This window comes from Nomascus leucogenys, chromosome 2, assembly GCF_006542625.1.
Source record: "Nomascus leucogenys isolate Asia chromosome 2, Asia_NLE_v1, whole genome shotgun sequence".
Lineage (NCBI taxonomy): Eukaryota > Metazoa > Chordata > Mammalia > Primates > Hylobatidae > Nomascus > Nomascus leucogenys.
This window is the reverse complement of record NC_044382.1, coordinates 29308516-29569964: the sequence shown is the minus strand read 5'-3', so window position 1 is coordinate 29569964 and position 261449 is coordinate 29308516. Positions and strand designations below refer to the sequence as shown.

General features: G+C 45.1%; 4 protein-coding genes and 1 long non-coding RNA gene across 13 annotated transcripts; 4 read left to right on the top strand and 1 right to left on the bottom strand.

Moving 5' to 3' along the window:
• Nucleotides 1-30912: 30912 nt before the first annotated feature.
• On the top strand, nucleotides 30913-150092 carry ABLIM3 (actin binding LIM protein family member 3). 7 transcript variants are annotated; one of them, XM_030826779.1, is made up of 24 exons: nucleotides 30913-31119; nucleotides 31474-31573; nucleotides 72445-72582; nucleotides 87551-87734; nucleotides 89633-89745; nucleotides 96323-96449; nucleotides 99997-100090; nucleotides 106246-106333; nucleotides 119898-119956; nucleotides 122486-122557; nucleotides 127029-127184; nucleotides 128824-128853; nucleotides 129335-129464; nucleotides 130253-130351; nucleotides 132055-132102; nucleotides 134437-134571; nucleotides 136036-136100; nucleotides 137335-137482; nucleotides 139425-139454; nucleotides 140057-140115; nucleotides 140966-141026; nucleotides 141809-141816; nucleotides 142365-142445; nucleotides 147938-150092. In XM_030826779.1, exons 2-24 carry the CDS (start codon nucleotides 31561-31563, stop codon nucleotides 148049-148051), a joined length of 2052 nt encoding a protein of 683 aa, XP_030682639.1. In that variant the 5' UTR covers nucleotides 30913-31119; nucleotides 31474-31560; the 3' UTR covers nucleotides 148052-150092. The 7 variants fall into 7 exon arrangements, with proteins under 7 accessions (XP_030682639.1, XP_030682652.1, XP_030682659.1 ...); XM_030826792.1 differs by lacking the exon at nucleotides 130253-130351; XM_030826784.1 differs by lacking the exon at nucleotides 128824-128853 and having other exon boundaries at nucleotides 30949-31119.
• Nucleotides 105823-166228, bottom strand: LOC105739367. Its single transcript, XR_001115288.2, has 2 exons — nucleotides 166113-166228; nucleotides 105823-110200 (listed from the first exon to the last, which is right to left on the bottom strand). It is a non-coding gene; the product is annotated as an uncharacterized LOC105739367 (long non-coding RNA).
• On the top strand, nucleotides 161364-232173 carry AFAP1L1 (actin filament associated protein 1 like 1). Its single transcript, XM_030826778.1, has 19 exons — nucleotides 161364-161513; nucleotides 188997-189125; nucleotides 189763-189846; nucleotides 190626-190723; nucleotides 191910-192018; nucleotides 195790-195888; nucleotides 196887-197098; nucleotides 199447-199626; nucleotides 201594-201686; nucleotides 205314-205407; nucleotides 205644-205796; nucleotides 207222-207433; nucleotides 209074-209219; nucleotides 210178-210250; nucleotides 212370-212481; nucleotides 219306-219470; nucleotides 222282-222460; nucleotides 225181-225309; nucleotides 229607-232173. The coding sequence occupies exons 1-19, from the start codon at nucleotides 161498-161500 to the stop codon at nucleotides 229628-229630; spliced, it is 2307 nt and encodes a 768-aa protein (XP_030682638.1). The 5' UTR covers nucleotides 161364-161497; the 3' UTR covers nucleotides 229631-232173.
• Nucleotides 232174-235335: 3162 nt separating this feature from the next.
• GRPEL2 (GrpE like 2, mitochondrial) lies at nucleotides 235336-244392 on the top strand. The gene is made up of 4 exons (XM_003266619.4): nucleotides 235336-235556; nucleotides 238179-238332; nucleotides 239555-239636; nucleotides 240806-244392. Exons 1-4 carry the CDS (start codon nucleotides 235480-235482, stop codon nucleotides 241168-241170), a joined length of 678 nt encoding a protein of 225 aa, XP_003266667.1. The 5' UTR covers nucleotides 235336-235479; the 3' UTR covers nucleotides 241171-244392.
• Nucleotides 244393-247829: 3437 nt separating this feature from the next.
• On the top strand, nucleotides 247830-259467 carry PCYOX1L (prenylcysteine oxidase 1 like). Of its 3 annotated transcripts, XM_030826776.1 has the most exons (7): nucleotides 247847-247962; nucleotides 252444-252650; nucleotides 252777-252826; nucleotides 253845-254019; nucleotides 255763-255974; nucleotides 257180-257320; nucleotides 257813-259467. In XM_030826776.1, exons 4-7 carry the CDS (start codon nucleotides 253985-253987, stop codon nucleotides 258472-258474), a joined length of 1050 nt encoding a protein of 349 aa, XP_030682636.1. In that variant the 5' UTR covers nucleotides 247847-247962; nucleotides 252444-252650; nucleotides 252777-252826; nucleotides 253845-253984; the 3' UTR covers nucleotides 258475-259467. The 3 variants fall into 3 exon arrangements, with proteins under 3 accessions (XP_003266669.1, XP_030682636.1, XP_030682634.1); XM_003266621.3 differs by lacking the exon at nucleotides 252777-252826 and having other exon boundaries at nucleotides 247830-247962; XM_030826774.1 differs by lacking the exon at nucleotides 247847-247962 and having other exon boundaries at nucleotides 251868-252650.
• The last annotated feature ends 1982 nt before the right edge of the window (nucleotides 259468-261449 follow it).

The window sequence follows — 261449 nt, the reverse complement described above, 5'->3', positions numbered from 1 at the left end:
ATAAGAAGAGCTACCACCAGCTCATCAATGGAAAATTGTGCTGAATAATTGCTGCGTGGAAATAAAAATGCCTCTCCCAATAGCACCTTCTCTCATGAAACAAAGCAAAGCCCTTCCCTTAACTCCTATCCTTTTGGTGAGATGACCTAGACACCGCTTGCATGGGAAATGTAGAAGTTGCCATAAACGTAAGGGTTAGAGAGGGACCATTAAATAAGATTTCTTTGTGGTTAGGTGATTTCAGCATAAAATCTAAACAGAGGTGACACAAAGTTGAAGAACCAGGAAGCAAGGCTGGCTTCAATCAGATAGAAGCTTCCATAACCATTAAGACTTGATTCCATGACTTAGGACAAATTCACTGTGAATCTTTAAGAAAAAGTATAATTGCTAAAGGATGGAAAGTGGGGTTGAAAGAATGTCAGGGGGCTGTAAAAAATAATTATAAACAATGGATATCTTTATACCCACTCTGGTAGGCTTCAAACTTGGCTAAAACTAACTTTCCTACTATAGAGTTGACATAGAAGTAAAGAATTTTCAAACCAGAATGTCCTTTAAAAGTATAATAGCCAGCTTAGAAAGTGCAGTGCTTTTAAAGCCATTTCTAGATCTAAAAACACATTGTTTTTTCATTCAGAATAATTATTTAAAAATAATAAAACTTGGAGCTCAGTAACCACAAGGATCACCTACTGAGTGATTACTTCGAACCAGGCACTAATCTGAGTGCTTTCTATGTATTATCTCACTTAATCCTCATAACATTCCTGTGAGGCAGGCATTACCACTGTCCCCTTTTTACAGGTGTAGAAACAGGCATAAAGAGATGAAGTACTTGCCAGGGTCACACAGCTGGTCTGTCATGGAGCAGAACACAGGAAGAACTGCCCTGTTTAAAGCAGAGGAGAGGGCAGAGGTCTGCAGTCCTGCTACTCATCCTTCCCATGGCACAGGTGACCCTGCTTGAAAACCACTGGTAAGAAAAACAGAAAAGAAATAGAATTGCTTAAGGTCAAGCCAGGATAAAGTGTGACAAACATAAATATTTTAATGCATATTTAGCTTTAAGAAAAAAAAAAGGTTGGCCGGGACAGTGGCTCATGCCTGTAATCCCAGCATTTTGGGAGGCTGAGGCAGGGAGGATTGCTTGACCCCAGGAGTTTGAGATTAGCCTAGGCAACATAGGGAGACCCCATCTCTACAAAAAATCAAAAACCTTGCGGGGTGTGATAATGTTCACCTGTAGCCCCAGGTGCTTGGGAGGCTGAGGTAGGAGAATTGCTTGAGCCAGGAAGTGAAGGCTGCAGTGAGCCATGATCATGCCACTGCAAGATTCTGAGAAGAAAAAAGAGAGAAAGGAGAGAGAGAGGGAGAGAGAGAGAGAGAGAGGAAGAAGAGAATAGGAGAGGAGAGAAAGCCAAGAAAGAGAAAGGAAGGAAGGAAGGAAGGAAGGAAGGAAGGAAGGAAGGAAGGAAAAGAAAAAGAAAGGAAGGAAGGAAGGAAGGAAGGGAGGAGGGAGGGAGGGAGGGAGGGAGGAGGAAGGAAGGAAGAAAGAAAGAAAGGAAGGAAAAAAGAAAGAAGCAGACAGACCTGGGGGCCAGAAACAAAAGCAGAAATCAGTGATCAGAGCCTGATCAGGAGGTGAAAATAGACGCCAGGGAGATCCTGGAGTTTCTCAGCCTACACTGGTCCATAGAGCTGGGGGCTGGCCTTCTGTTGCCCCCACCTGTTAACAATGACCTTGAGCCTGTGTGAAGCCAGGGAGCGGGAAATTTGCTTCCTGCAGAAAGCCTGCAGGCTGGAAGGGTTGATGTTCCATCAAAAAGGAATCAGAAAACTTCCTTTGACAGTCTGAGAAGACCCTGAAGAAGCTTTGCATCTGTTAGAGGCCTTACAAGGAAAAGGCAAACACCCAGGCCTGCACCTTGAGAAAGTACCATGCATTGTGCAGGAACCCCATTCAGAGGATTTAGTGACAAAAACTGGTTTCTGGATGTTGATTCTCTAAGAATACAACAGAAACAATGGCAAAAACAACTCTTTAAGGATATTTTCACAGTGCAGGGTTCACAAGAAGCCCATTTTCTTAAAACGTTGAAGGATACAGTCATGCACTGCATAATGACATTTTGGTCAATGACAGGCCACATATATGACAGTGATCCCATAAGATTACAATGGAACTGAAAAATTCCTATCACCTAGTGACATCTTGATGATCCTGACCCTGTGTAGGCCTAGGTTAATGTGTGTGTTTGTATCTTCTTTTTTTAACAAAAAAGTTTCAAAAGTTAAAAAAAAGTAAATAATTTTAAAAATAGAAAAAAATTCTTATAGAATAAGTGTATTAGTCCATTTCCACACTGCTATAAAGAACTACCTGAGACTGGATAATTTATGAAGAAAAGAGGTTTAATTGACTCACAGTTCCACACACTTAACAGGACTGGGAGTCCTCAGGAAACTTACAATCATGGCAGAAGGCAAAGGGTAAGAAAGCACCTTCTTCACAAGGTGACAGGAGAGAGAAAGAGCAACAGGGAGAAGTGCCATACACTTTTAAACCATCAGATCTTGTGAGAACTCACTCACTATCATGAGAACAGTAAGAGGAAATCCACCCCCATGATCTAATCACCTCCCAGCAGATGCCTCCCCCAACACTGAGGATTACAATTGAACACAAGATTTGGGAGGCGACACGGAGCCAAACTATATCAATAAGGATATAAATAAAGAAAATATTTTTGTACAGCTTACAATGTGTTTGTGCATTCAGCTAGGTGTTATTACAAAAGAATCAAGAAGTTTTAAAAAATTAAAGATTATAAAGTTAAGAAGCTATAGTAAGCTAAAGTTAATTAACTATTGAAGGAAGAATTTTTTTTTATAAATTTAGTGTAGCCTAACTGTACAGTGTTGATCTCAGCTTACTGTAACCTCCGCCTTCTGGGTTCAAGCAATTCTCCTGCCTCAGCCTCCCAAGTAGCTGAAATTACAGGCATCCACCACCATGCCCGGCTAATTTTTTCTACAGTAGTATACAGTAATGTTCTAGGCCTTCACATTCACTGACTCACCCAGAGCAACTTTCATTCCTGCAATATCTATTCATGGTAAATGCCCTATACAAATTCACCATTTTTTATCTTTTATACTGTATTTTTGCTGTACCTTTTCTGTTTAGATAAATAAATACTTACCATTGTGTTACAATTGCCTACAGTATTCAGGATAGTAACATGTTGTATAGGATTGTAGCTTAGGAGCATTAGGCTATATTATAGTCTAGATATGCAGTAGGCTATACCACCTAGGTTTGTGAAAGTACACTCTATGATGTTCACACAACAAGAAAATCATCTAATGACTTGTTTCTCAAGAATGTACTCCAGAGTTAAGCAATGCATGACTATAGTTCAAAGTAGTTCACAGTTAAAACAGATACAAATCAAATAAGGGAATTAAACACCACGAGAAAAAAAAACAGCAGATGCAACTGACCGGTGAATCAGCACTGCAAGAATGAGAAATTAAAAAACTATGAATGAAAGCGATAGAATAAGCATGTTAAAAGACAGACTTCATAGTAAATGTTCTTATCACAACTTTTTTTAAAAAGGGAGAAAAAACACAGACTAAACTGCAAAGAAATGACTATTAAACTGACAGCAAAATTCTAATAAACAAAATTAGCAACAAAAAGAAAATGGAATTATACAGACAGCACAAGTAAATGGTATTGGGCAACCATTTGTATAAACTTTTAAATGTACAAAGCCATACTGTTAAATATTTATGAACATGTACAGATTTAATAAGCGCATCAGAATATGGACAGGAGAGAGACCACTTACATCAGAAGAGAGAATGCCTCTAGGGTGGAAGGAAGGGGAATGTGATTAAGGAGGGCTATAAAGGAGACCTCAACTGTATCTGAAACCTGCTATTTCCTTTAAATAAGTACACACACTCACACGCACATACACAGAGACACACAAACACATTTGGATACAAAATATTCTTAAATGTCAATATGAAAAAGCAAGTCCTGTCACCTTCACAGATGTAAGATTCCCATAGCCACCTTGGCCAAGCTCAGTAACATCTACTTCATCAGAATGTCTGCTCAATGCTTTTAAGACTTGTTTTCAACGCTATTGCTGTAGAATTAGTTACTGAGGCTGCAATTTCCTTACTTTCATGACAAGCAGGCTGGTTTCCCATGTGTGGATCAGAAGTCAGCTTCCTGATGCGATTTCACTCTCAATATACTGCCTGTCTGGCCAGTAGAAGGTTCTAGGGGTAATATATCAGCACAGGGAGAGAACCTATATGGAAGAGGATGGAGACCTCAGCAAAGGCTGAATTTCTTCTCAGAACCCTGACACCAAAGGAACATAGATGAAGAGTGACACCCAGTGGCCAGACGGAAGGCAGAGTGCAGAGACTTCAGCTCCCTGGCTGCTTGCTTGTGTGGAGTTGGGTCATTCCTCTGAGCTCAAAATCCCACCTTTGGTTGCTGTGATTTAAGGAGCTCTGATATCTGGAGAGTGCTTTGGGAGATATGCAAGGAGCTGGTTCCCCTCTTCTCTTTGTGCCACCCCTCCCTGTTTTCTGGCTCATTTTCCCTTTCTGTACCAATTGTGCAATCTCTGGTGCATTGGGTCCCACAGCTGATCAGGCACAGGAGAATGTCGTAGTCCACCTCACACAGCACGGAGGACACTGTTCTTCAGTGTGAGAGGACCCCTTACAACTAAGCAAGTGAAAATGTGATGACTGAATTAATTTAGTAGTGCTGACTTACTGTCATTTGAGGTAAATTAGCGTGAGGTCCAGAAGTCCAAATATAAGTCATGAAAGTAACAGCTGTCTCCAATATCCTATCAAAACTGCCTCTCAAGATCACCACCCACGACAATGGCAATGGCACAAACAACAATAAGAACAAGTGCCTGTGGATCATACACACACACACACTGTGCCAGGCACCATTCTAAGGGCTTTGTGTGTATTATTAACTCATTTAAACTCATGGCAAGTGCTAACATTCTACGCATTTTACAGATGAGAAAACTGAGGCATGGAGAGATAAATGTATGTGTCCAAAGACAGAGCTGGTAAGCCAGTGGAAGCACAAGCTGCACTCACATGCTCACGAATGCCTTTTGGGCAGCCTTACTCAGGAACTCTGTTAGCCATTTAGCTACTGTGCTTCTGGGTGACCTCCTAATGGCCAGCCCTGAAGGCCTTTCCTCAGTTGGCCCTGCTGTGCCCCTCTGAGGACAACACCAGTGTCAGCCCCCACCTCCCCCGTGGCTCGTTTCTTCCTCTCTGTGGCTCCTCTGTCTCCTCTCTGTGGCTCCTCTGTCTCCTCTCTGTATTCTGTCTTCCTCCACTCTGTAAATGGAGGCAAACTCCATGGTTCTTCCCCCTTCCTGTTTTCCATTATCTTTGTTCTCTCTCCCTTTCACTGGAACCTCTCACCAGAATTCATTGGATTTAATGTCAGGATTTAAAATCACCAGGGCATTTAACCAAAGCTCACTGGATTTGATGTCAGGATTCTGAGGTTCCAGAGGGAAGGCCTTGGGTTCAGCCTCTTCACCCCTGGGGTCCTCACCTCCCGCTGCGGTAACATGATGGGGTGGTTCAGAGCAATGTTCTCACCTTGGCTGCCCACCAGTCCCACCTCAGGAGCTTTTATCATTATTGCTGTCCTGGCCTCACAGACCATTTAGATGACAGCCTCTGGTTGTGGAATTTCTATTTCTTCCTTTAATTTTCTCAATTGCTTCTTTGTATATTTTGAGAGCTTGTTTGGAAGTCCTATCAGCACAGCTACTGGTATACCCTTGACCCAAGACTGGTCCTCCTCTATCGGGGATGGTCATCCTCTTCTACCAAGCACACAGCTCCGGGAGGGACGCATGTGGAGCGGTGAGGGAGGAAGGGGACACCCACCTAGCCAGCCAGATCAGCCAAATCAACCCTGGAGATCAATGGGGTGACAGATGTCACAGCCAGCTTGCCCTCACATCCTCTTTGTATATTTTGAACATCTATTATTTGGCACACGCCTTCATGATTATATGTCTTTTGGGGTATTAATATAGTCACTTTAACCTACTTGTGCTCTACAGTTTACATGATATATCTTTTTCAATCCATTTGCTTTTAACCTATCTTTGTACTTAAATTATAACTTCTGAATAGCATATAATTGGATCTTACTTTTTAAAAATAAATTCCGATAGACTGTTTTAATTAGAGTGCTGTTTCACACTCTTCTGGACTCCATGATTTCTGATGAGAAGTCAGAGATCTTTGGAATTGATATTCTATTTAATGTAATGTGTCTTTTTCTCTGGCTCTTTCAATATTTTCTCTTTACCTTTAGTTTTCAACACTTTGACTATGATGTGACTAGGTGCACTCTTCTTCTCATTTATCCTAAGCTATGGTTTATTGAGATTCTTAAGAATTTGTACCTTTCAAAAAAACATCTGCCGGGCACGGTGGCTCACGCCTGTAATCCCAGCATTTTGAGAGACTGAGGCGGGCGGATCACCTGAGGTCAGGAGTTCGAGACCAGCCTGGCCAACATGGTGAAACCCCATCTCTGCTAAAAAACACAAAAATTAGCTGGGTGTAGAGGCAGGCACCTATAATCCCAGCTACTCGAGAGGCTGAGGCTAGAGAATCGCTTGAACCCGGGAGTCAGAGGTTGCAGTGAGCTGAGATCATGCCTTTGCACTCCAGGCTGGGCAACAAGAGTGAAACTCTGTCTCAAAAAAAAAAAAAAAAAAAAAAAAAATCTACTCAATTCTATCTCTCCTCTCATCTTGGGGTTCCAATTACACAATGTTAGATCTTTCATTATTTTCTCACATATCCCTGAGGCTCTATTCATTGTTTAAAAATTTTTCTTTTCCTCTTCAGATTGGATAATTTCTATTGATCCATCTTCAAGTTCACTGAATCTTTCTTTTATTATTTCTATTCTGCTCATAAATGGTCTGGCAAATTTTGATTTTAGAGATTGTATTTTGCATTCTAAAGCCTCCGCTTGGTTTATTTTTATAGTTTTTTTGGTTTATTTTTGTCTACTATTATTTTGAATATATTTTTTGTTGTTGAAAGTGTATTTTTCTTCACTTCAACCAGAATAATACAATAGCTGTTTTTCAAATTCCTATCTGTTAGCTGTAGCTTATAGATTATATCAGGATTGGTCTCAGTTGATTTCCTCTTCTCTTAAGATTTTCCTGACCTTCATACATCAAATAAGTTTGGATTGTTTTCTGGATATTGTGGATATTATGTTGTAAAGACTGATGGATTCTGTTTTATTCCTCTGAAAAGGTGTTTGTGTTTTTCTTTTGCTAGGATATTACAGTTTGTTTAGACTCACACCGTAAGCTCTGCCTCATGAGTATTAATTCAAATTTAAGTTCAGGGTTTTTCCCCATGGGTAACGCACTAGGAGTATCTCTCCATATGAATTTTGGGGAGAGGGGTCAACCAGAGACAGGAAAAGTTTATACACAGAATTTGGAGCTGTCCTTCTCTGGTTCTCTCCTTTCTGTAGTTTACTCCTCACTTTCTAATGACTGATTGCTCCAAACTCTGTCCTCTGATATTTTAGGTCATAATCGCTACAGCTGTTCTGTCAGAATTTTAGTCACCCTATGTGAGGCAATGAGTTTGATAGCCAGCTGTCCATCAAAATTCAAAAAAAAAAAAATGAAACACACCTCTCACTTGCCCTTCTTTCAAGTTTCAACTCCCCTCTGCAATCTGTCTGCTTTTGTAATTGCTCTAATGCCCACAGATCATTGTTTTGTTTTAGTTTGGTTTTGGTTTAACCAATATGAACTTACTTGGGCATTAACAAAACCAGAATCCTCACCTTGTCACCTCTTGAGATTTTTATTTTTTCTCCCTAAACTGAAGGATTGCTCTAAAAGAGTAATTCTCAACCCTGGCTTTATAGTTAAATGACCTAGTACCTTTTAGGAATGCTGCCTATATCCCATCCCTGAAATTCTGATTTAAGTTTCCAGAATGGGGTTTGGGCAAGAGTTTGGTTTTTTTGTTTGTTTGTTTGTTTTTGTTTTTTTCTTATGATTCTAATATGCAATCTGAGTTCATACCCACTCTTGAAGATAGACACTTTTTAAACTTTATTGGGCACACAAATCACCTGGGGATCTTGTTACACACTGATTCTGACTCATAGCCCTGAGGGAGGCCTGAAGCTGTCCATTTCTAATTAGGTCCCAGGCAATAATAATGTCACTTGCCTGAGGACACGTTCTGAGTGGCAAGATGCTACTGAACTCTTAAATCCTAGAACAATGGTTGAAAATAGGTAAACAGTAAACCATACCTTTCCAAAACCATGACTTTTTTCCCACACAGTGATTTTCTGAATATCTGTAGCCCTGAACCTTCATTCCCATGTGGCAATAGCAGATGACACCAAGTGTTTGCTACACTTCACACAGGATGATATTCTCTATGTTTCCAAGTCCGCACCCTGTTTATAGCACTTATTTGCATATCCCCCTGCAGGCTTTGAGTTTAGGATTCTAGCATAGGATTTCGTGAGCAGAGAAGGTAAACATCATGAGAGAACATATACTACAGGGTTGTTCTGAGAATGAAGTGAGATATTATAGGTAAAGCAGCACTGTTTGCAGCCCATATAAAATGTTGAATAGATATTAGTTATTTCTAGTCAACATCTAATGGATTTTTTCCCTTTTTCAGTATTCCTTTTCTTATAAAAACAATACCCTGATTTCCCTATAGAAGCCAATCCTTAACCATTCTCAGTATATGTGGTTCATGTGGGACTAACACCATCTCTAGCTCCAAAAGTAGGCATTGACCTAGGTGTGTATATAATCCTAGGTATGTGTATTCAAGAGAAATAAAAGCATTCTGTCCACATAAAAACCTGTACATAAATGTTCATAGCAGCATTATTCATAATAGCCCAAAACTGATAAGACCTAAATGTTCATCAATCAACAAATGGATAAACAAAATGTGACACAGCATGGGAATGGAATATTATTCAACAATAAAAATAAATAAAGTATTGATACATGCTGCAATATGGATGAACCTGGAAAACATTACGCAAAATAAGAGAAGCCAGACATAAATAACACATATTGTGCAATTCCACTTATATGAAACATCCAACATAATCAAATCCATAGAGACAGATAGTAGATTAGTGTTGCCTAGGGCTGGAGAGGATGGGGGATTTGGGGAGTGACAGCTAGTAGGTGAAAGGTTTCCTTCTGCAGTAATGAAAATACTCTAAAATTAATTGTCGTGATGGATGCCCAACTCTGTGAATATACTAAAATTCATTCAATTTTATGCTTTAAAAGGGTAAATTGTATGGTATAATAATTACAATGCAATAAAGCTACTTTTACAAATTGTCTTTCTAAGACCAAAAAAAGTGGGTTTAAAACAGACTTAGCAGTAAAATGTATTATAACAATAACACAAAAGACAGGAGAAACAAAAAGGAAATACTCTTATAAGGTGCCTGTACTATATGTAAAGGTAGCCTCTGATAAGTTAGATGTTAAATTATATGGCAACCACTGAAAATACCATAAACCAAAAAGTACTTCTAAAATTAAATGTAATCATTTAAAAATGCTCAAAGCAAAAGAAGACAGGAAAACAGGGGAAAAAACAAAGAGCAAGTAGAACAAAGAAATAATGACAAGAGCGTAGATTTAAACCCAACCAAATGATAAATTACATTAAATAAAAATGTCCTGCATTATCCTTAGCAAACTAAAGCAGGAACAGAAAACCAAATATCACACATTCTCTCTTGTAAGTGGGAGCTAAATGATGAGAACACATGGACACATAGAGGGCAACAACACACACTGGGTCATATTGGAGGGTGGAAGGTGGGAGGTGGGAGAGGATCAGGAAAAATAACTAATGGGTACTAGGCTTAATACCTGGGTGACGAAATAATCTGAACAACAAACCCCTATGACACATATTTTCCTATGTAACAAACCTGCATGTGTACTGTGAACTTAAAATAAAAGTTTAAATAAATAAATATGGGCCTAAACTCTCCATTTAAAATTCAGGGATTTCCAGATTGAATAAGAAAATTCAAATACATAGATATAAAGATAAATATAGCTAGGTTAAAATTAAAAGAATGAAATAAGGAATGCCATTCAAATGCCAGTAAAAGGAAAGCTGGCAAGACTATATTACTAACAGTTAAAGTAAACTTCAGGGGGGTTGGGGTTTCTTATTTTCTTTTTTTTTTCCAAGATAGATTACTAGAGATCTTAGACACCAGTTCTCTGCAGAAAGAAGAACCAAAGTTACAGGTGAATAATCATAACTTGAATGAAGTATCAAGTAAAAAGTGCTGGAGCCTAGCAGCGAACTCATGGGAAGAAGCTAGGGCACAGAAAAAGAAGAAAGCAAGAGGCTGACAGAGATCAGCTAGGAACCCCAAGGGATTTGGTATTACATACAAAAAGGATAGGTGGAAGTGGTTTTGGCTCCCCTTACCCCTGCAGGAGACCTCTGGTATCTGAACTGTTGGAGAGCTCTTCCGCCCGCATGAACCCAAACACTGGTGTGGGCAATGATCTGGGGACTTCTTAAGGGCATCACACTAGACTACCAGCTCACCAGGAGTTGCCTGCCCTCCCCGTGACCTGAGGAGCAACAGCAGGTGCCATACTTGGGGCACACCCATTGGACAACTGTGTCCTTCCAGGGGAACATCAGCCCCTGTGTTTCCATATTACTGGAGCCCCTGCAGACATTCCTTGGCATCTACTTAGATTGTGGCAGCCACACAGGGCTGCCTGGGCCAGGGGAGCTTCAGGGTCCCCAGTGGTCTAGCCCTTGAGAAATGCTGCTCCTAAGAGAAGGGAGTGCAGCACACCAAGGGGGACCCCTGGGGACCAGGAGACGAGAGCATGCACTTTCCTGTGCCCAAGAGCTCCCTTGGGCTGAGAGCGACTGCACTACCTCCAGTGGAGAGGCAGGCACTGGGCTCACTAGAGATATCAGATACCAGTTCTCCACAGAAAGAAATTCTGCAAGGGAGGAGTATGGTTTTTTTCCAGCAGACAGGTGGTTGTGGTCCTCTGGCATGGATATGAAAAGGAGGAGTTCTCCTCCCACTAACTCCCACTGCTGTGGGAACAGCGATGGCTTATATCTTGGGAAATTGGTGCAGATGTGTGGAGAATGACCATTCTAGGGTTATAGGGGTGGCTGCACCCCCACTGGTGGTGTACATACCTGACCTAGGCTTGCACAAAAGATGGGGCCCCTCCTTCTCTCTACATGAAGTGGCAGCATTCCTGCCCAGAGAGCAAGAGAGCCACAAAGCTGCATGTTTGAGGCTGAGGGAGGAGGCTTCACACAGAAGACATCAGAGGTGAGCCATGGGACAAATGTCTTTCATGGTGCTCGACTACATTGCAGCCTGGAGACAGACAGCAGTGTCCTGAGTGTCCTGAGTGCCAGGAGGGGGCATGACAGGGAGGCAGGAGCTGCGGCAGCCACCTACCTCACTAAGGAGACTTCGGCGCATTTCACTGGAAGCTCCCCTTACCACCTCTGTCAGGACTGGTGCTTGTGCCTGCCATTGGGGTATCTGAGAGCAGGACTGGAAGTTCAGCTTTGCCCAGCTCTGTCCCCCGATTAGTGACTAAGCAGGAAGCTAAGGCCACCATGCATTCCACAGACCAGCCCATCATCTGAGGTAACAGAGAAAGCTTCTCCTGGTAAAGAAAGGTGACACATATGCCATCTTCTGCTGCTGCAGCCAGCTCTTACCTATAAGTGTCATCTACTGACCTACAGGTTGAAATACACAATGTAATTTTTTAAAGAAAGATCTGCTAACAGAAGTGCATGGTGCTGAAGAATGAGATAAGCTTCCTGAGACCTTCACTATCCCAGCCATGCAGGAGACGGCAAGCCTTCTTACAGACTCGGTACATCACTGCTACAACCAGCATTTGAGAAAGCCACCATACAAATACTATCTAAAACCAAGGAGCTGATACAGAGGCTTTGACACTGAAAGTACCCAGAACCAAAGCCAAATGATCATACACAATACGTATTATAGTCACATCCTCAAGAGGAAAACAATCTCCTCTAAACAAAAGTAAGTTCAAAAATAAGAAGAGATCGTTTACCCAGATGAGAAGGAACCAGAGAAACAATTCTGGACATATGAAATTGTACAGTGCTACAATACCCGCAAAGGGTCACACTAACCATCCGACAATAGATCCTAACAACAACAAAAAAGTCTCTGAAATACCAGATAAGGAATTCAAAAATATTGATTTTAAAGCAGCTCAGTGAGATCCAAGAAAAAGTTGAAAACCAACACAAAGAAATCTGAAAGCAATACAGGATGTGAAGGAAAATTTTACTAAAGAGATAGATTAAAAAAAAAAAAAAAAAAAAAAAAAACAGTGGTCCATTCCAAGATGGCCGAATAGGAACAGCTCCGGTCTGCAGCTCCTAGCATGATTGACGCAGAAGACGGGAGATTTCTGCATGTTCAACTGAGGTACCTGGTTCATCTCACTGTGACTGGTTGGACAGTGGGTGCAGCCGAAGCAGGGCGGGACATCGCCTCACCCAGGAAGTGCAAGGGGTCAGGAGATTTCCCTTTCCTAGCCAAGGGAAGCCGTGACAGACTGTACCTGGAAAAACAGGGCATTCCCGCCTAAATACTGCACTTTCCAATGGTCTCAGCAAATGGCACACCAGGAGATTATATCCTGCACCTGACTCTGTGGAGCCCACGCCCACAGAGCCCTGCTCACTGCTAGCACAGCAGTCTGAGATCCACCTGCGAGGCAGCAGCCTGGCAGGGGGAGGGGTGTCCGCCATTGCTGAGGCTTGAGTAGGTAAACAAGGCAGCCTGGGAAGCTCGAACTGGTCAGAGCCCACCGCAGCTCAGCAAGGCCTGCTGCCTCTGTTGACTCCACCTCTGGGGGCAGGGCACAGCTGAACAAAAGGCAGCAGAAACTTCTCCCAGCATGGTGTTTGAGCTCTGAGAACAGACAGGCTGCCTCCTCAAGTGGGTCCCTGACCCCCATGTAGTCTAAATGGGAGACACCTCCCAGTAGGGGCCGACTGACACCTCGCACAGGCAAGTGCCCCTCTGGAACGAAGCTTCCAGAGGAAGGATCAGGCAGCAATATTTGCTGTTCTGCAATATTTTCTGTTCTGCAATATTTGCTTTTCTGCAGCCTCCACTGGTGATACCCAGGAAAACAGGGTCTGGAGTGGAAGTCTGGCAAACTCCAACAGACCTGTAGCTGAGGGACCTGACTGTTAGAAGGAAAACTACCAAACAGAAAGGAATAGCATCAACATCAACAAAAAAGGACATCCACACCAAAACCCCATCTGTAGGTCACCAATATCAAGGACCAAAGGTAGATAAAATCATAAAGATGGGGAGAAACCAGAGCAGAAAAGCTGAAAATTCTAAAAACCAGAGCGCTTCTTCTCCTCCAAAGGAGCACAGCTCCTCACCAGCAACGGAACAAAGCTGGACGGAGAATGACTTTGACAAACTGACAGAAGTAGGCTTCAGAAGGCTGGTAATAACAAACTTTTCTGATCTAAAGGAGGATGTTCGAACCCATCGCAAGGAAGCTAAAAACCTTGAAAAAAGATTAGACTAATGGCTAACTAGAATAAGCAGTGTAGAGTAGACCTTAAATGATGTGATGGAGCCAAAAACCATAGCATGAGAACTACGTGATGCATGCACAAGCTTCAGTAGCTGATTCAATCAAGTGGAAGAAAGGGTATTAGTGACTGAAGATCAAATTAATGAAATAAAGTGAGAAGAGAAGTTTACAGAAAAAAAGAGTAAAAAGAAACAAACAAAGCCTCCAAAAAATATGGGACTATGTGAAAAGACCAAATCATATGTCCTTACAGTGTATATATCCGACAAAGGTCTAAGATCTAGAATCTACAAAGAACTGAAATTAGCAAGAAAAACAAACAATCCCAACAAAAAGTGGGTTAAGAATACGAATAGACAATTCTCAAAAGAAGATATACAAATGGCCAACAAACATATGAAAAAGTGCTCAACATCACAAATGATCAGGGAAATGCAAATCAAAACCATAATGTGATACCACCTTACTCAGCAAGAATGACCATAATCAAAAAATCAAAAAATAATACATGTTGGCATGGATGCGATGAAAAGGGAACACTTCTACACTGCTGGTGGGAATGTAAGCTAGTAAAACCACTATGGAAAACAGAGTGGAGATTCCTTAAAGAGCTACATTTTTATTAGTTCAGAGAGATATGTGATCACTGAGAAGGGACAACTGGGCAAAGGCTCAAGAACATGAGAGAAAAAGACCTCCACGGGTATCAGGAGAAAAGCATACTAGGGATATAGGAGAGCAGTGCAAAGACACAGAGGTGGGAGTATGCCCAGCATGTTGGAGGAAGGCCAGGGTAGAGAGTGCTGATTGAACAGAGTGAGCCGGGGTGAGTGGATTGATCTGAGTTATACAGGAAACAGAGGGTACCTTTTAAAAAAGAGTAATCATCACGCCTGTAATCCCAGCACTTTGGAAGGCCGAGGCGGGCGGATCACTTAAGGTCAGGAGTTCAACACCAGCCTGGCCAACATGGTGAAACCCCGTCTCTACTACAAATACAAAAATTAGCCGGGCATGGTGGTGCACACCTGTAATACCAGCTACTTGGGAGGCTGAGGCAGGAGAATCACTTGAACTTAGGGGGCAGAGGTTGCAGTGATCAGAGATCGTGCCACTGCACTCGAACCTGGGCAAGAGAGTGAGACTCCATCTCAAAAAAAAACAAGGAGTAATCAAAGAGTGTGTGTGTGTGTGTGTGTGTGAGAGAGAGAGAGAGAGAGAGAGAGAGAGAGAGAGAGAGAGAGAGACTATTTGCAAAGCTCTGGGCAAAGTTAAGGTGAATCAGCAAGGTCAGGCACCTGCGAGTTGGCAATAGCTAAATGCCTTTAGCACAAGTAGGCCAGAAGGGGCCAGCAGAGAGCAAGATTACTGGGACCTGGAGAGAGCTGGCTGACAGAGAGGGCTGCGGACAGGGATGCATCTCTACTGGTAAAGGAACACAGCCACGGCTTGCCAGGGAAAGGACCAGAGAAGCAAATATCCCGACCTTTCTCAGCAACCATCTCCCTCTCACATACCAGTGCCTGCCATCGGGTGATCTAACTGCAAGCAAAAGGCAGCAGAGAATGTTTGAAGATTTCTGTGGCCAGTCTCCTAGGAATGTGAGCACTGTGAGGAAAGCTGGAACATGGATCTGGAGGGACAAATGGAGAATGTCCAGGACAGGAAGAGTAGTGAGAAATAAGTCAGAGAGAGAGGTATGTGGTTTGTAAAACCTGTTTGGCTGCGTTCAGAGCCCAGCTTTTACTCTAAGTGAAATGTGCTCCACAGCAGGATCTTGAGCAGAGATTGATAGGACTCGACTTATATTTTACAAAGAACACTCTGGCCACTCCAGGGAAAGTGACTGTGGGTGAGGGAAAAGCAGGAGTGGAGTCTATTGGCCCTGACTTGGCCCACAATGGTAGCAGTGGAGGTCGTGAGAAGTATTCTGATTCTGGCTATATCCAGGTAGATCAGCAGGATTTCTGGATGGATTAGATAGAAGGTTGTGAGAGATACAGAAACATCAAGGCAAATTCCAAATGTTTTGGCCTGAATACCTGGAAAGATGGAGTTGTCTTTAACGGAGATGGGAAAGCCTGCAGATGGAGATGACTTAGTGGAGTGGGTTGTTGGGGTGTGGACATATTAAGTTTGGGTCTATTCAGTACTTCATACTGAAGATACCAAATAGACAGATACACTAACTTGGAATTCATAAGAATGATAGGGACTTAAAATATAAATGTGGGTATCATTAACAGAGAAATTTATTGGAAATATGAAAAGGAATATGTCACTTCCAAATGGGAAAAACAAAGAAAGCTTCATGGAGGAGGTGACATGTAATTTGCATTTTAAAGGATAGAGTTTTTGACAGCAGAAACAACTGAGGAGAATATTCCAAACGGAAGAGAAACCACTAGTAGAAGTGCTAGAATAGTAAATTGGAGGAATGTTTCAGGGAGGTCAATAGAGTTGGGAGGAGCTGTAAGCTTGGTGTCGGAAGTCAGAGATGGAAATAGAACTAGAACATGGTCCTGTCTTCCAGTTCATTCACGCATTTGTCATTTATTCCGCATGCATTTATTGACCACCTACTTGGTCTAGGGGCTATGCTCCTTTCTGAACATTAATAATAAAAGCATTTATTGGACATGAATTATGCACTCCATGAATAAAAACTTATTTAATCCTTATGATGCCCCATAAGAGCTATACTAACATGATCCCCAGTTTAAAGATAAGGAAACTAAGAGTCTGAGTGGTTTGCTCTGGCTCTGTCAGTGGCAGGATTGGAACCCAGGCAGTGTGACCTCAGGGCCTTTGTCCTTACCACTCTGCTCTGTTGCTTTGTCAGAAACACCAAACCAGGCATCTGTGGGAGAGTAGCCTGGCAGCCGTCAGAAATGCAGATTAGGAAGCCATAGGGGAGATGTTCTCCAGACTTTCTTCTGGGTAGGATGTGAAACGTGCCCTCTCTAAGAGTCAGCCGAGGAACCGGCAGCAGCAGCTCCAGAAGAAGAGGTGGGACTGCTGACTCGGGCAGAGGTTACCAAGCTGCTGGGTCTGACTCACCCAGAAAAGGCGACTGCTCTTTCCAAAGCACCAGCTCCCCTTTTCTTGGCTTCCACAGCAAACCTAAGGTCAAGGGCAGGCAACCGAAGCCTTACCCTGGAAGGGTAGCATTGAAAGTGTCTTTGAACAGTAATGTGTCTACTCCTCTACTCCTTGTCTGCTCCAAACCCATTTTAGAGATGAGGAAACCAAAGACTATGGAGGCTTTGTTACTTGTTCTACATTTTCTTGGAATGTCTGTGACAAATCCTACAACAGAACTTCCCAAATCTCAGGACTTTCATGATCAGTTGCTTCCATAAAACATGCTAATGTTTGAAAACTAGGTTTCCTAGCAAGCAGACTGGGATAGGATCGTGTGTGTGTGTGTGTGTGTGTGTGTGCCAAGTTCATGATACAAGCCCAGTACTGACACTCCCTACCACTCCCAGGGAAAGGAATTTCTCCTCAATTAAGCTTATCTTTCAGGAAAATTTAGATTTTAGGCATCTGACCCAGTAAATGAGATAGGAAGGAGGAGCCCTCACCATCCAGTGAGTCCTGCTCAGGTGTCTTTCCTGGAGAAACACTCACACCTGTGTAGCAAGAGGCCTGTGCAAGGAAGCCTACAGCAGCATCACAAGAAATAGAAGTGGAAGGAATTCAAATGCCCATCAATACAGGAGTGATTATCCAGCAGTTAAAATGAACAAAGTGGGTCTTCATAGAGTCAAGGAAACAGCCTTAAGACATATGACACAAAGAAGAAGAAGGCGAAGGAGAAGAGAGAGAAGCAAAAGAAACTGGCAATGCAATGCATACATTATGACCCTTTTATGGAAATAAAAAATCCCAGCTACATGTGTGTGTCTGTGTGTGTATAGAAAAAGAATCACCTCAGCCTGGCGATTTCAATGCATTTATTCCCCCAACAAAATGGAAGCCTGAGGGAAACCCAGCAGGGCGCAGAGCAAACAACATCCCTGCCCTCTACTGGCTGGATAAGGGAGGACGGTGAGATGCGGTAAGGGGAAAAGAGACACTCTTTTTTTAAAAGTACTCTGTGTTATCCAAGGTTTCACAACAATAATTTATTCCTGAATGTGTCATTACAAATGTGTAAATATGTGAATAAACAAAAGAATAAGATGGAAGCAGAAAAGGGGAAGGAGAAATGCATGGCTAAGTGCAAAGTATCGGAGGTGCTCATGGAAGGGAGGCTGGGGCCTCTCCTTCTAGGCTGCTGTATCACCAGTTCCCCACCCCAAGTATAATGTCCACAGTGTCTTGGAAAGTAGAGGAAGGAAGTCAAGTAATATTATATTTTCTGCAACAAATATATTCCAATAACTGAAGATTCCATATCTCCCATTGCCTCCTAGTGACCCCCATAGAGCGCTGCCGGCAGGTTACAGCCCCTGCAGAGTGCTGTCTGCATCATCCTCCATGAATGTCATTACCTGCAGACATGGTCCCTGCACTATCTTTTCCCTGATCACATGTCTCTTTCCAGCCCATGTTCTCTGTAGAGAGTCAACCGTTTACAGAGCCCCCTCCCGATTCTTACTTCTTGAAGGTGCACTCTGCTGCCCACACAGACTACCCAAGGGCAGATCACAGAGAGAGGCACGTACCTTCCAACCTGACCCCCATCCTGTCCTTGGACTTGTCTTCTGGTTTGCACAGGAAAATTGACAAAATAAACTATTGGCTGATAGGATAGCAAAAGTATTGCCCCTAATTCAGTGTGCTCTTTCCTCTTAATAATAAACGAGATTATTAGATTTGGAGTCAGAGCTCTCCATTCAAATTCTGGTTCTGTAAGTTTCAAGATATATTACCTTAGGCATATTTACTTCTATGTAGAAAAATATCACTATTAAATGTGGAATTAAAAGGCCTACCTCACAGAATAGCTGTGAGAATTAAAAGAGGCATTTACAAGTGTTTGGGGTTTGTTATTAATATTGGTGTGTGAGCATGACTGCATCCCATTCTGCTGGTTTCAGGTGCCATCCGTGCATCTGGACATTGCAAGGTGAGGAAGAGAAAGAGGTGCCCAGGATAGCAGAATGTGCCTACCACCCACAACAGAGATAAAATCTCAGTTCCAGCCAAGATGTGTACACAGAAATACCTCCAAGTAAAACCAGATCTGCCTGTCCTCAGAGATAATCAGAAGGATTCCTTTCAGTTGCCTCAGACCAAGAGCAACCTGGCTGCATTTTTTGCCCCTTGCTCCTCAACTGGCTGGCATTTTCATAGACTTACATTTTACAAGCTATTTACTTAGGAACAAAAAATGAAGTTACATACTCAGTTAATTTTAACTTTATGATATTTGGCTTCATTGTCTAATAATCTATTTTTTCTATTTTTTTTTTTTTGAGATGGAGTCTCACTCTGTCACCCAGGCTGGAGTGCAGTGACATGATCTCGGCTCACTCCAACCTCCACCTACCAGGTTCAAGGAAGCAATTCTCCTGTCTCAGCCTCCCGAGTAGCTGGGACTACAGGTGCATGCCACCACACCCGGCTAATTTTTGTATTTTTAGTAGAGAGGGGTTTTCACCATATTGGTCAGGCTGGTCTAGAACTCCTGACCTCAGGTGATCCACCAGCCTCAACCTCCCAAAGTGCTGGGATTACAGGCATGAGCCACCACGCCCAGCCTAATAATCTATTTTAATAATTAAAAAATAGTGTCTCTCGCCTTCTTTTTCCTGTGTGTTTTTATTGATAAATTTCAAAGCCTTGAGCAAATAAAACATTTCCCCGTTCAATCGCTTCCCAATTTCTTACATGATGTAGCTTTGAGTCCCTGTACTATTTTGGTCTTGCTCCTCTGAAGACCTTGGCTAAGTCCCACTTAGCCAAGTGGTATGCCCAGATCTGCATCCAGGAGTCCAGGTATGTGGTATTTAATACACTACTGGAAGTTACTGGTCCCTTACTTGTTTCACTCCCTATCCCATTTTAGGTCACATCCACATCAGCCAACAAGTCAGGAAATGATCATAGGACCACACTTTGAAAACACACATGGGCCAGTGAAACCGAGTGCATTTGTAAATCACTTGGAGACATTGACACAACATAGATTCTCAGACCTTGCTCAACCAGTGAATCAGAATCCCTGAAGGTAGGATCACTGGAAATTTTATTCATATTTCCTAGGTGATTCTGATTAGCCAAAATATTGGCAAACACTACCTCAAAGCTTCCTTTCACAAGGATGAGGGATAAGGCATAGAATTTAGGGATCCTCAATGATAGAGTTTCCTTTCTTAATCCTCTGAACCTTCTTTAAACTTTTACTGCCAAGCCAGCAGGGGGTAGCATTGCAGGGCATTTGGACTACAGAGAACATAATCTGCAGTAACCTTTTTGATTCCTCACATCTATGATGATAACAAATAACCTGTAATTGTACAGAAGGTCCCTGTCCGAAGTCATGGATTGATTGCATCCTTACACCATGTCTGCAAAGTAGGTGTTGGTCCACCTTCGTGTACGGGAGGAATGTGTTGTCTGAGAGAAGTCAAGTGACATCTCTAAATCCTTATTTATAATAATTGGCAGTGATAGGGTTTCTCACACATTCCAGGAGGGGAATGAACAGAGGAAGAATTACACACAGTAGCTTCATATTTTAAAACTTATGAGAGAACACACACACACACACACACACACACCACAGCACAACCTTTACTCCCATACCTCACTTCCACCTTCAGCAACCCTGCCTAATAATAAAGTCCAGGATGCTTCCAACCTACACAGAACCACATTGTTATAGAGGTTATACAAACAAGTGAAGCAAACTTGTCATCCTCACACTTACATGCACAGTCAGCAAAAGTGAGAGAACCATTTAAATACCACAGGCTAGTTCTCAATTCTTAAAGTGCATGTTAATACCGTAGGCTACTACATTTCAAACCTCAAAGTACAAACAAGCCGCCGGAGAATCTTATTAAAATGCAGATTCTGATTCTGCAGAACTGGGGCAGGGCCTGAGTTTTTGCATTTTTTAGCAAGCTCCCATGTGACATAATGGCAGCTGGTCCATGGGCCATACTTTGAGTTCTAAGTCCAGAGCCTATGTCACCATCTAGTCTCTGCTATTTCTCTCCCTGGATGCGGGCATGAGATGAGAACAGTGGAGTGATGACCCTTCCATTTCTTGCCTTTTATTAAGTGAGTATCTCTCCCCATGAAGGGTAATTCTAGAGTTTAAAGACACATACTGTTCATCCATGGCCCCTAAATCGTACCTGTTGTTTAATCTCATACCTGAAGAAACAGTGATCACTCCATAGCTCCAGATTTCTAAGTCATTCCAAGAATTGTCTTAACTAAATGAGATTTTGAGTTCCCACTCATCATATATCACACATCACATATGATGTGTGTCTCACATATGCAACACTATCATTGCCTTAGACCATGAGGAGGGTTTTTTGTTTTTTTTTTTGAGACTGAGTCTTGCACTGTTGCCCAGGCTGAAGTACAGTGGCACGATCTCGGCTCACTGCAAGCTCCACCTCCCGGGTTCACGCCATTCTCCTGTCTCAGCCTCCCAAGTAGCTGGGACTATAAGCGCCCACCATCACGCCCGGCTAACTTTTTGTACTTTTAGTAGAGACAGGGTTTCACCATGTTAGCCAGGATGGTTTTGATCTCCTGACCTCATGATCTGCCCACCTTGGCCTCCCAAAGTGCTGGGATTACAGGCGTGAGCCACCGCGCCTGGCCGAGGAGGAGTTTTTGTGTTTTGTTTTGTTTTAATTTTCTTCACTGTCTTCCAGCAGTTTTCAACCAGGGAAGATTTTTGCCTGCCTGGGGACATGTGGCAATATCTGGAGACAATTCTGGTTGTCACAACTGACTACTAGCTTCTAGTGGGTAGAGGCCAGAGATGCTGCTAAACATCCCACAATGCACAGGACAAAACCCACAACAATGATGTATACTGCACACAAGGTCAATGATGCCATTGCTGAGCAATCCTACTGTCTTCTAGTCAACTCATAATCATCAATATCTTTGGCAACTTACTGAATGCTTTTTAAAGATACGTCCACAAATATTATAGACAGCCATTCAAAACAGAAGCCACTGAGGCCTTGCTTTCCATTGGGCAGGAAAATTTAGTGGTCAAGGGGCCCAGTGACTGGGTTTGAGTGCCAGTTCTCCCACTGACAAGCTGGATGGAATTGGACATGTTTCTCTAGGTCTCTCAGATTTGATTTCCTCAAGCATCAAATGACTACAAGCCTGACAAGAGCAGGGACCATCTCTGGGGCAGCAAAGTATATACATTCTCCTGGCACCTAATAAGCACTTGTGTACATATCAATGAAATGAATGGTGCCTGACTTACAACATAAGGTTTTCAATCTGATGATGAGTACTACTTTTTAAACCTTGATTAGAGACTTGAATTTTAGGGATTACTGTTACTAGCTGTGCCTTATCCTGGCAGAGCAGGACTTGTGCTCCAGGATATATATAGGATCTTGTACTGTACACATAGCAGTATATAGCGGTGGGAAAGATTGCGAGCTCTAGTATAACCTGGTTTCAAATCTTAGCCCCACTACTACATGAGCTGAGACATTTGACTTACCCTCTCTACACCTCAGTTTCTTCACTTAAAAAATGGGGGTTGTAACAATTCTTATCTCATGGGGCTCTTGGAAGAATTAAAATTAAATAAGATAATGTATGCAAAGCCCTTTGCACAGTGCCTGGCACACAGCACACACTCAGTAAAAGAAGTCTTTATTATGCTTTTGGCCTCCAGCCCCCAAATCAAGGTCACCTGATTAGTTACCTCTCAAAACAGAGGTAGAGACACAGTGCTGAAACCAGAACCTGGCCCCAGAGACCAAGCTGATCCAGCTCCTTTCTGCTGTATGGAAAGTCAGGAGCTCACCCTCCTCACAAGGGGCTTGGGAATAAATATTCCATGCTCTTCTGCATGCCTGCTTTGTCATATTTGGAATACAGCCCCAATGATGAGATGCCTAGCATGTTCATTCTGCTACAAGGCCAAAGGACACTAATAAAGGTGTCAAAGCTAACAATTGTTTGGAAAGCAAAGAAAGAAGGGAGGAAAGGAAACTGCAGCCTTTGATTCAATAATGAATTTTGCATAAAGGGCTCCACATTACAGTGCACCAGAGACCATACTGCCACACATTTCATGTTCCATTTTTTATGAGAAAGAGGAAAATCGGGGGAAATTTTCAAAACAGATATTAGGAGAGTATTCAAGAAAGTAAGTTCACACATATATCTTGATTTAAGCAGGTGGGCCCAAGCCATTTATATTTTATAGCAAAATAAAAGCTTAGAGTGGAAAAGAAGCATCTAGTCCAATCCCTTCATCGTCCAGATAAGCAAATTGAAGCACCTGGGGATTAAGTAACAAGTTGCACACCATCAGCCTTGTAGTGGCTGGCTTAGGAAGAAGAGCCATGGGGCTTGTCTTTTTGTCTAATCCCTCCTGACTCTTGGACTGTAGGGCTAGAAGGAAACTTGGAGTTGTTCTTCTCCAGGGGCACACCTCTCTGGGCTTGTGAAGTTCATTCATTTACTCAAGTAATAGTTACTGAGCACTTATTATGTGCCAGATGCCATTCTTGGTACTTGAGCACACAGCAAGCTCTGGATAGAGAACAGAACAGGTGCCTGCTCCTTTTTCACTTTCATTCCAGTAGGCGATGTCAATTAACAAGTGCACAAATAAAGCGTACAGCACAACTTCAGATAGCGTTCTGTGCTCTGAGGGAAATAAAATAGAGCATTGTGACAGAGAGGTATTGAGGGAGAAAGGACAACTGGGAAAGCCTCTCCAAGAGGCAACATTCACTAGAGCTGAGACCTGAACGATAAGAAGGAGCCAGTCACATGGAATTCAGAAGGAAGGGGTTTCAGGTCAGAAGGAACAGCACCCGTGAACACCCTAGGCAAGCATGGGATGTGGTGTGTACAGAAAAGAAGCCCGTGTCTGGAATAGAGTGGGCGAGGGGGCGATGCTAGAAGGGGAGGTCAGATCAGTGGGCAGAGGCAGGATGCTGAGGTGGCAGGGACTTGCCCTGGAGCCCCTGGAAGGTAGAAACAGGACTGAGATCAGAACTGGAGCCTCCAGGCTCACAAGTTTTATGGTTCTGTGCCAGCCATGGTGTGCAGCCTCTTCCGTCCTGTAGACCTTATGCTGAGTCACCAGGTCAGTTATGGGAGGTGCCACACCAGCCCCTGGACATGTTGTCCTCACACTCAAAACCTGGCAAGGGACAAGCTCTCGAAGGCCAAAGGAGCCCCCAGGAGCAGAGAGACCAGACGGTATTGAGATGGAGAGTGGCCCTCTCCATTCCCTTTAGCCACCATGACTCATACAAGCTTAGTCAGTCATGAATCGGCCCTACAAGCCCAGAAGAAGGGCTCAGTAGGGTCTAAGGCTAAGTTTAAAATCATTATTATTAATTTTTAATTATACAAGAACTCACGAATACATTTTCCTGGTTAAAAAATAAATACATAAAATAAAACATGGTCCCTACAGCTAATGTCCCCATAGACTCCTCTCCAATCCTGTCATCTTGTCATCACCCCCCAATTTCTATCCCACTATTATTAGTAGTTCAGTGAATAGCCTTCCAGATGATTTTTTGTGTGTGTGTGTGTGTGTGAGACGGAGTCTCGCTCTGTCACCAACCATTTCTTATTCCATAAAAGGCATCCCTCACCAGACAATAAGTCTTGAATAGTCCATGTTACTAAATAAATATGCACCCCATTTTTCAAATTGCTGTGTAATATTCCTCAGTATGATATGCCACAGCTTATCTCCCTGTGAAATGTAGTTTAGACTGTTCCCAATCTTTTTGTATCTCAAAAAAAAAGTTGAAATAAAATTTCCTTTTGGTATATTTTTGTGAGTGTGTCTCTACAGTAGATGGAAGAGTTTCCTCTTAGATGTAATTCACAAACGGAAACTAAATTGATCACGGGAATTTCTCAACACTGAGTGGCTGTCGAGAGCCGGGAAACTTGTCTTTATTATTACTGCCATTGTGGACTCACTGCATGATTATACCCAATTCCCAACTTCTTTGGGACTCTGTACAAGGAGAAACTTAGTTTTGATGAATTCTAAGAACTCTTACAGTTCTTGCCTCCTACAACTCTATGATTTGGGGTATCAAACCTGTGGGGGTCTCTCCCAAGTCAAGGTTTGATTCCCATTCCAAGGTTATAGGGCACTTGTAGGAGGGCATTGCTGTGGGTTGCAACACATCAAGATCACAGTGTTCCACTCCAGGCAGTAGAACGTACTGTACAGGGGTCAATGGGGAAATGACTAGCTCACACATAGCCACTGACTTCTGCCTTTCCTTTTCCATGCCCTTCCTGGATATTAGGGGATATGATGTCACCTTGTATAAATTCTGTATAAATGCCTGAACTGAACCTGAACCCATAATTTATAATGAGATGTAACCACAACCTACTCTGCACAGACTTTAGTTTACAAAGCACACAGTTTCTCATGACACTCCTTGAACAATCCTGAGATATATTCCATGAAGGGATAATTATAACATATAACAATGTGCAGTGAATATTATTATTCATTACAGCTTAGTAGACTGAAACAAAAGAATGAATTGATTGCCCAGGGTCACCTAGCTAGGAAGTGAGAGCAAACCTGGAGCCCAGATGTTCTGATTCCCAGTTCTTTTATCTTGCACAGGGCAACAATGGACTTCGCTGTTGTGTGGCTGTGAACCCATTTGTAATTATTAATAACTAAAAGAGGCATGCATCCTCAGCAGATTCTAAAGGATTTACTGGAAGACCATATTCAGAGACAGAATTTAGGTCTCAAAGAGCCAAGGAAATAAAGAGGGAAGAAGACCAAACATTGGGGAAGGGGGCATGGGAGTTAATTAGCTGAACTCCAAACTGAAATAAATAAGTCCATGTTGTCTGAAAGGCTTTTACTCCATGGGTTAATGAAAGATGCTGTTAGGGATGATTTATAGACTGGTCATGGAAGGGAAGGTTTTTCTAGAACAGAGGCAACTAAGGTAATATCTAGAGGATAACAAGGTTCCAGCTGTGTAAAGAATCAGAAGAGCAAACCAGGTATGGGAAGCAGTGAGTACAAGGTTCCCAAGATGAACAAATCCACGGGAAGGTCAGCGAATTTCCTCTGCTCAGAAAGCCAAAGGGGGATATGGTGGGGGCATGGGATAGGGTGAGCCTTCTCAATGCTTGACCTGGGTAGTCAGTGCTAGAGGAGCTCTGAGGACAGAGTCAAGAAGATGGAACTTGAAGGAACCTTGAGGAAATAACCAGCTTTATTCAAGGGAAACAGAGGAGGTGGGCACTACAAGCAGGAGAACTGACGCTGAAAAGAAAATGTGGGTCAATAATGAGTAACCCACAAAACCTGGCAATGGACAAGCTTTCAATGGTCAAGGGAGCTCCCAGGAGCAGAGTGAAGCCCCTCTATGCGTAATCTGTAAAATGGAACAGTAGGATAAAATGTTCCCTGACATCTTTTTTAGATGGTTCTACCAATAACATAAAAAACAGCCCAGAGAAGGTCAGCCAAGGGAATGGCAGCACTGAGTCCAGTTTTCAGATCTCCCAAATTCCTATCCAGAGCTGGCTCCACCCCAGCTCCTTCCTTCTGCTGGAAGAATGACCATCAGGAAGGAGGTTTGGGCTGTGGCCACATGTGAGTGAGGCCTCAGAAGAATCCTATGGTGGGGCCATCTGCCTGGAGCCCATGCTGCAGCCCCTGGCACTCTGATCTCAAAGCCAGTTCCTTTGTTCCCCCCAGAAACTTCCCAAAGATGTTGGGAGCCACTTTGATTTTGGTTTTGTTTTTCTTAACATTTCCCCACAAGACAATGTGAGGAACAAGAGGAAAAGCATGGCCCAGTCACAAAGCTATTTCAACCAGAAAAACAGGTCTGAGTCCTATCAATTCCACCTAGGTTTCAGAGATCTCCAAGAAAGGAAAGGGGGACAGAAGCTCAGAGAGCTTCATACAAAGCACTACTCCCTGTGGGAAGTCTGTTCTGTGTTCAGGGCCTGGGGCTCAGCACAAACCAGTCGTATCCCTTGGGGAACAAAGGTCCCCACACCAATGAGAATGTGGTCAGATCTGCCAAACTTCAAACTTGGTTCAACTGCTGTATGCTTAGAACCAAGAACACTAGAGCGAAAGGAACTGCAGGAATCATCCAGTCTAATCCTTCAACAGCATTTGCCATCATATATACAATACCCTAAAGAATATACCGTATATATTTTCTGTAATTTTCTTTTTATTTAATCACATACTATGAAAACCCTCCCCCACAATTATACATAGATCTTTCTCATGTTGTTAATCATAACATATTATTTTTCAAAACTAAGCAAAGAAATAGTCACCTTTGGTGAGATATTCAGATAGTCTAGGGATGGCAAGTAGAAACTATGAGACTACAAGCACCCTCCCCACCATTCCCACACCTTATAGACTAAAAGGACTTTGTATTCAAGATGAGGGTGAGTGAGCATTTATTTGTAAATGAACATGAGCAGGATGAGGAGGAGGCAGAGATGCAATGGGACGGGAATGAGAGAAAGGCAACCAGAGAGAAAAGTCAGGCGCCAAGAGTTGCCTTAGTCAATAACAGCAATGGGAGGCAGGGAGCAGAAAGTGAGCAGGAGAGCTTGAGATGACCCCAGTTAGGGACAGGGAATCAGGAAAGATGGGAGCTCTTTGTGGTGAAGAAGAGCCCAGTAACGGCAGCCCAGCAACAGCCCCTGAGGCGCGAGGCCATGGCCATGGGTGAAGCTGGCCCCAAAACTTTTCCTTTTTCCCCTCAGAGAAGTTGGAAGGTTTGTCTCCCAATGATTTTGCCACATGGCTTTTCAACACCCAGAGCCTTTGCCAGTTTCCCGGTGAGATTTGTTTATCTCCATTCTGGAGTCTTAGTGTTCAAAACAAACTTCCAGACAAAGGGATCCTCTGCTCTGTGGTTCTCAGCTCCATTCTCCTGCAAGGACAGAGTCAACAACACCGATCCCCTGATGACTTTCACAGCCACGTCCACAGGGAATCCCACCCCCAGCTTCCTCCTGCGTCTTTCCCGCTGCCTCTGATTGTTGTGGACATCCTCAAGGGCATAGCTTGTATAGCTTATTTTAGCCCCCTTTTTCCTATCCTTATAAACTATGCAGAGAAAATAAGATTGTTCCCCCAGCGGATGTTATTTGGGCCATAAAAAGTGGCCCAAGACCCAGTGATCTCTCCTAAGAGGTGAAGTCATCAGCATCTAGTTGGATATATAATCAAAAAGAACCCCAGACAAGAAGAATTCAGCAATTTATCTCATTAATTGATGAATAACTAATTCATTAATTCATCAATTAATTAATCACTGAAATTTTTCAGGCATATTTTCATGGCCACCACTCTGTGGAAAAGCCCAGCAGATTTCCATAAGTAGAAAATGACAGCATTGTCACTGAGGGCAGGTATAAGTGAGGGGTGATACTAATAATTAGTATTCCTCCAGCCTTCATTTGTCATGCATTACACTAAGTCCTTTAACACATAGGACAATCCAAAAGATAGGCACTGTGGTTGTATCCTTGTACAGATGAAAACTTTGAAGCTTATAGAGGCTAAGTATCTTCCCCAAAGTGAGACAGCTAGAAAGTGATGAAGCTGAGATTAAAAGTCAGGAAGGCTGGAAACGGCACCTGGGCTCTTCCTCAGGCCACCAGCGGGTTTAGCTAATATATATTTTGCTTAGTTAATTGTCTCCCCGCTGTCCCAGGGTTGGATTTATGCTTATGAGGTTGGAGTTCTTTTTATTTCTTTATTTTTTATTTTTTCTGCAATCATCCATTATTGGGTAGAGCTCTTGTCTGTCCTGTTCTCCACGGTATCCCCAGAAGCCAGCACTGGGCCTACCACAAAGCATACCCTCGATAAATAATTGCTGAGTAAATGAACTAATGAATGAATATCATGCTTTCATTTGACTATTTCTTATAATTTGAAATTTTCTTAACATTGAGGCTTTGGGTGATAACTAAATATGTTCAAGGAATAGAACAGTTAATTTTACATGTCTAATTTATCTGAACTTTATCCCAGAAAAATGTTTTTCCAAGCATAGAACCTAGCAAGTTACCTGCAACTTGGAAATTGAATAAGGAATCCCATCTGAAAATGTAGAGGACACATAAAGTGGAATAATTTAAATATACTAATCACTTATGTTTTCAAAGCTATTTTAGGCCTCTACCCTTTTCAAAGAGCTGCCTATGAATCATCTGGGATGCTTGTTTCAAATGCTGAGCAAGGGAGCCCAGGGCCTGGGAATCTGCATTTTTGGAGGTATCTCAGGCTTTTGTTATCCATACAAAATTTTGAGAATGACCATGAGGACATTAGGGCTATTTTTACCTCCACCCCATCGGACAAAATTCTTTTTTAAAAAATTATTATTATATTTTAAGTTCTAGGGTACATGTGCACAACGTGCAGGTTTGTTACCTAGGTACACATGTGCCATGTTGGTTTGCTGCACCCATCAACTCATCATTTACATTAGGTATTTCTCCTAATGCTATCCCTCCCCCAGTCCCCCACCCCACAACAAGCCCCAGTGTGTGATGTTCCCCTCCCTGTGTCCATGTGTTCTTATTGTTCAACTCCCACTTATGAGTGAGAACATGTGGACAAAATTCTTAACAAGCTATCAAATGTGTTGCAAATCCATTGATCCTTAGGTTTATCCAAAGATTCTTTAATCCTGATCACCTCTCGGGGTCATGAGCCATATCCTTTTTTTCCTCCCTGTGTAAGGTAGAAACACTGTACTTATCTAAAAATTGTATAAAAACATTGTATTTGTCTTTCCCCAATTTTAATAGGGCAGCTATCTAATCTTAGACTGACATCCCAAACTCTAGTGCACTGAGCCACTCTCACACAGGATCAAGCTAGAAGTGAGAAGATCTGGTCCGATTCCGCCACAAGATGCTGTGTGTCTAGGGCACGTTGCCCAGCCTCTCTGACCTCCTGTTTCCTTGTCTAAGCTGGGGCTGTGAGTGTTCACAGCCTTTTGAGTCTGCACATGCTCTAATTGGAGTCATTCTATAGACAAGGATCATGTGCCCTCTCAGTCTTGTTTTTCAGCACTCAAAAGTCATGCTTCTATGATCATGAATTAGGTTCAGAAAGTGACAGAGTAAGTAGTCACAGGAATGTAAAGAGCCCTACCCCACTGAATCAATTGTGACCAAAAAACTTTGGAATATAAGCTTCCACAACACACACCTATAATATATAATTACAAAAAAAAAAAAAAACTTGGGGGAAGAGTTAGTTGACCATACAAAAACTAGGGTGGACCTGTGAGGCCACATACCTGCTGTTCTCCTCAGACGGGGAAGTGTTCCAGGGTGGGGCGCCTAGGCAGTCTACTCTTAGGGCTGTGTAATATTAAACCCAGAAAATGTCTGGGTTGCTCTGTCAACAAATATTTATTGGTAGCTACTATATGCCGGGCCCTGTGCTAGGTATTCGGGGCCTGTAGGTGAACCCTACGGACAGACCCATTCTTTTATGGAGCTAACATTCTCGTGGGGAAGAGAAGTAATAAACAATTCTAATGATGAATCAGTGATAGGGGATAAAGGGAATCTGTGAGGGAAGAGGGGACATAAACGCTGGGAGGCTGAAGAAGGCCCTTACGTGTTATCCACTTGTCCGTCCGGACGCCATATTCACAGTTGAGAAAGATGAGGCAGCGACGGTAGTGGCCGGCTTGGGCCTAGACTGCACCAAGCTTTCCAGAGCAGGGCCGGGTGGAAACTGTCTTCCTGCAAAGCCAGGTTTTCCTTCACGGCCCCTCCTAATGATGTTTCTTTTCCTATCATTGTCGAGCCCTTAGACTCCAGGATCGAGGGAGGGAAAACAAGCGCTCAAGCACTCCCTCGTTGGTCCCAGGGCACAGGGTCTCGTCCATCTCCCATCACACCCTAGGGCCCAGGCAGAAGCCCGGCGGGGCGGGGCCTCGGACACGCGCCGGTGCGTCCAGCAGGTGGCAGCAGCGAGCGGCCGCGCCCCCCGCGCTGCCAACCCGCGAGCCCGCATCATGGATGTCGAGCTCCCCTATTTCGCATTGCTAGCCCTGGAATTCGAGACCCCAGACGAGGACCAGGATTCATGAATCAGTCGCAGGGGCCGGGGCAGGGGCCTCTGGCTCCCGACACTGGCCGAGAGGTGGGTTCCGGGGCGGGTCGCTGCTTCTTGAAGCCGGGCGGGGACGCGCTGCCCCCGCCCTGCCTCCCTGTGGTCCACACCCCCTTTCGGCTCCGGAGCCGCTGGGCAGGAATAGTCCGGGGTGCGTGCGAGCAGGCGCTGCCAACCCCACTTCTGCCTGGGATTCCAATCTGAGGAGCAGGAGGACCGAGGCGCCGGTGTCCTGCCGCCTCCTCCTCCTTGCTCTCACCTGCGCCTGTTAGTCCACGCGCCTTCAAGGCCAGGGGCTACAGCCCAGACAGAGAGGGGACAGCAGAGGGAGAGAGAGCACCTGAGGATACAGAGCTGGCACTGGACTGCCTTTTCACCCCCCAGGTGATGAGTGAGGTTCGAAGAACGGAAGATTTAAAAAGCGGCCGGGGCCTCTGTATTGAATGAAAGACCCAGTGCAAAGACATCACCATGAACACTAGCAGTAAGTGGATCCTCCTCTCCTTTGCCATGGGAACAGGGGTGGGGGCGGGAGGTGAGGGAGCCTGCGCTCGGGCTGCCTGGAAAGAGGAAGGAAGCCTGGCATCTCTGGACACATGACCCCCAGGCTCCTTTTTGGTGCTTTCCGTGCTCCTTGGCAGAGGGATAGCTTCATGACTGGCTTTTCGTGATAATTTTGCCAATATTTTATCAGCGGCGCCGGTCGCCTCTGCTGGGAAGGCTGCTTGTCTCCTTCTAACACTGCCTGGGAAGGCCTAGGAAGCAGTGTGTGGCCATTGTCTGACTGTGGAGGCTCTGAGGAGAACTCCCTGCACACATCTGGAAAACCGTGGAAGGCCCTGCCTGTCCCAGAGGTGGGAAGAGCAGGGAGACTGGCCTGTGGGCAGGCAGGAGGGTAGGTGGGTGTGGGCAGGCAGTGGGCTGGGAAACTGCAGTTTGATAAATCATCGCCAAGCCACCTTTGGGTCTGGAGATTGTGAAAGATCCAGCTCCCGAGTGCCTGCAGCCCGGTGGGCCCAGGGCTGGTTTCTCTATGTACCTGCAGGCTGGTTAGCTATCCTTGAGAACAAGGGGACAGGAACAGCCCTTTGGCCAAGGGCTTTAACATGCCAGAGGCAACAACTGCTTGCAGAGCCAGGACCAGATATTTTGCTGCCAGGTAGGGCCTCAGCTACTGGGAATGCAGTCCGAAATTCAAGAAGGCACAGTCTGTTTCTCTTCAATGTAGCACTGTGACCTGGGAGGCACGTCTCAGTTCCAGACTCACTCTCCTGCCCTCTTGTCAGCTTGGCCTGTCTAGGTTATTCCAGCATCGCATGGGGCTGTTGAACCAGAGAACCCCTATGAAAAATCACTTCCCTGGGTCTATGACTTTGTTATCAGTCCCCTCTCTGCATCTCAGACTGCTCATCTGTATGATGAGAGGGGTTGAATTAGAAAGCCTTCTAATCGGCCGGGCACCATGGTCCATGCCTGTAATCCCGGCACTTTGGGAGGCAGAGGCAGGTGGATCACGAGGTCAGGAGTTCGAGACCAGCCTGACCAACATGGTGAAACCCCGTCTCTACTAAAAAACACAAAAAGTAGCCAGGTGTGGTGATGTGGGCCTGTAATCCCAGCTACTCAAGAGGCTGAGGCAGGAGAATTGTCTGAACCTGGGAGGTGGAGGTTGCAGTGAGCCGAGATTGCGCCACTGCACTCCAGCCTGGGTGACAGAGTGAGACTCTGTCTCAAAAAATAATAATAATAAAAGAAAGCCTTCTAATCTAAGAATCTACATGTTTTTTTCTTAAAAAGCTAGAGCTGAGCAACAAGGCCAGAACTATCAAGACCTTATTGAAGCTGTATCCAGCCAAAACCTACTATTTCCTCACACACCCCACCCCACCCCCACCTCCTGGCATAGAAGAGAAAAAAAAAAAAAAAAAGCAAAAGCTACTGAGATGAAAATACAATATACTTATTTACTACATATTTGTATGATTCATCTCTCTGCTGTCTTCCTTTGTGTATTGCATATCTATGCTAAGCTAGCAAGTGTGGCTGGACTCCCTCTGCCTCTTACAGCCAAAGAATTTTGCCTTTTGATTTTGACAGGCTGGAATGGTGTTTTGGCTTCATACCAGGCTCAGGAAAAGAGGAAAATCCTGCAGCCCCTATCAGCTAGTGGGTCACATGTTTGCATTTGCATGTTTTCAGGCAAATAAAGATGTGAGTTGCCTGTCACTTCTCACTATCTCTAGGAAAAAAGAAATGTATTTATGAGAGTCCTTTCCCACTAAGTGACAGAAGAGAAAGATGGCTTATCTATTTTTCAAGGAACTAAGAAAAGAAACAGGCAACTGACTCTGCCCTTTTCTCTCTCTGGAATGCTAAGGAACTCTTGTCCTATTAGTAACACTGAGTATTCCTGAAAGAAGGAAACAGAGACTATCCTTCTTTTAAAAAAAAGAAAGAAAGAAAAGAAAAAAGAACCAATAGAGTTGGATACTGCAGAAGATGAGGACTGGCAAAAATGCCACTACTTTTTATAAGCAGGGAGAGTGTATGAATTTTGCAGTAATCGAAAATGAACAGAGGAGAATGGCTCAGCAGCCTTGGAAGCCCTCTGGGTTCCCCCAAGAGGCAGTGCTTCTCTAAACAGACACCTGGGGGACACAGCAAGCGCAGAGCTTTGAGGGCTTAACTCCATCACCATGGAGGTACCTCCCAAACCCAAGAGTCTGCAAATGCAGAGAGTAGACATCAGACCTCACAAGAAAAGGAGTAACAGAGTCATAGGGTGATATGGATAGGGCATTGGCAGGAGGTCCTTGGGTGACCTGACTAAGCAAAAAAGCTTCCCTTTGAGATGTGAAATTCTTAACTTGATCATCATGCCTGATATTGTCCCTAATAGAAACTCTTGCTTAGTTTTTCTTTCACTTCTATTTATTTAGTCCTCATTCTCCACCAGCCACGATGCTAAGCACTCCCCTGATTGAGATCACCAGACTGTCCCACCCAACCTGTGAGATGGGTGTTTTTACTCATTTTATGGATGAAAATTTGAAGCTGTGCTCAGAAACATTGTAGTTAATGCTCAGTGGCTTCTTCAAGTCATGCAGTTAATAGTTGGGTTATGAAAGGCACTTGGATGTGTAACACATTTGACACTGAGTACAACTCCTAATCAATGGTTCAAATGTCAACACTGAAATAGAGGCAAAGCGTGAGATTACAATCATCCCTTTGTACACATGGGATTGGTAAAACTGTGCATACTAAGTCCTGCAGTCAGCCCTGTGGAACCTGCTTATACAAAGAGTCAGCCCTCTGTATAGGCGGGTTTCAAATTCTGCAAATACTGTATTTTTTTAAATTTCAACTTTTATTTTAGATTCAGAAGGTACATGTGCAGGTTTTGTTACATGGGTATATTGCATGATGCTGAGCTTTGAGATACACTTGATTCCATGACCCAGGTACTGAGCATAGTACCCAATAGTTAGTTTTTCAACTCTTGCTCTCCTCCCTCCTTTCCCCCTCTAGTAGTCCTCAGTGTCTATTTTTGCCATCTTTATGTCCATGAGTACTTAATGTTTAGCTCCCACTTATAAGGGAGAATATGCAGTATTTGGTTTTATGTTCCTGAATTAATTTGCTTAGGATAATGCCCTACAGTTGCATCTATGTTGCTGCAAAGGACATGATTTTGTTCTTTTTTATGGATGCATAGTATTCCATGGTGTATATGTACTACATTTTCTTTACCCAGTCCACTGTTGATAAACACCTAGGTTGATTCCATATCTTTATTATTGTGAATAGTGCTGCAATGAACATATCGGTGTGTGTGTCTTTTTGGCAAGATGACTTATTTTCTTTTGGGTATATATCCAGTAATGGGATTGCTAGGTCAAATGGTATTTCTGTTTTAAGTTCTTTGAGAATTCTCCAAATTGCTTTCCATAGTGGCTGAACTAATTTACATTCCCATCAGCAATGTGTAAGCATTCCTTTTTCTTTGCAGCCTTGCCAGCATCTGTTGTTTTTTGACTTTTTAATAATTGCCATTCTGACAGGTGTGAGATGGTATCTCACTGTGGTTTGGATTTGCATTTCTCTGATTATTAACGATGGTGAGCATTTTTATTTTTTCATGTTTATTGGCCACTTGTATGTCTTTTTTTTTTTTTTTTTTTTTTTTTTTGAGATAAGGTCTGGCTCTGTTGTCCAGGCTGATGTTCAGTGGCACAAACATGGCACACTGTAGGCTCAGCCTCCCAAGCTCAAGCGATCCTCCCATCTCAGCCTCCTGAGTAGCTAGGACCACAGGTGGGTGACACTATGCCCAGTTAAGTTTTGTATGTTTATTTTGGTAGATACGGGGTTTTCCATGTTGCCCAGGCTGATCTCAAACTCCTGGTCTCAAATGCTTCAGCCTCCTAAAGTTCTGGGATTATAGGCATGAGCCACTGTGCCCAGCCCACTTCTGTGTCTTCTTTTGAAAAGTATCTGTGTCTTTTGCCCAGTTTTTAATGGTTGGCGGGGTTGGGGGGCGGGGTTTGTTTTTGTTTTGCTTGTTGAATTGTTTAAGTTCCTTATAGATTCTGGATATTGGTCCTTTGTCAGATGCATAGTTTGCAAATATTTTCTCTCATTCTGTAAGTTGTCTGTTTACTCTGTTGATAGTATATTTTGCTGTGCAGAAACTCTTTAGTTTAATTAGGTCCCAGTTGTCGATTTTTGTTTTTGTTGCAATTGCTTGCAAGGACTTAGTCATAAGTTCTTCCCCAAGGCCAATGTCCAGAATGGTGTTTCCTAGGTTTTCTTCTAGAATTCTTACAGTTTAAGGTCTTACAGTTAAATCTTTAATCCATCTTGAGTTAATTTTTGTATATGGAGAAAGGTAAGGGTCCAGTTTCATTTTTCTGCTTGTGGTTAGCCAACTGTCCCAGCACCATTTATTGAATAGGGAGTCTTTTCTCCATTCCTTAATTTTGTCAGCTTTGTCAAAGATCAGATGGCTGTAGGCATGTAGCTTTATTTCTGGGTTCTCTATTCTGTTCCATTGATCTATATGTCTGTTTTTGTACCAGTACCATGCTGTTTTGGTTACTGTAGCCTTATAATATAGTTTGAAGTCAGGTAATGTGATGCCTCCAGCTTTGTTCTTTTTGCTTAGGATTGTTTTGATAATTTGGGCCCTTTTATGAGTCCACATGAATTTTAGAATTGTTTTTTCTAATTCCGTAAAAAATGATGTTGCTAGTTTGATAGGAATAACATTGAATCTATACATTGCTTTGGGCAGTATGGCCATTTTAATCATATTGATTCTTCCAATCCATGGGCATGGAATGTTTTTTCATTTGTTTATGTCTTCTATGATTTATTTCAGTGGTGTTTTGTAGTTCTCCTCGTACAGATCTTTCACCTCCTTGGTTACATATATTCCTAGGGTTTCTCTCTCTCTCTCTCTCTCTGTGTGTGTGTGTGTGTGTGTGTGTGTGTGTGTGTGTGTGTGTGTGCATGTCTCTCTTGTAAATGGGATTATGTTCTTGATTTGGCTCTCAGCTTCAGTGTTATAGGTGTATGGAAATGCTACTAATTTTTGTACATTAATTTTGTATCCTGAGACTTCACTGAAGTCATAGTTTTTGTCATGAAGGGGTGTTGGATTTTATCAAAAGCTTTTTCCATATCTTTTGAGATAATCATATTTTTTTGTTTTTCATTCCATTTATGTGATGAATCACATTTATTGATTTGCATATATTGAACCAACCTTGCATCCTGAGAATAAACCCTACTTGATCATGGTGAATTAACTTCTTGATATTCTGCTGGATTTGATTTGGTAGTATTCTGTTGAGGATTTTTGCATCTATGTTCATCAGCAATATTGGCCTGTCATTTTCTTTTTTCATTTTGTCTAAATACTGTATTTTCAATCTGCCTTTAGTTGAAAAAGATCTGTGTAAGTGGACCTACACTATTCAAACCTATGTTGTTCAAGGGTCATCTGTATAAGAGATTCCTAATCACTTTATCTGGAGAAGAGGAGCACAGGGCTGTGGTCTTCCAGCAGTGATAAGAGTTGATAGAGTGCAGGCCCTGGAATCAGACTGTTCCAGGTTCCAGTTCTCATTTTTTTATGTGTCAGATGTGTGGTCTTCAGTGTGGTTGTCTCATGAGCAAAAAATGAAAATGATGAGGCATACCTCAGCTGGGAATGGAAACCAAATGTTAGTGTTTTGTGTAGTATGCAGAGTGTGGTACCTTGGCTGTGGGCACAACTGGCATCATGTCAATGATGGGTGGTCACACTGTCATGATCACTGTGGGCATCATTGTGGCTGTCATTGTGGATTTTATGACACTAGCAAGCAGATCACACAACCTCTCAGACTTCAGTCACGTCCTTCTCATGAATTGAGAAGCACACCTGAAGTGTGATTTTTTAAGGATTAAATGGGATTATGAGGAGATGTTTTATAAACATTTGTAAATTGTTTTTACTAATAAAAAAATGCTTAGGTTACAAAAACAAGAGCATGCTTAGTCAGTGGCTCTTCAGAGTGAATTTTAGTTTCATTAGAATCCTTCTGAAATCTAGCTGAACATTAAGAAAGGGATAATTTTGGAGATGCTGGAGTGAGGTGGTGGGCAGACCTAGGTAGAGCACAGCAGGTGGGGTCCGGTCCTCATTCAGGAGAAAATAGACACCAAACATGTGAGCAGGATACCCAAGGCTCGGGAAGGCCTGGGCTCATACTGAGTCAGTACACTCACTTCGGTGAAGGACTTCAGAGGAAAGGAGGGAAACTGGCCAATCATTGCCACTTTGTCTTCTGTAGGATGGATCCAACATCCAGCCTTTCTTTCTCTCGTGAACTCTCAACCTATTCCAAGGATCTCTCATTTGTCTCCTGACCTACTGAGGCAGCCTCTAACTGGCCTCCTTTCATCCGTGCCAGCCCCCTTCAGCCATCTGCCGCATCCCTACTCTGTATCACACTCTGCTTAAAGTGAGGCTCCCATGATCCTAAGGTGAGAAAGGAAACTCCTCAGCAAGCCTGTAGGGCCCCATGTGGCCTGCTCCTGGCCTTGCTGACCAGCCCCATCTTGTCTACAGTGCACAGTTCTCAGTGTCCTTGTCTTCCCATTCCCTCTAAGGGTTTGCTCCTGCTGACTTTACATGCATGGTTCCTTCTGCCCAGAAAGCCCTTTCTGCACTAGCACCAGCCCCTCTGCCCAGCCCCACACTTCACACTTCACCAAGGCTGGCCTCCTCACCCTCCAGAGCATCAAGTGCACCAAGATCAATGGTACCATGTACCGCTCCTGCTCATTTTATAGGCTTCTTCCTGCTTCTAGCCCCTTTGCTGGTCTTTACCATGGATTCGTATGCTAACAAATTATTTTTTTGGAGTAGACTTTGTTCTGTTGAAGAGAGTATTGAAGGGTCAAATAACTCCCACAAAGATGTCGTGGGATAAGTCTCATGCTGGGACAGCAAGAACCTGAGCTTTGGGGTATGGATTCTCAAGTTCAAACTCAAGATCTATCATGTACTGGCTCTGTGGTCTTGGACAGAATAGATCATGTCTCTGAGCTAAATTTTACCATGTATAAAATATGAGCAATAAATGTCAAGGTGCAGGGTTCTTCTAATGAAATAACATTGGAAACTCACAGGCATTGGGTCTCAGTGAATGGAGCTGAGTCTGAAGTTGAGTTGGCTGTTGAGTAAAGCAAAGTTCTGGAAAGATGGTGTCATTAAAACCAAATTCTCTGATCAAAAATTAGTCTGTTATTCTGGTATTACAGTAGGTGCTGGATTTTCTACATAGGAAAGCCATAGCTCCTGGGAAGCCTACAGGAAGCTTATTAACCTGGCATTGTATATGGCATGGGTTGAAAAAGGGAAGACAGGAAGTTAGGATCCCAATTGTCCTAGTTCAGAAAATGTCTAGGGCCAAAATTTGGATGGTTATAAAACTAGAAATAAGGGGAAAAATCTTTTAGAAAATAAAGACTGCATGGCCTAGCCACTGATTATTTTATAGGGCAAAGAGGAAAAGGAGGATTCTATTAGGTAGAGTCTTGGCAGAGAATAGATTGGCAGTTTGAGAGGAGTTAAATGGAAGGACTCTTCACAAGTGTGTGAGAAGGACATTAAGAAACAAACAAGCATGACCCAGTACTAGGAGCCTAGTAACTGTGGCTCATGACCCACTGCTACCACAGCTGCCCCCAGCTGGACCCAGAGACCCAGCTGGCTATGGGGTGAAGGCTGCCTGACAGGAGCTGTGGCTGTGGCCCCAGGAAGGCAGCCAGGCTAGTTCCAAGGAAAGAATTAGGAGGATAAATATCCTGATCCTCCCTTCTCTCTCCCTCAGATCTCCTATGGATACCTCCCATTGGTCAAATCCAGTCAGAAGCCAGAGGGCAAGGAAGGCATTTGGTAGGTTCATAATGGTCAGCAGCTTCCCAGGGCACGGTCCAGAGTAGGGAAGCAGGCAGAATGGATCTGGAGAGGTGAGGGAGTTCAGAATAGAAGACACCCAGCACACGGGGCATGATGACCTTCCTCTGCTAATGCCATTGACCAGATCAAGAAATCTAAGGATCCCTGAAGAACAGGATCCTGACACACAAGAACACAGTAGGATGCCCTCTCTAGAAATTCTACATCTGCAAAACAGATAAAGTAGAAGTGGTTATTTACTCTACAAGGATAGAGATTGTTTTAAAACAGTGCTTCCCAAATGAATGAAGCAGTTGTTGACAGATGATTACCTGAGGCTAAGAAGGGGTTAGAGGAATCACGTAAGGAACAATTTTAAAATCATCCAAAATGACTATAACACATCTCAGAAAAATCACAATGTGATTTCAAGAGCACTTGGATTGCGTAAAGGAAATGATATCAATTCTGAACTCCAGCTTTCCTATCTGGCAAAAGCTTTATCTTGCTGAGATAGCATCTGCTGTGGTGAATGGTCAACAACTGGCTATTACCCAACTTTAGGCAGAAACCATTGTAAAAGTACAGAAAACAACCAGAAGTGTGTGAACACCTCCGACTTTCTGGGTATTTTGCCAGATAAATTCTTACTTTGCAGTTCTTAAGGGCACGGACTGAAGCTAGGTTGCTGGGCTCAAATTCTAGCCCTGCTTGTACTTTCTGTGTATCCTTAGGCAAGTCACTTACCTTCTCTGTGCCTCACTTCCTCATCTCTAATGGTAATTACAAGGAGGCAAATAGTAGTGCCTCTGTCATGGAAGAGTTATAAAGAATAAATAAGTTAGTTGTGAATTCCTTAAAACAGTGCATGGCACATAACAAAGGTTTCTGAAATAAATAGTATATATTAGTTTGCTAGGGCTACTGCACCAAAGTGCTAAAAACTGGGTGGCTTAAACAACAGAAATGTATTGTTTTATAGCTCTGGTGGCTAAAAGTCCAAAACGAAGGTGTTAGCAGGGTTCCTTCTGAAAGCTGTGAGACAAATGTCTACTCGAGGCCTCTCTCCTTTGCTTGGACATAGCTGCCTTTCTCCCTGGGTCTTTTCACATCACCTTTATCCATGTGTATCTCTGTGTCCAGATTCCTCCTTCCACAGGGACACCAGTCACATTGGATTAGGACCCATCTAATGATTTCATTTTAACTTGATTACCTCTGTAAAGACTATATTGCCAAATACGGTTATATTCTGAGGTACTGAGGGGTAGGGCCTCAAATATGAGTTTGTGGGGACACAATTCAATCCATAGTAGAGTGTTTGTTAAGGAAATGACTCCTCAAGGAGATTTTCTTGTGGTTTGGTTTCCCCTGAATGTCAGCCACTGTCCATGCTAGCATGAGATGCTGACAGTTCGTTACTAAATGCAAGAGTCACTAAGTTTATCTGTCTAGTCTTGATGTTTAAACCCTCATTTTGCTATCCTGACCCATGGAGGTAGACCCTCTCTTCCTGAGAATCTGAAGGGAAGTGCTCGACGTAGGAGGTCCCCACATGGGAAGACCCCAGTAATTTAGTATGTCCACAGCCAGTCTGTTTGCCACACTTTCCACCCCACCTGGTCATTTCTCACAACTGTGGTGTTTCAGTAGTGTAAGGGAATTTAGTCATGACATTCATTTCCAATCTTCCTAGTTCCTGGGCCTGTCCAACTCAGGGAATAAGAATTGGATGGTTCATTTGTTCATTCCTCAGATATTTATCAGACACCAGCTCTGCACCAAGCATAATGCTGGAGATACAACAGTAAGTAGAACCAATGTGGCCTTTAACATCATGGGTCACACAGCTGGGCAAATGTGCCTCCTGGTGGCCAATGTAAAGGGGCACGTCTTATTTGCCCTACACCAGGTTTTTAGTGAATTTGAATTATTTGCCAACAATGGGAAATTGGGAAATCAGAAGTGGGATTTCTAGCTCTCTTAAAAACAAAACGAAATTGGAAGATTTTGCAGCCCTGACCCAATTTTTCTTCCTAACAGCAATCAATAGGATTGCCTGCTTTGGATGGGGTATATACTTAGTTTCTGGCTTGCCACAATTATCACTTCCTATTAAATTACACAGTGACAGCTTGATATTTTTATGTCACCTTGCCGCTGCAGTCTAGTAGATGATCCATAAAACATCAAATATATAGAAGTGATTCTTCACACAGAGATGTGGAAGCTGCAGCACATCTGTTAATGATTATGGGAGAAAATCCTGTCTGAAGTTTGCAATTGATTAACATTGCCATGCTATTAAAGTCCTCATGAAGTGAGCAAAACCCTGCCACATGTCCTTATTCCCCCAACTGACCCATTCCCAGAAGGGTGATGTCATATCCTGTTGGATACAGTTAGGCAAATAACAGGGCAAACAATATCCTGCCCTGATCTCCTGGAGGTCAGTTTTGTTTTCAGAGAACCTAGTAAAAGAGAGTAGGACACAGAACAAAGGAGGGCAATTCTGGATAACTGATCCCAGATCCGGGTACCTTTTCTAGCCCAAAAGAGGGCGTCCGAGGAGGCTGAACTATTCCAGAGAATGTTCTGACATACGGGACATGCCTGGTCCAGTTGAGAACATCTAGTCAACAGCATGAGCTCTGTATGGGTTAGGTGAGTTTGATTAACCACCCAGCTAAGGGGTGACTGCTGAAAGGCCACAACAATGATTCCGTGTGGCTACTCACAACCTTTCCTCTGTCATTACAGAGTCCTTCTGCTTGAGAAAGTAGATCATGCCAACATAATTTCTTCTGTTTAGGGCAGATTCTTCCATATTTCTCAGGAAGAAATCAAGGTAGCAAATAATTCACAGAAAGCAAAGCACAGTGTCTGGCACATAGTAGGTACTCAAAAGATAATTGATGAATTAATGCATTCATGAAAAGCCCACTCTTTCTACTAAGCCCCAGGATAAAGATAGATAAAGATCTCTTTCCTAAGCTCTAGGGTCATCTTTCTGATCATCTGCTAAGATGGCTACTGGAATATTCCCAAGGCACTTCAAAATTTAATAAACTTACTCTCTTAAGAAAACAAAAGCAAAATGCCTACCTTAGCTCTTACAGTCCCGGTTGATCTATAGAACCTCTGTCTACCCAGTCATAAGTCAGTGATTAGAAAGCAGTCTTCTGAGACACTTCCCTTTCCTCCACTCTCCTGTGTTCCATCTGTCGCCACATCTGGTCATTTCTACCGCCCAAACATGACTTGAACTCTTCCCCTCCTCAATGACTGTCACTCCCTGATGTCTCCTATACCAGGCATGGCAGCCATTGGAGGAAGAGGTTAGGGGAGCAGGAGTTGGTCTCAAGTTCAGAAAGAGGCAACTGAGCAGTGTGGCCTACTGGAAAAAATGTGATTTCAGGCCATATGGACAGGAGGTGAGAGTCCCACTCTGCAGACCCTGATCAGGCTCTGTTTGTAACATTATGTTCAGGGAGGACAGTGATCAGCCCATATATTCCCAGGAAAGAGCGACCGGAACAGTGGAAGGACTTGAAACATGCTGGGGAGAGGATGTTGAAGGAACAGTAGGAAGACGCCAGGCAGCTCCACATGTTGGTTTTGTGTCTGCCTGAGAGTATGGATGGTCCCTCAGCGATTTCAGATTAGGTTTCACCTGGCTCCCTAAACATCTCTTAGGCCTTTTTTCTAAGGTGTCACCAGCCAGACAAGGGGAACATACAGGCTCCACATACTGCCCTGCTGTTCCCAGGGGCTGTGGTGGCTGCTTGTGTGCCTGTGCTACAGCCCCACCTTCTCTCGCAGCAGAATTCTACTCTCTACTGCCTCTATCATTTCCAAAGCTTCGTCCTTGCATCTGCTTAATTTTGTGCAAAGCACAGGTCTTTCTCCATGGGCTGTTATCTCTTGCCCTCACCAGGCCAGCAGGGCCAATGAAGCAACTGCTTTGCAATAGTCTAATGACACAGTTGATCTATTTTAAGCACCTGAAGCACACTCTATCAAGTGCCAATCTTCCTGCTGCAAGCCACGCTCAGCTTGCAGGAGCAGGGGCAGCCCGAGGTCTATTCCTGTGTTTTGAGATATGGGGAAACAGCCCTGGGATCCCAGCCCTGCCCATCTGGTGATGGTCTAAAGCAACCATAAAATTAGATATTTTTCACAGTCAGCATGAGTTGTTCTTGAAGGAGAGTTGCCTGTGATGTTAGCATTATATGGTGCAGGAACCTCAGGTGACTATAAATCCCCCTTTCAACTGGCAGAGACAGAGCCTGGGCCTGTTACATGTAGGGAGAAGGAACTTGAGAGGCAGCATTTCAGGAACTGAAGCCCAATCTCCATCAGAAATTCCTTAGACTCAGACTAATGTTTTCTCCTCCTCTTCCTATCCAGAGACTCTTTTCCAACTGCAGCCTGAGTGCAAATGTTTTACATCTATTATTTTATTTAATCCTTACAACAATCTTACATGGGCCTTCCTTGAATTCTGTGTCTAAGGAATATCCCCACGTTATATTTGCTCTCACCATTCTTCACAGAGCTTACCACAGTCAGTGATTATTTTGTTCATTAGCTCATTTTCTTTGTTTCTATCTCTCATCCTCATTTGACTATAAGCCACATGACGGTTGTGTGACAAACCCTGTCTGTTTTGTTCACTGCTGAGTCCTGCACACTCAACATGGTGTTTGATGCAGCATTTCTGGGACACATGAATGAGCCCACTTACGCTTCACAAAAGTCCTGTAAAGAGGACACTGACATTATTCTCATTTTACAAAGAAGGAAATTGAAGCCCAGAGAAGAGATAGTTGGCTCCAAATCTCAAAGTTAAGAAAAGTAATGGAGCCTTGAGTGAATATGTGGATGAATTCATTTAATGAGGAATACTTCAATATCCTCATTTTACATAAAGGGAAAATGAGATTCAAAGGTAAATTGCCTGGATAAACTCACATGAGCTAGGAAGTGGAGGAGCAGATGTTTAAACTGTGTTGGTCTGACCCTGAGGCCTCCTTTCCCTCCTCCCTGCTCCTCCTTTTTACCATCTTTCTGTATTTTTACTGTGATGAAGATCGCCAGGGGAAACATGGATTGGGATGGCTGATCTTCCCGTTGGATGTCCCAGCACTATTCACTCATTCACTCGGGCAGTGAAACAAATCTTCACGCTGTAAGACAGTGACATTCCACATTCCAGGCACCATGAAATCAACGATGCACAGGACAGAGAACTGGACCTCAGACTGCTTCCATCCAGCATCTTGGAGGGGCAGACACAAGCATGCATGACTGTGATGTGAGATAAACCATGGCGGGTGCTGAGAGGGAAGGGAAGAGTAGAGAGGAAGACAGGCCAAATTCCTGTGGAAGGCCTGGGAATGCTTGTTGGAGAAGGTTCCATTCAACCTGGTCCTTGGGACAGGGAACAAACTTATGTTGTGTAGGGTCGAAGGAAAAGAAAGAGCAGTCTAGATGGGCTTACTCATTCCTAGGCAGGCATTCCACACACCCTAATGCACAATTCCTGAGTGCTGGGCCTTTTTCTGGGTACTGGGTTGGAGACTGAAATAAAAAGACAGAAAGCCCTCATCGGGAACTGTTAGGAAGTCCAGTTTGTATACACTAGAGAATATGAGTATGTGGACGGTGAGAAAAGGCTGGGAGTTGGTGAGGATCAGCTCTTTGAGAGTGTCAGATGGCACGCTAAACGGTATTTGTTACAATCTACAGCCAATGAGGAGTCAGGAGAGGTTTGGAGCCCAGTAGTGACCTGCCCAGAGCTGTGCATTATTTAGGAAGATCTCCCCAGCAACACACACCTGATGCATCAGAGGGCCTGGAGGCAGTGAGAGGCAGACCTAGTGCAGTAACACAGTTGTGAGTGGATGAGAGGGAGAGTGTGGGGATGCAGGGAGAGTGAGCTCCCAGTGGTTCTACAGCCAAGCTGTGCATTTCTGCAACTATGCCCATGGGTGGGCTTGCTGTATATTCCAATATCTGGGACTGTGAAAACTGGTACTTTGAAAACTAGGTTATTGACCAAACTGAGAAGGCTAGATCGTATATCTGATAAGAAGTTGAGCTATAGGATCAGACTGCCTGGGTCCAAATTCCAGCTTGACCCTTATTAGCTGTGCCGCCTTCAGAGAGTTGCTTTATACCAGACCCCCAAACTTCAGGTTCCTCTTAAGATGGGGATGATAGGTGAACTTTAAGTGAGTGAATATATGTAAGATGCTTAGCACAGTGCCTGGCACATGGAAAATACTCAATAATGATTAATAGTGGTAAGTAATGAAACACATTTGAATGTACTATTTTGGGAAAACCCCTTTTAAAGATACAAAATAGCTAACACATGCTATTGTTATGATATAGTCACCACTTGGTCATTCCACTAGGAAAGAAGAGTGGTAGTATATATATATATTGGTAACACAGGACTTTTTAAGCTAACAATTTAAGGAGCACTTTATTACATGTAAGACCCTATGCAAACATTTTGCATGTATTATCTCTTTCGGTTCTTGGCATGAGTCGGGTGTGAAATGAACGTTGGAGAGGGCAATTCTGATTAAGCAGGGAACATGTCACATTAGTCCAGGGACTGGCAAACCTTTCTTGTAAAGGGATTTGCAAGCCACACAGTCTCTGTGGCATGAAAGCAGCCATAGACAATGTGTAAAGAAATGGCTAGGGCTGTGTACCAATCAAAATGTATTTACAAGAATAAAGGTGGAGGGTGATTTGGCCCGTGAGCCGGTTTGCTGACCCCTATACTAGATGACCTCGAAGGTCTTTTGCAACTTTGAGACTCTAGTCTGACATTCTAGTCCAAAATGATGACAAAGAAATGTTCAATCCTTCTAATTTAGTTTATCTCTGTAATCACAAGGGGTATTACTTCAAATAAGATAGAGAAGGTCGTTGGGAATAGACACAGAGAGTACCAGAAAGCGTTCCATTCTTTGTGTTGCCTTCATAGTCAGCACACCTCATAACTCACACTCTGATATTATATGAGTCTTCTCAAGTGGCCATTAAATGACAAGCTGCACAGGCTGCCCTGGGATCTGCTGAGTAAACAGTTCTTCAGAGGCAGAGAGTGATACTCAGTCCAGAGACTTTCTCATTTGGGAAGGAACATACAGGACAATATTCCATGCCAATGCTTCAGTATGCTGAGAAAATCCTCCCCCTTTGCTCCCCATTCACATTTCCTACTCACAGCCCACATGCCTTGTAGCCTAATATGATAGCCAGGGTGTCTGCTCAGCATGTTTTATCCTTCCTCCTTCTGATTCTTTATAAGAATTTCTCTCCATCTCCTTGTCATACTAATGGACTGTCACCACGGTGTTCTGTCCCCCACCCCCCACCCCGAGAATGACATATGACTTATGCTAGCCAATCAGAGTTTCCCATCCACCTTGGCCACAAGGATTTGCTCATCAGTGGAAATTAAACCCAAGATAAGCCAATCAGAGTATTCCCTGGAATTGGATAGGGAGATATTCAGAAGAAGAAGTATTTATTCCATTGAGATTGCTGAGCTAAGGAGAAAAGAGTGTGGGAATACCAGTGGCCATGATTGTCAAACATGAAGAAGCCATCTGCAAAATAAAGTCTTAGCTCTGATCGTATAGGAAAGCCCCTAATCCAGCTACACCTGAAGGCAGAGCCACTTCAGACCCCAGACTTCCCAGTTGTAAGAACCAACAAATTCTCTTTTTGCTTAAACTGGTTTCCACTGGATTTCTGTAAAGTACAACTGAAAGGGTACCAACAAAGGCACTTTTTAAAAACCATTATTTCCAGTTGGCAGTTGCCCTTATAATGACCTTTATTTATCAACAGCCCAGCCATCTTTAGGCTTAAATACTCTTCCACCCTGCTACCTCTCATTCACTCCTGAAGTGATTTTATTCACTCCTCTGAAGTCCTTGGCCCTTAGTTTAAAATATTCTTATAATTACAGGTCATTTGCTGTGAGTCAACATAATTTATTCATGTGCATTTCTTAGTGCCCTCTTTTAGATTATAAACTCCTTGAGGATAGAAATCACGTGTCTGTGGGGTATAATGTATTTGTTCTCCAACTGTAAGCCAAAGATGACTGTGGAGCCATGGAATTATGGCTGGAGCTTACAAATCCATGTGTGCTCCTAATTCAAATGCATAATGCCTGGCAAATGCATGTGTTTAAAAAAAGCCAATATGGCAGAAAGCTAACATGTAAGTATTACTTAAATGTAACACTAATATACAGAAGGTAACAAATATTTTTTATGTTAAAAAAGGAATCCTCGAATGATCTAAATGTGGTTGCATGGTTGTATATATATGTAAAACATTTTGACCTGTATATTTAAGTTTATATACTTGACTCTATGCAAGTTATGCCACAATAAACAGTAAAAAATAAAATAAAAATAAGGAGTCCTTATACTTGACAAGTCTAGTCAACCATCACTAGTACTGTTACAAGATCAATACCAATACACAAAAATTAATCCAGGATAGATCACAGACCTAAATAAACCAAAAGCTAAAATTACACAGCTTCTAGAAGAAAATGTAGGAGAATATCTCACAACCTCAAGGGAGGCAATGACTTCCCAGGACACTAAAATTTGTAAAAATGGGCAAGAATTCTAACAGACACATCACATGTACAAATGGTTAATAAGCACATAAAAAGGAGCTTAACATAATTAGTCACGTTAAATGCAAATTAAAACCACCTTTTTACAGCCTCCCAAATGGCTAAAATTCTGGTGAGAATGTAAAATGGCACAACAACTATGGAAAACTGATACAGCTTTATAAAAATTCAACATACACCTACCTATGATCCAGCAATGCCTCTCCTAAATATTTCCCTGTGAGCGATAAAAACATATATCTGCAAAAAGATTTATGCAAGAATGTTCCTGGCAGCTTAATTCAAAATAACCCAAAGCTGGAAACAACCCAAATGTTTATATATAGACAAATGGATAAACAATCTGTGCTTATATTTACACAATGGCATACTATTCAGCAATAAAAAGGAACAAACTATTGACACATGCCAAAACATGAAAGAATCTCAGAAACATGCTGAATAAAAGAAACCATGCATAAATGAGGGCATACTGTATGATTCCATTTATATGGAATTCAAGAAGGCAAAACTAATCTATGTGGACAGAAATTATAACAGAGTTTGCCTTTGACTGGGGGAGGGGTGATTGATTGCAAAAGGTTGCAGCAAATTATCTAGAGTGATAGAAATATACCTTATCTTTATTAAACTGTTGTGGGCTATACATTTGTAAAAAACTTATTGTATTTAAAATCTATGTTTCATTAATTGCAAATCATGCCCAATTTAAACATATATGTCTGTATCCCCTTAAACAGAGTATGTGTGTATATACCTATTCCCTTAGATAGAGTCCTAGGCTTGGAAACAGAAGAACTAACTTGAGATCTCAGCTCTCCTGCTAACTCTGTGACCTCTGAGGCCAGTATCCTTATCGGTTCTATGGCTCCATCCTATCAGCCTTGCTTACCTCAAAGAGTGGTTTCAACTACGTAACACCTGTAAAAATTTTTGGTAAACCTTTAAGCATTGTACAGTTGAAGAACCTCCTCTCCAACTTATTTTGTGCAAGCATTTCCCTGGCCCTGATGTTCTAGCTGCACTGGCCTCCCTAAACTCACCATGTGCTTTCCAGCCTCTGGACCCTTCCTTGCACATGCTGTTCCTCCATCTCATCTGTACTTATCCCTGATTTTCCACAGACAGCCCTCTCCCATCCTTGTAGTCTCAGCTGAAATGTTTTATGTTCAGATTGCCTGTCCCCACCCCTTATTTATTTCCTTCATTCTATTTGTCACGCTTTGTAAATATCTGTTTACTTGTCACAGATCCTTCCCACAGAATGATAAACTCCCAAAGCATAGGAAACATTAGCAAACACAACTGTTTTATTCACTAGAGTATCCCCAGTTCTTAGCATATAGAAATTACCCAGTAAGGCTAGGAACAGTGGCTCACACTTGTAATCTCCGCACTTTGGGAGGCCAACATGGGTGGATCGCTTGAGGTCAGGAGTTCGAGACCAGCCTGGCCAACATGGTAAAACCCCGTCTCAACTAAAAAAAAATACAAAAATTAGCCAGGCATGTTGGTGCACACCTGTAATCACAGCTACTCAAGAGGCTGCTGCAGGAGAATCACTTGAACCGGGGAGGTGGAGGTTGCAGCGAGCCAAGATTGCACCTCTGCACTCTAGTCTGGGCGACAGAGTGAGTGAGACTCCGTTTCAAAAAAAAAAAAAAAAAAAGAAAGAAAGAAATTACTCAGTAAATATTGACGAATAAATAATTGTGCCAACGAACATGAACTTTGGTGTGTAAACTTTGTAACCTACTTGTGCTGACTCGGGACTTTCTGCTTGGAGCCAGGTCTTCCCTAGGGCATGGTTGGCGCCAAAAAATCACCCCAGGTTAAAGTTGGTGTCACTGTAGTGTGCTCACTCAGGAAAAGCCTTTTGTATCAAGGGACTCAGGGAAGGCTTAGGACATCCTGTGCTTTGGAAGACAGAGACACTTTCTAGTTATGGCTATACTTGATGGCGCCTCTGTTGGGCTATAAGCTGGGGGTTCTGTGTGCACCTCCAGGCTGGGAAGAATCTGAAGCACACACAGGCTAACTGTCTAACATGGGGGAATTGTCCTCCATCTCCAGGGCCCTCCTTATCCCAAGCCCAGCAGTGGGCCCAAGAGCAAGTGGAATGAATGCCCATGTTCATATCATCTTATTCAGCTCCTTTCCCATCTCTCGGCCAGCCATGGGGCTTCTTAGCCCTAATCCCCTCCCTCTCTCTCTCTTCCCAATAATCAGACCACCTTCTTTCTTGGGTTTTCTGGATGTGGATGTGGCTGCCCTCACCCAGGCCATTTCTGTCCTTTGAGTTAGCCCCAGGTTCGAAGCCTGTCCTCTAGTCCAAGGCACCTGGGCATCACCCACAGCTCATCTGCCCGCGGGAGCTCTCTGAAACCTTCTGTTTACAGTGGAAAGTGTTCACTGACCTGGATTATTTTGGGTCTGTGACATCAGTGCTATGGGAAATGCTCCTTAGCCAGTAGCAAAGTCCACTTGAGGGTACACACTTAGAGAATGCTCCGGGAAAGACTAAGGGGCTCCGAGCTAGGTGAGAAGTCCACCCCTCCCCCCACCTACTTCCTCCATGGCCAAAATTCTGCCTTCCCTCTGCCTGGCTGTCTCTCTTGAAATCTGTATTCTTTTCAGCAGATAATGTCAATAAGCCCTTTATGTGAGTAGGATTTGGAGCTTCTCTGTTTCTCATCTGAAAATCTGCCCTGTGCCAGTGAGTTTGGGCCTCTGGCCCACACGTTAATTATTGTACCAGGATTCCTAGAGTCGACTGGGGACAGAGTGCCTCTTTGGTTAGAAGAGGGGTATTCTGGCAGTATTTCTTTTTTGAGGCATTAATCTAGCTTAGAGAGGCTGAGCAAGTGAAAATCCTTGTGTGTTCCTTTGATATTTTTTCCTATTCTGGTTGAATGCCACACTTAGCTGGGGTTTGGGAATCAAATGTTAATGAATCTCTTGGGGTTTCTTGAATTTACATTGTAATAGTCATTTTTTCTACCATTAGTACCAAGGAAAAAGGCCAATATTTTAGGGCACAGAATGGTAGAAAGGGGTCTACTTTGTGTGTGTGTATGTGTGGGCTGTGTGTGTGTGTGTGCCTATAGAGAAAAGAAAGCTTACTGAACTAGGAGTCAGAACACCTGTGTTGAAGCTTGGGCGCATTCCCCAATTCCCCAAGCCTCAGTTTGCTCATCTATAAAATAGCCAGAGTGATCCTTGCCTCACCTGATTCGTGGTTGGTGATGATCAAATGAGGCAATAAATGAGAAAGCCTTTGCATTAGGCTCTGTTTTGCTGGTTATTAAACAGATGCCTTCCTCACTTGACTGTTCTTTGAGAATGGAGCCAGAAAAGATTTGAATTGCTTTTTTATTACTTTTGGTTGCTTGCTGTGTTTCTTTCAATCATTAAAATTTAATACAACTCAACACAGAAATTGAGCTCAAGGCAAACACAGCTTTATTGGGGTTATAGGTAAATGGGGCAAGGTAAAAAGACTCAGTTCATTGTGGGTCTAGTGTCCTCAAATACAATTGTCTTAATTTCAAAATGTTTCATCCCACTGTTAGGCCATGCATCCCTTCATGTGTTTCAGTATCTCATTCCAAAAGCATAGTCTCTACAACTAAATGATGATCAGAACAGACACAGAATAGTGATCATAGGATAGAGGCTTTGCTTCTTCTCTTTGTGTCTGGAAGGGCGTGAGCAATCCAGACCAGAAAGAAAGAAACCTTTCATCATGCCCTTCAGAGCGGGTGACTCATTTTGGCCAACAGGCCCACAATTTCACCTTTCAGTTCCTTTTACAACTCCCAGATGAATGGTGCTGTCACCAGGATTCATCAGTGTCTAGATTGGGAAGAACATCCTGCGTGCCCCTCCATAGGCCTCATTTTTTTACCAGTCCCCTTGCTCGATGCTCTTGACACTTCTCAGCTGTTGCTTAGACAGTTTCTCCTGATGGCTAACCTGACCAGGGCAGTGGGGCATGAGCAGGCAGGACTTCTCCCTGCTGAAAGCCACCTGCCTCGAAATGTGTTTTCTAGGATGCGTAACCCAGCTGAACAGGAAGCATCTCTGGTGTGTCTGTTTTGGAGTGGGAATCTCCCAGTATGGAGAGGGAGCAGGATGCATTGGAAAAGAAAGGAGGCCAGTGAGGCTGCTTTCTCCTGCCAGAGGGGAGCAGGGTCTGAGACAGGCTGGGCAGGCCAACAGGGGCCAGATCACACAGGGCCTTGTGGACCATGGCAAGGAGTCTGGCTTTATCCCAAGAGTGGAGTGAAGACATTGAATGGTTTTAAATTGCCACTGGAGGTGGTGGGAGTCCGGGTTAAGCATCATCGGATTTCATTTTGAATGTATCCCCCTGGCTACTGTGTGTGGAATGAGTGAGGAAAGGAGACCACTCCTTACAACCTGTTGGGATCCTCCAAGCAGCAGATGATGGGGCTGGGACTTGGGAAGATAGGGCAGGGCACCTTCTACTCCAGGGCCATTGCATAGCCCTGATTCCCTGACAGCTTTTATATTCTTTATGCTATTTAAAATAATTATTTACAGTCTCTTAGTTAGCTAGAGCTGCCATAACAAAATACGACACATGGGGTGGCTTAAACAATAGGAATTTATTTTCTCACAGTTCTGGGGTCTAGAAGTCCAAGATCAAGGTGTGGGCAAGGTTGGTTTCTTCTGAGGCCTCTCTCCTTGGCTTGTAGGTGGGCATCTTCCCCCTGTGAGTTCCCGTGGCTGTCCCTCTGTGCATGCCTGTGTCCCATCCCCTCTTATAAGGACACCAGTCATATTGGATTAGAGCCTATCCTAATGACCTCAGTTTGACTTAACCTTCTCTTTAAAAACCCTAATGTCAAATAAAATCATATTCTGAGGTACTGAGGGTAAAGACTTCATCACGTGAATTTGGGGGGTGAGAGAGACAGGGACAGGAGGACACAATTCAACCATCACAGAGTCCCTCCTCACATTTTCTCTTCCCCTAATTTCAAGTCTGTGCTTATCCGTCACTGTCTGGAGGTGTCTTTGCTTCCTTTGTTGCTACTTTTAGGGAAGATGGTCTTTCCCCAGGTGAGCCCTTCTTGTTTGGTCACACAACAAGTCAACATTTTGTATTTCCAACATACTTTTTTATTGGATTTCCTATAAAGGGTATTTAGATAGTCTTTAGTATTTCTATTATTTTTTATTGCCCACCCCCCTAAAGTGCAGTAACCACATGATATGTAGTAAAAGTTGCATAATCATTTGACGGGTTTCATTTGGGTTTTGTTCTTCCACCAGAATGGTGGGCTTGACTGTGTTGTGATTTCCATTACAGCGTGGTTTAGCCACAGAAATTTCCTGTGCCGGTTGTTTCGTGAGAACGAGTGTGTTGCATTTGCCTTCCTTGCGGGCTCAAGAAATACCCTTTGTGGGAAACAGCTGTCACGTTTATGCTGACCAAAATCTTAACTCCTCAGCTCACCCCGTAGGTGTGTCCAAATGTTTGTTGAGTGGCCAAAAGAATACTCCAGGGTACAGAGAACTGAGTAGCATCCCTCCTCAAGTAATTTGCAGTCTGATAAAGATATAAAACAAATGAAAACGTAGGTACATTGTAGGTAAACTATGCTGTAGGTCAGTGGTTCTCCAAATGTAGTCTCCAGACCCACAGGATGAACATCATCTAGGAACTTGCTGGAAATGCACAGTTTCAGTCCTTACCCTGGATCCCCTGAGTCAAAAACCCTGGGTCATGTGTTATAACAAGACATCCAAGGATTCTGATGCATACTCGTTTGAGAATGCATCAGGATTGAGAATGCATCCGTTTGAGAACCACTGCTTATCCATAAGAAGCGCATGACATGAGATTTTTAAAGAAAGCTCATATTTGGAGAGGGAGGAGGGGAGAAGCAGGAAATATTTCTAGAAGTATGTTGCATATGAGATAGGCCTTGAGGAGTGGGTAGGATTTTTATATTTATATGTAGATGATCATATTTACTGTAATTGCCATCTGTATGTTTATGTATTTCTTTTACAAAAGTAATTAACAGCCTGGACTCTAACTTGAAAGATCTGCTAGCTGTCCCTTTCTTGCATTTTAACTGGCTCACTGTGAATCGAGGCTTCCATCAACATATGCTCAGTTGTAGAACTGGTAATTATGGTTGGAGGCTTTTTGTTGGAGGACACATTTCATTCCAAACATAGTTTCTGAACATAGCTTGAATTGAAAGTAGAGATTCTACCTCTATATACTTAAGACAAAATCAACTCAAAGCATCCTTGAATCTTACAGTGGGAAGGGGCCTTCAAGGTCATCTAGTCTAATAACCCAGGCAAATAACCTCTGAGCAGGCTTTGTAAAATAGGTATAATCAGTTCTTCTCTAGCCTATTGAATGATTCTCTACACTTCTCTAGCCCATTGAATGATTCTGTAGCAAGAGTGGATAAACTATGGCTCAAGGGTCAATTCTGACACACTACCTGTCTTTGTATATAAATTTTTATTGGAACACATTTTTGGGAATACATTTATGCATTGAATTGAATACATTTATGTATACATTTTATTGGAACACATTTATGTATTGTTTTTGGTTGTTCTTGCACTATAATAGTGCAAACCTTTAATCTCCTCTTTAAGACTTTGTATTAGTAAGAACTTTTAGAGTACAAGTAACCAAAACCCAGGTCCAACTAGCTCAAGTGAAAAAGGAATCTATTGGCTGCTAAGCCTTTGAAGTCAAAAGAAGGTCTCCCTGAAGTAGCTGTTCACTTGATATCATGCACGTGGTTCCAAATGGATTGTCTTCTGTATGTACGCTGCCCTAGTCATGTCTACTGCACCTCCTGGAAAGACCTTTCTCCCTGCTCACTCATTCTGATTAATTCTCCTCCCTTCACTACTCATATTTATTTCATTCCATTCCGTCCACACCTCTAAGTGCAGATCTTTCTTCTGCTGTGGTGGCATCAGCAGCCACCTTGTGAACACTAGGCTTAGAGTCACAAGTACCGGGTGCTAGTCCTGACTATGCTATTGAATAACAAAAATACGAGATATGATGTTAAGATACTTTGAAAATCAAAAACCCCTCAAAGGGTTGCTTTTATTTGCTTAGAATCTAAGCATATTTAACCTGGCAATGGCACCAAAGTTTATTTTATCCTCATGGCCTGGGTGAGAAAATGATCCATTAATGTGTTTTAGTTGGCTCACATAGTATTCTTTTCATTTATTTTTTAAATATTTGAGCCAAGATATAAAAACTGGGAGTTTTACTTTAAAATCCGTATTTCTGGTTTTACTGAGCCCATGTCCCCACCTGGTAGGAATCAGTTGGAACTGAGTAGGGACTGTGCCTGTTTAGCCACAATCTCTCACTCCCTTTGCCTTATCCCAACTGATGTAACTCACTTGCATGACCTACCCTTGAGCACTTAGTCAGTGCTCCCTGACTTAATACAGTTATGCATCTGACTCTCAAAAGTCTGATTCCCATCTGTCTTGGCATAGTGATCATGCAGCCTCTGCCAACTTTCCACATGCAGAAAGCTCACTACCTAGAGAAGCAGTTATTTCATCCCTGGGCAGCTCTGGCCATTGGGAAATTTTCCCCTGTATGTTCCATCCTCTTTAGCATTCCAAAATGGGTAAGTGACTTGCCCCAAGTCTCCCAGTATGTTAGAGAATTAGAAGTCTCAGCATGGCTCACCAAGCTAGTGGTCTTTTTACCCCACCTGATGGAAGTATGTTCTTTCCCATCTTTCTTCCTCACTCTTTAACCCCCAGTCTAATTTAGAGACAAGGAGTACATTTAAAAAGTCATTTGACATCAGGTTTAGTTTTTACTGAACTCTTTGCCTTTGCAAACATTCTAAAGAACAAAAGTTGGCAAACTTTCTCTGTAAAGGACAACATGGTGAATATCTTAGACTTTGCAGTCATGTGGTCTCTGTTGCAACTACTCAACTCCACTATTGTAGCCTGAAAGCAATCATAGATAATATGTAAATGAGTAAGCAAGACTATGTTCCAATAAAACTTTATTTACAAAGACAGTTAGTGGGAGAGAATTGTCCCTGAGCCATAGTTTACTTATTCTTGCTGTGGAGCCATTCAGTGGGCCAGCAGAAGAGGTGTTTGTCTATGTGGGGTGTCCTGATGCCACCTGTCTTTCAAGAGCCGGCTGAGATGGAGCATTTACAAGCAACTTGCTCTGATTCCTCTTCAAGGTGTTATGTCTATAGCATCAGGATTTCTAGAGTACAACAGCTTTTGAAGATGTTCCAGGAATCCCTGAAAGTCCCTGAGACCCCTCGAGGAGTCCACAAGATAATACTATTTGCATAATAATTCTAAGAAGTTATTTGCCTCTTTCATTCCCATTGTTTTACTACAGTGGAGTTTTTTAGAGGTGATGTGTGATGAGGCCATCACCCTGATGGCTGTTGGAATCTGTGCTTGTGTATTTTTGTTTTTAAAAAATATCTGATATGATTTCTAATATGATAAATATTTATAGATGTAACCCATCTAAACAGAAGTTCTTTAGAGTTTGCAATAAAACTTAAGAGCACAGAGGAGTGCTGACACCAAAAAGTTTCAGAACTGCTAACATCGCAGTAGCCTGACTATGCTTTTCTTACACTACAAGACACTTCTCATCTTGTAGTATAGATTTTTCAGATGGTCTCAACAAGGATGTCATTTTCTTATAGACGAGAGCTATATTAATCATTGTGTTTTTTAATTGCACATGAATCGTACAAAGTAAATTATTTTTTAAATGTTTCTTGTAAACCACAGTGTGCTAGGTATCATGCTCAGAATTAGGACTAGAGAGATAAGCTCAAGAGATACCATCCCTGCCCTCATCAAGCTTAGAGCCCAATGGAGGAAATAAACATTAAGCAAATAAGCACAACTAATTATACAAACACATCCTTGATTGCAGTGCAATCAACAGAGAGTACCCAGGACTATGGGAACCAACGAAAGTAGGGTTTATACTCCTGAGGGAAGTCAGTGAAGGGCCTTTGACCTGAGATCTGTGGGATGGAGGGGATCCATGGAAAGTACGATTTCCCAACTTAGCACTGTGAATTTTAGACTAGATAATTCTGCATTGAGGGGAGAAGGAAGAACTGTCTTGTGCATTGTAGAATGTTTAGCAGCCTCCCCGGCCTCTACCCATTAGATGCCTATAGCACAGGCACACGTACACACACACCATTTGTGACAACCAAAAATGTCTTCAGGCATTGTCAAATGACTGCTGGGCAAGAGATAGGGGTCAAGGAATTGTCCCCAATAGAGAACTGGTGAACTAGAAAAGAGATGCGGTAGAAGGCTACTGTGATAGCCCAGGCAAAAGATGCCTGTTGCTGGGCTATGGCTGGAAGAGATGAAGACAGTCGGCTGAGCTCAAGCGCTCTGTAAGGGATTGGTCTATATGGCTTGGTAATGAGTAGGCCAGGAAGGGGAATATGAGGGGACAATGATGAATTTTAATTTGTCATGTTGAAGGACTGACTTTGGCTTGCACAAGTGACACCATCACATGCTGGCTCTGAAATCTGAAGGGACAGGGCTCGGAAGACACGACGGAGTGAGGAAAAACACCTTTGCCCATCTGCCCATCTCTCTGCCAGCATAGCCACCTGTGTTGTTCATCTCTGCCTGATGGGAGATGGCTTTAATAACAGACCAAAAACAGCTCTTCCTAAAAGGAACAACAACTTTAGAAAAGAAAAACCATCTGCCAGGGCTGAGTGCATTAAGTATGTGTTTAATCTAGCTGTATTGGGACATTTTTTTCAATGCCAGTTGACTTTTTTAAACATTTGTGAAAGTTGGCAAACACATCAGAGAAAATATACTTTGTAATATTTGAAGGATATTGGCACATGATATGGTGACAGCGCTTTTGATACACATTAGTATCAGATATCAAGATTTCTAAAATTCTGTCAGTGCTGAAGACTGTGTGAAGATCTTCTTTCTAGTCTAAACCAAGATTTCTTGACCTTTAGTGAGAAAAAGAATCTCCAGAGGAGCTTGTTTAAAATGTAAAGCCCAATTCAGTAAGTCTGGGATAGGGCCCAGGAATATGTATTTTAACAATCCTGCTCCCCACCCCGGTGATTCTGAAGCAGGTGATACCACTTTGAGAAACACTAATACAGTGAAAGCACCTTGAAGGAACCTGTTCCAGTTCCTTCCCACCACTGACTTTGCTGTAGGACCCCCCAACGACTGACTTTGCTGTAGGACCCCCCACCCCCCGTCTCACCCTAACTCTGCTTGGCTAATTTGTTCATATCCAGAGCTGGTCCAGAAAGCTTTCCTAACTGCGTAGATGCTAGAATGTTTGCAGTGACAAGCGACAGCCCCCGGCTAAAACTGGCTTGAACAATCTAAACACATTTATTTGACATAACAGGAAACCCAGAAAGGGCCAGTTCCAAGATAGGCTAATTCAGAGACTCAGCAACACCATCAAGACCCAGATTCCTTCCATCTTAAGGAGATCTCCCCTCAGAATCCATCATGGACTCCAGGGCTGCAGTTCCAGCATCACATGTGGATAACAACCTCCATCCAAGAAAACCTTCCCAGGACCCTCTCCCACTCCAGGGGACCTCCCTGGTGTCTTGTTAGCCAGGAGTATTTCACATGTCTTTGCCTAAATTAAATCATTGGCAAAGGAATGAGATTACTAGGATCAATTTTCACCAAACGAGATTCCCTCCCCAAGTCAGGAAAGGTCACAACCTTTCTCAAAAGACATGGCTGCTCAGGGGAGAGTAAACAAAAATTGGTTCCTCCAGGAAAGAGAGATTCTGTTCACAGAAGAAGGAGTGGCTGCTGGGAAGCAACTGTGTCTGCCACAATACTCCTCTTCCTCTCCCACTGTCCCCCCACTGGAGTGTGAGTCACATGAGAGCAGGGGCCATGTTCACCTGGTTCATCATTCTATCTTCCACAAGATGCTATGGCTCATGTTAGATACACTAGGTGTATCAGCATGAAGTGGCCCTGAAATGTTTGTTTAAATTAATGGAAGATTGTGATTTTGATGGAGAACTGTGAGTAATTAGGACATAAATTAGTTCATTCCAAGTGAAAAAACCCTAACTCAAACTAGCTTCTATCTCTTTTTTTAACTTTTATATTAAGTTCAGGGGTACTTGTGCAGGTTTGTTATATAAGTAAATTTGTGTCATGGGGGTTTGTTGTACAGATTATTTCCTCACCCAAGTATTAAGCCTACCACCTACTAGTTATTTTTCCTGATCCTTCCTCCCACCCTCTGGTGTACTATATTGGTTTGTATATTGGGAAGCACAGTGGCTTCAGATCCAGGAAGATCCACAGACTTAAATGATGCATGCATTCAGGGTTCTTTTCTCTCTCTCTCTCTTTCTCTCTCTCTCTCTCTCTCTCTCTCTCTTCATCTCTACTAGCTTCTCTCAACATGTGGAGCAAGATGGCAAAGGAGCCCCAGACTACCTCCTCTTGGCTTAGCAACCAGGTGGCTTTTCTAAGAGCTCTTGCAGAAAAGCCTCAGAGAGAATTAGGTCATATGCCTGCCGATCATACGGAAAGGGGATTGGGCTGTTCTAATTGGCCTAACCACTACTCGCCCACCTCATGCTGGGACAGGCCCCACCCAAACCCCATGGAGTGGTTTCCCTACAGGAAAGAGGTTCTATTGCCAGATGAAGCAGAGAGCAGATGCTGAGCAGGCAAAACAACAGATGTCCACTACATTTGTGGGTGAAAGACGCTATTTGCAGGGCATTATACATGGGCCAAACCATAATTGAGAACTCCTTGCTGATACTCACAGAGATTAAATATTTCCCCCAGACTACACAAATTCAGTTTGAAACTTTGAATGATGCTTTGTTTCCTAAAGATAAAATGGAATGTTCATCCATTGATTTGGGGGGAGAATCTTTAAATTCTCTTATCTCAAAGGATGTCTCAATATTCCTTATCTTTCCTGCTACTGTCTTTTGGTCTTTTTCTTCTGTATTTTTCTTGGTTACTTATTGTGTCTTGACTTCTTAGTCCCATGTATCATGTACCAACAACCTCATAAAAAATTAAAATGCCATCTCTCCATGGTACTTTCTCTAATTTTTCTTTCTCTCTCCTCCCCTTCCTAATTAGGAATAATTCATAAAAATCATCTCACTTCCTGTATTGTCCTCTCTGATTCTTTTACCAAGTTCTACCTTAGACTGTAGCTACTTGCGGGTATAATTTAGTCATTTAGTCAGTCATTTATTTGAAACATATAAATCAAATGCCTACTGGTACTGGACTTAGCATTAGAGATGCAATAAAAAGCAATCTTCCCTACCCTAGCCTGGAACTTCCTTTAGGGTAGAAAGTGTTTTTTCTTTATCTTTACATCTCCATACTGTTTAGTCTCATTTTATCAGTAATATTACTATCATTATCATTATTATTACAGTAAGCCTTTTCTTATTACTTACCATATGCCAGAAAATGTGATAAGCACTTTATGTATATTGCATCTTATTCTTTCAAAAATCTTGAAAGGAAGGTAAAATACTACTATCCCCATTTTACAGATGGAGAAACTAAGGCTCAGTGATACAAAGCACTTTGCTCACACTTAAACAGACTGAGAGGTCTGTGAGAGGCAGAGCCTGAATTTGAACCCAGATCTGACAGGTTCCATACCCTATTTGCTCTCCAGCTGACATAAGCTTTCCCATAAATGCCCAGTAGAACATGGAAATTGGCTTCTACTTTCTGTGAAGGTTAAGGTTAGGATCTGACAGCTTGTGTATGGAACACAGGATGTGGACTTTGGGTTGAGAGTCCTGTAGTGAGGATAAATCTGCAAAGCCCACTTCTCATCCTGACTGCTTTTGTGACCACTGACAGACATCCTTGAGGCTTCATCAGTTTGGCCCCAGTCCATGCCTTCCCAATCTCAAATATATCTCTTTGAAGGGCCTTGTGCCTCAGTTTCTTCATTACCAAACAGTGAAGTTTGGCATAGACCAGATGTCCAATAGAACACTCCATGAGAAGGAAAACACTATTTCTGCATTGTCCCCCAGAGCAGCCACTAGCCACATGTGGCTACTGAGTACTTGAAATTGGCTAGTTAGACTGGGGGACTGAATTTTTAAGTTTAATTAATTTTAATTTAAATAATCACAAATGACTAATGGCTACCATTTTGGACAGCACAAAGTTAGAAGAATTTTTATCATTCTTTGACTTGTGATCTTTTACATACCCTAGTTTTAAATTATGTGTGCAACCCATGCCAGATCCTGAAATCGATGTATTGGGGTGCAAATAACATTTTTTAATGAAATGGCATAAAATAATGAAACAGAATGGAATGAAAAAATAAAATAAAATATCAGTACATATCATGTGCACTACAAAATTTTGATTGTACTAAGTTTTGACTATGAAACTTTTGTTCCACATATTTGTGTACTGAGTTATTATGCAAAATTAATTTTGTCCAGTGGGTCATGGTCAAAAAACATTTGAAAACCACCGCCTGCCCCTGAGTAATGTCACCGAGACCTTGAGTGTGTCATGCTTCTGTGGTGCGCCCCCATCCACCCAGGGGCTCTGCAAGACCTCATTTCAGAATATTCTGTTCTTCCAGATCCTACAGGCATGTGGTGAGCATGTGACTTCCCTCAGATGGTGATTAAAAGTGACTTTGTGGTCATCTATCTGTCTGGATGCAGAGACCCCAAATTGGTGGCCCACAGGCAAGATCCAGCCCCCACAGATAGGCCTCCTTGTAAACTTGACCTATTTGTGCATGGCCATAATCCCCTGAGGCCCAGTAATTTTTTCCCCTTTAGGTGGCCCAGACTCTCCATATTGGTCCCTTTGGGTCAATTTTTCCATTTACATTACCTGCCTGGCCTCTAAAAACATGTCATGTTGTGACCTGTGTTTAATATGCATAGAAAATTATAACTGAAAGGAAACAGAGATGACAGAATGCAACTCTTGTACTTTGTAAATGGGAAAACAAGAGCCTGGAGATGGGGAGTGTCCTCCCTGAGGCCTCACAAAAACTGAATGACAAAGAACTGGTTCTCTCTCCCAAGGAAGAACCAGATGTTAGCAAGAATTGCAGTATGACAGAGGAGAAAGAAGAAAGGAAAGCAGAAAAGGAAAGAGGGGAGGAGAGTGAATGAACAGGGAGAGAGAGGAGCAAGAGGAAGGGACAGAGTTGGATGGTGGTCGGGCTGTCCTCACAGCCCTGGGGAATGGGGCCCTGGCCAGCAGTTCAGATTTCTGTGGGAAGGGTCCTGTCACATGGCGTGATCACTTCCAATGAGCTTCTAGTGAGCAGATGACTGAGGAGGCCATCAGTGGGTAGTCCCGTAGGACTTTGAGCAGTGGGAGGAGCACTTTGGACACAAAAAGGGGCCTTCAGTAGACCTCTGCCCCATAAGAATGGAGGGTGCTTGCAATGGCTTCAGGAATTTCCTGACTCGCATTGTCTAGCCTTCGTTTTGGCCTGCCCGCAGGCAAGTGTCCCTGATCTGAAACTGGAGCTTCCCCAATGTTTCCTGCTTGTCCTGGTGTGGCCAGCATCATAGAGACCCTGAGCCACAGGGCTGCATTTGTCAAGATGGGAAAGTGGATGAGATGGGGCAGAAGGGGACCTGGAAGCTTCCCTGAGGTGGGATGGGGTCACAAGGGGTGGCATTCCAGGCCCTACCCCACTTCGGTCGCTGTGGCTCTGCATTCATCTGCCTGGCTTCCAGGTGGGGCTCATAGCTCCAAGGCCTTAAAGTGCCTGGCAGTACAGGAGAGAAGCTGGCCAGGGGTAAGGCAAAAACAAGAGGTAGGAACCATGGTGATCTGCAAGGATGTAAAAACAAACACCGGGCCATCCAAATAAAGTCTGTCTGGGGCCACATCCAATGCAAACCCCTGGTCTAGGGAATTTCCCTGAACGATGACCAGGGTGTCATAGGTTTGCATTCCATGTGTTGTTTGCAACAGAAACAGTATAACCTAAAGGCCATTTCATCATTTCATTTCAAGAAAGTCTTCATAGCTTTAAAAAAAAAAAAAAAAAAGTTTGTAAACCTCTAGACTAGGTATTTTCTATATTCCCTCCGCTCTGATACTTCCCCACCATGTCGAGGAAAGCCAGGTTCACAGTTAAGATTCCTTGGATTTCCCCGCAATACATCAGTGCATGATGGCCTGCCAGCATCTCAGGAAGCAAGTGTTGTGTACATATTAAAACCTCTGGCTCAAAGGCCAGGGGACTGAGTCACTCATAGCACGAAGACAATTGCTGGCTTCCTAAAGTTCCTCTATTTCCAACATAGTTTCCAGGGCCCCAGACGAAACCCAAATAGTATTTTTCAGATAAGCTGAAGAGATGCTGGAAAGGGCACCGCGGGCCTCCAGTGCAAGGCAACCCCGTTCTCCCTGCTGGGGTCGAGGCAGTCCCTCCTCTTTCCTTCAGGATACACTGGGCAGAAGGAGGCCCTGATGGAACCCCCACTGGAGAGGGAGGAGATGAGAAGAAATTGAGCCCCTTCTAGACCTACTGATGCCTGTCTGAACCCTAGCTCTAAAACTTACATGTGGTGTAACTTCAGGCTAATTAATTATCCTCTCTGTGCTTCAAATTCTTGTATATAAAATGGGGATCATACAGTATCTGTCTCATGAGGTCATGAGCATTAAATGAGAGGATGCTTAGGAAGCACATAGCACAATGCCTGGCACATAGTGATTGCTCCATTAATGTTAGTTGTTTTAGCTGTTTTTACAGGCTCCTCTGTTCCTGACTGGGGGCTTTGTAAAGATCACAGGGAACTGACTCAGCAGTGACAAGAGAGTATGTGGTGACTGGCAGAAGCCCACTCCAAGGTAGAAAAAATGCCCAAACTGGTAGACACCCTAGGGGTGTTTCCCCTTCTCTATCAAATCTTCTTTATTCCTCAGCCACTTTTTATACCACTGTGCATATAATGCTCTTAAAACCCATGACCAAGTGTAGCCGGATGGTATTTTTGAAATACTAACTGGGATTTCCTTTACCCACCACTCTTGTGCCTTTCCCTCTATTCAGTGAGCAAGGCCTCAGACAGGGATGGGCAGCAGAAAACAGGGACAAAAGGGGTGGCTTCCTAGCTTTTGAATGTTAAAAGCCTGTCCCTTTAGAAGAACAGAAGGATTTATCACAAAGCTAAATATTCTAGAGAAAGCATAAGTTAGGGAAGACAGAAAGGGCTTCTTTATGCCCAGCTAATTGGAATGGTTCCCTGGCACATGGGTAGGGAGGAAAATCTTGGGGAAAGAAATGAGAACACAGATCTACTTGACTACTTTGAAAGAGGCCCTGTGCTGAGCCCACGGACACAGGCACAGTCAACAGCAGAGGAGGAAAGAGGAGAGGAAGGGGGGCGGGCAATCCGGCAGCTGAAACTTCATTTTCTCTTATCTTGAAATAGGAACCAGTTGAAATATAAGAAATAAAGAACTCTCCGATGTTATGGGCTGCCATTTAGTCCTCCTTGCTTGTGAAGCTTACTGCAGTGAAGGCCCCTTTAGGTCTATCTAACCCAAACCCTTTATGCTGTAGCTGCCATGTGGCAGCTGGCTGTCAGACAAGAGCAGTTTGGCTGGCCAAGAGCATGCCGTTCTGACACATGTCCTGACAACACGTTTCTGAAGAAGGCAGCATGAGCCGTGTTGCCAGCAACACGCCATGACCATGGAACATGCTGATGAGCCTGGCAGAGAGAAGCTGCGGAGGAGTTTCTGTTGCAGCAAAGGTTTTACAACATCCTCCTGGGAAGACAGGCTGTGTTACTGACCTGCTGACATGGGAAACTGCAGCCAAGCCAGGGCCATCTGTGAAAGGACCCAGGGGTTCCCAGAGGACTCGTACTTCCACCCTGCTGCAGCTGCCAACACCTGCAGCGCCTGCATCTCTCTGGAACCCAGCACACACACCTGTCAGGCTTTACCTGCCCATGCCAGGGATGCTGCCCAAAGCTGACATCCCTGGCCCTGGAGCAGCAATCACTGCTTCTTCATCACCTTCCAGGGATGCTGAATTGCTCTTCCTATTTCCTGGCCTATATTCTAGTCACCTCCAATCATTATTTTTACATCTTCTTAAATTATTTTTTAAAACAACTGGGTAATGGATGACTACTATTGGGGAAAAGTTAGATGCCCCTTTACCCCCGCTTCCCACTTCCTCCCCAGAGGTAGCCATTCCACTGGCACTGTTGCATTGCAGGCAGTTGAGCTTAGTGGTAAGAGCCCGGGTTTGAAAATCAGACTGCCTGCGTTCAGATTCTGCCTCTGCCATTTACTAACTGTGTGACCTTGGACAAGGGGCCTCAGGTCTCTGAGTTTCATTCTCCTACAAAATGAGGATAATAGTATCCCCTCTTTGAGTTATGAGGGCTCAATGAGATGACATATGTAAGTGGCTGAGGACACTGCCTGACATAGAGGACCCACCCTCTAAATATTATCTATTATATTTCAAGACCTTTCCTTGTGCATTAACTGCTCCTATTACTTCATGCATGGCTTCACTTCCAAACCCTCTCCTATGCTTCTGCATCTTGGAACATGCACCCCCAGCCCACTAACTCTAACCCTAAATCTCAGCATGACCTCCAGACTTAGGATAATTTACTCTCTTGTGAACTCTCCCCACCTCACCCTCTCTGATTGGCCTCTCTCATTTTGTGGTCCAAGAACAGATACCTCCACGCACTGAGGCAAGCACCAGTTGCTGTGTGAGCTTTTCTTGTCTTCTTCTGTCTTGTCCTCTAGGTCTCAGCTTTCTCATCTGTTAAGTGAAACCACTGGACCAGTTCAGCCATCCTTTTCTTTATTCCGCAAGTATGAATGAAACAATGACACAATGAGATGGGCACTCACTGTGTGCCTGGCACTGAGGTGTAATGGTGAACTGGAAAGACATGGTCCCTGCCCTCATGGAGCTCACAATCTCGTGTATACGAATAGCCTCCCAGGCCCTTTCTGCTCTAAAGCCTAGTCCCAGGTATTCATACAATGAATGCAGATTAATGCCACAGTGAGGTGACACCGGCATGGTCCTTGGAGTTACCAGAAGCAGCTCTTATAATCTCCCTATCAGAGTTTTCAGAAAACAAATCACTCACTTATTCTAAGTAAGCACACACAACAAACACACTGATGCCTCCCCTGGAAACAGCAGATGTGCCCAAAATACAACGCCCTAGGATAACATAGATCATAACCCCTCTTCCTCACACAGGGAAACACCCAATTCACACATTTCTCTGCAGGATATATCAAAAGCATGTCAGTCATCTGCCTCTGCAGCCCACACAAACCCATAAACAAAAGACCTCCAGAGATAGAGGGAGAAAGAAGAGGTTGCTTATAGTGGTGAATGGTCTGCAGCCAAGGGGTTTTTTTCTTGGCAGTCAGCAAAAAGGAAAAACTAGCAAACCTTTGCTGGACTTGTCAGAGAATGAATCTGAGAAATATTTGAGCAAAGCTCAGTGGGTAGCTGATAGGGGTGATTTAGAAAGAATCACTGCACTGGGTTGGGGGTGAGGAGACATGGATTCAGAGATCCTTTAATATTAATTATTGCGTATTGAGGCCAAGCAATGCACTAAGCACTTTTCTATAATTTAAGTAATTTAATACTCACAAATTACTTCAGTTATTCTTACTCTAGAGATAAGGAAACTGAGGCGGGGTTTATGTAAATTGCTCAGGATCACACAACCAGCAAGTGTTGGAGCTGGAATCCAAACCCAGCCCAGTGACTCCAGCATCCATTCCTTACCCCTTACGATACTGTGTCGTGTGCTTCTCACCCCTTTCAGTGCAACGATCCCATGACTCTGTGGCCTCACTGTAGGAAACAGGATCGGCACCTGGGCCCCGGCTCAACTCTGAAATCAAACCGGAGGCCCCTGCTGTGAAGTACCAGATCCTCTCATATACCAGCCCCACCTTTATGTTTCAGGCAGCTGCTTTCTACCTGCAAAATGCCTGGACCCACAGTTGGGTCTTCTTTGGTATTTAGCAGATGCCTGTGAACACTCTGAGTTTTGGGCTCTAATTGAGAAGCCAGAGTGTGAAAGCGGCTTCACCCTGCATGCTTATGTGTGGCAGCCTCTGGGCCCTGGGCTGCTGTGTGCTCATTGCTGAACCAGTGGATTCTCTGCTTGATGTTTCACCTTTCAACCAGAAGTTCCACTGTTTATATTACACTTCCAGCCAATTATTCACAGTTGTTACGCTGTCTCCAAATCAGTTTTGCCACTCTTTTAATTATACACCAGCATTGCATAGGTGCTCCTACCTTTTAAAGACTGCTTTAAAGACACTCTATTAAAATGTGGGAACATTTTTATCTACAAGGTCAAGCCACTCTCAGGAGAGGAAAAACCATGTGCAGGCAGCACATCAGTGAAAGAACGTAACTTAGGTCACATTGCTTATAGGAGAGGAATCATGTCATTAGCTGTTTTTAAAAGAGATTGATAAATCTGATAACTTAAAGCAAAGTCTAGTTTAAAAGTGAGACCAGTTACTGGAGAGGAGAGAGCGTGGAGGGAGAGGAAAAATCGCAGAAGAGGACACACAAGGCAGAATCATGTAATAAGAGGGACCCGTATGGATCATTTTGTTCAACCTCTTCTAAAGAGGGAATTGGGGCCAAAGAAGTTAGATGATGTGCCCAAAATTAGAACAGTAGGTAACAGCAGAGAGGGAATTGGAACCCAGGTTACCCCAGCCACACAGAGGCAAAGAACAACAGATGAGAGAGGGAGGAAAAGTCAGGTGGAGAAACTGGATGCTGAATTTGTTTACTGTTATATTCAACTCCCATGCTTCTTTTCATTTACCCAGAGGTCGGTCACACCTCCCCTTCCAATATGTTGTTTTGCTCCAACAACTTGAAATTATCTCTAAAATTTGGGAAGAGCTTTACTTACAAATTTAGTTGTGGAATTAAGATGTACTTTTTCATAGAACTCTAAAGATTTGGTATGCATATAAAAGAGGGCTTAATGTTTCAGATCCCTAATTTTTAATCTCAGGGGCATTAATAAGCTGTTTGTTTGTTTGTTTTGCCTTAAAAAAATTATACCGACAGCCATCGGCAACTGATTTACTTGCTTTTATTCTTGGAAAGATTAGGATTGTTCACTTTCAGTGCCTGAAAGTGTGTGATTTCTTTAAAAATCAGCATTTATTTCACTGCTCATGATCTTTTGTTTCCAGATCAAGTTCAGGATGGGTGAATGTGTAATTGGTTCCAATTGCAAATTGTTTAAGTACAGCTTTAGAACTCTTTAGGGATAAAAATGAATCATTTTAGTCTGAGATGATATTCCTAAATTAATTTGTACATTTTTTTTTATATTTCTAGGATTCAACCAAGTTTCATTTCTTTTCCCTCTGCCTGGTGTTTTGTTGTTTTTGTTGTCTTTTTTTTTTGTTGTTGTTGTTGTTGTTTTTAACTATCAGGCTACACTGTCATTATGGTAGCCACTAATCATATGTGACTATTTAGATGTAGATTTATATTAATTAAAATTTAATTTAATTTAAAATTAAGTTCCTCAGTCACACTAGCTACATTTCAAGTGCCCAGTGGTCACCTGTGACTATTATGTTGGACAGCATAGATGTCTACAACATGTCTATCATCTCAGAACGTTCCAGTGGATGGCACTAAGGGCTAGTAAATGGGAATGTCTGTCTTGGGCACCCTTTATTGGCCAGTAATGTTAAAAGAAGCCAGAGGTTCTCTGCATACATTTCAGAAATCGATCACATAATCCATAAGGTCTAAACATGGCAGCTTCATGGATTATCCCACAAGTGAGCACAGCTAATGTCCTTTTAGGCTTGTGACTGGTCTCAAATGTTGCTCTCAAGGGTAGACAGTTTCTAACATAAGAGGTAGTTCAAATATTCATGTGTAAGTCAATTTGGAATTCAAAAGACATTCACCCATAAGAAAAATATTATAAATCATGTGACTGAAACTTTGCATTTTCTGAAATAAAAATTAGTGGAAATGATAACCAGCAGAAAATCAACAAATTTTAATGTTTCAGGGCAGTTATAGATTGGTAGGAAGAAGTAAACACACACCCCCAATACACATGTACACACACACAGAACAATGTTAGATTAAGTTTCTGATTTAATTAGCCAAGAACATAAAATCTTACTAGAAATGAGTTGGCTTCCAGGGCAGGAGCAGGGATGTGGCATATCCCAGCCTAGCTTCCATTGACCCCCAGAGATCCTACTTCCAGTCTGCATGAGGAAAGTTCTTGCTTATAATCACAGCTTACATCAGCAATCTGGAAGAACTCACACCAACAATGTATTAATTTTTGTTTATGGGACTATTTACAAACATCAGAGCTCTGGCCACATGCAGCATCAGCAAAGCAGCATCCTTCTCTTGAGGGGATACAGCAGGGTTAGGGCTGGGGTCCTATCACTACTTCAGCCCCAGAAAATTTTATTTTCCTAATCCATTCCCCTCACTCTGATTTTATGCTTTTTTATCTGGGTGGTTCAAAGACTGAGTTCTGATGGAAGACCATGCTCACAAATCCACTTTCCCAGAAAATCAAATCCAATTAGAAAAAATCAAATTGATCTTAGAAGTTGGGTCTTGAACAATAAGACAGGTTGAATTAGAGGAGGTAGATAAAAGTTTGTGCAGTGATCCTGGAGGGACTGTTGGAGACTTCCAAGAGTGCTCAGCATTAATGATGATGATTGTACTATTCGTTCTTATTTTATTTTCAGACTCACAGCTTTGTTTCCCTTGGCAATGGTAGATCACCACACTGCTCATATAAACAGAATCTATATTTTTTTCACAAATTCAGGGCAGAAGAGAGAGTGAAATATTTTCCAGGGAACATTGAGTAAGAATCAGAAAAAGAAAAGAGAATAAGATTAAAGAGAATGTTTATGAATATTCTGGGAGGTGGGGAAGGATTGCTCAGAGCTGTAGGGGGGATGTGATGGCCGCGATACCAGTGAACATTTGTGGAGCGCTTAATGCAGTTTTTGAAATATTTTGCATGTATTGACCTACTTAATGAGTTAATTAATGATTTAGTTAACTAGCTGATTCGTTTGATTTTTGTCTTGAATTTAAGACAGAGAAAAATAGATGAATAATGTGCATAAACTGCATGAAAGAAAGATTGTGAGAAGTATATTATTCTCCCACCCCAGTTAGCAAAGTTGTCAGAAGCCACAGTTTCAGCGCTAAGCAACCAGCTCTTTGCCCTATAGCATGCTTGTGATTCAGGATACCTGTAAATGGGAGATGATCAGAAGTCCTGATTTCCTGTTCCTCTTTAAAAGGAGGAGGGCAGATGAGATCAGTTTTGGAGATCATAGACCTCTTTGAGAATATGAACAAAGCTACAAGATAATGTATATAACACTAAATTTAATTAAAGAGGAGTGTCAGATCCGAGGTTATGCTACAGTCTCAGAGGCTATGACAACAGAGATTTGTTCTTGCTCATGATAGAGGTTTATGATGGGTTAGTTTGCAGTTCTGTTCCATGACTCCTCAATCCAGATCCAAGCTGATGCATCCTGCACACCATCTGGGGTAACATTCATTCCTGAGTTAGGGAAAAGGCAATATAGCAGATCACATGCTGGCTCCTAAGGCTTCCAATTGGAAGGGGCATGCACAATTTCAGTTCACATTTCACTGCCAAGCAAGTCACCATGTGCAATCCTCCATGTGCCTAGAAGAAAAGGTTCAAATTTCCAGTGAACAAACATAACTACAACACAGGGTCAAGAATCCCCAAAGTAGGTGACCTCTAAATTCCTTTGTAGTTCAAGGTTGCTGTGAGTCCAGATTAATTTATGATATACTTATTCAGAGTTTATCCAGGAAGTCTACATATATAAATGATAGGTAGCAATTCCCCTTCAATCAGGTGGTTATCTTTATAACCAGGACAAGAGTGAGCCTTCTCCTAATAAGGTATGAGCAGAAGTTTTTGGACTATTCCTTCAACTTTGAGTGAGAATTGAAGAAATGAGTAATTCTCTCCCCAGTGCCACAGGGGTTTTCTATAAGAGAGAAGAGTAGGTTTCTCAGTGGCAAAGTTACCTCAACAGCTTATGCATAATGAGATCAGGCCAGACAGCTACCAACATGCCTTCCAACCCTGAGATTTTTGTGCTGTAGGCAGGTGCCTAATGAAATATCAGATGACTAGATTTTAGAATGGCCAAGCCAAGTGTATCTCAGGAAAAGGATATCTAGAAAAGTAGCCATGAAATGGTCTTAGCATTCTCACTTTGGCAGCACATATACTAAAATTGGAGATGGTCTTAGCAAGAGAATAATAGACCCAATAAGCTAGTAGAACTCTTAAGCATCATCAAATGCTGGCCACTCAACTGCAGCTCCCAGGGACTTCAACTCTTTCATAATCTCCACCAGCATTTTTTTCTTAATTGTATACATATAACATTTTCCCAGTCTTATGGGAAGTGCTGTTCAAAGGCAGCTTTGAGATGAGTTCCCTTGTTAGCCTCCCTCCAGCCAGAGTGCCTCCCCTTCCCTTCATTCCTTCCTTATAAAAGTCTGTGCTACCTTTGACCACCCTCATTTGATAGACATGAAAATTGAGTCCCAGAGAGGGGCTGTAACTTGCTTAACTGAAAAGCCATTTGGAGGCAGGGTCAGCCACCTACATCTTTGAAACTTCTGAGTCAATTGCAAGTCCCAAATTCCCTTGGACAAGTTTGGGGCCTAATTTTAATTTAAAGCTTACTCAAAAGATGGTATTTCTGATAATCTACCTTGAAATACTCTACGTCCTCTCATTTGTCTTCATCCAGGGATTTGGCTTGTGTTCTTGCAAGGAAAGGCTATGCTTGCTCAAAAGTCCTTGCCTGCTTAAGGAGGTCTACAGACATGTCTCATACCACTCAGTGCTGCCTTAGCTTGGCAGTCATCCTGATGATGAATTAAAGATACTTTGCACTTCATTTCTTCCCCTTCCACTTTTTCTTCCAGCTACAATTATGATAATGTCTTGCAGCAGACTTTGTAAAGAATCAGGGCCTCTGGATAGTGATCTCTTTGTTTCTCTTACAGTTCCTTATCAGCAGAATCCTTACAATCCACGAGGCAGCTCCAATGTCATCCAGTGCTACCGCTGTGGAGACACCTGCAAAGGGGAAGTGGTCCGCGTGCACAACAACCACTTCCACATCAGATGCTTCACTTGTCAAGGTAGGAGGCTCACCTCCCCCACTCTCTTCTTAGATTCCTGACCATTCTTGCACCACCAGGTCATGCCTCAGGGGCAGAAAGAACAAACACAGGCAGCTGGAATATCTACAAAGACCTAAAGAGACTTTCCCTGAGCCTCTTCTTATGAGGTTCTTCCTTAGAATGAGGGCAGTGTTTTGGTACGTGAGGGAGACAAGGATCCTGGCAACCTTGGAGGGGCAGGTGCTGACCCAGAAGGAAAAAGACTAATCTGCAAGCTTAACTTACTCATCTGAAGAGACTCCTGCTTTGTGCCTATAAATCAATGTGAGAGCAAATGAAAGTGCAAACTATCTTGGATAAAATTCAAGATAGTTTTTTTTTTTTTGAGATGAGTACCTATTCTATGACAGTGTAGCAACCTTCAAAGGTTATGTTTAACAAGGGAGAAGAGACATCTTGACCTTGGTAAGGTTTGCAATTTGAGAGCACATAGCTGTTAAGTCATCTCTCATTGTTACAGCTTACACAGGGGTAATTTATATAATCCTAGACTCAACCAAGCTAAGAGCTTGACCAAGCTAAGAAGACAGATAATTAGCAGCAGGAAAAGGGACTCAGCTGAAAGAGCACAGAGAGCCCTCTGGCCCAGGGGCAACACGCCCTTCCACAATGTCTCTCCAGCCTCCAAATGTTGACCTCCTCGTTCAGGCTTCCCTGCTCCACAGAGCAGCCATTCTAATGTTGGATTGCCCTGTGGGTTTAGAAAATGACCCAAAATTTGTAACTTTTTTGTTGATCTTAGATTTGTCCTCATAAAGTCTGAAGAATACTTTGTATTCGCTTTTCCCTTTGACTGCTCTTCAGATACTCATACCCAGGTCTTCCCCATGTCAAACTATATCACAGGTCCTTAAATTGGGTCTCATCTTAAATGATTCCAACAGTGTCATTGTCCTGGAGTCTTCCTCTTTGATCCATTCTAGTGTGTCACTGTCGTTCTTAAAGTGTGATACTCAGAACAGATCACAGTTTTCAAGGTCTGGCAAATACAAAGGACTACATTTCTGTTGATGTAACTGATATTGAACTGACTTCCTGAGGAGCCGCTTCACACTACTGGCTTACATTGAATTTAAGGTCAGTTGAAACCCCTGGTTCTTTTTATATCAGTAACTGCCTCGGTCTCATGCACCTGAGAGTGACTTCCCCTGCCATTGTGAAAATCCTGGACTTCTTTCTTCATGATCTAACTAGACTCTGCACTGAGCAAACAAATTACATATACATATTTCCTAATTTGTTTATAGATGCATATACGGGATACATTTTAACTGGTGTGATTTGAATTTTATATTGAGTATTGGCAAACCCCTTTAGTATAAGTTGAATTGCAAGAATATCTTGGTGAGTGATTATTTTTACACCCTCTGAAATTGAGGCAGGACAAAGGGTAAAGACAAGGAAATTGTTACAAAGTGGTTAAGGATATAATTATGTGATTATATTCTTAAGAGAGTGTATCAGTTACCTTTTACTTAAGCAAAAACTTAATAGCTTAAACCAGTTGTTTATTTAGTTCATGATTCTCTGCGTTGGCTGGGCAGCATCTCCCAGTTTCTAGCTCTGCTTATCTCTACTGGCCTCATCATGATGATATGCAGTCGGCGGGCGGGTCTGCTGGCAGTGGTTGGCAAGCTGCTAACCCCAGTGTCTCCACACAGCTTTTCATCCTCCAGTGGGCTGGCTTGGGCTTGTTCATATGGTGATCTCAGAGCTCCAAGTACAATGAGAGAACAAGCTTTAATAGGTAAGACCTTTTCAAACCTCAGCTTAATGTCCTGCTGTTGGCCAAAACAAGCCAAATAGCCAACCCAGATTCAAGGTCATGGAGAAATAAACTTTGCCTTTGGTAGGGAGATCTGCAGCATCAGATTTCAAGGGTGTTAATACAGAAAGGAATAATTTGGCCATTTTCACATTTACCACACAGAGTTTGTAGAATCTCTTTCAATGGAGATTTTAAGGGGAAAAAAATAGACCAATATTTTTCTGAATATTTTCAATGTCCGTTTGCTTAAAGGTAAAAGAAATGAGAAGATTTTTATTTCCAACAGTAATCAACATGACAATTAAGTACCCTATTAGATAGCTTTCTCATCTAAAGAATCTAAAATTGTTATGAATTTCTTTTACAACTCTTTTAACATGCACTACCATGCTGACATGAAAGCAAGGAATCTACAAAGGCTAAAAATGGAAACAGAAACACTGCTATGACTCCCAATGCCTTATTTCATCCTGATAGTTTATCTGAAAACTTGGAGACCTTGAGCTTTTACTCTGTTGTCTAAATGGATCATGGAGAACAGGAGGCAAAGCTCAGCATCTAGTCAAATTGGGAATCCAATAGGAGACCTATGTGTACAGCTGTTTCCCAAATGTTCTCAGTGTATGATGGATGAGAAATAAACTGGCTCTGGAGAGGGAGAGAGCAAGGAAACTTGCCTGTTCCAACACTGGCACTGGGTAGAGGGGAATAAAACAGTGGCTCACTCCTGTAATCCCAGCACTTTGGGAGGCTGAGGCGGGAGGGTCACGAGGTCAGGAGTTTGAGACCAGTCTGGCCAACATGGTGAAACCCCATCTCTACTAAGAATACAAAAATTAGCTGGGTCTGGTGGCAGGTGCCTGTAGTCCCAGCTACTCAGGAGGCTGAGACAGGAGAATCACTTGAAGCTGGGAGGTGGAGATTGCAGTGAGTCAAGATCACGCCACTGCACTCCAGCCTGGTGACAAAGTGAGACTCCATCTCAAAAAAAAAAAAAAATTATGAAAAAATACTTATTAAAATATCTGTCCATCATGGATGAAACTGGAAACCATCATTCTTAGCAAACTATCGCAAGGACAAAAAACCAAACACCACATGTTCTCACTCATAGGTAGGAATTGAACAATGAGAACACACGGACACAGGAAGGGGAACATCACACACCGGGAACTGTTGTGGGGTGGGGGGAGTGGGGAGGGACAGCATTAGGAGACATACCTAATGTTAAATGACGAGTTAATGGGTGCAGGACACCAACATGGCACATGTATACATATGTAACAAACCTGCACATTGTGAACATGTACCCTAAAACTTAAAGTATAATAATAATAAAATAAAAAAAATCTGTCCATAATCCACCCTTTACATGGATTCATGACTATATTCATATTATATATTTGGTATAAATAAAAATTTATAACAATATATAAAATATGTAATAGAGTCAAGCAGAAAATTTAAGTTACAGTGGTCTCCCACTTGGCAAATGGCAAAAGCAAATGATACTCCTCCTTGGAGGAATTCAACTTTATTCCAGGCCTCAAAGACTTTCCACACATAGTGTTATTAGGAAAATGAGTAGCTCACAGTCAGTCAAAAACATACAAATTATAATGGAATGAGAGCCAACAGAAACAATGGTGAGCAGAATCAGAACCTCAACAACTTTGTATATTGAAATTTTCTGTCATTACATAATAACTATATTGATACATTTAAACAAGCTAGAAAATATGAGCAAAAAAACAACAGTGCATTATAAGCAATAGTGCAGAAGATTTGAAAAGGAAACAAATAAAACTTATAAAAATAGAAATATATAATCTTTGAAATTAATTCAATGTATAAATTAAATAGTAGATTAGATGTTGCTAAAGAAAAAATTAATAAACCAGAAGATTTCATCCAAAAAAAGTTATACAGATAATAGATCAAAAATATGAGAAGGTGGTAAAAATAAAAAAGAAGCTAATATATGGAGAATATAGTGAGAGGTCCTGACATATATATCTAATCAGAGTTCTGGGGATAGATAATAGAGAACATGAGTGGGAGGACAATATTTGAAGAGACAACAGCTATGAATTTTCTAGAGCTGTTGAAAGACATATCCTTGAATCCAGAAAACCTAATAAATTCCTGCAGGAAACTTTAAAAGAAATCCACCTACAATACCAGAGTGAAACCTCAGATCATCAAAGAGCCAATCTTAAAAGTAGCCAGGGAGAAAAGACAAATCATCTGCCTATAAATGGTAAATGGGCTGACAGCTGACTTTTCAGTAGCAACAAGGAAACTAGAAAACAGCAGAAAAATATCTTTAATGTACTGAAAGAAATAACTGTCAAGGAAAGTGTATGTATTCAGCAAAACTATCTTTCTAGAACAAAGACAAACCTACAACTAAGATTATACTTAATGGTGAAAGACCGAATGTTTCTGTTAGATATGAGTTCTAAATTTCTTTTCAAAGAATTAATATGTCAGTATGTTCCATTCTTTGCTTTCTACTTTTAAACTTAACTTCCTCATAAGGCAACCTTTTTCAATTACCTACTCCACCCTGAATCATTCCTATCACCTGCTCCACCCTAACTCATTCTGATCACATGCTCCACCCTAACTCATTCAGATTACCTGCTACCTGCTCTGCCCTGACTCCCGCCAAAGCATTCACCCGGTCATTCTCTTTAAATTACCCAATCGGAATTAGTTTAGCCTGTGCAGTCTGACCCTAGCCAATCGGGGGAAGACACAGCAGCAGGGGCCACGTGCCTCAGGGATAAGAACCCCTTCCCCTTCCTTGTCCAAGTGCACCCTCACCTTTGCTCCATCTGTAAGGGTGCACCCTTCTATAGTAATAACTTGCCTTGCTGAGAATTAAGAAGAAAATTTTATATGCTAGTGCTATTCCTTTTGCAGCACTGAAATTTTGTATATAACATTTCCCTGTAAGATCAAAAACAAGACAAGGATGTCTGCTCTCGCCACTTCTATTTGACATTGCATTTCAGGTTCGTGCTAGGTTAATTAAGGAAGAAAATGAAATAAAAGGCATCCAGATTAAAAAGGAAGAAGTACAACTAATCTCTATTTGCACATGACATGATCTTGTATAGCAAATCCCAGGGAATACTAAAAAATTATTAGAACTAATAAGTTTATCAAGGTTTCAAGATATAAGATCAAATACCAAAATCAATTATATTTCTATGCCATAGCAATAAACAATCTGAAAATAAAATTGAGAAAACAGTTCACTGGTAATAGCATCAAAGAAATACATAGGAATGAATTTAACAAAAGAAGTTCAAAATGTATACTCTGAAAACTACAAAATGTTAAACAAGGCGTAAATAAATGGAAAGGTGTCCCTTGCTCATAAATCAAAAGACTTATTTATTATTAAGATGGCAGCACCAGCTTGCAGATGGCTGCCATCTTGCTGTGTCTTTGCATGGCAGAGAGAGAAAGGGAGAGAGGGACAGCCAGCAAACTCTCCAGTGTCTGTTGTTTTAAGGGTACTAATCTCATCATGAGGGCCCCACCCTTAGATCTCATCTAAACCTAATTATCACACAAAGGCCCATCTCCAAATACTATGATGTTGGAGGTTAGGGCTTCAACATATGAATTTGGGGTGGGGACAGAATTCAGTCCATAGAAAATGCAATCCCTATCAAAATCTCAGCTGGCTTCTTTGCCGAAATTGATGGTCTGATCCTAAAATTCATATGGAATTTCAAGGGATGGACATAGAATAGCCAAGCAATCTTTAAAAAGAACGAAGTTGGGGAACTCACACTTCCCACTTTTAAATTTGCTACAAGGCTATAATAAACAAGATAGGGTGGTACTAGCACAAGGATAGGCATAGAAATAAATAAAATCAAAAACATAAACATAAACTCTTATATTTATGGTTGGTTAATTTTCAACAAGGCTGTTGAGATAATTCAAGAAAGGAAGAATGGTCCTTTCAAAAAAAGATGTTTGGAAAACTGAATATTCATATGCAAAAAATGAAGTCAGACTCTTTCTTTACACTAACATAAAAATTAACTAAAAATTGATCAAAGACCTAAATGTAGAAGGTAAAATTGAGAAACTCTAGGAAAAAATATAAGAATAAATCATTGTGATCTTGAGTTGTGCAAAACCTGCTTACATATGACACCAAAAGTTCAAGCAACAAAGAAAAAATAATTAGATATTATCAAAATGTAAAACTTTTGTGCTTCAAAATACACCATCAAGAATGTGAAAAGACAACCCATAGAATAGGAGAAAATATTTGCAAATTATAAATCTGATAAAATATTTGTGTCTTGGCTATGTAAAGAATTCTTACAATTCCATAATAAGAAGACAAATAACCTAATTTCAAAATGGGCAAAGGATGTGAATAGACATTTATCCAGAGAAGTTATACAAATGTCCAATAAGCACATGAAAAAATGCTCAACATCATCAGCCATCAAAGAAATGCAAATCAAACCACAATGAGATGCCACTGCACATCTACTAGAATGGCTATAATCAAAAAGATAGATAACTAGTGTTGATGAGCATGTGGAGACATTAGAACTCTCATACATTGCTGATGGAAAGGAATGTAAAATGGTGCAGCTACTTGGGAGAATAGTCCTCAAAAGATGAAATGTAGAGTTACCATATGACCCAGCAATTCCAAATTCCACTCCTTGGTATACACTCAAGAGAAATAAAAATATATGTTCACACAGAAATATATACATGAATGTTCATAGCAGCATTATTCATAATAGCCAAAAAATAGAAAAACTCAAATCTTCATCAACCAATGAATGGATAAATAAAATGTGATCTATCTCCACAGAGGGATACTATTTAGCAATAAAAAGGAATGAAATACTAATAAATGCTCCAATGGGAATAAACCTTGAAAACATGTGAAAGAAAACAGTCACAAAAGACTACATATTGTAGGATTTCATATGTATGAAATGCTCAAAACAGGCAAATTATATAAAGACAGAAAGCAGATTCATGGTTATCTAGGGCTGGGGGCGGTTGGAGGAGGATAAGGAGTGATTTCTAATGGGTTTGTGGCTTGTTTTGGAGGTGATGAAAATGTTCTGGAATTAGATAGTGGTAATGATTGCACAACTTTGTGAATATGCTAAAAAATGGTTGAATTGTACATTTTAAATTGTTGAGTTATATGACTTGTGAATTGTATCTCATTAAAACTGTTAAAATGAACTGGGTGCAGTGGCACACACCTATAATCCCAGCACTTTGGGAGGCCAAGGCAGGCGGATCACCTGAGCCCAGGAGTTTGAGAGCAGCCTGGGCAACATAGCGAAGCCTCTTCTCTACAAAAAATACAAAAATTAGCCAGGCGTGGTGGTGCATGCCTGTAGTCCCAGCTACTTGGGAGGCTGAGGTGAGAGGATCATTTGAGCCCAGGAGGCGGAGGTTGCAGTGAGTTGTGATCACGCCACTGCACTCCAGGCTGGTCGACAGAGCGAGTCCCTGCCTCAAAACAAAACAAAAACTGTTAAAATAAAAGACCCAAAGCAAAGTAAAAACATGTTTAGGTTTTTTAAAATTGAATTTACCGACAACAAACTCTCATTAAATGAAATTACAAAATATGTTCTGTAAGCAGAAGATAAATGATCCCCAGATGGCAGAACTGAGATGAAAGATGGCAGGGTTAGCAAAATCTTAATGAAAATCAGAAAACACTTGAAACTGAAAGATAACAAAAATACTATATATCAAAAACTTGCATTACAAAATGTAGTTTAAAGTGGTACTCAGAGGAAAATGTGTAGCCCTAAATTATCATAATAGAAAAGAATTAAGTTTGAAAATCAATGAACTAAGTGTTCAACTCAAAAAGTTTGAAGAGCAGAATGAATCCAAGTAAAATGGAAGGAAGGAAATAATATAATAGACATTAATCAAAGAAAAAACCCACAGTGGACAGGATTAGCAAAAGTTGATTCTTTAATAATACAAGTAAAATAGACAAGATTCTGGCAAAATTATTCAAGTAATGGGAGAAAATATACACATCAACAATCTTAAGAATTAAAATAGGGACATCGCTGTAGCTGCTATTAAAATTAAAGACATAATAAGAAATATTATAAACAATTTTAGAGTAATAAATTTTAAAACTTAGATAACAATATTTATCAAGTCTTGAGTGCAAATTAAAACCCACTCAAGAAGAAATTGTGAAACCTGAGTAGTCCTATAATCATCCAAGATACTGAACTGGTGAATTCATAGTTAAAACTCTTCTACCAAAGAAACAAAAATCAGCATTGGAATCAAGTTCTACAAAACATTCAAAAACAAACCATCTATGTCTTATAGAAAGTCTTTCAGAGAAGAGAAAAAGGGTACACTTCCCAACTCATTTGAGCCAACACAATACCAAACAAGGAAAAATAATCATATGTCCATATCATTCATGAACATGGATTTTAAAATCTTAGACAAGATATTAGCAAACCAAGTTTAGAAAAGTGTGAAAACTATAGCATAACTGACCAAGTTGAGTTTATTCTAGAAATTTGAAATTGGCTTAATATTAGAAAACTAGCTAATATATTTTGCTATAAAGATAAGAAAGGATAAAAATATTTGATTATTTTAATAGAGTAGAAAATGTGCTAGATAAAATTTAACACCCACTTATACCTAGTTATTTATTTATTTATTTATTTTGAGACAGTCTTGCTCTGTCCCCTAGGCTGGAGTGCAGTGATGCGATCTCGGCTCACTCACTACAAGCTCCACCTCCCGGGTTCATGCCATTCTCCTGCCTCAGCCTCCCATATACCTAGTTATTTTTAAAACTAGGAGGAATTGGAGAAAGCTGTCATAATTGATAATGTATACAAAAAATGTAAAGGAAACATTTAATGGCAAAATGCTGAAGGCATTCTCTTTAAGATCAGGAACAAGATAGAGATGCTCACTGTCATGACTTCTGTTCAACATTTGGCCTGGAGGGTCCTAGACAATCCAGCAAGATATAGAAATAAAAGTTATATGGTTTGAAAAGGAAAAAGAAAACTGTTATTATTTTTAGATTATATAATTGTCTGCATAGAAAACCCAAAAGAATCTACAATTTAGTAAAATCAATAAGAAAATTAGTTTATAATAAGGAGAAAGGAAAAGAACTCATTGGTCACCTTTAGATAATGCTGGTGAAATAATTATTTTGAAACAAATAATATGGGCAAAGAATCAAAACTTTAACCTATTGTACAAACTGTACAGTACTTAACTGTAAGCAAAGGGTTGATTAAAGGTTCTATCTACAGAAACACTCCACCTACGAGCACCTGTAGTCCCAGCTACTCAGGAGGCTGAGGCAGGAGAATGGCGTGAACCTGGGAGGCAGAGCTTGCAGTGAGCCAACATCGTGCCACTGCACTCCAGCCTGGGCGACAGAGTGAGACTCCATCTCAAAAAAAGAAAGGAAAAAAAAGAAAAAAGAAAGAAACACTCCACCTAATAAATGAAGAATTAAATAATTAGAATATTTTAATTTTGCAAAGCTTTAATGAAATAGTGTATCTAGCAATGATCATCAATAGCCATTTCTACTCACCAACACCACCCCCCAAATCATAGAAGTGCAGAACATCAATGTAGTATTATTCCTAAAAAGAAAAAAAAATCAGATCTGAATTTCAAGTCTGTAGATATAACCACCATTTATAGAAAATGTAAAAGAGAGGAGAACAAGTTAATCAACACCATAGGGATACAATCAGCGAAATCCAAACTGTAGAAATGACTCAGTGTCTTTAATAAATACATTGCAAGGAGAAAATAAGAAGGAAAAATAACTAGCAATTAAGGGACTTAAGAGGTACATCAAACAAATGCAATGTGTGAACCTTGATAGATTTTTATTCAAACAACTAGTCACTAAAACAAAAAAAGAAAAGAAAAAAAGGATGGGATAATTGGAAAAACTTGAACACACTGACTTGATAATGCCTTAATAGACATTATTTTCAATGCTTTTAGATTATTGTGGTTGGCTTTTTAGTCCTAATATTTTAGAGATACATTCTGAAATAATAATACTAAAAGGAAAGTCAATAGGAGTTTAAGGTTACTAAATACAGAATAAATATAGAAAAAAAATTGCATTTGTATTCACCATTAACGATCAAGACACCATTTACCTGAACAAGAAAAAAAGTTTAATTTAGAAATAAATTTTATAAAGTTGTATAAGATAAAAATTATAAAATTGTTAAATTTATAGAATATCATAAGAAAGACATTAAATACCTAAATAATTTTTTAATATGCTAAGTTCTCTGATAGAAAGATAGAAATAACAAAAAGATGACAGTTCTACTCTGGTTGAACTATATATTCAAAACAATTCTAATACATTCCATAAGGTTTTCCATAGAAATTAAGAAATCAGTTAAAATTATATTCTTGACAAAAGGCCAGGAATAATCAGAGCATTTCTAAAGAACAACAAAGCAAGAGGGCCTGTCCTACCAGATACCATCATTTGTTATTAAAACCTATTAAGACCATGTGATCTTGGATGAAGGACAGATAAATAGACCAATGGAACTGAATATAGTACCAAACACAAACTTTCGTATATATGGAAACTTGCTTTTTGCAGATCAGTGGGGAAAGATTAGACTGCTTAATAAATGATGCTGAGATGATTAATTATCCATGTGGGAGAAAATCAGATCCCTACTGTATATCATGCCCTAAAGTCAATTCCAGGTGGATTTGCTTAACTATGAAAGGCAGCTCAATAAAATTTTTAGAAGACAATATAGGAGATATCTTTTTAGGATTTCAGGGTAGAGAATAATTTCTGAAACATGACACAGAAAGGGCAATCCATAAAGGAAAAGATTCACAAATTCAACAACATAAAAACTGAGAACTTTGGTTTATCCAAAAACAAGAAAAGGGGAGCAAAAAGCAAGCCCCAAATTGCAGAAGATATTTGTAATAAATGACTGAAAAAGGATTGATTTCCAAAATATATTAAGAATTTCTACAAGTCTAAAATGTAAAAAATGAGCAAAAAACATTAGCAAGTATTTTAACATTTGAAAAAAATTCTCAATTTGATTAACCATTAAGGAAATGAAATTTAAAAATCACAAAATGATAAATGATATCATTTCACATCCACTATGTTGACCAAATATGTCAGATATTGCTAACTACTGTTGATGATATATATCAGTGGGAACTGCTGGTGGGAAGGTAAATAGGAAAAGCTCTTTGGAAAACATTGAGGCATTACCTCACAAATGCAAGAATGTTTAGAACAGCATTTCCATAAAAGCAAAAAACTGCAAGTAGCTCAAATGCCCTTCAGCAGTGGAGTAGACCAACTGTGATGTATTCAGGCAATGGAATACAGCACAGCAGTGAAAATGAGTGAACTGCAGCTACGTGCATCGACGTGGATGAATCTCAACACACAATACTGAGGGAATGAAGCAGGCACGGGACAATTGCAGTATGACTTCATCAACATAAAGTTCAAAAAGAGGCCAAACTAAACAAAATATTGTTTATGGATACATCACAGGTGGTAAGACTATAAAGTAAAGCAAGTGAATGATAAACACATAATTAGGGACAGTATGGGACAGAGGTGCTCATAAGGAGAGGAGAACAGGCTTCTAAGGAATTGGTGATGTTCTCTTTCATAAACTCGGTAGTGGGTACATGGGAGTTATTTTACTATTCTTCTTTAAACAGTACATATATATTTTATACATTTTCTCTATGTATAATATATTTCACAATGAAATGTTCTGAATAATGAATTAGATCACCCTCGGGGCCGTTCTAATTCTTGGATTTTGAAATTTCATAAAATCCAGTCTCATTCAAAAAGTTGAAAATCACTAAAACTGTATGACAGAGTCTTGGACTTTCTGATCTAGATGTGTCCTCAGTTAACCACCCAGCCCCTTCGTCTTACAAATGAGCTCCAGAGAGCTGGGGTAACTTTTTCAAAATCTCCCAGTGCTTGAGTGCTAGAACAGGACCACAGACAAAGGTCCAGTAACCTACAAAACAGCACATTGTTCACTGACACATTCCAGGGCTGTGTACAAGCCCTCCTTCTGGGCCTTATATTTACATTGAGCATTTATTCTGGATTTGCTCAAAGCAGTTTTAACGTTCAATATTGCATTCCATTGTCAATCCATATGGTCTGCTTTTTTTAATTGATAGACTTCATTTTTTTTGATTCACAGAATATGACTGCCCCAGGTGTATTCATTCCACATCAGTTCCATACTGCAATCCCTCTCCCTGGCTTTCCTGTTATTTGAATGTCTGGCTCCACTCAGCCTCAGATCCATCTGTCATGCTGGTCCAGCTTGCCTTCCATCCCTGTGTGCCCCACTGTATTTCCAGGAACCCCTGAGAGGCTTATCAACCTCTACATCCTTTCTACCAAAAGCTTCCTCCTTCAGCTCCTTGAGGGAAATGGAGGACTGATTGTTCCAAGTTTTCCTATGGTTGCCTGGATTTCTCTACGGGGAGAGGTGGCTCTGGGGGTGGAGTTGGCAAGGGAGACAAAGGAGAGAAAAAAAAGGGAAAAAACAGGAGCTGTTTCCAATGAGGTTGTAGGCCATGACCTAATTGATTCCACAGCCATGAAGTCAATTGCTCCACCACCTGCACGGCCCAGAACAGCCTGTGCCCTGGCTTTGCCTGCTCATGAGACCAGACATTGTTTGATGTGATGAATTTTCATAATGACTGATGGAAGATGAACCCTTCCCAGACTTCTGCCACCACCACCGTCTCCACCATACTCCTGCCTCTTCATAGGGGTGGGGTCAGGGGCCACAAGCAATGCTCCACACTGAGTTTAAAATGTTTAGGCATATAGTAAGCCCTAAAGGAAGCTTTTCGTCTCATAGACTTACAGCATGTCAGTTCTAAAAGAAAAGCTCAGCCTCTTCATTCTGCGTATGAGTGAACAGAGGCCCCAGAGAAGTGAGGGTAAAGTTCACTATTGTCCAGAGACTCAGTGGCAGTGATGAGACCAGAGGTTGGGTGGTCTCACTCTCAGACCACTGTGTCTCCCATTGTCCTGAGCTGTTCCCTCCCTCCATGCAGTGACTTCTGAAGCCGCCTCCTCCTCACTCAGCCTCACCCCTTAAGCCTCCAGTCCCCAAAGGTGAACAAACACTTATGAAATATTTCTGGCATTCACCTGGCAGTCTCTCCTATTTTTAACCTGGCTGCTTTTGCAAAACAACTTTCCCTGTTAAAGGTGAGATAGTATTTGCTGGGGTGTTTTCACTCAGTTCCAGGTTGACTCTTCAGACTTACAGTCTTGCTAACTATCTTATTGGTTTTCCCATCATTGATCACCCTTGAGAAAGCTGACTTGTACTAACCAAGTCCTCAGGAAACTGATGTAGAAAGCCAGAATACCTGTTCATCAATGTAGACAAGAGGTGTGACCTTGAGTTGAACTGTTTCATGGTGGCCTGGCCAGCACCTGGCCTCTCAGAGGCAATCTAGGTGGAAAGTCAGTCCATCAGACAGCAGCCTCAAAACCAGGGGAGCTGGTGACAGGATTTGAATGGGCCCCCCAGTTGCCTTCCTCTGATTGCTAACCAGCCCCCTTCCTCGCTGGCACATCCTTGCTTTAGCTGATTGATACATTCAGTGGCTTACTATGGTTCTGGTGGCCCTGCAAGCCATTTATTCCCTTGGAAGAAATTTTGCATCTTTCTGCTCTGCCCATCATGTGTTGATTCCACAACTTAACTCCTTACAGGTAAATCTCATATTTCTAAGTCCTTCAGTGGGGGTGGATCTCACATAATTCAATTGTTCAAACACCTATAAATCTACTTGTTTTTCTATTTTGTCCTACATTTGTTTCTCCCTATTATCCAAAAGAATATTCCAAGAGACTTTATGAAATGCCTTGTAAAATCCTGTTACATCTCTGTTCAAAAGCCATCAATGCAATTGATAATTTTTGCAGCTGAGTGATGGAGAATTATTACAATTTTCTCCCATTTTTGTATACGTTTGAGATATTTTTCTAAATTTTTCTAAACTAGGGAAAAAACCATCCATGGCTCCTCACTATCCTACAAAACGTAATCTTCTTAAATTGGATTCAGACCTTCCTCCAACTGGTCTGAACAATCTTTTCCTGCATTACTTCCCACCACTTCCTACAAACACCACCCCTACTTCTAGCCTTCACACAAATATCACTTGCACCTTCCTGCCTCTGTGCCTTGGCTCACTCTGTTCCTTTAGTGTTCAACTCAGATGCTACCTCCTCTGAAAAGCCTCCCATGATCCCTTGCAACTGACAAGGCTTCCTTCTTCTACCTCATTCATAGTCCTTACTGCTTGCACCGGTTCCGTGGACCATTACCGATGACTTGGGACATTTTTTTCTATATGATCTTCTCTCTGCAGCATTTTTAGCTTTTTGAAATTCAGAGATTGTGTTTTATTCTTCCTGCCTGAGAATAGACGCCCCCCACTCCTTATGGCTATGGTGAGCACAGATTCTAGACTTCGAATCATCCATCCCATTGCCATCCGAAGGTGTCTCCAGGTTGGGATTTGGAGCATATGGTCCCCACACTGCTCTTCACCTGGCACAGAATCATGCACATAGGAAGTACCCAGGAAATGTTTAACTGAATGATTCTTTTATTACATTCGTATTTCCACCAGCTGTGTGGCCTTGCATGAGTCACATGGCATTAAACTTTTCATTCATGTATTGGGAGGATTGTATGCCACCAGTGCTTCTTATTGTGCATCAGAATCAGCCTAGTGGGATGAGGGAATGCTGATCAAATGCAGATGCCCAGGCCTCAGTCCCAGGGAGTCTGATTCAGGCCCAGGCATCTGGACTGTAAGAAGCTCTCAGGGTGATACTGATGCTAGTGGCCTACTGGCCATTCTTTAGGGAATACTGGCCCCAAAGGACTGTGAAGTCTGACATGCTACCATTCTGTGGCCACTCATGACACAGTGAGACACCAGCCTTTCCCCCAATGAGGACCTTCTGATTGCAGACCCTCCCTGGACTCAACCTGCCCTTGTTTTCCTCCTTGTTTCCCCAAGTATGTGGCTGTGGCCTGGCCCAGTCAGGCTTCTTCTTCAAGAACCAGGAGTACATCTGCACCCAGGACTACCAGCAACTCTATGGCACCCGCTGTGACAGCTGCCGGGACTTCATCACAGGTGAAGTCATCTCGGCCCTGGGCCGCACCTACCACCCCAAGTGCTTCGTGTGCAGCTTGTGCAGGTGAGTGGACAACCAGCAGGGCCTGGGACCCTCTGCATAAGCCCCCGGGGCAGGGGAAGACCTGGCTTTTTCCAGGAAGTTCTGGGGTTTACAAGGTTTGTGCTGGGCATTTAGATTTCTGGAGGGATCTGATGGGCCAGTGGTTTTCAAACACTGTAGCATCTGAATCTTTCTTATAAAATACAATCTGATCTAAAACACTGGTTTGTCCTGTGATAGAGGCAGAGTGAGGATCTGCACCTCCAAACTCAGCCTCCCAATTCCTCTCAAAAGGCCCCCAAAGAAACCACTGAGTCTCTCAGAACTCAGTTTGGAAACTGTGGATCTGGCCCAGCCTCCCACACCCTCATCCACAGGTGGGACAGGGATGTCTGTTCATAGCCTTCCTCCATCATCCTGGCACCACTTCCTGCTGTTGGAGTGACCCTGGCAAGTGACCCCCACCTCTGTAAGCCTCCGTTTCTCCACAAGTAAAATGGAGGTCAAAGCCATTCCAACCTCATTGGGTTTTCTTGAAGATCAATGAGATGATAATTCAAAGACATTAGCTCATTGATCAGTATGTGAGAGTGTCTGTTTTTATTATTCTTTTCATTATCATGATGATAGTCATCTACCTTCTCTCAGGACATCTCCAAGGATGGAAAGCTCATCCCTGCTTCCTGCTTCATCTTCCGCATCTCCATCACTTGTTAATTCAGCCAGTGTACATTAAGACTCCACTGAATGCCAAGCAACACATTAAGGAGATGAAAAAATGAAGAAAGCTCAGTCCTACCCACAAATACATTAAATGTTAATGGACAGCTCTGATTATATCATAAGTAAAGCATGATTAGAGTATATACGTATTTTTTAATTGGGAAAGGAATGTATGGATTAATTATTCTCCCCATAAAATAACCACCAGTCTCTTACCAGTTAGAATAACTAGTTAGAGTTTCTGATTGAGACTAATGACAGAGTGTGTAAGAAAACATAATCCCCTCGTGGAATTCATTCATCTACCCAGCTCTTAAAACTGAGCCCTGAGCCCTGGAATCCCAGACCCATCAGAGGTTAGCACAGAGGGTTCCTATGGTAAAAAATGAGGTTTCTGTCAAGCCAGATGACTCCCCAAGATCATGCAATGTCTTTCTACCACAAGCTAGTGGCTGAGCCACGATAAGAACATAGCTCCCCTGACTCTCACCCCAGTGCTCCCTCCATCGTGCCATAGTGCTAATACAAGGGCGATGGAGCCCCTGGGAGCCAATGTTAGGTGCTGTGCTCAGAGTCCTCATAACAGGCATCCCACTGCATGGGCGAGAGCAGCTCAACAGTGGGCGTGGTGGTGCCGGGGATTCTGTATATGGTTCATAATTTAGTTGGGGAGGCACAGCATGTACAAATTTGAGACTCCTCAGCTGTGGAAACTGAACAAATCCAGATGAGGAGAGGAAGAGATTATTTACAGACTTACAAACCTCCTCTTGGGAAGGGGGATTTTGAAAAATGTCTGAGTAGTAAAAGGAAAAAATTTTGGTAAGTTTGGGAGTTGAATGAATTCTTAACATATGGGGATAAATCAAATTGGGATGGAAAAAGTCCTTCCAGAAGAGAGAACAAGTGTCTTAGGAGTTAGTAACCTCTACTTGTTACAGCCCAGATATGTAAGGTCAGATAAGAATCACGATCTGCCCAAAATATACAAACAGCCTAACTGGGCTCCAGTTCTTGCCGCCAGGCCCCTAATTGAGCAGTTTAGTTGGCCTGTCACTGTGAACAGCATTTGAATTTGCGTGGTGCTCTAGAAGTCAAGCTGTATGTGTTACCAAAGTGCTTTGAGCACATGTGTGGTCAGCTACAGAATTCCTCAGAAGAGAGTGTGTTGAATTTCTCCCTCATCCCACTTGCAGGAAGCCTTTCCCCATTGGAGACAAGGTGACCTTCAGTGGTAAAGAATGTGTGTGCCAAACGTGCTCCCAGTCCATGGCCAGCAGTAAGCCCATCAAGATTCGTGGACCAAGCCGTGAGTCCTCCCCATGGGTATCTCCCTGTCCATTGGTGTGATCTCCCTGGGCTCCCCTTTCCCAGCACTGCCAACTGCTCCCACGGGCCTGGAGGGAAGTGGGAGAGGTTCCCAACCTGGAGGCCTCCTGCATCATGACCCTGTTGGCATGTGGCCCAGACTCACAAGTTTCACAAGCACAGTGCAGGGAAGAGGGGCTGCCTGGCCATAAACAGTGGTAGCCAGTGCCAATATTTGCCACATGATATGTCTCCTCTGGGACAAGCTGAGTTCCTGATCTTATGTCCCACAGATACCTCAATAGGGCTGATCAAGTGTTTTTTCACCAGTGGCTCTGAATTTTTACCGACTCCACTGATAAGAATTGGCAGACATGGCTTACAGAAAAGGTAGTATGGAGTGCCCTGGGAGCAGACCACAAGAGCTGTGCTAGTGCCTCTTAGAGTGTTCCATAGACCACTGCATCAGCTTCACTGTGGGACTTGTAAAAATGCAAATGTCTGGGCTCACCCTGCACCTCTAGGTATGGAACCTAGGAATCAACATTCCTAGTAAGCTTCCTGGGTGATTCATTTGCTGTTCCTGAGATTCAGAACCATTGTGTAGGGATAAAGGCAGCGTCTGTCATGCCATGATGAATGTTATGTTTTATCACCAACCACAGATTTGGAGGGAAACTGAGGACCAGGAGTGTGCCTCAGAATGGTCATTCTAATTTGTGGGATGTCCATCCCACTCAAGTGTGCCTAGTGATAAGATATCTAAATCACTGTTCCCAGATGCCGTTGGCAGGCTGCTGCTGCACGTGCCCACACACACATAGACCTGGCCCCCTTGGACTTGGTAAGCCACACTAGGCTCCAGTGTTCTTTCATGTTATATGATACTCTCACTGGCCTCGACAAGAGAATCAATGAAAATTCCATTAGCCTCCTGTGCTGCATCACTGTGCAGGTGCAGGGTGCTGTTGGCCATGGCACCAGCAGAGTCAGCATGCTGGGCTGCATCCAGCCAGAGAGAGTGAGCGGAGATCACCCCGAGTCAGCAGGGCTTAGCTCCCAGGGGCTCCCCTGGAGTCCATCCAGCTGTGGAGAGCTGAGGAGAAAGACAATGGGAAGGCTCCCTCCCTTGCCTGCTCTTCCTTTCAGCCAAATCAGATCTGTTCCTGGAATGTGCAGCGCCCTTCCTTCAGCGTCCTTGATGATGCTCAAGAATAGATTGCTGCTCCAACCAGGTTTCCATGTCAAGGTGGCTGAGTGCATACAGTGTTATCCTTCACGGCTCCTTGAAAGCATCATCCAGAGTGACAGAAAAACACGGAGACTGGGATGTGGGACCGTGACCCTGTGGCCAATGCTGCTGAGGACCCCAGAGACTGATGGGGCCACATGTGAGGCAGGAGAGGGAGATGTGAGCCTGAGTCGGGAGGCTCCAAACTTCTGCATGCTGCAAAGCAGTCACGAAGCCTCCCTGAGACTCAGTTTACCCAGTTATGAAAGAGGGATGGAATTTCCTATCTTCCTCACAGGAGTGTTGGGGAAAGAAAATGTATTAGTTCAGGGATCAAACTAAGATACATTGCTTGTATAAAATGCTCTATAAATACAGAGTGAGGTATGATATTAGCATGGAAGTTTCATATAGAAAGCACACCAAAAGAGGTTGAGAATAAGACTCCTAGGTCAGTTCTTATTTCCCCTAGTTTGGGTTGTGTGTTACTGTATGCATTTGTGCTACATCTATCACCTACTCTGTTAGGTGGGATATTTCTTCAGCTGAATTTGGGAGTCTCACATGTGAATATGTTTTCAAAGAGAGGCTCCCAAATGTGTCCACCATAATTTGGATGATTAGGAGGTGGAAGAAGGTGAGGAAAAAGTGAGTCAAGAGGAGCAAATGAGCACATGGACAGTTTCCAGTGAGGGCATACTTAGTATTATAGCTTATCTTGTTACTCACAAAGTAAAGACATCAATCCATGATTGATCACTGATGGTCTACGGTGGTATGTTTTATAGAGGTATTTTCTCCAAAGGTGGTCACTATTCATGCTGCAAATGCAAAGTAGCTCATGACTAGATGGGGTGTTGGAAGGTCTTCTGAGCTCCCATGGGATACAGGAAACCAAAGCCAGGTTTAAGAGATTGCTAAGAAAAAGAACATATCATGGAAAAGGAAAAGAAGAACAAAATAATTGGGGTATTTTTAAGCTACAAGTGTGACGTTTCATCTCTGGAGAGTAAATAAAGATATTCTGGAAAATCAGGAGCAGTGTCTACTCCAAAGAGACCAAGAAAAATACTCAGGAACTGTCAAGAGAAAATAATTCTGTTACTTACCACAGGAAGCAGAAATGTTTCCTCACCGACCTCACTGAGAAGAATCAGCAACAGTAGCAGCAGAAACCCCACCACCACCACCATCACCATCACCACCACCACAATAACCATCATCATTACAGACATTGATTGACTGTTACTATTTCCAGGCACTGCACAGACCTCACTGAGAAGAATCAGCAGCAGTCTCAGCAGCAGCACCACCACCGCCATCACCATCATATCACCACCATCACCATCATCACTAACATCACCACCATTGCCATCACACCACCACCATAACCATCATCATCACTAACATCACCACCATCACTACCATTTCCATCACCATCACACCACTACCCTCACCATCGTCATCACTAACAGCACCAACATTATCATTATCATCACTACTACCATCATCACCACAATCATCACCACCATCTTCACCATCACTACCATCATCATGAACAATACCATCAGTGCCACCACCATCATCACCACCAACACCACTGACACCACCAACACATCACTACCATCATCCCCACCACCACCACCTCCATCACTACTATCACCATAACCACCATCATTGCTAACACTGATTGACTGTTACTGTTGCCAGATACTGCAAAAACCTCATTGAGAACAATCAGATGCAGTAGCAGCAGTACCACTGCCACCACCATCACCATCACCTTCTCCACCATCATCACCATTATCATGACCAACACCATTGACACCACCACCACAATCACCACCAACACTGTGTCTCCAACACGATCACTACCATCATCACTACCATCACCAACCTCATCACCATTATGACCAACACCACCATCACCATCAATACCATTGTCACCACCAACACAATCACCACCACCTTCACCAACACTACCATAATCACCACTATTACCACTATCGCCAGCACCAGCAGCATCAACACCATCACCACAATTATTATTACCACCGTCACCACTGTCACCATCATCACCACAAACACTGTCAACACCAACAATACCACCATCACCACCACTAACATAGATTATTACTATTGTCAAGCACCTCACTAAGTGTTTTATACAGATATTTCATTTAATCTTTACAATAACCCTATGAGGGAGATAAGAGTAATTATTTTATAGATGAGAAAAATGCCACTCAGTGAGCATAAATGACTTGCCCAAAATCACCCAGATAATGAGTAATGGAACTAGAATGTGAGACCAGCCAGCCTGGCCTTAGATCCTATTCCCTTAACACCCTGTACCAGAGACATGACTTGCAACTTGGGAAGTGTCTAGTCTTCCTGGATTAGTTGCCTAAAACAAGGTACGGAGCTTGCTATGACTCACAAAACCCACTCATTTTTGCTGATTTAAATAGAATGAATGACACAGTCTAAAAAGGATAAAAATGGCTGTCTAGTGTCTTTAGGAGGCCTCAGTTTATAACTGAGGGATCTGGGAGGGACAGGTGGTAGCATCATATATTCTGCCAGCTGAAGATTGTAATTTTGGAATAGAGAGGAACATATGGAGGAGTGGACAGCTGGCTCTGCAGACACCAACTTGGAACAGGGTGTGGTTTTCCTGATTCTATTTATTACACCAGACCCACGGGCTCCCGGGTGGCATGCCTGAGGCTCCACTGGTGGTCAAGAGTGAAAGGAGGAAGAAGAGGGAGAAAAGGTCCTAATAAATAAGAAGCTGATATAATGGAGCAGAAGCAGTATAACATAAAAAGAAAAGCCACATGGAGAAGACGTCCCAGAATTCTCACAGGGAATCAGTAGGCTTCCCTACAACAGGACTATCGCTCCTGGCTTCAGAACAGGGATTGGGTAATGCACAGAATGTGGGTTAAAAACAGGAGAATGTGAAATAATAATGACAACAACCACTTATTGGATACATATGGGCCAAGCATTGTGCTAAGGCCTAACGGGCCTGATTTTAATTAACCTTCACACCAGTGTCTTAAGGAAGATATTCAGATGAGCAAGTCTGGGCTTAGAGAGCATACAACGCATAAGGGCAGGAGCTGGGATTCTCTCCTTGGCCAATTTCCCACCACTCACTCCAACTTTCAGTCCAGCCTCTAACCACTGTGCTGTACTATCTCCTACAGCTTAACTCAAGGGGCTAAATTCATCTCAGATGTACCACTGAAAGTTGAAGAGAGAGGATTCATTACTAGAATGTGGCCATGAAAGGAAACAGCTATGCAATATGTTTTTCTGAAGAAACAGAATTGTGTTGTTTGCCAATAACATGTCTTTCTCCATGGAATCCACAAGTGAATTTGATCAGTGGATGACCATGTCAAAGCAAGAAAAAGTGTAAGGAATAAAGAATAGAGAAACTATAGTTGTCTTTAATTCTTTAAAAGAACTGTCATATGGGAAAAGAAGCAGATTATTCTTGATGCATAAGAATGGGAGCAGTCACAGGAGTCAAGTCTCAGCTCCAAATAAAGAAGACAGTCATGACAATCATACCTGTCCAAGGGCAGAGTGGACTTCCTCACCACCCCTTCCTCAGGAGGGGTTAAACTGCCCACTACTGGAGGTGATTAAGCAGAGGAGGGGTGCCCACTTGTCAAGAATGCTGTATGTTACTGCATTGGGTGGGATGTTTGACCGAATACTCTGTGAACTCCAAACCCCTTTGGAATTTTTAGGCCCTGATGGGGAGGCCCACAGAGATACAAGTTCAGTATTAGTGGCCTAGAAATCTTGACCAGGTGTCTACCGTCCTTGGGTTCCTCTATACTGAGCTTGGGCAAGTCATTTCAGACCCCTGTCTATCTATAAAAGAGAAGGGGGTACCTGACCTCTCTAAACTATTGCATTCTGGAGTCTAATTATTGGGCAGGGGGTGCAAGTAGACTTATAGACTTACCCCAGGAGAATAGAAAGGAAGAGAGATAAATCCCAAAACTCTTTATTCTCCCAGCCCCCATCTGAAGGCCGGGGGCTTGAAGCATTTTGCAAGTAGAGACCTTTCTGCCCCCAACTTGTACTAAGGGATGTTAGAAAGGCACGCAACAGTCAAGAGGTGGAGTACCGTGGGAACTGACTCATACAAACACTTCATCAAGGCCCCAGACCCTCCCCACAGCCGGCTGGACCCACCACCCTTCCTAGATTTGCAGACACATCATCTTTTCTTCTACGACAGGCTCCCAGCTGGATGTGGGGGCTGTCCAGCCAGGATCCCCTAACTTTACATGCACTTTCTGCTCTCCTCACTACTCCCAAGTTTGCATTTGTCTTACGAAGCCAACAGGGAAGTTTGTCCTCTGGTCAACTTTGCCCCATGACCCTTTCCTCCTCCAAAGTGGGTCATCCGGTTGGCTAGGCCTGAATTCCCAGCAGTTTCCAAGTGCCTTGGATGTTGGCTCCATTTCCGGACCCTCCTCAGACATTCATTGAGCAACAAGCTGATGCTAGGCTTGGCCCACATTCTGTTGGCCCCAACTCACATTCCAGGGTGACCATGTCAGGGAGTGAGGGCACCTTTCTGGTTTGGGACAGTCTCATCAGACCCTATAATCCTTGCCACTTGAGAAGGCACATGGTTGATGTGTGAAGCACAATGGGGAAGGGGTGGGTGTGGTAATTCTGTTTGTTGCCTGGGTACCATCAGGCCCATTCATTCATACACATTCAGTAAATATGCTTTGAGTTCCTGCTATGGACTGAGCACTGTGCTAGGCAAGGAAATAGATTTAACCACAAAATATAAACACAGCCCTTGCCCATGAGTATATAGCCTAAGGGTTTGAAAAAGTGTATACTTAGCCCATCCCCAGGAGCAGTGGTTCTTAAACTTTACTCTGCACGGAGGTCTTGTTAAAATTCAAGAGGTCTGGGTGGGGCCTGCAATGCTGCACACTGCCAGCTTCCAGGTGATGCTGACGCTGCAGATGGCAAGGTCACAGACAGCAGCAGAGCTTAGTTAGCAATTTGAGGAGGGCTGGAAGCAGTGCAGGGTCCACTTTCAGTGAACAATGTGGTCTTGATGACAAGCAGGGAGGTCTTTCTTTCTCTCCTACACCAAGACCCCTTGTCAAGAGGCCAGGACTCCAGTGGCTTTTCCTCTTCCCTGGGAGAGCCTCTGGGCAGCTTCCAGTGTCAGGGTGGTAGCAACTATGGGAACACTGGCGTTCAGGGAGAGGTTTCCTTGACGTGGGCCTGAGATAGCGGGGGGCAAAGGGCCCAGGGTGCTTTGCTCAGCAGTGTCCTCTTGTCTCTACAGACTGTGCCGGGTGCAAGGAGGAGATCAAGCATGGCCAGTCACTCCTGGCTCTGGACAAGCAGTGGCACGTCAGCTGCTTCAAGTGCCAGACCTGCAGCGTCATCCTCACCGGGGAGTACATCAGCAAGTGGGTCCCCCTGCTCTCACCCCAGCTGCCTGGGCCTCTGCATTCTGTGAGGCCTGCCCCATCCGGCCCATGCCCGCATCTCCAGCATCATCTCCCTTCCTTTCCATCTGCTGCTGCACTCTGGCCAGACAGCATGTTTCCCAGCAGCCTCTTTCCCCCACTGGACCCTCCTGGGGGGGTTCCCTCTGACTGAGACACCCTCCCTGTTCTTTGCACACCTGCTGCCCCTTCTGTCCCTTCTGGTCTCGGTCCCCATGCCTTCTCCTCTGGCCGTCTCTCATTTACTGCCCCATTTTGGGCCCTCAGAATTTTGGGCCCTCAGAGTACCTTGTTTATTTCCTTCGCACAGGCTACCACCATTGGTAATTACATATTTATCCCTGGTAACTTTGTAATAATGCTAATAATACTACCTACCATTTATTGATCTTTAATTATGTAGAAGGAACTCACTACTTTGTATGAAGTATCACTTTAAATCCTCGTAACTGACCCTTTGAGGAATTTATCCCCACTGAATACTCAGACTTGAGAGAGTAAATAACTTGCTCCAATAATAGTGTTTAATCTCTGTCCCCACCAGGACAGGGGCTTTGTTTTAATCACTGCTATATCCCCTGCCCTGAGAGCAACACCTGACCCACAGTCAATAATATAGTTGCTGAATGAATTTAATGGAAATGAGAGGAGGTGATAGGTGCATAGTCATCCAGAGGGGCCAACCTCCAGTGACCTGCACACTGCAGTATTAGACAAGTGTCTCCTTGTTGCTGAGCCCCAGTGACCACATTTATATACTCAAATACCTAAAAGCAATTATCAGCACAGCTCCTTTGTCACAGCTTTGACATGATATGACCCCAGATGCTTCTAGGTGCCACTCTCTGGCCTGACGCCAGGCAGTGGCAAGCACACAGAGCTGCAGCGCACATGCTTCTACTGTCAAGACCCTGCAGTCTAATACAGGAAACAGATATGCTGCATTCATGAAGAATTATGACACCAGGGAATGTGTGATCAGGAGCCCAGACAAGCTTTATTCTTTAAGACCTTTTTGATCCTAAGTGACAGAAAACCCAACTCCAACTCAATTAAAAGCAAAAATAGGAGTTTATTAACTCACAGAAATGGGAAGGCCAGAGGCAAACTGGCTTCAGACATGGAGGAATCCAGGGGCTTAAGGATGTCATTAGTACTTCAGAAGTCTCTGTATTTCTCTGTCTATCTTTGTATCTCTCTTTCTCCCTCTCTTTCTCTCTCTGTCTCTCTCTGTCTCAGTCCCTGTCTTTCTCTGCTGTCTTCATGGTGGATTAGTTCTCAACCTGGCCCTCCCCAAGTGCTAGCAAAGAAGATTGCCAACACTCCAGGCTTTTATACCAAGCCTAGCAGAGAAAAAGGCCTCTTTCCCAGGAACTCTAGCAAAAGTCCCAGGGCTGCCTCTGATTTAGCCACTGTTAGGCCACATGCCCATTCCTGACCAATCACTGGCCCAGAGGATCTGAACCCTAGAGCCAGAGAGCAGCCTCTCATGACCCACAGGGACCTCAACTGGGAAGGGGTGGCTTCCAACGGGAAATCCAGGTGAGGTACTATTATCAGCAGAAGGGGAAATGGATGCTGGCCAAACAACACCTGCTTGTGTCCAAGATAACAAGTAAAGGGCTGTGAATATTCAGAGAAAAAAGGGATGACTGCTAACTAGCATGAAGTAGAATCTTGAATCTCTGAGAGTTCCATGGAAGGTGGGGGTAAGATTCAAAAATGCAAAGAAGAAGAGCTTCTAGGCAGAATGGCCAGCCTGGGCAAGGCCAGGGCAGTAGGGAAGTGTTGGACATCTCCATCCTGTATAGGAGCTCAAATATGTGCCCAGGTGAAGCCGGATCCTGGGCTGCATAGGTGAGCTGAGGTCACATCACCAAGAGTTCTCGATGCCATGCTAGCAGGAGTTTGGCATTCCCCTCTATGCCTGCCAAGCAAGGAGTGCCCTTAGTACATTGCCAGCCAGGAGTGCTTGAGTCTGGAAGCCTAAATCAGAGTTCTCCAGGGACTTAAGGGATTGTTCAGAGCTCCTCTCAAGGAGGCCCAGCCCAGATTGCCCACCACACCTGGTACCTCCACAGCGTAGCTCTGGACCCCTTACCTGGCTGCTGGCAGAGTGGCAGGGGCTCAGAGGCACTGGCTCAGGCATCAGATGCCCAGGGTAGAAGCCCAGCCTGTGTGACCTTGGCAAGGGACTCCACTGCTCAGAGTCTCAGTTTCCTCATTTATAAAAATGGAGAGAAGATGATCTACCTGTAGGGTTGTGTAAGGGCTCAGAGATCTGTGTTTAGCACCCAATAAATGCCCAGTAAATACTCATTTTACCGTCCTCTTTTAGAATTGTGTATTGCTAATTCCCCAAGAGAAGGATGGATCCAAAAGAGATTGTGTTGGCATTTATACTCAAATCTTGTTGGCTCATCACATCCACCATTTGACAAATGACTTTTTATCCCTGCAGAGCTACCCTCCTGCACCCAGACAGTGAGAACCTGATTGAGCAGGGAAGGAGTTGAAAGGGTTGGGGGAGGTGTGTCTCAGGGGCTCACAAACAAGTCCTTACCTTGTGGGCACAGTCACACCTCCAGACCTTGGTTGGACAGTAGTCCTCACTGCTGCTTCTCCAGGAAAATGCTGCCCAGGGTGGGCCCCCAGCAACCTCAACAGGGCAACAGCTTCAAGATGGAAAAGTGATGTGCCTTTCCTTTAGGTCTCTCAGTGTCTGAGCCAAGTTCTCTTACACCCAAAAGTGAAAGAAATGTTTCTCTCTCCTCAGAGTTCAGACTTGGTCATTAGAGCGAGGCAGGGCCCAGAAGCAAAGCTAAGCTCTCCGATGCCCCCAACTATCTGTACGTCAGTCCTAGAGAACTGAGAACCAAATGTCCTCCTCAAAGACCCCTCTCAGCAACCATGGCGATTCCTCCAGCTGCCATTTGCTGAGTACTCACTATGGCTAGGCACTGTCCTGAGCCCTAGGGTACACCAGACCCATCTCCTTTAATCCTCATGACAACCTGGGTGAGAAACCAGACCACCCTGGGTTTGAATTCCAGCTCTAGGTCATCCTGGGTGGCCTGGGACAAGTTACTAAAGTGCTCTATGCTTAGATTTTCTCACCTACACAATGGGGATACTAATAATTCTGACTCATAGGGTTGCCATCAAACACCATCAAAAAGCCTGGCACACACCAGCAATAAATGTTAGTGGCTATTAGTCATAGGGGGTAGTATAAGAATAAGAGATAACAATCTTTTCACTGTCCGCCAAGTGATAAGCATTGGGTAAAAATGGAGCACACAGGAGGGGGTCCCAGGAGGCTTCCTGTCATCTACTGATCTGGGAGCACAGTCAGGTGATTCTTTCATACAGATGAAATTGTTTATTAAAGGAGGAATATCAAACTTTGGCTCAGTCAACATAGGCTGCACATCCAGAATCTAACTGCCATGTGCACCCTCACTGATCCTCCCTAACTTCTTCATCCTATGTAAACTTCTTCTTGCAGGGATGGTGTTCCATACTGTGAGTCCGACTACCATGCCCAGTTTGGCATTAAATGTGAGACTTGTGACAGATACATCAGTGGCAGAGTCTTGGAGGTGAGTGGGTATAAGTAACTGTGAAGATGTGGCAGGGTGACCTGTGCCTCCAAAAAGTCATCACAGAAGAAGGAGAAAGTCACTCCATACCTTTTTTTCCATAGCCTTTACCTCCTCCACCTTTGCTTACTACATGACCTTGAGCAGATAACCTTGCTGAGATCTCCAGGAAACCCCAAAATGAGAAGGTGGACAAAATTCTTCCTGGTTCAAAAAATGCTGTGCTGGGAAAATCAGTTGTATCTTTGATTCGGACCCAGACAGATTTCTAGAGAGTGACATAGGATTTTCCTCCCAGCCCTACCGGAGGATGGAAGTCTTATGTATGTGTGTATGTATGTATGTATGTATGTATGTATGTATGTACGTATTTATTTATTTATTTATTTATTTGTATTTGGTAATGTGCTGATTTAAGAGCCAGCTTGTCTAGCAGCTTGCTCCCTAAGCCCTTCTTTGGCGGGTCCATCACCATGGCAACGCCTCTCTGCAGCCTTCGATGTATGACTCCTTCTGCAGTGACAGACAACCTGCAACACCCTTGCTGAGGCCTTGCTGAGCCCCTGTGCACTGGTCTTTCTGGCCTTTCTTCCTATACCCTGTGGGCCTGGAAGCTATCTTCCTATACTGTAGGACCACCCACCTTGATGAATTAGAAACAGGGAAGGGCTCAGTGGAAAGGAAAAATAATAGCCTAACAGGAATAATTGAGCTCTAATATTGACTCTACTTCTGCTCGGATTTTGAGTAAGTATCTTTGCTTTTCTAGGCCTCAGTTTTTCCATATGACAATAGCTGGAGGATCATATTGGGTCGGGTATTGTAAGCAGAATCATTAATTCTGCCAAATCTGGCCAGTTGCTTGTGGTTACCATGAGTGCTTTGTTGAGAACAAGTCTGCAGCCACATGTGGACTCAGCAGGAGGGGATGTAGCAACCAGGAAGGAACTCTCTGAGGACATGCATTGAAGCAGAGCCCTGAGGATGAAAGAACTATCCCTGAAGGGCCCTGAGGTGGGAAGAGATAGAGGAAGAATGAGCTTGACCCATTCAAAGAACAGAGAACCCACACAGAATTGTGGCTGCAGAATTTTTCTCAACACAGCACTCATGGTAACCACGACCAAGTGGCCAGATTTGGCTGAATTAATAATTCTGTTCACAAGAGCTGACCCAGTCTGCCAATGTGGCTGAATTCTATAAATTGAGGGTAGGGGAGGATGAAATATAAGAGTATATCATATATGGCATACCATGTAGGACTTTGTAGACCATGTTTAGAAGTTTGGGTTTTATACTCAGTGCAATGGAAAGTCATTGGAGAGTTTTAAACCAAGGACTAACATGATAAGATCATGTTTTTAAAAAGATTTCTGTGGTTACTATGTGGAGAATTGACGGAGAGAGTCAGAGACAATGAGATATAAACAAATGAACCGAGCTGGGAAACATTTAAGCATCTCCAGAGAGCCATAAGGAGTGTGATGCAGAGGACAAGGCATGAGTCCAGGAAGGGTTGTTGGGGGTGGGTTTCTGAGGGCCTGGGATACCAGGGTGGAGTTTGCATGTGACTCACTGGGCAAGGGAGCATTGTGGAGAAACTGGGCAGGAATGTCCTGGTTAAAGCTGGGCTTCCAGGAGGATGACGTGACAATGTACACAGGCTACATTTGAAGGAAGGAAGCTGGAAGGGACGAGTGAGGAGGCCCCTGTGTGACCCAGGCAGGAAGGACTCAAGAGGTACAGTAGCAATGAAGAGGGAAGCCACCCTTGTGCCCAGCCCTATGGAAATAGAATTCCAATCACTCTGCAACTGAGGGGCAGCTTGTAGACATGGGGATTGAAGGAGAAGCAGCTAAAAGTTGCACCAAAGAATTACCTGTTTCTGAGGGATAGGAAGCCTGGTGTCATTGGCAGAACTGGGGACGACAGGGGAAAAAGCTGATCTGGCAGAAACATGGCGAGTACCATTTAGGATGAGTTGTGATTGAAATCCCAGGAGTATTTCCAGAAGGCAGTCAGAAATACGGATCAGAGGCTGGGAGTGGTGGCTCACACCTGTAATCCCAGCACTTTGGTATGCCAACATAGGATGATCACTTGAGTCCAGGAGTTCAAGACCAGCCTGGGCAACACAGTGAGACTTCATCTCTACAAAAAAATAAACAAAATTAGCCAGCCATGGTGGTGCACACTTGTAGTCCTAGCCATTCCGGAGGATCACTTGAGCCTGAGAGGTGGAGGTTGCAGTGAGTTGAGATTGCACCACTACACTCCAGCCTGGACAACAGAGCAAGATCCTGTCTGAGGCAAGAAAAATGAGAAAAGAAAAGAAATATGGATCAGAGCTCAGGAACAAAGCTCGGGCCTGGAGGAGCCAATCTTAAAAACACGAGGCTTTGAATAATAGCACCACCGGAGTCCTCAGGATTTCCAAAACAGAGGAAAGAGAGCAAGGAAGGAGGCTGACGCCAACCTTGGTGAGCAGCTGCTCACAGTCAAAGCGACTCAGAAAGAGACTGAGGAGGTAGCAGAGGAAGATATGGGAGGAGAATCGGGGATTCAGTGAAAGGACAGAGCTTCAGAAAATATGGCGAGGTCAGAGTGTTGGTCAAACTCTGTAGAGCAGTGAAGGACTGCACAGGCTGCGGAAAAGCTGTTGGATGTGGGAAAGGTCACCTTCAGAAGAGTCGTTTGTTGGCTTTGCAGAACTGTGGGGAAGAGGCATCCAGAGTGTAGTAGGTTGAAGGGTCAATGCGGTGAGAGATATTACAAAAGGAAACTTTTCTTTCCAGAAAGAAAGAACTTAGATTACAGACAGGGCCGCAGATGGGAATTTGTTCAGCATTTCCAAGCTGCTTTGAAATCCTGTTGGTGGCGGCTGCCGTTTCCCCGAGAGTTACCGTTGTTTAGTATTGCGGTAGACTGTTCCTCCCAGGCAGCTGTTGTGACTGAGTTTCGATTGATTCCATTTCTACAAGACTCCATTAGCATCTTTGACTTATTGATTTTTTTTTCTTAGAGCTGGAAGAGACTTTTAGCAATCAACTAGTCAACCCCTTCATTTTACAGATGAGAAAAGTAAGACCAAGACATGGAGTGTTTTTCCAAGGTCACAAGTAGCATTTCTGGTAGAGACAGAGCTAAAATCTAGGACTCCAGGCTCCTGTATCCATACCGATACCCACAGCTCTCAGGCACTCGGGGGTCTTTGAGGTAGCATGATGTCAGGAAATAGACATGGCTGCAGTAAAACAGACTTGGATTCAGATTTTACCATTTCTAGCCCCGAAGCCTTAAGCAAGATACATCCTCTTAGTCTGTATCTATCAATAGACAATACTGCTGTCATTTAATTCCTAATGAACATGTTAGTCAAGACTTTTTGGGCTGCAACAGAAAGGAAGTTTCTTAGCTCCTATAACAAAGAGCCAGGAGCTGGATCCAGTGCTTAAGAAAATCATTTAAAATCCCCAGCCATCTTGGCTTACTTTCCTCCAGGTTAAGTTTATTCTCAGGAGGGCATTCTTGGTGATGGGAAAGTTGGACACCAGTTGCCCCAGACTTAGATTCTATCAGCCGGCATCCCCAGTGGAAAAAAGAACTCCTCTTTTCTAAGAGCTCAGCAAGCATTCTGGGACTGACTCTCACTGGACAATCTCAGGCCCATCCCTGGGCCACTAATTGTGCCCACAAAGTTGGAATATGCTCATTGGTGGGGTCAGCACTGCTTAACCCTGTGGACTGATATGGAGGAGAGGTAGCCCCACCAAGGAAAGGCTTGGGACTCTTTCTGGAAGAAGGAGGAAAGAATGATGGTCATGCAGGAACAACAGTCGCCCAGGCACATCATCTGGCACACTGCAGGCATTCAATTAAGTTGTTTCTCCTTCTCTTCTCATCCTGTCCCTTCCCATTTCCTCCCTAGGCCACCCCATGGTCCCTTCCTCAGTGACAGAGCTCAATGGCTGTCAGTGTCACTCCTTCCATCCTTGTCTGTTTCCTCACCAAAAAAGACCACAACCTGGTTTGCTTGTTGCTACATTTTTGAACCTGGTTTGCCGTTTTCAGTCCTCTCAAATAGGGCTCTGTTTTGAGGGTACCAATTTTTTGCCATTTTTCTTTACTATTTTCCTGATTTCAGTTCATTAATAGACAAAATGATTCATCTCAGCTAGCTGACGTGGCTTTTCCTTACTCTGGGTGCAGGCTGCCCTAACCTCCCTTTGCTGAAACTGTTTTCAAAACCATCCAAGACTGGGGCTGCTGAGATGGGCACAAAGCCTCTTTCAGCTGGGGTGAGGTAGTGGGGCATGACATTTAGGAAAATGCTAGGCTTCAGTTTTGCCAAGGCGCTGTTGCCACACTGGAAAACAGGTCTATAATCAAAATGATAAAGAGACACAGAGTAGGAAGAGGCTGCTAATTAAACCGATTATCCTTGTCATGGTACAAGGGAATCAGTCCCACACATTCCAGCTTAGGAAAATAGCAGGCTCCTTCCAAAGTTTGAACATATTTGCTTTGATGATGACAAGGACACTGTCTTATTGGTGTGAGGCCATATAAACAAATGGGGGGAAAGAAGGAATATTGGAGATTTTTTTCTTTTTGTAAAAATCTGCCTTTCCCACATTCTTGCTAAGTTTTTAGAATAGAGAGAATATCTCCAGAATAGGCAAGCCCATCCCAACAATCTTCCACTCCCCCCACATAAAAAAAAAAAGAAAAAAAAACTAAGTTTGGAAATAGGTCTTCTTATTACGCAATTATAATTTTTGAATTGGAAGGAACCCATTAGCATCAGATCAAGTGATGTCTTGGACAGGGACCTTTAAGAACACCTAACATCCATCAGTTTCCCCTGGGCATTACCCTCCCCCAAAGAAAACCCTGCCCTGACGTTGCAAAATATTTCTTCAAACAAGGCCCACCTGCCAACCCAATTGCTGCACCAAGCTCCTGCATATACAAATGCTGGAGCTGCCACTGCAGGTCCCTTTTACAACAAGCCCTCTTGGCTGGGATTTTGGTGTCAGAATTGTGACTCCAGAAGTGAGTGCTGAGCTGGCGACTGGCTTACACAGATCCAGACCCAACACTGCTGCTGGTTTGCGGTGAACCCTTGAGGCACAACTTTCTCAGGGGCTGTTTCTTCCCCCCAGGGAAGTCTTTGCAGCTGCAAATTATTTTTGTTTTTTAATTAAATAGTGATGGGGAAGGAAAGTGAAAATAGGGAAGGGCACTCACCAAAGTCACACTGGGGTGAGCTGCAGTAGGGCTGGACACACCCGGGTGAAATAGTCACAGGACTGCCCTGGGGATCTGGGGCTCTACAATGGGTCCTAAATCACCCACTGAGCCCTAAAAATCTGTCCTTTGTGTGCCAGTCTCACAATTTTTGCCATGTCTGTGAACCTCGTGTGCTCATTCTTCCATAATACTTTAAGTTGTCTTGAAGTTGGCTCCCTTATGTGTAAGAAAACTTATATACGACATAACAGGAAAGCCAGTATCACTTGCCATATTGCATGTAACCTGGAAATAAATAGACTTCTAGCTAGCTTCTATTGCATGTGGAGGTTCCAAGCCTCACACCTGTTCTCATTCTTTAAAAGGCAGATTTGTAAGTTTTGGATAGACGTTAAAGACACATGAGCACCGAACTGGTACTTCCTCCTTGACAAAATCAGAAGAATGTATACAGGACTGAAAGGATCTTTTTATTTTTTCATTGATCTAATGTTATTAAATCCCAAGTTCATGTACCACTTAAAATCATTTCATGTAACATTAGTGGTAAGGGCCTCTCACTTGGGGAAATGCTGGGATGTCCTCAAAGCAAGCCTGTTTCCTCCTCTGGAAATGAGGAAGTTGGCCCAGTGGCCTCTGAAGGGTCCTTCCCAGTGTCAGAATAGAAGAGCAGGTATTCAGGGAAGTCCCCTGAACTGCCATCAGGGACCCATGGAGTGAATCATGAAGCTTCCCGGCTGGGCTTTTAGATGGCCATGGACTCCCCTGGGTAGCTCCAGCCAATTTTAGGGCCATGAAGATGCGAACAACACTAATGTACCCAGGAGAGATTCAAACCCAATCTGCCCCACTAGACAGCAGCCCTGGCTCTGACCTCCTGTTTCATCTCTTCATTTCCATAGGCAGGAGGGAAGCACTACCACCCAACCTGTGCCAGGTGTGTACGCTGCCACCAGATGTTCACCGAAGGAGAGGAGATGTACCTCACAGGTAAGCAAGTCTGACCCTCTGTAAGGCCTTCCGACCTGCTCATGACTGGAAAGGAGATTTAATCTCCTTCAGGTTCAGTGTTATCTTGGCTTTTGGCTTGTCCTCAGAATTGCAATTAATTGGCCCCTCTCTGGGTGGATCGGGAAGGTTGCTGGTGTGGCTAATATGAAGTGACATGTAATCTGCCTTCTGTCTCTGTGCACCTCCACCCGCTGCCCAGCTGGCCTGCTTCCCTGGCAGTGTTCTGAGCAGACTCTCCTGGCTCTGCCTGGGGGTGGGAAGCTGAGCTGCACAGGGCCAAGGGGTCAGAGAACCTCAGAGGGATGCCTGAGTTGCAAAGTGTCTATAGCATCACAGCCTCTACTCTACCTCCTTCTCCCCACATCTCAGAGCATCATGCCAGGCTGCTGCTCAGGGCTTCCCAGGGACTCTCAGAACACACAGAGGAATGAAGAGTGCCAGTCGTCCCCACAAAGCTAACCAGGGCTGCTTTCCCTCTGCTGCTTCCCAGCCCTCTTACCCCAGAATTCTTACAACAGTCTCCTAGTTAGTCTCCAGATTCTTCTCAGTCCTCTACCCTCTGCCCAGGCCACCATCCCAGGGCATCACATGCTCTTGGCACTGCCCTGCTCTTCAGGGCCCCTCCCTTTCTGCCTATTTAGCTACAAACACTTCAGCCTAGCATTTAAAATCTTGCTGAGGTCCCAGGCTTCCTTTGTAGCCTTGAACATACCCGACACCTAAGCTGCCAAAGCTAACTTTTGATCATTTATTCATCCACTCAATGATTGTTTCTTGAGCCCTGCCATGTGCAGGCTCTGTGCCAGCGTCCATAGTGAGGCTCACCCAGCCCTACAGTCCCCTGAAGGAGGTGGGCATTAATCCATAATCACATAAATAAACATCAGCCGTGGTAAGTATTATGAAGGAGAGAAGTGTGGGCCTTTGAGAGCACATAACGGGGTAGGAGGAGTATCCAGGAGGGCTCCCTGACGAAGGGCCAGGAGCTGAGATCCAGACCATGAGTGGGTGTTAACTGATGTTGTAGTCCATCCAGGGTGTTATAACCTGAGCAGACTGAGATACAGTCAGGGCAGCTTATAAGCAGAAATCTATTTCTCACAGTTCTGGAAGCTGGGAAGTCCATGACCAAGGGTCCAATAGATTTGAGATCTGATGTGGGCCCACTTTCTCAGAGATGGCACCTTCTCTCTGTGTCTCCACATGTTGGAAGGGGCAAGGCAGCTCTCTGGTGCCTCTTTTATAAGGGCACTGATCCATGACCTAATCACCTCCCAAAAAGCCCTACCTCCTAAGACCATCACCTTGGGGGTTCGAATTTTGGCATATGGATGTGGGGGACACAAAAACATCCAGACCATAGCAACTGAACAAAAAGTGGAATAGGATGCACCAAACTGAGAGGACAGAGCCTGCAAGACTCTGAGGTGAGTGAAGAAATGGCGAGTGCATGAGGGCGAGTGGAGCCTGTGTGGCCGGGGTGCAGACGGAGGTGAGATGCAGCCGGGAGGCAAGCAGGGTGTATGGGCTGGGCCTTGTGGAGAGACTTTGTTTGGCCTTGAAATGAACTCATGGCCCTTTCCCTTGTCTTCCTGTGCCCTTCTTTGGAAATCCTATCATTTGAGGCCCAGTTCAGTCACTACATGCTTCATAGGCAGCCAAGATTTCCCCGACCCCACCCACAATTTAACACAGTCCCCTCTCCCCCCATCCCCACAGCCCTCTGTCTGCCCCTGGTCCCCTCCAGCTTGTATGAGAGTTGTTGGCCTCCTCCCTAAGGTCCTGTGCTCCTGGCACTGGTCCCTCAGCCCTGACACTGGCCCATGCAGACTCCTTCCACAGGTGAATGTCATTGGTAGAATTGCTGTGATTGGATAGCCATCCTGAGAAGGAATTAGGGCCCTTCCTCCAGGCAGATCTAAGGCCAGGGCAGCAGTTACAGGGAGTGTGTCAGTATCAGCTTGTCCTAGCCACAATGCCCACAGCCATGAGTTCCCTCAAGATGCAATGGGTCCCCCATGCCTACAGCCGAGTTCCTCAGCCTCAGCACTGGTGACACTGTGGGCTATCCTGTGCATTGTAGGGTATTTGGTAGCATCCTTGTTCTCTACCCACTAGATGCCAACCACGTGCTTCTTCCCACTGACAATCAAAAATGTCTCAGATATTGCCACATGTCCCCAGGGGGTCAAAATCATCCTCAGTGGAGAACCACTGGCCCAGAGCTACCCAACAGAAACTTGTGTCATCTGCTAAGAATCCTGGAGCAGGAATTCCTATGTTGGATTAAACAAAATGACCATTTCTAAGATGCTGTCTACTTACTTATATGAACTAATGCTGGAGTGGTAAGGACCCCAGAGTCACTCTAAACTGTAAAGTGCCAACCCTCATTGTAGAGATGGGGAAAATAGACCCAGAGAAAAGAAGAGACTTGTGTGAGAATGGGAGTGCATAGGGGCAGAGCAGGGCCTGGCCTTGCGTCTCCCCTCCAGGGCTCTTTCCACTTTACCCCTGGGACCCGGGCCCTGCCTGATATTCAGGTCCCTGCCCCTTCCTGTGCACACCAGTCCCTCATTGCCTGGGTTCTTGAGTGATTCCTGCTACAGGACCCAGTGTTACGAGGCTCAGCAACCTGCACCATGCCTTCATCCTGACTGCCATGGGAACCTAGAGTTTGCACTTGGCTTGAAAATTTGTTGCACAATATTCCTCTCCTCCTTCCCTGGTGAACACACCTCCTAGTATTGAAACTACCCTCCCATTCTCATCCCTACCTGGATATCACTAGAATAAACCACGTCTTTGCCTCCCTGCCTGAATTCCTAATCTTAATCTTTCCATGTTGGGTGCTTTGACCCAGAGTGCCTCAGCGGGGATCCTGGCTCCACTGATTACTAAGTTTTTGACCTTGGGCAAGTCTCATAACTCTCTGAAACTTGGCTGCCTAATGTGTAAAATAGACCAAGAACAGTTGCTATGAGATATAGGTATAGTAATTTCCAGACACATGGGAAGCTCCCAGTTCATTCATTCATTTAGCAAATATCTATTGAGCATCTACTGTGTCCCTGCTGCTGTTCTCACAACTGAAAGTGTGGCAGTGAGCAAATCAGTCAAAGGCCCTGCCCTCATGGAGCTCACAGCCTCACAGGTTAGTGCTTTCACTCTTCCAACTTCCCACAGGTGCTGAAAGAGTTAAGCAAGGAAGTAAAGTGCACAGCTTTGTGATCCTGAGAGAGAATGCACCATTAAACCTACAGCGGAAATGCCTCCAAGGGTGGGAGATATTCTTAGTAATGAAGATGGGCCTGTCACCGTCTCATTAATTATCCCCATCCCTCTCCTCCTGGCTCCTGGGAGAGTGGGAGTAATTGCAGGGCGTTCAAGGACTGGCCTCAAAGGATGCTAAGTGATCCTGGAATGAGGGGGACAAGGCCAAGCAGGCTCACTTGGGCTGTGGGTGTCTTGTGGGGGTTCTGCTACCACTGAGATCTGGGCCTTGGACACCCTCACCAAGTGGGGACACCAGGATGGATTCAATATGATATCCCCTAGAAGTGGCAAGAAAACCCTGCTCCTGGGTAGCTCAGGAGTGTAAAGAAATGGCTGAGAGCCAGGACTCCTGGTTTCAAGCATCAGCAATTCCACTAATAGGCTGTGACTTGGAGAAGTGACTTCCTTCTCTGGGTCTCTTCCTTCACCTGTAAAATGAGGATAACATCACTGTCTTTCACTGATCCACTGAAACTGGGGGCCACGCTATGTGCCAGGCTCTCTGCTACATGTTGGGCATTCAGAGATGAGCAAGGCAAGCATGCTTGCTGCCCTGGTTGAGTTCACTCTCTGGAAAGAGAAACCGACAGTGCCAAATAGAAGTGTAAACATTCAATGACAAGCTGTGACAAGTGCTGCACAGAGAAAGTTTTGAACAATGGGCATGTGTTATAAAGCCCCTGCTCTAGTCTGGGAAGCCAGGGAAGGTGCCCCTAAAAAGGGATATTTCAAGCCAAGACCTTGAATATGAGTAGAAGGTAGGAGGCTGAAAAGGGCAGGAAGATTGAGGAGGCAGTGAGAACAGCAAGTGCAAAGGCCCTCCCTGGGTGGGTGGAAGCAGAATGACGTGGAGAAACTGAGGCAGGCCCACTTACTTGGCACACAGAGAGCAACCATATGCCACAAGGTCCTCATGAAAATTAGAGGAGAGAGTGAATGTGAAGGCACTGGGGACTCCATAAAGCAACTTATATAAGAGAGAGAGTGTTGGGATGCCTGCAAAGCTTACAAACCCAGCCTTGTCAGTTCTGGAGCTGGACACAGCATGGTACTGGCAAATGGTCCTTGGGAGATTTTTTGGGTGAGTTTTTTTGTGTTTTAATTGCTATGTGATGGCTTTCTGATGGGCTCTAATTGGGAGAAGTCTGACGTCTGTCTGGAGGAGAACTTCTGGGGCCCCAGGAGACAAGAGCAAGTTTTATTTGTTTTAAGTTCTGTTGTGTATTCAGTCTTTTAACTGTGTTTGTAAAGATGCCAAATATCTAATCTGTTTGTTATCCAAACCCTTCATTTGGGCTTCACCAGGAAATTAGGTCACTCATTTTGTGCAGCAAAATAATGGCCAAAATGCTGCAGGTTCAAGGCAAAACTTATACTGAAATCCCAAAGGTTGCAGTTACTAGATCAGTGAGAGTTTTTTAAAATCCCAAATGTGGTTCACGAGACAAATTTTGCTCTTGTTCTAAATGTGCCTGTACCCAGGAAAAGGGAGAAAATAGACTCTTCTTCTCCCCTTCTGTCTACACCAAATACCCCCCTGTTCTAAGACCTGAGACAATAACCCTGGAATTACGCAAGTTCAGCTGCACATTTTTAAACAATTCTCTGTTATCATTTGTATATTTAACTAAAACCCACAAGGCAGGAAATCATTTATAAAATACTGGACAAACCTCATTCTGCTAAAGAAAAGTATTATAACAGACTGTAGGTCTCACCAGTAATAATGATAATAATAAAAATATTAATAATAATAAAATACCATCATTTTATTATTATTAATATAATTATTATTTGTTGGTATTTGTTGAGCATTTACTATGTGCCAAGTACTGTACTAAGAGTTTCAAACACAGTATCCTATTTTATCCTCACAACAACCCTGTCAGCTAAAAACTATTAATGTCCTCATTTTAGAGGACGAGAATGAAAGTTTAAAGAGCATACGCCACTTAGCCAAGGTGGGCCTGTCTTGCTAGGGTTCTTGGAGGCAGTTTTCTTATGTCTATTACCAGAATTCTTAAACTGGTTCTTGGTAAGCCTTTTGAACTCTATGAGTCTTCTGAAATTGCGTGCTAAGTTTTGCATGCTAGGTGTGTTTCTTTAGGGAGAGGGTCCATAGCTTTCATCAGATTTTCAGAGGTGTCCATGGGCCAAAATAAAGTGAAGAGACTTGGTTCTGTGTTAACACAAATCTGAAACGGAGTCTCAAAGCCTTGTTTTGATAATTACACCAAACCCTTCTCTTGTGTAACTGAATCTATTTCAGATTACTTTTTTTTTTTTTTTTTTTTTTTTTTTTAGCTCAGAGGATACAAGGTCCTGGTTTCAGGAGCTGTGTATTTCTGGCATGGCTGGGATGTAACTCAGAAAAGGTGCATTAAGCTAAGAGATGTTCAAGTGAGGGCCTCCCGTTGTTACGGGCTGTGGAATGCCAGCCCTCAGTCATCATCTACGCATTTCATGAAACCACCCTCTAAAAGGCACTATTGTAGTATTGGTTGCTATAATTTTGTAGTTTAGCATTATTACTTTAAATTGGATCTCTCTACTGACAGCTTAGGTTGTAGGAGTTACGCTTAAAAACTTTAAATCTTATGTTTCCCCAATCCTGCTACCTAATTTTAGATTTTTCAGACATATTCTGTTACTATACTAAATTGATACTTCCTAAAGTCTGACTCTACTAAGCATATTTCACTTTAAATAGAGTATATTTTAATTTTTGATGAGCTGCCATTTTTTTTTTTTTTTTTTTTTTTTTTTTTTAGATTTTAAGGGTTACCAAGCATCTTGAATCATATAGAAAGTATTACAGTGTAGTAGCTTAAGGTTTGTATTTCTAAAGTTTGTTTCCAGCTTCTCCTCTCAGGTCACCACAGACTCATGCCGATGTGGCCATTTTCTCACCTATCACATGTCACATCAACTTCAGCAGTCAATTTGTCCATGTTGGTCAGAATTAGGTCTAGAGTAGCAATTTCCCGGCTTACTTCCTCTATTTTCTGAGAAACAAAATTGCCTGCTGGGCAAGTTAAGAACTTGTCAGATATTCAGGTTTTAGCTCAATGAGACGTTTTATTAGTCTAGACATTTCAGGTGACAGAAACCTAACTCAAGCTATGTTAGGCAAAAGAAGATTGATCGGCTCACAGAACTAAGAAGCGTCTAGGAGCAGCACAGCTGGGTGGAGGGGCCCGTGAGCACCATCAGGTGGTTCTTCTCCCTGTTTCTTTTTGTGTTTGGCCCCATGCTCTCCAGCCCAGACTGGCTGCCTCCATGCAGTAGGACAGAGGGCCTGGCCAGCCCCCAGACACCATCAGTACAGAGAGGCAGCATGTCCCGCTAGGCTCAGCAGAGAAATTCCAGAGAGTCTGAGGACCTGTTGCCCACACTCAGGCCAGGGTGGGGAGACAGAGACGGACAAGCAGGTTAGACATCCAAGCTCCCTAACCCCCAACTTCCCATCTGTAAAGAGGGATGAGGCTAGGCTCCATTTCACAAGGCTGTTGTGAAGATTAAATGAACTAATGAATGCATGGTAAAGACTCAGCACAGGGCCTAGCATTGCTGGTTCTGCCAGTCTGAGCTCATGATAACCAGCTGGTTATATAGAAATGGCCATTCCCGTGATGCAATGCAGTAGTAAGTGCTTGCTGTTGTCAATATTATCATCATTTTTAAGAATACTTAGCATAAGGTGTAGCATATGTACTCAATAAATGGCAGTTATTATTTTTTATATTTAAACACTATTGTTATAAAGTGTGTGACACAAGGCCTGGTATCAACTCTATAAATATTAGTTATAATAGCAACAATAGGAATAATAAGAATACTTAGGGCCTGGCACATACTAAGCACTCAATATACTTTAATTATTGTCCCAACTGTTATTATCAGCACCTATTATTTCTCATGAATTACAAGGCACCTCGGAATTGCCATTCTCCTCTTCTCATCCTGCCCGATATCCTCCGTGGTAACCAGCCTGATGGTAACCAAGCACTTTTCTCCCTCCAACCTCTTTATTAAGCTTCAGGCCCACTTCATCATGTCAGCTCCAGGCAAGCCAGTCTTTTCCACTTCTCCCGAGGTGCCCTTGTCCCTGGGCACAAGCCCAACCTCCCAGGAGGGTGCGCTGGCAACCAAGCCAGGCTCCTGTTCAGTGACTCCACCTGCATAGCCAGTCTGCCATGTGCTGCAGCCCCCTCACTCACCCAGGCCCCAGCTCCCTGCTCCCCTCAAGTCTCCCTTTTACTGCTCTCCCCTTACCCAAACTAGATCCTGGCACACAGATTATTTTTGTAGGTGGAGGAGAGGAGACAATAATAACAATAACCAACACTTACATAGTCCCTGACATAGGCGGACACCATTCTGAGTGCTGTGCATGGATTAACTGATTGATCCTCAAACCAAACCTATGAGGCAGATACTGTTGTCATCCCTGTTTTATAAATAGGGAAACCAAGGCACAGAGAGGCAACTGACTTGCTCTAGACAATGCAACTAGTAAGTGATGTAGCCAAGATTGGAACCCCTTAAGAATATTACATGAAATGATGCACAGAGTGCCTGATACCAGCAAAGATTTACTAACGCCCAAGATTATAATGATCACACTGTTGTTATTACAGGGCAGATTCAACAGCAGTGTTCACTCCTCTCTCTGGCCGAGTTCGGCACTTTCAGTAACAAAGGAGGAACAGAGTGCCTTGGTCTACAGAAGCAGTTCACCTGCTGGGAGGAGAGGAGTGGGGAATTTTTTATGTTAATGTAAAATTCTCATAACATAAAATTAACCATTCTAAAGTGCACAATTCCGTAGCTTTTAGTGCATTCACAATGTTGTACAACCACCACCTCTGTCTAGTTCCAAATCATTTTCATCACTTCAAAAGGAAACCTCATACATGCCATTAAGCAGTCATTTCCTGTTCCTCTGTCCCCGAACCCCTGGCAATCACCAATCTGTTTTCTGTCTCTGTGGATTTACCAATTTTGTGTAGCTCATACAGATGGAACCATACAATATATGTTCTTTTGTGACTAGCTTCTTACCCTGAGAGTAATGCTTTCTAGGTTCATCTGTATCATAGCATGTATCAGTAGGTCATTCCTTTTATGGATGAACAATATTCCATTTTTGGATCTACCACATTTGTTTATGTGGATGAAGTTTTTTTTTAGTTTTTTATTTCCATAGGTAATTGGGGAACAGGTGGTGTTTGGAAGTTCTTTAGTGATGTTTTGTGAGATTTTAGTGCACCCATCAACTGAGCGGTATACAATGCACCCAATTTGTAGTCTTTTATCCCCCACCCCTTTCCCAACCTTTCCCCCTGAGCCCCAAAAGTCCATTGTGTCATTCTTATGCTTTTGCATCCTCATAGCTTAGCTCTCACTTGTAAATGAGAACATAGAATGTTTGGTTTTCCATTCCCGACTTACTTCACTTGGAATAATGGCCTCCAATTTCATCCAGGTTGCTGCGAATGCCATTATTTTGTTCCCTTTATAGCTGAGTAGTATTCCATCATATATATATACATATGTATATATATAATATGTGTATATATATATAATATGTGTGTGTGTATATATATATATATCACAGTTTCTGTATCTACTCATTGATTGATGGGCATTTGGGTTGGTTTATGTGCATGGAGATTTTAAAGGAGCAGTTCCAAGGTTCCTCACAGTCTATTGCCACAAAGATAGTGCTGCTGTCATAAAGTCAGAGGTCTGAGAAACCTCATCCTGCTATGGTGAAAAAAAAATCCAGAGGCCAGGCGCGGTGGCTCACATCTGTAATCCCAGCAGTTTGAAGTCTGAGGAGGGTGGATCACGAGGTCAGGATATCGAGACCATCCTGGCTAACACGGTGAAACCCCGTCTCTACTAAAAATACAAAAAATTAGCCGAGTGTGGTGGCACGCACCTGTAGTCCCGGCTACTGGGGAGGCTGAGGCAGGAGAATCGCTTGAACCTGGGGACAGAGGTTGCAGTGAGTCTAGATCACACCACTCCCCTCCAGCCTGGCAATAAAGGGAGACTCCATCTCAAAAAAAAAAAAAAAAAAAAAAAATCCGGAGAGGAACCCTGCTGTAAGAGAATGCCCTAGCCAGGGTCAAGGCCAAAAACTCAAATGCCCACGTCAAGGAGTGGGGAGGGCTGGGTGTCAGAAAGTAGGGAGGGTCACTGGTGACCTGCAGTATCTAAAAACCTTCAGACTCAGAACTGTTTAAAATCATACTTACTAAACAGAACCGTCCAATGTACCACTTTCAAATCACTGTACTTGTAACCTCTAGAATGCCAACATTCTAGAAGACTATGATACCAGCTCCAGCTTTGGCATTAAAAAACAAAAAACATTGGCCAGGCACGGTGGCTCATCCATGTAATCCCAGCACTTTGGGAGGCCAAGGCGGGCAGATCACCTGAGGTTGGGAGTTCGAGACCAGCCTGGCCAACATAGAGAAACCCCGTCTCTACTAAAAATACAAAATTAGCCGGGTGTTGTAGTGCATGTCTGTAATCCCAGCTACTCAGGAGGCTGAGGCAGGAGAATCACTTGAACCCAGGAGGTGGAGGTTGCAGTGAGCCAAGATCATGCCATTGTACCCCAGCCTGGGCAACAAGAGCGAAACTCCATCTCAAAAAAAAAAAAAAAAAAAAAAAAAAAAAAGCCTTGGCAAATTTAACATCAGGGTGCAACAGAGAGGTGGGTGGCTTCCCCAACATTAAATCAGCTCCAAATGTTACAGGTGTGGAGTGTGCTATAACCAGTCAGATAAGACTGACTGCTGACTCTGCTAAGGATTAAAAATGGCCTTAATACCTGGCTGACAGATAGTTTTGGAGATTCACATCTCTATCTCTGAGTCAGCTGATACAGAAATAGCTAAGCCTTCACTTCCATAACCTTCATAGTAGGTTTTAACTGCAGAGCCTGGAATTGTGGGTGACAATCTCAGAGGATAAGAGAATGTGACTCGTGGAACCAGGAGTTGAACAAGCAGAAAATGTTGTACTCTTACAAAAAGCTAGAGCTGTGTCTTGTAAAATTGGTTTCTTTATCACATAACATTCCAAGAAAATAAATTTAGAGTGTTTTCTGGTAGTTAGCCCTGTGGTTCTCAAATTATGAGTCATAAAATCACCTGGGGAGCTTGTTAAATCACAGATTCCCAGGTCCCACCTCCAGGGAGTTGGCATCAGTGGCTTCTGTGGGTGGGGGGGGCCAGGAATCTGAATTTTACCAGGCTGCAAGACAGGTGATCCACAGGTCACAGTTTGACACACCCCAATATAGTGAATATGCTTGTACACTCAGTATGGAGTTGTAGCTGTCTAATCAGAGTCTAGATTGTACTACTTGTCCAAATCTCTGGGCCCAAGTTAGAGAAGCCAACTGACTAAGATAGAATGCCATGTTTCTTTTGTTTATTTATTCACTCAATGAGTATTTATTGAGAATCTGCAGTTCCTGCAGATATACCTGTAGGTATGACAGACATGAATCCCTCTCCTCATAGCATTTACATTCTTATCAGGATAAATGGATAGGGGCAAATAATTATCTTCTCGGTACAGTAAAACCTGTTAAGATGGAAACAGAATCTCTAAGGATTTGGGGGGCTGGTAAACATCCCTTAGTGTAAGTACCATGTGCTGAGTCTTCTTCCTAATATCGCTGCTGAGCATTTATATACTCAGTGCGTACTTAAACACTTTTAGGGACAAGGGCTCACTGTCAGTTGAATAAGGCCATTCAGTTCTTAGGTGTTAAATGTTCATTCCCTGAACCTTCTGCCCTTAGTCCTAGTTCTACTTTATAAGACTTGCAAAACGAATGAATGCCTCTTCCTACAGAGAGTCATTAAAATCTTTAAAACCAGCTTTCACCATTCTGTTAAGTCTCTTCTTCAGGGTAAAGACCCAGTCTTAGAATTGCATTTGAGTACCCTTCCTAGGATGGTCACCATCCTCCCATGGGTGCATTTTACCTAGTATCTTTTTGAAAAAAAAATACAAAGGTAGGGTCCAAAGAGTCATTCACATGCATTTATTTATTAAACACATATGGGCCAGGCACTGTTTTTGGCTCTGGGGATAAAGTCCACGGAAGAGAATAACCATCTTCTTCACCATGATGTTATCCTTCTGTTAATGTCACATTGTTGAACTACTGGCCAAGGGAATAAGCTCAGAAGACCGTTATTTCACAGGGGTCTTCATGAACAAATCATCTTTTCTTACATTCTTTATCTAAGTTTATTGCTAGCTACCAACTAACTTTTTTTAGCCTCTTTTATTTACAGATATACTACCAACTCCCAAATTTTGGTTTTTTTCATTCCTAATTATATTTTTTTCTTGTTTGATCCTCCTCTCCTTGTTTCTTATGTAAATATGCTTTCCGGTATGCAAAGTGCTAAAGCTAATGGCCATTTTTGGCTCAGTTTTATTTCAGAATGAAATGCCAATGTCATGGGGTTAGAAAGCAAAAGAGACCCCCTAGTCTGACCCCCTCGCTTGACACATTATTTCCCCACATGAGGACTTCTGCCCTCTTGATCTTTCCTATGCTTCTTTAACTTAAGTTCATGACCTCCTCAGACCTCTGTGTCCATCTCATCCACTTCCTACAGTGACCTGTAACATGTGTTTCCTGCCACAGCCACAGTCATAAACAATTCCTGATAGATTCGGAAGCACCTCAGAGAGGAACCGGAAATGCTCTCTCTAATAACTCCCTAAAGTAAGAATCCCAACACACAGCTTGGTAGTGGACACACCCTGTGATTGCTGGATCAAGCCACAGACTCAGAGTCCCTCTACTGGGCTCTGAGAACCATTGCATTTTAGTTTAGAAAGAATTAAACCCAGTTGAATAATTAGGAATACCCAAGTATGTCAGCAGACAAAAATCAAAGATTCTTGTTCCACAAAAGACAAAACTGCCCGTAAAATTAGAACCTGGGAGATGAAAATAATCTTCAAGTCCATCCAAATCCCACCTTATTGTTCTTCAGATGAGGAAACTGGGACCCAGAGAGAGGATATGTTAGGGGCTGAGCAGAGACAAAAAACACAGGCCTCCTCACTTCAGGCCTCTCTTCTCTTTTTCACTCCGAATTATTGACCTTTCACCACCATCCAATCCCTTCGCTAGTATTCCGGTCCTGGGGGTTCCAGGCAACAAAGCATAATATAAAGTATATCCTAGAAACAAAGTCAGACAAACAAATGCCATCTGGATGCTCAGGAATCCAGCCATTGCTGGCTCCTTTCCTTTTAGGGCTGGTGACAAGGGGAATGGCTCCAGAGGGATAATATGTTCCCATTTTTCCTTCTAATCCAGGACACCTGTCCCTTCTTTGGGGAATGTGTCATATTTGGGGCTGCTTCTCAACATGTGAGCAGCCACCTGTTGCTCGTGCCTTTCCAAATTGGCCTTTCGGGTTTGGGGCTGGCCAACTGGACCCCCACCCACAATAAAATGTGGGCGTTAGCAGTATACTAAATTTGAAGAGTCTGGAGTCTCTGAGGAATTAGCAGGTCAAGGCAATGCTCTCAAGCGGAATATACACCATGACACCTCCTCCTCCTTAAATGCGATAGCTCTGGTAGACTGTCATAAGTCTTTAAGAGAAAACAAAGCTGGAGTTCACCATACTCTGTCACTCTTTTTTATCCACACTGTCATTTATTCATTCAACAAATATTTATTGACCACCTGCTATGTGTCACTCACTGCCAATCATGCACTCATCTCTTCACCCCACAAACATGTACGATCTCTTCTAAGAGCAAAGTCCGTGCTGGGGACTGTGGGAGATGTAGCAATGAATAAAGCTCAGTTCCTGCCCAGAAGAAGCTCTTGATTTAGTGGGGAATGAAAAATCCATAAGCTACTATGCCTTAAGGCTGTATGTGTGGGAAGAGACACAAAGAACTATGGATCACAGAGGAGAGAGAAGCCACTCCCAACTGGCAGGTAAGAAAGTTTGCAAGAGGATGTCATGTGAACCCTAAACCTTGAGGAACGGGTAGGATTTGGACACACAAAAAAAGGATGTGAGTGGTCGCATAGGTCTGAGAGGTGCCAGGAGGGAGCTGGGAAAGCCAAGGGGGCCGTTCTGGCAGATGTGTAAGGGACATACGCTGACCACGGAGTAAATCAAAGTGGGGCAGGGGGAGAGTGCTGGAGGGTTTGAAAGGTCTGAGTTTCATTATTTTCATGACCCCTTAGGTTCTGAGGTTTGGCACCCCATCTGCAAACAGGCAGCCCGGGCAGAGAAGAAGTTAAAGGTAAGCAAGCTAGTAGATTCCAGACCAGCACTCCTGCTTTGCTACTTTCTGCCACAGGTTAAGGGAGCTGTGCTTTGGGACAGGGTCAGCATTCCTTAGTGTGCACACTCCCAAATGTGTGCCTATGTCCTTGGATTTTCCTAATGGTAACACCTGCCCCATGGGGTTTTTGAGGGGGTTAAGACATCGGATATGAAATCACTCTGAAAACTGTAAAGCACTGTATTCATGTGAGTTTTGTGTTTCTGGGGCGAGGCTGTAACTCTACCATTGCTGACCAAGATGGCGGCCTCGCTGAGAAGCTCTCGCCATGGTTTTTCCCAGCCTAAGGTCACTAGGCTGTTATAACATAACATAATAACAGTTAATAATGTCACAGTAATTGACCATTTACAAAGCATCTTCATAGCCACTGTCTGATTTTACTCCTTTAACCCTGTGAGGCAGATGGGCAAGAAATTCTATCTTTGCCTTGCCTGTGAGAAAACCAGTTCTAAAGAGGTGATGATGTGCCTACTGTAACAAAGCACAGCCGACATCCCCAGGTACGCGCTGGGCCAGCTGGGGTCCTGTGTCCCTCTGAATTACTGTGTTCTGAGAAATGTCAGGAAGGCTTGTGAATCTGGGTTCCTGATACTGCAGAGAGGGATTGAGCCTCCCAGGCTGCAGGAAGGATCCAGCTTCTGGGTCTTTGATGATGTGGAGGAGACACCTGGGGTGTGTGTTGGGGGATGGGGAATGGGGCCTTTACATCCTGGCCCCCGGATATCAAGTTGACCCCGTGGGACTCTATTGTGTTACCTGCTAGAGTCTATCCAACTAGAAAAGCAAGTGCACAATTTCTGACCAGCTAGTGAAACATGTCTTCCTTACTATCTCATCCACTTAATGAAAGTTTTCTGAAAGAGCCAGTTTATTGACGCATAATTATTTTTTAAGCCCTGAATTTCTTTCCCTGTTTCTTCCAAGACCCTCTCCCCTTTAAGGTATAAGAACTACTTGTCCCTTTCTTCATTTTCCTCCCCTTTGGTGGCATTTCCCAAACTTCAGTCATCCTCTACAACCCTGCTGCCTGTTGCCGTATCTATGCACCACCTGTTTCATTATATACTTAATCTTTTTCTTTACATCAAGTCACTACTTTTTATTAACTAAACTTATTTTAAAATAAAACTTTATATTGCCACGTGGAAACCAGTAATACTTGCTATAAATAGAAGGTAATCATAAAATAAATTCAATGATAATGAAATAATTCTTAAGAATAAATGTTTAAAATTCTAGCTAGACAATGTTGCCTGCACTCTCTTTGTTTAAAAAGGGAAATTGGGCTGGGAGTGGTGGCTCATGTCTCTAATCCCAACACTTTGGGAGGCCAAGGCGGGTGAATCACTTGAGGTCAGTAGTTCGAGACCAGCCTGGCCAACATGGCGAAACCCCAATTCTACTAAAAATACAAAAATTAGCTGGGTGTGGTGGCACGTGCCTGTAATCCCAGCTACTCGGGAGGCTGAAGCAGGGGAATCACTTGAAGCTGAGAGGCAGAGGTTGCAGTGAGTCAAAATTGTGTCACTGTACTCCAGCCTGGATGACAGAGTGAGACTCTGTCTCAAAAATAAAATAGGAAATTGGCAATTGTTGAGAGAGTTGCTGAAATGTATTAGCACCAAACTGAGACCGCCTCCTTGATCTAATCAAGGGGATTGAAATGTTAGACTTTACTCTCTAACTCTATGATTTAGTATTATCAAATGTTCCACCTTCATCTTCCCAGAACCACCACTAGTTCACAGTCCACAGTTTAGGAAACTTTATAGCCCCACTTAGAATGCTTTAAATTGTAGGATGAGAAAACTGGGAGAGAATCAAGTGATCCTGAAGCTCAGCCTCTTGATTTTACAGATGAAGAATCCAAGATGCCTAAGACCACATACTTCACCCGTGGATCCTTGATTCCTAATCCCTTTACATCCTGCAGGCACCCTCTTATGCATTAAGACTGGCACCATGCTGCTCTGCTAAGGAAGCTATTAACCCATCATTGCCATTGTTCAGAGACAGTTTTTTTTTAAGTTTATCACTTAAGTTGATGTCAATTTGCAATTAATACACTGTAAAGAATCAGCATATTGTGCAATTACATGAAGTTTAACCCACTTTTACATTTTGAATAAACAAACTCCCAAGGAATGAATACTAACCAATTTTATTTTTTTAAAGAAATACACTATTGACTGGGATAACTCAAAATGAAAAGCTTTATGAGTAATTTCCTATTTAGACTGCTAGCAGCAAATACGTAGAAAATAAATCCATATTCTGCCCCCAACAGCCTGAAGTCCTTGCATTTTAGGTCTCATTCACACTCAGACCTTGACTTAAAAGGCAGAGAATAAAAAGGAAGTACAGAAGTAGCCAGAGAGTACTTTAATGGTATTGCTAATGTTGCATTCTTAACCCCCTGTCTCACCCTCCCCACCAAGCTCAGGTTGCAGCTTCTCACCTTTTCTGTCTTCATCTCTCCCACAGCATAGACGGACATCTGAAACCTCCATCTCACCCCCTGGATCCAGCATTGGGTCACCCAACCGAGTCATCTGCGTATGTATCACTTTTCTACCACCAAAGGGCCTTCCTTATTCCTGAACCTGGAATCTAAAGAGTCACTAAGGATGAGCTCTCAGGTTTTCATCCAGTCGACATGTGATGCATGCTCTTCATGTGCTAGGCTCTGTACCAGGTCTTGAGGATCCAATGGGGTACAGGGAGGACATAGATCCTGCCCTCATGAAGCAAACAGTCTAGTAAACCCAGAGTTTCAGGGATAATGCAGAGTTCCACGGAGCAAGAGAAAGAAAGTACAATGACAGCAAGAGCCCTTGCTGAGTTCTAAAACCAATGCAAGGTGCCTGGTTTCCCACTACTTAACTGAGAGCAAGAAAGAACTGAGGATCAAAGTGGTATTCTGAATAGGTATTAGGTGGAATATTGATGTGGAGATAGTGGTGGGTGATAAAGAGGCAGAAAGGAGAAGGAAGCCACATACACATGTGGAAATATGGCTGTAAAGAATTTGCAAACATAAGGAAGAGGTTTCTTTTTTTTTTTTTTTTGAGACGGAGTCTCGCTCTGTCGCCCAGGCTGGAGTGCAGTGGCGCAATCTCGTTTCACTGCAAGCTCTGCCTCCCGGGTTCACGCCATTCTCCTGCCTCAGCCTCTCCGAGTAGCTGGGACTACAGGCGCCCGCCACCACGCCTGGCTAATTTTTTGTATTTTTAGTAGAGATGGGGTTTCACCATGGTCTCGATCTCCTGACCTCGTGATCCGCCCGCCTCGGCCTCCCAAAGTGCTGGGATTACAAGTGTGAGCCACCGCGCCCGGCCAAGGAAGAGGTTTCTAATCATGTGGGAAGTCCAGGGATGGAGCAGACCCACCTCCATGTGTCTGAGCTCCCATCTCCACAGGCATTCAAACACAGAAAGACTCATCATTTGCCCAGGATGTAGAAGAAGAGACAGAAGTTGAGTTCAATGACCTCAGAGGCCCCTTGTATATGTCATTCATTCATTCAACAAACATATGCCAAGCATTTACTCTGCTAAGCGCAGTGCTCTGCTCTGGGGAAATGGTGATGAACTACACAGACTTGATGCCTGTCCTCATGACATTGAACACATAGCGCCATGAATCATCAGTTGCAGTTATAAATTCCAGGAAGGAAAAGCACAGGGTCCTCTGATGATACTACAGATAAACAGAGGGACCTGACAATCTAGGACTAGTTGGGAGAAGGCATCCCAAGGAAGAAACATTAAATGCAAAGCAGAGGGATAAACAGAAATAAGCTAAAGGAGGTGGGAAACGCAGAGCCGGGGAAAACTGAAACAAGCAGAAAACCTCAATCTGATTGACTCTGGACTGTTCCAGCCTTCCACAAGCCAAAGGAGCCAAGAAGACCAGAAATGTGGGGAAAATGGTTTGTAACAAGAAACCCAGTCCTGACAAGAAGCTCTAGATACAGTCAGCCAACCAGCCAGCCCCGGCCCTGTCCACTACTGCTAGATCATTACTTCAAATCCACATCCAGTCTCCTCTTTGATCCCTGGATAATGCCCATTGACGGGACTATGGGCACCTTTCCTTTCTTCTCTGGTCAAATGGAAAAAAAGAAAAACACTTAAGAGTTGTCACTGACTGAAATTTCAATATGGATCAATACTACCGTGTGGCTGTGAAAAAAGACAAGCTGCTTTGATCACAGGCTGTACTCATTGAATATTCCTATCTAAAGCAAGAAAGGTGATAGTCTCCCTGGCACTGTGAATGGGGCCAGACCACAGCAGGATTAATGGGCTTAGTTTCCAGGCATGCACAGTGAGAATGTTATTGACAAATATGAGTATGTTTCCAAAAGAGAGTTACTAGAACAGGAGCACTCAAGAAGCTGCTCCACTGTAATACCATTCATCACAAGCTTGTCTCCCGGTGCTGCTGAGGGGCCTTGTAAACCTTTGTGAAATAAGTTAAGCCCTGATGATGTTCACCTTGGAGTCCTGGAGAAGGTTTCCCAGAATTGCCCCTGTGATAAGCACCTCCATTACAGAATGGAACTTATGATGGCAGCTAGGAACATCTGCGCTTGTGCCTTCCAACTAGGGGCTTACACATTGAGATCAGTTGTCCCTCACAACCTAGCAGAGGCATATGTCTCCCCTTCCAGCCTCTCCTGCTCTCACCGTTTATGGTGCCTCATGCTCAGCTGCTCCTGGGAATGACTGAACATGTCATAGAAGCCCTGTTTTCAGTGAGCCCATCCCAAGCATGGCTTCCAAATTTGGAAAAAAATTCATCCATCTGCTTTGGATAGATGCAATAACAAGCATAAAGATGGATTTTAATTTAGTTTTAATAGACATTTGAGATTTTATATTCAAATAGAATTATCAGTGAACCTGAAACGAGCAGGTTCTTTCAAACTTTCAGACTTTACTCCATCTCCACTGACTTCTAGAATCATCTTCAGGTGGTTTGGCTTTGACCCATGTGTTCTCTTCCTTCCTTCCTTCCTGGCTATTTATGTTAGGATGCCTCTGATCAATTGGTGTGTCTCCAGACCTGAGGCTCATTTATAGCCCTGTAAACAAAGTGGCTATAGGAAGAAATATAAATTTAGTATTTTTGAGGTTTGGGGTAAAGTGCCAAAATGAATAGTTACGGGTCGAGATGAGTTTGGAAGATGCCAAGAGCTCTCAAAGTCAAGATCTAACAGCCAGGACAAAAGGCAGCAATTACTTCAGCAAGTGGACTCTCATCTAATAAAGGCTTTTTTTACCCACACACCCCCAGAACTGGTGCAGATGTGGGTGTCTGTACCAGGCAGGCTCTGGCAGAAATCAGGTGGCCTCCCTCAAAGAGTTCAACTGAGGAAGGTTTCATGACGGAGGTGTGGGCAGGGTTAAGTGGACCCACAGGAGATAGTGAGGTATCCAGGGACTACAGCAACATGATGTTGTTACCACACTGGACCTAAAGAAACGAGGGAAGGGAACAGCATTACCAAAGCTGGCAAGAGCTGGGGAAGCCCAGCCTCCAGAGAGAGTCAGGCCCAGCCCACAGCCAGCCAGGAAGGTTGCCAGGGGAATAAGTGTGCCAACCTCTCTCTCCATTCACCCTCTAGTCTCTGCTGGTGCATCCCATTGGCTAAACCCAACTGAAAGTCAGAGAGCAAAAGAGCCTGTGATACAGCCCAGGCAGTGTTCAGGACATAGATCCAGGCAAAGAAGGGTGCACACTGGGTCTAGGGGCAACAGAGAATAAGCAACACTGCCCTAATTGCAGTGCTGATGTGGCAGGGATAGAACAGTGGAAGGGCTTTGGTAGGTTTTCAAAATAGCACAGCTTATAGGTATTTATGAATGCTGCTCCCTGTAAAGTAGTCTTGGCCCTGAGACTGTACCTGGCTCCTATGGCATTGGGAGAATGTTATCAGACTAATACGGTCTCTGGATTCTCTATCTAGCAGCCTCTATTGTAATTTGCAGCACCTCAGGACCTTGCAAGACAGATCCTGGTTGATCATAGCAAACACCAGGTCACAGAGGGAACAGCTGGAGGACATGGCCATGGAAAAGACATGGCTTCAGGAGCCATGAGATGTGGGCTGTCACATGCAAGGGGAAGCTTTCTTTCAATCCATGCAGCTCTAGAGGGCTGAACTCTCCCAAAGTCAAGCAGAAGGTAGAGGCTCATTTCAGTTCAATGGAAGGAGCAGCTTTCTGAATGCAGCCTTCTGACGGTGTAAGACAGTGAACTCCCCATCCCAAGAAGACAGGAGAGGCCGCTGAAGAGGGCAAGCTCTCTGTGTTGAAATTTGGGCTCTTGCAACTTATTAGCTATGTAGCCTTGGACAAGTTAATTGATTTTTCTGTGCCTCTGGTTCCTTATTCAAAAGGAGGATAATGTTAGTGCCTACTACTAGAGTTGTGAGTTGCATGGATGAACTGAGTTAATCTATATAAGGGACTTGGTACAGAGCCTGGCTTATAATAAGTACTCACCAAATGTTAGCTAGTGTTTTACTATGATGATTATTTTTGTCTTTACCATCTTCATCTTCTTCTTCAAGGATGCTGTGAATTGGGATGTCCTCACTCTGTGGGATCGGAAGGCAGTCAGCACCCAGGCTGTGTCATTCAGGCTGAATTCAAATCTATTAGCTTAGTGGTTCAAATTGTATAACATTTTGAGCCTCCATTTCCTCAGCTAGAAAATAGAAATGATATTGACATTTACTTCACAGAGGCATTACAACATCTAGAGGTTGTAATTCTTGTAAAGCACAGGGCCTTACAAACAATATGTGCTCAATAAATGTTAGCCCTGTTGGAATTGATGGCCTCTAAGACCACTTTTATTCTAACATTCTACTGTTCTTCAATTTGATCCTAATCTTCTGTTTATGGTGGAAACTGGAGAAGTTCGTTCCTTCTGTATCTTGTTTTTGTTTCCTCTCTCCATTCCCTTTTCCTTCTTATCTTTCTATTCCTTTCCTGTCCATTTCCCTCTTCCCTAGGCTAAAGTGGATAATGAAATCCTTAATTACAAAGACCTGGCGGCTCTCCCCAAGGTTAAGTCTATCTACGAGGTACAACGCCCCGACCTCATTTCCTATGAGCCTCATTCCAGATACACGTCCGACGAGATGCTGGAGAGATGTGGCTATGGAGAGGTATCGCGTCTTGCCCTTCTCTCTGGGGCTATTGTAGGAAAGGAGGTTCCGCCGGGGTCCCCAGCCCTCTCCATCACAGACAGTTTGGCCTCCACAATGCTGGCTCCCAGACTCTTCTACACTGGGATTTATGGCCAACATTTTTCAAACGAAGAGATTTCATTTGGCTTTCTGGCTTTTCTTGAAAACTCAGAGCTGACAACATTAAACCTACATTTCCACCGTCTGGAGATGGGAAGCAGCACCCCCTATAGACAGGACATGAGCTTTCCATTGTCCCCAGTCCCCCACTCCCTGTTAATCCCAGCGTTGAAGCTGAGAGCCTGTGACCACTTATTACTCAAGCTGTTGTATTTCTTATACTGCAGGAATTTTTCATGTACTCAGCCCAAGGCGCTCATCTCCTGCCAGGCTCAATGGCCATTTAGATTTATAATCCCTGATTATAACATGTCTAATCAGACATGTTATAATGGTTTTCGCACCTGGCCTTTAGCCCCAGTGTCTCTTCAAAGGAAGAGACACTTTTATAAAGACTCAGTAACAGATGGCTTTTGAAATCATTAAATGGTTGCTAAACAAGAGAAAGTGTTCTCTGGAGATGGCAGCGGGGTGGGGGGCAGAATTACCCTGGAGGTCCTGGCAGTCTATATTCTAGAAGATTTCTAACCTTATCCCAGACCCCTTGAATTAATTTGAGGCAGCAGAAGCCTGTCCTGGTGGGCAGGGACCCAGGTTCTTCCAAGCTCCACCATAACTAGCCTTGTAACCTCAGGCAAGTCCCCTTCCTCTCTAAGGGATTTGGGTTCCATTTGGTTGAAGAGTCCAATGCTGAGATTCTCTGGTTTCCGGCCCCTGAAATGGACCAGGAGAGGAGGATCAAGTGTTTAGTAGAAGCCGCTTGTCCTTCAGTTAGAGATGGCAAACCAGGGCCCACAGGTTGCAGCCAGCCCTCAGATTTGTTTTGTTTCACTCACAAAGTGTCTTTTGAAAATGCAAACTAGTTGTCAACATGTAAACACTGGGAGATTTCACGTAAGAATCTGCATTTCTGACTTTCTTGGAAAATTAAGATGCTGTGTAAATGCTGGGTAGGCATTCCAGCTGCTGGAGCTGAGGAACTGTGGCCCTCTTCAGTTGAGACATCCCATCTCCAGCTGCTGCACCAGCTACCAGCTCAACTCCCTTGTTGGTGGCCCCAGCCTGGCCCCTGCTTAGCCAGGATGCTGGCTGCTGGGTGCCCTGCCCTGGGCATTGTCCTCTTGAACTGTAGAGGGGTCATGAACCAGTAGAGAGACAGGGAAGGGTGGTGACAATAGCCCTGAGCATGCAGCACGGAAGCCTGGGTCCAAGTCAAGTCCCTGCCACTTCTGCCCTGAGCGGCCCTTAGCCTTCATATTCTCTCTCTGGGCCTTGGTTTTTCCCTTCCTAAAAGGCAGGCATAATCTCGAGGTTTCCTGCCTCTATTAGTAGTCTGACCCTCTGGAATTCCCAGCGAGGCTGTTATCTGGAGAAGGGTACAAAGGAACTGCTGCAGGCCCTCTCTGCTGAGCCGTCTAACCATGCTCTGTCCTTCCTCTCATCTTCCTCTCATTCCTTCTGCTTGTTCCACACTGCCTTCAAACTCTTCACTTCTAAGTCGCTGGGAACGTTATCTCCCTACTCCCAGGTAATTCAGCTGATAGAGAATTAAGTTGATATATAATTGTGCCCCTTTATGCAGACTTCACCCATCCCCAGCCCCCCGAAGATGTTTGAGCCCTTGCCCAAGGTGCTCCCTGCAAGCAGGGAAGCGCTGGAGAGACTCAGGTGCATGTCCTGGAGGAAGTGGCTGTGGCATACAGGATGGAAATCTGCCCTTCCTGCCTGGAGATGGCCTCCCTCAGGCTTCTGGGATCCCTGGTCAGGATTCCAGGGATTGACCCCATGGATTCCATTCAAGGGTCTGCAAGTGATGGGGGAAAGCCCTGAAAATTCTCTGCCATGTTCCTCGGGCTGTGTGTGTAACTCAGGGAGGAGGGGGGCCTCTGTATTCACACCTCAACCCCTAGAATCCCAGATTCCATGTCATGCCCACCTGCCTGCTAGACCCTCGGGCCACAGGCCCACTTAATGGCCAGCCGTGCTCACAGCCCCATTTCCTCTCCCAGGACATCTACGAGAACCTGGACCTCCGGCAGAGACGGGCCTCCAGCCCGGGGTACATAGACTCCCCCACCTACAGCCGGCAGGGCATGTCCCCCACCTTCTCCCGCTCACCTCACCACTACTACCGCTCTGGTAAGGAAGGGGGAGGCCCTGAAGGGAGAGGAAGAGCCAGGGAGACAATGCAGTCACTTGGGGTCCCTGCTGCAGAGGGCACAAGGCTCCCCTACAATCTCCATCACAGTGTGGCCCTCTGGAGGCCTATGGCCACCCAGGTGACCAGCTGGGCCTCTCTCAGTCCCTGAGATGGCAGGGGGGATGGAGGAGTATGTGGCACTGAGAAGCAGCAGGAAGGTGGGTGGTGTGCTTCCAGGAGAGGGGGCTGGCAGGTGGCCCTGTGGCCCTGGCTGGAAGAAGACTCCACCATCCTCATGGCCTGCCCCATCCAGAGGGCAGAACCAAGAGACCAGAAATATGGCTATGAACTGGCCTTCACCCGAGGGCCACCCCAGCCAATCCAGTCAGGCCATCCACAGTCACCCTCAGGTTGGGGGTGAAGCCGGCACTTGGATGGAGGAAAGGAGCAATTAAAGGAGCGTCCAAAAGGGGGAGGTTCGGGGACGGTTGGGGAGATAAGAGGGACAAACTAAGATGCCTTCCTGGAGCTCGGTAGAGTTGATCTTTACATCTCACAAAATTTGACTTTGGGATCAAGCCAGGAAGCAAGGTCAAGCTTGTTTCTGCCAATGTGGTGCATGAGAGCACATGCTGCTTCTGCCCCGGAGCCTGAGCACGCTGGGACGCCCCAGCCCATCCCCCATCTCTGCTGTCATCACCTCACCGCTTCCTTAACTGCCACCGCGTTAATGCCTGTTTTCTCTGTGCCTCTGTTTTCTTTGGCGACCACTGCCTGCGTGCTCCAGGGCCCGAGAGTGGCCGGAGCTCTCCATACCATAGCCAGTTAGATGTGAGGTCCTCCACTCCAACCTCTTACCAGGCTCCCAAGCACTTTCACATCCCAGGTAGGCACTGCCAGCCCGGAATTCCTGGGATGGATGCATGCTCCATGGGGTCACAGGTGCCTGAGTCACCCCCTCGATGCCACACAGGCACCAAGAAGCTGGTTCCTGAGGGACCTCCCTAAACAAGCACCTGCACCAACCCTGTCCTCCAACCCCAGCACACCCACGGGCTTCAGATTATCCACTTGACAGAACCAACCTCCATTAAGACCTCAAAGAAGCAGTCCAGGGGAGAAAAGAGGCAGGGAGCTCGAGTAAGATACCGTGAGTGCCCGAGGGCTGTGAGGGGCGCAGCAGGAGCACACAGTGGTGAAGGCCACACACTTTGGCTTCAAAGCTCTTGGGATGGAATCCGACGCAGCTGCTTATAAGCTCATGACTGTGGGCCAGTTACTTGGCTTCCCAAGCCACTGTTACTCCTTCTATACAGCCAAGCACTGTTCTGGGCCCAGAGGTTGCAACTGTGCTCAACCCAGCCCAGATCCTGCCTTCATAGTATTTGGTATTTATGTACTAATTAGGAAGAGAGATAAAAAATGAGTAAACAAATACGTAGAGGATAATTTCAGGTAGTGATAGATGCCGTAAACATAAATAAAGCAGGCCATCCTGAGAGATGATGGGGCTGAGAGAGGCCAGGCTAGATGGGGCAGTCAGGAAGAGCTTCTTGGAGGAGGTAACATTAAAGCTGAAAGATGAGAAGGGGCCCGGCGCGGTGGCTCACGCCTGTAATCGCAGCACTTTGGGAGGCCGAGACGTGTGGGTCATGATGTCAGGAGTTCAAGACCAACCTGTCCAACATGGTGAAACGCCGTCTCTACTAAAAATACAAAAATTAGCTGGGCGTGGTAGCACGTACCTGTAATCCCAGCTACTCAGGAGGCTGAAGCAGGAGAATCACTTGAACCTGGGAGGCAGAGGTTACAGTGAGCCAAGATCGTGCCACTGCACTCCAGCCTGGGTGACAAAGCGAGACTCTGTCTCCAAAAAAAAAAAAAAATGAGAAGCCAGCCTATGAAGAAGCCAAGGAAAGACATCCCAGGCAGAGGGAACAGCACTATCATGTCATGTGACCACAGGTCATGACAGGAATTGAAGACAGGGGCTAGATGACCGAGTGGGTGTGGTTTGGACAAGGTCTCCCTCTGAGTCACAGCAGAGCAAGGCCTGGACCTCAGTATCCTGACAGCAAGCTCAGTTTTTCACTCCCCACTCACGTTCCCCTCAAGAGCTCATGCTGCTGTTTCATCTACACCTTCCTCAGCTGCCCTAGAGGGGTCCCATCCTGTCTGTCTTTGAGGGAGGGGGAGGGAGGTAAGCTGAAATTCGGCTGCAGCGTCCTGGGAATTTTCACATGGAATGAGGTGTGGCCACTGGTGGAGGCAGTGGACACCTTCCTGCATGGGGCTCTGCTGAGCACACACACCCCTATGCCTGCATGCTCACCCTTCAAGCCCCGGGTCCCTTCCTCAGCACCACTTGGATCCATCCATTCCTCTTCCCACACCTTACTTGGAACCTGTTGGGACGAGGTTGGAAGTTCAACTTTGGAAGAGGAAGTCACCAGGGGAAAAAGATGGTGGCCCCTTGGAAAAAGTTGTTGCCCATCTCTCTCTTCTGAGATCAACTGACCAAGTACTGTCTCCTTTTCTCCTGTCTCTCTCTCTCCCCTCCCCACTGTTCCTTCCTGGTCTGTCTGGCAGCTGGAGACAGTAACATCTACCGGAAACCCCCGATCTACAAACGGCATGGTATGGTCAGAGGCAGATAGGGCTTGGCCACACAAGGAGAGGGGGGAGGTTAACCATCTATGCAGATGGCCCTGCACAGGCCACCAGGAGCCACAAAACGCAAGGCTGCATCTTGGTCCTTCTTGTTGACTGCCCCATCACCCAGGATGACATTAGGGTGGAGTTTGGTGTCATTTCAAAAGAACAAAGTCCTCATGTCCCCTCAGTTCTTTCCCACCACCTTTGCAATCTCCCCCTTACCTGCTCTCTGGCATCCTAAGTTCCATAATTGGTAAAACCTTTGCAAAATGCACATACCCCTGGGAGAGTCACACTCTAAGACGTTAATACTCAAAATGTTCATTAGAATAACATGGGATGCATACAGATTCCTGGGCCCCACCCCAGGCTTACTGAATTCGAATTTTGTATGTGTCACAGTTTCTCCAAGTGATTCTGATGCTCAGCCCAACTTGGGAACACCTGCTCTAAGTTGTTCTCTGTCACAGTCTCCTGAGAGTGGATGGAGACTTGCAGAGGAGATGTAGATGAGTAAGGAGCAGAGGGTCACTTCCTTCTTTCATTCATTCATTGATTTAGTGTTTCTTAAAGAATGATCTATGGGCCATCTGCACCTGAGAGACATTTAAAAGGCAGATTCCCTGGCCCCTTACTTGCCCTAGACTCCCTTAATTATAAATATTGAGAGTGTGAACTAAGAATCTGCACGGTAACTGGCTTTGTCCGTGATTCCTACCTGCACTTAGTATGAGAACCACCAAGTCATTCATCACTGACACCACCTGTTCATTTTTGCAAAAAGTACTTACTAAGCTTCGACTGAATGAGCACATCCCTTCCATTGAAGCTGCGGAGGAGCAGCTGCCACCCTGTGCACCCATACTTGCTTAAGGGTCTAGCCGGATAACAAAAGGAGGCCCAGAATCAGTGGAGCTTGGAGATGAGTGAAGCAGCCCTGCACCAGGTTCTGAACTAATTGGCTGGTGGAGGGGACAGTACGAGTTTAAACAGTGGCTCTGGGTGCCTAAGATTCTACAGTTTAGACAGACATCCTTGGTTCCAGAGGGAGCTGAGCAGGGGGTCCAAGGTGGGTCTGTGAGCATGTGCACATCTATACCAGCCTGTGAAGGACATGCCACGTCCCCTGAGTACTCATAGAAAGACACTAACCTGACAAAGTTAGTTTGGCTTTTTACCCAGAAAAGGCCCCCAGGTCGCAAGCTTCTCAGGACTTCGTGGGATTTTCCAGGTGGGCTCTGAGGGGTGGCACTAAAGCAGACTCAAGAGGAGTCTGGGGTGGAGATGGGTTGCTTGGAAAAGAGGACAGAGGAAAAAGCTAAATGAATCAGCCAGGAGGGGCTGCCCAGGACTCAAGCCAAAGAGAAGAATTTGAAAGCTTTGGAAGCAAGTGCTGTTGTGGGGGCTGCATAGCCTGGGACTGGCTGAAGCTGATCCACCACCCTCTGCCACTCTGGCTCCACAGAGCATAGAGCTTGTCCCTAAAGCTTCCTGTAGCTGACCATGAGAAATGGTCATGCAGCCACACACACTTCCCCAGCCCCTCTCTCTGCTTTACCAGCCTGTCACCCACGTTTGGGCCACGAGAAGTCACTGCTCTGTAAGTAGTTGTGACTGCAGTGGGTCTTTTTTGTCACCCCTGTCCTGGGCTTACTTCAGGTGGAAGCTTGAAGCTGGATGGCACCTGAGCCAGCAGACCAATTCTGACACTTACAGATGAGGAAACCAAGGCAGAGATGGTAGGACCTGCCCAGTGTTACAGCTGAGTAAAGTGGCAGAGCTGGGACCAGAACCCAGCTTTGCTGACTCCCTGTCTAGCACTCCTTCCTTCAGGCTATGTAGTCCCTGAGCAGAATGTGGCATCTCAGGTTGTGAGGAATGATGGAGTTCAAATTTATAACAAGGAAGGCTTCTAAAGGGCTAGGAAGGTAAGGGCTGGGGCTCACCTGGGACCTGTCCAGTCTTATTTGAGGAGCCACATCCTTAGAGGTCATTCTGGAACAGACCTGGGAATCCATGGAATGTGCTGGAAAGAGCCCTGGACTGGGGTCTGGTCCAGTTCTGGTGTTCACATGCTATGTGGTCTTAAGCAAGCCCCTTCCCCTCTCTGGTGCTCCAATTACTAAATGCAAAATGAGGGTTTGGCCCCAGTGCTTTTCCAGCTCCGATGCTCCATGGCCCAGTTCTAACAGAGAGCCCTGACCTTGAAGTGGCCTCACTCCCCTGGGCTGGAGCCTGGTAGAGATAGGAAAAGGGTACACAGTCCCATCCCAGTCACTCTGCCTTCCTGAAGTGCTCTCCTTGGGTCCTTTGCAGGTGATTTGTCTACAGCAACCAAGAGCAAAACAAGTGAAGACATCAGCCAGACCTCCAAGTACAGTCCCGTCTACTCGCCAGACCCCTACTATGCTTCGGAGTCTGAGTACTGGACCTACCATGGGTCCCCCAAAGGTAGTACCCCCATAGGAGCCTGGGGCCAGGGCCCCATCACCTTTGCCAAGGACACGGGTGTTCAGAACAGTTGCCCACTCCTTTATACAATCATTCTGAATAAGAGTGCTTAGAGGGTTTATAACTGAGGGTGTTTATTCATTCAACAAATATGTACTAAACGCTGGCCATGGACCCTAGCAATACAATGGGGAGCAAAACAGACCAGGTCCCTGCCCTTGTGGAGAAGACATAGGCCCCAGGCATGAGAGGGAGGTGATGCGCGGAAGGTAGGAGAGCTGATGGCAGGGGCCTGCTGTCCAGCCTGAAGACGACAAAAGCTTCTCGGATGCAGCCACTCAGCTGCCATCAAGAGGGTGGCAAGGATGTAACACAGCAGAGAGTGTAGAAATACCTCTGCAAAGACCCAGGATGTGAGAGAGGATTCCATTGGAGGAAAGAAAAGGCTGTCCACTTAACCTTGAACTCAGAGAGGAAGAGAAGCAGTAGAGGTGAGGGAGGAGGTCCCCCGGGGTTTTGAGGGTTGAGGTAAGGATTTTGGTTGTTTTCCTAAACAGTGAGTGGCATGATCACATTGAAAGTAGGGGCATGATCACATTTGTGCTTTTGAGAGACTACTTTGGCTGTAGGGTAAAAAATGGTTTGGAGGATGGAGAAAGACAGGATGTGGGGAGGTGGAAGGCTCCTGGTAAGGGGTCTCTGTGGTCCTCAGATACCACCTCACCCAATCATACAACCCAAGCTGTTCCTCTCAAGTATGGGGGGAAATTTTTCATCAAGATCCACTCTGATTCAATGTCTTTACTAACTGAATGTCCATTCCAAGCAAAGCTTCATAGAAGCTCAGAGATGACTCTTTGGGGCTGGGCACAGTGGCTCATGCCCATAATCCCAGCACTTTGGGAGGCCAAGGTGGGAAGATGACTTGAGCCCAGGAAATTGAGACCAGCCTGGACAACATAGCACTTCTTCTCTACAAAAAATTTTTTAAAATTCTCTGGGCATGATGGTGTATGCCTGTAGTCCTAGCTACATGCGAGGCTGAGGCAGGAGGATCCCTCGAGCCCAGGGGCTTGAGGCTGCAACAAGCCATGATCACACCACTGCACTCTAGCCTGGGTGACAGAGTGAGCCCCCGTCTCAAAAATTTAAAAATTTAATAAAAGGATGACTCGTTCGCTACTCTCAAAGAAGTCTTCATTTAGAAAAGAAGGTAAGACACAAATACAACTATAACCAAGTGGGCAGTGATCCGTCCCCACGGGAGAGGAGTGTTCAGAGACCACAAAGGCAGCAGAGACCACTTTCAGCTGATGTGGGGCTTAGCTTAAATGAGACTGTTTCCATTGAAAAATAAGATTAAAAAGAAAGAAAAGTGGCTTTTCTTGTTTTAAAAAAAAAATGCCTTAAGCCAGGCTGAGTGGGGTGCACATGCTGGAGTTGATCTTATCTGTCTTTTGACAGTGCCCCGAGCCAGAAGGTTCTCGTCTGGAGGAGAGGAGGATGATTTTGACCGCAGCATGCACAAGGTGGGCAGAGGCCACAGCACTGAATACAATGCTTAGAGCGTATATCACTGAGGGTCTTTTCATTTGCAAGCAACAAAAAACAGATTCAAGCCCAGTTATGATAGAAAAAAGAAAAGCATAGCTTTGCATAACTGAAAAATCAAATGGTAGAATTAGCTTAAAGTGTGACTAGATCCAACTGCTCAAAAAAATGCCATAGGAAATTTGTCTCTTTACTTCTGGGGCTTGCCTCTGCATTGGCTTCATGCTCAGGCAAGCTATTTTCACATAATGGTAAGCAGGTGCTTGCAACCCTTGTTCATTGCTGGTGAAACCCTTGTTCCAGCCCCTGTGGAAAACAATTTGGTGGTTCCTCAAAAATTGAACGTAAAATTACCATATGATCCAGAAATTCCACTCCTAGATATATACCCAGAAGAATTAAAAACAGGACTTAAACAAATACATATATACTCATATCCGTGGCAGCACTATTCACAAAAGCTAAAATATGGAAATAATCTGAATGTCCATCAGCTTATGAATAGACAAAATGTGGTATGTCCATACAGTGGAATATTATTCAGCCATGAAAAGAAATGAAGCAATGATACATGCCACAATGCGGATGAACCTTGAAAACATTATGCTTAAGAAAAGAAGCCAAACACAAGGTCACATATTGTGTGATTCCATTTCCATGAAATATGCAGAATAGGCAAATCCATAGAGACAGAACATAGATTGGTGGTTCCCAGGGGCTGGGGGAGAGGGGAATGGGGAGTGAGTGCTTCATAGGTATGAGATCTCCTTTGGGGGAAATAATGGTATTTTGAAACGAGATAGAGGTGGTAGTTGCATAACATTGTGAATGCACTAAATGCCACTGAATCATTTCCTTTAAAATGGTTAATTTGAAGTTATGTAATTTTCGCCTCAGTTAAAAAGAAAAAGGTGGCTATCTGCCCATTGATGAATCAATCACTGTGCCAGGACAATGGGATCCTGTCACTGGCCAGGCTTGCTTTTTTGTGCCCACCACCAGACCTCCACCCAGACCACAGGACAACTTGTGGAAGACAAGATGAGATTGCAACAGGAAATATGGGTGCCACAAGGTGGGAGGGACGCTGGGAAGGCAAATATGAGAGCAGGCTGCTATAGAGGATGTGATCCTCAGCCTTGCCCAAGCCCGTTCCATCTCAGTGTCCTTTGTTTTCCTTCTAACTTAATCTTGCTCTTCCCCCACCCTCAGCTCCAAAGCGGAATTGGCCGGCTGATTCTGAAGGAAGAAATGAAGGCCCGGTCGAGCTCCTATGCAGACCCCTGGACCCCTCCCCGGAGCTCCACCAGCAGCCGGGAGGCCCTGCACACAGCTGGCTATGAGCTGTCCCTCAATGGCTGTAAGCACTGCTCCGGAAGCCCAATGGGGCAGGGACACCTCTCTCTGTGACTAGCTGGCAGTGTCAGCTGTGCACTCTGAGCCAGGCTCCCTTGAGGCACAGCCCATGCATCCTCTCTCTTCTTCCTCACAGCAGCCCTGTGGTGGGTGGGGTGCCCTTATCACCCTACATATACAGATGGGGAGTGAAGGCACAGAAGCCTTTGGTGACTTGCCCAAGATCACTCAATTTATCAGTAATGGAGCTTACTTAATCAGCTTCCTTGCCTGTTTTTATAAATTAGGTTCTATTGGAATGTAGCCAGCCCAGTCTCAATCCCCTGGGCTAACAAAAGAATCAGAAGAGGTTGGCCACAAAGGTTAGCCCCAAACCCTGCAATGTCCCTTCTGGGAGCTTCATCGAGGTCTAGAATACAGATTTGGAAAGGCGCTGTATGCGGCACTGTATAAGACCATGCTCTGCCCTAAGCAGTCACTCCCATTGCTTTGGGGCATCTGAAGCTCTGACTTTCAGTCAGATTCAGTGTAAAGAAAAATGGCTTGGCTGGGCGCAGTGGCTCACAACTGTAATCCCAGCACTTTAGGAGGCCAAGGTGGGCAGATCACGAGGTCAGGCGATCAAGACCATTCTGGCTAATGCAGTGAAACCCCATCTTTACTAAAAATACAAAAAATTAGCCGGGCGTGGTGGTGGGCGCCTGTAGTCCCAGCTACTCGGGAGGCTGAGGCAGGAGAATGGCATGAACCCGGGGGGCGGAGCTTGCAGTGAGCCAAGATCGCGCCACTGCACTCCAGCCTTGGCGACAGAGTGAGACTGTCTCAAAAAAAAAAAAAAGAACAATGTCTTATAATCATCAGAATGGCTCAAAGATGTAAGGGATGGCCTCCTGAGGTAGTGAGTCTACCATGACTTGAACTTATACAAGCAGGGGCTTTATTCAAACACTTCTTGAAAATCTCATTGCAAGCTCCTCCTATTCCTGGACACACACACACACACACACACACACCACACACACACTCTCTGTCTGCCTCCTCCTTTTCTTACTCCTGTGAGATGCAGTCCTGCCAGGAAATCTCATCTCAGATCGATACTTTATGGATAATAAAATGCATCATTTATTATACTTCTATGTGCCATACATTTGTAGGTATGTTACACTCCTGGTAGAGCTGCAATGTAGAGGGATTATTATCACCCACTTTATAGATGAGAGAACTGAGGTTAAGCCACTTGCTCCAAATCAGATAGCCAGTAAGTGACTGAGCCAGGATCAGACCCAAGTTGGAGTGGCCCCAAGGCCATGAGCTCTTCCCTCTTCCGCATACTACACCTTGACTCTCAGTGAGATTGAAGATGTTGGCATTGGTGGCAATAATGATAAAGCCAGTTTTATGGAGTGTTATAGATGCGTCAGGCACTATACTAAGTATCTTACTGTATTGTGTCGCATATTCTTCACAATAATCCTACAAAGGAGACACTATCACTCCCCATTTTGCAGATGAGAAAACCAAAGCATGATTAATTAGATTGTCTGAAGTTGGAAATCTACTAAGGGCAGAGCCAGGATGAACTGCTGAGCCTGTTTTCCTGCCTGACCACTGAGGGTCACTGTTTTCAACCCCTGGCTCTGGGGTCTGTGCAGTGCACCAGTGCTGTTTGCAGTGCAACCTTGTTCAACCACATCTGTGCAACAAATATCACAGAGCACCTGCCCTGTGCCAGGTGCCAGGCTAGGAGCTGGACAGGGAAGGGAGATGGGATTCAAGTGCAACAATTAAAAACTGACCAGTAGGGAAGGAGGGGCTGAAGGAGGCCCCTTTTCCCAGCCAGCCAGGGGGACTGGGTATGGAAGCCACATCTCTTTGTCCCCATGAATTGTCTTCACCATGTTTGTCTGTCCTCATGAGCAATGACCTTCAGCTTTTCTCTCCTGCAGCCCCTCGGTCGCACTACCTGGCTGACAGTGGTAAGTTCTGCCTGCCCTACCTTCAGCCCATCATGTCCCATGAGGGACAGAGCTTTGTCAGCTGCAGTTCTCCATAGCTCTAATGACCATACAATGTGGATGTCCCAGCCCACTCCTGACTTCAAATAGTCTGCTCCATTGTATTTGTCAGATGTGGGTCTGCATTTGGGTTTCTGGAACTAGGATTGCCATCCCCAACAGATGGTCCCAGAGAGAAAAAAAGTGCACACACCTCTTCCACCACCTGGGAGCCTTCCTACCTGAGTTCTGAGCTTGACTTCAATTCCAGGGCCTTTGTCCAGAGCCAGCCTGTGGCCAGGACACAGGGGTCTATCACAGGAAGATAGAGATGTGCAGGTCAAGGATAGAAGAGTGTATGAGTGGGTGCCTTGGGCAGGTACCTAGAATTCTGCTAAAGTGAAATGCCCCCAGAGACAGTCAAGTTGCAAATCTGGAGAGCATCAGGAAGAGTTGGTGGCCTCTGGCCTCCACCCCTTCCTGCTAGGTTGGGAGCAATATTGGCCATTCGTGGCCAGATGACCTTGGGGAGAGGGACTCACGGCTTGGAACTCCTAGTAATTGCTCTAGATCCTTCTTTTCAGATCCTCTCATCTCCAAATCTGCCTCCCTGCCTGCCTACCGAAGAAATGGGCTGCACAGGGTAAGAAGCTGTGCTGGGGGATGGGGGGACGTTGTCCCCAAAATGCTAATAAATCCAAAATTAGCTTGTTGTAAGGTAAAACCTGAGCAAAGGTCCTGAGGCTAGTGGTGGGTTAACTGAAACAACTGTATGGCAATGACTTGCTCCCCTCCCTGGTGACCCCTTTGTGAAAAGGGGCCCGCATGGGAGGGGCTTGGGAACAACTAGTACTTATTGGGCAATAACTCTGTGCCAGGGACTCAGCTAAACACTTTGCAAGCACTAATTTGTTTTGCTTTCACAACCCAAGGAGGTAGTTACTATCGTTTACCCTACTTTTGCATGCAGAAAGGCACAGAGAGGTGAGGTGACTTGCCCACACTCTTCAATGAGAAGTGGTAGAGCCAGGATTCAAGCCCAGGCCAGCTGATCCCACAGACCACCCCCAACTGCTATGCTCCACTGGCCTCTAACATGGCCTGTACGTTTTCTGAGCTCCCTGAGCATGCTGTTATGGAAAAAGAAAAATGATGAGCAGGGTAAGGAGGATTGAGAGTTCATGGAAGGAGTGACTTGCAACTTCCAACCAGGTTGTCAGGGCAAATCTCCTAGAAAAAGGGGTATTTGAGCAATGAAAGAAAGCATGAAGTGAAATTCACCAAATAAATAAATATATATTGAGTACCCACCATGTGCCAGGACAAAGCACAGGGATATAGCAGCAAGTTAAGTTTCCCTAACTTGAGACAGAGGCTGCTGAGAAGGTCCTATGTCCCACAAGTGCCAGTCCATTTTCTGGAGGTGGGTGAGTGCTTCAGGGAGGCAGAGGTGAGCTTATCTCAGGCCAGCCCTGGTTCTGTCTTTTCTGCAGACACCCAGCGCAGACCTCTTCCACTATGACAGCATGAACGCAGTCAACTGGGGCATGCGAGGTGAGTGCAGGCCTGCAGGGGGTCTGCAGGGAGAGGGTCTCTGGATGTACCACTTAAAACTGCTGCTTGACCTTCGGCAAATGATGGCTACAGGTTCTGTCCCCATGCTGAGCTGTGTCCAACCCTGAGTTCTTACTCCCTTTCCACTTCCCACCCCCTCCCTTTTCCCCTGCTCTTCCCTCATCCTCTCAAGTCCTGGCCTTGGGTGATCTCCAAGCCACCAGTCCCATCTGGATTCCCAGAACCATCACAGACTGCTGCTCTCCTCTCCCTGGACTGTGGAGCGAGGGTTGCCTGCCAGCCCCAGTGGAGGGAAGCACTCAGAGCCAAATGCACACTGTTCCCAGTAAGAATTCCATGAGCTTCCTGCTCTTTGCCAGTGATGCTTTCACACCAACCTCAACCAGCTCCTATGAGCAAGCTCAGGCAGAAGGGGCCCACATCAGAACCTCGAAGGATTCCCCACAGAAGATAGAGGATCTTGTCCATGCATTTCAGATCTCAGATTCTTCTAATTTCTATTCCAAATATCTCTAAGCCCATTTTTTCCTTAGAACCATCTCAAGATCAGCCCAACCCCTATCTTCAGCCTTCCACTGTGCTCATACCAGCATTGATTGTCCTTCAGGGTGAATTCAGCAAGGACAGGATCTCTGGTGGTCAAGAGAAGGAGCCAATAGAGGCCAGACCCCCTGAGAGAGTAGGACAGAGGCCCATGTAGTGATGCAAAGCAAAGATTGATGGGCTCCATTCTGTGTGTGTGTCTCTTTTTCTCTCTGCAGAGTACAAGGTAAAGGATGTGCATAGACCCTGGGGGTCTCCAGGATTCTTGGAGCCGCTACACTGGGGATCACCAGGAGGATGACAGCACTGTCTATGTAGGGAAGGGAACATAGATAAATAACCCCAGGGGTCCTTTCAAGACCAATATTTCCTGTCCCTCCTTGCCCACTTTTCCTGAATCCTTCCCTAGGTCTCTTTCCTACTGAAATCACATACTCTCCCTGGGCTTCAGAGACACTCTGATGGCTTGCCAGTCACCAAATATTCAACACTTACATTTGGGAGGTCATGTGCCCATATTATTCCATGGGCATACGGCAAATACCTCCAAGCTTATTCCTAGTAGTTTTAGGAGACTCTCTGGGGCCTTGTCTTTTGAGAGAAGGTATCTTAAGCCTGCTGGGCAACCCCAAGAAGGGCAGATCCAGCTCTTCCTCCAGACTTAATTTCTGGCCATTTCTGGATAGAACAGAGAGCCCAGACACAAAATGTACCTGAAAGGAACAAGCCCACCACCCTCACCCAAGCTGGAGACCACCCCCCCTTTCTCCTTAGATCTACCCTTATGAACTGCTGCTGGTGACTACAAGAGGAAGAAACAGACTGCCCAAGGATGTAGACAGGACCCGTTTAGAGGTAAGTCTAAAAAACTGAGCAGGAGCTCTTGGATTGGAAGAAATTTCAGAAGTTACTTCGTCTAATCCAGCTCAAGAGGGCTGGGTGGAATGAGTGGCTTTAGGATCACACAGCTTATTGAAAAAGCAGGGACTTGAACCAATTTCCTCAACCCAAAACTTCCCCATGCTGTTCCCCAAAACTGCCCCATGCTGTTCCTCCAAAACTGCCCCATGCTGTTCCCCCAAAACTTCCCCATGCTGTTCTTTGCTGCCTCCTCTTCAATTCAGTTAGTGTCTGTGGTGCACAGGGACAGTAAGTCCTCAACTAGGGCCAATGTTTCTGCAGAATTGCAGAAGAGCTAGATTTGCTCCCTGCCCACAAGGGGCCCTCAGTCTCAGGATTGTGCATAAAACTTGTGCTTGTGATGGCGGACAAGGGGAGGCAGCACCATGTAGAAGGAAAAACAGCATAAGTAAGTCTTGAGTCAAACTCCCTAGGTTCAAACTCTGATTCTGCCATCACTAGGTGGGCAGCTTTAACCAAGCGACAACCTCGCTGCAACTTGGTTTTCTCCTCTGTAAAGTGAGGGTGATTGGTGTGCTTCCCTCATGCTGCCAAGAGAAGTGAGTGAGCCAATACCCATAAAGCCCTTAGCATGCAGTCTGGCAACATACTGAGTATGAAGTGCCCAATGAACATTAGAGTACTATTGTCCAGGGGAGACCACTAAGGCCTGAGGCAGTCAACACAGGTTTGCAGAAAAAGGAAGGATGTAGATGGACTACGAAGACAAGTAGAGTTTGGGATTGATGGAGATGGAGAGGAGAACAGCATAAATAAAAGTGCAAACGTGGGCCAGAACATGGTGCTGGGCATTTGAGCAGTCCAGACCACCTGGTGTGGAGTTCCAGTTCCTGGGCTCCTCTGGTGCTGGAGCACACTCTGCCCCTTACAGCCTGTTGCCACTCCCTGCCTCTCCCTCTCCCTAGAATGCCTGTATTAGTCTGTTCTCGTGTGGCTAATAAAGACATACCTGAGACTGGGTAATTTATAAAGAAAAAAAAGGTTTAATCGTCTCACATTCCACATGGCTGAGGAGTCCCCACAATCATGGTGGAAGGCAAAGGAGGAGTAAAGTCACGTCTTACATGGCAGCAGGCAAGAGAGCTTGTGCAGGGGAACTCCCCTTTATAAAACCATCAGATCTCATGAGACTTATTCACTACCAGGAGAACAGTATATGGAAAACTGCCCCTAAGATTCAATTATCTCCACCTGGCCCCATCCTTGACATGTGGGGATTATTACAATTCAAGGTGAGATTTGGGTGGAGACACAGCCAAGCCATATCAATGCCCTTCCCATCTCACCAGCCTCCTTGCTCCTCAGGGCCCCACACTAGTAATCCCTGTGCCCCAAAGCTTCCTCCAACCCTCCTACAGGAGGGGTCACTCCTCTTGTCCTCTGACCTCCTCCAGCCTTCTATCCAAACTGCATCAAGCACCTCTCAGTCTCCTGTGTATCAGATCATGGATGTGTCCATTTCCTCTGCCTGACCCTGAGTTTCTTAGGGAAAAGCACTGTCTGCCCTCTACCACAGGGCCTGGGCTGGGAGAGGTGTCAGAAAATGTTTGTGGGATCGAGTGCAGGCTTCTGAAATAGGCGGCTCAGCACTCCTCAGGAAAAGCATATGAGCCACCCTTGACTTGATGGCATGGAATTGGCCCGGGGTAGAGGGTTGGGGCAGAAGGAGGGGAATGTACATTAGCCAGGAAGCTTTGTGAGTTCTTCCAGCTCTAGCACACTGGGTTAGCACCCCAGGAAGTGGGTGATTCTCCTCATATTTCAACAAGGGCCTCCTCCTTTCACCGTCTCCAAATGAAAGTGTCCACCAGTGCTGAAGGGGACAGCTCCCAGGGCAGCTCAGTGAAGCCAGTTTTTAGGGATGGAAACATTCTCCAGGACATCAGAATCACCCAGGGACCTTTTTAAAAATACCATACAGGGGCCCCACAGTAGACCAATTCAATCACAATTTGGGGAAGGAGCTCAGGCCTCAGAACTTTTTAAAAGCACCCGAGGATGTCTAAAATGTAGCCTGAGCTGAGGCCCATGGGCTAAAGACACTGCCCCAGCCTCCTGCACTAGTTCCAGGAGGGGACTGAAGAAGGAAGACTATGACCCTGTCCTCAAGGAGCTCAGAGAATAGATATTCATTCATCCAACAAATATTTATTGAATCATCCTCACCTTACAGAGGAGAAAATAAAGCTTCAGCAAGGCTGTCATTTGGCTAAAGCTGATCACCTAGTAATGACAGAATCAGAGTTTGAACCGAGGGAGCTTAACTTAAGCCTTGCTTATTTACACAGTGCTACCTCCCCTCTCTTCCACCATCACAAGCACTAGTTTTATTTACAATCCTGAGACTGTGGGCCCCTTGAGGGCAGTGAGCAAATCTAGCTCTCCTCAGAAGCATCCAGGTACTGTTCGAGGTGCTTGCAATATATCAGTGAACAAAACAGAGACCGCTGCCCTCTTGGAACTTACATTCTTGTGTGAGGAGACAGATGTGTCTCCGTTATTTGTGTCAATATTGTTGACACAAAGAAAAAATAAATGACACCATGTGTTAGAAGGTAATAAGTGCTAAGGAAAAAAGTTAAAGGAGAGAAGAGAAGGGGATTAGGAGAGGAAGAGGTGAGTTGCAGTTTTAAATAGCATCATCAGAGTTGGTCTCATTGGATGCATGACGTGTAAGCAAAGACTCGAAGTAGTTGAGGGAGTTGGGCATGCTTTTATAAGAAGGAAGAACTTTCTGGGCAGAGAGAACAGCCAGTGTTGAGACCTTGATGGAGGAGTGAGCTTGTTATGTTTGAACATAGAAGAAGGTGAGTGTGTCTAGGGTCACATGAGCACAACAAAGATGAGGAGGAGAAGATGAAGTCCAAGGAAATTGGCAGCAGATCACACAATGTAACAGGTGCATGAAAAGATCACCATGATAATGAAAGTGACCAGATTGAGTGCTTTCTGTGTGCCCTTGAGTGATGAGCACATGACCTGTATCTGCTCATTCACCCTCATGGTATTCATGATGCAGACACTAGGATGCTGCCATTTTCCACAAAAGGAAATTGAAGTTCAGGAGGGGTTAGATAACTCGTCCATGGTCACATGGCCATATCTCCCTGGCTGTAAGAGCTGCACTCTTAACCTTCCTGCTTTAACACCTTTCTATGGCAAATGTCAGATGGACAGTGGTGGCATTAGGGGCCTTGAGAACTGAAGGGATAAAGGAGGCCCAAGCTGGCCCTTAGAGGAGAGAAGCTCTGGTCTCCTTCCAATGTGCCCTACTTGTGAACACGTTACTTGAGGGTGACTTGTGAACACATTACTTGAGGGTGAGTCTACCATTCTTTTATATCAAGACTCATAACAAAGATTTTTGAACATGATAGAGAAACTCAACTGGAGAACCAATACCGACCACCACCCTCCGGCAACAATAACAAATGATTCCAAAGTGCAGTTTCCCTCAGTCTTTACTATGGAAGAAGCAGAGAAGGGGACTCTCCTATCCAAAGTGTCTTTCAGCACTCACTTGAGTAGCACAAACATGGACAAGTCAATAGTACAAAGAAAGAGGCAGGATCTTAGGGATCTAAGAAGCAAATATGATGTGTGGGCACTGCCTGGGTCCTAGTTCAGATAAACCAACTGTGAAAAGACATTTTCAAGACAGGAACTTTGTAATGGACAGATATCAGGGAATTCTGAGGAATTCTTGTTAGATTTTCTTGAGTTTACTCATGGCATTGTGTAACCACAATGTGAGAAAATATTCAGTGTGTTTTGAGAAACATTCTGAAGTGCATAGGAATGAACTGACACAATGTCTAGGCTTTGCTTTAAAATATTTCAGCAAATAAAATAGATAAATGGAGCAAATGTGGAAAACCTCACAATTACTGGATCTGGATAGTGGACATGGGCTTTGTCCTATTTTCTCTCTTTTGTGTAGTTTTGACATTTTTCATAATAGAAAGACTTACTTATGAATTTTTTAATGGGGCTGACCAAGAAGGGCAGTGAGAATGTAATGTATTTTGCCTGGACTTTGGTCCCAGGTCTACTACTTCAAAAATTATTGACCAAAAATTATCAATAGTACCTTTGCTTGAAATTCTGAAGGTGTGGTGAGAATGTTAGTTCACATGGCCATGCGCCGTGGCTTACGCCTGTAATCCCAGCACTTTGAGAGGCTGAGGAGGGCAGATTGCCTGAGCTCAGAAGTTCAAGACCAGCCTGGGCAACATGGTGAAACCCTGTCTCTACTAAAATACAAAAAAAAAAAAAAAATTAGCCCAGCGAGATGGCATGCACCTGTAGTCCCAGCTGCTTGGGAGGGTGAGGCAGGAGAATCACTTGAACTGGGGTTGTGGAGGTTGCAGTGAGTTGAGATCATGCCACTGCACTCCAGCCTGGGTGACAAAGTGAAACTCTGTTTCAAAAAAAAAAAAAATAGTTCACAGTGACAACAAGCCAGAGAACTGACTAATTATTATGTGGTCACCTAAATAATTGTCACTGAATCTCCTCCAGTACCCAATTAGCTCATGTAATTGCTACCAACAAGCCAGCTCAAGTAAATCCATTAGGTTTGTAAGCAGTATATATGCCATATATTTCTCTTTGTAAACTTAATTTTAAATTTCATTTTGAAAAATTTTAGCTATCCAGGAAAGTTTCAAGAATAGTAAAATGAACATCCATCTACCGTTCACTAAATACAACAATTATTAACATTTTGCCACATTTTAAGTGCTGTATATTTCTAACTCTAAAAGCTTTCGACAATGTATCACACTTTTAAAGCTGCTTAGAAGGGGGGAAGGGAAGGAGGCCAGAAAGAGGGGAAAATCTACTATAGAATGCAGACAAGAGTTTGATTATGAAGCGTATTTGTTCTCATATCAGAAAAAGATAAAAGGACATTTTGGTGCATCAAAAATTATGAGTAGTAATTTTTTTCATTGACTGGCCTGATGAACAGTCTTCTAGATCATTTGTTAAAACATCAGTAAGAGGAAATATCCCCTAAAATCTTGGAAATGGCTCCTTTTTCTATCAAAGGGGAGTGGGATAACATGAATCCACACACACTTCTGGATGCAAATACATGCAGCAGGCATGCAGAAAGCGGAGGGGTCAACAGGGGACTCCAAGGGGTGTGTAGTGGAAGCAGAAGTCCCACTTGAGTCATAGGCAGGGGAGGCCTCTTCAGCCAAATCAGTTCCAGAGTCCTCCCTGGGAAAATGTTCATTCCATATTCACTCATTCAACAAATATTCATCACACATTCCCCAGGCTCAGGCACCATGCAAGGCACAGGGTGCCTGGAGGGAACATGCAGCACCCACTGCTGCCTCCACCTACCCTTGCTTCTTGCATCCTCATGCTGCTCTCTTTCTCTGTCCCCCCACCCCCGCCTGCCCTGCCTCCTTCAGCGCCACCTGTCCCAGGAAGAGTTCTACCAAGTCTTTGGCATGACCATCTCTGAGTTTGACCGGCTGGCCCTCTGGAAGAGGAATGAACTGAAGAAGCAAGCCCGGCTGTTCTAGGCAGAGGCTCTATAAATATATATGCATTTATATAAAGATATATGTAAAATCTCTCTACTGAAGCTTGGTATAATCCTCTCTTGTGTAATGGGACACACTGCCTGCCATGAGACTTGCTTTTCTGTACTTTCAGGCAAGCCCACGTCATCGAGATATTTTTATGCTCCTTACTTTCTCTTTTCTAACTGCTGTGGGATCTGGGAAGGGATTTGAGGGGACTCTGTCCTTTTATTGGGGATCCTTTTTATACTGAAACATCTGGCCTAACTTGAGTGCCCCAAGGTCCAACTCTCTTTCCTAAAGAAGGTGCCTGAAGAAGTCTCTCTTCTCTCTGCTTCGTGGCCCCTTTCTTAAATTTCTAGGGCTGATGCTGACCATGTGGTTTCCACACCTTATTGGCCCCAGAGGGGCCCTCCCATGGGAAGATCTGCAGCAATCTCCCCAAATCAATGAGCGCCTTTGAGCGCCCACGAAGAGCTTTCTCAACACCCCCAATTAGGAGCTCAGTGCTCTCTGGGGGCAATGCAGTTAAAAGTGTGAGCCTCAAATCTAGTCATTACACCAGTCAACAGAAGTGGACAGGGCCTAGGCCTCTCCTCAGCTCCTCAACCCTCCTCCTTCTGCCCTGGATTGTAACCTCTCCCTTGTCCAAATCTAGGATTCATGGTAGGAAAAGGAAAAGGCCCTTCCCTTCCCTCCACCACTTCCAACTGGCCCCTTTGCCTGACCTGGACTTGGAGAACCAGAGGAAAGGAGAGGGAGTGGAAGTGGGAGATAGAGCAGGGCACCTGTTAGAATCAGAGCTGCAGGATTTCTTGGGACCCTCCTCTCCCTCTCAGTGCTCCCAGCACCTCCTGACCCTTCCCCCTTTCAAGGAGAGGCCCATGATTGCAGCTTGTATTCTTTAGCCTTATTACAATCTATGTGCCTGACAACTCAACACACCGCAGGGCTAATGTTCCCACCAGAGCTCCAACTGAACAACCAGACAGACAACTCTCATCACCCTCTGGAGAGAAAATAGGCCGTGTCCCAAAGAAAGGTTCTTGGTCTATGCCTCTGGTCTGTGGGCTGGCAGGGCAACCGTACCATACCCCCACCAGTCCTCAGCTCCTGCTGCAAAGTTGGCCATGTTTCACAGGGCAACTTTTGGAAGAGTGGCTGCTTATGAGATTCCAAAATGAAGTGTTGGCCAACACCGCTCATGGCCATCCTGGATCTTCCCGGTGGCTTCCTTTCCTGCTCACCTCCCTGAACAGGGGAGAAAGCTTAACCTCTCTTCTCCTCTCCAAACCTTTCACCTTGAGTGGGTAATGTTTGGTGGGGGCTGTTCCTTCTTGGAGATGCCTTGAGTCGGACCATTTTGAGATCATGAAGGAAGGATGAAGAAGTGAAAATGACAATAATGACTCTCAAGAGGCTGGTAATGTGACATAGCAAATGTAGAACTGACTTAAATTGAGCAAACCCTCACTGAGCACCTCTGATGTTGAGCACCTGCTGAATACTGAGCACTGAATGGGGGAGGGGGAGGGGAACACAGGGGTGAGTCAACCTGGGACTCGGTCTCAGGGATATATATGCCTACCAATAGTGGGTATCGTAAGGGGTGTACCCAGACATAACGGATGTAAGGCAGAAAGTGATCGGAGAAGGAATGAGAAAGTGTGCGTGATGTTAATGAAAAGTCATATGCAGTTAGAGCAGACCAAGGAAAGCTTTCTGGAAGAGATTGCATCTGAGGAAAATTCAGGAAGGATCTTTGTAGACTGGGAGGAGATTCTAAATTGAAGGGGTGATAGGGTGAGGGGCCAGAGGGAAGTCTGCTCTGTTCTCATGTAGGATGTCAGCCCTCCCTGCAACTTCTCTTTTTGGCCAATGTCTTTTCACTTTCCTGACCCTTTAGAATCATCCCCAGCCAGACGCGATCATGGAAGCTGCCTCATTGTCATTGGTTAAGAACTTGGCGAGATTGAAGGGCTTTTGTTATTGTTGTTGGATATTTTTGTTTCCCATAAAAGCACATCATTTCAACCCTAAACCTGTGTTCTTCTGTTGTTTCTTGTGTGGGAGTGGAAATGACTGACATGGGAAGAGGCTGAACCCTGCACATTTTTCAGAATAAAAGCACCAAAACAGCAGCCACTCCTTTGGCCTCAGTTTCTCCTTCTGTAAAATGAGAAAGTTTGGTAAAGGTAAACATCACTCGGATTGTTTTCTGTAGAATGCAGGATCCCTCAAGATGGTAGAGGATGTTCCAACAACAAAGAAGTTCTGTGATCAAAAATAATAATAATAATAATAATAGTTCCTTATTACTAAGCACCAGCAATGTTCCAAGTTCTATGTGAGCATTTCACACCCATCATCTCATTTAAGCTTCTGAAACAACCCAAGAGGTAGCCATTATTAACATCTCCATCCCCTAAATGAGTAAATAGCTTTGAAGAGAACCATAATTACCGCTGGTAGAGCCAGGAGTGAATTCCAGCCTGTCTGACTCAGAGAGACCAGATTACTACCCTTATTAGGCAAGATCCTTCCAGCTGCAGGTAAAGAGAGCACCTTATTACAAGTGGCTTCAATGGTGAGAACACGTGTTGTCTTGCACAACCAGAAATCCAAGGTGCAGAGTTAGTACATTCAGCAGCTCAGGGATGGAGTCCGGAGCCCAGGTTGTTTGTATCTCTGTACCCCACCATCCTCAGCATGTTGGCTCTTGTCCTCAGCCACGTGTCTTCTATGTTTACAAGAGGCTTCTGTGGCTCCAGGCATCATGTCCTCACACAATCACATCAAAAAGCAAGGCAGTCTATTGCATGTCTATTGTAGTCGGAAAAACTTTTCCAAAGTCCTCAGTAGACTTCTGCTTGGATCCCACTGGCCAGAACTAGGGATATGTCCATGTTCCTGCTGCAGTAAAGGCTGGGAAACTGGGCATTTGGCATTTTTAGCCTCAACAGGGGGAACCAGGCCCTCTACCAACAAAGAAGAAGAGAGCAGGACAGAAAAGAATGGCCTCTGGGTGAGGAAATCACAACGCCTCTGCTACAACCGCTGTGCCGTGAAAGAGCACATCACATCCCTTCTCTTGTAGACTCACAATACACATTGCCGAAAGTCCTGAGAAGTCCCACCATAGTACCTTTGTTTAATCCAATATTTTATAAACGAATTTAACATAACCTCTGTTTAAGACATGCTAGGCTTACTGTATTTTATCTGTTCAAAGATGCACACTTTTTTCACGTATTGACATCTCTGAAGATGAGATGTGGCTTAGAATTTAAAGTAGCTCCTTTTCTGAGCTCTCATTCTGAGATTCTTCAATAAGAACCAATGCTAACTTTCAGCCCCAACACGGCCCCTCCAGACAGGTGGCTCAAATGTGCAAAAAGATAAGAATGCATCTTTGCTCCCTGCCTACACATGCACCCAACAAATATTCATGAGTGAGCATCTCCTGCCAGGCAGGAGCACTGAGGATACAACAGTGTGGAAGGCAGGAATGAGCTTTCCTCATGGACTCTGGTCTAGAGGAGAAACGAATCATAAATAAGGCAACAGAAAAAGAGCTGGCACATGAAGATAACCGCTACAGAGACAACAAATAGGTACCATGAGAAAGAAACTCACTTCGTATGCTAATCGAAGGATGAAAACTAAGTACCTGGGGAAAAGTGGGGTTGGCAGCATTCTTGGCACAGAGAACAGTGGATGCAAAGGCCCTGGAGTGAGCAAGAGCTTGGCTTATTGGAGGAACAAAAAGTACCAATGAGGCTGGAGTGGGGCGTATGCAGGGGAGAGTGAGATTAGAAGCGGTGGGAGGGCAGGCAGGGGCCAGCCATGCACAGAGTCTAAAAGGACACCTCTCATCCATCCAGGCTTTGTAGAGGGTGCTTGGCTTGTGCTGTGGTTGTCAACATGCTGGGTGTAGGAAGAATTGTTCCAAGCCTTGCCACTCAAAGTGTTGCTCCTAACCAGGAACACTGGCATCACCCAGGAACTTCTGTGAAATGCAGAACCTCAGGCCCCACCCCAACCTGCCCAATCAGCATCTGTATTTTCATAAGATCCCCAGGTGATTCATACACATGGTGAAGTGTAAGAAGCATTGCTCTCACCCATCTTCCTTTCATGAACAGACATAACATTTTGAGTCAGACTGTCTGAAATTCTAGAAGGGGGCCTTTCCCCACACATGCAACCCCTTTGGACACTGGAGATCAACCTTACATCAATAAAGCAGAACATGACTTTGGAGGCCACAGAAACCACAGAAGGTTAGAGCTTAAACCCAATAGTACAATAGTTGTAATTCGCAGCCATGATACAGGCTGACTGAGCGTTTGAGCAGATCAGAACAAGAAGCCAGCTCTCTTGTGCCTGCAGCCCCTCATCCTCACCAGGCACCCAGTTCATAGACATGGGCACCAGCTGTGGAAGATGTCAGCAGCTGGCCACAGAGCCAAATGTGGACTAGAAGGCTGTTATTCATCACTGTTAGCAAAATTCAAGGGGGCAAAAGCACTACTAAAATTAATAGCAATTAACCTTCACAGAATTATGCCAGTTCCATGTGGAATTAAGTTTTAAACACATTATTCCACATCGGACTTTGTGTTGCTAAAAATCTTGACTGCACGGTGATAAACACCTACCTACATACTCAGCTATGGGAAGCGCCAAGCCGCTCAGAAGCCCTGCAGCAAGACTCCAAATGAATAGAATCCAGGGGCTGTGCAGATGAGGGTCAGCCTCTCCCCAACACTCACAAGCCTTTCACCTCTGTACTTGGCCTGGTCCAGTATGATTGGCCCAGTGACACAGACGAGAGAAACCAAAAGGCCAGAAGTCACCATCTATGGTCAGCCTCAGGGAAAATGAGAGCTAAACGTGCAGATAAATGAGGCTTAAAATTGGCATGACTTCTATGTCCACAGCCAGAAGCATTTCCTTCTCAGGGGGAACCATCCCGGTTCTTCCCGGATTTCAGTCATTCCAGTATCACCTTCATGATTTCATCAAATTATTTATTTTCTTAATACTATTTACTTGATATTTTTCTTTCAATTGTCATGTATCTGATGTTTCTATTTTAATGACAGTGAAAAGCACGGGTTTGTAGGACTGTTTATATGGGGTTTTTTGCTTGTGTGGTTGGTTTAGCTTGTTTTGTTTTGTTTTGAAGAGACAAGGTCTTGCTGTGTTGCCCAGACTGGAGTCCAGTGGTATGATCGTAGTTCACTGTAACCTCAAACTCCTGGATTCAAGTGATTTTCCTGCCTCAGCCTCCCGAGAAGATGGGACTGCAGGCACGTGCCACCATGTTCAGCTAATTTTTATTTTTAATTTTTTGTAGAGATGGGGGGGTGGTCTCACTATGTTGCCCAAACTGGTCTCGAACTCCTGGCCTCAAATGATCCTCCCACCTCATCCTCCCAAAGTGCTGGGATTACAGGCATAAGCCACCACACCCGTCCTGGTTATATGTTTTTAATACAAATTCACATAAATTCATAACTCTCCAAATATGTTGGTCTGTGTAATATCTAAACATATCTCACATTTTCACCAATTGTCTGAATTCCACACTTTGGGAAACGATGTTCTACCTGATGGAAAAGGGAGGAGAGAAGGTATTTGTATTCCCTCTACGTCTCCATGATAGCTGGTCTTCGGGGAGCCCAAGAGAAACAATCTGAAAACGCTGCAGAGAGTGAAGATAACCCAAAATTCTTTGACAACAAACAGGGCTTGCTGAACCACAGCTCGCCTGACAGCCAAGACTCTCATATACCAGTGGTATCCTGCTGGGGCATCATATAGACAGGGGATCCCTGGACCTCGCTAAGGTTTTCAGTGGATACAGCCTCTCATTTTCCCCACTGCTGAGGGTTGTAAAGCCTTTGCCTCTGGGTATGCTGCCATGAGCTCCAGCAGGGACGGTACAGCGTCATGGGTAAGGGCACATGGTTAGACACATCCTCCCTCAGGGCAGTCTCAGCCTTGCCATTTGCTAGTTGAACTGTGTCCTCACCCTCCCATTTCATATTTTGATTCCCTAACCCCCCAGTACCTCTGAATGTGACTCTACGTAGACATAAGGCTTTTAAAGAGGCGACTAAGTTAAGATGAGGCTGTTAGGGTAGGGCCTGATCCAATCTGACTGGTGTCTTCATAAGAAGATCTGGACACGTGGTGACAGCCAAGGAGCCCATGCAGGGAGGGACGGCCACGTGAAGAGACAGCAAAGGGGTAGCCATCCACAAGCCATGGAGACAGGCCTCAGAAGAAACCAGCTCTGCTGGCAGAAATTCTGTTGTGGCAGCCCTAGCAAACGAATAAAATGAGATGTGTAAAATAGAAGTCGCGGCATTTAGTTGATAAAGTGGTGTGCTGCAGGTGCGCGCCTGGCTGCAGGGGAGGCATGCATTTCACTGCTCAGCACCTCCCTTGGGCTTAGAGCCTGTGGTTTACCTAGAGTATGAGTGCCCCCTCTGGGCCATTGCTGGAACTGCAGAGAGGGAGGCCCCCTTTCTCACCTGGAATCTCCAGGTGTAAGGAATTCAGGCCTGCAGCTGTGTGGCCTCCTCTGCCACAGATTGGGACAGACCGCCTGAAGATGAAGACTAAACAGAGGAGGGCAGAGCCGGGAGATGGAGAGAAAAGAGTGACTGCTCGGTTTGCCTTCCTAGATCCAAGCTTGGCTTCAAACCAGCTTCGCCCCTTCAGCTACCCAGCTACCCTTTCAGCTTTTTCGTTAAAGCTGGTTGGAGTTGTGATTCTATCACTTGCCACCAAAGAAGTTGTGACGGATACACTGGCTCCCAGAGTGAATGAATATTGGCAGCGGAATCCCGAATGTGTTCCTTTGCTGTCTGTGTGAGGGAGAATGACCACAATTTAAACAGTGCAGGCATGTGCTCCGATCAGAGTGCGCAGTGTGACATGAATCACTAGGGAACACATAGGAAGGGTAAAAGCTTGCCTCAGTCTGTCACTGAAAAGTGTTTGTAGGGCCCAGACCTAGAGCCTTCTGGTTTTCCAAAACCTCCTTATGGATACAGAATTCCTTGTCATACAAAAGAAGCGTGACTGCCTCCCTAAGGCACAGGGTCTTGCCCACCTGGATCAGGACAAATTGTCCATCTGGCCCTAGCAATCTGTCATTCTAACAAAATAATGGGACTATGTAACGTTTTTAAATGTGCATACAAAACACCACTCCTTTGCAGACTCCGTGGGTAGCAGCATTTGGAGGCCTGGTAGTCCTCCCATCCAGGAGCACCGGGAGCTCCTTCAGGGAAGGAGGAACCTGGCAGAATCAGTTGCATTTCCAGGGGTTGGATTTATATAAAACTCCCTGCAGGGGGCAGCCTGGGTATGTGGCCACGGTTTCAACATCCCTTAATATTTTTCCATAAACATCTGATGAATTCTTCAGAGGAAATCCACACTGATTACATAATAACCAACACTTCTGATGATGGCTCAGACACTGTGCTAAGCACCTTACAGATCTCATTTAATCCCCTGGGTACTACTTTCATCCTTATTTTACAGATGAGGAAATTGGGCCCTTGATAAATAACTCATCCAGTGTTTCACAGCTGTATGTGGCAGAGCCAGCACTTGATCTTAGAGATGCCTCACCCAAAGCTCATGCACTTGGCTATATCATACAAAATCTCCTCCCTGTATAGAGTGCCAGCTGGCATTGGAAGAAAACGTACCATGTGCTGGCATGGCACCAGCCACTCCACACTCTACATACACAGTTGCACTGAAGCATCACAACTGCTGTGTGGGGAAGATGTTTGTAGCCCCAATTTTTAGATAAGGAATCTGAGGTTCAGAGAGGTTGAAGATTGTGCCTGGGCTGTGCAGGGGCGGGGCTGGGTAACATTCAGATCCACCTTGTCCTAAAGTCATGCTCTTCACCACTGTGTCCCACACACTGAACAGAGTGGTTCAGGTGACCTCATATCAGGGCATCACTGCTCCTGGTTCTGGCTGTAAGGCCTTGTGTGATTTCAGGTAAGATTTCTCCCTTTCTCTCAGCCTCAGTTTCCCCAACTGAGAAATGAAGGGACCAGACAGGCTAATGTCTCAGGCTTTGGGGGGCTCTAAAGCTTTTCTAGCTCTAGTTATAAAATCCACTTTGGACCTTTGCAACCTGGCACCAGCCTGCAGCCACAGATGAAGCTAGGGGTGTGCAGCCCAGATCTTCAGAAGAGAGTTAGTCCACGCTGCAGTGTTAAGAGCTGCATACCCTCCTCAGGCCTCAGCGTGGAGGCCCCCGGGTGGACAGACCCTCCAGAGTCTTCATGCGTCCCTAATTTCCCTCAAGTTTCCACAATGGGGCCGGGGGGTGGCTATAGTCCAGATTAAGTCCACAGGGGTGTTTTAGTTGGCTATTGCAATGTTTTACAACAATTGGAATTCGTTACCAACACTTTTAAATCAAAAGAGATTTCTCACTAAAATCTAGATTTCTGGGTTCTGCTGAAAAAGCTGAAGATTGGCCACTCCATTTCCGAGCTGACTGGTGACTGGCCCCTCAGATGGAGCAAGAGGGCTCCACTTTGCCGTGGCCCCTCCACTTGCATGGCCTGCTTCCGGCACACCCTTCCCTGCCCGGCCCTGTAGGTGCTTCAGGGCACGAGCCTCACTTAAGGAACCTAAGATCTCGCTTAAGGAGAAGAATCCAAAGGGAGGGAGTAAGCTTCATGCAGCATTTCCGCATAAAAACAAAAGCTCCTTTTCCTTCAGACACAACCACTTGGCTTGGCTTTAACAACTGTGGAAGCTGAGCCCTGTTGCCTCCATGCAGGTAGGAGCCCCGTGCCCTGGAGCAGAAACCTGAAGGTGCATGGGAAGAAGGAGTTTTCATCCATCATGAAACTCTTTCTCTTTCTCCCAGAAACAGTCACTGAGATCTCTATCTGCTTTCCGGGGCCCAGGGTGGACCAACAGACGTGTGTCATTTCCCTGGATAGGGGCTATAATGGCAACATTGTGCTAAGTGGAACAAGAGAGGTTTTCATCACAGCCAGCATCAGGCAGACACCCGATCAGAGGGCTCTGGGGATCACCCCACACAAAGGAGCATGGGAGAGGGGCCCTGAGCCAAGGAGAAGCCGCACTTCCACAGCAGCACACAGGGACTGGGCAGCACAGCGGCATGTCTCCAGAATGCCTGGTCACAAGTTCATTTCCCCCTGCAAATAAATAAGCAAATATGACAATCCCAGAGGACAAATGGGACCCCCAGGACACATGCATTAATAGAAGCCAATACTGGCAGGACTTACACACCCTTGAGTATGTTTTCACTGACTCATTCCACAAATACTTATTACCATTTACTAGGTGTTTGGGCACTGTGCTAGATTCTAAGGATCTAGCAATGAGTAAGACACAGCACCCGCTCTCACAGCATCTGCATTCTGGTGGGGGACAGGGAAGCGTAGGGAAAGAAGCATATAAGAAATTATGTACTATTGACCCAATGGAAGAACAGAGATTCACACAGCAACGAAGTTGACTCAGGAACCCAGATCTGAGCACCCATCTGTTGTTTTTCTTACTCTTCCCGAAGTCTCCTGAGATCACTGCAGGCTCAGTGAAGAAGGCACCCCCAAACACCATAATAAGAAATCTGGACTCTCTGCTGAGGGCCAAGGGGAGCCATCACATATTTTTAAGGGGGTAGTTGCATGGTCTGATTGGGATCGTGGAATGGTCGCTCTGTTGGCCATGGCGGAAACAGTCCCTAGGTTAGGAGGCTAGAGTATATTTCTCTCCCTGGAACAAATAGTCCTGAACCTCCAAATTTTTCTTTCCCAGGGTTTCCCAGTTCCACCTGATAAGCTAAGAATGAGACTAGGGAGTATCATTTGTTTTCACAAGACAGGGAGCAGGAGGGAGTTGAAAGCTTTCTTCCTGGTATTGTTCACTAGGGCTAAATTTGATATCTTCTTACAGAGCTGGAGCTCCCCACATAGAATTCTTTAGACAAAAACCAGGCAAACCTGGAAAACTTGGAAGTGAGCAAAGTAGGTAGTGAAAGGGAAGATATGAGGCAGATTCTAAAAATCCTTGCCAGAGAGTTGCACTCAAAATGAAATGGAAAGGGGAAGAGAAAAGCAGGTACCAACATTCCCATCCTTGCCCTGATGCTTGCCCCCCAATAACCCACGATCCAGTGAACCTGAACTGCTTCACAGACACATCCTGCTGCCTTTGAGCTCAATGTCTTTGCTGTCACTGCCCTTTGCCCATAATGTTATCTCCTCATTACACATTCTCAGTTGCCCCCCTTCCAAATGTCTGTCATCCATTACAGCCTCCATGATTAGTAAAAAAGTCTTGCTTTGTCTGATGGACTCCAAGACCACTTTATTTCTCCTCTGGTACTTTTCATACAATAATTTGTATTATATTATTTTATATATATCTATCTCCTCTACTAGACTGTAGATTCCCTGAGGATCGGAATCATTCCTACTTAGCATTTCTTCTCTCAATAGCAACTTGCACAGAGTGCAATCGATATTGCCTAGGCGAATTTATGGACAGTGTGGATTGTTAGTTTTTATGAGAAATATAAAACTCACTAAAGGAAACATACAGGAAAAAAATAGTTATTCCTTGTCCAAACCCGCAAATAACTTTTTCATCCACCTCAGTTACTCTTGACAGCAACCAAGCTGTAGACAACTTAGTCAACATTGCCATCTAGTGGACATTATGGGTAATTATTTAAACCAGAACCCCTATATCTTCCCAGCAACAATTTTTTGTTGATTCTCAGAACTGTGCACAGACTGTGTTCTCCCATTTCTATATCCTTCCCAGACCACAGCTCAGTTAATTCCACTCCATAAATTATTCCATGGACACATGTACATTTTCCTTAGCCTTTTTTACTTTTTTTGTTCCAATTCTCTGTAATATATCTCCAAAGTCCTTGAAAGTTTCTGAAAGTTCTCTAAACATCTCTACAGGGCGGGCGTGGTGGCTCATGCCTGTCATCCTAGCACTTCGGGAGGCCGAGGTGGGAGAAGCACTTGATCTCAGAAGTTCGAGACCAGCTTGGGCAACATAGTGAAACCTCGTCTCTGTCTTAAATATTTTTTTAAACATTATAAAAATAAAAATCTTTACAAAAGCCTCCGTCTGTTTTTGCAATAGTAACATTTCATACTGTTTTTCTAAATTATTTGAAGTGAAATATTACGTTTTTAGAAGAATTAGTGAGCTATCCTGAGAACTTAAGATACAGTTTATGGCCTTGTTTCCAAGTGTTTCAGAGTTCAAACAATAAACTTTTAAAACTTAATCCACTGGTAAATTGTTGGTTGGCTGCTTTAGAATCGAAACGGACCTTTTCAAATTGGAAAAGGGGACAGCAACAAAAAGGAACTCAGAAAATAATAATGGCTCATATTTTATAGCTGTTTGTGGTTTATAAAGTGGGTTTGTATTATTTCATTTGCCCTACCAACAGTCCTGTGAGGACTTACAGTATGAGGCTTCCCATAGCACAGATGAGCAAGAAAACCTCATTGACGAAAAGTTATTATACTATGTAGTATTTAGCTTGGTGCAAAAGTAATAGCGTTTTTTGCCATTACTTTCAGTGGCAAAAACCACTATTATTTTTGCACCAAACTAACAGAACAAGAGTCATGCACAAGTTTTCATACACTGTTCATGACATCACATTTGGTCTGAGTGCTCACACACATACACACTAAATAAATCACTGATGCAATATTTTAAGACAATGTCAATTTTAATTTGCCCATAAAAGCAATAGAGAAAATATCCCCGGCCAGGCGCGGTGGCTCGCGCCTGTAATCCCAGCACTTTGGGAGGCCGAGGCAGGTGGATCACCTGAGGTCAGGAGTTCGAGACCAGCCTAACCAACATGGCGAAACGTCGTCTCTACTAAAAATACAAAAATTTGCCGGGAGTGATGGTGGGCGCCTGTAATCCCAGCTACCCAGGAGGCTGAGGCAAGAGAATTGCTTGAATCCGGGAGGCGGAAGTTGCAGTGAGCCGAGATTGCGCCACTGCACTCCAGCCTCGGCGACAAAGCGAGACTTTTCAAGAAAAAAAAAAAAGAAGAAGAAAAGAAAATATTCCCAGTCCAGGAAAGTACAGGAGGGTCTTTCCCAGGCCTTTTCTTGCCTCCATACCTTTGTGGTAGGTGTTCCCGGTTCCAGAATGTTCTAAGTAGGGAACAGTGGCCAGCTCAAAGCTGAAAACCATGGCCTGGCCCATGGTGGGAGGAGCGGTGTCTAGGAGAACAATTGGTCCTGGACTTTATGAAGGGTCTTAAAGTCAGACATTTGATATTGTGTATAAATGAGTGAGACCTATTTTCACAGGGATATACTAATAAGGTGAATAAGTTGACATTCTTCATACAGCTTTAAACTTAGATCCCATTACTGTTCCACACTGATCATAGCAATATTTTCTACAATCTTGCGAAAAGTACACTTATATTGCACTGTATTTTGTATGCTAAAAGTATTCATTTCCACATTTTTTATCACGCTGTTTTGCATGTTTTCACGTGTTATTCATTCTTCTGTTCTTTTTCTGAATTCTCCCAGATCCTCGTATAATTTCACGTTTTAGTACACAAGGAACCTCAAAAGTTGAAAGTGTCCCAAGCTCTTGCCTACCTTTCAGTAAGCCTCTCTTTCTCCCTTTCCCAGGTGCTTTTCTTTCTGAAGATCTTTGTTATTATTTAACTCCTCTTTCGCAACACCACCGACATTGCACCGGCATCGCCGCGGGCCCACTGTCTGGCTTAGAAGGTGCTCAAAAAAGACCCGCGGCAAATGGAGAAGACAAGCCCAAAGCCAGGAAATGGGTGGCGGCTGCAGGGAAGGGGGTTTTGATTCCATAGGATAAAAACGCGCTCCAACAGTCTCCGCATTCCGGCATGGAGCCGGCTGAGGGGTGCGCTGGTAAGACCCCACCGCTAGCGGAGCGCAAGCAAAGCCGCACATCTCCTGGGTCCGGGCTGGGGCAGGCCGCGCAGGCGCGGGAACGAACGCGTGCGGACTGGGAAAAGGGTCCTCCAAGCCCAAGCGGGAGCGCCGTGGAGGGCGAGCGAGCGGCAGGGCGCGGCGCGGGCGTGTGCTGCACCACGGGACAGCGGGCTGCGGCCCAGGCGGCGAGGCGTGCTCGGGTCTATTCCGGGAGCAGCGCTGAGGGGCAGGCGTGGGCGGGGCGGGGCGGGGCGGGGCGGGGGCGGGGGCGGGGGCGCGGGCGGCCGGCGAGCATCCTGTCTGGGGGAGGGGACCGCAGAGAGCGCCGGCCGCTGGGCTGGCCTGAGAGCGCAGCGCGCCCGCCGCCGCCACCAGCCGCTCCGGAGCCCCTGCGCCCTGCAGCCCGTTCCCCGGGGACCGGGCCGGCGCCATGGACCGAGGCCAGGGTAAGAGGGGCCGCGACGCCCGCACTTGTTGCTGCGCCGGGCGGGAAAGGGAGACCGGACGATCTGAAGCCGGAGAGGAGGAGGGAGGTGGGCGGTGGGGCGGGGGCTGAGGAACGCTCGGAGGGGACTGGGAGACGCGGCGCTTATGCAAAGGTGCCTTCTGTTGCCGGGACAACCCGGTGCGTGTCATCGCTCGTGTCCTGGGGCCAACTCGCCTCTCGTGTGTGAAATCAGAGTTTTCCTAGGCTAAGGATTTGTAACTTCATAAAAGATCCCCCTCTAGATTCCGGAGGACAGCGAGCTCCTCCCACCTCATTCCACTCTAAAGGGGAAAACAAGGTGTACAGGTTCAACTCCCGAAACACCGGCTGTGGGCAGCCTCTAGGGAGAAGCTCCAGGGGACCGAAGTTTGCAGCTGCCTAGGGCATTGCGAGAAGGAGGAGCGCCGTGAGCAGGCGCGCGTGTGCATGTGTGCGCAAGGGAGGGAGGAGGCAAGGGTGGTTCTATCCCGCACCAGCTGTGTCCTCGGCCCAAGCCCTTCTCTCTGGACCAGCGACAAAGTTGGACTAGATGGTCTCCAAGGCACCTTGCCGACCCTTTTCCAGTGTATTTGGTAGACGTTTCACAGAAGTGGAGGGGACTTACTGAAATTGAGATTGACATGAGCCGAGAGGGCAGCATTCGTAGGGGGCTAGCGCACCTCTTTTTCTGTTTGTTTTGTTTTGTTTGAGACGGAGTTTCGCTCTTGTTGCCCAGGCTGGAGTGAGGTGGCGCGATCTTGGCCCACTGCAACCTCCGCCTCCCGGGTTCAAGCGATTCTCCTACCTCAGCCTCCCGAGTAGCTGGCATTAGAGGCATGCGCCACTACATCCGGCTAATTTTTGTATTTTTAGTATAGATGGGGTTTCACCATATTGGCCAGGCTGGTCTGGAGCTCCTGACCTCAGGTGATCAACCGGCCCCGGCCTCTCAAAGTGCTGGGATTACGGGCGGGCGTGAGCCACCGCGCCTGGCAGCGCCCATTTTAAGTAAAGGTCTAGACATGGCCTTTGGCAATGGCCAAATGGGCATGTGTGTGTCTGTAAAGAAGTGGCCTGCTCGGACACGTGAACAGTGTCAAATGCTGGGAATCAGAACCCCAGGGTTTCAGTCTGCACCTCTGGGATCCAAAGAGATCACAGGTGTGAAGGCACTAGATAAACTAGTGAGTGCTGTGCCAACAGGTGGAGTGTTGTTGTTGTTAATAATGGAAAATTCCTTCCCCTCCCCACGATAATCTCACACCTATCCCCCATCTGCCTGTTTGCTGTGCTGAGCCCCTGAAGGGAGGAAAAAAAAGAGGGAACAGGGGCATGGGAGCAATTAGGAGGCAATGGGGCAGGGATGAGCCGGGAGCAGGTGTGGGGTAACCTCCCTTAGTCCTGTTACACGGAAAGTCAGTCTTGGCGAGCTCAGAGGGCCAGAGGGGACTCCTGGCTTCCAGTTCAACCTCCTCACCTGCCCCTCCCCAACACAAAATACTGCATTCACCTTCTCCTTCAGGGACTGGGAAGGGCAGGCAGGAAAGAGAGGGGGCCTCTGTTTGGTTCTTTAGCAACTGAGGCCTAGATTTGTAAAGCAGTTCTCACCTGTTAACTGATTTCTAGGCAAGTGTGTAGAGTGTACATCAGGGAGGAAAAACAGAGAAGAGGCACCTCCCACACCCCTCAGTCCTGCTGTTCCCACCTCCCGCATCATGCGTCTAAAGCAAATACCACCATCCCCCGTCCCCTTCACACTCCTAGTCGCCCGCCACTTCCCCCACCTCTCCACCACCCCCACTCCCCACCAGTTTTTAAACCACCCTGTCTGATCTGCAGTACAAAAATCCATACCTAGGCCTACCCAGGCTTGTGGAAAGTGCACTGTGTCATCCTAAGACAGAGTGACAATAGTTCACTTCACTTTAAATACTTGGTAACCAACAACCTCCACGTCAGAAGGCTGCCTCCAGAGCACTTTTCCTAGGAAGCCAGATTTCCCAGGAATCCCTTGGTGCTGAGAGCCTAGGAGGGCACTGACCTGCTCTCTCCCTGCAGGCTTTTCTAGCCTACTATCTTCCTTTACACCTCTTGTCGCAACTTTGTAGACGTAGTTATCTGACTGTTTAGTGTCGGCCTCCCTACCCGGAAGTAAGCTTCAGGAAGGCAAGGAGTGGATCTATTGTGATCAATCCGCTGACACTGCGCCTGGCACATAGTGCACAGTGAGGAGCTCCAGCAGCGGTTTAATTAGTAAAATACAACACACTTTATAGTGCACCTCAAACGGATTACTTGTACAGCAATACTTAGTAGTATTCTCTTTTTAAAAATCAACATTGCTGTACAAGTAATCAATTTGAGAATAGTACTAAGTATACTCAGATCAGTTCTTGGTGACTTACAAAGGCCATCTCAAGTAAAGTGGTCTTGTGGCTGGGCACACAAGATCAGTTTAACTGTCTGGGTCCTCAGTTCTCTACTCTGATAAATAATTGCAAACACAACCGTGTTATGAATCAGAATGCAAAATCTGCATGCATTTTTAAGATAAAACATGAGACTTCAACAAGTATTCTGCTCACGCCTGTAATCCCAGCACTTTGGGAGGCCAAGGTGGGTGGATCACTTGAGGTCAGGAGTTCGAGAGCAGCCTGCCCAACATGGTGAAACCACATCTCTACTAAAAATACAAAACTTGGCTGGGCGTGGTGGCGGGCGCCTGTAATCCCAGCTACTCGGGAGGCTGAGACAGGAGAATCGCTTGAACCTGGGAGGCGGAGGTTGTAGTGAGCCGAGATCGAGCCATTGCACTCCAGCCTGGGTGACAGAGCGAGATTCCATCTCAAAAAAAAAAAAAAAAAAAGTATTCCAGCAGACCTTTCTTGTGCCCCTGTTCCCAGGCAGGTGTGCACTCTCTTCTGTCATCAGGGAAGGCTTAAGAAGCACAGGTCTCGTTTCAGCTTCCTGCCTATTATGTGAGAGGTGGGATTGTCATGCGCAGCTGACTAGGGAAGAAACCACACATCGGTATTCACGATAGTAACTGAAATCATCGAACTCTTGCCATGTGCCAGGCACTGTCCTCAGCTTCTTATGTGGCTCCTCTCAGAACAACCCGTAGGATGGGGCCTATGAGCTGGAGGGGAAAGCAGGCTTGGCTGGGGTATTAGCCAGTAAGGGCTGCAATAACAGAATACACAGATTGGATGGCTGCAACAACAGAAATTAATTTTCTCACAGTTCCGGATGCTGGAAGTCTAAGATCAAGGTGCAGTCAGGGTTAGTGTCTGGTGGGGCCTCTCTTCCTGGCTTGTAGGACACTTTTTGCTGTGTCCCTTCGTGGCCTCTTCTCTGTGCATCCAGAGAAAGATCTCTGGTGTCTCTTCCTCTTCTTTTTATTTATTTATTTATTTTTTGAGACGGAGTCTCACTCTGTCGCCCAGGCTGGAGTGCAGTGACGCAATCTCCGCTCACTGCAAGCTCCACCTCCCCGGTTCACACCATTCTCCTTCCTCAGCTTCCCGAGTAGCTGGGACTACAGGCACCCACCACCATGCCCAGCTAATTTTTTTGTATTTTTAGTAGAGACGAGGTTTCACCATGTTAGCCAGGATGGTCTCCATCTCCTGACCTGGTGATCCACCTGCCTCGGACTCCCAAAGTGCTGGGATTACAGGCGTGAGCCACCGGGCACGGCCGTCTCTTCTTATAAGGACACCGGTCCTATTGGATTAGAGCTCCACCCTTACAACCTCATTTAACCTTAATTACCTCCATAAAGACCCTGTCTCCAAATACAGTCACACTTGGGGTTAGGGCTTCAACATATGCATTTGGGAGGGACACAATTCAGTCCATAACAACAAGCTTAGGTCACTGACATGCGCATTCATTCTCCATGTGAGACACAGAGCTGGGGTTCAAACCCAGCTGTCTCCATATCAAAGTCCTGATCTTAAGCTTGCTGCTGACTGCCTCCTTGGTGGCAAGTGACCTGCCCAAGCCTTAGAGCAGAACCTACATGTCAAATCTCCCTGTTTCAGGCCCCAGACTTCTCCATGGCACTTAAGCTGCACTATTCAGATATTTCACAGCAATTGCTGTGAATATGCTGAGCATAAAAAGCTCAGCATCAAAGTCAAGTGACTTGAGAATGGAAACAAACGTGGAAGGCAGAATTTCTCTTCTAACAGGATATGTGTCTTCCCATGGGGAGAGAAAAGGATTCATATAACACAGTAATAGACATAGAAACCACTTATATCATAATGGCAATCCTTCCAGAGGGTATCCTGATTCACAAATACCATACAAGAGAATCAACCATCAGGTAAAGCCAATGTCTATGGACACCACCTTCTACAGGACAAGTTAATTAACTCTCTGTCCCTGTCTCCCACATCATACATCTAAAGCAAATGGCACCACCCGCAGATGAGGATAAATTATGGATACTGATAACACCTATTTCTTGGATTTGTTATAAATAACCTACAAATAATATCTAGCATAGGGGATCCACTCAATAAATGCTGGCTATTTTAGTAATTACAATTTTTTTTTTTACCACACTCACCATTAATAAGACTGCTTTACAGAACTTCACTTGCTTCTTCCACAAGCTACTCCAACTTTGATGTTGCTTTTTGAGTCCCTGCTCTGTTTTAAGTACTGAATTAGACAGCTTTGTGTACAACTCAAAGACAGGGAACAGGTTATAATCTTGTTTGTATCACGGTGATCCCTTATGGTGCTTGTCTCTTGGAAATCCACTTATGACCTTCAGTAACTGGACCACTGTCCAAATGACATTTCTGAGTGACCAAAATGTTCATTTTCTGTTATATAGTCTCTCTATTCATGCCTACTGACTATGGCTGTCATCACAGTTTTGCTTTTGTGAACTTTTCGTTCTTCTTGAATCATCATCTCTTTAAGGCTATGGTCTGAATTTTTTCTGATTTTTTTTTTAAATTTGCCTTCTTAATGTCCAACATTATATCTGATCTCCCAGGCTCATGTGGAGTGATTGATTTCCCCCAAGGTTCCTTTCCTTTCCCCTTCGCAACTGGTTCTTTTTCAACTACTGCAGTTGAATTGAACCCAAGACATGAGTTTCTTTTGCTGCATTCTGTGTTCTTGGGGAGATCATGTTGTCTACTGGGCAACTCAAGAAATAATCTGATGCTCTTCTTTTCATGGAATGAGATTTTCATTGCTCAACAGATGATCTAAGAATCCATTCTGCCTGTGTCTTGCCTCCGTTGAACCAGCTTTTGAGATCCAAATTAGGAAGACCATGTCTTCCCTATAGTGTCCATTGACCAAGCAGCCTGTAGCTAATCTGTATGATGAGCTCCCCCTGCAGTGACTTGAGACCCAACTTCTGTCCCCAAGGCTGTGCATTTCCATGCAGACATACCTCTTCCCTGACATCCAAGTTCATTTCCTACTCCTTCTATGGTAATGGTCTTTTGAAAGGAACCCTTATCCATATTCGAATCATCTTTTTGATCCAAACATATTTCATGAGGTCATCTTTGTCAGTGTTGGGACTCAGTGGAGCTGAGTCGTTCAGAGAATGGACAGATTTGGGTTTGAGTTTTGACTGCAACTTTTTGTATGACCTTGGGCAGTCACTTTCTCTGACCCTTCAGTGTCTTCATTTGGAATGTAATGGCAAGAGTAATACATGTAGTCTAGCACTCAGAATTTAACCACACTCTGCAATGGGTGTAAGGAGTCATACGGGGCCGTATGACTTAACTCTGTTCCCTGTGGAGGCTTCTCCTGGTCACTGGGCACTGCTTCCATTTCTTTGTCTCCCACAGAAGCTGTTTGGCTTCTCCATTTTTGTCAAAGTTTTGCCAGCCTCTCCCTCAAATATCAGTTTCAAACTCCCGTTTTCACATGAGTGAGTATTCTGCCAAGTAAGTTCCTCCCTCCCACCCTCTGCCAAGAACATATCATTACTCCATTCTCATCTTTGGTCCAGAAAAACAGTCCTGGTTTTAGATACCATCAGCTTCTCACACCCTTCTTAATCTTCAAGAAAACCTCAGAACCAAACAAAAAAGTGAACCCATCTGTGTGCAACACCCCTCACCAAACCCCAGTATTTTCCTCCTTCCTTTCCTGGCCAAACTTCTCAAACAAATGGTCAGCAACTCCTCTTGCACACTCCTTTCACCTCCTGCAGCCTCACTTCCAATCACACCCTCCACTGAGAGCCCTCTCTGAAGGATCACAAATGGCTTCCACTTCCTTTGGACCAAAGTCTAGCCTTTCACCTCCATCAAATCCCATCTCCTGGCCTCTAGCTCTGTTGAGCCACTACTCCTTTCTGATGTATTCTCCTAATTTGCAGAGATGTGAAAATCACGGATTTGGGGGTCGAATAAGTCTAGGTTAAATAACCACTGCCTCATCCCTCCAGGAAGCCTTTTCTGCCTTCTCCCTGCCCCATCCCAATGTTATAGGTGCTCATAGCCTCTGGGCTTCTCCCACACTAAGACAAGTTACCCAGCCAAGTTGTTTCCTTAGTCTGTAAAGCAAGAAGAATGACACCCATAGTTGAGAGACTGAAATGCAATAATATTTGCCCAGCTCCCAGTGCCTGGCCCATAGTAGGTGCTTACTTATTGTTATTTCCCATCTTCTCCCACTTGCTCTATCTTCCCTCTTGCTCTGTCTCTATCTTCTTGCTCTGTCTTCTTTAATGGCACTTGCCCCTCTCTCCGCTGATCTCCTGACCACCTCAGCCCTCTCGCTACACTCACTCCTATGAAGAACTAACCCCTCTATGAGAGTAACTCTCAGATGTCCATCACCAGCCATGATTTGGCCTCCAGTTCCTCATGACCTCCTGCCTATAGTACATTTCCATTCCGAGGTCAACTCCGCTTTGGGTGACCCAATTTTGAACTCATCTTATTCACCACCAAATCAGATGACCCTTCCTGTTTCTCTTTTTATGCTAACAACTCAGCCACATGAGAAGTTATTGAAGGAAATGGGGGTGTTTGTGAACAAGACTAAAGTTGAAGTGGGGACATGGAATCAGTTCTCAAATTCGTTGTCCTGTAGAAGAGGTAATAGAAAGTTTCTCCAGAAGGAGATTAAACAGAGGCCAGTTTGGGCTCAATCTAAGAGAAGCATACAAATGAAAAGAACTGTTCAATGGTAGAATACAAGTTGCGTAGGGATGTGATGAGTCAAAGTTTGAGTGGCCACAGATCAGGGAAGCCACAGAATGGCTTAGTATGTAGCTTAAGGACTACTCTCACGTAAAATTCAAGAAGCTTTCGCAGCTTGACCCTTTTGCACAATGTAGAGAACAGGACTTCTAGGAGTGTATGTTTCAACCTAAAGCATTCTTTTTTTTATTTAAATGTACAGTATATTATAGCTTTTAATAGGACTTATGAATTATCTATGCTTAAGGACGGAATTTGGGGAGACTGCCTGATGCAATTAAGGACAGTTATTTACAGCTACTGGTCTGATTATGCTTAAACCCTTCAGTGGTTTCTCATTGTTTGTAAAACATCAGCTACTGTCCTTGTGGTGCCTCAGGCCTGCCCTGTCTGCCCTTTGCACACTTTGCCAGCTCGCTTTGGACCCCCACCTACCTCTTGCCCTGGGCTCTTCTCACACTGGCCCTGCTCCTTGCATCTTTGAATATTTTATGCCTTCACCTGGTTCACCCTTGCTCTTCCTTAGCTCACTGCTGAAATATGACTTCCTCGAGGCAATGTTTCCCAATCTCCCAAGATACATCCCTGTTGTAGATGTTCAGAGCACCCTGCACTTCTCAATCACAGTTCACTGTGGGCTTGAATTAGCTGTTCATATGAGCTCTGTTGGGGCAGGGCTCTTCTCTCCTTGCTCTCTGCCCTTCCCCCAGGACCTAGTGTAATGCTTGATGCATAGTAGGTGCTCAATAAATGTTTGTTGAGATGATGAATAAATGAAAGTGAGAGTACACAGTTCACGGAGTAGAAGTTGGATATGGCCACTTTCAACTCCAGGATTCTCCACGTCAATGATTCTCACTTTAGGGACAGAAATGTAGACTTCATCATTATCCATCATTTCCTTTGCCTTCATCCTTTATACAATCAAATCCCAAATCCTGTTGACTATTATTGGGAAATCTATCTTGGATGGCTTCTGTATCCTGTTGCCTCGGATAGGAGCTTCCTGTTTCTGCTCTTGCCTTCTCCAGCCTGCCTGAAGGACCTTTCCCTATTTATCTAAAGCAGTGGTTCTCAAATCCAGCTGGGCTCAGAATCACCCCCTGTGGAGCCTACTGAAAATACACCCACAAAGATTTGATCAGTGGGTCAGAGGTTTGGGAATCTGCTTTTTTTTTTTTTTTTTTAAGCACACCCACCAGGTGATTCTGATGTAATCACAAGTAATTATCACACACAAGGGTGATAATTACTGTTTTCATGCACTGCTTTTATCTTGACCCTTGACCTTGCTCAAACACCTGCTTCTAGTTCTGTCTTTCACACTTTTCAACTGAATGAGACTCTAGGGTCTGGGTCTGTTACCCAAAGCAACCTCTGAAAGCATGAAATGTCTCATTTTATCTTTAAAAAGCCATGAAAATTTTTTGTTGGCATCCATAATATATCTAACCCCTTCTGTCACCCTCTCAAAATCTCTTTGTACAAAATGGACCTTCGGAGATGCATTGTGTTTATCTTGGCTTCTCCTTCCCCTTCCCTCCCCTGCCCTCCACCATGGACTCCCAGGTGATGTGAACTCCAGCCTCCAATAAATATCCCAGCACAGAGTGCCAGAATGGAAATGGATCTGGACATGGAAGCAGAACACCCAAATCCAAGCCCTGACTCAGCCGCTCGCTTCCGTGTTATGAGAACATACATTTTTATAAAGTTTTTAACTTTTAGAAGCACTTTGACATTCACCAGTTATCTTCATTTCAGCTTAGCTTCAGGGACATTGCACATCATCCACAGAGTGCTTTGTGCAGAGGCTGGACAACCCCTGCCCATGTGATCATACACACTGTCACTTAGCAGCCATTCACGGTGGGGCAAAAAGGAACCTGTGTAATGGGGGACTCATCAGACAGAGAATTGACCCACTAAATTCTTTTTTCTGGAGACCCTTCCAGCCCTGAGTTTCTCTTCTGTGGCATCTCTTGACCCTGATGATGGCCCTATGAAGTAGATAGCAGAGACATTCTCCCCATTGGACAGATGCAATAACTAAGGTTCAAACAGATGACTCTGCTCTTCCCCCTTCCTGAAAGATGCAGCTCAGAGTCATCTCCCTGCCACATCCACCTCTAGGTCTCTCCTGACTTTGGGTTACCACCACCCTCCTCAGACTGGGCTTTTAGAAGTTTTCACCACACTTGTTGAAATATCTGTTTTATGTGTGAATGAGTCCTGAGGCCTAGGAGTATCTTTTGTGCCATATTCCCAGTGTCTAACACACAGCAAATGCTTAATAGTTACAGTCAAGTGTACTTATTGCTGAAAGCCCACCATGACTCAATAGATACTGTCATATTCCCATTTTATACATGAAGAAACTGAGGCTTTGAAATGCCCATTTATGCAGCGCAACTCACCTCCATACCTGAGTTCTTTACCATTGCTCTCCGCTGCTTCTCCATGAATGTTGGAGGATTATCCCCAGGTTAGATATACGAAGGACTTGCTAGTTAAGATGGGCTGACTAGGTAAAGATTTCTAAGTGGGGACAAGGAGGGTGCCGAGAAGACGAGGAGGAAAAGGAGGTCTGAATAATTCTAGGGAACATCCTTTATTGATGAAGGGGTATAGCCAGGCAGCCTGCGTGAGGTTTTATTTCTTATCCTTCACACTCTTCCCGCTGTGGCCCTTGGAGTTCTGGTATTCAGCATTCATGAAGCTCTCATTCTCCTGGAATTAACAAAGAGGCTGAGCCGGGAGGGCCCAGCCGGGGTCTGTCCTCCATCTAAAATTCCATTCGGGGAATCCCAGCCTTGCCCCAAGTAGGGAGTGAAGGTGCAGAGCTGGCCTGGTGTGATTCTTGTCCCTGGCACAGCTGTCAGGCTGTGGCGGGGGCAGAATGTGGCACCACATTGCAGTCATACCAGTTCTGGGGAATTGCCTCACAGGAGGCAAGCTTGGGGGCTTTTTATAGCCCTCTAAGAACCTAGAGGAAAACTGATCTCCTGAAAGAGAGAAATGGAACACGTGCCTTTTCCAGGCGCCATTCCCTCAACCATGTAGTCCCCAGATGCGTGCAGTTCAACTTAGGGCAAGAGTCACAGCTAAATGAGTAGTGTAGTGTGATGGAAGCAATTCACTGCCAGGAGATGAGGATCCTAACCAAGTTCTTGAATTCCCCTCTTGGGCTTCAGTTCCTTCACCATTAAGGTTGAAGTATTACAGTGCAGGGACCAGCAGACCTCAGCCCAGGGGCAAAATCTGGCCTGCTACCTGTCTTTGTAAAGAAAGTTTTCTTGGAACACAGCCACACCTGTTCATTATATATTGTCTATGGCTGCTTTCTCACTGTAAGGACAGAGTTGGGTAGTTGAAACAGAGGCCAACAAAGCCTAAAATATGTAGTATCTTGTCCTTTACCGAAAAAGTTGGCCAACCCCTGGATTAGACTGTAGAGAGATTGGGAGTGTCTCCCTGGAGCACTGTGGTGAGGAGGATTCTGAGGGTGTGTCCAAACTGAGGAATGAAGCACTGTCCTTAAACCATAGGAGAGTGTGTATTCAAGAGTAGTCTTGGGAAGACCCCAGAATGCCATTTACCAGTGTTTTTCAAACTACTTTTGGCCTCAGAAACCTTTTGCAAACAAAATCTTAAGCAACAGAGCTGCCGTGGGTGAAGTGGGAATGGGAACACTGAGCACAGCCCATTCCATCCCTCTTACCCCTGGGCAGCACCTAAGGAAGCTATGCAGATCCCATAGGCTTCATCAGAAGAGCATTAGGAAACCACTTACCTAATCCTATCTCATTCATTCTACAACTGGGGAAACAGGTACAAAGAGTAGTGGCTTGCCTACGGTCACCTGACAGGTTCTCATTTGGCTTTCCACATGTCACTAACGTGGTCACCAGGTATCGCAGAACACGGACATATTTCTGCTGGGGAGAAAGCCCATCCATTGGCTTTGCAGGGCCTCAGGGCTGCCATTACATTAGTGCATGGGTGACCAGGAAGTGCCCTTGCTGACCTGGAGCCCACCTAGGTTCCGTGGTGGGACTTGGCCAGGACACATTGTTGATATCTGCCCATGTTTCACTGTGGCCTAGTCAAAGTTTTGGAGAATTTTTTTTTCTGACAGCACCGAAGCCAAAAGAAGAAAATAAAAATTAAATTAAACCATATATGTTTTTATTTCATTGATACACAGATATATTTTTTTAAAAAACTCAGAACATACCTTACAATTGACATCTTAATTTATTTGTTTTGTTCTCTTTTTTTTTTCAAAAAGCTGTTGTTCAGTATGAAAATATATTCAAATCAGTGGCATCTTAGAATGGAGAAATTATGATAATTTATACTAAGGCTTTCTTTTGAAGATGGAACCAGATTTATTCATTTGTAGAATAAATATTTACTCTTCCTGCCCGTTCTTGTTGAAGGGTTTGCTGAAAGCAGATCCTGCTGATGCAAAACCAAGGGGGATTTTTTTTTTAGCTCCACTTGGACCAAAAAGAAAACTGATCTCCTGGGAGTGTGCCAGGAAGCCGGAGAGCCTGATGGCCTTTCCTCACCTCCAGCCAGCAACCAGGTGCAGCTCTCGGAGGTTCCAGAGAGGAAGCTCAGGGTCCCTGAATCTCCCAGTGTGGCAGAGAAAGTGAAACTTGGTCACTGATGCTTGGAACATGAGGTCATATCTAGTCAGTGTCCATCAAAGAGAATATATAAGGGACCAGAAGTTTCAAGGGGCACTTCCTAGCCAGGAGTCCTGCAGAGATGGCATTCCTGATGGAGAAATTCGTGGAAACAAGAGCCCAGAAGCGTGCTCAGAAAGCAAAGCGGGGCGGCATGCCGAGAGCCCAGAAGAGCAGGTGGAGGTGAAACGGGGCCTCCATGTCCTTCCAAAGAGTAGGGATGTATTCTCCCAGTCACTAACTGGGTGTGTCCCAGTCCTTAGAGGTTGTGCGGCTTGCAATCTGTAACTAATAATAGAGACAGGAGAGTAGAGAACTGAGGGCTCTGGCCATGGTGTCAAGTTGCGTGGGGTTTGAATCCTGGCTCTACTCCTTTTGTTTAACCCCCTGAGTTTGTCTCTTCAACTAAAAATGGAGATAACAGTCTCCTATCTACGATGAGGGATCATTGGATTCATATAGTAAAAGCACTCAGCACATAAGAAGCAGTCAACTTTTTGAAAAAAGAAAGCAAATGCCTAAAACTCAGGTTTAGAAATGACTGCCTTTCTTAATAAATTAGAAAGTAATCCAAGTTATCTCTGACACTTTCGCTCTCGCTCCTTGCCTGCCCATCCTGGGAAGGGATGGGATTACGGAGACGTTGGGGATAAGCCACAGGGAGTGCATGGGGCATGTGAGGATCTTTCATCATCTGTGTCACAAAGCAAAACTGGTGTTCTGGGCCCTGGGGAGCAGTGTATGAGTTGTGAGCAGGAAGAGATTATGATGTGTTGCAATTTGGGGAAATTATTAAAGCCAGCAGTGAGCTCACATTAGAATGGAAAGGGAGAGATTGGAAAGAGGTGGCCAGTTAGGAGGTAGGGCAAATATCTCAGGTGAGCAGCAGACTGTAAGACCAACTCACCTTGATGTTTAAAAGCAGAGATACATAAAACTTTAAACTCTCCACTTTGAGTTAGGGTTAATTGTACACAATTGTTAGTCTAATGCAGAAGCAGAGAGATATTTGGGGCATTTCAAAACTCAAAACATCCATTTCCATGACTTTTGATCAACGTTTTCTTGGATTCTCAACCCCAGTGATGGAGGCAGGAATCACCCCAGGGTCTCCTAGAGCCTATTCAGGGGTGGATTCCTATGGGGCAGGTTCATGGGGGCCTGGCCCAGAACCAAATCCAGGTTTAACACTGAGAGGTTTCTGCAGGTGAGAGGGAAGGAAAGGAGGGAAGACTTCCTACCTGGGCAGACAGTCAGAGTGGCCATCTGAGATCAGCTTCCAGCCTTCCACCTAGAATATCTAGTCTAGGCCCTGGTTGATTTCCTTTCATCACTGACAACCACAGCAACATTAGTAATCATAATGAACCCTTACAAGCATGATTCATATGTACCTGGCATGATGCATACAGTCTTCATACATTGTCTCCCTTTCTTCTTGCCACAACCCTTTGAGGTAAGCACTGTTATTATCTCTGTCTTACATTGAGAAAACAGGCTTGGTGAAATGATGAAACCTGCCTGGGTGAGGGAAGCCAAATCCCAGGTTTGATGTTGGATACATCTGACCTGGGTTCACAATGCCACAGCTACCCACTGTGCTGACTCCTCCCTAGCCTTCCTGACGAGGGACTATCCCACCTGGGCCCCATCCCTCTTGAAAGGGATACCTATCTGCCTCTCTTAGTTCAGGTTGCCGGAAAGTTCTTCTATACACTAATATTGTGGTCTTGGAACTGTCACTCCTGATCCATTTCTGCTCCCCAAGGCCCCAGTTCCCCAGGGAGCACATCTGTTCCACCCCTTCTCTTCTCCCACTCCCCAAGAGCCCTTCTGTTCTTGGAGACATTTGTCAGAGGCAGGATTCATGGGGCCTCCCTAGTCTGTGGTCCTTTCTATGAATTCCAGGTTGTCACTTAGCCCCCCACCCCAGTGCACCTGCTGTGTACCCATTACTGTGCTGAGCACTGGGCAGATACGAAGTCAAGCATCATCTCAATCCTCATGGATTCACAGTGGATGTCGAACAAGTCATCTACTCTGGCTCATAGAACAGGGGAATCTCACCTGTCCAGGAAGGCTGGATCAGCCTCCCGGAGGAAGTGGCATCTAAACCAACTCTCAGAGGATAAGCGAGCACTTTCTGGGGTGTGGGGGGAGATTTTAGATAATAATCATATCGTCAGCTTGGCATGCATCAAGGACTTCTCTAAGCACTTTATGTAACACCTCACTGGATCCTCACAACAGCCCTGTGAGGAATAAGTATTATTATTATCCAAATTTTGCAGATGTGGAAACAGACACAGAGAAGTCACTTGCCCAAGGTCACACAGCTACCAGGAGGTAGCAGTTGGAAAACAGATTATGCAGAGGAAATACCACAAACAAACAGCACCAGGGTAGGGTCCCAGATATTGCAAATAGGTCAGAAATAGTAAAAAATAATTTTTAAACTCTATTAAATAGAACAGAGCCAACCACATACTCCTATTAGTGTAGCCTGTAGCATCTGTTGATGATTTTCTGATGCCTTGATCACACTGAGTTTTCTGCAAGCCGATTGTCCACCTAATGCTTTGCTTTTCTGAATGAGGTGCTATTCAGTCTCTTCTGAATTCCAAATGAGTTCCGTTGTTTGATTGGAAGTGGGAGGTAAGAGGATGGCACATTTATATTAATCACTATTTACTGATTTATAAAACTTCAGTATACAGGGCGCTCTTGCTTCTCACCAGCATCATCAGCCTTGAGTCTCACAACAGGCCTGTGGAGGTAGGGAGGGCAGTTATGATCACCCCACTTTGATGTTGAGGAAATTGAGGCTCAGAGACACACAGCGACTTGCCCAAGGTCACACAACCAGTAAGTGTGGATCTGGGGCTTGAGCCCTGAGATTCTGGCTCCAATGCCTGTGTTTTCTCCAGAGCACCAAAACACAGTGCACTGTGGGAGGTGGAAAGTTTCCAACCCTGGCTCCTGTGGCCTCTGGCAAGTTTAACCTTGCTAGGCCTCAGTTTCCTGTCAGTAGAACTGGGATAAGAGTTCCCACCATATAGGGTTGCTGCAAAGAGCAAATGAGATAAAGGCACTGAATGTTAGGCACAGAGAATATTCCTACAATGGAATAGCATGTAACAGTCAAAATGAATGAACACGATGACAAGCAGCAATATGGATAAATCTTAGCAGCATAATATTAAAGAAAAAAGTCACAAAAGATTACCTATAGCACTATATATTCTTTTAATAAATTTTTAAACTAAAAATTTTAAATAATATTTTCAGGAGTACATCTGGTTGTACTAAAACTATATACAGGGGAAAGCAAGGACATGGTGAACACAGCATTCAGGATGATAGTGAGATTGGGCAGGGGAGGCATGAGGGTGGGATCATAAAGTTAGATGTAAGATATTGTCAAGATCCTGGCTTTTGCTTTGAATGGTAGGTTTGTGTGTGCTTACTCCATTATCAAAAATAACTACATAAATAAATAACTAAATAAAAATATGGCATGCATGGGCCAATAATGAGAGTATCTCATGAAGCAAGGATTAGGATTAATTTTTGTCCACCTGAGGTTCTATTATTATTTATTTTTATTTATTTATTTATTTGAGATGGAATCTCACTCTGTTGCCCGGGCTGGAGTGCAGGGGTGCGATCTTGGCTCACTGCAGCCTCCGCCTTCTGGGTTCAAGCGATTCTCCTGCCTCAGCCTCCTGAGTAGCTGGGACTACAGACATGAGGGTTTTTTGCTTTTGGGGTTTTTTTTTTTTGTATTTTTAGTACATGTTATTTTTAGCACGTTAGCCAGGCTGGTCTCAAACACCTGACCTCAAGTGATCTGCCCACCTCAGCCTCCCAAAGTGCTGGGATTACAGGTGTAAGCCACCTCACCAGGCCATGAGGTCCTATTTTTTAAAAGAAGTAAAAGTGTAAGGCACAGTACCCATCATATAGGAAGTGTTCAATACATGTTGGCTGTTATTATTATGTAGCTTTATTATTATTGATTATATAACCCACATACCCCTAGTCAGAGGCTTTGCTGTCAGCCCAGGGAGGTTGGTGAGATGGGTCCCCAAACTCAGACGTCTCAAAAGCAGAAATCCCCAGCCTCACCTAGGCCTCAGGCCAGGCATCCGACCTGGTGAATGAACAGCAGTTGGGGTATGGTCAGAGGAGTTCACTGCTGGTTCCAGCAAGCTTTGCAGGTAGGAGACACCTATGAAAAGAAGGCCAGAAGGTACGCTAGTGCTGCGATTGAAAGCTTGGGCTCTGGAGTGAGGTCTAGGTTTGAATCTTAACCTGCCAGCTGTGTGCCTTTAGACAAATGACTGTGCCTCTCTGAGCCTCACTTGGCTCGTGTGTAAACGCAGGCAAAAACAGAACCTACCTCACAGGGTCATTATGAGGAGTAAGTGAGGTAATCCATGCAAAATGCTTAGCACAACATCTGGAACATCACTTTAGCGCTTGAAAATACTACCTGCTTTTACCATCAGGCATCCCAGATTACTCCCTGGAACTACTCTGCTTCCCCATGCCATTGGTGAAGGAGGCGGTGCAGGACGCTGGATGCGGAAACAGCTGCCATCTTGTGTGAGGAGTACGCGTGTGTGTCACAGTTTTCCACTTCCTCCTGGACCCATTTCCTTTGTGAGCTCAACAGGGAGGAATCTGCAGACAAAGGAACAATTCTGGGAGAGCCCAGTCCCACAGCCAAAAGCTGTTTCCTCAGAAGCGGGTGGCCTTCCCCTACCCCCTCCTGTGTGGTCTGGAAATGCCTTGGGGAGAAGAAGCTATGGCTTCCCTGGAGGCCCAGAGCTGAGAAACAAAATGCTCCAAGTGACGGCCCTCCTGGTGGATGACGGGAACCTGGGCAGAGCTGATGCGAGTAAGGCCATTGAGGATGTGGGGCTTCCCTGAGCCTGTCACCCTAGCCTGACTCCTGGGAAGAGTGTCACCCAGAAACTCCCCATGACCACCCTGTCTTCCTGAAATAACAGTGCATCAAAGAATGGTGCTCTACCATCTCTAACAATAATCCCTACGATTTACCAGCCTTTTTCCAGCCATTCTTCATTTCCCCCTCACATAAACCTGTGCATGGGCTTTCTAAGCCCCTTCTTACAGAACAGAAAAATGATTCTGAGGGGGTTAAATAACTCACCCAAAATTACATACTGGCAAATGGGAGGAGTTAGAGCCCAAACCAAGTCCTCCAAGTCCCAAATTCTTCCCACTATTTTTTGCCTTCTCCCTTCTTATGAATGTTTCTGTGTTTCTATCCTGTGGAGTGAAATTTGTACTATTCTCTTAAGCATAAAAGGATATTCAGTTTCCTGCAATCGCTGTAATTAACACACACAAAAGTCTTCCAAGGTGACCTCACTACCCCTGCCCTCCCTCACACAGGGGCTATATTTAACTCTTGGAAAGCACTAAGACGGAGGCATTGGCTTTGCAGCTGGGTTTTTTTTTTTTTCTGCCCCTTTGTCATTCTTTTCCAGCCCGCATGTACAGTGGGCTTCCCTATCCAAGCTGGGACAACAGGAAGTGTTTGTCTTAGTGATAAACAATGCGAGTCCAACCAGTGCCATCTCCTTCTACATTCTGCCCACTGTTTGGCCTTCACTTGGACTCAGAGAAGTGCTTGTAAATTCAGAGGAAGGAAGGGAGATGTCCTGATGGCCCCAGCTGGGTAGATTTGCAACAACTTGGAAGAGTCTGTGGGCAGGGGAAGGAGAGATTTTTCAACCCAGGAAGTGAAGGGCAGTTCTGCCAGCCTCACCTGAGGAGCTGGTGACCTCTCTGCAAGAGTAAACCCAGAGCTGGACACAGACAGAAGAAGCATCCTGAAGGAAAACTGGGGGAGGCATAACAACTAGATCCTCCAGTCCAGTATTCTCATTCTAGCATCCTCAGTTTCCACATGTGTAAGTGGGGCTAATCTACCTTATTGTAAGACTTAATTTATGGGTCGGGAGCGGTGGCTCACTCCTGTAATCCCAGCACTTTGGGAGGCCGAGGCGGGTGGATGACGAGGTCAGGAGATCGAGACCATCCTGGCTAACATGGTGAAACCCCTTCTCTACTAAAAATACAAAAAATTAGCTGGGCATGGTGGCACACGCCTGTAGTCTGAGCTACTCGGAAGGCTGAGGCAGGAGAATTGCTTGAACCCGGGAGGTGGAGGTTGCAATGAGCTGAAATCGTGCCACTGCACTCCACCCTGGGCAACAGAGCCTCCGTCCCCCAAAAATAAGACTTAATTTATGTAAATAATACATGTAAATCACTTAAAGCAGAATATGTCTTATAGTAGTAATGGAAGAGTAATGGAGATAGCTAACATTTACTGAGCGCTTACTACGTACCAGACTCTGTTCCAGGCACATTCACATGTGTTGGGGCCTGTTCCCACTGGTGAGGTAGATACGCTCATGTTACTGATGGTGTACATGAGGCACAGGTAGTTACGTGAGTGCCCCAGAGGTACACAGTTTGGAAATTGGGGAACAGGAATTAAACTCAAGTGGTTTAGGTTGCTCAATATCTGTTATCATTATTTCTCAGTGTATATGTTAGAATTAAAATCCACCAACTACAAAATGTGCATCACTAAATCAATTGGCAGCCATATTCATGTGAGGGATGTAAGTTGAACAAAATAGAGCATTTGGGAACCTAGCCAAGTGAAAAATTGGGCTTTTGCCTCCTTTTACATGCTGGGGGTACTTTTTGTTGCCTGATTTTTTTTTCTTTTTTTCAAGCCTCTCTTTACTATACTGAGCCACTATAAGGCCAGACATGGTTTTAAAATCACATTAACTAGCCTTTAGACTTTATCAACTCTTAAAAGAAAATAAACTTTGCTCCAAGAATTTATTGTTCCATGTATACTTAAACATTTGCCCTATGTTTGGCGCTAGCCAAAGCTGGCGATGTTCCTGCACTCAAGGAGCTCAGGCTTAATTTGGGGAAAGTGACCATCATCAAAAAATACATAAGTAAATACAAAATCTTGCCATGTGAAGTGCCACAGGGAGAGATACTTGATGCTACCATGGCATAAAATGGGGGGAGTAGGTGCAGTGAAGAGGACAAGGAAGGTATCCCTGAGGAAGTCAGGACTGAGTAGAGCTAAACAGGATGTTACTGGCTGGCAGGGGAAAGGAGTTCTGATAGGCAAAAAGAACAGCTCATCAAAGTCCCTGAGTTGAGAGGCTGAGGAACAGAGCGTGAGGACAGCCTGGAAGGAGGTGTCTCTGGAAAAGCCTGCAGGGTGCCTAATGCCTGTAATCCCAACACTTTGGGAGGCTGAGGTGGGCAGATCATAAGGTCAAGAGATCGACACCTTCCTGGCCAACATGGTGAAACCCCATCTCTACTAAAAATACAAAACTTAGTTGGGCATGGTGGCATACACCTGTAGTCCCAGCTACTTGGGAGGCTGAGGCAGGAGAATCACTTGAACCCGGGAGGCAGAGGTTGCAATGAGCCGAGATCGCGCCATTACACTCCAGCCTGGAGACAGAACGTGACTCCGTCTAAAAAAAAAGGAAGGAAGGAAGGGAGGGAGGGAGGGAGGGAGGGAGGGAAAAGAAAAGCCTGCAGGGTTTGAAAGTCACAGAAAAGGCTGCTCTTCCTTTCCTTCACCCTACCTAAGCACTGAGCTCACATCTGATCAGCATACTGCTTTTCTTTCCAGGGTGACTTGCCTCCCCACTGGTACAGTGGGTCATGCCCCACTAATATGGTCGTTTGTTAAAACACAGTATGCAGAAAGTTCTCTCTAAAATAATGATCGGAAATGTTCCAAGTAATGTACTGGTTCTTTCTCCAGAACAGGAGCCTTTATGAGATGGAAATTGGGTCATTTTTCTTTGCATAAGAAAGGAAATTTGAGTAAATCAAAAGAAAAATTGTAGGCCCTTCATAAAACCACAGCCTCACAGTGGTCTTTTTCCATTTTTAAATGGTGCTAGTTGCACTTACTCTGACTTTGAAAACAAAGAAGGATAAGTTATCTTTGTGATCTCTGTAAAGAGGCTGGTCAAATAGTGAGATGGGGAAAAGAGAAGTTGTATATTTTCCTACGGCTTTGCATTTAATGAATTTGTAATTTGCAAGCTGTTTCCAAGCATTTTTATATGTTCCAGAGTCTGAAAGGTACACAGGAATGAGATCATGAGTCCAAGTGCCCAGCACTGGGCCTAGTTTGATAGGAGCCAATACAGGGTTTATTATTCTTGTGACTTGCTGAAATTTAATTACTCACTTGTCTTTTGTTATGAACTCATTATCTTTGTGATTTATAAATAAATCTGACCTTCTGTGTGCTAGTGTCCTTTCTGGCTGTGATAAATACCTCTTGCTTTTCACTCAGGCTGCATCAGGGATGTGAACCAGGTAGCAAGTGGTAGTACTTTTTATTGGTAGCTTAATTTCTGCTATCTAACATCTTATTTTGATTTCAGTCATATGGGGAGGAGTGAGGAGAAGATAGAAAAGTGATCTTACTCTTAGTTGGGCACTCACCAGGAACAATAAGCACTTAGCAGTCTAATCTTAGATATATTTTAAATAGGTTTCTAAATTTATTTGAAAAACTTTTTTGCAACCCAGAGAATAATTATCCCTCATCTTGGGTTTCTGAGCCTCTCTGCCTCACTTAAAAGATTGAAAACTTATAAACAATGATTAGTCCATTTCTTCCTGTTGTATCTTTTTTCATCATTGGAATTCACTGTACCTCCCTAAGACTCAACTCAACCAAGCAAGATAGATGGAATTTATTCGTGATTCTAAATAAACTGGAGACATAAAGACAGTTCTGTCCTGATGCCCGAGTCTGCCAAGAGCAAAGACAGGAGAGGGGGGCAGCTTAGGAATTGGGAACAAAATTTTTCCTGACTGGGGACAGCAAGGACCCAGGATATCTGGGTTGCGTTACTACCCCTCTGTCTAGAAGATATTGTCTCCTCACCTTGCATGGAGGGGGTCCTTGGAATGTGAGCACCCTGAGGGAAGGGGCTTCGCCAGCTCCTTGTGCCACAGCCATCCCAAGCTCAGTGTCAGGGCCAGAGCCATGAATAGTTCACAGGATGAGGCTTCCAGAGTCCCACCATGCCCTCTTGTCCCTATACTATCCTCCTTTGTGCCTACCACTGCACCTGAAACTCCATGGGGCGATCACAGATGAGTGAAGAGAGCAGCCATCGAGTGCCTGAGCACCATACACATCAGTTCATTTCATCTTCACCATGACCTTGTGAAGCAGCTATTGTGATCACCCCCACTGTTTGCAGATGAAGAATCAGAAGCTTAGGAAAGTTTAGAAGTTTCCCCCAGAGGCCCACAGCTAGAAAATGACAGAGCTGGGAGGGGAGCCCAAATTGTCCAAGCCTGTGCTTTTAGCCACTCTTCCATGACTTATCTTAAGCATCAAGCTTTGTGTTAGTATTGTATGAACTTAACACAAAATACTTTTTCCCCCAACTGGTTGTGTGACCATAACTAAGTTAAATAACCTCTTGGACACTCACTTGCTACATGTTTAATATAAGAGGATTAGACTAGGCCATCAAAATATTGTATTCATTGAGTAAATGTTCATTGGGCATCTACTGTATACTGATTGAGACACAGACCCTGTCCTCCTGGAGCTTGTTACAACTATAGCAAATCTGTTCCTAATGCTATCTGATCAATACTGTGGAGTCTCCATAGTTCTGGAAAGTGTTAGAAAATAACAACAATGACAAAATAATATGCAATATGGCTATCATTTAGTGAACGTTCGTTCGAAGCATGGTGCCATGCAAAGTGCTTCACAAGCATAACCTTACCTAGTTTTCCAACCCTATGCGGTTGGGATCCTATTATTCTCATTTTGCCTATGATAAAACCAGGGCTTAAAATTTCTAACGTGCCCCTCATTGCACAGCTCAGAAGTGGCAGTGCAAGAATCCCAATATACATGGGTCCAACCCCAGAGCCCTAGCCACTGCACTATTCTAAGCAAGACTCCATGCTCCAGCTATTTGTAATCTTCAGGGGCTCCTATTCCCACCTTGACTCTCAGTTATTTCAGAAGAGGATAACTAATGATATTTTTTTAAGGAATAGGAGAGGTTTTCCCACATTCCTTATGTCCTCTATAGCACATTTTTTCTGGTGCAGTATTTTGCAGAGGTTGAACCTTGGACTGCCCCCATCAGAATCACTTGGAGTACTTGTAAAAATGCAAGTTCCTGGATCCAGGACAGGCCTAGCAAATTAGACTTTCTGGATAGGAGGTCTGGGAATGTGCATTTCCAACAATCCCGCTGGAGGAGTCTTTTCTTACTAAAAATTGAGGTTACTGTCCTGTTGGTATATATGAGCCCTAACAGAATCACTTGTCATATGCCTTATACCCATATGACCGCTCCAATTTAAATTCTCTAATGTTTTAAATCTCTGTGGTTTGAATTCTCTAAAATTAAAGATGAAGCTGTCATCAAAATTCTGTATTCACTGTGATTGAAAGCTAGCTTCTTAGGGTGAGCTCTGTATTGTTCTGGAAGAGCCCAGCACTGGCTGAAAGGTTTCTTACATCCATGATGTATATCGGGTTTTCTCTGGGATGAGATCCCTTCTGTTAATTCAGGTATTTGCTTTCAGTGGTCTATTTTTTTTCTATGAGATCTTCACGGTTGAAGTTCTGAAGTTCAAACAGGCCCAGTGGGGAGAGGGCCTTCACGCAGGAATTTCAGCCTCACGGTGAGGGTTTCCACCCACAGGTAAAGGTATCCCCAGATCAGGAGCCCCATGAAGTCATGGCCCAGAGCCCTCCACTGGAGGGCTGTGAGAGGAAGCCCAGAATTCACATCTGCCCACCTCCCCCCAGCCCCAGCCTGGCCTCCTCGTCTCTGCTGCACTGAGCTGGGCTGAAGTCTTCTGATGGAGCATTCAGGTGTGGGGTCAGACAGTCCAGGGTTCAAGGTCTGACTTTACTGCTTACTGGCTGAGTAACTTCACTTCTCTGAGCCTCCATTTCCTCCTTTGTAGGGCATTGGAGGATTAAATGAGATAATGTGCATTAACTGCCCAGCCCAGGGTAACTGCTCAGCTCCAGTGAAAGATTTGCAGGTTCAGTGCAAGCTGTGCTTTGCCCCATGGTTCCCCTCCCTCTGCCCCTTCTGCCTGCCAGATCCGTTCAGGTCACAGAAACCCCGCCAGGACTGGCAGCCCCTCATTCTCCATCTGCTTCTCTCAGATACACTCAGTCCCTTTCTTCTCCTTTGGTCTGTTTGAACTTTGGTGATCAAATCTCAGTTAAAGGAAGAGCACGTAGATGTCAAGGTCCCATGTTAAGAATCCCATCAAAGACCAGGAAGGAAACAAAAAAGGTATTACAAAGCTTGGGTGCAAGAGCTCAGGTTTTTAAATGCAGAGCACTCATGCAGAACCAAACTGTTCTTATTTAGAAACGACTATAACAAACCTTAAAGTAGAAGCAGTAGAGTGTTTAGAAGCCAGAAAGCTGCCACCCATAGGCATTTACTGATAGCAACAAGAAATTGTTGGAACCTTACAGCAAAAAGAAAGAGAGACAGAAGGAAAGAAAGAAACAAAAGAAGGGAGAGAGGGGAAAATAAAAGGAAAAAAGAAAAAGAGGGAGGGAGAATGGAGAGAGAGAGGAAGGGAGGGAAGTGGGGAAGGAGGGAAGGAAGGAAGAAAGGGAGGGAGGAACAGATTTAAAAATCCCAAAAAGTTTAGCAATCATTAGTCATTCACTGGGGGGCAGCAGTTTTTAAAGTGTAGCTAGGGATGAGGGGGTTGCCTGGGGGCGGTCCCCAAGATGTTTTCAGGGGGTTTGTAAGGTCCAGACAACTTCTGTATAGTACTAAGACATTATATACCTTTTCACTCCCATTCTCTACAAGTTTACAGTGGAGTTTTCCAGGCACAACCTGTGATGAAGGGGTAACTTTGAAGGCTAGTGGGATAAGTATCTGTGTGTTCTTGTGTTTTAAAGATTTTTCAGTTTTAATGTTAATACAGTAAATATTGATAGATACAACCCACATAAAACAAAAGCAATTTGGGGTCCTCAACAATTTTGTTTAAGACAGGGTTTTGCTCTGTTACCCAGGCTGGAGTGCAGTGGCACAGTCACTACTCACTGCAACCTCCACCTTCCAGGATCAAGCGATCCTCCCACCCAGCCTGCTGAGTAGCTGGGACTACAGGCACATGCCACCACTCCCAGCTTATTTTTTGTATACTTTTGTAGATGGGATTTCGCCATGTTGCCCAGTCTGATCTCAAATTCCTGAGCTCAAGTGATTCACCCACCTCGGCCTCCCAAAATGTTGAGATTACGGTGTGAGCCAACACGCCTGGCCCAATAATTTTTAAAAGTATAAAAAGACCCTGATACCAAAAAGTTTCAGAATAACCGGTATAGGGATAAACAGCCCAGTGCACCCCTGAGCTATAGCATCCTGTGGGAGAGCAGAGAGGTATCATGTGCTTTTGAATATGAGTTATGGCTGCGGGGCCACAGGAGGGCTCCCAGGCCACCTGTGGCTACCTTCTTGCATCTGCCATGGCCTCCCTTGTGAGTAATTACCTATGAGGGAATGCGCATGTTTGTGTGTATGAGACAGAGAGAGAATGCGCATTGGGACAGTTGGAACAATCTCTTATTCATTTTTTCTAAGCCCCGCCCAGGGGCTAGGCTGACACATAATTAGTGCTCAGTAAGTGTTTTGGAATTTAGTTAACCAACATTTAGTGTATGTATTAGTCTGTTCTCATGCTGCTAATAAAGACTAATAAATAAATACCCGAAACTGGGTAATTTATAAAGGAAAGAGGCTTAATTGACTCACAGTTCATCATGGCTAGGGAGGCCTCAGGAAACTTACAATCATGGCAGAAAGGGAAGCAAACACATCCTTCACATGGTGGCAACAAGGAGAGATGCCAAGAAAAAAGGGGAAAAGCCCCTTATAAAACCATCAGGTCTCACCATCACGAGAACAGCAGCACAGGGGTAACCATCTCCATGATTCAGTTATCTCCCACTGGGTCCCTCCCATGATACGTGGAGATCCTGGGAGCAACAATTCAAGATGAGATTTGGGTGGGAACACAGCCAAACCATATCAGTGTGTCTGTTGAGGGCGCTAAAGAGGTTTGTTATTCCATTTGAAAAGATTTCCTTGAAAATAGCTAAAGTTTGGCTAAAATGATTTTAAATAATTACCTGCTTTAAAGAGGGAAACATCTTCATCCGGAACCCGTGTTTATGTGATATGGCAGGGCCCAGGCCCTGGAGGCAGCAGGACCTCCAGGCACCTTTCACCTGGGCTCTGGAGGCGAGCAGTGCCCCCCAGAGCTGTGCCACTCTGATCCCTAGGGATCACACAAATTTGGAATCAGTCTGGCTCTACCTCTCAAGCTGTGCCACTATCCCATAGCTGCCACAGCCTCAGCGTCATCTTCTGAAAAAAAGGCATCCCAGTAGGACTGCTCACAGATGTGCCCTGGGGATTGGATGGAAACACGCACAGAAAGCCCCTCCCTCAGTGCCCAGCAGCTGAGAGTGCACACGAGATAGGAGCTGTCCACATCAGCCTTGAGCTCATTGTCAGCGAGTTTGGGGTGATGATGGATTTTGCCACAGAGAGACTGTAGCATCATGTTTTCCTAACAAGGGTCACTATCTATACATAAGATTTATATTTAAAAGAAGGTCCTAGTGTGGTCATCTGTTCATTCCTGTCTTGTCAGACACATGAAGAGCACCCACACTGAGCAGGCCCCAGACCAGATGATAAGGAAGCAGAGAGTCACAGTCCAGTCCATGCCTGCTAGAGCCTCACAGCCTGCCAAGGGAGGCAGGCACTCAGGGATCAGCACAGATCAGTGTAGTAAATTCTTCAGTGACAGCAAAAATAGCTGACTTGTGGTGAGCATTCACTCTGTGCTGGGCAAGGCCCTTTGCATGCCTGGTGTCATTAATTCTCACAGCCACCCTATGAGGCAGGTGCTGTTATTATCCCCCCTTTACAAGAGGAAACTGAGGAACCCACAGGTTAAGTGATTGGCTAATGAATGATAGAGCCTGAATTTGAACCCAGGTGATCTGGCTCCAGGGCCTGTTCTCTTCTGCATGGTGCTGTATCTCCTCCTACACCTCCAGGCCCTGCAGCTCCGGGTCAGTGTCTCCTGTTTCCTCAGGAGGGCCCAGGGTGGGGAACAGCACATGAAGTTAAGAGTCATGGCTGGAGCTGAAGTCCTGGCTTTTCTTGCCTCTGTGTAACTTCAGGCAAGTTATTTATCTTCTCTGAGCCTTAGTGTCTTCGTCTAAAAGGTAGGGGTGATCATGGGACCTACTTCAAAACTTGTTGGGAGGAAAAAAGAAAATACTGTGAGTCAATATATCTCTGGTTAAAAGAAGAGAATGAAGAAAGCAGCTTCACTCTAGGCTCTGCTAGCTGTGTGATCCTGGAGAAGGTATTTAACCTCCTGGAGCTTTAGTTTCATCCTCCATGTAATGAAGATAATAAAATACTTGATACACGATTTAAATGAGACAATAAAATCTAAAAGGGCTGAATATAACTGATAATGATTGTTCAGCACAGGTTAGCTTCTGTTATCACGCCTGAATGCTTAGTGGGTTGCAAAGCAGGGCAATACTACTGTGATGAAGCTGGTCTTTGGTTCTAAGGCAAACCAAGTCCCAAGTTACTTTTCAGGACAGGGAGAAATCAGTGACATCATGGTCTTGGCACACTGAAGTCCTTAAAGGACTCTGTGCTCTAGGATCTTGCAACTCAGATGGTCCAGGACCACCAGCATCAGCTGCAGCTGGGTGCGGATCAGAAATGCAGAATCTTGGATCCCACCCCACACCTCCTGAATCAGAATTTTCATTTTGACAAGATCCCCAGGTAATTCTCACACACACTCAAGTTTGAGAAGCACTGGTGTCACGTGGAAAGAAAGAATGGCACTGATAACATGGAGTGAGAAGGGTTAATGTTTAGTTTGGCTGTGGCCAAGGCACCGGAAACAGAAGGTTCCAGAGATTGAAGCACATGAACTGATGGGACAGGAAGGCCCTCTTTCCTGCCTGTGTCCTGGATGGCCAGGGGCTCCAGCCTGAGACCTGTGCTGAGCTTTGAGCTGCAGTGAGAAAGGACCCTGGTCAAGCAAAGCAGAGGGCAATCTGGGGCAGAGGGAGGCCTGAGAGCCTCTGCTTGGGGCTGCCTGAGCTCAGGGTTGCCAAGTGAGCCCAGGGAGGTCCAGTCCTTGGGCCAAGGCCAGCTGAGGTAGAGTGGGGAGACCCGGAGAAACACCACAGGACTAACTGAGCAGGACCCTCTCACAGGAGCTGGGTGGCAGGGCTGGGACAGCTGAGAGCCCCCGGGTCTGCTTGCACACCCGGACCTGCCCTCTGACCCCTGCCGCCCAACTCTAGGTGGTGGGGGGCCGAGCTCCCTGGCACAGAGCTGTGACTGTGCAGCTGTGACTGTGCCCGTCCGCCTTCCTCTGCAGTGCTGGAGCAGCTGCTCCCAGAGCTCACCGGGCTGCTCAGCCTCCTGGACCACGAGTACCTCAGCGATACCACCCTGGAAAAGAAGATGGCCGTGGCCTCCATCCTGCAGAGCCTGCAGCCCCTTCCAGGTCAGCCGCCAGCAGCCTGCCTGGAGGAGCTCCACTTACGTAGGACAACAAAACCTCCCTTCACCTGACTCAAGAACATGCAGGAACCTCTGCCCCACCCCCACCCCCAGGGGCTGCCGCAGGAGGAAGGCTAAGCCCTGGACACAGCGTCCAATGCATTCCATGCGAGCTCTTGCCCAATGTCCTTGTCCACTGGGGCCCCACCTTCCCACTGACAGCCCTGGCTGTGCTCTTTGTACTCCTTCACCCCTGCCCTCCACACACACACACAACATACACACTCACATAGAACACACACACCCACGTACCCCCCACACTGACCTACAACACACGCACACAGCCCCTCACACACCCACCACACCTGACACATGACACGCACACACCCCAGCATATGCCTGACAGCCCCAGTAATCTGTTTCCATGCTGGGCTTCTGGGCCTCCTTTTACTTGGAGAAAGAGATCCTCAATACCAGTGTAAAAACTAAAACAAAGTTTGAAAACCAGTGAAATAATTTAGGACTTGAATGCGCTTTGCAAAGTGAGCACTGTGTCCCATGTGGGCTAGAAGTATGAGTGGGACGGGGGAGACCTGGTCCCTCCTCCTTCACAGCTGGCGTGTCCCACTTCTTCCTCACAGCAAAGGAGGTCTCCTACCTGTATGTGAACACAGCAGACCTCCACTCGGGGCCCAGCTTCGTGGAGTCCCTCTTTGAAGAATTTGGTAAGTGACCATCTCCCAACCTCAGCTACGGAGCCATCCCTCTTTCCCTGTGTGTGCAGAAGGGTCCCCCGACTGGGCTGGGCCTCACTCTAACATCGCATCATTAAGTCGCTTTGGGCCAGTCCTTGGCCCCTCTGGGCTCTGCCAGCTCTGAAAGTCTAATCAAAGTCTGCATAGGAATAGGAATTCAGCTCAGAGACTTGAGGAATGGTAGGGATGACCATGCAGTCCAAAGAAGGCATGGCACATTAGGGTGTTTCTTTGCCGGCCACTCCCAGGTGATTGCCACTTAAGACACTGGGCTGAGCGGTGCAGTGGCTCAGCAGAAATGAGGGCTTGTGTGGCTGCCATGGGCATGGGAGCAGCTGAGCTGGCTGCATGCAGAGTACCTGCCGTCCTAGCTCTATCCTGAGGGAAGACAGCCCTGTTCAACACAGAAAGAAAGCTACAGGCCTTGGTGAGAGAGTTTTGGGGACTCATAGACTTAGGGAGCACACTGTGCCTTTATAACATAACCCTCAAATATTTCCAAAGTACGAAAACAAGTATGATTTTATTTGATCCTCTCTATAATCCTGGAAAACAGACAAGGCAGGCATCATTGCTGCCAGCGTACAGATGAGTTTCAGAGTCATAAGTCATTTGCTTAGGGTTACTAATGGAGGGGTGGTGGAGCCCGACCTCACACTCAGGTCTCCTGACCCCAAATCCAGCCCCCTTCCCCTGGGCTGTGCTGCTCATCCTTGGCTTTCTTTGCCCATTGGCCTGTCCCTCTGTAGACTGTGACCTGAGTGACCTTCGGGACATGCCAGAGGATGATGGGCAGCCCAGCAAAGGAGCCAGCCCTGAGCCAGCCAAGAGCCCATGCCTGAGAAACGTGAGTCACGGCCTGGGTTCCCACACCTCAGGGCCTCTGTCCCTCTGGAGGAGGCAAGGGAAGCTCTCCCCTTCATGCTGGGTGCCCTCCTGGCAGTTTTGGACCCTATTGTCTCTCTCGAGTTGTGGGTGAGGGCACAGGCAGCACCGTGTGAACATTTCAATGGCTTGTGATGTGCTCGCTGTGTGTTTTTTTCTTCTGTATTTTTATTTTTATTCTTTATTTTGCCACCTTCCTGACTGGGAAGTCACTGTGTTTGTGCTGAGCAGGGAGAATGTGGTGAACTTATCTGTGCCCTCAGGCCCGAAGGACGTCACCAGCCCAACTTCTGATTGCATAACATAAGCCGGGCTATGGAAAAAGCTCTGGACCAGGAGTTGGGTGACCTCTGCCCGCCCCCATGACTCTGCTGTGTAGCCTTGGGCGAGTCGCTTCTCTTCTCTGAGCCTGAGTTTGTCACCTACAGAATGAAAGACTGGACCAGATATAGGATGCCCAACCTTGGGGCCATGGAATTAGAGCAAGGGGCTCATAATCACAACAAGCTTTGTCTGTCAACTGCATAATTCATTGTCATCATCACCAGCAACAGTACCAGTCACTAACAACTTACCATGTCCTTTACATGCTGACAGCAACTGAATGAGGCTGGCACGATTGTTATCCCCATTTTACAGATGAGGAAACTGAGGCTCAGAGAGAATGAGTGATATGACCCATGTCCCACAACTCACACGTGGCAGAACTTAGCTGTAAAGCCACGGTTCCCCTGGCCCAGTGGCTCAGCACTCAGCTGCGGGTGGTTCTGCCTCACTAAAGAACAGGCCTCACGCTTCCTTGTCCTACTGCACCTCGTGTGTGTGTAGACGTGGTTACAGAGTAGTGCAGAACTCACAGTAGCTTCTGGTAATTCTGCATGTGCTCAGTAAAAAGTATGACTACTACTGTTTGGCAGTCCACAAAACTTGCAGACATTCCAGGGGAACCCTGATGATTAAAAAACTTGTGGTAAGAAGCACTGGATAAATATGCCCTCAAGTTTTACCAGCTCTGTGGCTCTATTAAAAGGTATGGCTCCACATTCACACTGCCTCCTGCCTTCTGTGAGCTCCTGCCTCCCTCTCCCTCAGCCTCCCTCTCCACACCGTGTTCCGCTCCCCTAGCCCTCTTTTTTGTCCCCTTGCAGGCGGCCGACCTGCCTCCACCGCTCCCCAACAAGCCTCCCCCTGAGGACTACTATGAAGAGGCCCTTCCTCTGGGACCCGGCAAGTCACCTGAGTACATCAGCTCCCACAGTAAGTTCTGGTCCCCTTGGTGGGGCTGGGGACTTCCCCTCCCTGAGAAGCCAGATCTAAGTTCCTCTGTGTCCTGTGGGAGCTGGAACTGCAAGCCTGTCACCCTCCCAACCGTGTCACCATTGGCTGAGGAGAAGCTGCCCTGGGCACCTGGCCTCTTTGGTGACAGCCTGGGTGGACCAATGTGTGGGGCCCCAGGGGCTGGGGCTTAGGTTCTAGTCCCAGATCTGTGTGGCCTTGGAAAATCCTCTTGCCCTCTGGATCTCTGTTCTTCCACCCTTAAAACAAGAAAGAGGAACCAGATGCACCGTGTCTGTGTGCTAGGAGGCAGCTACACAGATGACCACCACTATACTGTTCCCCCTACTACAGCTGCTAACCCAAGTGCTCCTCTCGAGTGGGTGGTGAAATTGTTTCACTAGAATGACATCCTACAGGTGGGTTAGGTTATTGAGTCAATGCATAAAATAAAAAGCACAGGGTCTAAACCAGAGGTTGTCAGAGTAGAGTGGGGGTACCCAGGGGTTCATAAGATGATGTAGGTAGAAATATCAGAAGCTTTACTTCTATTTAATTCAACACATCTTTTAATAAGTTCCATGTGAATGTTTTGTAGTATTTATAATCTGATAATAGCATATTTATAAAAAAAGTTTATACATATATAACATACAAAAATAAACGTAAACATATGTATATATTTTTACTAGTAGGTGGATGCAATAAAATAATTTAGTGGGCACTGGTACAAGTTACCATTGAAAATCCCTTAAATTGGCCATAAAGGAGAGCCTTTGGTCTTTTCATCGGTTTCCTCCAGCATTGCAACACATGGACATTCTTTTGAATGAAGATCAGATGAAGTCACTTGTTTGGGTAAAAGGACTTAACGTTACATATAAGAAACTATGTCCTAATGTTTGGATGGCTCAGCATGAGTAGTTGAATTTGTATAAGATAATGTTTGTGTGATGCTGCTCTGTCATTCAGCAGCACAGTGGAATGCTCTGCAACCACCAAAAAATAATCAAATTTCTAAAATGAATTCTGATCAGCACAGACATATCAGTTTTATTATGTCATTGAAAACATCAAACACAAAATACTGTGTACAACAATTCCATTTGTTTTTTTAAATAGGGTGTACACACACACACACACATACACATACACACATGCATGCATCCGTTTTAACAATTTTTCAAGGATATGCAAGGAACTATTAACAGGATTTTCCTGTGGGAAATTAATAGAAATATGGGTGAAGGGAACATATTTTTTCATTCATACTCTTTTGTATTACTGTTTGTGCTTTTTACCATGGGTGAATTTTTTTTATCGTGATAAAATGCACATAAAATTAACCATTTCCACCATTTCAAACTGTCCAACAGGTGGCATTTAGTACATTCAGTACATTCACAGTGTTTGCAGCCATCACTACTATCTAGTCCCCAAACATTGTCATCACCCCAGAAGGAAGCCCGTACCACTAAGCAGTCACTCCCCATTCCCCACCCCAGCCCCTGCTAACCACCAATTCACTTTCTGTCCATATGGATTTGCCTATTCTGGACATTTCACATAAATGGAATCATATAATCTGTGGCCTTTTGTTTCTGGCTTCTTTCACTTAGCATGTTTTCTAGGTTCATCCATGTTGTAGCATGCCTCAGAACTTCTTTCCTTTCTATGGCTGAACACTTCCCACCGTACGGATAGACCACATTGGGCTTATCCATTCCTCAGCTGAGGGACCTGGGGCTGATTGCACCTTTTGGCTGTGGTGCTTGGACCAGGTAATCCACAGCCCTCTTCAGCCTTGATAGTCTCAGGTTCTGTGTTATCACAAACTGCTGTTGGGATGTAAAACAGGCAACTTTATTTTATACATTCAAGGACAGGGAACAGTGCTGCTGGGCCATGAATCCCAGGTCAAGCCTATTGGCTAGATGGGGCTCCTTCACCTCCCCAGGGAACTCACTTCCCTCTCAGACAGAGCAGAGAAGGCACCTCCCAGAAGCAGCTGGAATCCTGGGGCAGAAGGAAAGGGAGGGCTTCAGGAAGGGCCGGGAACCTTGTCCAGGGAGAGCACGCCAAGCCCATCAGGGAGTATCCTTCCTCTCGCGCACAGCGTCCAGCCCTGCCGGGTGTCTGAGTACTGTGTCCCCATGCCCCCTCACCCTTCCCTACTTCACACCTCTGGCCCTGACACCCCTTTTCACCTCCCAGGAGATGTCCAGCGTCTGAGGCCTCAGGGTGCCTGCTGGAAAGGCGGGCTCCGAGCCTCACTTGGGAGGTAGAACTGGGTGTCCCAGTTACTGGGAATGTCAGTGCTACCATCTTCAGAAAACAGATGCACAGGCGGGGCTAGGAGCCCAGAGCAGCATTCTGAAGAGCAGTATGCTGTGAGAGTGAGTTGGACTGGGTGAAGGGAGGGGGGATGTGCACCATCCCCTGAGCTGGCACCCTCAGTTCTGATCCAGGCTCTGTCACCAGCAAACTGTGTGTGGCTTGTTTCCTTGTCTGTAAAATGGGGCTGATATCTACCTCCCTGCCTTGTGGGAATCAAAGGAGACAATCACAGTAATAACAGCTGGCACTTGTTTAGCATATCGTGTGTCCTAAGAATTGACATGAATTGTATCACTAAGCCAAGGTGGGAATTGCTCATGTCACTTTCCAGATCAAGAGTCTGAAATACACAGAGACTTTTCTTTTTGAGGTCACTCAGTAAATGATAGAGATAGGATTTGAACTCAACTCGGATTGATCCCAAAGCACATGCTCTTAACCATCTGAACTTCAAAGTATGTTCCAGGGACCGCCTGCATCAAAATAACCTTTTTAAAAAATCATCAAATAAATTTTTCCCAACTCATTGGAGTCCAATATGTTTTCTATTTTTATGGATGTTTAGAATTTTCCTATTAGTCATTTTTTAATGCAGATTCTTCAGCACAGCCCACTCCAGTGAACCAGAATCTCTGGAGATACAGCCCAGGGGTGTCTATTTTCAAACAACTCCCCAGGTGATTCTGATACAGAATACAGTTTGAGACATCCCACTAACCCCAGCACTGCACCGTACTACCTCCCAGCTCCAAATGGGAAGGTGTTGTGAAAATCTGCACAGGTAGTTGTAGTCACTATTATGCACGATATTATTAGCTCCTCTAGTCCAATTCTTTCTTTGCAGTCCCAGAGGTTTAGAAAGAAGTAAGAGGAAGGGCTGAGGTGGAAGAAGATGAGAAGGCAGAGCAGGGAGGGAGGTCTCAGCCCAAGCAGCTGGTACATTGCTCCCTGCAGTGCAAAAATCAGAGCTGTGACCAACACACCACACACACACACACACACACACACACACACACACACACACCATGCACACATGCACACATGCAATGCTCTGGGGTCATTGAGGAGGAGCTGACCACTCACTGCCTGAGAAAGTCAGAGGAAAGATCGTTGATCTGGGTCTTGACGGATGAGAAGTCCTCTGGTAGAAGAGAGAGGGCACAGGGAAAAGCATGAATACAGGCCGGGAGATATGACAGCCCAGCAGGGCAGTTTCTGGTGACAGGAGCAGAGTGACTGTGGGGAGCTAGAACAGATGAGATGCAGAGAGGAGGCCTCACACCGTGGCCAGAGCTGCTCAGAGTGCCTGCTGTCTCTTCCCTGAGGAGGAGCAGGGGTGTCAGGGTCTCCCCCAGTCCTGGCCCCTGGAGTCTGCCTGCATTTCTCCAAAGTGCAGCTCTTTCTGACAACCCACAGATGGCTGCAGCCCCTCACACTCGATTGTGGATGGCTACTATGAGGACGCAGACAGCAGCTACCCTGCAACCAGGGTGAACGGCGAGCTTAAGAGCTCCTGTAAGTACCAGGTGGGCGTCCAGATGCTGGGCAGGGCTTCTGCCCTTGCAAAGGGCAGGCCTTGTCCTGGCCCTTAGCATGAGTGTGCCCACCAGCCCCTCAACCCAGACCATGGTCACTAGAGAGGCCCAAACGCCCTTGTTTTGGGTGACCCCAACACTCAGTGGAAAGACCACTGGAATGGAAATCAGGAGGCCTGGATCTCACCCTTTCCCTGACTTTTGATAACTGATCTTAGGTGAGTAATTTCTTTTCGCTGAGCCTCAAGTTTCCTTATCTATAAAATGGAGATTTGCTGGGTTATTGTGAGAATAACCAGAGACAACAGATGTCAAGATGAAGGGGTAATGACAATAGCATAAATTTATTGAGCATTTATTGGGTGCCAAACACTTGGCTAAACACTGTCCATGCATTGGTCTTCAAATAGCCAGCTGAAGTGGGTTCTGTCATTTATTGTGATCATTTTACTGATGAGGACACTGAAGCTCTGAGAAGGGAAGTAACCAATTTCACAAAGCAAGGGATAAATCAGTACAACAAAGTGCAAAAGTAGGGGCCAGCCAGGTGTGGTGGCTCACACCTGTAATCCCAGCACTTTGGGAGGCCAAGGCAGGTGGATCACCTGAGGTCAGGAGTTGGAGACCAGCCTGGCGAACATGGTGAAACCCCATCTCTACCAAAAATACAAAAATGAGCCGGGTGTGGTGGTGGGCGCCTATAATCCCAGCTACTTGGGAAGCTGAGACAGGAGAATCGCTTGAACTCGGGAGGCAGAGGTTGCAGTGAGCTGAGATCACGCCACCGCACTCCAGCCTCGGTGACAGAGCGAGACTCCATCTCCAAAAAAAAAGTAGGGGCCTTAGTCATTACCAGTGTCATGCCTTATGCCCATGCCTTCCTAGCCTCAGGCCCCAGTGCAGGGATCGCTGCAGAGGGGTAAGAAGGTGCTTCCCCAGGATGGCACAGTGATGGATCCTTTCCCATGACGCCTGCAGATAATGACTCTGATGCAATGAGCAGCTCCTATGAGTCCTACGATGAGGAGGAGGAGGAAGGGAAGAGCCCGCAGCCCCGACACCAGTGGCCCTCAGAGGAGGCCTCCATGCACCTGGTGAGGGAATGCAGGATATGTGCCTTCCTGCTGCGGAAAAAGCGTTTCGGGCAGTGGGCCAAGCAGCTGACGGTCATCAGGGAGGACCAGCTCCTGGTGAGTGGTCAGCAGCAGCCATGTGCCTTGGCCTCACGTGGACTTGCATGTGGGTGTGTCTCTACATACATGCGGGTATGTCTGCCTTGGGCATACCTGGATTGACTTTGTGCACAGAAGCTCAAAGCCCCCATGCTCCCAAGATCAGGACTTTCCCCACTGGAGCAGAATTTAAACACACACACACACACCCTGTGCCTCTCTTTCTCTCTCTCTCTCTCTCTCTCTCTGTCTCTCTCTCTCAAATTTAAAGACCTGGGCTAGGCACGGTGGCTCACGCCTGTAATCCCAGCACTTTTGGAGGCCAAGGCAGGTGGATCACTTGAGGTCAGGAGTTCGAGACCAGCCTGGCCAACATGGTGAAACCCCATCTCTACTAAAAATACAAAAAATTAGCCAGGTACGTGCCTGTAGTCCCAGCTACTTGGGAGGCTGAGTTAGGAGAATCGCTTGAAACCAGAAGGCTGAGGTTGCAGTGAACCGAGATCATACCACTACACTCCAACTTGGGCGACGGTGTGAGACTCCATCTCAAAAACCAAAAAAAAAAGACCTGATACAGGCTTTACCATGTTTTTGTTTTGCCAAAAAAAAGAATTTTTTATCACTTTTAAATTTTTGTTGTTTTTCATTATGCAAGTAAATGTGCTTATTTATAAAACTAGAGAAAAACAAATGAAAAGTGATTTTAAAAAAACTATTGACCAAATGTCAATAATTTCCTTGACCAAGAGATAACCACTATTATAATAGCTTTAGTGTACACATTTCTACCCTCATTTCCATACATCTGTCTTTTATAAAACGAATCCCCTAAAAAACTCAATCGTTCTATTACTTGCTTTTTTTAAGAAGGGTTTTTTTATATTTACCATCTCTCATCCTATCATTTCATAAAAGAAAGAGCACCTTTAATTACAAAGTAAGAGGATAAACATAATTTCAGAAAAAGAATAGCTTCTGTCCCCAGAAGTCTGTTGACAAGCCTTGCCCAACATGAATGCATCTGAAACATGACCTTTTCTCACTGCAGGGCGGCACTAGTCCAAGGGACATGACCAATCTCTTTCCAATCCTGCCCCTTCTGTATTTTTCTCCACATATTGCAGTAGCTAGGACCTCAAGCACAATGCAAACAGAAGTGGGAGAGCAGACATCCTTGTCTCAGTCTAGAGCTCAAAAGGGAAGTCACTGTTAAGGCTGAGTATGGTGGCTCATGCCTGTAATTCCAGCACTTTGGGAGGCTGAGGCAGGAGGATCACTTGAAGCTAGGAGTTCAAAACCAGCCTGGGCAACAAAGCAAAACTCTGTCTCTAAAAAAAAAAAAAAAAAAAAAAAACACAATGTTTTTTAATTAGCCAGGCATAGTGGTATGCACCTGTAGTCCCAGCTACTCAGGAGTCTGAGGCAGGAAGATTGCTTGAGCCTGGGAGTTTGAAGCTGCAGTGAGCTATGATCACAGCAGTGTACTCCAGCATGGGTGATAAAGCAAGACCCAGTCTCTAAACGTAATAATAATAATTTACCATTCAGGATGACATTTGCTGTGGGTTGTTTGTAGATGAAAATGTTCCTTATTATTACATTAAGGAGATCCTTCTATTCTTAGTTCACTTAAATGGATGCTGAATTTTATCAAATACTTTTTCTAGCTCTATTCAGATATGTGATTTTTGGCCTTTTTTTCTGTTCATATGATTAATGATACAATTGATCTTTGAATGTCAAACCGCTCTTGCATTCCTAGAATAAACCCCACTTAGTCTTGATGTAGTTGCTTTTTATATACGTCTGGAATCCAATTGCTAGCATTTTGTTCAGGGCTTTTGCGATTGGGTTATGAGAGAAATTAGCCTATAATTTTCTCTTTTCGTAATGTCATTGACTGGCTCTGGTATGAAGGTAATGCTGGGCTCATTAAAAAAAATGGGGAAGTGAGAATCATTATTCGTAAACTATTGACTTCCCAAGGCCAACCCTCCATCTCCATTAGAATTCTGTCTCCCAAATTCCTGCCAGGTAGATTTTTAACTGGCTTCCTCCCCAGCCAGCCCGTTTCTTCTCTGGTTCTTTAGGCTAACCTGGTCTTCCTAGGATTGTGCTACATTCTGCCTCTTCCCAAATAGGTACTTGTGACTGAAAATTGCCCAAAGATGCCTCCTCCCAGGTTTATCTTTTAAGGTGAACGGCCTGGACCCTTCAGCTATCCTCACACAGTGCCCATGGCTAGGCTGGGTGGGGGAGGTCTCTAAAGGGAGGTCGGGCTTCCCCCGAGCCTTTGTGTGAGGATATCTCCCTCCTCTACCCTCTACTTCAGAAGATCCTGATGCGTTTCTCTCCCTGTCCAGTGTTACAAAAGCTCCAAGGATCGGCAGCCGCATCTCAGGTTGGCGCTGGATACCTGCACCATCATCTATGTGCCCAAGGACAGCCGGCACAAGAGGCACGAGCTGCGTTTCACCCAGGGGGCTACCGAGGTCTTGGTCCTGGCACTGCAGAGCCGAGAGCAGGCCGAGGAGTGGCTGAAGGTGTGTGGCCTGCACCTGACCTTCCCGCCTTCTCACCCTTTCTGTCTTCCCCAAGCCAGCCCTCAGTAGAGCTGGCTCCTGTCCCTGGAAGAGCCTCTTGCTCAGTGCCTGAGCCCAAGTGCCCTGTGTGTGGCTAGGGCTTATGTATGGAAATGGGCCTCGGATATCTCCAAGAGGCAGACTTCATGATGGAGACCTGTGTTCCTTCTGGTTATTTGAATTCCCTTTCCAAATCCTTACTGTGGGCTTATTCAGCCTGCGCTTGTATACCTCCTGGAACTGGAGGCTTAGTATCTACAAAGGAAGCTGATTTCATCATTACACCTGTGAATTCTTAAAACAACAACAACAACAAAGGAAAAATCCTCCCTTGCCTTGAAACGTACATCCTTGTAATGACCACCTATGGGCCAGTTTCTGCCTCTGCAGCTACATGGAACAATGAGAGTCACCACAAAATGTGCACTTACTTTGTACCATGCATTGTGCCAAGAGCTTTGCATACATGACCTCATTTCTGCTTGAAAATGGGACAAAATATTATTGTTCCCATTTCACAGATGAGGAAACTAAGACACAGCTTTGAGAACTTATGTGACTTGCCAAAGGTCATACAACCAAAGTGGTTGGAGCCAGAATTTGAAGCTAAGAAGTAAATCTACTCCAAAGGCCATAGGCAGGATGACATAGTGATGACATGGGAGAGGGGACTTTGTGGCACCCATACTTGAGTGCAAGCCCCAGGCCTAAGGGGCACTTACTGGCTGTGTGACCTTCTGCAAATGACTTTGCCCCTCTGTGCCTGTTTTTTTCATCTGTGAAATGGTCCTTGGATTCTGGAGAGCACTTGGCACAGTGCCTGCCAGGCAGTGAGTGTGTGGTAACTGTCAGTAATTACTGTTGTGCCGACTGCGATGCCCCATCCCCCATTCCTTTACAGCACACCCCATCCTTGCACCGCCTCTACTTCACTCTGACACCGTCCTTTCCTCCTCTGATCTTCCTGCTGGAACAATGAAACCAGACACCTCCCTCCCCACCCAGCCCTTTCCTTCCTGTGATAACCAGCCCCCATGATGGAACATTTGGTGTTTCTCATTACCCCTTTGTCTCAGGAGGGAAGGAAGGGAGAGAACCTGCCTGCTGGGGGAGCCTGTATCCTCCACGAGCTGGTTGGGTCGGCAGATGGATCCCTAGACTGGAGTTAAAAGAGACTTGCCTTGACATTGATCCTGGGCGGCTGTCAGCCCAGTGGGCAGCTGAACTGCCTGCATTTAGTTTCTGGCTCTGCCGCCACCTAACAGGTGGCTTCCCCTCTGCGAGGCTCATCATCTTAAGCTGTAACTCAGGGCTTACAAGGCTGGTGGGGGATAAAATGGGATAATCCACAGAAAGCCACCAGTTAGGTGAGCAACAAATGGTGGCTGTGATTATTTCCTGATCTCATGCTTATTGCTGTGTGGCCTTGGCGAGTGAGCGGATGCCTTTAGGAGATGGAGGTGATAACTCCAGCTGCCCTACAGGTTGCTGTAAAGGTGCACATGGTCACAGAAGCAGGTCCTTCACGCTTGTGAGGCTTTATGGTACCCATCACTCTTCGCATTCACGGTCACACTGTCCTCAGGCAACCCAAGGAGGGAAGCAGAGGACTAGTATATTCCCATGTTGCAGATGTGGACACTGAGGCCCAGAGCAGGGAAGTGGCTCTTCCAAGACCACACAACTAATTAGCAATAAGCCTCTTGGTCCCCATCCTTGTATCTTTTCAACCCAGGGGACAGATATGGGAGAAAGCCTTTACAAACCCCAGTGTGCCCCACACATATGCAGGTGGCTGTGTCAGCCCATCTCTTCCCCACAGTGGCCTTGACCCTCTGTTCTACAGCATTCACCACACAGACCCCATTCTTCCTTTGCATCAACAGCTTCCCTGCCCACCCGTTCACAGCTGTGTGTCCTCTTCACAGGTCATCCGAGAAGTGAGCAAGCCAGTTGGGGGAGCTGAGGGAGTGGAGGTCCCCAGATCCCCAGTCCTCCTGTGCAAGTTGGACCTGGACAAGGTATATCTGTCTCTCCACTAGGTTTTCCCCGGGCCAGGCAGTGGCCACTCAACATGGGCTCAACCCCAGGGGAACTAACTGGCTGAGGGGAAAGTCAGGCAACTGCCAAACTGTAGGTGCCCAGCACAGAGCTGGCACAACAGTAGGTGCTTAATAAATGTCTCCTGAATTCATGAATGCATGAACAAATGAGTGCCTGTGCCCAAAGTGCAGTACAAGCCAGAGGAGGGAGTGATGCACCCTGCCAGGACAGGAGGAGGTCACATTGCAACTGTGCCATGAAAAATAAGTTGAAATTTGTCAATTAGAAAAGGAGGGTGTATAATCCCAGCACTTTGGGAGGCCAAGGCGGGCACATCACTTGAGCCCGGAGTTCAAGACCAGCCTGGACAACATAGTGAGACCTCATCTCTAAAACAAAAAAGTTACAAAACAATTATCCAGGTGTGGTGGCACATGCCTGTAGTCCCCGCTACTCAGGAGGCTAAGGTAGGAGACTTACTTGAGCCTGGCAGGTGGAGGCTGCAGGGAGCCATGATTGCATCACTGCACTCCAGCCTGGGCAACAGAGTGAGACCCTGTCTCAGAAAAAAGAAAGAAAAGAGAGAGAAAGAAAGAAAGAGAAAGAGAAGGAGTAGGCCGGAAGCAGTGGCTCACGCCTCTAATCCCAGCACTTTGGGAGGCCAAGGGCGGGTGGATCACCTGAGTTCAGGAGTTCGAGACCAGCCTGACCAACATGGAGAAACCCCATCTCTATTGAAAATACAAAAATTAGCCGGGCGTGTTAGCACATGCCTGTAATCCCAGCTACTCAGGAGGCTGAGGGAGGAGAATTGCTTGAACCGGGAGGCGGAGGTTGTGGTGAGCCGAGATCGTGCCATTGCACTCCAGCCTGGGTAACAATAGCGAAGCTTCATTTAAACAAAAAAAAAAAAAAAAAGAGAGAGAGAGAAGGAGTGTGCCTCTTTGGAACACGAGAGAAGCAGTCGTTAGCCAGTTGGTCAGGCTGTTAGCAAATATGTCCCAGTACCTACACATTGCCAGGTATTGTGGGTAACAAAGGGCCTCAGACCCAAGTCCTCCCCTTAAGGACATTACAGTCGAGGGGAAGGGTTAAGACCCACAGACACGGGCCTTGCACGATGTAATCAAGGCTAGTATTTATAGACTGTGACTGCATGCCCTGCAGTGTACTGAATGCTTTCTATGTATTAACTGAGGTGATTTTCATAACAACTCTTTGGGTAGGTACATTTTCAGAGGAGAAAGCTGAGACACAGATTTGCCCAAGGTCACATAGTAAATAAGAACCGTAGCCAGGATTTGAACCCAGACAGTCTAGTTCTTAATGACTGTGCTGCCCCTCCTCTCAAGGCCAGGATCCTGAGCACCTGCTTGACAGGTACCCGGTAAGTATCCGGGGCACCCCAGGAACTGTGCTCGCCACTGAAATGCAGTCCAAACACAAACAGGTGCAAGCCCTGCCCTCACAGCACTTCCAGCCCAGTAAGAAGCAGACATGAATCAAATAGTCACACAGACTTATAAATGCCAAGCTGTGTAAGTGCTAGGAGGGAAAAGTACCAGGTACCCTGGGGCCCTGCCTCTGCCTCAGCACCCTAGGACGGCTTCTCTGAGGAAGTGACATTTCAGATGAAGATGAAAAATTAGCAGGGAAGAGGAGGGAAAAGGCATTCTAAGCAGAGGGAAAAGGTGCAGGAGCAGGAAGAAGCATGGAACTGAAAACGACCAGTATGGCTAAGCTGAGTGAGAAAGGAGAGCCCACCAGCCTATTAGAGTATCCCAGAAAGCTACAGTGAGTGGAACAGGGGCCCACGCTGGCTGGAGGGGCAAGAAGGGTGAAGGAAGATGGGCACCTATGTTGAGCCTTAAGGCATAGGCAAGATTTCACCGAGGCAGAGGTGGGCCGAGGGGAGGGAACAGAAGCAAAGGTATGGGATCAGGCAGAGTCACCAGGAGTGGAAGATGGGTACTCGTGCCCAGGTGGATGCAGGAGGAGAAACTCAACCCTATCCTCACTTAGCCTTTGCCATTCGTGAGGCCAGAGGGAAAGCAGCGTTGATGGTGTCAGTGTGTGTGAGTGTGTGTGTGCACGCACTTGCCAGCGCATGCCGTGGTACAGTTTGAAAGATGTGTAGAGGGGAAGAAGAAGCAAGCTTGCAGAGTTGAGCTTTCCTGTGGTTGAGCATCCACAGGGAGGGTAACTAGAATGTTGGGGGTGGTATTTTGGGTGGAGAGTGAGGGTGAGGATGTGATATTGGTGGGTCTATAGAATCATGTGATTGCATTGTCACCATCAAGTTCATTCCAAAGTGCTCACAGTACCTCTTTGTATTTGCTCTATCTGATGGAAAACTTACCATCTGTACACCATTGCAGAACACATAGAGCCATAACTTCTGTTTCACCATTTGAAGAGGTGATTCTTTATACTTGACAGTTCTGTCCTCTTTCTGACAGCTGTCACGTTTCCAGCCCTTTGGAAATTGAGAGGTGCACATGATCTCCTGTCCTCTCCGTACCCCGGTGCTATGCTTATGGTGAAGCATAAGCTGAGCCTGGTTTGAGAGGATCTTGGCAGGAAAGGCTTTGGGGCCTCAGAGCTCTGTAATTCCACCTTCTTAAGTGGGTGGATGTCATTTAATCCTGGCCCAAGTGTGGCTGGCACAGTTTAGCTTCTTGAAGAAAGATGGCAGCACACCACACAGGTGTTAGAAATGATACAGTCCATGGGCCTTCACTTGAGCTGGCTCCGTCACAGCAGCCCTCTGAAGTGGGTGGAATTCAAGTGAAAAAACCCAGCTTGGGGAGATAGAAGGACTTTCCCACATTCCCACAGCTAATAAGTGGTAAGAGAGTCATCATTGCTTCCACTCTATATCACAGGGTACCTAGTAGACACTTAATGGACCTTGTATGAATGAATCGATGAATGGTCTAGAGTTGGTGTCATGAGTAAAACTAATTTGGGCTGGCAATGAAATTGTTGACATGTTGTGTGTGGGTGTGTGGGTGTGTGTCCCCTTCCCATCCTCTCCTCCGAGTTAGGATCGTAATGGACTCCTGCTGGTCACCAGCTCCCGTCATGACTGTTTTGAAAATGTCTGCCAGCTCATCTCTTTTTCTCCATCCTCACTGTCATCTTGGTTCATGCTCTTGTTGAGTCTCATCATGACCAGGATGACACTCTCTTAAGTGGCTCTTTTGCTTCCAGTCTTGTCCCCTCTTGTCTATCCCCCACAATGCCACTGGAAGCAACTTCCTAAACCAATTTGGATTACATGAGTGTTCCACTTAAATACTTTCCCAGCTCCCTGTCACCTGCCAAATACAGTCCAAATTCCTAAGACATTCATTTCAAAGTGTTATAACTAATTGCCTCCCTCCCCAGATGGACCGTGAATTGCCCAAAGACACAACCATATCTAAGTCATGGTTGTCTTTTCAATACCTGGTATGGTATCAGGCACAGGATAGTTGCTGACAAACATTTGTTAGCTAATTATCATGTGCTGGGGGAGTTGGAGGGAGATTGAACCAATAAAGGGAAATTTGGGTACTTCTGAATGTGCCCTCTGATGAGGGACTGTCTGTGTCCCTCCTCAGAGGCTGTCCCAAGAGAAGCAGACCTCAGATTCTGACAGCGTGTGCGTGGGTGACAACTGTTCTACCCTTGGCCGCCGGGAGACCTGTGATCACGGTAGGAGCCTCTGGGGGCTCAGGCTGGGGAATGCTGGAACTGGGCGGGGCCTTGCCCATGGGCACACATTGGCAGAGCAGGTTCTGACCACTCTGTAGACCTGGGTAAGGTGACCTGGCCTGCCATCCCTGGAGCTGCAGGCCCATCCTGTGTTCAGGCTGAAAAGGCCACAAGGAAAACTAAGGATGGGTGGGACTCGGGGCTCCCTTCACTCCCCTGACCCATTTCCCCACCAGGCAAAGGGAAGAAGAGCAGCCTGGCAGAACTGAAGGGCTCAATGAGCAGGGCTGCGGGCCGCAAGATCACCCGTATCATCGGCTTCTCCAAGAAGAAGACACTGGCCGATGACCTGCAGACATCCTCGACCGAGGAGGAGGTTCCCTGCTGTGGTGGGTCCAGGGCACGGGGAGGAAGGGTGTTCAGGTCCTGTGGGCGCGGGCTTCGGGGGCTGAGGCCAGGAGACCTCATGTCTCATCCACCTCACCCCCAGGGCAGGGAAGGAAATCCAAGCCTCCTGGGAGGCTAAGCCCCACTCCATTAACACTCTAGGCCTTCCCATCACTTCCCTTCCCAGAGGCCCTGACACTCAACGAAAGGAAAAGCCAGCTGACCACCGTATTTCTATGCTCCCCGTGACCGTAGCCCAAATCACTGCCCATCTCTGGGCCTCAGTTTCTCAGTTTCATCCACGATAACAAGACAGGGGTATCTTATTTTCTAGCATAGAACATGCCAGGTGTATAAGTAACAACCCATATTATAGGGAAATTTATTGGAGAAAAATATTTAGGTACTTTTTATTAAAAATGCATTCAATGTGAATTAAAGGTGATTTGAAGGGGAAAACATTATTTTGCCCATGTAAATGTAGTGTTCCATGTACTGGAATCCAGTTTTTAAAAATCATATATTTTGGATATGCAATAATATTCTAACCCTGAAAAAAATATTATAAAAGTACATGGCAAGGCCAGGCGCAGTGGCTCACCTCTGTAATCCCAGCACTTTGGGACGCCGAGGAGAGAGGATCGCTTGAGCCCTGGAGTTTGAGTCCAGCCTGGGTAACATGGTGAAACCCTGTCTCTACCAAAAATACAAAAATTAGCCAGGCATGGTGGTGTATGCCTGTAATCCCAGCTACTTGGGAGGCTGAGGTGTGAGGATCACTTGAGCCCAGGAGGTTGAGGCTGCAGTGAGCCGTGATAGAGACACTGTACTCCAGCCTGGGTGACAGAGGGAGAGCCAGTCTCAAAAAATAAATACATAAATAAATATATGGCTACAAAGAAATATTTTATAATCAGTGAATCAGAGTGCGTTATGGTAAAAATAAGCAAATTCAAATCTAAAACATTAAGAGGGAATTCTAAACCTGTGGGTCATTAGCTACATGGCAGCTGTGCCTCGGTCAATTTTAAGATGATGTGGATGAGACATTTTTGTTCCCACATGCTGCCACTGGGTGTCAGCATCATCCATTATTTTCCATCTTTCAGTAACAGTTTTGATTTGGGGAGAAAAGGCAAAAGAGTTGTGGTTTTTATACACCATATACAGTAGTTCCTGCCCTTTTCATCAAGCTTGGTGTGGCCCAAAGGCTGTGCAAAGATGTACGAATGCCATTATCAGTCCATGTTTCACAGCTAAGAAACAAACTCAGAGAAATGCATGCCCAAGGTCACCCTGAGGTCTCAGGGGAAAGATTGCTGACCAGGACCCCGAGGCCTTCTTTCCAGCAGACATATGGAGCCGCCTTGCGTCCCCGTGCTGTCCCAGGGCAGGTTATGGGAACCTCACGCCATTGTCTCCTCCAGGGTACCTGAACGTGCTGGTGAACCAGGGCTGGAAGGAACGCTGGTGCCGCCTGAAGTGCAACACTCTGTATTTCCACAAGGACCACACGGACCTGCGAACCCACGTGAACGCCATCGCCCTGCAAGGCTGTGAGGTGGCCCCGGGCTTTGGTCCCCGACACCCATTTGCCTTCAGGATCCTGCGCAACCGGCAGGAGGTGGCCATCTTGGAGGTGAGAGGAGAGGGTGGGGTGCGGGTGGTGCTTGGTCTGGGGACACTGGCCTTAGTGTCATGTTTTTGTTTGGGGGAGCCCTTGCTACTGACACCACGGGGACTGAAGGGGAGGGAAAGCAAGCCTCACTCCTGTCAGGTGACCCAAGTAGATTATAAGACAACACACAGGACACCCACTTAATTTGAATTTCAGGTAAGCCACGAACATTACCTGAAACATTTTCATAATAATATAGGCATGTCCCATGCAAGATTGGAGCTTTATCGATACTAAAATATTATTCATTGTTCATCTGACATTCAAATTAAACAAAACATTCTGTATTGTTATTCACTAAATCTGGCAGCCCCAGAACCAAGGTTTGTTTTTTCTCCCTTACCTTAAAATCCCAAGCCTGAAAAGCATTTAGTCTGGTCTAACCATTCAGATTCTGGAATCCCCTCTAAGACCTTTCACCACTACCCTCCTCTGCGGGAGGAGAAGGTCCACTGCCCCTCCCATTGAGCAATTCAAATTTTAGAAAGATTTTCCCCATACTGAGTTGAAATCTTTAAGCTCCAGGAAGGCAATAATTAGGCCTATTCTGCATACTTTTGTTTTTCCAGAACTCAGCATGATGTCCAGCATTAGAATACTATGGGCTCTAGAAATATTTGTTGAACAAATGAGTGAACGAAGTGTGTTTTCATTTCACCGATTCACTGTCCTTCTTACTCACGGGCACTAGCCTCCTCTCTGAGGTCATGCAGAATACATGGACTCTCTCTTCCACATGGCAACCCTTTGGCGATTTAGAATTTAAAATGTTAACACTAGAGGAAAACAGAAAACTACCTTCTGCCATTACAGATAAGGAAACTGAGGCCAGGGCAGCCACATGCTTTATCCAGGGGTCCACAGAGGGCCAGTGGTCTCTTAGTCTTGTTCTAGAATCTGACCTCTTGGTCTTGTTTTCTGCCCAAGCCCCACTGCCTCTCTCAGTTCTTAAATTTCAAAAAATATCGCCTCCGTAACTCACTTTTACTTTTGGTAGTTTGAGATAGGTCTCTTATTTATTTTATACACGAAGCTTTCTAGCAAAAAGTGTGCTTTATGTATTCAAGTTTAGCATTTGTGTGCTAATTTAATTGTATAAGATGCTCTTTAAATGAGAATTAACATAAGTCCGTGTTTAGCTGACTGGCAACTTCTTGGAGATTTTCCTATACACAGTATTGTAATTATTTGGCAATTATAACACAAGAAACAATTTTGATTAAGTTATATGAGAAATGGCCTCTTCTAATAAAAAGTAAATATTTTTTTAAAAATTCAGAGAACACCCAAATGTTGGTTTTATATTCTAATGGTTGGGGAAGGCTCTGAGAATGGAAAGTGAGGGCAGGGAGGCCTGTGTTAGAGACGTCCTCAGGGAGGGCCTCCCTGAGGAGGTGACATTTGAATGGAAACCTGAATAGGTGGAAGAAGGGAGCTCTTGGATTTGTGGATGTGTGCTATAATCTTATTCCTCTTTGACCCCTGAGTATCGGCTACGTAGTCAGTACTTACAAATATTTCTGGGTTTGGCTGAAGTGAACAGGTCTCCAGGAGCCCTGGCAGTAGGAAAATGAACTCCACCTTTGCCTCCTGTCCTTCAGGCAAGCTGTTCAGAGGACATGGGTCGCTGGCTCGGGCTGCTGCTGGTGGAGATGGGCTCCAGAGTCACTCCGGAGGCGCTGCACTATGACTACGTGGATGTGGAGACCTTAACCAGCATCGTCAGTGCTGGGCGCAACTCCTTCCTGTAAGTGTCAGCTGCACCGGCCACACCTGCCCAGGACCTTTCCTGTCTCCATCCCTCTCAGAGGCTGGGTCCAGCCCTGGGCACTGGGAGGGAAGGGAGGAGCTAAGGAAAGCTCTGCTTCCTTGGTAAGCTGGAGTGGGTGTCTTCCTCTTCCAGCAAAGAGTGGGGAGCTGGCTGAAGGAGGTAGCCCAGAGTCAGAGGCAAGGTGTGGATGGAAGGAGCAAAAGTAGAGAAGCCTTGGAGTAGTGGCCTGGGCTCTGCCCTCATGTCACGGGACTTTAAGCTTTCACACACTGGAGCATGGGCACGTGGCTAGTATATGGCATTCGGTACTAGAAGAGCCAAGTTCGAGTCCCAGCTCGGTCACCACCAGCAGTGGAAGCTTGCACTGGTTGCTTGCCATCTCGGATCTCTGTTTTCTGACTCATAGAATGGTGGTGATGAATTACCTGCCTTGCAGGTTGTTATGAGAATCACATTGGTCCTGTCCGTGACACCCTAACACAGCCCATGACACAGTGCTGCCTGCCATCTTGCTTTTACCAATCTTCTGACCTGCCTTAAGAGTTTCTGCCAGAATCGGCCGGGCACGGTGGCTCACGCCTGTAATCCCAGCACTTTGGGAGGTCGAGGAGGGTGGATCACGAGGTCAGGAGATCGAGACCACGGTGAAACCCCGTCTCTACTAAAAATACAAAAAATTAGCCGGGCGTGGTGGCGGGCGCCTGCAGTCCCAGCTACTCCGGAGGCTGAGGCAGGAGAATGGCATGAACCCGGGAGGCGGAGCTTGCAGTGAGCCGAGATCCCGCCACTGCACTCCAGCCTGGGCGACAGCGAGACTCCGTCTCAAAAAAAAAAAGAGTTTCTGCCAGAATCAATGAGACTGAGGACAGGAAAGCACTGTAAGCTGCAAAGCATCATTGTCATTGTCATTGTCATCATACCTTTTATTTTCTAGATATGCAAGATCCTGCCAGAATCAGTGGCCTGAGCCCCGAGTCTATGATGATGTTCCTTACGAAAAGATGCAGGTACAGTCCCTTGGGGCTGCTCAGGAATGTGGCAAAGGCCACTTATTAGCTCTCCCTCTTTCTGCTCCCTTTACCTTCTGCCTCAGAAAGATCATTTTCATTTAAGCAGCAGTAGCTAGAAGGGAAGCCCCTTCTTATCATAGAGCATGGCTCAGGATGAGGAATCCCTGGCACAGGAGGCTAGGTGGTGCCGTGGAAAGAGACCCAGGTTGGGAGAAAGAAAGGGCTCTGTAGACTCCCAAACACTACCAAAAGGTGAGGCATCGTCTCCAGTTTGAGCAAGATGCTGGGGCCCTCCTCCTGTTTACCACTCTGTGAACTTATCCTGCTGATTCTGTGGTGTCTGGGGCAGGTGCTGACTCTGGGGCCACCCCGCAAGCCTTCAACTGGTGACTTCGTGATCTGGGAGCTTCAGCTCCCAGGCCAGTCTCCATGTTTTGCTTGCTAAGCCAGGGAGATACCAGCTTACTAATTTACAGTGAGGCCTGTGTAGCCATCACATGACCTGGAATGCTCCTGGCAGCATGCCCTGTGCTGTCTCCTCCCTCAGAAAGTGAGAGGAGAGCCACATTCCAATCAGACGCTGGTGGGTGGGTCAGGCCTCATAGCAGAAGAGAGAGACAATTAAGCTGCCAGGGACAACAGATGTGTCTGCAGACAGGACCTCTGCCTTGGACGGTGCTGGATGACACACTGAGTTTTCACCTCTAGGACTCCCTTTTCTAGAAATTTCTCCAGTCATCCTTCTGTTCATATGGTCTTTCTTCAGACTCAGATAAACCTGTGGATGCAGGTTGAGGTTTTTCTCAGTTGCAGAGTTTAGTGGCAAGACAGCTTAGCACTTAAGGATGTGAAGTTTGAGTCAGATTCAGGGCTGCTGGTCTTCACTTCCTGACTCCAAAAGGATATGATAAAACCTACCTTCTTGGATGGCTGCAAGAATTAAATAATACTTTACGTAAAATTTTAGGCGGGGTCTGGGTGCCATGGCTCACGCATATAATCCCGGTACTTTGGGAGGCTGAGGTGGGTGGATCACTTGAGGCCAGGAGCTCGAGTCCAGCCTGGCCAACATGGCGAAACCTCGTCTCTACTTAAAAACTACAAAAATTAGCCAGGCATAGTGGCACATGCCTGTGGTCCCAGCTACTCAAGAGGCTGAGGCAGGAAGATTGCTTGAACCCAGGAGGTGGAAGTGAGCCAAGATCAAACCACTGAACTCCAGCCTGGGCAACAGAGCAAGACTCTGTCTTAAAAAAAAAAAAAAATGTTTAGGCTGGGTGCAGTGGCTCATACCTATAATCCTAGCACTTAGGGAAGCTGAGGTGGGTGGATCATTTAAGCCCAGGAGTTTGAGACCAGCCTGGCCAACATGGCAAAACCCTGTCTCTACAAAAATTAGCTGGGCATGGTGGTGCACATCTGTTGTCCCAGCTACTCAGGAGGCTGAGGTGGGAGGATCACTTGAGTCTAAGAGGTTGAGGCTGCAGTGAGCCATGATCACACCACTGCACTCAAAAAAAGAAATTAGCACAGTGCCTAGACATTGGAAGGTCCTATACAGAGGAGTAGATAGTACTGTTGTTGACAACATCATTATTATATTGCATTATTATCATATTTAACTCGTTTCCTAAGCTTTCACTGGATTTTTAGTATTCTTAATATTCTTCATGCACAAATGTATAATTAATCTATTAAGTTATGTCACTTCTATCACTGGCTCATCTCATCCAGGACTTTTCTTCTTGAGGGAAGACTGTTTTCTTTTTGAGGCAATTCAGAAAATCACGATACTTCCAAATGTTCTAAAGACAAAAATATCTATGATAAATCAAATATAGCCACCCACAGTCTTTTGAGACTTTCTAATTTTCCTCTCAGCAGGTGCTGCAGTTTAGGGTTGCCTTCTGCTGCCCCCCAGCAGAAAGGTACGAAGTTCAAATGATATACTGCTAGCAAAAGTGCTATATGATTTTTGAGTGCTATGCAAGTCTAAAAATGTAAGACCAAGATCTCAGAGCAAGAAGACTCCATACTGAGCAAAGACCGCAGTACACCCTGCATTGATGAGTCTGCGCCTGCCTGAACTTAACTGTCTTCCTCCATCTCCCACCAGGACGAGGAGCCCGAGCGCCCCACAGGGGCCCAGGTGAAGCGTCACGCCTCTTCCTGCAGTGAGAAGTCCCATCGCGTGGACCCGCAAGTCAAAGTCAAACGCCACGCCTCCAGTGAGTTGTGTGTGGGCCTCCCCTGCTGACTAGGGAGGAAGGAAAGGAAGCAGTCTATAGGAGGGATCTCAAAATCAGTTTCCCTGGTGGGTAAATAAATGAGCAAAGTGAGATGCAAGAAAATACTCTACCATAAGAAAAATCACAGAGCAAGCACAATGATAAAGGGCAGCTAGCATGTGGCCTCAGAGGGAAAATGACAGGGAGTTGGGGGTTGGGGAGGTACTGTAGGAAACTGGTACCCAGTTTTCTAGGTCCCAACTATAGGGGAGGCTGCTGCTCAGCTCCAGCAGGTGATCCCTATGCAGCAGTACCAGGCCCCTAACACCAGATTTGCCAATTACTTAAAAGAGGCCAGAAATCTAGAATTTAGGTGAAATCTACCTATTTTTTAATATCAGCAACTATTTTTTTTTAATTTAGCACCAAATGAGGCCAAATAGAGAGAGAGAGAGAGATTGTTGACAAGCTGTGTCTGTTTCAGAGGCTAACAATTTGTGATTTCTGATCTGGGGTAGTAAGTGGAGAACTGAACCCATCCAAATACCCTGGAGCCAGCTGCCATGAAAGCCACAGCTCACCTTGGTGTCCCACCCTAGCTCTGCCTAGCACCCCACAGGAGCTCTGTGAATTGCCTGGTTGCCACGCTGCACAATAATGACTAAGTATGCCAGGCAACTCTGTTATAAGTTCTGTTTTACTTCCAACAGTAATCTGTGCTCCTGTGTGATTTATCTTTATGAACAAGCCAGCTTCCTGTGGGACAGCGTGTTCCAAAAGTTTTTGCTTTGTTCCCTTACATTTCTTCCCCCTGCATCTCAACAGAGTCAAGTTCTGTTCCGTGCTTTTTGAAAACTTACTTTTATTTTTTAATACCTATTTTTAAAAATACTTTTCCATATTATAACTCCATTTCATTTGTGTAGATCATCCCTTCTGAGGGTCAGGAAATCTGTATTCCATTCCTCATTCCTCCCTTGACTACTGAATTACTGTGTACCTCTGGGAAAAGTCCTTTCCCCTCTCTGGGCCTGAGTTTCCTCTTTGAACAATCAGAAGGTTGTTGTGTAACTTTGCACTCTACTCTCAGAGGCACTGGAAATGCAGGGCCTTGTGAAATGCCCATTTTAAAATGGAAATCTAAACTGAAAAAAGCATGTAAGGTTAAAGAAATCACCAAATGTCAACGACAACAACAAAAAACAAACACACACAAAAAAGCAGACCCTTTCTTCAAATCAAATCTTATATGAAAGCCCAGTTTATAAAAGAAAAATAAAAGTGGAGCTACTCTGGTTGAGGCCCACTTGGCCTCCACTTTTCCTGTTAGCCATCACCATGGGGTCATGAGGTTCCTTGAAGGGCAGTGGGAAACCACAGTGGAAAACTACTGATGAATTCCAACAAGGTTGTTTTTTAGATGAAGAAACTGAAGAAAATAAAAGGGAAGATATCTTAGTCCCTTTATCCTGCTATAACAAAATCCCATAAGCTGGGTAACTTATAAATAACAGAAATTTATTTCTCATTGTTCTGGAGGCTGGGAAGTCTGATATCAAGGTGGCAGACGATTTGGTGTCTGGTGAGGGCCTGTTTCCTGGTGATGACCATCTTTTTGCTCCCTGGGGTCTCTTTCCTAAGGGCACTAATCCCACCCATGAGGGCACCACTCTCGTGACCTAATCACCTACCAAAGGCCCCACCTCCAAGTGCCATCACAAAGGGGATTGGATGTCAACATATGAATTTTGGGGGATGTAAACATCTAGTCTATAGCCAAAGGATTTTGCCCACGATCATGTATTAATTGCCTATTGCTATATAAGAAATTACCCAAAATTTAGCTCCTCTAAACAATAAGCAGGAAGATATGTTATATCACATGGTTTCTGTGGGTCAGGAATCCCAAATGGCTTGGATAGGTAGTTCTGGCTTGGGGTCTCTCATGAGATCTCAAGATGTCGGCCGGTCATCTGAAGTCACCTAAAGGCTTGACAGGCTGAAGGATCCATTTCTAAGATGGCTCACTGCATGCCTGGCAAGTTTGTGCTGGTTGTTGGAAGGAGGCCTCAGTTCTTTGCCATGGGGATCTCTTCATAGAGTTGCTTGTCCTTGTGATGTGACAGCTGGCTTCCCCCAGAGCAAGCAACCCAAGAAGGAACAGCAAGGCTGATGCTGCAAGGTCTTTTATGACCTATGGTTAGAAGTTACACTCTGTCATTCTGCAATATCCTAATGGTTACACAGGTCAGCACTGTTTAGTGTGGGAGGGGACTATAAAAGGGCATGAATATCAGGAAGCAAGAATCATGGAGGCCAAGTAGATTGCTGAGAAAAATGGTGGTGTGAGAAGCTGCATGGACCCACTCCCTAGCAAAACAGCTGTAGCTGGTGAAATTTATTAAAACAAACAATTATTTAAAGTCTGGAAATTTTCCTAAGGGCAAATGAAGAAACATTTATTCTAGAAAATTTGCTACATCTTAGTAAGAACAGTGAGAGTTTGTGGCATTTGAGCTACAACCTACCCATTTATTCCCCAACTCAGTTTGAAACAATCTTCACTCCAGGCATGTCTAGACAAGAAAACAGGGCTCCTTCTTCCCCCAGCTGCCAGTCAAGGGCTACAGTATCTCCCCAAGAAGGGCAGGCTGCCAGTATTTTTTGTCATACCCAGCTCCATGCTGCAGAGGCTAAATTCCAGGTGATTGCAGCCAAGAGGTAGGAAGCTCCCTTCCTCTACCCAGATGGTGGAGCAAAGGCTTTGCCCCAGGTAGGGTAAGCCAAGAATACTGGGGCCCTGATTGCCCTCATCCTAGCTCACTTGTAAGGCAGAGGTTCCATGCTGGGAGACGCAAGCAGAGTAGACCAGAGTACTGCCCCCACCCAGCACCCTGCTCATAACAGGAATGTCACTCCAAGAGAAACAGGCTCTTAATTTGTTTTGTGCTGCTATAACAGAATAACAGAGACTGGGTAATTTATAATGAACAGAAATTATTAGCTCCTAGTCTGGAGGCTGGAAAATCCAAGATCAAGGTGTTGACATCTAGAAGGGCCTTCTTGCTGCATCGTCACATGGCAGAAAATGGAAGGGCAAAGAGGCAAAAGGGGATTGAATTTGCTCTCTTTTAACGGCATTAATCCCACCCATGAAGGCAAGCCCTCATGGCCTAAATCACTTCTCAAAGCCCCATCTTTTCATACTGTTACAATTGCAATTAAATTTCAACATGAGTTTTGGAGGGGACGAACATTCAAACCACAGCACAGGCCATCGTTCCCACCCCTGGATCCAGAGCAGTGACAGAGATTTTGCCGAGTGGGGAAAGGCAGGCCATAAGAACAGAGAATTCCAAAGCTCTTCCTCGAAAGAACTGACTTTAGTTGGAACAGAGTGCGGGAAAGTGTAAACCAAAGGGTGCTCTCAAAAACAATGGAGATTTGGTGGTTATGAGAACAATAAACTAAATCATAGGCTAGTTTATCAGAGAAAACCATAGAAAGAGACAGCTAAAATTGCCCTCAGCCGGGCGTGATGGCTCACCCTTGTCATCCCAGCACTTTGGGAGGCTGAGGCAGGTGGATCACTTGAGGCCAGGAGTTCAAGACCAGCCTAGCCAACATGGCAAAACCCTGTCTCTACTAAAAATACAAAAATCAGCCAGGCATGGTGGTGGGCACCTGTAAGCCCAGCTACTCGGGAGGCTGAGGCACAAGAATCACTTGAACCCAAGAGGCAGAGGTTGCAGTGAGCCATGATGGTGCCACTGCACTCCAGCCTGGGTGACAGAGTGAGACCCTGTCGACAAAAAATATATATATATATATTTTTAAAAAGAAATTTTTTAAATAAAAAGAGCCCTCCTAGGGTTAGAACAAATCTCAAAGATGGGCCTCCAGAACTATCCTGTAAAGGGGCTGAATTTAATTGGATCAGGCTGTGGGGTAATTGATGCATTGTCAAAATCAATAGACCAAACACCTGACAATTAGTAGAGTTGGGTGTAATAGCAACAGAGGCCGACTGCTTAACAGGAGATTAGGGAAAGAGTCAGAAATCCCTGCTAATACGCTGTCACCCCAGAGTGACTGTATACATGCCAAGGCTATGGCCTCTGAGGAGCAACATCAGTGGCTTCATACTTCAAGAGGAAGTAGACTACACTAAAATACTTCAGACAAGTCACTAAACAAATAAAGTAACAACCCAACGACCCGGTTGGGGGGATGCATATCAAAAGATACTACAATATATTCTCTGAAATGACCAGTTTTCAACAAAAAATTATGAGACACACGAAGAAGCAGGAAAATGTGACCCATACAGAAGGAAAAAAGTCAAGCAACAGAAACTGCCTGAGAGAGGGCCCAAATGTAGAATTTAACAAAGATTTCAAAGCAGCCATTATAAATATATTTAAAGAACTTAAGGAAACCATGCTTAAAGAAATAAAGGAACAGGAGATGACAGTGTATTAACAGATAGTCTATATTATTGATAGCCTATATTATTGATAGTCTCTATCAATATATTATTGATAATAGCCCATTCCTCCTGCTATAACAAAATTCCATAAGCTGGGTAACTTATAAACAACAGTCTGGAGAAATTGACTTCATACTGCAGGAGGAAATAGACTATACTGAATACTACACTACACTAAACTGTACACTACGTATACGTATATGGAACTACACTACAGTTATATGGAATGTAGCTATATGCTTACTATATTATACTATACTATATAGTATAGTCATGTGGAATATATTATTGATAATATATTGATAGAGGCCTCCAACAGAAAGATAGAAATTATAAAAAGAAGAACCAAATAAAAATCATGAGGCTGAAAAGTACAATAACTGAAATGAAAAACCCACTCAATGGGCACAACAGTAAATTTGACCTGGTAGAAGAATCAGTGAGCTTGATGACAGAAAAATAGAGATTATGCAAATCAAGAGCAAAGAGAAAAAAAGAATGAAGAAAAATGACAGAGCTTCAGAGCACTGTGGAACACCATTAAGTGCACAAACATATGTGTACAGGGAGTACTAGAAGGAGAAGAGAGACAGATGAGCATAAAAAATATTCAAATAATGGATGAAACTTGCCAAATTTATTGAAAAGCATTAATCTATACATCCACGAAGCTCAGTGAAATCCAAGTAAGATAAAGGCAAGGAGATCTACAAAAGACACATCATGGTAAAAATGCTGATAGCAAAGACAAGGAAAAAATCTTGAAGGCAAAAGAGAAAATCAGGTCATCATGTATAAGAGAACCCCAGTAACATTAACAGCTGACTTCTCATCAGTAACAATGAAAGCCAGAAGGCCATCCATGCTGTATTATGATCAGGCTTGAACTGCAGGTAGTTGTGTCAGGAACAGATTTTTGCACGGGTCACTAGGTGACCACTGCAATCCCTGCAGCAGGTGGTTAGACAAGACCCCCAATTATCCATAAACTGCAGGAATTTTTCTGCACCGACTTATATAAAGCTGTGTGCACCTCTGTATAGTGCACAAAAAAAAAAGTAAAACTTTCCCTAAGAGGTTGAACTATGGCCTTGGCCCAGGTACAGCAGTATTACACAGCATGGACCCTGGAGTCAGAGAGACGTGGAGACATGGGTTTAACCTCGGCTCTGCCACCATTAGCAGTGGGACCTAACTTCTGTGTGCCTCAGTTTCCTCAACAATAAAAGAATATTAATTATAGTAAGTTTTGTGGGCTGGGCGCAGTGGCTCACTCCTGTAATCCCAGCACTTTGAGAGGCTGAGGCAGGCTGATCACTTGAGGTCAGAAGTTCGAGAACAGCCTGACCAACATAGCGAAACCCCATCTCTACTAAAAATACAAAAATTAGCCGGGCATGGTGGTGCACACCTGTAGTCCCAGCTACTCTACTTGGGAGGCTGAGGCAGGAGAATCACTTGAACCCCAGAGGTGGAGGTTGCAGTGAGCTGAGATCATACCACTGCACTCCAGCCTGGATGACAGAGTGAAACTCTGTCTCAAAATAAATAAAAAAAATAAGTTTCATGATGACTAAGTGGGAATGCAAGTGAATGGCTCAGCATATAGTGCCTTGTGTGAAGTAAATAATAAATATTTTTTGTCATAATTATTTGCTTTTATTGTCCATCATAGTATTGAACCTACAGTAGACCACCAGGTCCCTCCCTCCCCCAACCCCTTCCCCAGTAATAAAATGGACAATGCCTGACTGTAGTCCAAAGTCTAGAATCTCTGGGGATCTGAGTTATATGGAACAGTCTCCTTGACTTATAAATATCTGAAAACTGACTATAAAACATGCTCTTTTAAAACCAAAGTATGTTCTACATCACAAATTTGTTTTTTAATAATATTATCATTATTATCTAACCCTTACTATTTGCCAGGTACCATACTAAGTGCTTTTCATCAATCATCTCATTTAACCCTTACCACAACTCTATGAGGTAAATTGTATCCATATCCTTATTTACAAATAAGGAAACTAAGGTCAAGGGGGAAAGGCACAGAAAAACACTACCAGTCACTTTTGCCTAATGTCACACAACCAGGAAGGTCAAAAATGCCCAAATCTCAGACTGTCTGTTCCAAGGCCTTGCTCCTAGTCCCTGTGCCCTGTGGCCTCCCTTTTGTTTCTTATTTCCTTAGAGGAGTCACACTAAATATATCTAAGGGACTAAATCTAAACATTTATAGATGGAGAAGTTGGGGCTGAAAGAGAAGCTGACACCACCCAAGTACCTTTGCCAGAGGTCAGAACTGAGGGCCTTTCCCTTCCCTACATCTTTGCAGGTGCCAATCAATACAAGTATGGCAAGAACCGAGCCGAGGAGGATGCCCGGAGGTACTTGGTAGAAAAAGAGAAGCTGGAGAAAGAGAAAGAGACGATTCGGACAGAGCTGATAGCACTGAGACAGGAGAAGAGGGAACTGAAGGAAGCCATTCGGAGCAGCCCAGGTACCTATGTGGGTGTGGTCCTGAGCACCTATGGGTGGCCAGCTCATCCTTGGGCATAGTAAAGGGAGGTCTCTTGCACAAGTCACCTGGTTTCCTACCCAAGTGGGCTTCTCCTCCCCTCCTCCTTCTCCTCCTCCTCCTCTTCTTCTCCTTTTCATCATTATCATCATCATTCCTCCCAATTAAAGAAAGTGCCATCAATTTAATAACTGGTTTTGGAGGGATTACAAAGCATCACAATAATGTATACACTTAATGTAGTAAGAAGCAACCTGATTTTAGAAATATGAAGCACAGAAGTGTGCCTTAGAATCAAGGAAATAAGAGATATCATTTTGAACCCCACCTTCATTCATTCACAGATGTATGTGAGACATTGGTCCTAGTAAAGGGAATAATGGACATGACATTTTCCCAGGATCCTCTTCTGAAACCCAGGGACCTCAGCAGGCCCTGCCTGCTCTGGGCTTCTCCACACCCTATTTTCTGCTGTGTTTCCTTTGCATTCTCTCTAACTGCAGTTTGACACACTTTAAGCCTAAGGTTTCTTCACATGCCGGAGGGAGCAGAAGTCCTGTTTTTATAGAACATGTCCACAAACATGTAGCCCTATGAGAATGGTGGACCTATGGACCCTTTCCTAAGAAGAAACACCACAGTTCACAATGCTGCAAAAAAAAAGTTCAGGAGCTCATGTGGCTGCCTGTGGAGCCTATCCATAGATTGCCTAAGACTCCATGAACCTCAGATTAAGAACTTCTGGTTTAAAGGAGAAGACTTCTTCTGTGTGGCCAAGAACCAGAATCAACAGGAGGAAGGCACAGGAAGGCAGTTTGGTTTCCATATAAAGAATTTTCTGAGAGTCACAACCAAGATTTGGAGCAAGCTGACTCTCCTTGTCCTGCTCAATTTTTTCCCCTATGGCACTATCACTTTGTAATATATCAGATTATTTATTATATTTATTATTTATTGTTTGCCACAGACACACAAATATAAGCACCATAAGGGCAAGGATCTTTGCCTGTTTTGTTCACTGATATATCTAGGGCCGAGGACAATGCCTGATACATGGTAAGCATACATTAAATACATGGTGAATGATGAATATAAAGAATTCCACATTACTGGAAAACCTTCCAGCACAGCCTCCCTCAGGACAAAGAATGGAACTGATTTTTAAACCTGGTAAGACCCAACACAGCACTTGGCATGGGAAAGGTACTAATATAGATTTGTTAGATTAAATCAAAAAAGTGGGCTGGGTGCCGTCGTTCATGCCTGTAAGCCCAGCACTTTGGGAGGCTGAGGCAGGAGGACCATTTGAGCGCAGGAGTTCAACACCAGCCTGAGCAACATAATGAGACCTCATCTCTATTTTTCTTAAAGAAAGAAAATTTAAAAATAAAAATAAATTGAGGCCGGGCATGGTGGCTCATGCCTGTAATCCCAGCACTTTGGGAGGCTGAGGTGGGCGGATCACAAGGTCAGGAGATCGAGACCATCCTGGCTAACATGGTGAAACCCCGTCTCTACTAAAAATACAAAAAATTAGCCGGGTGTGGTGGTGGGTGCCTGTAGTCCCAGCTACTCAGGAGGCTGAGGCAGGAGAATGGCGTGAACCTGGGAGGTGGAGCTTGCAGTGAGCCGAGATCATGCCACTGCACTCCAGCCTGGGCGACAGAGCAAGACTCCGTCTCAAGAAAAAAAAAAAAAAATCGAATAAGCAGCAAAATCCTACTGAAAACTCTGGTGTCTATAAAGCCCTGCTATGACACTTGTTTACAAGTAACAGAAACCAAAGCTAAACTGGCAGAGAAATGAAAAGAAGATGTAATTGGAAAATTCAGTGATCTGGTGTAGTGGGGTCCAGGGACTTAAATGATGTCACCAGGAAGCTTATTTCTCACACTCATGCTTCTACCCTTCTCTCCTTTGGTTTCATTCTCCCCTTGTGATGCCACGATGGCTGCACAGTGCCAGCCCTCACCCAGCCCTCCCAGCCAACCCAAACAGAGAGAGCTTCTCCTCCCAACGACCACCACAAAACCCTCTGGATTCACTCTGATTGGTCCCACTTTCATCCCTAATCCAATCGCTGTCACCAGAAGATGAGTTGTGATTATGGGGCAGACCTAAGTTATATGCCAAACCCTTGAACTAGAAGTAGAATCAGCCCCACTCAAACTAGAGAGAATGGGGGTAGGGGGGCAGGTGCAGTGGCTCATGCCTGTAATCCCAGCACTTTGGTAGGCCAAGGCTGGTGGATTACTTGAGGTCAGCAATTTGAGACTAGCCTGGCCAACATGGCAAAACCCCATCTCTACTAAAAATACAAAAATTAGCTGGGTGTGCTGGCATGTGCCTGTACTCCCAGCTACTTGGGAGGCTTGAGGCAGGAGGATCGCTTGATCCCAGGAGGCAGAGGTTGCAGCGAGCTGAGATCACCCACTGCACTCCAGCCTGGGCGACAGAGTGAGACTCCGTCTCAAAAACAAACAAACAAAAAAAAACAGAAGAGAGACAGAATGAGAGGGGGAAGGTGGTTTCCCAATGAAAACTCAGAGTGCTATTTCCAGGAGATGGTGAAATGGGTACCAGACATATAAAGAACATAATGAGACCTCATCTCATTATGGAGCTGGAATCCTAGTATGGAGCTGGAACCCCAAGCCCAGAGTCCATCTCTTAACAAAGACTGGAGGCTAGAAAGGCCCTCCAGGAGGGGCAGACAAAGGCCTGAGGCCCTGCCAGATTCCCTGACGCTTCAGGTCAGGTTCAGCTTTTTCTTATCAGTGTCTCTTGATTCAGGAGCAAAATTAAAGGCTCTGGAAGAAGCCGTGGCCACCCTGGAAGCTCAGTGTCGGGCAAAGGAGGAGCGCCGGATTGACCTGGAGCTGAAGCTGGTGGCTGTGAAGGAGCGCTTGCAGCAGTCCCTGGCGGGAGGGCCAGCCCTGGGGCTCTCCATGAGCAGCAAGCCCAAGAGTGGGGTGAGTCCAGGGCCTTCCATGCCAGGGGCAGCTACTCCTATATCCCTCCACGCACTACAGATCTCTCCTTCATGATCATTCTTTGGAGGTAGGGGTTATGCCCATTTACAGACAAGAAAACTGAAGTCCAAAGAGGTGAAGGGCATGCCATGGGTGGCACAGCTAGGAAGAGGACTCTTGGAGCAATTTCTCTTGGTTTCTGGCCTGTTCTTGTCTCCACAACAGCAGCACCATTTGACTTTTTACCCTAAAGGTGATCTTAGAAATGGCCTTGGGGTTATTGATGATAATAGTAGTCAGCATACGTTGAATAACAAACATGTGTGATCCATTACTATAGGCATCTTAACCTGTATTATTCCACACAATCTTCCTGGCAGTCCTATGAGGTAGTTTAGGGGTTGACAGACAAGGAAACTGAGGTTCAGAGATGTTGAATGACTTGCTCAAGGTCACTCCATGAAGTGGGAGACAGGATTCCAAACCCAGGAAGTCTAACTCCAGAGCCCACCAGGGCAACATAGTGAAACCCTGTCTCTACAAAAAATACAGCAATCTCACATGCCCTCTCCTGAGATCTCCAGGGTACCAGGCCCTGTCCTCAGGGCTCTGCATCCATTATCTCTAATTTTCCCAGCAACTCTGTGAGGAAGATATGCTCACCTCCAATGGGGCTCTCTCAGAGAGAACTTCTCTGACCTCATCTACACCAGGGTTTCTCAACCTCAACACTACTGACATTTTGGACCAGTAATTCTTTCTTATAAGGGACTATTCTGTGCACCAGCAGGATGTTAGGGATGTTAAGGTCCTACCTAAGGATATCAAGTAGGATGTTAAGCAGCATCTCTAGGTTGTACTCACTGGTTGCCAGTAGCACCCCCCCTCCAGTGACAACCAAAATATCTCCAGAAATTCCCAGATGTCCCCTGGGAGAGCAAAACTGACCCTAGTTGGTCTAAATTACCAACAGCTCCCTCTATTATTCTTCCTCATAGCACTTAACCACAATTTGTGTGTATGTGTGTGTGTATATATATTTGTATCCTTGCTTGTCCAATGTCTGTCTTCTCCACTAGATTGTATTTTTGTTAAGAATTTGACTACATCCATTCATTTATCATTAAATTCCTGACCCTTTACAGAAAAATAGTAGGAGTACAAGAAATATTTGTCAAATGAATAAATGTTTTGCCTGCTTTCGGGTGAGGAAATTGAGACTCAAAGAGATGAAATAACTTGTCTGATAAGTATGACTTGTCGGGAGGCAATGTGTCATTATTATTGTTGTCCCAGGTCACATTTCCTGGTCACACCACACCTGATTGAGCCAGTGCTGTGTCTTACACCCCTACACTTCCTTTCCATGGGGTGTTTCCAACCTCATTGTATAGATGAAAAACATGACAGCCAAGGACAAAACAACTTCCCAGAGTCACAGAGGGCTGGTGGAGGAGCTAGCACTGGTTCATTCATCCCTGCTGCTTCCTCCCACCAGCATGACCTGATATTCCCATTCCAGAGCACTTTTCCCTTGGTTTTGGATCCTTTTAACATTCTTTGGAGATAAAGAGAAGTTTTCTGTAAATTCCTTGTAGGTTTAGCTGTTAAGATGTCACCCTTAAGGAGCTACATCTGGTAAGATGTTAATACTAAGCAATTATCTGGAAAAAATGTAAGGGGTAAAGGTAATTTCAAAAATGAGAAGGAATACAGGAGAGAGGTTAAAAGTCAGGCTGTGGGGCCAGGCATGGTAACTCATGCCTATAACCTCAGCACTTTGGGAGACTGAGACGGGCGGATCACTTGAGGCCAGGAGTTTGAAACCAGCCTGGCCAACATGGTGAAACCCCGTCTCTACTAAAAATGCAAAACTTAACTGAGCATGGTGGCACATGCCTGTCCCAGCTACTCCGGAGGCTGAGGCAAGAGAATCACTTGAACCTGGAAGGTGGACCTCCAGCCTTGGCAAGAGAGCAAGACTCTGTCTCACAAAAAAAAAAAAAAAGAAAAGAAAAGAAAAAAGAAAGGAAAAAAGGGCTATGGGATTGGAATCCTGGTTCTCCCACTCACCAGCCATGTGACCTTGCACAGCAATTTGACCTTCTCAATTTCCTCACCTATAAAATGGAATGACTAATAATAATACCTACTTCATCGGCTTGTTGAAAAGCTAAAGGAGCTAATTCACACAATGCTTTGTACATAGTGAGGTTCAGTAATTCTAGTTCTCATTATCGTTATCTGAAGGTCCTCAAGTATCTTCTTCTCTCACCTTGTTCAATGCTGTCATGTTTGCCAGGTGCCTTTTATTTTAAAGTTCCTCCTGCCGCTAGGTGCAGTAGCTCACATCTGTAATCCCAGCACTTTGGGAGGCCATGGTGGGTGGATTGCTTGAGCCCAGGAGTTTGAGACCAGCCTGGGCAACTTGGCGAAACCCCATCTCTACTAAAAATAGAAAAATTAGCCAGGACCGGTGGTACACACCTATAATCCCAGCTACTTGGGAGGCTGAGGTATGAGAATCGCTTGAACCCAGGAGGCAGAGGTTACAGTGAGCCAAGCTCGCGCCACTGTGCTCCAGCCTGGGTGACAAAGAGAGACTCTGTCTCAAAAATAAAAATAAAAATAATAAAGTGTCCTCATGCTTTTGAGGGCAGGCTTGGTGTAGGTAGCCATCACCAGATCTCACCTATATAATTATTTATTGCCATCAACAGGAAACTGCAAATAAACCCCAGAACAGCGTTCCAGAGCAATCTCTCCCTGTCAACTGTGTTTCTGAGCTGAGGAAGAGGAGCCCATCCATCATAGCTGCCAACCAAGGAAGGGTGCTACAGAAAGCCAAGGTAGAGCCATAGTTCAGCTCCTCAAAATCAGAGATCTGGTAGCCCCCTTTACATGGAACTTCACCCAAAACCAAAATATCAACTAGTGAGAAAGGCAGAGAATTGCCAATGCATTTATGCAATGAAACTCATGAACCTTCCTCATAAGGGGTAATCCTCAGATCTTATTCAGAACCTATTCACTTTTTGTTAACACATATTTCTAACAAGCTTAATCATCTGGTTTCTGAGCCTACAGTGTGCTTTCAGACAGAACAGGTTCCATTTCATTGATGAGGTAACTGAAGATCGAGGACGATGGGACTTGCCCAGGGCTATGCAAGGTATCACTGCAAAAGCAAAGAAGCAAACCCACCTCTTCCAATTCTAAGTCCACGGCTCCCTCCAGGATGCTGGTCCACAGTCCCTTCTGTGTGACTCTTGGGGGTCAGCTGTGTTTCAGAACTTTTTGGATTTTATAAACATAATATGGTACCTACACTAATACATGATGAAAACCCCAGTAAGTCCTCAGGTGGTACCATGTAAGCAAACATGTTAATAATTCTACAGTAAGACATAGGAATATGTATAGCACATGGAGTGAATAAAGATTATAAACAGACTCATATCAGGTCAGGTCAAGTTTTGCCACCAAATGAGACTATACCAAAACAGTGGAGAAATATTTCGGTTTCACAGCTTTCTGGATTCCAGAATTGCAGATAAAGTGTGGACCTGTCCTGGTCCATTTTTTGCTGCTTATAACAGAATACCTGAACCTGGATCATTTATAAAGGAACAGAATGTATTTCTTAAGAGTTTGGGAGGCCGAGAAGTCTCAGGTTGACGGGCCATATCTGGCAAGGGCCTTCTTGCTGGTGGGGTCTCTCTGCAGAGTCTGGAGGCAGCCCAGGGCATCACAGGGTGAGGGGGCTGAACATGTTAGCTCAGGTCTCTCTTCCTCTTTTTATAAAGCCACCAGTCCCACTCCCATGATAACCCATTAATGCATTAACTCATTAATGCCTTAATCCATGAATGGATTAATCCATATTCATGAAGACAGAGCCCTCATGACCCAATCACCTCTTAAAGGCTGCACCTCTCAATACTGCCACATTAGGGATTAAATTTCAACATCAGTTTTGGAGGGACAAACATTCCAATCATAGCAGGACCTGAAAAACAAATGCCTGGCACATCAGAGATGCTCAGGAAGCCTTTCTAGACCTGTCTGGCAGCAGCACAGAATGTCTGAAAAATTGGTAGGAGATGAGACTGGAAAGACAGTTTGATATAGAAGGACCTAAATTCCAAGCTAAGAAATGTGGAGACTGATGAGTTTTCAAGGAACAATCTCCTTTTTAAATATGAAAATATAAAATTAATCTTTATTAATTTAAAATGGGGAGAATGGAATGGTGGTTGCCCAGAGACTGAGGGCTGGGGGAATTGGGGAGATGTTGGTCAAAGGATACAAAGTTTCAGTTTTAAGAAGACTTAAGTTCTGGGGATCTAATGTGCAGAATCGTGGCCACAGTTAACAATACCATATTGTATACTCGAAATTTGCTTTAAAAAGTCACTTTTTACTGTTCTCACCACACACACACACACACACACACACACACACACGATAACTAGGTGAGGTGAGATGTGTTAACTAAACTTGACTGTGATAATCATTTCACAATATGTCAAATCAAAAAAAAATAGTTCAAATTAGAAACATAATAAAAGGGGGAACATCCTATTTAAAGTAGTGGAAAACTCCAATTTCATTCATTCAAGAAACACATATTAAGCACCTGCTAAATGCTTGACACTTCACTTAACACTCTGAACATGTTCCTTCATTCCATCTTTGCAATAACCAAGTAAAGTGGGCATTCTTAGCCCCATTTCACAGCCAAGAAGACTGAAGTTTAAGTGGTAGATAAACCAGTGAGCAAGACAGACAAGGTCCTGGTTTTCAAGGAACTTCCAAGCCAGTGAAAGGAGACAGATAATACATAAGTGCCCTGTTAATGTAAGAAGATAATTCCAGAAAGTAATACATCTACAAATATATACATATATATATACACATATATATAGAAAAGGACAGAGACTGGGAGTAGGGTTGGAGCAATATACATAGTGGTCAGAGAGGGCCTCTCCTAGCAGTGACCCAAATGATGGGAAAGGAACATCATGAGATCTAGAGCAGAAGCTTTCCAGCAAGAGGGGAGAGCAGGTGCAAAAGCTCTCAAGCATGCCTGATGGCCAGGTGGAGGCCAGAGCAGCTGGAGCAAAGAGGGAGAGCAAGCGTGGAAACCATGAAGGGGGAAGAGGCAGGCAACGCCTGATCATTTGTGAGCTGAAATTGCATATCATATTAGAATACATTTAAAGGACAGCTGTTTATTAGCTTCATATCAACACTGCTTTGGGAATCGGCAACATTTTGTCTAGGATCACACCAGCATGGACTTTTAAAATGCATGGCTTGGCCAGGCACAGTGGCTCACACCTATAATCCTAGCACTTTGGGTGGCCGAGGTGGGAGGATCGCTTGAACCCAGGAGTTCGAGATCAGCCTGGGCAACATGGCAAAACCCTGTGTCTACAAAAACTACAAAAAAATTAGCCGGGTGTGGTGGTGTATGCCTATAGTCCCAGCTACTCCATAGGCTGAGGTGGGAGGATCACTTGAGCCCAGTGGGAGGGGTGAGGCTACAGTGAGCCCTGATCATGCCACTGCACTCCAGTCTAGACGACACTAAGTGAGACCCTGTCTCAAAAAAAAGCATGGCTGTATGTCTAGGCTGGAGCTGCATCCTCAGGTTGGAATTGACTTTCAGAGTCTGAGAGGGAAGAGTCTTTATTCTTTTCTACAGTTAGTCAGTCATTAAACAAATATTTGTTGAAGACCTACCATATGCCAGTCTTGTCCTAATTTCTGGTTACATAACAGGGAACTCAAAAAAGTACCTGGTCTCATAGAGTTGGGAAGACAAGACTTTAAATACCACACATAAATAAAGAATGTGATGCCAGAGAAGATGAACCTCCCAAAGGGGCTTAAGCACAGTGACAGCAAAAACCCTTTCGAGAAGGTGACACATAAGCAGAGACCTGAATGGAGTGTGAGGGAGAGACCTATGCAGGGGGCTGAGGGAAGGACGATCCAGGCAGAGAGAAAAGCAAGTGTCAAGTCCCTGAAGTGGGAAAAAGCTTGGCATGTTTGAGGAACATCAAGAAGATTCAGGTGATTCCAGTGAAGGGAACAAAGAGTGAGCATTAGGAGATGCGATCAGAGAAGTAACCAGTGAGGGGCCAGATCATCTAGACCAGCAGTCAGCAAACTTTTTCTGTAAAGGGCCAGAGAGTAAATAGTTTAGGCTTTCTGAACTATATGATCTGTTCCACAGCCCCTCAACTCTGCCATTGTCACATGAAAATAGCCATGGACAATATGTAAATGATGATGAAAATGGCTGTGTCCCAATAAAACTTTTTTTTTTTTTTTTGAGACGGAGTCTCGCTCTGTCACCCAGGCTGGAGTCCAGTGGCCCGATCTCGGCTCACTGCAACCTCTGCCTCCTGGGTTCAAGCAATTCTCCTGCCTCACCCTCCTGTGTAGCTGGGATTACAGGTGCACACCACCATGCCTGGCTCATTTTTTTGTATTTTTATAGAGACGGGGGTTTCACCATGTTGGTCAGGTTGATCTCGAACTCCTGACCTCGTGATCCGCCCACCTTGGCCTCCCAAAGTGCTGGGATTTCAGGCATGAGCCACTGCACCTAGCCCAATAAAACTTATTTACAAGCACTGAAATTTGAATTTCATATCATTTTCATGTGTCATGAGATAGTCGTCTGCTTTTGATTTTTTTTCACACATTTAGAAATAAGAAAATCATTCTTAGCTGATGGATTATATGAGAACGGGCAACAGGCCAGACTTGGCCCACAGACTGTCCTTTACCAGCCTTTTATCTAAAGCCTTTCAGGCCACCTCCCCATGGATCTTGTTCTAACATAATGGATCTTGTTGTGACATGATGGAAGGTTTTGAGCAAAGAGTTTTGGATATGAATTACATTTTTTTAAAGACCATTCAGGCAACTATGTTGAGAATGGATGAAGGGACAAGAGAGACCAACATGGAGAAGTGACTTACTCAGGGCCACAGAAAGAGAGAGGGGGCTAGAACCCAACGCAACCTGGCCGATGGAGATCTTCATCTAACTAGGTGCCATGAAATGTCTTTATCCATGTCACACTGGACTATTCAACAAATTGATTTGTCTTGTCTTTCTGTGCTTCAGGAATGGGAAATGAAGAAGACCTAGGAAGAGGATGAGGATTTCATTCCAAAGGAAATACCAGCTTGTCCACCTGAGGAAGAAATGCTTTTTTCACAAGGAGACACCAAGAGGAGACTAGGAAGTAGCCCTCGTTCTCCAGGGCACCCAAAATACCAGCCTTTATTGTCTGCATGATTTTAGGGGATATGGGGAGGGAAGAAGTAGAAGGGAAGAGGGAAATGGAGAGCATCCTTAGTGACTTTACAAAGGGTGGAAATGAGGATGGAGGGATACAGAAGTCTGCACAGCTGTAAAGGTTTTATAGATGTCTTTGCCTTCCCTTCTGAAGAAGAAGGGAAGAAGAAATGAAAGCACATGTGAATAACCCCTTCCATCCTATTCGCAGCATCGCACTCCCAGTCCTTAAGGCAAAGGGAGGCAGTGCTGAAGCATTGGTGGTGCAGTGTAAAGAGACAAGACCTGATCATCTGATCACACTTGTGCCAACTTGATTCATGTTGGGCATTACTGACAACCCCTGGGCAAGGCAAATAGGTTGAACAATCAATAACATTATCCCTGCCTGCATACATGTGAACAAAAGCTATAGAGGACATGCAAATTCTACAGTCATTCCTCATATGCTTTAGACAGAGTGCAGCTACTGGAATCTTCCAGATTTGAGTGTTTTAAAATCAGAGCTCTGAATACACAAAACGAAAGAGAAATGGAGCAGCTGACATGTTTTAAGCTCACAGTGATATTCAGTGACAGGAGCACAGAGCTGTAATGTCCACAGGCTGTTGTAGGATAGGGTCTTTCAGTAAATCAAGTCCCTTACCTATGTTCTGTGACACTGAGGCTCTTGGAGCTATGGGTTAGAAATCCAGGAGGCAATATGTCTTTATTCTAATGAAGTCCTCATCTTGCACTCAGAAGCCCACTAGTCTGCCCTTCTGTATATTAAGTAAAACCAAGAGAAATTAAGAGGATGATGGCTTCTTTCTGTCACATGGGTGCTAAACCTTTTACAAACACTTGACACTTTTATAGAGGGACCAAGGACCTCAAGTCCTGGGCAGTCTCCTTACTGTGCTACTCACTACTGTCTCAACACTGTAGGTACTTTATGGGTCTGTCTTTAACACACTTCCTTCCAATAAAGATAAATCCACTTAACTCTTAAGGGCCAGTGCTTAGCTCAAGAGGAAAGAAGGAAAATCCCAGAATAACCGTGGCCACTTTGCTCTAGGGGTTACATATTTTAACCCACCTAAGGTTTTACAGACTTTAGCCTCACTCAAACTTTATCACCCTGTGAGGTAGCTGGAGACCACAACAGGAAAAATAACCTGATCACATCCTGTGAGGTAGCTGGAGACCACAGCAGGAAAAATCACCCACTGATTAGTGGCAGAGCATAGGACTTAGGGGTTATAAGCCCAGATCCAGATAGGGCTGGGTTTGAGCCTTGCCTCTAATGACCAGCTGGGTGACCTTGGAAAAGTCACTTGACCACTCTGATTCTTGTTTTCCTTATCTGTGAAATGGGACTAACAATTGTTACTTTTCTCCCAAGATTGTTGGGAAGATTTAATAAGATAACATATAGTAGGCATCTTGCATAGTGTCTGAGAAATAGGAAATGCTCAGTCAATAGTGGCTCTCACTAGCCAGGCATGGTGGTACTCGCCTATAGTCCCAGCTACTCAGGAGGCTGAGGCAGGAGGACCACTTGAGCCCAGGAGTTTGAGACTGTAGTGCACTATGATCACGCCTGTGAATTGCCACTGCACTCCAGCCTAAGCAAATAGCAAGACCCCATCTATAAAAAAAAAAAAAAATTGGCTATTATTAGCTATATGAGAAATGTCTGACTCACAAGCCTGTGTTCATTCCACTGAAGAGGAAATTACTTTTCAGTGTTCTTTTTTAAAACGTGGATCCTGGAATGTCACCTAACTCTCCAACTATGTCTTCAGTGTCTGTCATACTCTTTCTTATGCAGTTATTTTGGGGTTAAGTGTCTTTTCTCACCAACAGATCTTGAACTCTGAGAGGAGTGGCTGGGGGTAATTAATAATTAACATTTATCAAGCACTCACCGTGTGTCAGGCACTGTGTCAGCCATGGCCAGCTTCACAGGCATGCAACCTGTGCAGTCACACAGGGCCCCATGCTTAGAAGGGCCCTGTTCTTGGTTTAATGCTCTACTATTGCCTTCTTAATATTTGAACAAGGAGTTCTGCTTTTCCTTTTGCCCTTTAAATTAGATAGCCAGTCCTGGTGCTAACTAACCACTTTTCCAGGTATTATCCTTTTAGTTTTCACTGAAACCCTGAGATAAGTTATATTGCCCTAGTTTTCACAGTTCAGGAAATGGAAGCTCACAGAGGTCAGGTAACTTGCCCAAGCTCACATAGTTCTTATATTTACATGCTGGTGGAGCCAGCATGTGAATGTAAGAAGTCTTGACCCTAGAGCCTTATTCTTAATTTTAAAGCTCTATGTCATCCATATATCTCCCTCCCCTTGTACTGCAACATTCAGAAGCACACTACCACTTAATAAATAGATGAATGAATGCATGGATGCAAGCAGCAACCTGGTGAACGTTAGGCAGCTAAGAGAAATGTAAGCAAAATGGCTAAGGCACAGATGCCACTTGTTCTTGGTTGTCAAAATGCCTTGTTTAGGCCAGGTACAGTGGCTCATGCCTGTAATCCCTGCACTTTGGGAGGCCGAAGTGGGTGGATCACTTGAGGTCAGGAGTTCAAGACCAGCCTGGCCAACATGGCAAAACCCCATCTCTACCAAAAATATAAAAGTTAGCTGGGCACGGTGGCACGTGCCTGTAGTCCCAGCTACTCAGGAGGCTGAGGGAGGAGAATCACTTGAACCCGGGAGGCGGAGGTTGCAGTGAGCTGAGATCGCACCACTGCACTCCAGCCTGGGCAATAGCAAGACTCCATCTCAAAAAAAAAAAAAAAAAAGCCTTATTTGGTTGTGTTTTTTCAAAGTGTAAGCCACAGGTCTAAGCCCAACCCTGCCAAGTGTTCAGTCTGTCAGAATTCTACTGTCACTGTTTCCTTATTGGGGGATCTTGCACAGGTTTACCAACCTTTCTGAGCCTCAATTTTCTCATATGTAAAAGAGAATCATAATACCTCCCTAAACCATGTCACCCTTTTCATAAGGCCAAAAAGAAAATATAAGTTATTGGTCATGACACATTTGAGTTGGACCTTGGATTAGATAAAAAGATGAAAATACTCCAGCTCTGTCCTCATGGAACTCAGAGACAAGCAGGAAAGAAAATCTGACCCAAATAACTACAGTACAAATAACCCATGTTATGACAAGATTCAGAGTGCTCAAAGAACACTTCCCATTCCCTTAAAAAAAAATTTAGGGGCTATCCAGTAACTAAGCCGGCAACTTCAAGTGCCCTGGACCCCAATCGCCAATCCATCCTCTCAGTCTGTCAGCTTTCCATCCTAAATCTCTAAAATTCATCCATATCTTCCTATCTTCACTGACACTATCCAACTTAATTAAGTCATTCAACAAATACTTGAGTACCTACTATACTAGATGTCAGAAATCAGTGGTGAACAAGACAGACACCTCATGAAGCTCACATTCTAGTTGGAGGAACAAACCTTAACAAGGAAGCAAAAGAAATAAAATACTAAGAAACTAAAAGGGTGCTGGACACAATTACTTTACAGTGGTTAGGAAGGTCTCTCTCTGTTCTTCCAGGACAGAACATAGCCCCATCTTGCCTGGGCTACTGCAACATATTGCCTTCCCTACCTCTTTTCTTACACCTTGCAATCTGCTTCACACAGCAGTCAAAGTGACTCTTTAAACATGTAAAGCCTTTGTCACATGTTCCCTGTCAATCTAAAATAATTTAAAAGGTCAGAATCTAGTTTAAAGAGAGTTTATTTAAACACAAAGGTTGAGGATGGCCTGCCCAGGAAGCACAGAATGGAAAAATATGTCTGTCTGACAAAGGATGGAAGTCAGTGTTCCAAAGTGTAGAAGTTTGGGTTCAGTGAGGTTTAACAGAATTTCAACATCTTTCTATGCAAGGCTTAATGCATAGTTACAATGATCTGAGTAGTTAAGGTGGTCTTTTTCCTTCAAGAAAGGTATATTTAACATCACACCCTGCAGATGTAACTGTCATGGGGTCAGTTCAGTTCAGGGCACTATCTGGTCTGAGTTAGGTACAGGACAATAAAGGAGGCTGTCTATTACAAACATCAGTAATTGAGAGGGGAGAAATCTGGTCTCTGCCCTTTCCTAGTCATTACAGAACAAGAACAATGAGGAAGAGAGTTAAGCTATAATTCTAAGAAGCAGAACTACAAAACATGCTACATGGACTCAGACCACAGCCACATCTCTCTCAAAGCTTAAAGTATTTGGGAGGTTCCAACAGCTTTTAGGTTTTATTTATTTTCACATTCCATTGCAATCAGAATCAGACTAAATTGCATTCAGCAAAAAAGTTTTTTGAAGCCAAGGGCGGTTGCTCATGCATGTAATCCCAGCACTTTGGAAGGCTGAGGAAGGCAGATCACCTGAGGTCAGGAGTTCAAGCCCAGCCTAACCAACATGGTGAAACCCCGTCTCTACTAAAAATAAAAAATTAGCCGGGCGTAGTGGGCGCCTGTAATCCCAGCTACTGAAGAGGCTGAGGCAGGAGAATCACTTGAACCTGGGAGGCAGAGGTTGCAGTGAGCCGAGATCGTGCCACTGCACCCCAGCCTGGGTGACAGAGTGAGACTCCATCTCAAAAAAAATAATTTTGTGGCCGGGCGCGGTGGCTCACGCTTGTAATCCCAGCACTTTGGGAGGCCGAGGTGGGCGGATCACGAGGTCAGGAGATCGAGACCACGGTGAAACCCCGTCTCTACTAAAAATACAAAAAATTAGCCGGGCGTGGTGGCGGGCGCCTGTAGTCCCAGCTACTCGGAGAGGCTGAGGCAGGAGAATGGCATGAACCCGGGAGGCGGAGCTTGCAGTGAGCCGAGATTGCGCCACTGCACTCCAGCCCGGGTGACAGAGCAAGACTCCGTCTCAAAAAAAAAAAAAAAAAAAAAATTTTGAACACCTACATTAGGGCACTGCCCAATGGGAATGAATAGACAATATCTCTGCCTTAAAAGAGCTTATATTTTTTAGTGAGAGGAAATGAGAAAATACACATCATTTAAAAAACAATTAAGTGATAAGAAGGGCATTAGAGAAAAAGACTGGGAGGAGTGATGGGCAATGATTCAGGCTGCAATGTTTTAAACCGCTCACGTGATCTAGCCCTGCCTAACCACTAGTCCTGTTGCCCTCCCGCCTCTGTATATTTCAGTCCCTTACATGCAATACTCTTCTCTCTTTATTAGGCTTCTGCAGATGTTTCCCTCTGCCTGAACCCTTTCTTCAGCTCAGCTCAAATATCCCCTTCCCACACGGCTAGATTTCTATTCTAGGCTTCCGCAACACCTGCCCCTCACCTTTAAACACCGCTCATATTCTGACTTTACATCCCGCTTGTATCTGTTTATCGCTCATAACATCAAGTAAGCTCCATGCGGGCACAGCTATGATCTGCTTTGTTTGCCGCCGACCCTGCGCCCAGCACGGAGACTCTGTAGTTACTACTAGGACCTCGCCTACCCGCGGAACACACTGAGAGCCGGAAGTGTTGCGTTCGCTCCGGACAACCGGATGGGGAACTGCGCGGACCACAGGGCAACCGGAAGCATAGCGTTCCTGTCCGGACGTCCTGAGAGGGAAACGCCCGCAAAGGCTGGTTTTTAAGCGGGAGCATCTCTTCACTCGCAGCAAGTGCGCGTGCGCTGCCTCTCTCAGCCCAAATCGGGAACATGGCCGTACGGTCGCTGCGGGCGGGCCGGCTGCGGGTGCAGCGCCTACTGGCCTGGAGTGCCGCGTGGGAGAGCAAGTAAGCATTGCAGGCGGGGGGTCGGGAGCGTGAGGACTCTGCGGGGCTAGCGAGCCAGCCGGTGTGGTTCTGGGCTGGAAGGCGAGAGCTATCTGAGCGTAGGCGAGGGGACCAAACTTCCCGGCCTCTACAACCATGCACTCACGGCCCCATTTTACAGACGGGGAAGCTGAGGCCACCAGCCGTGCCTCTTTCTTAGGCCAGGAAGGTAGGGATATCCGCGGTCATGCATGGCCTGGAAAGTGAGAAGTCTCTTAAGCCCCCAAGGGAGGGATGTACCTCTCTCCCGGCCTCTTCTCCCAGCCTGTGGTACCTGTGGGTAAATTTGGGTTCTCTCCCCTCACTCCGTGTGACCTTAGGCCAGTCCTTCCTCCGTTATCCGGGCACTGTTGTACCTGTCAGTAAAAGGAGGCCGCTGAACTTGTTTCTCCAAACGGCCATTGCATCAGCCTTCGGAAGACAAGTTCCATCGGCAGCTTTTATTGGTCGCTTACGAGGCCGGCTGCAGAATTTTGGGTGGTTCTTTTTATTATTCCCCATTTAGTAGTTAAGGACACTGAGGTTTAGAAGAGTTGAGTAACTTCCAAACTTAAATATTTGGGAAGTGGCGGAACCCGGGCTGGAAACCAGTCAGGGCGTTAGAATCGGCGCTCTTAAATGAGCGACGTTAATTAATTTTCTCAGAGACTATTGCCCCTACACTGTTTCTTCCTGGGATAGAGAATAAAAATAGTTGAGTACGAGGTAGGGTTAGACCTCTGAATAGAAAGTAAGCTACGGGAGAATCTGGTAAATATGCTTAACTACATATGTCACCCTTTTTATCTTAACACCTGACACAACATCCTACTCTAGCACCTAAGTGAGAGGTTGCATTCAGGGTTTCGGGACTTGGTTTTGCTTACCGTTCTCAAGTCTTTTTGGCAGCTTGTTGGTGATGTAAGGAAATGACCAGAATAAAAATGGTTCCTTCTGATAAGCTGCCTCCCTACTCCAGTTCTGAAGCAGTAGGAATTGAGATTGGCCACAACTCCCCACCCCTATTTCTTGGTCTAAGCTTTGGCCATTTTCCCTTTGAACTTGCCCTGAGAATTTTTTTTTTTTTTTTTTTTTGAAACGGAGTCTCGCTCTGTCGCCCAGGCTGGAGTGCAGTGGCGCAATCTCGGCTCACTGCAAGCTCCGCCTCCCGGGTTCACGCCATTCTCCTGCCTCAGCCTCCTGAGTAGCTGGGACTACAGGCGCCCGCCACTACGCCCAGCTAATTTTTTGTATTTTTAGTAGAGACGGGGTTTCACTGTGGTCTCGATCTCCTGACCTCGTGATCCCCCCACCTCGGCCTCCCAAAGTGCTAGGATTACAGGTGTGAGCCACCGCACCCGGCCCCTGAGAATATTTTGACCTGCTTTTTCAAGTGGATAAATGTGGTTTTTTTAGGGAGAAGATGTTTCACCGTGTGTAATTAGCCCCAGATCTATGGTGACCATATTTTCTGACCCCAAAATGTGGAACTGTCTATAAAATCACACACCAGATTATAATAATTGAATTTAAGATCAGCTTGGAAAGTAGGAGAGATAAAAGTCCTCTTGCTTACACCTTTAAACTAGCCATTTGCTCTGCCCAGGATGCTCTTCCCTTTTTTAAAGCTGACTCTTACCCTCTTTAAGCCTTTACTCAGCTGTCTCCTTGAGGACCACTCTACAGTATATGCCAGTCCATATAAATTGTTTTAAAGAACTCGTGTACTCACAGATTGATTTTCAGGATAATTTTACTTAAAGTCAAATTACGAAGATCCAGGAGTTGCAATGGAAACTTCCTTGAACTGGGGGTCAGGACTGCCACGGCCCAAGATTTGCTGTAAACTAGCCCCTAGTCTAAATTTATTTCTGTGTAAACTGAACTAAATGTCAAAACAGTGTAGCTGTACAAAATTCTAGATTACATAACTAGTTGAATGCAAAGATCTATTTTCACCTGTGTCTATAGTTCACCGGCAGTAACATATAGTATAAGTATTTCATTGACTTGATCTTATATATAGGTGGGAATTTCTTTCTCAGCACAGGTCTCCTAAAAGCCTTACAGCTTGTGGTGAGGAAGGCTTAGAATTCTAAGCCTTAAGGTCCCTTTACTGGACTTAATTTCCCTCATCTGTAAGTTAGAAGGTTGAACCAGAACTATATGACTTTTTGAATACCCACTTCTGATAATGCTCCTTTGGTTCTGGGTACTAGCATTTGGTTTCCTTATGCTGACTTTTGTATACCCAGTTCTGGCTATTTCTGCTGCCTGGTTCTTAGTGTCCTGACCCAGTGGAATACCAACTATGTGATCTTGAGCAGGCCATTATGCCTTAAGCCTGTCGGCATCAGTTTTCTCATCTGTAAAATAGGGATAATGATAGGACTTATCTCACATATTGTTGTGAGAGGAAAAGATGACTCAAGTAAAACAGTGTCTGGTACATGGTAAGGACTTCGTAAGTGTTCATTTATTACTATAACTGAAAACACTTTCTCCAGAGATTCCAGCTGGGAAGATCTCTGGTCTCTAAACTTGGTTGTAATTTTGGCTTATGATGGCATTTCTTCATTATGTGTCACCTCCTTCCTGTTTTAGGGGATGGCCGCTTCCATTCAGCACTGCCACCCAGAGAACTGCTGGTGAGGACTGCCGTTCTGAGGACCCTCCTGATGAGCTTGGGCCCCCTCTTGCTGAACAAGCCTTAAGGGTAAAAGCTGTTAAACTGGAGAAAGAAGTCCAGGATTTAACAGTGAGTCAATTTTATATTTCTTCTTCATATCCTCTCTCTAGTTTAAATATCCACGTAAAGCTTTTTATGTCAATTTTTAAAATGAAGTTTTCTTTAATTGGCTCTTTATCTGCTACCCCTCATCCCTCCTCCACTCCTTGCTAGGTATACTGGGCAGAAAAGAACTGTAGTAGTTCAAAAACACTACTGGCTAAAGATAGTCATCTCTTTTTGGTTTCCTGTTATGTCACAGCACTTAGATATCTGATGTTTCAGCAGATTAAAGGAGGTGTACAGTGCCTGGAATATAGTAGACAATAAATATTTGTTGAATGAGTGAGGTCACTGACCATTGTTCTTTGCTGATGAGACCACGTCTGGCATACTGGACCCAGTCCTGGGTTGATAGACACACTTAGAGGGAGATAGATAAACTAGAGGAATTCCGAAGCAAAACCACCTAGATAGAATGGTAAGGAGGCTGGAAAGCATACTTTATGACAGCAATTGAAAGAACCAAGAATTGTCTTAAGAATGAGAGAGAAAAGGACTAAAGAGGGTAAAATAACTGCCTCCAAATAGATGACATACTTTTTTTAAATGAGACGTAGTTTCGCTCTTGTTGCCCAGGCTGGAGTACAGTGGCATGATCTCAGCTCACTGCAACCTCTGCCTCCCGGGTTCAAGTGCTTCTTCTGCCTCAGCCTCCTGAATGGCTGGGATTACAGGTGCCTGACACCATGCCAGGCTGATTTTTGTATTTTTAGTAGAGACAGGGTTTTACCATGTTGGCCAGGCTGGTCTCAAACTCCTGACCTCAGGTGATTCGCCCATCTCAGCCTCCCAAAGTGCTGGGATTACAGGCGTGAGCCACCGCGCCCTGCCTAGATGACATACTTTTAAAACTTATTCTCAGTTATCCTTAAGTTCAAGTCAATGAAAGGAAGTTGGAGGTTGGCAGTGTTGGCTGAATGTGAAAAAGAAAGCTTTTTCTCAATATAATGAACTTGAAACTGTTAGGAGTTTGAACTGTCAGGCTAAATGACTACCTAGCAGTGCTGCTGAAGAGTGGGTTTCTGCATTGACGGGGGATTTGGAGCAGCCGATCTAAGATTTCTGTAAGTCCTAGTTTGTTTTATAAAAACCTATCAAAAGGGTGAAATTTGTAAAGTAAGCAAAAACATTCTCTTCCACCAATAAGTATTTGTTTTCTCATCATTTTGATTTTGCTTTTGATATTCAGGTGAGATACCAGAGAGCTGTAGCTGATTGTGAAAACATAAGGAGGCGAACCCAGAGATGTGTGGAAGACGCCAAGATATTTGGTGAGAGATTTATTTACAATAAAAATGTCTTTGGCTGGGCACAGTGGCTTATGCCTGTAATCCCAGCACTTTGAGAGTCTAAGGCTGTCAGATCAGGATTCAAGACCAGTCTGGCCAACATGACACCTCGTCTCTACTGAAAATACAAACTAGCTAGGCATGGTGGAGGGCGCCTGTAATCCCAGCTACTCTGGAGGCTGAGGCACGAGAATCACTTGAACCCAGGAGGCAGAGGTTGCAGTAAGCCAGGATCGTGCCCCTACACTCCAGCCTGGTCAACAGAATGAGAAGCCTCAAAAAAAAAAAAATGAAAAAAATGTCTTTGACTTCAAGGTCAAAGACCTAGCCTGTTTTGACACAAGGCGGTAAGCCTGTCCCTGGATTAAAGTCAGATTAACAAAGTCCTTGCCTCTCACCAGCCCCCACTGGAGCTTTGGTATTGTGTCATAGACCTCTCTAATGATGACTTTCTTGTCCTCATTTCCGTAAGAAAAATCAAGTTTTAGAATTGAACGTAATGGGATTTCTCAACAACTGAATTTACTTTTGTCTTGTAACAGTTCATATGACTCTTAAAAAATCAGACAAGTTTTGTGGTCCATCTCTAGCAACTTCATAGCCAACTTACCTCATCTATGGCTGTGTCTTACTTTCATGTTCCTATTTAGCCAGTCCTCAAGAATAAACCATTCATGACACCACTTAGCATAGTGTTGTTGACTTTTTTTCATTGTTACTGCCCTTCTCGTGAAATATTAATGTCTTGTCCCTGTTGAGAATGTATGCCTTAGCACAACTGGGACAGGCAGGAATTTTCAAAATGTACATAATGCTACAAGCAAATAGCAACAAAAATTCATGATACATAAAAATAGTTGTTTTTAAAGAACAGGTTTAAGCCTGTTGTGTATAGTCTTACCTAGTTCTTGGGTTCTGTCTTTTCCATTTCCTAGTCAGGTTCCTAGTCATATATGCCTTCTGAGAGAGACACTGACTTGTCAGTTGGGTTGGGGTGGTAATCAGTGATGATCTCTGAGTCCTGTGTGGCAACCTTTCCACTTGCTGGACTACTCAGCATACTAGCCGTCTATCTAGGCCTTACCCAAACGCTATGCCCAAGGGCAGAGTGATTTCCTCACAAACAATAAAAATACCTGGCATCTCTGCAGGAATCCAGAGTTTCTGTAAGGACTTGGTGGAGGTGGCTGACATTTTGGAAAAGACTACAGAGTGCATTTCTGAAGAATCAGAGCCTGAGGACCAAAAGCTCACTCTGGAGAAGGTCTTCCGAGGGTTGTTGCTTTTAGAAGCAAAGCTGAAAAGTGTGTTTGCCAAGCATGGCCTGGAGAAGCTGACACCCATTGGTGACAAATATGACCCCCATGAGCATGAACTCATCTGTCATGTGCCAGCTGGTGTTGGGGTGCAGCCTGGCACCGTGGCATTAGTAAGACAAGATGGCTACAAACTTCATGGCCGCACCATTAGGCTTGCCCGAGTGGAAGTGGCAGTGGAGTCTCAGAGAAGACTGTGAAGAGGCCATCAGGAACTGGATGTTCTCCCAGAGCGCAGTCACCTATGTTTCTTTTATTTATTAAACTAGGTTTGTATTGTACATGAGGTACTTCATGTGATATGTTTTGGATTTAGTCATATTGGCTTTATTTCTAAGATGTTCTATTGATTTAATGTGACCTGTTTGGTCTCATCAGAAGTCTTACCATTGGGCATTTGAACAGTGTGACAGGTGTTCCAATGGCCTTTATCAAAACATGTTAGGAAAATTGGTACTGTGATAAATTTGAATCCAAAATCCTTTTAACTGTGTGTTTTCAACTACATGTTTCTTCCTAGCGGTCCCTATAACAGGACTTGTGTAGTATCTTGTATTTTGTGGAAAAAGGAGATGGTAGGGATTGGTTCAACATTTGGGTACTTAGAGGATAAAGCTTCATGGTTGTATAAATTTAGATCATTTGGATTGATTTTTATACACATAGATTTTCAGGACTTTACCTTTTGTTTTTTTCCTTTTAGCCATCTTTTGTTCTTGTAATCTCAACTAGATAGGCTTTATGCTCACATCATTGTCCCATACCCACCCCTTTCTATTTGTAGGGGCTAAAGGTCTAGATGAGACTTGGAAGGTAAGGAGCATCGAAATTTGAGATGCCCAGGACTCTTTCAAGCAAGAATGGCCAAAAAGCCTTGTGCTGTCTTTGCTCTTCAAATTATTTTCAACCTCCCTGTCATATAATCATTTCAGGCAAACCGAGGCAGCACTAACAGCTAATGACCCAGATGGCTCTATTTGGGTAATTTACCTACAACTTATTCCACCAGCCTTTACTCCTCTGCCCCTTTGTCAATTTTACCTTATAATCCTTTATTAAATGATGGGAGGTGGTGATCAGGACAAAAGTGTTAGGTTCCCATGATTTCTCATTTCATTTATTAACAGTTATGCTTAATTTTTTCTTAAGTTTCCTCCGGCTCTATTTATGTTATTTTTTGTGATAAGAACACTTAACATAAGTGTTCTCTCCTCTTAGCAGTTTTTTTTTTCCTGTGTTGCCCAGGCTGACCTCCAACTCCTGGGCCCAAGCAATCCTGCCTCAGCCTGCCAAGTAGCTAGGACTACAGGCGTTCACCACTGCGCCCGCAAAGTTTTTTTTGTTTTTTTTTTTTTTTAAGTTGGTACTCACAAATTACTACCTCTATTATATTGACAAGCTTTATCTCCTGTTCTTTGTATCTGTTAAGTCACATTTGTGTAAACATTGAGCTCACCTTTTATATATTAACCTCTAGAATTAATGGGCCTATGTGGTTTTTTTCCAGTCTTATAGCTGGTGTTCTGTAAAAGATTTGTCCAATAAACAACTTAATGAATGATACATCAGTCAGATTTTAGGAAGGCAGTCAATTATGGATATTTTAATGTTGGAAGAGGCCTTAATGATCGAATCTCACCCTTTCTGCTTCTGAAGTATGAAAATCTAGTCTTTTTAGGACTGGACACAAGGAAAATAATCTCTAAACTATTGACTGAATTCCAGTGAGAATATGAATGAAGAACAACTAGGTATTAATGTCAATCATTTAAGATTAATGGGCATGCAATTAAGTCTCCAGCAGACAATCAGATGTTGTTGGATGTCTAGATTATATAGGTTTAGGTTGAAGTTATAAAATAAAATAAATCCATTTTCCACTGAAACTCTATGACATTCAGTGGAGTGGTGGAAAGTTATCCTCTTATACATTATAGATAATTCTAAGACAGCACACAAACTTAACAATAAAGCCATCTCCTTGTGGGCCCTACCATCTTCATCAGATTTAGACCCTTAAAAAACAAGTAAATATGCACTTTTAAAATGCAATCAAAAGACTGGTGGTTAAGCTTGTAAAACCAGAACATCTTTTGGCATTCCGCTAAGTGTATATTGTAAATTTAATGAACAATCAAGGTTCACAATAGGAAGTTGTCTTTTTTTGCCTTCCTTTCTATGAGATTGACAGATGGTGACAATAAGAAAATGAGCCGATTGTAATTACTCTTTGTGTGTTTTTTTATTGCTAGCTATCATTACCAGTTAGAATTAACATTAATTACAATTAACAATAATTTTAGGTATGGAATGTTATGATTACCTAAAGAGATGTCTCTACCTAACGAGCTCAAGCTCCCACCTCAGCCTACCAAGTAGCCAGAACTACAGGCAAGCGCACCACCATGCCTGGCTAGTTTTTTTTTTTTTTTTTGGTTGGTTGGTTGTTTGTTTTTTACAGGCGGGATCTCACTATATTGCCCAGGCTAGAAGAATTTTCTAATGCTCTATTATACCTCCCGTTTTGGCAAGTAAATTGAGAATAATTTTAGGTTCTTTTGTTATTCAGTAGTTTTGCAGACTTAAAAGTGTAAATTTAGAATTAGAAGATGAAGCTATAGTAGTAAGAATCTCAAGTTGAAGGGCTTTGGGGAGCCAAAGCAGCATATTAGAGCATAGGCTTGAACTTAAATCGCAGCTCAGTCACCAGCATGACTTTAGGCACCAGTGATTTCACCATTCTGAGCCTGTTTCTTTATTCGTAAAATGATTATAATAATTCTTTCACAGCATTGTGAGGATTAAGTGAAATGTGTTAAATGCCTACTACAGTAGGCGCTCAGATATTTATTTTTATTTTTTTATTATGCACATTGTTTTTCCTACCTTTTTATGGCTGTCTAAAGTCTAGGGAAAAGGGAAGACTGGTTAATGATGAGTAGAAAAAACTTGTAAGCTAATCATTTACTGACTTATTTTCCTTCCATTTTCTGGTTTTTTTTAAATTAGCCACACCACAAGAAACCCACATTTTTAGATGGAAAGAGCAAGAAAATCGTGTCAGTGCTCTTTGTTATTTTCATCTTAATGGTATAGTGAAAAGACATTGGCTTGAGATGATACTAAGGAAGCTTTGGCTCACTCTCACTTGAAGAGGGGATCTTGGTGTTTTAATACTTGGATTGTACAAATGTTTTACTGACTTTTCTTACTGCTGTAAAGGAATCAAGCAGTTGGGTATTGATATGTTATTTGGTGCTCTCATTCATGGCAAAGGATTTGATAAATAAAAGTTCTTAAAACACTAAAGCAAAATCAAATGAGCAAAACTAAGGATGAAATGTAATATTCATCAGAACAAGGATCACTGAGAAAAAATATTCAGAAACAACTTTAATAAAACCTGAATTGAAATAACTGCAGCTCAGGTGTTTAGAGTCTTTGTCTGCGTATTCGTATTGTATATGGAACATTATGCTCACTTCATGACTGCTGACCTGCCCCGTTGATGCTCTGGAGAGGTACCTTGAGATCTCACAGCAGCATAGCCAAGTGGATGCAATGTGGGCTTTCCCCACCCTGCCTCCGTGTTGAAGTCTTATCTGTTTTATTCCTCCTTGACTTTCCTCTTTCTGATTGCTATGTATTTCTTAGATCTGGATTCCTATTTCTGCCTTTTTTTTTTTTTTTTTTTTGAGATGGAGTTTTGCTCTTGTTGCCCAGGCTGCAGTGCGATGGCGCAATCTCAGCTCAGTGCAACCTCCACCTCCCAGGTTCAAGCAATTCTCCTGCCTCAGCCTCCCGAGTAGCTGGGATTACAGGCACCTGCCACCATGCCTAATTTTTTGTATTTTTAGTAGAGACAGTTTCACCACGTTGGCCAGGCTGGTCTCGAACTCCTGACCTCAGGCGATCCACCTGCCTCGGCTTCCCAAAGTGCTGGGATCACAGGCCTGAGTCACCGCTCCCAGCCCTATTTCTGCCTTCTTTTCTGGCATTGACTTGTTTTCTTGGGTTCGCCTTTTGGTTCTAGGTGTCTTATTTCCTTTGACTACTGCTGACTATTCTCCTAACCAGATTACAGACACTTGGCCTTGTTCTGACCTTCAGCTTCCCCATGTCCTTCCCACCTTGTGACTGCCTGGCCTTGTCTTTACCTCTGCTTCTCAGCTAGCTTCCATATACCTAGACTCCTGGCTGAATGGCCCTCTGTTGGGCCAGCCTTCCCTGGGATTTGGTCTTGTGTTTTCATTATCTTTCCAATCCTGTCTGTACACTGTAGCTTCATAAACCATTTGTCCTATATTCCCAGTGCTAGTCAATGAGTATATTCTTATTCCTATCCACTCAGAGTTGTCCATGCTCTCAAGTTCTCTGCGGTTTTAAAACATGGCTCCAGAATTTCTTGACACCTTTATTGAGTAGGGCCCATGTCCATTCTTGAGTCCTTGGAGCTTTGTGATTGCTTGACCAATAGAATACAGTGGAAGTGACACTGCCATTTTCTGGACCCAGATCTTAAACTGGTATCCCCACTTCCTGTCTTGGGATGCTCACCCTTGGAACCTTACCATCGGGCCAAGAGCAAGCTGAAGTAGCCTGTGGAATGGAACTGAGGGCCCTGGTTGAGCTTTCAGCTGAGCCAGCACTGTCTTGCCAGCCAGTAAGCCATCTTGAAGGTGGATCCTCCCACACCCAATGGAGCAGCCCCAAATGATACCACATGGAACAGATGAGCTGATCTCACTGAATCCTGCCTAAGGTGCAGTGTGAGCAAAATAGATGACTGTTACTTTAAGCCACTAAATTTTTTAATGGTTTGTTACACAACAGCAGATAAAATGATACAGTCACCCCACTGCATTCCCAGTCTGGCACCTCTGTGCCACAAGAATTGTGCCTACTTCCTTTTCCCTTATCAGCTCTTCCGAACCTCTCTTACAACGTTGATGAGCACACACACTGTCAATGGGCTAGTAGGGTTGGAAGGGCTTTCTAACAGAAGAAAACGGCTCTTAGATTTAAGAGTTACAAAGGACTCTAAAATTACAAGCAAAGTATAGTCAAGAAGATGAATTTGAACACTAACATGATTTACCCTACAAAAAAATGACAAGAATCAGAATAAGTTCATAAGAGAACTTGGCACGTAGTGGTCAAGGAGTGCTTGTTTTAAAAACTGTTTAAGGGAGTATCTTGAATCTTTGGAAATGAACTTAAAAGGTGTTGCATCCTGACACAAACATTGCCAAAAAAAAGTTTAAGATTATGACAAACGCATGATTATTCATCTACCAGTTTACTAGTAGTAATCCAGTTTGGCCTAAGTAAATTAAGTCTCAGTGCTGACTTAGAACCCCAGCTACAAGCTCTTTCACCATTCTCTGAATCACTTCAGTTTTGTTTGTTTTTGTTTTTGTTTGAGTCAGAGTCTCGCTCTGTCACCCAGGCTGGAGTGCAGTGGTACGATCTTGGCTCACTGCAACATCTGCCTTCCAGGTTCAAGCGATTCTCCTGCCCCAACCTCCCGAGTAGCTGGGATTACAGGCGCACACCACCAAGCCCAGCTAATTTTTGCATTTTAGCAGAGATGAGGTTTCACCATGATGGCCAAGCTGGTCTCGAACTCCTGACCTCAAATGATCTGCCCACCTCGGCCTCCCAAACTGCTGGGATTACAGGCATGAGCCACTGTGCCCAGCCCAGTTTCTTATTTTAGCCATAATCTCACTAAGTAAATACGGATTTCATTTATTTTTATATATTTATTTATTTTTAAAGACAGGGACTATGTCACTCAGGCTGGAGTGTGGTGGCACAATCATAGAACACTGTAACCTCAAATTACTGGTCTCAAGCCTCCCACCTCTGCCTCCTGAATAGCTAGGACTGCAGGTGTGCACCACCACTCCTGGCGAATTTTTTTTTTTTTTTAAGAGACGGGGTCTCAGAGTCTCACTATGTTGCCCAGGCTGGTCTCAAACTCCTGGCCTAAGCGATCCTCCCGCCTGACCTTCCAACATGCTGGGATTACAGGCTTGAGCCACCCCCAGCCTCCGGATTTTCTTTGTTCTGAAACTCATCCCTAACTTTATTTTCTGCCAGAGGAAATCTGGTTTTCACAGCATGATTAACTACCAAGTCTGAGCTGCTGCTCTTGTTTTCTTAGAGGATGAAAATGGGAGTTTATCCCTCTTTTTTTCCTTTCTGAAAAGAGAGTAGATGAAACCCTCCCCCGCCTTTTGGTTTTTAGGAAGCAGAAAGCAGAGATATTAACTATATAAAAACTGCAAACACATAAATAACAGCAGTATCGAAAGCATAGGGCTTGTGTCAGCATATGAATAGGGTAGCGTTTTACCACCCTGGCCGCATGCTTGGTCAGCAATTTCCAGCACTTGCAGACACTGCAAACGGCTTCCCTTATCTCATAAGATGGTTACAACCACCTAGAAAGGTGGAGCAGAATTCTTCGTCTGCGTTATAAAAGAGGAAACAGTGAGACACAGAGAAGATATAGAGCTAATAACGCAGAGGCTGGACATAACCGAGGTCTTCAAAGCTTCACTTTGGTCTCTTTCATCCCTCTCCTACAGCTGGGCCCTGGTCCTGATGCTGAGGACCCAAGGCGGGAACACCTGCGCCAGGCAAGAATGAACCCAGCCAATGAGGAGCCCGCGTGCAGGGGGCGGAACGGGGAAGCTACCAATGAGACAGCCTACCCCGAGAGAGATGGCGCTAATGAGGGCCTCGTGCTGGTAAGGGACGGCGGCTCGGCCAATGAGGGGCTGGGTCCGGCGCGGCAGGAAGGCGGGACTGCCAGTGGGGCGCCGGGGCGGGGCGGAGAGCCGAACGCCAACCGGCTAGCGCCCGAACCCGGCGTGCTCCCCGCTCGCCGCCCGCCATGGCCCGCGCAGCCCAGCTGCTCGCCGCGTTGACCGCGCTCCTCGCTGCTGCCGCTGCTGGTGGAGATGCCCCGCCGGGCAAAATCGGTGCGGGAAGGACGCGGTGGGGTTCCCAGCTGGGGAGGGCCGGCGGGTAAAGGGTTCTCAGTTCTCAGCTAGGTGGGGGTAGAGGAGGGCAGCTGGGTGAGGGAGGGGTCCTCGGGAAAGGAGCTGGGTGGAGGGGAGGCGCCGAAGGGGACGCGGCAGGGAAGGTCCTGATGGGGCCGGGGCATGGCATGTGAAGAGGGCCACCTAGGACGGAAAAGAGGCCTGGGCAGGACTGGCCGCGGATCTCACCGGGAGTTCCAGGGTCGCTGAGCATCTGCCGTGGTCCTGGCTGTTGGCTAGGCGCCCGGGTGACAGAGGACAGCGAGGCTGGGCGATGGCATTCACAGAGGTTGGTTGAGTGCTCTCTGGGTAGCAGACGTGGTGCTGTAGTTACTGCTGGGGGGAGAGCCCTCACAGTACAGGGAAGTTCGTGCTGAGCTGAGGAAGTACGGTGCATGCAGAGGAGGGGCGATTCACCCTGTCTTTGCGGCCCTGGGAGGGCTTCCTGGAAGTAACATCTAAGCCAAACCACCCCCAGGTCGATAGGAGACAGTGCTGGCAGAGACAGAACACTAGGTCTGCTGGAGATTTGCTGACAGAACGGGGAACTTTTAACAATAGTCTTTTTGTTTATTGTGTGTGTGGTTTCCCCAATACTTTATTTTGAAAATGTTCAGATGTACAGCAAGAATTTTATAGTGGTCATCTGTATACCCACCACCTACATTCTGCCATTAATTGCTGCTATACTTGCTGTGTCACATAACTACCGTGCACTGTTCTAGACATCCACGAATCCAGCCTACATTTTGATGCATCTCCAAATAAATTGCAGACATCAGGACACCTCACTAAATACTTCATCGTGCATATCATTGACTAGAGTTTCATATGTGTTTACAGTTGCTTTTTTTTTCCTCCCTCAACAACTGTCATTTTAACTACATGACTCGTGAAGATTTTCCAGTCCCTCACACATGATATTCCCACAGGCAAAGATGCTGGGCTTCGGGGTGGGAGGACAAAGACCCTATTCCACTAGGCCACTCTCCATGCACCCCAGTTGGCAGGAGTGCCTGGAACATCTGATAGAAGCATCACAAACTTACAGGGTCCAGTGCAGTGCTAAAGCTTCTTGTGTAGCAGAACCACAGCCCAGGCCATACAGGGTTAAGAAGACTGAAGCATGCCCGAAACCAGTTTGAGACTGAGAGTTTAGTGCTTGCCAAGAAAAGAGAATCCTGAGGCTAGAGTAGCCAGAGAAGCCCTCATGGAGAAGGTGGAGTTTGAGCCAGGCTTTGAAGGATGTGGAAGAGATTGGCAGGCAGTATCCATGAGTGACCATGTGTTCTCTCTCTGTCCTTAAATCATTTGAATACAGTGTGGCTAGGAGTAAGCAGAGTGTGCTGTGGGAATATGCAGGGCACTCCCCATTTTCTTAGGAACAGGCAACAGGACAGGACATTTCTCACCATTGGGGAAGGGGCAGAACCTCCACCCAGCAGAATTGCTGCATTGTGGCAACATGGAGCTCTCTGCCTGTTTCCTCCCAGCTGGCCCTTCTGGCCCCACCCAAGAGTCATCCAGAGCAGGACACTTGGCAATGCCACACTGCCCTTCAGCTTTCTAGATTTTCCTCAGCCCTCTGACAGGAGACTCTGTTCATCCTTGGTGGTTTGGACTCTACCTACAACAAGAATGCGGATTCCTGTTAGGATGGCTTAATCCTTGTGCTTCTGCAGGATCAAATCTGAGAACCCCCATGTGGTATCAGGACCCTCTAAATCCACCCACATAGTTCCATATGCTGCCCTTCTCATGCTGGTCTCTTTGCAGAGTGTGCGTGTCCTCTCACTGACAAAGCTGATTGTCCTCCAGCATCTTGCATGAAATCTTATTTCCCCAAGAAGGCTGCATCCCCACACCCTCTGGGGCAGAATTCACTGCTTCCCCTTCAGCACTCCCTGGAACCCTGTTGCACTTCATCATGGGTTGTCATTGCTAATTGTGCAGGAGTCTGTCCGCCCATTCCATGCTGGGGTCCTGGGGGACAGAAACCGGTTTGATTTTTCTTTGTGCCCCAGGACATCTTACTGTAAATTAGAGAATTGGTGTCAGTTGTGTTAAATGAGCTGGTTCACAATGAAGTGGTGTCTTGTGCTTCCTGATCTTGGGCAGCTTCTAGGCCTTAATATCAGTTTCTCTGGAAAAATGGGTAATTTGGGACTCTTTGCACATGGAGGGGATGGGAGCACAGTGGTTAAAATAAAATCCAAAGCTGTCTTGGAAGTGGCTTTGTAAGTACTGAGAGAGGAAGTGGTTTTTTCTTTCAACACAGAAAAAATACTTCATGAATTCTACTGTCCACCAGGATCTGGGGACATAGTGACCATGCACTCTCTCTCTGTCCTTAAATAACTTGACTACAGTGTGGCTAAGCAGAGTGTGCTGTGGGAATATGCAGGAGGAATACCTGACTCACCTCAGGTGGGTCAGTCAAGCTAAGTTATAAGTGACATCTGAGGGCTGTTGAAGCCAGTGAGACACAGGGTGATGGCACTCCTATCAAAGGGAACAGCTCGGGCAAAGGCCCAGGCATGAGAGAACAAAGCTGTGTGCCCACAATAAGAGAGGCCTAGACAGACAAGAAGGCGGCATCTTGGGAGGGTAAAGCAGGAAGTGGAATAAGTAAGCAGAGGCCAGATCATAGAGAACCTGGTGCTGTCTGAGGATTGCCTGTGACTTCCTGGCAGGAGCTGGTACTCTGTGGGTCCAAATGGATCCAGTAAGGACAAATTATACCAGATTTATTTCATTTTCTTTTTGGGTAAGGCCTCTGGACTGTCTGATGAGAGGAGAGTGGTGTTTCAGATTCATGGTGAACAAAAATTATAGGTAGGGTGGTAGTCCAGTTCAGTAGCTTCATAGCTGGTTTACAGTTCTCTCACAGGACTGTTACAGTGTCAGGCCAGGCACAGTGGCTAATGCCTGTAATTCCAGCACTTGGAGAGGCCAAGATGGGAGGATCACTTGAGCTCAGGAGTTCAAGACCAGCCTGGGCAACATGGTGAAACCTCATCTCTATAAAAAATATGTCGGGCATGGTAGCATGTGCCTCTAGTCTCAGCTACTTGGGAGCCTGGGAGGTTTGCAGTGAGCCGATATCACGCCACTGCACTCCAGCCTGGGCAACAGAGCCAGGTCCTGTTTCAAAAAAAATGACTGATGTCTGTCCAAGCAGTGGCTTCCTAGCAGCACCTCCAAGCCCTGTCCCAGGAAACATTCTTATCAGTGACTTGGATGAGAATACTGATGGCATGTAAACCAAGTTTACAAATAACAGGAAAGCAGGAGGTACAGTAAAGACAGTGTATGGTAAGACCCAAAAAAGCTGAAACTTTGTAACAAGATTTCCAACTGGAATATAGTGTCCTGTAGGGTAATGAGCAATACATCATAGGGTACATTCCAGTCTTTTGTTTGTTTGTTTGTTTGACACAGAGTTTTGCTCTTGTTTCCCAGGCTGGAGTGCAATGGCACGATCTCGGCTCACCACAACCTCCGCCCCCCAGGTTCAAGCGATTCTCCTGCCTCAGCCTCCTGAGTAGCTGGGATTGCAGGCATGCGCCGCCACACCCAGCTAATTTTGTATTTTAGTAGAGACAGGGTTTCACCATGTTGGTCAGGCTGGTCTCGAGCTCCTGACTTCAGGTGATCTGCCCCACCTAGGCCTCCCAAAGTGTTGTGATTACAGGCATGAGCCACCACGCCTGGCAGATACATTCCAGTCTTGACAAACACAGACATAGGGATGATTTAGGTGTCCATTGGTAGGTTGGACTAGAACAGGAGTTGGCATACTTTTTCTGTAAATGGCCAGAGAGTAAATATTTTAGGCTTTTCAGGCCGTGCAGTCTCTGTTGCAGCTACTCAACTCTGCCTAAAATGAAAACTGTCATAGACAATAATTTAAAAAAGCATCATGGCTGTGTTTCAATAAAACTCTAGTTTGCAAAAACAGACATCTGCCTGGATTTGGCCTGCAGGCTGTAGTTTGCCAATCCCTGGCTTAAGGCATGGTTTCCAAACACTGATCACTGAACAGAACTGGTCAGTAACTTTTAACAATTCATAGTGAAATAAGAAAATTAGAAGCAAGGTAGTGAGTTTTATATAAAACTAAATGTATTCTCTTTAATTGGTCATCCTGACTTTCAGCATTCTTTGCTGGTCTTTTGCTACTAAAATACCTTTTTCTTTATGAAATGAAGGTATAGTGGGCGGCAGTTTTCAGGTTTGCCTTTGCTTATTAATAGCTCTACTGACAACTCAGTCTGCAGATTTCCTTTTGGAAATGTTATAAGCCTACGAAATTTAAGCACCTGGGAACCACCAGCGCAGGAGGATACAAAGTGTGTACTGCAGCCTCTCACTCTCATGTTCTGTCTCTCTTCTTCCCTACCTCCCGGGCCTGCTGACAGCGGTGGTTGGGGCCGGGATTGGGGGCTCTGCTGTGGCCCATTTCCTCCAGCAGCACTTTGGACCTCGGGTGCAGATCGACGTGTACGAGAAGGGAACCGTGGGTGGCCGCCTGGCCACCATCTCAGTCAACAAGCAGCACTACGAGAGCGGGGCTGCCTCCTTCCACTCCCTGAGCCTGCACATGCAGGACTTCGTCAAGCTGCTGGGTGAGTGGTCAGTCCTGGGGCTCCAGTGCCCAGCGCCCTGGGGCTGGTGACAGCACTGGGCCCTTCTCAGACTTCCCAGACCGTCAAGGCCGGAAGGTCATGTGGCCCAATCTCCTCATTTTACAGATGGAGCAACAGAGACAAGAGAGGGGAAGAAACTTGCCTGAGGTTACACAGTGAGTTAGTTGCAGAGCCGGGATTAGAACTCAGGTTTGACTCCTAGGCCAGTTTCTTTCCCTTTCAATTTGCTGCCTCTAAATAATCGTGATTATATCACCTTCCACATGCTAGTGCTTGCCAGGCACTTTCTGGGTGGTGTGTAGGCATTACCTCAGATCCCCCCTACCAACCTGCAAGATGAGTGTTGTATCTCCTCTTAAGGCAACTGAGGCTCAGAAAATGTATAGCTTTAAGCTAAAGCCATTACAGCGAGAGGTGGGATTCAAACCCAGCAGCATCTGTCCAATACACATTCTGTTTGATGCAGAAACTCCACTTCTCAGAAGTGATGCTACAGGTGGTCTTACAGATGTGCAAAGTAGCATAGATGATACCAAGTTATTCATTACAGCATTGTTTGTAATAGCAAAAGGCTGAAAGTATCCTAGCTGCCTATCCACTAGGACCTGGGGTTAAACAAATTATTGTATAACTACACAATAGGCTGTTCAGCAGTCAGAATGGGGAAGTCTTTATGCCCAGATATAGGACAGTCTCCAAGATACAGTGTATTGTTAAAGTGGAGAGCAGTGTGTGTAGTATGTGGGGGTGGGGAAGGAATAAGTCATAGCAGCTCTATCTGTATTTAGGAGTCCACTGCTCTGTCAAGTTGCAGAGTGCAGGATGGCTGTAAGGAGCTAGGATAACTTCCAAGTGATCTCAGTGCCCAAGGCCACCATCTCCAAACAAGCCCAGTGGCTCTCAGCCCCTGGACATTCTGGGATAAAATCTGAATTTCCCTCACTTGTGCATCCTCCTGGGGAAAAAAAAAATGTAAAATGTTACATTATTTTCATTTTTTTATTAACTAGGTAGTCCAAACATTTTCCCAGTGCATCTGTTTACTGTTTATAAACAAGTGGCACAAATGAACAAACCATAGCGTTTGTGTTTCCTTTAATGGACCAGTCCATTTGCATCAAGAGGCCCCCAAGTCTTGGAGGGGACCTGAGGGGCTCCTCTTTGTCTCTGCAGGGCTGAGGCACCGGCGCGAGGTGGTGGGCAGGAGCGCCATCTTCGGTGGGGAGCACTTCGTGCTAGAGGAGACCGACTGGTACCTGCTGAACCTCTTCCGCCTCTGGTGGCACTACGGCATCAGTTTCCTGAGGCTGCAGATGTGGGTGGAGGAGGTCATGGAGAAGTTCATGAGGTAGGGCTGGCGGAGCTGTGGGGATGGCGTTCCAGGGGAACCAAGAAGAGGTGGAGGAGGAACCAGCTTGACTGTACATTGTGAAAAAGGAAAAGGTCCTTGCTGAATTGAGCCAGCACAATTCAGTGCAGGCTCAGAGCAAGCCCCTGGCGTGAGGAATGGCCGTATTTGGTCCAGTAATGGTCTCCCTAATATTGTCACATTGACATTCATTTTCTTACCCTCTACTACACTGATACTAATAAAAGCATGGGTTGCAAACAGTCGCTTAACAAGGGCTGAACTGGGATGTGAGTCAGTGAATCAGCAGGTGGAAGAGAGCAGAACAAGGCCCCCTCCGAAGGATGCGGCCAGCTCTCCACCACAGCCATCTGCAGCCAGCCATGTACAATGCCCACCTCATGTGGCTAGATCTACTCGCTTTTCAGAAGAAGCTACAAATCCAAAGTCATGTGTGAAATCTTTCAGTTTTTCAACATTTACCACCAATTCATCTTGTAAGCCAAATGAAACACATCTGTAGGGCAGATGCAACCTGTGGACCACTCATTTGCGAACTTTGTTGTCCTCATTTTTCCATCTAGAATAAACACCTTTCTTCACCACTCCTCCTATCCTTGGGCTCCAGCCCCCTCCCCATCACCTTTGGTCCCAGATATGGAGGGCAAGTGGTCTGTTCCCTCCCTGTTCACCAAGCTGTCACTCCACCTTTCCCCAAAGTCCCTCCTGAAGGTGCTCCCTGCTTCCAGCCTAAGGCACAGGGGCTGCTCCCCCGACCCCATCACTGTCTACCTCCCCTCAGTGTCACTCAGGTGTGGCCTGTGCCCTCCTTCCCTGGTTCCTGGCACTTCTCCACTCCCTCCGCATTCTATAACTCTGCTGTTTATAGCACTTCTTCCTTATATTCTCCAGATGTCACCCAAAGCTTATTTCCTTACCTCTCTTTCTGATGTTTTTCTCCCTTATCAATTATATCCAGACCAATAATGTTGACTTCTACGTTTTATGGGAGATGACTTCTCCCTCTCAGCCCTAGTTTCCTCTTGACTTCCAGACCCACATTTCTACTTTCTGGACACCTCCATCTGGTGCCCTATTGATAACCAAACTCAACATGTTTACAAAAGAAGCCCTAGAATGGGCAACATTTCAAAGGCCAGCCAGTTGGGAAATCCATCGATGGTTCCAATCCATGCTAGTGAGATTGCATGAGTGATAGAGCGACAGGACATGAGCCTGGGGGTGAGTGGGAGCCCTGTCAGATCAAGCCAGAGGAGAGGACAGGCTGGACTGGCAGAGAAGGTGACAGTATCGGCATGAAGTTGCAGCATGCCATCGGGTCCTAGAAGCTGTGGCAGAGCTGAAACTGTTGGAGAAGGAGATGTGTCAGCAGGGGTGGGCTGTAGCCCACCGCCTGGCAGTCCCAGCTGGGTGAAGAAAGGGTTATGAACTATGACCTCGGGCAGGGAGTGGCTCAGAGCAGTGATACAGTTGTTATTCAGCACAGCTGTGATGTGAAGCCAGGCATAGAAGGATTCCATACCTTCACACTCCCTTTAGGTGGGACAGGCCCGCCACAGTCAGAGAACAGGTGCTGGGGAACATAAGCAGCCTCCTCTCCCACTGCTCCATGTAGAGGAAGTGATGGATTCCTTTTGGGCCTCACAGGCACTATGACCCAGGGGCAGGTGGTCAGGCCAAAAGCCTTCCTGCACAGGGCCTCCAGCTCTATGTGTCTTCTAGGATCTATAAGTACCAGGCCCACGGCTATGCCTTCTCGGGTGTGGAGGAGCTGCTCTACTCACTGGGGGAGTCCACGTTTGTTAACATGACCCAGCACTCTGTGGCCGAGTCCCTGCTGCAGGTGGGCGTCACGCAGCGCTTTATTGATGACGTCGTTTCTGCTGTCCTGCGGGCCAGCTATGGCCAGTCAGCAGCGATGCCCGCCTTTGCAGGTAAGCGTCCAGCCCTTGGCCTGACCACCTGCCCCTCCTCCACCCAAGGTGCTCAGAATGGGCTGGAGGTCCCCATGATAACCTCACCTTTATCCAGCTCATTACAGTCACGTAGGCACTCTGCTGCCCCATCCTGCCTGATTCTGGCACTGGCCATGAGTTGGCAGGAGATAGTATCACCCCACTTCACAGACAGTGAAAGCAAGGCTCAGATCACAGGTCCAGTGTGTTTCTACCACTCCCAATCGCCTCATAATCCCTTGCATGTGTGTAAATGTTAGAGCTGAGATAATGCTCTGCTCTCTACACTTTGGTTTCAAGAACTGCCCTGTTGAGGCCTTTGAGCCACTCTTAGAGCACCTCCTCTTCCCAGCTCTTCACGGGGGTGGCTAGGCCTGTGTGTAGCTCACTGTCTGCTAGCACAGACCACAGGAGTGGAGAATGTAGGCTTCACAAGAGCAGGAATCCTTGTCTATTGTTCCCTGATACATTGCAAACACAGAACAGTGCCCAGGTCATACTAGGCACTCAGTATATTTTTGTTAAATAAATGAATGCAAAGGTTTACAATAACAAGCACCTCCCTCGTACCCTCGATACTGTTCATCTGGCTCTGCACATGCTGGCTCCTTCGCAGCCTTCAGCCCTGCCTCAGTGTCCCCTCAGTGTTCCCTGCTCACTCTTTGAGTATCTTGTGTGTCTCCTTCATAGCATTTTTGTGTAGAGATATATAGAATTCACATACCATATAATTCACCCATTTAAATTGCACAATTCAGTGGTTTTTAGCACATTCGGAGTTCTGAAACCATCACCACAATCAATTTTAGGACATTTTTATCACCCCAGAAAGAAACCCCTTGCCCTTTAGCCCTCACCTCCCCAACACCTCCCAGCCTCCCAGCCCTGGGCAGCTACAGATCTGCTTTCTGTTTCTGTGGATTTGCCTAGTTTGGGCATTCCGCATAAAACAGACCTCACAATATGTGGTCTCTGGGAGCTGGCTCTTTCCTTGAGCACAGTGTCTTCCCCCCATAGCGTTGTGCACTTTGTTGTACTTACTTGTATGTTTGCCATCTCCCAATGCCCGTGGTTGGGAGAGTTTTGCTCTGGCAGGGAGGCCCAGTCGAATAGTACTGGACTCCCCAGCCCTCCTGCCCCATGACCCTGACAACCTATCAGCACCCACTTCCCGCTTTGCCCAGGAGCCATGTCACTAGCCGGGGCCCAAGGCAGCCTGTGGTCTGTGGAAGGAGGCAATAAGCTGGTTTGTTCCGGTTTGCTGAAGCTCACCAAGGCCAATGTGATCCATGCCACAGTGACCTCTGTGACCCTGCGCAGCACAGGTGAGTAGACAGGGCGGGAGTGGGCAGGCATGCCATTCCCAGCCAGTGGACAGACACTTCTGCCTCCTTTGTACCTCTGCCCTGGTCTGTGATCCCTCTAGGAAGTATTTCTGAAAAAGCATTGAGAAGCCCCAACCCTGCCAGATGACACTAGAGGGTGCTGTTTCCCCAATTCAAATGTCAGCCAGAAAGCTGAGACTTCTATCAATCCAGCCTTTTTCTGTTGACCGATGAGGACTTTGAATGACATCCTTGCCCACGCTCCCCCAACTGGCCAGCGGTGGAAGCAGAGCAGAAACTGAGTCTCCTGACTCCATGCCCCTTGCTTCATCTGCAGCCGCATCAGCATGGAGAGGCCAGGACCCACCATCTAGACAGCCCTGCTGCACCCTGAGCACCAGGGTCTTGTTGTACCTCAATGCTGGGCCCCAGTAGGGAGTTCAGTGGGTAGAAGCCAAGGGAAAGTTGACTTTTGTGCTCTTTTCTTTCCAGAGGGGAAAGCCCTGTACCAGGTGGCGTATGAGAATGAGGTAGGCAACAGCTCTGACTTCTATGACATCGTGGTCATCGCCACCCCCATGCACCTGGACAACAGCAGCAGCAACTTAACCTTTGCAGGCTTCCACCCGCCCATTGATGACGTGCAGGGCTCTTTCCAACCCACTGTCGTCTCCTTGGTCCACGGCTACCTCAACTCTTCCTACTTTGGTTTCCCAGACCCTAAGCTTTTCCCCTTTGCCAACATCCTTACCACAGATTTCCCCAGCTTCTTCTGCACTCTGGACAACATCTGCCCTGTCAACATCTCTGCCAGCTTCCGGCGAAAGCAGCCCCAGGAGGCAGCTGTTTGGCGAGTCCAGTCCCCCAAGCCCCTCTTTCGGACCCAGCTAAAGACCCTCTTCCGTTCCTATTACTCAGTGCAGACAGCTGAGTGGCAGGCCCATCCCCTCTATGGCTCCCGCCCCACGCTCCCGAGGTTTGCACTCCATGACCAGCTCTTCTACCTCAATGCCCTGGAGTGGGCAGCCAGCTCCGTGGAGGTGATGGCCGTGGCTGCCAAGAATGTGGCCTTGCTGGCTTACAACCGCTGGTACCAGGACCTAGACAAGATTGATCAAAAAGATTTGATGCACAAGGTCAAGACTGAACTGTGAGGGCTCTGGGGGGAGCCTGGGAACTTTCATCCCCGCACTGAAGATGGATCACCCCACAGCAGCACAGGACTGAATAAGCCATGCTCGCCCACCAGGCCTCTTTCTGACCCCTCATGTATCAAGCGTCTCCAGGTGACCTACTGTCTGCCTATGTTAAGGGTCCACACAGTGGCTGCTGCTTTTTTTTAAGGGGGAAAGTAAGGAAAGAAGGAAATCCAAGCCAGTGTATTTGTTTTATTTATTTTTTTTAAGAAGAATGAAGTTCGTCTTCACAAGGTGCGTCAGACTTGGTTTTTTTAGCTAGAAACCAGAAGACTACGGGAGGGAATATAAGGCAGAGAACTATGAGTCTTATTTTATTACTGTTTTTCACTACCTACTCCCACAATGGACAATCGAGGCAACCTACAAGAAAACATTTACAACAAGATGGTTACAAATAAAGTAGAAGGGAAGATCAGAACCTAAGAAATGATCATAACTCCTGGTTACTGTGGACTTGCTAGATTTGAGGTACCTAGTTCAGAACTCCCTAGTCACCATCTCCAAGCCTTTCAACATCACTGCATATTAGAGGAGATGACTGTGGTAGGACCCAAGGAAGAGATGTGTGCCTGAACAGTCATCACCATATCTCCAAGCTTCCTGGCAACCAGTGGGAAAAGAGAAACATGCGAGGCTGTAGGAAGAGGGAAGCTTTTCCTTGGCACCTAGAGAAATTAGCCATTCTCTTCCTTATGCAAAGATTGAGGAATGCAGCAACATAAAGAGAAGTCCCCAGATGGTAGAGAGCAGTCATATCTCACCCCTAGATGTTCATCCCAGCAGAAGAAAAAGAAAAGGTGTTGGGGTAGGATTCTTCAGAGGTTAGCCTGGTACTTTCTCATCAGACACTAGCTTGAAGTAAGAGAAGAATTATGCTTTTCTTTGCTTTTTCTACAAACCCTTAAAAATCACTTGTTTTAAAAAGAAAGTAAAAGCCCTTTTCATTCCTTTTGGACCTGTTCTTTTCTGTAATGGAAGAACTAAGTGTTAGGTGCCCAGGGACCAATCACTACATTAGTATCTCCTGGGGAAGGGGAGGGAGCCTTGAGAAAGATGCAGATGCCAAATTCCTACCAGACTTGCTAAATCAGGCTTTAGGGAAAGGGCCTGGGTGCCCAGAGTAACAACACTGCCAAATGCATGGGCAAAATACCCTAACAGTTGGTGGAGGCCCAAACTGGCTCTGAGGTGGTTTTTACTGTGCCAGGGTGATGGTAATGGCAGTGAAAGAAAGTACAAGTAGCATTCATTTATTGATAACTATAGAAATTATGAAACTGACACATCAGTAAGAAGGTGTTTTGTGTTTTTTGTTTTTTGTTTTTTTTTTTTTTTAGGCGTTTCATTCTTGTTGCCCAGGCCGTAGTGCAATGGTGTGATCTTGGCTCACTGTAGTCTTCGCCTCCTGGGTTCAAGCAATTCTCGTGCCTCAGCCTCCCGAGTAGCTGCCACCATGCCTGGCTACTTTTTTGTATTTTTAGTAGAGATGTTAGCTGGGCTGGTCTCAAACTCCTAGCCTCGGTGATCCACCCGCCTTGGCCTCCCAAAGTGCTGGGATTATAGATGTGAGCCACCGCCCCCAGCCAAGTAAGAAGGCTTTTGATGAAGTAGTAGAAAATCAAATTCAAATTGACTTAAGCAATAAAAAGTTGGGCCGGGCACGGTGGCTCACGCCTGTAATCCCAGCACTTTGGGAGGCCGAGGCGGGCGGATCACAAGGTCAGGAGATCGAGACCATCCTGGATAACACGGTGAAACCCCGTCTCTACTAAAAATACAAAAAATTAGCCGGGCGAGGTGGCGGGCGCCCGTAGTCCCAGCTACTCGGGAGGCTGAGGCAGGAGAATGGCGTGAACCCGGGGGGCAGAGCCTGCAGTGAGCCGAAATCGCGCCACTGCGTTCCAGCCTGGGTGACAGCCAGACTCCGTCTCAAAAAAAAAAGTTTTTGTTAGTTATCATGGCTTTAAAGTCTAGGCATAAAGCACTGTGCCATCTCACAGTTCCGTGATTTCTCTCGTGGTCAAAGATGGCTGCCAACAGCTCCAAGGAAGAGAAGGTCTTCTCTCATAAGCACTGAACCAGATTTTGGGCTCTGGGACAGTTGGACCACCCCTGAACCAATTCCTGTGGTCAAGGGAATGCCATATGCTGATTGGCTTGGGATTCAGATACGAGACCAGTAACCATGATGCAGGCAGGGAGGGTGTGAGATTAAGCTGATTGGCTTAGAGCAGTCAGGTCCTATCCCTGGAGCAGAAGTGGTCTTATCCAAACTTCAAGGTCAAAGGGGGAAAGGGTATTGGAGAGAGAGAGTCACAATGTCAGCCACATGCAAATGGAGCTCTCAAGTCCTGTGAACTCGAAGTGTGTAATGGCATCTTTTCATGGTCTGTTTGAAATGAAGATGGCATGCGCTGTCACGGTGTAATTAATAATTGGTATTGGCCCAGCACTGGACAATACAAAACTGATCCCTGATAACCACCCCTCCCTTGCATCCCTACAGAGAGTATGTGCACAGAACACACAAACCAAGGCAGTTACATTTGATCCTCAGTCCTTGTCTGGGCTTTGGCTCCATGCCCAAGCGTGACTGCACTGGAACTGGCTATGTCCTTCAGAAACCTCCTTTACCTGGGTAGGCCCAAACAGCTCAGAACCAAAGCCGGCCAAAATGCCCACAATCCCTGCCTCCCCAAGCCCAAACCTGATTCCTTGGAGGCAGGGAGGAAAGGACAGATGCCAGAAATGAGAACCAACAGGAAGCCTTTGCTCCAGGGCTCACCCCAGCCTTCTCAGGCCTGGACAGAAGCCCCCAGCAGCTCACGGACCCCTGGAAGAAGAGAGCATTTGCAAAGACAGCGAAACAAAACAGGAAAAGGGCCACACATCCTCAGTCCTGGATGCAGTGTAGTGGACGTTTAATACCC

Coding starts and splice junctions, on each gene's coding strand:
- ABLIM3 (XM_030826779.1), top strand. Junction 130,352..132,054: donor CAAGCACTTTCACATCCCAG/GTAGGCACTGCC, acceptor TCTGTCTGGCAG/CTGGAGACAGTAACATCTAC. Junction 137,483..139,424: donor TGAGCTGTCCCTCAATGGCT/GTAAGCACTGCT, acceptor TCTCTCCTGCAG/CCCCTCGGTCGCACTACCTG.
- AFAP1L1 (XM_030826778.1), top strand. Junction 189,126..189,762: donor GAGCCTGCAGCCCCTTCCAG/GTCAGCCGCCAG, acceptor TCTTCCTCACAG/CAAAGGAGGTCTCCTACCTG. Junction 205,408..205,643: donor CCGGGAGACCTGTGATCACG/GTAGGAGCCTCT, acceptor TTTCCCCACCAG/GCAAAGGGAAGAAGAGCAGC.
- GRPEL2 (XM_003266619.4), top strand. CDS start 235,480: ATGGCCGTACGGTCGCTGCGGGCGGGCCGGCTGCGGGTGCAGCGCCTA. Junction 235,557..238,178: donor AGTGCCGCGTGGGAGAGCAA/GTAAGCATTGCA, acceptor TTCCTGTTTTAG/GGGATGGCCGCTTCCATTCA. Junction 239,637..240,805: donor GGAAGACGCCAAGATATTTG/GTGAGAGATTTA, acceptor GCATCTCTGCAG/GAATCCAGAGTTTCTGTAAG.
- PCYOX1L (XM_030826774.1), top strand. CDS start 252,400: ATGTTCTGTCTCTCTTCTTCCCTACCTCCCGGGCCTGCTGACAGCGGT. Junction 252,827..253,844: donor AACTTGCCTGAGGTTACACA/GTGAGTTAGTTG, acceptor TTGTCTCTGCAG/GGCTGAGGCACCGGCGCGAG. Junction 254,020..255,762: donor GTCATGGAGAAGTTCATGAG/GTAGGGCTGGCG, acceptor TGTGTCTTCTAG/GATCTATAAGTACCAGGCCC.